The following is a 276,374-nucleotide window of genomic DNA, read 5'->3' as shown; positions in this document are numbered from 1 at the left end:
GAAGGGGTTTATGCTTGGGAAGCATGTGGGAGAGAGGTCGGCTCCCTTCACTGCTCCTCACTGCCTTAACAGAAACTGCTGCCCCTGCCCAGGAGGACGGTTAACCTGCTGGCCTTGCTTTCAAGATGTGGCAAAAGGACTGCTACGCAAACAGCAGTTTTCTACTTTCCTTCCATGTCAAGGATGGGAGGAAAGTACATCAGCAGGGTTATGGAGAAGAGCTATTAGAGTCAACATCTTCACAAGGGGGAAATGCTGTTTATCACACAGTGATAGATTCCTCCAGCCCTTCCTTTTACAGGGGGAAACAGCGTTCTTTTGTTCCTTTTAAAACACAACAGAAGTTGCTGGACAGAGACCAAAAAACAAGTGAGATACACCATCTCTTCAAGCAACCTCTGATAAACAGCTGGAATTTCTAGGTTCTGTGGGGAGGTAGATTCCAGGTATATTGAAAAACACAGGAAACGTATGTTTAATTAGTCTTTTATTTCTGTAGAAATAGGTAACAAGTCTAGTGGGGAACTTATGTTGGGATTTCAGTTTGTTTTTATGGTGTTTGTGTTAAGCCTAAGATTCTTTAAAACTCTCTATAAGTTAGGAAAGTGGGTTTTTAATGTCAGTGTTGAATCATATTTTACCACGTTCCTGAGCATCTAATGTTTTTTACTCTAACGTCTTGTGGTGATGATGATGGTAATATCTGGGAGCCTCCCATGTCTTTACTGGGATTTTGGGGCAGAGAAATTCTATTTGTAACACACTAGTACCATCTTGTGGTCTTCTGAGAACATTATATTGTCGTGTTTTTTTTTTAATCTAGCTGTTAATCCCTGAACATTGCTTTAATCCCTTTTAACACAGAATATTTGCATTTTAATATTTAATATTTAAAGTTAAAATATGCTTTTTACATTTTTCTCTTTTACTTTAAAAAAAATAAATTTGATTCCCGCCCTCCCCCTTGTGAGATATCCAGGAGGTGGGAAGAAGGGCTTTTTCCTCTAATCATATACCGCAACAGTATATAGCCAAAAGGTGGCGCTATAGAAATTATTTCACTTTTTGGCATTTTTAACACCAGAAAAGCAGCACGTAAGTGGTGAGACCCTGGTTTCTATCACATACCAGGATTAGGTGGAGGAAGATGGTGGTGGAAATGGGTACTGCCAAGCCGCTATCCCAAATCAGGAAGCAGGGCCAAAGTGTGAAGATCCATAGGATTTCTGAAACGGGACTGAAACCTTCAGCCTTCCACCTAATGTATGTTAGCTGTTCATGTATGTATGTATGTATATATAACGTATGTCAACTGTTCCATTACACAAGTTAAATTGATATGGAATGGACTATAGATTGTTGGGAGGAAAATGGGGACCGGGACTAGGGTAAGAAAAATAGAATGGTTTGTTCCTTATAGAACTATCATATCTGGGCTGCAAAAATCCAGATGGCCAATGAATGGGAGTGTAGAAGCAATAGATGATTTCTGTATAATAGCCAAGAAAAAAATATGGTTGCAGTCATGTACTTACCAGGAGTTGAGCTCAAGTCAAGGAAACGTTTACCTTTGATATAAATGAAATGAAATGGATGGAACTATCACTTCATCCCAAAACACTGTTTTAGATGTATATTATCCCTGAAAAAAGCATGAATTAACATAGCAAAAGATTAATTATCCTGCAATTTGACTGAAATGGGAAGTACATACAGATAGTCCTGTACCATTTGTTTAAAAACCATTTGAAGTTACGTTACTGAAAAAAGTGACTTAAGACTGGTCCTCACACTTACAACTGTCACAGTGTTCCCGCGGTCATGTGATCAAAATTTGGGCGCTTGGCAACCAGCATGTGTTTACGATGGTTGCAGCATCCCAGGGTCATGTGATCACCATTTGTGACCTTCCCAGGGGGCTTTTGACAAGCAAAATCAGTGGAGGACGCCAGATTCACTTAGCAACTGCAGTGATACACTTAATGACCATGGCAAAAAAGGTTGTATAATTGGGAGCAATTCACTTAATGATTGCATCGTTTAGCGACGGAAGTACTAGTCCCAATTGTGGTCATAACTTGAGGACTACTTGTATTATTGAAACACTTCTAAATTAAAATGTGAATAGCTAAACACATAAAGGTGTGAGTAATTCTGCTATATAAATTCTACCATTGTAGAATGTTGTGTCATATTATACAATAGATTCAGATATTTGATTCTTTTTTTTAACATATAATGAAAAAATATACTGATTCTGCACAAGGGTAAAATTATGCTTATTCAGAAGTTACCTGGAGCTCCTTTCATCCATGCTGGAATCAATTCAATTTTTCCATTTGTAAGAACCAGGAGCTGATAGATCTGAGTATATCATTATATATTTATGATTTTCAAATTCCAAAATATACCTTGTGGATTATGGAAGCAGTTCTGAAGTATTTTATATTTCCCCAAGCAGTTGTCTATTCTCTAGATTCCAAAGCTATGCTTTATAAAAAGGATTATATTAATAAAACATTAATAAAAAGATGGATGAAGTACTGATTACCTAGTTTTACTAGCTAACTCTTCTCATAATGTTGAAGTATCATATATATGTTCTATTTTGACTAAATACACTCCTCGATATTATATTGATTTCTAATGCAATCCTATTTTGGTCTATTTAGGATTAAGTTAGAGTAGCTTTTCTAAATCTGGTACATATTTTGGAATACAGTGCCCCAGTAACCATGCTGGCTGCAAATTCTGGGAATAGTAGTTCAATGTTTAGGGGAGACTGGGTTGGAATGTTGAAGTAAGACTGGGGAGACCTAGGTTGAAATCCTCATGGAGCCATTCTGTATTGCACATAGGGCACATCCAGACAGCCAGTTTAGTGTGCTGTTCTCTAGTCTGTGAAGCGGTATAAAGTATGAGCATAAATTCATGCTGTCCCCATAGTTTATCTCTACTTTGCCTCTTAATGAGGCTGATGAATGGCACTGTTCTGTTTACAGCAGGGCAAGTGAAGATGCAATAATTGGTGGATTTTCTGCCAATGAGAACACCATCCATCCATCACTGCCCCAAAGGTGGACTGGGGCTGGGGGAGGAAAAAGCAAGTTTTGATGGATGGCTAGAGTGGCAGGTTTAGCCATCTGTCAGAATCTGATCTGCAAGGTGGCTGGGGGCTTTCCACTGCTCTTCACCAGTAGATCAGGCAAAACCTGATCTTTGAAGTCATACTTGCCCTGCCAACATGCTGCACAGAGGATCTGGGAGACGATAGTTTAGTTCAAAGAGTCATACCCTTCTCCTCATTTCTTGTCTGGCATATTGACGGGCAAGTCAGCAGGCCACGCAAGGGGATGTGATGGATGAAGTGAGAATCCTCCTGCTCTAGCCAATGCTACCTGCCCATAGAAGCAGCAGCTTACCATTCAGGGGATCTGAGATGGCAGGTCCACCAAGATTCCCTATGTGGTTGTGGGAGACGGCTCTCACATGGTCAAAAGCAAACAGCCTGATATTAACTCTGCCCATTGCTAAAACAAGGAATAATGGAAACTCTGCCTCTCATCCAAAAAAAAAGAGTTGCTTCCAGTCCTTTACATGGAACAGGCAGGAGAAAATGGTGCAGGAATTTGAACCTTGATTGCAGTATAAATGGAACTTCCATTTGATACGCAGCAATTATTGGAATTCCTTCCTTATGTCTTCTTAGCTTTTCTACAATATATTGGAAGTTATTGTATCCTTGTGTGGCTATTTCTCTGTGCCCATCCAGCTTCCTGGGGAGAAGCCTGACACTCGGCTGCAGGCAAGTCAGCATTCATGTGGGGTAGCTCTAGCTGAAGCAAGAGAGTCCTCCTGCTTCACCCCATATGTGGTATCAGCAAGTCACAGGGGAACCTTAGAAAGAACAGCATGGCTCTTTAAATCATATCCTCCTTCCCAGATTTCTTGTGTGGGATACCAGCAGGCATATTGGTAAATCACAGAGAATCTGGGAGCAGAAAAATATTTCTCAGGCTCATCACTCCATTTTTCAAATTACTTTTGACTCACTGCAGATTTCAAGAAAATTATGTCCACCAAATGATCCTATATTTCTGGAGATTCTGGGAAGAACCAACAAACCCAGTCCAACCATCTTCTTCCCTTTTCTCTGTTGACTCTGTTCAAACTCTTCCACCTCTTTCCTTGTTCCTGCAGTGCTAATGTGTGTCAGGAAAAGATGGAAAACTGCTTCCACATCAGATCAGAAAAACCCAAAGTTAGCTGGCTTTGCCAATGTCTGGGAATGAGAAGAAGGCTGTGTCATGTGGATGTGTCTTTAAAGAAAGGTTAGTGAGACATCTTTCAGTTGAAGTTAGCAGGATGTGATGATGTTCTCATAGTCTCATTTGGTCTCAGTTGGAGCTCTGCTAGATCAGGCCCACATCCTAGCTCTTATAGCTCAGCATTCAGTATCACACAGCAGCTAACCAGGAGCATACAGATTTATCTCAAGGGCAGATCTGATTGTTTATTTTGGAACCCCTGAAAGGAATGAATAAGGTCATGGCTATGAGAATCAACCCTGGTTTTTAGCATGAACTTAGAGAAGTATTCCTGATTGTGGCCAGACTGTGATTGAGTTGGTACATCATACAAAGCCATGGTTTCCCAGATTTGCTTTACTGAACAAATCAATTGCTCAGTAACAATAACACACTACATAATAAACCATGATTTGCAAACCACAATGGCTAGGTTCATACATTAAACCTAGTATCAACCAAATCATATTTTTGCTTAGTGCAGTATGTAAACCCAGCCTGTTATGTCAGACCTTTGAGATCTGCTAAGGTCTTGCTACATAGTGCTACAATACTTTGTGTGTGTGTGTGTGTGTGTGTGTGTGTGTGTGATACTTTTAAGGTTTTTCCACCTATTTCCTGTTCTTTTCAAACTGCCACCAATGAGGAAAAATTAGACTTCGATACAGATTGCCAAATGATTCAAAGAAGATTAAGGAGACCTTATTTGAAAACTTAACTAATATGTTCAGAGAACATATGAATTTGTAATAAGGTTGGGATTACCACATATTTGGTATTTCTGAAAGATATCTGGTTTTTAGCTTCTGAATGCCTCATTTGGCCAGGAATCTAAAAAGAGCTAAAATATCTGGGGTTGGTCGTTTGTTTTTAAAGAGTCCAAAAAAGCCTCTGGGGAACGTTTCCTTGATGTTTCTCCCTCAAGCTTTTCCCTCTTTCCTTTTTGTATCCATGCACCATTTTGTTGCTCTTTAAATCTTCACTCTTTTACAGGGGTGTCCATAGGGAACGGTAAAAAGTCAAGATGGTGGTTGGGATGATACAACTGAAGCCCCATCTGATTTTTGCACATTAAAAACCATGAAGAGCTTCAATCACACCATCAAGGCTTCTATCTTAACTTTTATTTTTTACGTATCGTGTAGACACCCCTGTTCTTCAGGCTCTTGACTTCCTATTCTCATTGGCCCACTCTGCATTTTTTTTCCTAATGGCTCCAGTCATCTACCTGTCTACCTAGTTGTTATGCTCCTCCCCAACAATTTTGCTTTGCTGTCCTCTCAGCCAGGATTAGCTGTATTTGGTTCTCTTCCCCAGGTGAATATCCATTTCTCCTCAGCTCAGAATCCAACCTTTATCTCCCTTTCTGTATTCTCAGGCCTATCCTTTCCCACAATCCATCCTTTCTCCATCAGTCATTCTTGCTATTGTTAACTGCTATAATGTTAGTACTGAGAATGGGAAATGAAAAGGATGGGGCTCAAGAAGAGCACAAGGAGTAGTATGTATGTGTGCGACTCTGTCAGGTTCAGCCCAAGAAACTCCATGAGACGGTTCTGGAATTGCTCAGTTCTTTATTAGCTTGCACCTACTAGACAGAATCTCGCCAGACTCACTCTAACTCCCAAAGTCTGCAACTAAACACTACGAATTCCTTAGGGTGGTGCCAGTGTCATCCTCTTTGCTTTCACACACTCAGGCTGCGGACTGAGGAGATGCTTCTCCCCATGACCTTGAACCTCCTCATCACAGACTCTGTGTTAAGAATTACATCTCTATATATGAATGTACGAGTGTACCTGGATGTTTATGAATATATTGGAGATCTCTCAAATAAATTGCGTTAAGTTCTCAAAGACCAGGAAGTTAGTAACCTTCACCAGCCTAACCAGAGCACAAATATATCCCAGTAACTGTTTTTATTCTGCCATGGCCTCATGACATTGCCTTTATGATTAAAAAACCGGAAGATTTAACATTATGCAAAAACACAAACGATATAAAACAATTTCCAGTATTCCTACTTTTCTCCATATGGGGGCACCATTGATCTGGTTAAACAATTTATGATAGCCAGCATTGTCCTTCTTGATTTATGCTCTAGCATAATTCTAAACTTGTTCGTTCATATGGTACCACTAATTTCAAGAGTTGTAAAAGCTGCCTGCCAATTCAGCAGTAAATGGGTATGATAAGTCACCAACAGCACTAGGATTTTCTTTGAAGAAAAATGTATTTAAGATCTCTGCCTTAAAATAGAGTGCATGCAACCACAGGTACAGACACACACATCAAATATGGCCTCAGTGTGAGCAATAAGCAAACCAAGCAATAACAAATAGGTATGTATGTGTGTATGTATGCATGCCAAAGATGGAAGGAAGATTTTTGGATTGTTCTGTCTCATTTGGCAAAATACCTTCATTGGCTCTGAGTATCATATACTTTGATTTGGGTGCAAGAAAATACTAGTTGGATGTCCTGTACAATTCGGTGCTAAGACATTACAATTCCACCATAAAAAGTTCATCTGGAAGCAAAGCACCAGATTTGTTTAACGTGATTTATTGAATAGATCACAATTGGATTCCCTAAGCTAAATCTCATCAAACGGTAGTATAGTTTAGTGGAATGTTTTTTAAACTTGGCAACATTAAGATGGGTGGACTTCAACTCCCAGAATTGTTGGCTAGGGTATTCTGGGAGTTGAAGTCCACATGTCTTAAAGTTGCCAAGTCTGAAAAACACTGGTTTAGCGTTCTATGAAATGACTTTGTGTATTAGTATTTTAATTCTCTCAGAAAACAAAGGATCATATATAACTGAAAGTTATAGCAGTATAAAAGCAAATCTAAAGACTCCCTTCAATTAAGCTCCAGTCCTGCCAACTACATGTCCATACAGTTTTCTTCTATATATTTTTTAACCTTCCAGTTTACCTTGTTTTTCCAGGTGAACTCTCATCAGACTTTCTAAGTCTGATCCTACTAAACTTATTTTGAGATCAGCTACTGTACAAATGATTCCACTGTACAAAGACTGACTACATCCACTGTGCTAAGCTGTGGAGTGATTTGCTTATTTGCCTTATAAGCCAGTCATTATGTTTGGTAAGCCAGGCCATATGGCTTGGCATGTTGTGCAAACCTAGCCAGTTGTAGCTTATTCAATAAACCATGAACTCTGCCATTGTGCATGATGTCACTCATCAAAGGTGAAGAGAGATTACTAAGAGAGCAGCTTTAGAAGTCTGTGAATATACCAAGAGTGAAGGGAAAGATTAGTGTTTCTCTTTCAAAATTTGTGTCTGAAATAAACCTGAAAGCTTGATAATGTAACAGGTTTGTTTGTTTGTTTAGTTATATACCACTTGCAGATTAGCATGACTTCTCTAAGTTAGTAGCCTTTTATAAATGTTGGATAACTCTTTCAGTTGCTGCTGTATTGCATACAAGCCCGTATTACTCTTGCCAAATCCAATCTATAAAATGTTTCTTTGGTTTCATACAGAAAGGGAATGTTACGATGTCATGTATTTTGTCATACTGAATGCCATGTTTTCATCGATCTGTAAAGTCCATGGCTAGTTTGAATTTATTTTCTTTGGAGATCTCTGGCTGACTTCAACTGCATTTGAGAAAACTCTCATTTATAGGAACATTCTCATTTTTTTCCTCTAAAATCTTCAAAATCTGTAGTCACTTAAAAAGCACATGCCACCAGATATTTTTAATGTGACAGAAAATGGCTAAACACATAGGGAATAATCATAGTAATTGTATTTGAGTAGTCTGATTTACAGTTAATTTAAATAAAATTAACTTTTTCCCAGCCCCACCCACCCGCTACCCCTGGATCCTCCTAGTTTGGGGACTACACCCCACGAAATTCAAGTGTGATCCTCAATATGAAAAATACGCTGCATACCACTCTGTACCCCAGAGAGAAGCATGATACCTGCCTGCTTTTGTCCAGGTTGCCATCAACTACTGAGGTTCATGCTGTCCTTATAGCATTATATGGCTCCGCTGTTCGGTTTAGACTGTCCATGCCTTTTAATGCTCCTAGATGTTCCTTTGACTGTAGAAAATCTAACTAATGAATCTCATGGTTTTATATGTCTGTCTCTGTGTGTGGATGCACACGCGCTTGTGAACTTTAAACAAGCATTTCTTCCAGCTGCTTCTCTCTTCTCTGTCAACTGGCTGGAAATGAAGGTGGCTTAAGAAATCTATTTCCAGATTTCAGGAAGGAAGGAAGGAAGGAAGGAAGGAAGGAAGGAAGGAAGGAAGGAAGGAAGGAAGGAAGGAAGGAAGGAAGGAAGGAAGGAAGGAAGGATAGTTTTACCATTTTTTCCTGTCAGTTGGGCTAGAGGGAGAAAGTAGCAAAATTCTTGTCAATTTACCTGGTTAAAAAACAAAGAAAGTTCTATCCTTGTACTGTTCCATTAGTGAATTTATTAAAAAAACAAAGCAGCCCAGCTTGACAGTAACCTCTCTTCCTGCTTTGTCAGAGTAGCATAAAGTGTGAGGAAGTGTGGCATTTTATTTCTGCTTTGCAAAAATGTGTCTGTTCTGTTTTTCAACTTCCTCCAGCTGCTTATGTCTTAATCCACAGCACTGGAAGGTTAATTCTTTTTCATATACATTTTTTCTAAAGCCATCTCCTCCTTGCTAGTGATTTCCCTCCAGACTCTGATGACATATACCAAGGATATCACTGGAGATGAACTATGCAGAAATAGATTTTTCTTCTACGGAAAATAATCCTCCATTTTTAAAACTTCTGAACTGGTGGCTCATAGTCACAACTAAGAAAAATTAGACTGATTGTGCTTGACTGCAGGATTAGCAGCAAATAGTTTTTATGTCATGAAAGCTCTGCTCAAATTTTATTCCAAGAAAAGGAAAAAGGACTATAGCACTAAAAACTAATAGCTAGTAGGTGGCTGGTAATGTCAATTTAGGAGCACAGAGTTTATTATTCAAATAAACTGAGTCTGAAATCCAGTGCACCATTACTAAGAATAAGCCTTGCTGAATAAAAATATCTAGAATTTTGCAGATGCATCTTTCCTTTGAAATAACTTTATTAGATTTTTAAAATAAAGAAATAAAAACTAACAAGAACTAACAAATAATTAAGATAGAAAGCAGAAAAGAGAAAAAAGTAAAGAATGAAAAAGGCAATAAGATGAAAAGTGCAGAAAGAAAAGAAATACAAAAGAAAAATGACTTCCGACTTTCTTTTACAACAGATATACATAGACAGTTGCTTCAAATTCTTACTCTAAGTTTACAACATAACTTTCATTTTTTTATTGTCTACTATTATTTCTAATCATCAAATCCATATATCACAATTTCATTTTTTTCTGTTTCACGCAAAAAGTCCAAAAGGGGTTTCCAATCAGCATTAAAATTTATCAATGTTTTTTCTCTAATCAAAGCTGTCAATTTCACCATCACAGATGCATCATTCCTAAGAAACATTCAAAACTGGTCAAGGGGTTCCGACTGCCTTTAAGCTTTGCTTCCTAACTAGTTAGAAGCTCAATATAATGCTCTGGCTTTGAGGAAATAAAACACTGCTGCTTTTAGTGTGTGACTTAGTGATCCCGTTTATCATCCAGATTTCTAGAAGTCTTAACTTCTCTGATACTACTGTTATATCAAGATGGTGGTCACAACTGTGTGGTCAAAACCCACCTCTTCTTACATGCATGTGAAAAAATGGGTGGGGTGCCAATTATGTAGTTGTGGCCACCATCTTGACTTTTTTGAATCCCCCCTGTGGATGACCCTTTTGAATACTTTGCTGGCAGTTGAAACTTAAGGTAGCAGGATAGTTTGGGGAGGGGGGCAGGATAGGTTCTACCTTTCAACCGAAGAAACAGCTGAATACTTAATGAGGACTAGTTCTACCATTGCTACCCACTGCTAGAGTCTGCCACCTAAGATAGCACCCCTAATGGTTGTGCAACCCTAGATAGCAAAGTACTCTATCATCAGGGGGTAAAATAATTCTGGATAAAAGAGCAAGTGCCTAGTTGTGCTTGTTTGTTCTTATATTCAACAGAAGCATCCATGTTTATGTTGTTACTTGAACTGCCCAAAAGTGTTTCCAGTATTGCAAGAGTAGAAGATACTGAGTAATTACACAAAAAAGGAACCTCTTCCTACAATGCCAAGAAGCGCTTTCACTGCATGACTTCCCACTGCTAGTCTTTCCCCATCACCTGCAACGTGCTCCTTTTTACAAACTAAGAAGCTCTTGTCATTTAAGTTCTGCATATTTTGCTTCCACTGAATTCAGTTTCCCTGCTTACATATTTCTCCATAAAGAAATTAATTACTAATGCAAAGTAGTTAAGCAAAGGAAGTTATGCATATGGTGCTTCTTCAGGATACTCCAAGGTTCCATTGTTACTATTATTGCTTTGTGTCTGCTCTCTGTTAAAAAGTAGACAGAACTCTTATGGCCACTGTCTCTACTAGGTAGGTAACTAGACGCTGGAAACAGAAATGCTTGTAATTTAGGTCATTTTAATTGTAGTTTTCTAGTGATCTCTCTCCAAGACAACAGAAACAGTGTAAGTTTGCCCCAGTCCCTTAAATCACAACAAAGCTTGTAGAGTGAGGTAAGTTTACTAATCCTGATCTGAAGATTTCTAGGATACTTGATGGAGAAGTGGGAATTTTAACTCCATTTATGCCAGATTTATGCACTGTTTCCTATGTGTGAGCCCGACTGCAAAGAGCAAGACCTTTTGAATAAATATGCACAGGATTGCAGTGTAAATCTAGTGATGTATGCTAAAGCTAGACAAGTTTTATAAGCTGGTGTAGTAGATCTGGAAATAAGTTGTCAGTGGGGAACATGAACAACCACAAAATGGTGGCGGGATGGGTATAGCCGGTGAAAAACACTCACTAGAAGGCAAAGGTTGCTCCCCTCAACCCCTGTATTCCGAGCCGCTTTCTACTACCTCACTTCTTCTGACTTCTTTGTTGGGGGAAGGTGAACAGGGAAAGCACTAGACTTGAACTGTCCATCATTTTATTTTCTAAGTGTACCATTGATAGGGCTACTAGATCTGGGTTGCAAAAATCCTGACGTCCACCAGATCGCAGAGAAGAAATATATAAAAATCTGACTCTTGCTGCCCCTAGTGATTGTCTGGGTTTTTGCAGCCCGGTTCTGAAAACTCTTAACTTCTGAGGCTTCATAAGGCCAAGAGGCATTGCTGAAAGTACAGATTTGCTTTGCACTGCAACATATTTGTTTCCTGTTAAAAAAACAAAAAACAAGAAACAAATATAGGTGGGGTAGAGATCCTGATGGGTACCAAGAAATATGTTGGGAGCCCAGGGTGTAGAACTTTGCCTGTTTGTTAGGACCAATGATCTGATTTAATATGAGTGCTGGCAAAAGCCACAGTTATTTAGAAAAGCTTCCAGCATCTTTTGCTGATTTATTATGGCCACCCTAAATGTGGAATTCATTTAGAGGTGCACTAGTTTTATTGATGCTTTATCTTCCTGCTCTATAATTTATGCTTTGGTATTTTTAGCAGCCTTGAGCATCTTTGGGTAGAAAGGCCACAAATTTAACAATAAAAAAAATGATGCATAATGGAAGTAAGACCAGGATTCGGTGCCTGCATATTAGGGAGTAAATCCATCAAACTGTTGGACTTACTTCCAAATGAGCATGTGATGTATTGAGTTATCTGACAACAGGAAAGATTGCAACATCTCAATACTAGGCCACTCCAAGTCACGTCTGGTTTTGTGAAAAATATATTCTTCCCTGTACCAACACCAAGCTGATGGAAGTTCACACAATATGTAGGTCTCTAGATAGAAAGAGAGGGACATAGACAGCCAGACACATTATCTAACAGTTCTATCTGTCCTATAATATGGAGGTGGCACTCATATCATATATTACTGAACATTCAGCAACTACCATTTTTCAACAAATGTCTTTTTCAGAATGAAATTAGAAAACGGCCCTGAATTAAAATTCTTTTTCTTCTTGAGCTCAGGCAGAAATCCTAGACCCATTGGGAGCAGTACTTCCATTCATTTAGTACTTTTGCTCTTAGACAAGAAAACAGGAAACACCTTTCATTTAAAGTGTCCAGGAAGTCAATAAAGAAGAAGACCATCCCTTCCATAATTTCCCTACAAGGCCTACTTAGCAAAAACTTTTATTGTCTTATCGTATTTCTTATTATAGCCATGGGCAGACATCTGGGGCAACATCTCCCTTCCCCCAAGAACTGGCTATAGTTTCCCAAGCAAACAATAACAGCCGTGAATGACAAAAACCAAGTGAAACATCCCGTCATCAAAGGCAAGCTCCCCCTCCCCTCCCCCCCCCAAAAAACTATTATGAGACGGATGGAGAAACCCAACTTTCTGGATGTACCCTCGGGAAGGGAAACGAAATTGTCAGGTTCATAGGACATGATCAAATGCAACTGCGTGAAGATACTAACCTTCAGCTAGGGAGCCAAATCCAAGAAGTGGGTCAAAAGGGGGTTGCCCCAGTGATGTCCCACACCAAAGGTGGGTTGCTCCAGTGATATGGAAGAAATAAAGGCAGGACTGGTTCCACCTGGTGCAATGAAATACACTTTCATTCCCACTGCTGAAATAAATTCTACTACCAGTAGAGTCTGCTTCAGTCTGGGAAATTGAGGGGAAACAATCTAGTAAGTTCCTCAGTTGTAAAAATGAGGAAAATTTACAATCTGCAAATTCCCATCCCTAAAGCCTTACCTGAAATAGTCCCTATCAAGATGGCAACTTTGTCCCCAGATTAATATATCATTTAAGCCAGTGTTTCTCAACCTTGGCAACTTGAAGATGTGTGGACTTCAACTCCCAGAATTCCCCAGCCAGCATGGGTGGCTGGGAGTTGAAGTCCACACATCTTCAAGCCGCCAAGGTTGAGAAACACTGATTTAAGCAAACGATCTGCACAAACCAAGTGCTTTTATCTAATTGCTGACCAAGGGCAAGACATTCAGTTCTAAAATATTTACAACTTGGGAAGTGGACAGAGCAGTTGCTCAGCTTTAGAATCTGTGTTTTTCATTTCTACTTCTTTAAGGCAGCTTCTTTTGTTCCTATCAGACTTTCACTGGAGAAAGAATCATAGCTTCTGCAATTGCAACTGGATTCCATCCAGTTAGAATCGTGTAGCTCAACTGGTAACGGCAGAAACTCAGAGCTGCTTTCAATTGAAATAGACAGGGCAGTGGAGCATCTGATAAAAGGCATGTTCCATGAAAAATACTCTCCCCCCACCTCTTTTCTCAGTCTCCCATGAGTCTCTTCACTCATCTTTCTGAACTTTTAAAAATAAAAGTGAATCTTGCTTGCTATAAAAAGTAGGCAAAGCAACTGGAGGAGGAACAAAATGGCTTCTGCTCTGCTGCCATGGAAAGGTTAAAGAGTCAAGCCAAAATCTCTGGGTTCAAAGCTAACCATTATGCATCTTTAAAACCCCTCCTAGCCCTGAACACAAGGGCTGTTCTTTCTTCCTAAGGCAGGGAACAAGAATTGTATTTGCAGGTGGGCAAAATGCCTGTCCAGGACAAGGGAAAATATTCTCTAATGCAGAAGAATTTGGCAGTAAGTATCAAAGTATTTGCTGCTTTATTTGCCCAGGCTTTTAATGGACACTGATCTTGATTGATCTCATGAGAACCTGTGAATATATTTGCTACACTTGCTCTTCTCTGTGTTTCCTTTCCAACTGATAACTTGATGCTACTTTTATATAGTTCATTTGATTGCAGTTGTAATATAGCAGATGTTACTTGTTTAAAAAGCTCATTATTAATATTTGTTATGTGTTGTTTCATAATGTGTAAAATGGAAATGCTAGGGATACATTTTTTAAAAAAATGGAGGCTATGATCACATGTATACTTTCTGGAGAGCAGATCCACAAAGCCGAAACTGGAACTTCCTTTGAAAAAAAAGCTTGAAATGTTCTACTACATATTTTTCATACCTCGCATTATTTTAGACATCACTATCAAGTCCTCCTTTTCTAGCCCACATTCTAATTTGGCTGAGGGAAGCCGCTCTATCAGTAAAAACACACGTTATATCTCGTAAAGACTCATATTGACTTATGAACTGAACAATTGTTGTGTTGTGATTATACCATCAATGAGTAAGTTCATACCCACTGACAGCTCAGAGAATGCAAAAGGAGAATGGTCTTCAGCTATCAGCAGCACTATCCTAAACCATATAGAGTACAAGATGAGGTGTATATTGATACCTCCTCCATTTATTTAGCCCTTGAGTATCTTGCTAATTATTGAATTTATACTCCATTTCACAACTCAGATTCAGGACTATTGGCATGATTTCCCCATCATATCCGTGGGAGTGAACCTGATAACTATCTCCAGGCTTGCAATTAGATGTGTACATCAATACAGTTGCACATATGTACATCAATAACTATTGCATATTAAAAAAAATCTCTATTGTAAAAGAATTAATGGGGAGAAAGTGATCTTGCCAATGTTTCCCCCTTTGTTAGAAGCACAACATTATAAATACAGCAGAAATAGCATTTGTTTGTTTGCAGTATTTATATACCATTCAATTCCATAGGATTCCAGACAATTAATAGCTCAAGCATTGTCAGTCCTACAAGGTAGACCAGACTCAGAAACCAATGCCATGTAGGCCAGGACAATTTTTACTGTAACAGCTATAGGAACAGAATCTTGCAAGTCTGGATGTGCTTCCCCCTCCTTTACTTTATCTTTGTGTGAAGCTAGGCAGAAGCTTGCCTGAGATGTTTTCTCAAGTTATTTTCCTGGCCTGGGCTCAAGCGTCTCTCATTTAGCCATTGCCTTGGTAGTGGCTCTTCCTCATGTCCTTCAAGGCCATTCACTGTGCCCTTCATAGGCAGTGAAGAACTGAGATATAAGAAACAAACCAAGAAAGGGGATGGAAGCTCATTTTGTATTCCTTTCACCTTCTGGAGAGACGATAAGGAGGTCCACTGGGAGAAATTTGGGGTAGTAGACTTTTGGCATTTGATTACATTATTTTATGTGAATCTCCCCATGTTAGATAAATCTTCCCCATCTAGAAATAATGGCCATGCTGGCTGGAAATTGTGAGAGTTGTAGTCCCCATACAAGACACTATAGGTTGTAGAAGACTGCCTTTTACAAACACCAGTTCTGTAAAATAAAAAGTGTGAAGACTGAATGTATGTTGGCATATATGCTTGATGTTGTAGCCAATCACTTCATATGGGAAAAGCACTGATTTCTGGAAGAATTACAAGGTATTTGAACAACTATGTTTAGATTTAGAAGCTAACCAAGTTTGCACTTTAATGACCACAATAGGGACTGGAAAATTAATTGGTCGTTAAGTGGGGCAGTTGTTAAGTGAGTCACCACATAACCAGATCTGATTTTACAACCATTTTTACAATGGTTGTAAAGCAAATCACTGCAGTTGATAAGTGAATCGTGTGGTCATTAAGCGAATCCAGCTTCCCCAATGGACTTTTTTGCTGGAATTTGCTTAACAACCATGTGGTTTATGACCATCATAAAAAAGGTTGCAAATTGCAATCATGTGACCGCAGGGGGTGGTGCAATGATCATAAGTGTGAGTACAGGTTGTAAAGCACTTTTTCCGAGGCCGTCATAACTTCAAATTGTCATTAAACGAACAGTCGTTAAGCAAGGACTAGCTGTACTTAGCATTTTGATGGGTGACTTTCTTGGAATTCCAGGGCTTCCAGACTGTTAGGCTGAAAAAAAAAAAAAACTGGGAGAGGGCACTGAAAAACTACTGGTATATTGCTGCAAAAAACCTACATGGATATACCCATAAAGTCATCGTTAATTGAATTTAGTATGTAGAAGACTTTATTTAATAGGACTAATTTGTTTTTCCAGGATAAGAAAACAATTGTGCCATTCAAATGATTTGGAGGACTTGCACTGGGCTAGAGAGCTACGCACATTGACCCATGAAAATGAGCACTTAGCCAATTGGTCATCTGTTTGTGAGCAAGGGAATGAAATCATAGAAGAGTAGCTCCCCTATCATAGCTAAGTATGAATCAGTTCTGATATGACTAGATCTAGAAGTTAATATCAAGCTTCCATCCTGTAAGACTGCTCAGTTGAAAAGCCAATAAAATGGGAGGGAAGAAAAGACAAAAGGAAGGTCAGCTGCCCCTGGAGTCCACTGGGCTTGGGATAGCTCACTGCCTTTTTAAAACCAGCACTATCTTTAGGTAGAGTGATAACAAATGGTTTCCAGTCCCACTGATAGCAGAATGTGATACTTGGTATATATATGCTTTGGGATAAAGGATTTTAGTGAATTTTCTATTTGCGCAAAAAAATGCCTATTGCACTTGCAATGGGGAGGCTTCACAAACAGCTTTCTTCTGTTGAGTAAACCACTCTGTGACTACTGTATACGCAGCAGTTTACTTAGACTATGTGAAGGAGAATCCTCCACAAAATCATAGTGGCAAAGAGAACATAGAGAGGTTCTCTGCTCTGACATTGATCCAAGTCCAAACAGACTGTGGTCTGTATAACTTAATAAACTGTCTTGTGGTAAATCTAACATAGTTCTAGGGCAAACTTGGAGGGCAACAGAGTGGGGGAAAGCAATTCAACTCTTAAGAGTTTCTTATTTACTTTAAGGATCAGTAGAAGTTTTACAGATTTACAGATTTTTTTTTTTGCACATGGAAGCATTTCTACACCACTGCTATTCCACTTCCTTCCCAAGTCCTCAGATCCTGTCTTGCAAGGACTGCAGTTGTCCATATCACAGTACTCATCAGAGCTGACCAGCACTTCCTCCAGCTGGCCAACAAAAGAATGCCAAAATTAGCTTCTTACTGATGCCCCAGCCCTGCCCTTGTCTCACTTGTTTTGTGGTAAGGCAAACAATATAAAACACAGTTGTTGGCTGGTTGGCTGCTGGCTGAACGGTACGAAGGTGCTACGGCAGCTTGCCAGCTATGGGGAACGGGAGCATGGGAGGCATAGCACTGCCATAGGAGGGGAGGTGAAGTCTCAGAGATCAAAAAGCAAACATTTTGTCTTCTGCCCTGCTGTCAGAGAGTGAGGCCACATAGGGAAGTATCTCTTTATAGATGGCTCCTACAACAACCCTTTCGTGCACAATGAAAGCTGTGCGAGAATTTCTGCATTATGTGAGCGATGTTTGTGCAATCCATCCTTTTTTTTCTTTTTCAGCTTAATATGTGACCCCCAATATTAGGATCAAGCTGGACTGAGTCCATGCAGTAACTGATTATTTATTTGGGATTGGTTATGAGGAATAGCAAAAGTTAGTCAGGTAATTTGGATTACAATCTTGACATTCTTCATTCATTCCTCCCAGGAGCACCTCTATACCACAATGAGGCAGCATAGCAGGAATTAAGGGGGAGATTTTGGCAAAGTATTAATCTATTTACTGATTAGAGTGAACTTAGGCGACAAAACTATATATGTAGTATATCTATATTTAAGGCAGATATATTTGTTTAGCACTTAACCAAAACTGGAGTCGTTTTCCTTTGATCAAGGAACCACATTACATGGAGACAACATGCTGTGATCCTTCTTGAATGTAATCTTGCAGTAACTTCTAGCAATGGTCTAATTACAGATGAGATTTCCATTCATTTATCACACCTGTTTCTATTGACCCATTTCTTTCTTCTTCCATACTTTTTGCTTTAGCCTGAATCCTACTTTTACGGAACTCCATTTTGGATAAAGGAATTCATGAATCAAGACCGGAATTGGAAAGGCTTGGCCACAAGTTCCAGTAGCTTCAGTTTATAGTCATATCACTTCCCTCTCAATCCTCATAATTTAAGATTGTGTGTGAACAGATAAAACATTGCAGAGTTCTGGCAGAGAAATGGGAGGCAAGGAGAAGCCACTGTACCAGGCTTGACCTGTCCCTCCTCAACAATCTACCTTTCATTCCATCAAGTGGAAAAAGAGGAGCAGAAGCACTTCATGGTAAGTCTGTGCAGCAATCCAAATTTGAAAGGCAAAATTTGATTCAGTATCTTTTCCCAACTTCGTGTGTCAGCTGCAAAGGGCAGCTGTGGAGCACAGGAAAAGACAGCTGCTTAAGGTATTCACATCCCAGTGCTATGTGTGCTCCCACTTCCAAAACAACGTTTTGCCTTTTGAATCTGGGCCTCTGCAGAGCCTTCCTCCACAGAGAGATAAGCAACTTTGGGTTCCTTGCTTTTTGAACAGTTTTCCATTCTGGAAGGTTGTCATCACAAGTATAAATGTACTGCCCATGTTCATTCGATTCGTATCTCGCCTTTCCTGCAGCAGCTCAAGGTGATGTTCTTATCACACCCTTTTCACATTTTTCCCCAAACAAAAACAATTATGTGAAGTAGTTTGGCATAAAAGAGTGCCAGGATGAAAGCTAGATAGCAAACTTCCATGATTAAGGGGGGTGGGGGCACGGCTTATACTTGGGATCCCCATTCCTAGTCCAATAGCTTAACCACCACACCAGCCTCTGAATTTGTTCCCCTCAAACTGCTTTATCCTCCTTTCTTCCTCCCTTTCCCTTTCCATTATTTTAGGTTGCAAACTGCTTATTATTATTGCTGATCTTTGTAAGCTGCTTTTGGACTCCTCCCCCATATGTATATATTTTTTTTGGCTGAAGAATAGGATTTTAAAAATTCTCCAGATTAAAGAAATAAATGCAAGCTCAGACTCCAAAGACCAGGGATGCCTGAGATCCAGAATGCCAGCTGGTTACGATACATTACGATACATTTTCACCCTTATTGTCAATACTAAAGCAATTCATGATAAATATTAAAGTGCATTTAAATCTTTTAAAAGCTTAGGTTTCAGTGTCACTTGAATTAACGAGAAACCCAGGAATAGAAAGCTTTATCCGAAAAAGACATTTTCACTGAGAGGCATGACTTCAATTAGAAAGCTCTGTACTATTGAGATAAATTATAGTGTCAGTTACTTGCAGAAAGCTGTAAGAATTAAAAACATAGTAAAAGTCTTCCCTATTTGTTTAATAATTTCTAATCTCCTCTGATACTCTGCAGAAATATATATGCTTCCTGCCATGGCAGGTTTTGCAAGCTTCTTCCTTAGAGTTTAATTTATTATCTGAGATTTATCTTGTTAAAACTTGTGTGATATTTCAAAACATGATTGCTTTGATAAAGCTTTGTCATGTTCTGGCTGATAAGGTAAATTTAACACATGGATTCCATTTTCTGCAGGGAAATGCCTTGCAGAAGGAAAAACTGGATTAATAGTATCATAAAATAATAACATTAGATTGACTTTCATGAGATTACTGAATTGTTCCTAGTAAATGCTTTTTATGATTTATTTATTTTATTTTTATTTATTTATTGTATTTATATAGCTGCCCATCTCACACAAAGTGACTCAAAGCCATGCTTTGTTTAATGGAACACTTTAATAAGTCTGATTTATTAAAAATGAAATTTCAGATGCTCTTCCTTCTTAGAAAGCCCTGGAGATCTGTTTATTTCTTCTGAGACTTAGATTTAAAACAATTGAAAAACTTCTCCTTTGAAAAGAGAGGGTTTGTAGGGAATCTCTTCATGCTAACATGGTGCCAGTTTTGCTACGTGAGATCAGTACGTATTTCTTGTCTGGGATCATCTTGTGAGCGGGTGGGATTGTAACAATGATTTTGTTTGAAGAAACTGAAGCCCCTCCTCCTGTCTCCCACCCTTCTGCATTGTCCTAAAAAATTGGCATTTCCTTGCCCCAGCGGCTTATAACATACAACCTTGGGGGACAACATTAGGGTTTTTAGGGATTTTCAGATCACATATCAGAACTATACTGAATTCTCCTGAAAGAGGCTTTTAAAATGTAATTTTCCTGCTGTTTTATTATTCCTTCTTGTTTCTATGTTAGATATTTTTATCTTTTATTCTTAGATTATTTTTTTAAAATTGTGATGGGAAAATTTTGTTTTTAAGGTTACACTAGAGCAGTTCATCAACTTGGTATAATAAAATAAATAAAATAATACGATAAATAGATATGTTTCAGATGAATGCATTTTCAGGCTGTCATTTTTATTATTTTAAGATTTGACTTCATGCTGTTTTTTATACTTACCATAGGTATTTTAATGAGAGAGAGAGAGAGAAAATCAGCAAAAGTAGAACTGCTTGTGGCAGGGTATAAATGCAGTGAATAAGAAAAAAAAATTGTACTTATTTATTTCCTTCAGATCAAGCCATTTCTGTTTATTTCCTTCTTTTGAAAGTCATCTATTCGTTTTCTCCCATTCTAGAAGCACCATAAGTTAGAAACATTAACCTAAACAAATCTTAAATCTCTTTTCTAACCCAGAAAAGTGGGGGGGGGGACCCCCTATAAATGACCTGATGTTATAGAATATCTTAGGCCAGGGTTTCCGAACCTCAGCAACTCTAAGATGTGTGGACTTCAACTCCCAGAATTCCCCAGCCAGCCTTAGGCTTAGAAAGCTCCCAGTCTGAAACTCAGCTCTACCCTGAACCTGTTAGGAAGCTGTTGTGGTTAGAAAGTTCTTTGCTATGCCTTCAAGTACTGGGTTTGGAAATCCTTTTATATTTTTCTCTATTTGTATTGGCCCCGTGCCAGAGAACAGGCGCAGCATACAGAAGACCCCCTTTATCTCCCTCACCGGATACTTAAAAAGACCTGGCTTGATATGTTGGATACCTGCTTTAAGTCAGGATAGACAATGTAAAGCTAAATGGCCCAGTTATGTGACTCTGTGCATGTTTGTTGCTTGGTCTGGAAAAATGCTAAGCCTTATTCATCAAAATGTACGCAGGCAGTAGTTGTGGCATGATATAAACATGTCTCTTTGTAACCATCCTGTGTTTTCTGTGTGGTTTTTTTTCCAGAAAAATAATTAACTTGGTAGTTATAGAGGAAAAACATACACCCACTGAAATATCATTTTCAAAAAGACATGGAAATGGGCTGAGAGGGACAACAACATGGAAAACAAGTCTTCTTTGAGGCAAAGGTGGAAGGAACTGAGCTTATTTAATCTGAAAAAAGGAAACTGACAAGAGATATTACAGTATTCTTCAGGGCCTGAATAGATGAAGCAGAGAAGTGAGCAAAACCTTGCTCTTTGCTGCACCAAAGGGCAGGATTAGGCCTTGTTAAATTGGACATTAAGAGCATGGGAATTAAGCTCTTGACAATAAGAGCAGTTTGACAACAGAACTAATTAACTTCCTTGCTGGAGATCTTCTGGAAGAAATGGAATGGTTTTAAAAGGCTCACCATAATGATTACAGATCCAGCTTCCCGAAGTTTTCCACGCTGATTTTTCTCCTACTTTAATTTAGATTCATTTGTTTTCAAATAAGACATTTAGGATGCTGCTGCTGACTGTTTTGTAAAACTGATGTTGAAATACAAACGCTGTAGCACAAGTCAGAAAAAAGCATATCTCGCTGGGAAGAAATACACCAGTGTTTCTCAACCTCGGCAACTTTAAGATGTGTGGACTTCAACTCCCAGAATTCCCCAGCCAGCATGGCTGGCTGGGGAATTCTGGGAGTTGAAGTCCACACATCTTAAAGTTGCTGAGGTTGAGAAACACTGAAATACGCAATCTTACTTGAAGCAGGCAGGGATGTAAACCACATTCTCCATTTATCTCAGAGCAACTGCCTGCTACAATGGTGTAGATCAGGGTTTCTCAACCTTGGCCACATTAAGACATGTGGACTTCAACTCCCAGAATTCCGCAGCCAGCATTCTCCATGGCTGGCTGGGGAATTCTGGGAGTTGAAGTCCACTCGTCTTAAAGTGGCCAAGGTTGAGAAACCCTGGGGTAGATGCATAGAGAACCATATGCTGGGTTGGCCATCTGCGATCAGTAACAAAACTGGAGTGAATTCACTACCAAAACTGAAGTAAGATTTTTTTGATTAGCTTTCCTGCTACCTGAAACCAAATAACAAAAATCAGGAGAAAGATTTCGGATACTAGGATGTTAATTGGTGCCTTGACTTCTTTGTCAGTTCAGCTGGGTTTCAGCAGCTCATGTGGCTACAGACAGGATGCATATGTTGTACATAATTTCTGCTTTAAAGTGGCATCCTTCCTGTGAGGAACTGCTTTGGTTAGCTAAATATTACTATTTAGGCAGACTTTCAGTTACTAAAGTCATTCTTACTGATTTATCACCCTACTTATCACTTTCCTTTGCATAATTTTTCACTCTTTAAATGAACGCGTCTCTTTGTAAAATAGGGCCATGAGACCTTTGGTTGACCAGATGTTCATATATTTGCCTTTGTGTATGTGGTTGTGTATTTGATTGCACTTCTAAGTACGCTAGTGTAAGAGGAAAACCAGGGAAATCTCTGGCTTCTCCTTTGGATTGCAAATATACATGGCTCTCTCACGCAAATATTTGAAGGCAAAGAGAAGCAAGAGAGAAGGAAAGCAGATGGTGTCTGTTAAGCCAGAAGTTTGAGAACTAGCCTATAGCACCACTTTATGCTATGCCAAGTTCTCCACTCGACTGCAAATAACTAGCATTCCCAAGAATATTTTAGTGCTGCCAAGCAAAACCCTGGCATAGTCAAAAAGTGAACAACATCATATAAGCCTAATACACACAGAAGGAGCTGCATCGGGATAATTATAGGGTGGTCTCTGACCTCTAACCATGGTTGGATAAGATAATTAAGTCAGCAAGTCAGTTGCAGGCAATCCTGGAGCAAGCAGATTATTTTGGCCTGTTCCAAAGAGGCTTCAGAGTGGACTATGAGAATGAAACAGATCCAGCCTGATGTCTGATCTTTGTTTGCAGATCCCCAGAAAGAGTGTGACCTTAGTGTTTCTTTCTGACCATCCTGCAGCTTTCTGATGTCCAAACTGACAAATGCAGACTGGGTTTGTGCATTGTACTATGTCATGATGTGGCTTGTTTGTGGTTTCGTATGATGCGTAAACTCATTCTGTACGGCTTAATGAAGTTTGTTCACATGGCATTTCCAACTAAGACAACAAACCATGGTTAAAAATAATGGCTGAGTATGATATGTGAACTCCCATCCAATATTCATAGTGCTTCAGATCAACATAAATGTACCTCCCCACACGCACTCTAAGAATTCTACGATAAGCCAGGGCTGAGCTATATTTATTTAGTAATATAACACTAAAGAGGCATTTGATATCAATCTACCAGTAAGGTACATATAGAGATACATACAGCAATCTGTGAAAAGCTCTCCTGCCAGGATGGTCATATGAATTGACCCCACACCTGCTTCTTTCATAATACTGTTTATAAATACATTTGCCATCCTGCTCTGTTATGCAATTGTAGGTCAAACTGAAATAGATGCTTTTAATAATTGGATACCACAGCTCAGCCTGCCTTCAATTTGCACAAGACAGTTTCAAAATAGCTACTTAATGTTGACTCATTAGTGTTTATTAAATAACATGCTACAGCAGTGACAGTTTCCCTAGGGGCCAATGCATGGCAGTTGCATAAATGTGCAAGTAATTATGCTGTTATTGTTGTTTTTACTGTATAATTTTCACTTTTTACTGTGAAGAAGCACTTCGTACATGTGCACTAGGTGCTTCCCAAGCATCCTCTTATCAGAAAGTTTCTGCTGTTAATATAACATTTAATGCATCAGCGTCTACTCATTCCATCTACCTCCTTTCCTGCTGGACTACAGAAGAACCATCTGAATGCAGAGGCTAAATAGGGTTGGTTGAGGAATCTGCAATATTTCATCCACTCCTTACCCTTATGAGAATAATGCTACTTTGCTTTATTTCTGGAAGGTCTCTATGTCTTAAAACATCAGCAACCTGTACTTCAGGATCCACAGTAATTTAGAATGATTTGCATGTCTGTCAATCAATAAACTCTGCACTTAGAAAAGCAGCAAAAGAACATTATAATTAACTTCACGAAGCAAAAAATAAAGAAGGAGCATCAGAGAGAGATTATTAGCTGTAACTACTAATTGATACACATCATCTCTATTTGGTGGGGTGTTTATAAAATACAGTTTATATGGGAAAAGCTTATATTCTCTTCCTAGCTCAGCCCAGTAAAACTTTGGTGGCCATGTGTAATGATCTGCTTTCTATCTGAAGGTGTCTTATTTTGAAGAACTGTCCAGTTCATGAGCTTTATAGTTAAAGTAGACTTAAACGGGGATAGTCCTTCTAAGTAGGAAGAGAAATCAAGAGTCCTTGATGTTGCCAGTCATCTGCTAGACTGCGAAATGATCAGACACACAGGTTACTAGTCATAGTCTTTGCTACTACTTATATTATTCTAATGATGTCTCCATCTCTCTCTCTCTCCCTAATATATTCAAATTGTATGCATATCTGAATTTTATCTTTTAGAATTCATATCTTTTGAAGTGATGCATTCCTCTTCTTTGGCAGTGCATAAGTATGTTAAAATAAGCTACCCCCCCCCAATAATTCTTTCCAAGCTATATTTTCAGTGGAAAAATATGTTTTGGCAACAATATTTTCCTAGAAGAATGAAGAGCAATTCTGGAAAATTGAAGCAGAAGTGAAAAGTAAGAGGATAACATTTTCATTAGTTCTATTTTCTTTATTAAGAAAACTTGGCAGAGGACATTTGTTTTAAAAAGGATATACTTTATGACTTTTACTTTCTGTGAGCATCATGCCAATAGCAACCTACCCTATATGAAATAATCTGCAGAATGTGGATTTTAAAAGAGCAGAAGAATTGAAAAGTACATTTTGCCTGCCTGTTGCCCTACATTGTGAATTTCAGCAGCTGAATATGATGCTGGCTGCCAATACGGTTTGCAGCTGAAAACCTCATGCTGGCAAATTATAGATTTTTCCCTTTTAATGTGAAAAACTTTTCACATAAGCTATAAATTTTCCACAAATTAAGTGGATCCTTAAACTAAACTTTACTGTGCTTCAGGGAGGAGAACAAGCATCCTTTATAAAAGGAAGAAATGTAGATGCTGTACATGGAGAAAATTGGGGAAATGTAATGTTTTTTGTTTAACCCAAATTAATAATAGCTGCCTGTAAATGTTGATACTTATAGTTTTGCCATTCATTTTTTTGCTTACTACAAAAGAAGGCAGAGACAGAAATTTGCTGCAGTTGTTTGTTTGTATCCATGTCAGATCATAACTCAGGAACTTTGCATATTGCTGCAAACCGCTGGGTGAGATCATCCACCATCATGGGATGAGGTATCATCAGTATGCTGATGATACTCAATTATACATCTCCATCCCAGGTGAAGTAAGTGACGCCGTGACTGCCCTTTCACGGTGCCTGGAGGCTGTAAGGGTCTGGATGGGGAACAACAGGTTTCAGCTGAACCCTGGTAAGATGGAGTGGCTGTGGGTTAATGGCTCCTCTGTATCCGGGACGTTGTCATTGTTGGTGCTGGATGGGGTGGCTCTGCCCCAGACAGACCCAGTGCGTAATTTGGGGGTCCTCCTAGACTGACGGCTCCTGCTTGAAAAGCAGGTGGCAGCTGTGGCAAGGAGAGCCTTTGCACAACTTCGGGTTGTGCATCAGTTATGCCCTTTCCTGGATCGGGATGCCCTTTGAACAGTCACTCATCCCCTTGTTATCTCTCAGATAGGCTACTGCAATGTGCTCTCCATGGGGCTACCCTTGAAGAGTATCTGGAAGCTACAGCTGGTCCAGAATGCAGCTGCGTGGGCTATTTTTGGAGTCCCAAGGAGGACCCACGTAATGCCACTGCTCCGTGAGCTGCATTGGGTACCAGTTTGCTTCCGGCTCCAATTCACGGTGTTGGTTATCACCTTTAAAGCCGTACATGGCATGGGACCAGGTTACCTAAGGGACCGCCTCTCCCTGTGATGGACTGGAATGGTGGAAGGGGAGTAAAGAATGTGCTCTCATCTCCAGAGGAGTGAGGAAGAGATAAGCGGAGGAGACTGGCACCTCCCTAGGAAATTCCATCGGTGTGAACTGGCTGAGCCTGGGAACTGGTTTCATTCTGGGGAGATTCTTGTTAAGGGGTTGTAGCTAATAAACCTTGCTGGATTGAATCTGCATGGTCTCCTGGAGTTCCTTGGGCTAGGTCTGACACTCCCCCATGACTTCAACCCGTTCCACCCAATCATACAGAGAGGGCATGCTTCAGACCCCCTCGGCAAAAGAACTCCAATTAGCGGGTCCAGAAGGCAGGCCTTCTCTGCGGTAGCCCCCGCTCTTTGGAACGTTCTGCCCCTGGAGGTGTGATTGGCCCCTTCACTCCTGGCCTTCTGGAGGGCTTTGAAGACCTGGTTCTGCCACCTGGCCTGGGGCAGGGAGGGAATACTTCAAGTGTGGGGATGGCTAGCCCCATAGAGGCCTGCTGTCTTCAGCCCCAGATTCTTCATCTCTTGGACTCTCCTTTTCTTTTTAGTAATGTTTTTAAATTGATGTTTTATGTATTTATTTATGGTTTTAATGTTTGTGTGAGTCACCCAGAGTTCCCCCATTGGGGGGAGATAGGTGGTGGAGAAATTTAATAAATAAATAAATAAATAAATAAATAAATGTGGAAACATTTCTTCATAATTATATAATTATGTAAGTGAAAAGTGAATCTGACCAAGCCCAGGTATGTGTCCACCTTTGGGGCTACTTTGTAGTGAGAAGAGAGATGAAGTAACTTTATTTCTCCTCCCTTATTGCGGTGGCAGGTTGTCATCTAGCAGCAGGTTGTCCTCCTTAAGAGACCCTCCTTTGGACTCAGAGGTGTTATATAATTACTCCCTGGTCTCCAACCTTCCCTTTTTGAATGTTAAGGAATACAAACCTGGCCTTGGGGATGGGAAAAGAATGAGTGAACCATTAAGCATAGACTTTCAGAAAAGTTTACTGGTAGTCCTTGACTTATGACCATTTGCTCAGTGACTGTTTGAAGTTATGGCAGCACTGAACGAAGGGACTTATGACTGGTCGCTGAAGTTATGGCCATTGCAGTGCCCCTGCAGTCACATGATCAAAATTCGGGCATTTGGCAGCCCGCCCGCACTTACAACCACAAAGGCGCTTCAACTTCCCCTCCATCTATGCCCTTTTGGGCCCCTGCACTCCACGGCCCCTACTGCCCTAGCTGACCTTCACTATCTTCTTACTCCCGCTGCTGACCAAGTAAGCCTGTCCTGTCCTGGCCCTTTGTAAGGCAGCTGCTGGCTGCACGAGGCTTTCTTCCTAAGGTTGCACATGGCAGTTTCCTTGCGAGACCTGGAGAAAATGGCCTAACGTGGCCAGCAGCTGCCTTGCGCAGGGCCAGGGCAGGCACACCTCATCAGCAGTGGGAGCAAGAAGATGGTGAAGGTCAGCTGGGGCGGTGGAGCGCAGGGCACCAGGGGCCTTGGAGTGCAGGGTGGCGAGGGTGACTGCAGCTGGGACTGGGCTGCAGTGGCTGAGTGGCTGAGGCTTCCGAGGGCGGCTGCGGCTTCGTGCTGCACTGTGCCTCGGGGGCTTCCTGCAGCCCCAGAACCATGGCGCCCCAAGAAGCCCCTGAGCCACAGCCTGGCAAGCAGCCTGGCAAGCAGCCCCAGAGCTGCAAGGGGGGATGGGGGGAATAGGCAGTTGGCAGGAGTTGAAGGGGAGGCAATTCCTTATCTTGGAAGAGCCAAGGCTCAGGGCTGAGAGGGACCAAGCCTGGAATGGCTTGGATTGGGGTGGGTCCTTGACTTAATGATGGCAATGGAGAGTGCCAAGATTGCCATTGTTAAGTGTTGTGGTCACATGACGTCGTACTTTATGACCGCATCACTTAGCGACAGAAATTCCCGTTCCAATTGTGGTTGTAAGTCGAAGACTACCTGTACTCAATCCTGAAAAAGAGGAAAGCATGTAAAATACCCCTGCCTTGTTTTTGTTTGGTATAAGATGGCACAGAGAGAAACTCTGACAGGCTTTCTAGATTCTATTATTCTACCCTAGAACAGTAAAAAGCATCCCTGGAATCGATGCTGTGCTTGTTTCTTAATGTTGTCTACCTCAAATGGCTGACGTCAGAGGTTGGGATGGTGGCGGGGAGTCAACTACAGAGTACTTTAGAAGAAACAGATTATTACGCCTGGACATGGGACGGAGACAGTGTTGGTTGCGCTAATAGCTGATCTTTGTCAGGACCTGCATGGGGAAGTGCACCCATCCTGATCCTGATGTCAGTAGCCTTCGATACCATCTACCATAATATCTTTCTGGGCCTTCTGCAGGGATTGGGGATTTGAAGTAAGGTATTGTTTTGCAATGGTTCTGTTCCTTCCTCAGTGGACAGTTCCAGTTGAGTGGGAAGAGGAGAGGTCAGCTTGGCGGTTGCTCCTTTATGGGATACCGCAGGGGTAAGTCCTCCCCACTCCACTTAACATCTACCTGAAGCCACAGGGAGAGGTCATCTAATAGTTTGGGGTTCAAAATCATCAATATACTGATGATAATCAGGTTTATATGGCTACTCCAGGCTAGGGTGGTGATACTGCTGAAGTATACTGCTCCAGTGCCTGGAGACCATGAGCATCCGAATGGGAGAATACAAGCTTAAGTTAAATTCTAGCAACATGTAGTTACTGCTTGTTCATCAGGGTTATCTGTTTCCTCCAGTGGTGTTTCTTGATGGAGTAGCATTACCCCTGAAGAAACTGCTTTGGGGGTCTTTTTGGACTCACAGCTCCTGCTGGAACAGCAGATGAAGGTTGTAGCTGGGGGCCTCTTCCCAGCTTTGTCTGATGTGCCAATTGTGGCCTACCTGGGCTTGCTACTGTGACTCATGCCCTTGTCATCACCTGTTTGGACTATTGCAACATGTTCAAATATAGGGCTGCTTTTAAAGGCCACCCAGAATCAAAAACTGGTCAAAATTCAACAGTTGTGTGTTATCCAGCACTTGGTGGTAGGAGCACATTGTATTTGTATTGCAGACCCTGCACTGGTTACTAATAGGTTTCTGGGTGCAATATAAAGTGCTGGTGTTAACCTATAAAGCTCTTCACAACTTGGCGGTAAATTATCTGCAGGACTACATTGTTCTATCAGGATGGGCCTGGCTACTACAATCTACCTAGTGGTTCCCCATTTTAGGGAGCTGAGCAGGCTAAGGCCTGGTGGTGCCAATCTTTTGGAATAGCCTCCCAGTGGAAATTAGAGTGGCTCCCACATTAGTTGCTTTCTGGAAGCAGCTCAGAACAGGTTTCTCCTGGAGGCCTTTTGGTTGTGATGTCATCTGGCTAAGGTTTATAGACTTATTCTTGCTGAAGTTTATATATTTCTGTATTTTGTGTTTTAATTTTAACCCAATAGCAAGAAAAGGAACTTTATAGTGATCCATATGGAAGATATTTGTCAGCTGCCACTTAGTTTTTCATAAATGATAACCTGATTTTGTATAACAAGCTGCCTCTTAAGCTGGCATACATGAATTCCTTCTTATTAAGTTTTGTAGACACTTGAGTTCAGATTGACGCTTGGTGACCACATGGGCCCATTTATGCAGTTTCCTTGGCAACAGTATGGAAATGGCCTGCCCTTGTCTTTTTCTACAATTTGTTTTGACTTCCCAGTCTATTCCACCACCCTGAAATACCTGATGGATTCCCCTCCAAGTATTCACCAGACCCAATCTTGCTTAGCTTCCAAACTCAAAAAAGGTTGGCTAGATGCTGCAGCCTGATGAGACAAACCCAAATATTTTTATTTTTATCCTCTGCTACAAAGGTTCCAATGCAGATTATGTTAAAAAGGACAGTTTCCACTCTTCTCCTCACACAATCCAATGATCATGATGCAGAAACAAAAAGAAAAGAGGTGGAAGGAGGGAAAAAAAGCAAATTCTTCCTCTGTTTCTAAAAATTAAAGTCTAAGTGGATAGTTGTGTTTCACATTTAGTCATCATATCCCAAGAAACAGATGCAATATAGTCGAGGAAACAAAATTGCCCCATCTTTGTTATATCGCTTGGCCTCTCTGAATTTCTTTTGATTGCTCAATGTATCTCTTAGTATAAAACCAAAAATGTCTGTATACCACCTGTGGGACCAATACTGGTTCTTCCTCTTTCCATCCTTGTTAGATCTTTACATCTGTCCTATAGGGCTCAGTCTCTCCCAGCCTGGTGCATAATAAATATTTTGCTTACAATTTCCACAATTTCTAGCCAGGCTCAAGGATGGGAAGGCCGGAGTAATGTGTAGCACTGATTAATATTTCAGACGCCCTCATTTCAGTGCCCATTCAGCTAAGACTTTCTGCCAATTAATGTTGCTTGGGATTGTTATATTGCATGGATAAAATTCATCCTGCAAGGAGGGAACTGGGCATGTCCAGCCTTGAGAAAAGACCACTGACTAAGCAGGGATGTATCACTTTTCAAATACCTAAAGGGATAATACAGAGAAGGCCCAGTTTTTATAGTCCTGTAGAACATGGAATAATGATCTTAAGTTTCAGAAAGGCAGATTCCACTTGAATGTTAGGAAGAACTTCCTGATGGTAAGAAGAGTTTAGCTCTGGAATCAATTACCAAGCAAGGTAGTGAGTTTTCCTTTGCTTAATGTGTTCAAGCAGAGGATGAACAAACAGGGAGATGCTGTTAATTTGAATTCTTGCACTGAGCAAAATGGTTGAATTTAATGGTCCTTCCAAGTGATTCTTATAAGTAAATTATTCTTCTATGAGAATGAGAGGAAATAACAATTTATATCTTCCAGAGCACTTTGGAACAACAGAGGGATTAAGAGCTGGCTTTTTAAAAGGTTCTTCTTTCAGCAGAGGGAATTTATATATATATATTTTGGTAACAGAAATTCCAGGACAAAAACTTATTTTTGCAACCACAGACACTTCCAGACACCAAGGACAGCAGTTGCAACCCTACTGTATTCCCAAGGTGAAGCCATCACAGGCTGCTGTAACATTGCTTCTACTTTTGGAACTAAACATTTGAAAAGGCATTAAAAAACCTAAAACATTCACTCAGCAGCAATATTAACAGAAAGGTATCTGGATGGAATGATCTTTCAATGGCTGCTAAAAAATCAGTGATTGAATAAGTTTATGGTTTGGGTACCGCTGTAGGTGTTTGAGGGGAAAGGGGAGTAATGTCACATGTACCATGATGTCTTTGCACAAATGATGCAAATTACCTAATTTGTATGATTTGCATGATGATGTCATGACACATGTTGTAGCTTATACCTGCATCATCTTCATCTTCTTCTCCACCACCTCCTAAATTACAAATTAATTTATTATGGACCTTATGTTCCCACTTTACTCTCAATAATACCTGATTAGAAGACCCAGTTTTTGGTTCAGCCATAAGATGGAGCAGTTTTGATGCTACACACTAACCTGGATCACTCATTTTGCCAATTAAACATTGCTTTCTGAGAAAGCCATAGTTGACTGGATGCATATATTATATAAAACCAAAACCAAACAAACCATGTTATTGCACAGTATGATGTGTGAACTTTGTAAGTCATAGATCATTAGTCTGTTGTGTGAACCCAGCCAACAACTCTGTGACTTGGTTTAACAGGTCACACTAAGCCATAAGAGGACAACTTGCACTAGCTGGAGCATATCTAAAGCATCCCTGGAATGGGAGGATCTCAGGATAGTATACACCGTCCACCTTGTCTTAAGCCCACAAAGAGATGCAGATGTTTATTATGTCATGCCCCCATGTACAAGATTTTACATGACTTCTACCACCCCCACTTGGAGGAGGGGGTATTTCTCTGAGATTTTTTTTTTAAAGTCCCTTTTTTGGGGGAATTTTGGAGCTGCTTTAAGGGGTTTAAGTACATATTTTAAGCCTTGAATTAAGGTATTTATTTCACCCCTTAAATAATGCCCCCCCTTTTTAATCTGTTCAATCATGTCCAATTCTTGGAGACTGCCTGGACCAGTCCCTGTAGTTTTCTTGGCAAAGTTTTTCAGAATGGCAAACTACTTCTGAAAAACCTTGCCAAGAAATAACCCCTAAATCTGGCTAATTTCCCCCATTTTGAATGGGTTTTAAGGGGCAAAGTTAGTGCCTTACTCCAAGACTTAAGACACCCATCTTACCCTTTAATCACTCTCAAATCTCTCCCAACTCTCTGTGTTCATATCGCATCACATCCAGTCCTTGGAAGTACATCATTTTATTTAAATGAAAAGTGTATCCCTAGTTGCAATAAAACTCTACATCCCATCCCATGCCATGGTTTGATTTATTGTTTATCAACTAAATCAGAGAAATCACAATCCCAAATCAGCAAACCATATTTGTATGATGCACGAGCTAGGCCTGTGGAAGATGTTGCTAAAATCTTATTGATACCAAGAAATGGCATTTCACCTCATGAAATACATCTGTGTGTCTGCATAGGGGGCTGGGTGGTTGTTTTTAACCCAAGGCAAAGATGAAAGAAGATGAAGTGCTGCAGCGTCATCGAGAGTAGAGTGTTCAATGAAATCAAGCTCTAACGAAACAAATAATTACATCAAGAGTCTAATCAGACCCGTTCTTCAAGAATCACTTATTTGTCATCACTTGGCTTAGGCCTGTACTTCACCACTCTTCCACCTCCCTGATGATAAGGATGTAGGCAAAAATATGTCTGCACAAATGGAGATGCAATGCCTCTGTCCCCCACCCTTAAATCTGGGGAAGTGCAATCTTACAGGTGCTGTTATAACACCAGCTGATGAAACGCCACCAAAGCCACCTTTCCCAGGGAGTGGGAGAAATCTGCATTAAAAGATACGGCAGGGATCCAGACTAGAAATATGTCACTCCCCATAGGGAGTGTGACCTTCAAATCACACAGGGTTTCAAAATCCCAGATAGGGATTGATTAACTGGAAGCACTTCAGGAGAGTAAAGCACAGAATGCTGGGAATATTGACTCTGCATTTGAATCCTGAAGTTTCTTGTAGTTCCAGGTGACAGTCTAACTCAAGGGATCCATACTAGGCTGTACAAATTTATTTGTTGATCGAATTTGTGCACCCTGTAAACATGCAATATGTTTCCTGTCTTTAATAGGAGCAAGACAAAAACAGAAGAAAACAAGAAGAAATAGCATGAGAGCAATACAGCTAGTCCTTGCTTATCAACCACTCATTCAGCGACCATTCAAAGTTATGATGACACTGAAAAAGAAGATTTACAACCAGTGCTCAAAGTTGTAGCCATTGCAGTGTCCCTGTAGTCATGTGATTGTAATCTGAGCACTTGGCAACTGGTGCACATTTATGATGGCTGCAGTATCCCATGGTCACACAATTGCCATTTGTGACCTTCACAGCCAGATTCCAACAAGCAGAGTCAGTGGGGAAGCCAGCAGGAGGTCACAAATGATGACCGTGTGACATCCTTATTTAATGACCTGCGGTGATTCACTTAACAGTTGCAGCTGGAACTGATGTTGTAAGTCGGTGTGGTCATGTGATATTTCATTTAATGACCACGCCACTTAGTGACAGAGTTGCCAGTCCCAATTCTGATAGGTGAAGACTACCTGTAATATCACAACATCCTGTCCCACCAGACCAAGAGCAGCTACTTCCATGACTTTCTGAAAATTCTCAGAAAGAGTTCGGTCTTAACCAGTTTCAGAAAGCCATCAAGCTGGCTGGCAGCCTAGCCTCAATGGGGGAGATTATTCCATGGGACACAGGCCATTACCAAAAAAACCCTACCACTTCCAGGTTCCTGGTCCCTTGCTGTCCTGAAAATGAGGGATCAGCAACCATTTCTCCTGTGAAGTATCAGATTGATTCCATTTGAAAGCTCTGAACTTCACAGTAGATGGGAGCAATGCCACCCAGGACTAGGAAGCCTAAAGCCAGAGCTTCTGAATGGCCCTTCGAAAACTGTTAACCAATGTAGGGCCTGCAACACAGGTAGTCGATACTTGTAGCAGCTCTCAAATTACCAACAAACTAGCTGTGGAATCCTGCGCCATCTGCAGTTTCCAAGTGATCTTCAAGGGCAACCCATGTGCCATGTAGGGCTTTATAGGTTATCACTAACACCTTGAATTGGACCCAGAAGCAAATTGGTAACCAATGTAGCTCGCAGAGCAGAGGTGCAGATTATGTTTTGTGTTTGAGTTTTTAACAGTGGTGCTAGTATGGTTGTATGTTTGTTGCTTTTATGTTTTTTTTTTATTGTTCTTGCTGTCATTTTTCATTGGGAGCCACCTAGAGTCACATATATGAGATGGGTTGCTATACTAAATAAACAAATAAACAAAGAAAGCGCCTTGCGAAAGTTTAGACCCGATACTGGCTTCACTGCATATATATCAATTTCTAGAAACTGAGACACATTCTGCGTGTTTTTTCTTTATTCAACCATTTACTGATTGATTGCATTTATATCCTGCCTTTTCCCTGAGAGCTGAAGGCTTCCTCTAATTCTACCCCACAGCAACTTTGTGAGATAGACTGGGTTAGGTGGGAGCGACGGAGTGAAAGTAAGCTGCATGGTTAACTGGGGACGTGAACGTCTGGCATCTTAAATATTATGCCACAGTGCATATGCTTGGCCAGGTGATCTAGGGTGATCTTAAAAAACTAAGCAATTCCTGACCAATGTCATCATGGCTACTTTGCCATTGCCATATTAAAGTGTATGGATTAAGGGACTGTAGGAATAAGGAATGTGGGTATCATTTGGGGAAAAGGTATATATATTTGGATTCAGTGCTCTCCTCCAGCTGATGTTTCGAATTTCTGCAGTCTTGCTGCCCCCCTTCTACTTTTGGAATAGCCTCACTGAATCTGCTCAGAAAATGAAAATGAGGTTGTGCTCCAGGTATCATGACATCTATGCATGTCAATAGCATAATTACAATTAAAGCAGGGGTGTCCACTGAGAGGGGTTAAAAAAAAAAATCAAAATAGTGACTATGCAAGGCAGGCCTTCAATGACATGTTTGTGGCTACCATCTTGACTTTTTTGACACCCCCCCCAGTGGACAGTACTGACTGAAAGGATTTTATGTCCAGGAAACTATTTTAGAGCACCCATACTGAACTGAGCCTTTATCATAAAAGCTCACTTCTGGTTTCTCTCTCAGCTTGCTTTATTTCAGTGGAACTTATGTTTGCTGCTGGTTTTGTTAAACAGATGAGTCAAAACCCCTTGGTGATCGATCTCAAATCATCAAGGGATCTCACAGCAGCGGCCCTGAATTACTTTGGGCCCATTCCCCTAGTTATTAATGTCCCATTCCCTCACAATTTCCCAAGTGTGTTAAACGTCTCCCGAATTTGTAGGTTCCAGATGAGGGATCGTGTCTGCTGCACGCACAGAAAAATGGTGGGACTCCCAGGTCTTAGGCTGGCTGGCTGCAAAGTAAGCCGCCCCGGGTTGTCGATGCAAGCCTTTGCGGAACAAGACTTCCGTGCAGCAGAACGCATCCTCGGCTGTGGAGAAACAGACACGTGCAACATGCACGCACTCTGAGAACATCCCGCCAGGAAGGGCTTTCCCCTCATCCAGCAACGCGGGCAAAAAGCGTATGGTTCTGTAGCGCATAACGGGTGTTTTGTCGCAGGTACAGCTGCTGACAATCGGCCACAATTTGCCCCAAGGGGGGGCGGCAAAACGAAGCATAGCTGCACGCGCAGGCAATCGCCAAAACGGAGGAACCGGCCGCAAGTAGCTTGCAAGCCGATTTCTCGCGTCGGAAGGCCAAAAACACGCCAACGCGCCAACACAAGCTTTTTGCACCGGAGTGCAGAAATCCCCGCAGCTTCCGCGCATCTCTCGCTTCCAAGCCGTTGCTCTTTGTTCCGGCCCCGCACCTCTCCCCTCGCCGCCCGCTGCGCTCTCCAGACTTCTGCTTTGGGCTCGTCCTACCGCGGCCCCCACCCTCGCTTCGGAGCACCGCCCTCGCCTCAGGGGCCGGCGCTGACCCCCCCTCGCCCGCTGCCCTGGTCACGCCCCCCTCGCGCGCTCCCTCCCCGCTCGCTTCTTCTCCATTCAGCGCCGTTCGCGCTCCACTCCTCGGAGCCGCCGCCGCCGCCGCCTCGCCATGTCCCAGCGCGGCGCTCCTGCTGGCGGCTGGAGCTGGTAGGCGAGCGAGGGAAGCCGTTCCTTGCGGTGCGTTTGGCGTGCGCCTCGGGGATGGAGGGCGCCTAAGGCGGCCGCGAAGTGAGGAGAGCCGTGCTGGGACAGCCTTCTCGGAAGCTCAGGCAGGCAGGCAGGCAGGCGACATGGCAGCGCAGTCGGTATCCGAGCCGTCGGTGGCAGCGGCTGCAGCAGGGGCCCCCGGCACCAGCGCGCTCCCCTCGGAACCGGCGAAGGATACGGACCGCCAGCTGCGCCTTCGCCTCTGTGTCCTCAACGAGATCCTGGGCACCGAGCGGGACTACGTGGGCACGCTGCGCTTTCTGCAGTCGGTAAGCGCCCTGGCTCCGGAGGATCCGCCTGGACGGCGGAAAGGGGGGGTTCGCTGGGGGCAGGCGAAAGGTCGCGCCGATGAACGAAGGAGAGGCAGGGCAGCTGTGCATCTGCGGCGGAGATGGGACCCGCCGGGGTGAACGTTTTGTGAGGGCTAGCGCGGGAGACTCTTGTCGCCTTGCGAAATGGGCTGTGAAGTTGGCGGACGCGGTGCAGTCGCGCCAGGCTCGTCGGTGGAAAGAGATACGGAGCTGAGTAGCCCGCGCGCGCAGGTTGTGGCTTCCAGAAAAGTTAAGGCATGGGTCCGTGCCCCCGTTGTTACCGGAAGGCATCACCTGTAGAACCTGGAGCGCCAGGTTGGCAAAGGGCAGCCCGGCGAAGTAGGCTGGAGGGGCAGTTGAGGACACTGTGGTCCGTTCCTGCAGCTGGTTTAACAGACTTTGGTCTCCCTGGGAAAGAACTTGGATTCTGGGTGGCACGGCTCAGAGAAATGTGGCAGCGGGTGTTGCCTTCAGAAGTTGAGGCAGGGCACAGCCCATCGGTCTTGGTTGAACAGTGTGGATGATTTGCAAGCTGGGATGTCAACAGGGGAGAGATCATCTATCATGTGGGTTTCCTTAAACTCCATCTTTAGGCTCCTGGCACAATGCGCAGCCGGAACACTGTGCGTTTTGAAATTGCTACTGGTGGGCTTCTAAGTGGGTGGTAAGAAGCAACAGCATTTTGCTCATGGTGGGAAAACTGGCCCTTGATGCAGAGGCTTGGGATGGTTTTTAAATCACCCCTTTCAAGATCCAGAAGCCTTCAAGATGTTTACAGGCAGATGACTGGTCTTGCCGTAGTTCATCAGGTGCCTGAGTCGGCATAAGAGGGAGCCCTTTGCAAGCAACAGCGATATAGTATTACTAATGGATTTTTATTTTTTAAGCATAGTGATAAAACCCCTTCTTGTCTGAAGGGTTTGTCTTAAAGTGCTTTCTTTTTTAGACTTTGTTCTCTTGGAAGAGGTTGTATAGCTTGGAGTGCCTGCTTTAGATTTGGCAACTTTTTCAGCAGTAAATCTTGGCTTATTTTTGAGACTCTTTTGCTGTTGTTTTAAAAGTAATTCCAGGCACTTTTGTAGTCTTTCTAGAAACCGTCTTTGTTGCGTGAATTTTGGATTACTTATTTATTTTTACTGGATTAGTCAAGCTATTTGTATCCATGTCAGGGTCATTTTTATTTCGGTGCAAGATTAGTACTTCCGTGAACGGTTCCCTTTTAGCTTTGCAGCCCTGGCACTTGAAACTCATCAGCATTCCACAACATTTCTGTCTTTGCACCCAATTGCTTTGTGGCTAATTCTGTCCTCATGCTCTTCCAAAACTGTGGGAACAAACATCTAGCTTTGAGTACTGCCTAAAAACATCCGTAATTGTGTTAGCTTTGTAAAGCCTCTTCATTAGGAACAACAGTACACTTGAATTAGTATAGCTCACCTGCAATTACAGTATGCCTTGCAGAAGCAACCCATCTTTGAGGAATCAATTTACCGGAATGTTTGCATTTATACACATTCTGCTTCTGTTCAGACTGGCTACTGATAAAGCTTCTACAGTGGACTGTTTTAAATATATGGCCTTAACTAGTCTGGTGCAAAGTTTAGCCATTAACATGCTAGACATCTTTTCATATTGTGTACATTTTCATCAGTTACTCCATCCCTCCCCACCCCCCCGTACTAATTTTTTATTTACTGCAGATGACAACACTTAGCTGACTTTGTCTGATCTTAAAATGCTAAGTAGGACTGAACCTAATTCTTAGTAAGATGGGAGACCACCAGGACATTGCAGGACATTGGGGTACACTGGGAAGTAGATAAAGCACCATAGGATAAGGCATTGGCAAGCTATTTCTATATTGTTGCCCAGAAAATTACATGGATGTGCCCATGTGGTCATCATGAGTCATACTCCACTCAAGGGTGAGTTTACTATGACCTTACTTAGAGCCCAGAATGAGACTAAGTTATTTGAAAGACCATCAATATCAACATGAAAGTGCCTGAATCCTGACAGTTGTGTAAGAGGCTCTGCTCTTTGCTTGCTTTAAGTTGGATCAGGTTTGTGGAAACCAAGGCCTGATATTCTGGAATTCTCTGTTTAAAATTGCAATGGCCCTCCTTTCTGGCAACTCTTAAGCAAATTCTACAAATGGATTTTACAGCTAGCTTATTTATAATTTTATCTTAGACTCTTTTTATTGTATATTGTATACAATATTGCATTGCATTTGTCAATTGTATTGTAAATTGAGGACAGATAAATAAGTAAAATATTTGTTTTCAGAATTAAGTTTTTTAATAATTCGTATATTCTCTGGTAGGATAGACAAAGTGGCAGCTTAGCAGAGTGCATGCAGTTTCTTTTCTTTTTTATATTCTAGCTGGTTCCACGCATCAAATGAACATAGCTGTGACCCATATCACTTTCCATGAGTAGACAGGCAGTAAGCCAATATGGTATGAACTAGAGATACCAACTCATTCTTCTTGACACACCAGAGAAATCTTGGAATAATCTTTGTGTTTATACCAAAAGGTTCAAGTGAACTCCAGTGTTCCCACCACAAGGACAGTTTGCTAGTCACTGCCTATAGTTTGCAAGCTGTCATTACTTGCAGGAGACTGCACAATTGTGCTCATTTGCAGCTAAGGCCCAATGAGTTAGCATTATGTGTGAATATAGATTCTGCCTAAATTTGTATCTGGTTTCAGAACTTTCTCTAGTTTTTGATCAGGTGCTTCTGAACTTCTGCAATCATGAGAACTAGAAACTTGTTATTGGAACCTCCATTTCTCTTAAGCTACATTTAATTTTGGGTTATTTGGGGTGCCTTGAAGTCAGGATTTTTGTTTTGTTTTATTCCTGATGACTGCCTGGACAAGTCCCTGCAGTTTTCTTGGCAAGATTTTGGAAGTGGTTTGCCATTGCCTGCTTTCTAGGGCTGAGAGAAAGTGACTGGCCCAAGGTCACCCTGTTGGTTTCGTGCCTAAGGTGGGACTAGAACTCACAGTCTCCTAGTTTCTCATCTGATGTCTTAACCACTACACCAAACTGGCTCTCACATTTAGTATTTGTTGTACCAAAAATATTTTCAAGCAAAACTATTAGTAACGATCAATCTTTTATTGTTCAGGTAACTTATAGTTCCAATATAGTACTTACAGCTTACGCTTTCCAGTTTACAGTTTTACTACACTCTCCAAGCTAGTGCAGAAGACACTACTCCCCAATTGCTTTCCTCAGTGGCTGATTTGTGACAATTGAATACAATCCCATCACAGTATGATTATTGATAACATAACAGCCTATAACCCCTGTTTTGATATTATCTTCTCATTTGTCTTGAATAATTTATTTCACCTTTCATCTATAATAAAACTATTAAGGTTGGGGAAAAACACTAGTCAGTTTCACAAATTTGATGAAACAAGCAATGACAAAACCATAAAAGAAGGTAAGAATAATAAACATGCAACACAGAAATAACAATTCATTATATAGGATAAAAACTATATAAACATATAAGAAGGATGGAAAACTTATAAATTTTGTTTATCTTCAGATAATGTTAACATGGGATAGGAATATTTTAAATATGCACTGTGTCTTTCTTACAAAAATATTAACTGCATGAGTATTTTCTAATTCGAAGAGAGGGACATATATAAAATTGGATAAATCTGCTTGTGTAATCCCTCTGCAATCTGTAAGAACCATGAAATAAGGTGGGGTAAAATTAAAAAAAAAAAGAAAAAAGAATGGCTGTGCCTATTGAAGATTGCCGATTATATATTTCTTCCTTTTATTTCTTAATGTTTCAGTGATTTGTACAATACACTGTCATAACATTATCATATGGTAGATTTTGGCTTAAAGGTATTGTGTGAATCCAGCTAACAGTAGTTTATATCATGTTTAAATCATGACTTATCCCAACATGTAAAGCAAACCATTGTACATCCTTTCCATAGGTAAGAAGCATGCATTCAGTAGTACGACTGAAAAAGGATACGGCTGTTTTAAGTGGTGATACCAATTGCAATCTTGGATTTCTTTCTCTTTGGTAGACATCAAGAATATGTAATCTTCCAAAACTGTCAATTAAAGTAGATTTTGGTTTCAAGTTCTTGATGTTCTGTTTCAGTGGAATGTCCTTCTATAAAAAGCACTTGTTGCTCAACTATCAATACTCCTGCCCTGCCTAGGCAAAGCAAATCAATCAACAGTATCCCAGTTATTGGAGGTGGAGGTTTTGTCCTCTGCAGACCAGGCTATTTTCCACTGGTTCTTTGCCAACAGTGAGCTGAGCATGTTTGATTTTGACAAGTCATAGTTTAATAAATGTCTGTTTCTATATGGAATCCTTCTTACTGAGAAGAGAAGGGACACTGTGCTCTCTGTGTTTGTGTTTCTGGGTATGTGTAATAGCTCAAATCAAGCTAACTTAGAATAATGTGGGAGTCCAGCCAGTGATTGACCCCACACCATCTTGTGAATATCACTGGGTACTGAACGTGAATCTGCACTTATGTTATCACTCAGGAACTGGTGGAAAGAAATAGAGTGCTAGGGAATGGAACTGTGGTTGTGTTCACCCAGGTTTATGGCCCAAACAGGATTGTTTAGTTTGCAGTTCAGTGTGTCATGCAGACACAACCTAGTGGTCTGGAGAAGGAACAAAGCTGAAAGACTGTACTGGTGCAGTGATGGCTAATGGTAATCCTGGTTTAGGGTTCTATGCATGCCTTCAGTATTTAAATACACAGCTGTTACCAATTGAACACTGTGTGTGTAGCATTAGCCTACCAGAAATGAAGAGCTTGGCAGATGCACCTCAAACATGCTAATTCTGCCTGTGAATGGAAAACCATGAGTTTGAACATGTTGAGAAGTATCCAGAAAAAAATCACAAGCCATGCCAGGTTATACTCTGAGTCTCACACAAGTGATGTTTTGTATCACAGTGGGCTGAGAAGACCTCCAAGCAAATGCTATTTACTACTGCTCAGTTGGAGGATTATTGAGAAGAATATTTTCTCAAAACTGACAAGGTCTCACAGAGTGAGTTGGTTCTTGGCATCCTGGAGCTGTAAAGCAGGAGTCCATTGACCAGCTCAGCTCCTCAAGGCCATATGTTCTATGTATTCCAAGAAAACTGTAGATAGAGGTTTGCTTTTCCAAAGCCCACTAACAGTACTTGCCCCTTTTGAGTGCCTGCTTCATTATTTAGGCAAGAGAAATAAATGCTGGCCAGAAAAAACTCTATTTCCCCTCTGTTCCCCAGGAGCACTTTTCACAGAGCACAAATCTCAATTTGGAATTATAAACATCCCAAATTTTGTGAGATCTTGAGAGCTGTTGACCGTCTCAGGAGCTTCCCCCAAAGCAGTAAGTCCAAAATTGCCCCAAGTACACTGCTGATGCTTATATTACCTAGTTATATGAGATATGTGACTGTTTCCTCATCCTGGAAGGAAGCAGATTCAGCTTGTGGAAGCTTCTTCCTCAGATTATCTAGAACAGGGTTTTTCAACCTTGGCCACTTCAAGATGAATGGACTTCAACTCCCAGAATTCCCCAGCCAGCCTTGCTGGCTGGAGAATTCTGGGAGTTGAAGTCCACCCATATGAAAGCTGCCAAGGTTGAAAAACCCTGATCTAGAAGCTTGTCCTTTTATCATTGCTTGAAAACAGGAACAAAGGAAACTGTTTTGGGAAGAAAAAAAAAAGCTTAGATATTAACGCAATGCCAGAGAGCTTTACACAACACCAAAAGCTTTTCTCAACTTGTGACAACAAAATACCACAGGGATGAACGAAAGGATTGGTGTTTTGTGTTTGGGGCTGGAGCCCCCTGGTTAAACATTTACCATACAAGCCCCAGATTTCATTTAGTTCTCTCCATAAATAATGCTGTAAGGAGCAAAGAACCCAGTTCAATTGAGTAGGGAATCAGCAGCTTTCTGAGGACTTCCGGGCTCCCGTGGTAATGTGAAGGAATCCTTTTCTGTTTTTGATGCTATAGACTTGCTTATAAATCAGACTGTGTTAATTGCAGATTTAAAAAAAAATCTTTTCTTGGAAGACTAGCATGTGGCCATGTAGCAGTTAAGGGAAAGATTTCTCTTTGTGTACGCCTAGAGACCTTTTCCCCTCTGCTAGGTGGGGGTTCTGTCGCAGATACAAAAGGCCCTTTTTTATTTGCTTTGTCAGGCAGATCTCACCACTTTTATTTTACTTCTGTGGGTCAAAAGGGGGAGCAAGAGGTGTGAAGGGGGAGAGGGGGAGGGCAGCCTGGAAGTTACAGTATACAATATTTTCTGAGTTCCCCAAGGAAGCCACCATATTCCCTGCAAGAAAGCAGAGAAAGCTTTCTTGAGCTGTGGAATAAAATGCAATTCTAGCCCCATGCATTAACAAGATTTCACAATAACATATTATAAAATGCTTCTTCCTTGGCCTGGCAGTCGCTGGTGGAGGCCAGGACTGCTGGATTCCTTCAGATTATGAAATCATACAGAATCTCAAAAAGTTGCAGCATTCTTTTTTACCCTTTACCCATTTTGATTAATGCTTTTTTGTTGGATTCTGAAGAATTCAGTGGCTGGGATCTCGATTGTCTGATAAACAAACTGAGAAGCACAGGGATGTATTTACGCTGGAGTATCAGTCACTCATCTCCGTAAACACCAGTGCTTCCAGTCTCTAAATTTCAGGACCAGCTTTTCAGTGAGTGCAAAATTGTAGCAGTGAAAAGAGGTTGGAATACACACACACACTCACACACACACACACACACACACACACAAATGCAAAAACCCAGTCTGTATCTTGAAAGATAGCCTCTAGCCTGTATACATGTCCCAGCCCCTTACTATATTTTATAGATCCCAGAACCCGTTAGGATTATACTGCCAAAATTTAACAGAAGAACTTCTTAGCAGTCTTCAGTGTTCTGATAGGCTTAAAATACCTAAACTAGTACTCTCTGAATACCCCTGAAAATCCTTCCTGCCCAAACTAACAGAAAGTATTAATTAATTGCATTTCTGCTCTGCTACCGCCCACTTTTGATAGTTCCTAATTCAGTGTTTCTCAACCTTGTCAACTTTCAGAGGGGTGGACTTCAACTCCCAGAATTCCCCAGCCTGCTGGCTGGGGAATTCTGGGAGTTGAAGTTCACCCCTCTGAAAGTTGACAAGGTTGAGAAACCCTGCCCTAGTTGCTAAATAATTATACTTATGGCCACAGCTACAATCCACCCCCCATTTTTTTAATGCCATGCGCTTATGATGTTGTCTTTGTCTCCTTCCCAGCCCACAACAAACACGTTTGATTTTTTTTAACGGTTCCAATATTGAAATAATATTTTCACAATTTTTGCCAAGAACCCACCTACACTTGCCCAATTAGGGAGAATGAACGTTGGTTGTTTTCTGCCAGCAGGCAATGCTTTCCTTAACCTATCTCATAGTAAAAGTGAGGACAGCACCAGTTGCCAACTGTGTTACTGTGACAGAAGAGGGCTTGGCAATGGGAGCAGCAAATTTTATTCTGGTAAACATTTCTGTGGCTTAAGCACTGGTGGATTGCACTTTTTTATGGTCATCTGACTATGCCCTATGTGCGATTATTACATTAAAGGTTAAATTTAGATGGCTAAATTTATTGACGGGCCATATTTTAAATGGAGGTATGAAAATGATCAGACTAATCCCCAAAACTAGCATTGGAAATAATTTGCTTACACAAATGTTCATCAATTCTGTTGATACATAATAAATCATCATATATTCCTGCTTCTGAGTATCCCATTAAAGACTGATGGAAACAATGCTGAGTTTAGGATCCACAGGAATCTTGGTTTGTAGCAGTTGAATTGCTGCCAGATTATTTTTGGGGGTGTCTTTTTTGTGCTAAAGCCTGACTTTTTTTGTTCCCTATTATATAAGTGTGTAATGTTAGCACACATGCTGCTATCAGATAAAATAAAACCACATCCGTTGCCTTAAAAATATTTTGTTCTGCAACTCGGCTGAGTGTTTAACTTCTTGGTATTTAGGATGCTGTGCAATCCGGAGCAGCTGTTCTGCACATTGTCTTGCTGGTTTTTGCGTCTGCGAGATTAACGCTGGAATTGGCCTTTGAACCGTTACAAGCAATGTTTACTTTGGTCACTTCTTGGTGATGGTTTCCTGTGTCCTGCCTTACAGCTCTTGTGCCTCTCTTCAGGTTTTCAAACGAAAACACTGGTGTAAAACAAGTTGCCTGCATAGTGGTGTTAGGAGAGAGGAAGGGAGGGAGTTGGTGAAATAAAGAAAAGGGCAGGTTGAAATGAACTTTCCTGTTTTTGTTGTTGCTGAAGTAGATCAGATGCATGGGCCTGGCAGGTGTCACAAGGTGTCTATCTGAAAGGCAGCTGGACCAGCGTATTCTCATTCTGAAAGCGTTACTAGTTTCGTTCAGAAAGCTTCCTTTCCTAAAAGTATCTTCCCTTCCAGAGCACTCTTGCTTAACTACCCGAGGAAACAGAGAAAGATCCAGTCAAAAGGCAGAATGTCTCAGGAAAACAGTGTAACTGTAGGAGACAATTTATATTTCACACTAGGAAAGCAACCTGGATATAGGAAGTGAAATAAAATCAGGCAATTTAAAGTATACATCAGGTTGGATGGGAATTTCTTAGACATATCTGATTGCTGCTTTTTGATCAGCTGAGAACAATTTTGTGGCTCTCACGGGTGATTCTTGTAGTTATGCATGGAAGCTGTTAGTGCTGTAGGTCTCTACTGAGCCTTGAGATTAAAATGTCTGCAATCCTATATACAAGTATCTTGGAATAACTCTTAAGGACTGTCATACAATCATAAATGCAAGGGCTGGTAGGGATGTAGGGACTAGTTGTTTGGAGAACATGTAGTCCAATCTCCAGCCTAGTGCAGGAGTTCACTATTACTCACGTGGTTCTGCAGTACAGGTGACAGATGTGTTACCAATATGATAATGATGTTCTGGAGGACAGTGAATGATTTCTGTGTTTTAATTAGAAATAGGATTTTCTTACATCCACAGACTGATATGTTAGGAGCAGCTGAAAAGCCACAAAAATGTATGCAAGTTTTTGTGTTCGTCATACTCTTAATTACGGAAGATGCTACAATAAACAGGGATTGGGGAAGAAGCAAGAAAGTCCAAAGCTTGGTCAGATATTTCGACCATGGTATCTGGAGTTCAAAGTCAGCCTCAGGAAAGTAGCTGTGGACAGTTAAGTGTATCTTGGAATAACTCTTAAGGACTGTCATACAATCATAAATGCAAGGTCATACCTAGTATTCGGGGGAAAAACAGATGGTTGTTTCTTTGAGCTTTGGAAACACAAAGGCCATTATTCTCTCATCTATCCCTCAACATCTTAGTTCATCCTAATAACTAAGAAGTTTTCTTGTTTCTTCCTCATCCTGTTCTTTTAACACTTGATGAAAAAGTCCTTGAATTCTTGAAAGCTTGCATATTCTTTAGTGTGATTTTGGTTTTTCCAATAAAAGTAGCACCTGACTATGGATTTTTCTCCTGGTGGACCAGTCAGGCTATTAGTGTTTTAAAGACATTCCTCAGAGGTTCCCTGAAACAACATAAGCAGAACTGTAGTCTCTATGCAGATTAGTCCATATTTTTTGGACACTTGAAAGTGGTTTGGGGATATGTTGTCTTGCATACCATATCATATTTCTCAGGACTCATAACTTGATTTCACACATAACAAGCCATGATGCTTTAACCATAGTTTCTTAACTAAACTAGTTCTCTAGGGCCCATGCATCATGCTAAACCATAAACCATAATTTATAAATTGCAATTGTTCATATATTGTGATAAACCAAACCATATTATGATTTAGCATGGTGCATGAAACCAGCCAACGCCACCTTTACTCAGATGGATGGTGAATTAAAATAATTGTAACAATAATACCATCACCATAAAACTGGCTAGTATTATGGAAATTGGAATGAATGCCTTTGAAAGTCATCAGGTTGGTGTGTAGCATTTGTATTCAGTTGGTTCAGCAAGATGTAAACTAAACAGCACTGGCATTCTGGAGCTGTTTTTTAAAGATTTTTTTTTTTTTTATGAGAAAGTAGAGGAAGCTGAATGCAAATCAGCCATATGAGCATGCTTGCCTGTCTTTTCCCCTTCCTTAGATTGGAGTAAAGGTTTCCCTTGGTATTTCCATGCCTTTTGTGTTTTCAGATGCTTCCTATTAGGGAACGTATCCTTTGTAGTCAGTCCTGAGTGCTACAGCTTTCATTCTGTTTATACCCCAATCAATCCTTGTGGATGTTAATGGCCTTGACTTCTGCATTCACAGTGGAGCTTTGCATTTTTGGATTGATCAAGGCTTAGCAATGACTACGGTCTTGGTTTCCAGTGCTGCTGCCTCTTCTCATGCCTCCTCTTTGCTCTGTTAGCCTGAAGGCATCAGAGCACTTCTGAAAGCAGACAGTTTAGAAGTCCTGGGCTTCATTCTTGAGTCTGCTCCTAGTATTTGAGCTGATATCCCTCCCGTGTGCCAAATGGGGTAGATTGTAATCTCTACCTCATGCAGGTTTATGAGCATTTGTTCACTAGGGTTTGTAAAAGTGCTGCAGGTTTCCCAGATGAAAGAGGAGCCAGGTAATTACTGTTCTCTAATAAAGTCTCTGTAACTGCCTTCTCACAACAAGCAAAAGGCCTCTTTCCAAGCAAGATAATTATCTTCTTGCTCTGTGATGCATCCTGTGGTTTTTATAGTGGTCTGCTCGGAGCTATATTCAGCTGTTCAGCTTGTGCCTCAATGATTTCTTGTTTTGTGTCCTCAGCTAACAAGACCTTTCCCTCAAAGTTGCTTTAAATTAGAACCAGTGATATTTAGCATAAGTGTGTGTGTTTAGGTATACAGAGAAGCAACAGCAGAATCATCTTCTGAAATTTGACAGTTTTCTGCCAGGCTGATCCAAGACATTTTGATGGGAAGAGATTTTAGTGATCTTTCCCCATCCCATCCCATCATTTACTTCTGTTGCTGTCAGTTATTTGATAAGGATCTGCTGCTGTTTAGCCTATGATTTGTAGTAAGATACTTAAGGGCTCCACGAGGGAGCTATATCTATGATGGAATAAAATTAGTTAAGTGGTAAGATTGAAATACCTGTCATTCTTGGCTCCCTTGAGGAAAATGGTATACAGGTGGCCCCTTGTTATTTCCAGTGGTTCTATTTCAGGGTAAAATTATGGACAATGAAACTGTGAATAATGAGACTTTGAATTTAGGGGAATTTGGGGATTAGGTTCCATAGCCTATGTCATTTTCTTCCTCTCATGAGTATTTTCTTCCATAGTGGTACCTGTTTTTCTCCTTCCTGCATGGTTATGGCAGATCAGCCCAGTCATGAGATTCTCTATGGTGTCCTTGTAGCATCTGGCCATCTTCAGATCAACTCACTTGACTGGTGATGGAGAGAGTTGCTCATTGCTCACTCTGGCTTCTGTGTTCTGGGTCACTCTTTTACGAACTTGGTGGTGGGGCCTCTTAATCGCACTACTGGATGCTAGTGCTACCCATCGGCTCTGTGTGGTGAGCAGAAGGTGGTCTGAGGAGTCTGTGGGCAGCACTAGCATTGTGACTGCTCATGGCAATCTCCCATTAGTGCCACTGGACTTCAGTCAATGAGACATCTGCAGGCAGCATGAGCATCTGGCAGTGTGATCAAGAGATTCCTCCACTGAGATCGCGAAAGAGCTCCATGGAGCAGAGGATCCAGCATGAGCTACTTTTCATGTGCTGGGTGACTCCCTCCATCACTTGCCAAGTGATTTGCTGTGACGAAGGCCAGCTGCTGTGAGGAAGCCAGGCTGATGTGGAGAGATTTGCTGTGACTGAATAATAAGGAAGAGCAAATGCAGGTGCATTGTCCTGATGACCTAACCGTAACCCTTGAAAAACCCATTATATGGATGTGCAAAATTCTACTCTCCACTTTGTGCATGCTTTCAGTATCAAAAAGGCCAGGATTGCAGATATGCAAAAACCTTTATGCATACACTAAAGTCGAGTCTGTAATTATCAATTGTGGATACATAATGAAGATAATTTTATTGTTAGATTTACATTCTGCCTTTAATTTGTACAACTCAAGGCAGCATACATAATGCTCCTGCCTCCTATTTTCTCCAGAACTTCAACCCTGTGAGGTAGGTTGAGATGAGGTGAGAGAGAGTGACTGGCCCAAAGTTCCCTAGCCAGCTTTTATGCCTAAGGTGGGACTCAGGGTCTTCCAGTTTCTAGTCCAGCACCTTAACTCCTACACTGAACTGATGGTCACAAGGATCACTTGTTTTAGTTTGAATTTGCAATCTATAATTCTGTCCTGAATGAGCGTACAACTATTCAGGCTAAAGCCTCTATCTTCAAGGAAGTAACCAACCATACTACAAACAAATAGATGTTACGAACTGGCATTTTGACCAGGGAGAAATGGTTAAAGGTAAAATCCCCCTTGAATTCTGCTAGATTCCTGTGACTTCATGGAGATGTCCAAGTTGTTTCTTTGGCAGCAATCCAGAAGTACTTTGCTATTGCCCTATTCTGGGATATGCTTTCAATTCTCAATCTAACCTACAGCCCTGGGATTTCCTGTCATTCCCAATACTAACCAAGTCTGAGTTTGCTCAGCATTTTTTGAGATTAGACAAGGTCAGCTAGGAGAAACAACTTGTGCACCAAAGATTAAACTGTTGGGGCCATCTGTAATTAGAGATCCTGTACTTTGATGTGCTGTCCATGTTTGAGCCTGCTGATGAAAAATAGCATGGGAGACAAGCTGAGGTTCATCCTCAAAACGTTTGTCTCAACTTTTGTACACCAAATTTGATTCAGAAGAGGTTGCTTTGTTATAAGTTGTGTTTTCAGCTGCCATTTAGTTCTAAATCCATATCTAATTGTGGTTCTGAAATGTTCAGTGAGGTAAAACATTAGAAATTGAGCATGGAATCCCAAACCAGTGGTAAACCAAAAATACTCACTTTGGGTTGGCTAATAAATAAGCCAAACAAGGAGCAAAGTTTGAAGATTTTTCTTGGGTCAAACTGCTGGACCCAACTTCCATTTTCTCTTTGTTCACAGTGTAAAATGGCTGTCCATTTGCCCTTTCATAAAGATTCAGTGGCTGGGTTCACATATTGCACCAGGCCATCATTTGCTTAACTATGGTTTCATTAACCTACAATTGACTGGGGTTGGGTAATACACTAAGCCAAATCACACTGTGAGTTAGTATGAAGTGTAAATGAGGCAGTTGTGATTTATAAACCATGCCTTTTGGCCCATATATCAACCATTGCAGTTCATTCAACAAATGAGATTAACACAAGTGATAGCTTAATACAATTCTGAATCTAGACAATTTGTAACAGAACTAGTATATACTTCACAGGAAATCTCCACCCTGCAACAATGACATATAACGAGAGCATGTTGGAGTTTGTTTACAGTTTTTGTTCCACTGGTGATCAAGGGTCAATCTGTCTCTCACTTACCTGAAACTGCTGTAAACCTCCTCCAAGTAAGAGATAGTGACTTTTAGAAAACCTTGAGCCTTTGATATCTTTTTGACATTTGTTCTTTCCCTGTCCTCTTTTTAGTCATTGGCTCTTTTGCAGCCACACTGCTGCCAATGTAGTCAATCTTGTTTTGCAGAAGCTTCACCACAGCTGGAAGACTACAAAGGAAGTTACAGGGATCCACCATTAAAGTGTTCAACATGCTGAGTATCATGTAGAACAATGGAAGGGGCAGGTTTCAGTCTTTCAGCTGAATTAATTTTATGGGGCAATTACTTTTTCTTTTTTGTAGTTAGCATCATTTAATGTGCTCTGCTCCAGCAGCATTGTAATTTGACCAGTAGGTTTGGTTTTAAACATACAGATTTCCATGGAATCCCAGTACTGAGAAATGTTAAAGATAGAATTTGGTACCAGGCAGGTTCATTTTGACAGAGAAATTCCCTGGTTTTGTCTAAAGATCAGAAACTGGCTTTGTTCACAAAACACGCTTAACCAAGTCAACAAGATCTAGCACAGCTCTCAGACTCAATCTTGCAAGGTGTTTCATGAATCTGATATTGTCACAGCAGGGCTGAGATCAGCTCCCACCACTACCGCTATCATTGCAGCTCATCCTTGCTATGGCTTTAGGGTGAGAAGCCACATTTCTGACCCTAAATAGTGAGATACAATTGTTCCTATCTTAAGGATCCACAGCATATAAAACCAAAGTAGCAGTATACAGAAATATATCCAGCTTTCTTCCAAATTCCACAGAATTAATTTCCTGACACCCCACCAACACATACATTCCTATAATGAAATAGAAATCAATTTTCCATTTTAAGAGTCCTGAACCAGTCTGACTATTTCTTCATGATTTTATGTCAAATAGTGGATACTATGCAGTAGGACTGAACTGCCCTTCGTATTCAAAGATGCTTCAGAGCATGCAGGGGATTCACATAATACCTGTCTGCACCTCTTTAAAACAATGTACCTTTTCCTGGGATTGCCTGGCTCTCCTCAACAGCAGTGTAATCTGGGGAAAAGATATTTTTGATTTAAGGAGTTGCAGAGAGATGCTAGGTGCACACCCATATTTGTTTCAAGGTAACTTGTTCCCATTGAATGCAAAGTGGGATCCCCTACTATGAGCAGTTGCCCACCCGTTCTATGTAGTACCATTCTACAATATTAAATGTCATTCTTATTTTTGGAAAGGAACTTTATTCTGTAATTGGATCCATGTTTTGCCTGCAGAAAGTGCCCATCAAACCTGGACAAATCTAATTCATTGGATTGGATAGTAGGTTACTGGAAATGCTTCTCTCCTACTTGACATCTGATGTTCTTTCTTTTCTCCTAAACTTATTTCATATTTCTGAATCCATCCATCCATCCATCCGTCCGTCCATCCATCTAGATACAAAACAGTCTGTCATGGTGATGCTGACCTTTCTGCATAGCTCATGGGGCCACTTTCCCTCCCCAGTGGGAATCTGGATAAGACCCTCCGCAATGCTGGTTTAGCCACCCAAAACCCAGAGCCTTTTTTGGGGGGGGATGACAAAGAAGAATATATGGTTCATTTAGTGCTGATGATTGGTTGAACTGGGATAGGACACTTAATCCGTGTTTACACAGCAATTGTGCTGTTATGTGACCTGATCTAATAGAGGATCTGTGGATGGATATATTCACCCAGTAGTAGAGTTTCAGGACACATGCAGAGTAGCTAGTCTAAAATGCTTTAAAAAAAAAAAAAAGGACACTGCCATTATGAGTTTCTCATTCCCTTTTCCTCTTGTGTGGCAGTCATTGTTTCTTCTTTCCCTTTGTAACTTTTGGCTGTTGATCACTCCTCCATTCAGCCTCTTGCTCAAAAAAAAAAAAAGAAATCCATACATCTCTCCCCTGTTGTGTTGCCAAAATCTGGCTTCTATTACTTGCAAATAGCAGGGAAAAATCTGGTTAGGACCAGCAACGCTGTTCAGTGCTGCACTGAGGCTGTTGCAAGGCATGAGAGCCCCTCTCAAGGCCAGCTCCTGTAAACGGAACTGCAGATCTCGTCTCGAGCGTGGACCTCTTGCTGAGGAAGAAAGTGGGTCGCTACAGAGGATATGATATAGTGCGTGGCCACACCTGGAGTACTGTACTCAGTTTGGTCAGTGAGCTATGGTCTTTCGTGGGAGAGGGAATGGGGGCAATTGCTATGAGTCAGATACTTGGAGGAATTTAAACATTACTGTAGTGGAGAATTTGAAGTGATCAGATGGATTGTTACTTTTGAATCAGGGCAGGAAAGCTAATCAATTGAAATATTTCAAGAGTTTGGTTTGGTTTTTACTGTTTGGGCTTTCTCTATTCATTGGGCCTTTGACTTTAATGGACAATCCCAATGGTAGGAAAATACATATGATGCATAGAGAAGAAAGTGGAACAGACATCAGACAAACATCTTGTCCCTGGACCTCTTGAAATTTGAAATAGGGCTGTCATATGTGGAGTGCAAACTTTGGGAGACCACTAGATAGCAGTAAAGAGACAGATTTTTCCTTCCTCTGAGCTGCCATCAAGTGGTCATCCAGATTTTTGCAGATTGATCTGGTAGCTCTAGTCTCTAAGAGCTACCAGATCAATGGTAGCTCATTCCAACTACTTCTCCAAAAAGACACTATGGAGCTGGAAAAGATGCAGAAAAAAGCAACCAATAGGTTCAGGATCTTGAAAGAAAAATTACATGGTTTGGAATTGGAATTTAGGGGAAAAAGGCAAATACAAGTGTGTGGACAAGATACAAAAAACAAAAAGGTATGCATAGTGTGGAGAATGTAGAAAAAGACAGATTCTTTAAAATAGATTGCAGAGAGAAATGAGAGGCAAGTGATGTATGATGTAAGATGAATATTACTACACATAGTTACCTACATTGGAACATGATGCTGGTGGAGAAAGCCGAAACCAATTGATTTAAAGAGAGATAGAAGAGAGAAGACATTCAGGGAAGGAGGTAACGAGACTTCCCTGTTAAAAAACCAGAGAAGGTAAAGAGGATGGAGCAGCAAGATGTAGGCCCACTGTTTATTAATTTATAAATTATATTTCTAAGGGTGCCCAACTACAGATGACTCTGGGTACCAAACAACAATTGAAACAGAATAAAAAAAATAATGAGTCAAGGGAAGAACAGTGATTCATCTGGAGGAAACAGCCTTCAACCAATCTTGCAAACATCAACCCCAAGGAACCCTCCATTCACCCTAGCCCAAGACCTTCAGGGCTCAGTTGAAGGAGAGCAGAGTTCAAAGGCATGTGTTCAGGATCCCATCAAATAACACTATTTAACGAATGGGACCTTGAGCACACCAATTCTGTTGAATTGATATGACGGGGAGAAACTGTTGGAGACAGGCCATCCTTCAGATAGCCAGAGTAGTAACCAGCACCTTGAATTGTACCTGAAAGCCAACTGGTAACCAGTGTAGCTCATACAGCAGAAGTTTTGCATGGGTGTACTGAGGCATGCCCATCACTGCTCACACCACTGTATTCTGGGCCAGTTGCAGCTTCCTAATGGTCCTCAAGGGTAGACTATGTAAAGTGTATTGTAATAGTCCACATGCAGGTTGACCAAAGCATGAATGACCATGAGAAGGCCTCCTATTCCAGGAATAGGTACAACTGGCACACCAGACAATTCTGTGCAAAGGTCTTCCTGGCTATAACGGCTACCTGCTCCTGGAGGGCTATCTGAGGATGGATTTTTTTCTAGTTCTGCTCCTGTATGTGAGTTTGTGCCTTTCAAAGTTGATGTGCTGTTGAATTAAACTACCTTACAGAGAGCTAGTTTTGGTGTTGTTTAGTTTTGGAAATAGTTCCACTTTAACTTAATACTGTATTAACAGTATAATACATATTAACTCAATATCTTGCAATAATACAAGGTATGAATCCAGCCACTGAAAAAGTCTCACAGGTTTAATAGAAGTAATTATAATTAAGGGTGCAGGGCTGTTTGTGGCTTAGCATGCTGTGTGAATGAACCCAACGAATTGTGGATTTTTAAATAAACTATGGTTACATATAGTATTTGCTCAAGCAATGGTTTAGCAAGATCAAATGGTTTTTTGTGAAGTAAACTTGTCCTTTGATTTTCAGTTTGTAACAAATCCTTTTTGAACTGTGGTGTCTAGCTCTAAACATAATTTTGATGGATAGTATAATTTCTTAATTTGATATGTAGGTTATTACCTAACTAGCTGGGGAAGTATCAGATCTTAATTTTTGTCTTATTATAAAACAGCTTTCTATAAATCATCTAGTATATACTTAGATAGAAGATAGATTGATATCTGTTTACAAAGCCAAGTGATACACAGCAGATCTGTAAGGTTTTCCATCTCCCAGTTATTTAACAATCCAGTTTTAAATTTCCATTTTCTTTAAAACAATCATTGTCACAAAAGGTTTTGTACCATTTGCTGATTTTCTAGCCTCAGAGAACCCCACTTGTAAAATAGGGGTCCTAATTTCATAAGTTTGAAGTGCCTCAGATATAGATTTGTACTTGCATATGCAACTGATCCCAGTAATGAGATAAGCTATAATTGAGAGATAATTTGTTTTGTATTTGACTCATTGTTCTGTAGTCAAATGCATATAAAAGGACGTGGGGCTTTGATCTCAGCTGTCATATTGACTTTTTTGACTCCCCTGCAAATCCCCCTGTCCTCAGTTTTGATTGATGGATCTTGGTATTCCTGTATCAGTGAAAATCTAATATCTGCCCATCACTAATTTACAACTACTGATAAAAATAATATGAGGTTCTTCTGAGGTTCTATTTATAAGGTTCTTACATTAGTTTAAAATTGTCTGTTTCTTCCCTGTTTTCTTTATGCTCTGTTTTGCATTCTGTTGCAATGGTTGAAAGCTGTTTACTGTTGGGGATACAGACCAAAGAAGGAGAGGTTGCTGGCAAGATGGAGCTTCTGCTTATTCTTTGTCCTCCCTTTGGAAAATGTGGACCCCTCCGAATTAAATGGGTAGGTGTCAAATCATAAGACGCTGAGTGTCAGCAACTTTAGCCTTTGGTAGATCACAGGTAGACAGACAGAAAAATTGGGTTCTTGCATGTACAGGTCTGTGAAAAAGTATTTTCCCTCATTAGGATTTTCTGAATTTTTGCATATCTTTGTCCCCAAATGTTGTCAGAGCTTCATGTGGGTCCTACTAATATATAATGAGAGTGTGAGTGAAAAAAATTGCACCAAAATGTGGTGCTTGTTTCATTTATTTCATAAACAAAAACATCCAACACATGATGTGCCAGAGTGAAAAACTAATAGCCTCCCTAGTTCAGTTAATTCAATTAAAGGGATAACTATAACCAGTTGTATGAATATGCCATTAAACAATTGGGGCTGATGTGAGCCAACCCTGCCCTATAGCTCACAGATTTTAGCTTCCCTCATCACAGTGTTCTCATCACATAGATTCTAGAGGCATGTTATGCCACAGATAAAAACATTACTGGACTTCTCTGTAAAAAAAAATGAAAAAAGTTTGGAAGATATTACAAACCATCTCTAAAGATCTGGAGCTCCATCTGTCCACAGTCATAGGCATGTCTTGAATTGCAGAAGATTTGGGACAGTCATAAATCTTTCCAATTATCCTTTCAAAATCATTCTTAAGAGCTTAGAATAATATCATCTAGAAAGTACAAAGGATCCCTGAACAACTTCCAGGGATCTTCAGGCCTCTCTTACTGTGGACTAGTGTTCATGACCCAGCCATCAGAAAAGCTCTGCATGAAAAATGGATTCTTGGGAGAATAGCAAGGCACAAGCCATTGCTCACTAAGAACAACATTGATACTTGTCTCAAGTTTGCAAAAAAAAAACACTTGGATGACATTCCAGACTTCTGGAGGAATGTTTTGTAGAAAGTTGAATCTAAACTCGGTTGTGGGCTAAGAGAGAGTGACTGGCCCAAAGTCACCCAGCTGGCTTTCATGCCTAAGGTAGGACTAGAATTCATAGTTTTCCATATTCAGTAACAGATATGCAAAAATTTGGAAAATCCAAAAAGAGTTCTATGTGGCTGGATAGGCAGTCTCCTTGGCTGTAGGATGATTTGAACACCTGACTTTTGAATAGAAGCCTAGTCTCTTATGAATATGCATAGCAGAACTTATTTTCTAGATTCAAAGGAAGACATGCTAAATTGTAACAGGTTTGCAATCCTGCCCAGGAGCCAGGAGTGTTGTTAAATTGAGTTTGCCTACTTGGAGTACACATAGAAATGTTTCTGCAACAGATTGAATGCCCCATCTAATTGCATAGTGTCTCCACTGGTTTTTGGATAGATGTTTTCCTAGTTTTGGTATCTAAAATGTTTTATTTGCACTTTTCAGATTGAATCTGAAACATTTAAGGAGGTGTGGCATAGATCTGCATCACTTTTAAGCTTGGGTCGTTCTCATTTTTAGACAGCTAGTGGTCTGGTTTAATGTTTAATAAGGAGAAGAAGTATAAACACTTTTCTCTAATCTGACCCTCCCTAGTTGTATTGGGATCACATTTTCTAAAGTGGGAGGATTCTAGAGAAGGTTGGTGTACAGGAAAAGACTCTTACGTTTTTTGTTTAAGTGGAAAGCATTACCTTATTTAAGAGCTGGTCGCCATATAGATTCAGGTTAATGTCTTCTAATGGTGTATGAACTTACAGTAGCAATCTGAGATATTCCTTTCTAAGGATCTGGTAGCGTGTCATGGGGAAGACCTTCTCCTGAGACCCCATAGGGCTGCTCCTTGTCAGCGGAAACAATACTCCTGTTCTGATTTTGTGTATAGGAGGTTCTTACATTCTAGCAAAAAGAGATCAGGTCAATACCAGTACAGTACCGTATTTATATCTGCTGCTGCTTGGCTTAGAATGATAATGTGCCTTTTGATGTGAAAAATGAGTGCCCTCAAAGGGGAGTGCAATTAGAATCCCCAGCTGGTGAGAGTCAAACTGAGATGCCTAAACTATGTTAACCTGTTCTATTGTGTTCCGTGTAGTTGCTATGCATTATTTTGGATTCAAAGGAAAAAAAGATGCTTTGCGGTGAGAGGGTGTGTGTGCGTGCGTGTGTAGTGTTTAGTAGTATCCAAATGCAGCTTCTTAAAGCAACCATATCTTTCCCCAGGATTGTATGTCAGCCCTCCTCAGCTTAAGCATGAGCCTGGGAAAAGATATGTTAGGATTAAAGAGTTATTGGCAGGTGCTATCTGCATGCTGACACCAGTTCCAAAGCACCTTTATCTTCACATCCAGTATGGTCTCTATAAGGGCTACGACTGCAGCTCTGAGTGCAATTACAGTGAAGTAAGCCCACTTCACTCTGTCAAACTGATGTATTAATAAATAAGATTAATAAATATTCAGGGTTTAGCTACTGCTTTGGCTGTGAATTAATTAGGTTGACTCTAGCAACTGTTTTTTCTCAGCTTTATTCCTCCCTCCCTCACTGTAGCATGGAAATAAAACTGGATCCATAGGTGGTGCTTCATATCAGTTGCTAAACCGTGGGATAAGCTACACTTAGCTGTGTTCACACAGCATGCTAAACCATGAACAAAGAAATCATACAGTCTAGCACAATGTGTGGACCAGACCACTTTACAGACTTGTAAGATTACTGAGATGCTGTATGTAAAACACTTTGAATAACCCAAATATTCCATGCATACTAAGTGTTATGAAATGATAATGTCCCCCTTGCGGCAAGCTCAAACCTTAGTCCATGTTTGATGTTTTTGACAACAGTAGCAAGTTGTTTGGCAATGTCTTCATCTGAGGCTTTTTTTTTTTTACCTCCCTATCTTGATAGCTCAGGGATTCCCATCCAACTATTAATCCTGTTTAGTTTTTGGAGGTCAGCCCAGATGAAAAGATGCTGAGGATTATATATGGCTGTTTATTATTTTAAAAATGGAACGGGGGGAAAAACTTGCTCTATATCGCTCTGCCACATCTGCCAGCCTTGCAACTTTGACAGCGTCTTCACCCACTGAGAACCAGGGTTTCAATTGCACTTGGCATCTGCCAACTTCACCTGCTAGAGACAGAGTTTGTGTTGCACTTAGTGAGTTGAACAGCTGTCTTGTCAGGCAGCTGGAGCTAAATTAGCAGCATGACCAAGTAGTTAAGCTCTGAAGCTTCCATGATATGGCCTTATGTCACCTCTTGATTTAACAAGCAAGCCAACCCTTTTCCTTAATAGTGGCCACCCAACTTATTTTTGCTCAGAGACTTCAGAATGCCAAGTGCATCTGCTTGTCATAAAATCACATACAAGTTAATACTGTGCTCCAAATAATACTGCACTACTGGAATGAATGAAAGGAAGAAGACTCTCATTTATGAAGTTTATTTCAGAGAATGTATATCCTGTTTTCCCACTTAAGAATATTCAGAGGCTAACAAAGAATAGCAAAGTAGCATTAAGTTCCCTTAAAATAGCCCTTCCAAAACAGGTGTTCTCCAAATATTTTGGTATATTAGTCCCCAAATTTCTAGTTAGTATGGCCAAACAAATCACATTATGGGTTAGTGCAGTATGTGAATTTGGCACTGGAATTTTATTCTTAGTAAACATGCATGGAATTGTGTTATTGGGGAGAAGGATGGATTCTCTTGCTATCTATATGTCTTTCTCTTTCACTCACTCTAAAAAGATGGTCAGAAATCCCTTTCAGTGGATTGCAAATGAACCAGAGTTCTGATCTCCCCACTGCTAGAGGTGGCAACAGTAAGATCATTTCCTGACCATCTTCGTTTCAGATGTTTCTGTGTTTATCCCTAACTTCAGTGACAGAAAGTTCTGCTACCTTTTCTTTGAAGGAAGAACAAGGGTAAACTGTAACATTGTTAAGAATCTGCTCTTTGTTATTCTCTACAAATGCTTATTCCACAATGTTTTTCATAACCTTTGTCCTTTTTCGGCACTCTCCCCTCCCCTCCCCAACCTTTTTAGAAATAATTTGCAGGACTGTGAGATCTGTCCATAAATGAAGTTTGCAACGGGCAGCTGCTTGGCTCTTGTTCAGTCCTTCCTAATGTCTCCAACAAAAATGTTAGAGGCTTAGCTAATTTGTCATGGCCAAATTCTGGATTGGCTGTGGATTTATGTATCCCTACCTTTCCCCTTGCCATGGCATCCCAAAGTGGTTTAGGGTAAAAACAAGAGATTAAATAAAATACAATGAATTAAGTCAAATCAAAATATACATGTTAGAAAGTGGGTTGAAAAGTGGGTGGGTGGAGAATAATATATAACATAGGAAAGACCTGGATATAGAAATAAGTTAATGGGTGGCTAAAAGACATAATAGTAGATGCTTTTACATTTTTTTGGGGGGGGGAGAACATTCCAGACAGCAGGTTGCAGAAGAAGACCCACTTACAGCTGACTGCAAAGACATTCTGTCAGACATGCCGCTCTTGTGCTAATTTCTGCTGATGATTTTAGCAATAAACCAGGTTTGTAACAGCAAAGTTAATCTGGCAGATATCTGAGTCCCAAATTGTATACAGCAGCGTATGTCAAAAGCAAAATGTTGAACCTGGTTTGATAGCTAGTTGGCAGCTAGTGAGTTGCGTCATACAGGTATAGCATGTACCTGGCCAGATCCTGCAATAAGCAACCTAGCTACTGCATTTTGTTCTAGTAGCAGCTTTTGGCTCAAATGCAAGAATAGCTCTACATGTGGGGTCAAGTGACATCACGTGTGTCATGAAATCACAGCTTGTACCAGGTGCCTGTGGCTCTACATAGAGCACATACTCTACACTATGTAGAGTACACATATGTACTCTATGTAGTAATGAGTACTATGTTGAGTAATCTAAACATGTGGTTTCCAAGGTATGAGCAGTAGCCAAAGTTGTCCCTGCCTACTTTAGGGTATAGCTATGGTACCAACCAAAGTTGGTAATGGAATTTTTGGCTGTAAAAGTCATCTGGGCTATCAGTGACAGTGATGACTCTATGGACATCCCCAAACTATGTTCTTGCTCTTTTGAATAGGGACAATCTATTTAGAACAAGCCTACCTGGGAACAACCACCCACAAGGACTATATCAACTCCCCTTTATGCATTCTCATGGTTCAGTGTATGCACAACCTCTCCTGATTCAGAAGTTATGGATAAATAGACTGTTGTTAGCATATGGATGATATCTTAGCCCCCAAATCTCTGATGACCTTCCCCAGGAGCTTTGTAGACAAAGTCATTAGGGGCAAATAATGCCTTGTGGCACTCCATAGCATGTCTACCAGGGTGCAGAGATACAAGCATACAATATGATTCCCCAGTAGCATTCATACAATATACTTAATCAGGTTAGTGAATTAATCTATTTTCTGGATCGCACAATATATTCCACCATGAACTAGATGAACAGTCTGAGTTTGTGGAGTTCACTAAACCAGATTTAAAAAATCTAATCCAAATTAACATCAACCTAGTTAGCATGTTGTGCTGGTGCATTTACTAGTCATTTGCTCAACCTGATTAAGCTTGTTGTGTGAATACTGCTTTTGAGACTGTCTCACCAGTAGGAGCAGGATCACCAGTGCAAGTGACAATTAGTATCAAAAGAGAGATGAAGCAGTATAAATCAAGATACACTTCCTCTATTTTCTTCTGCAGGAGGTTATCTATCAGGCCAACTAAATAGGATTTTGTTCCAAGACCAGACCTCAACCCAGACTTAAAAAGGGTGAGATAACCCTTGCCTTTGTGATAACGGCTCTTTTTCATCACAAATGGTGGTATCCAAATTAAGTATACTGTAGATACTGTAATTGTTTGCTTTCTAGGCTGAATTGGAAACCCAGTTTAAATGCAATTTCTAGTTTTTATCTGTAAATGAACCGTGGTGGTAACTTAGCAAATACCTGGATATTTTGCTTAGGAAATAAAAACGTTTTCCAGATCTGTTTTCTTAAAATGTCTTGATTGGTCTAGAACTGTCATTTGATTGGCAGCTCTGGTTAAAAAGCCAGTTATAGTGCCTTGTTTTTTTACAAATTATAATTATGCTTCTCATAAAAGACGCTGCAATCTCAGATTTTCTGAAATGTGCCATCCATTGTTTTCAACGGTGATCCAGCACAACTTTCCTTGATCTGATACCCTCCCAGATGTGTTGGGATTGGCTGAGAATTCGGGGAATTGGAATCCTGCTATAGTCTGGCTAGAGAACACAAGAATGGGGTCCTGATCCCAAAGAACTAAGAGATAAGTGTTCTCTATTAAGATAAATGGTATCTATAGTAGTAACTTCATGTGTCTATACATTCCAGATCCATTGTGCTAAGCTATAACGTGCTTGCTGTAGTTTTGGTATTGTGTATTAGCTGAGCTAGTCATTCTGAGTTTTAAACAGTGGTTTATAGTTCAGCATAATGTGTGAAGTCAGCCATTGGGCCTTATTAAACAAACTATAAATAACACATACTATATTTTAATTATGTATCTCTGTCATGCTTGGTTGGTTAATAGCTAAATATTGCATTAAAAGATTTAGAAATTTATAAAAATAGTGATGCTCAGTATTATCTGCTGTTTATGAAGTGTGTATAAACCAACAAAGACCCATTTGGTTTTATGGTTGACCAAGTTTAATTTAACATATATTCCTGGCCACACCTCTGATATGCAAACTAAAAGTAGGATATGCAGTGTTGTATACAAGTAGCAGTTTCAGTCCTAACCACAACCCATTTGCAGCTAGAAACTTGACAGAGAAACTTTATAGCTAAGAAAAGAACTAGGTGGAAGAGAAGCTACCACTGGTGGTTAATTACTGCATGGTTTGCAGAGGCAAACTAGGAGTTGTATGTTATCTTTGGGGCAAATCTGTAACTCTCTACATTTGCAGAAATGTATAGATTTAGCATTGAATGTTCAGGATATGGCAGAGCTAGTACAAGGCTTGTTCCTGTAGTGATGATCCAAGTTTTGCCATGATGTCTGAGCTGATTCATAGTCTGATTAGAAAGTAGTTACCATCTAACGCCATCAGAATTATTTTAAAACCTAAAAATATATGCAGTCTTTTGATATGAGTTACCATGTTTTCAAAGCATTAAGGACTGTGTGCCAGGCAACTTAGCTGTTTGATTTTTTTAAAATAAATTTACAGGCAATGGAAGAGTTTTTCATGGGCAGAAAAGTGGATTGTGGGGTATACGTTTATCCCTTTCTTTGCCAACTGCTGCAATTACCTTGAAAACTGTTTTGTGATTATATTAATTATTTTACATTACTCACAGCTCATATAAATTATTATTTATATTACTCATATTTTTATATTATTCATAGCTTACCATAGCTGATCCAAAGAGATTATTGGAGGTGGGGTACAGCAGCTGAAGATGCAAGACATCTTCTGTTTGCTGTAATCCATAACTTCATCATCCTCACCAGAGTGTAGAAATGAAAGAAATTCAAAAAGCAAAGTGGCATGCTAAGCAGTAAGTGTAACATGTAGTTTGGCCACCAGTTACAGAAGAAGTATGATTACCATAGGAGATTAATCTCTCCTTTTCTCCCTTGTAATTTGTAAAGCTGCAGATATGTATGAATTGAAATCTTGATGCTATAGATTTCTTTTCCTACAAAAAACAGCCAGTAAAGCAATGCAAAGCAAAGCATATGGAGGAAATTTGAGCATCATTACTATAACATATCACAAATTTTGGCCTGACTTTATGTGGGGGAGACAAGTAGCATTAGTAGAACTGCTACATGAGGATTATATTTGTATGAAATACTATTATGACTTAGCATTAACCATGGATAAGGTACTTCCTTAGCAAACAAACAATTAGCCCTATTTTGTCAGTGATACATGTCAGTTGGTATCTGATCAACCTTTCCAGTGGCTAGCTTGCACTTTCCTTTCTTTCTAAGCACAAAAAAGAAGGAAAAGCTATGGTAAGTTCTGTATAGGATGGAAGGAAGGCTGGATTTCGGTCTGCCTGGGAGAAGCGAAGATGCAGGTTCTATTTTGTGGCTCTTTGGAGCCCTTATCATTTTCTTAGTGAAGTAATGGATGCTTAAATACAAAATAAAACAGTAATTTGTCTGGAATCAGATGATACATTATGCTAGGGTTGAGGTAAACTAACTTAAACTAAGCTTTGGTTGTAGGTTGTGCTTATATCATACACTCCCCTTTGGCTTCCTAATTTTATTCATTTTCTTGTGTGGTTGACACGAACTAATTCCATAAACTAACACATTGCAGTGAAGGCTAAAATATGGTTGGAATAATGTACTTAACTGGGCCATGTTTAGGTCTTCTGTTTGTGTGAAACTAGAAACCTAGGCAGTTCAGGACATAAGAACCATTCTAACCCCATAATATAATCCCACAGTCAGAAGTCCAGTTACCCTCTTGTCAGTCCTCCAAGGAAATGAGACAGAGGTCTGGAGTGGCTGAAAATGCAGGATGCTCCATTATAAAACTTGTTGACCCAGCCTGACAGAACATGTCTCTCAAACTGATCTGCTATATTGCTCAAGCTGTTGCCGCTGCCTTCTGGCCGGTCAGTGGGGAAGAGGCCAGTAATGTAATGAAGAGCTTATAGAGATAACTGGCAAAACTTGAGGAAGTAGGTGGGGACTTCGTATTTCTCAAAACAGAGAGATACATTGCCCCAGCTGCTGTGATTGTGTATTGCCAGGTCCTGTAAGAAATTGCTAAGTCTGGGTAAAAGGCTCGCTAGGTTAAGTAAGTTGCACAAAAACACCCACTGTGATTAGCTTATATTTTGGTATTCAGTGAACCTGGGTATTTGGGTTAATTTAATTAGACAGGGTTAGTTAATCATGGGTTAATATATTGTGCGAATACAGCCTAGAGATATAATCCTCATACAGTTTTGCACAGTGTGAGACTCCTTGATAAACTGATCTGTACTTTCCTCAGTTATCTCAGTTGCATGGATTTGTACAACATTTTGAACCATAAACTGAGTGTATTGGCTGAGTCTATAGTGAGCCACAAACTAAACCAACAACATTTTTGCTTAGTGTATCTATATGTAGCTGTCCTCAGAGCATTGTTGAAGAGCAGGTTAGAGATGTGCAGTTGCTATCATTGTGCATTACTTAAACCATCTTTTGAGTAAATGTGATAGGGATCATGACTCATAGGCATAATCCACCATAAATCACCAATAGGAGATGGTGACCTTTGCAAAGGAGGCTTATTTGCAAGGGTGATCTGAACAGGTCACTGATCAAGAAAGCTTTTTAAAAATGCTTATACCAGCAGACTTTCCTTTACTGCATGTGAAGCTTGGATTTCCCCAATTTCTTCTTGCAACATCTTTACTTGGTACCTCAAATAATTATGGAGATACAGCCGATTTGGTGGTACTCTGCATTACTTTAGAAATTTCTACTCTTTCTGCAAAAATATTACTAGAAAGACTGCAGTTTCTTTAATTCAGATGCTCTTTAGGAGAAGTAATAGCAAACATGTCATCCATCTATGTCTTTTTTTAATAGAACTTTCCAGCCTTACAACCCCAGGAATGTTACCTTTGTTTCATGAAATTAGCAAGAAAAGAGTTGTTTTCCAAGCATCAAACTGTGAGTGATGCTTCAAGGTCACACAAGTTTGGTCTTAGCATGTAGTATGAACTTTGCAAACTGTAGCTTACAGCTTAGTATGTTAGATGAACTCAAGCCTATTGTGGGTTATTTGATCAGTCATGGTGAAGCAAGCCTGCAATGGGGCTCTTATATTTTATGTTTTTCCAGTTGTAAATATCAGCTCCAGGGAAATCTGACCAGGATTTGGACTGTCAAGGAGAAGAACTCATGGGAGAAATTTTAACCTTGACTTTCCTAGTTGTATTTTGTGGAAATTATTCCATCTAAAGCCGTGCTTACATTGGGATAAAAAATCCAGTTGGCATTTCTCCCAGTATGTGAGTTAGTATGGGGTTTTTGCTAGCCATGATGGAAGAGGAAGGGTTAAACTTTACTCATTGGTTCTAATCGTGATCAGTTACCCTCTCCACTTCTTTGCTGATGTAAAAACACTAATAGAATTTAAAGTAATGCTTTTAGTGTCACGTACATAGTTTGGTCAGAAAGTATCAAGAGCAATAAAACATCGGGGAAAGCAATAGCATGCCACATGGATGAGTGCTATGATTGACTGCATTGTGTATTGATCTGTGGACTAAAAAACACATTCTAGTGTGTAGGAATGTGGAATCAGATAGAGGAGACAGGCAGATTCTTGGGCACTAAACACAAATTAGTAATGTCTTGCCAAAGATAAGCAACTTCTTGGGTGGCTGTTTTTATATTGACTTTTAGGTTGCTTTTCAGAATAAATAGTCTCAGAATGACTCACGACAATAGAAATAAAGCACTAAGAATAAATAACACAAAAATTAGAAATACTACAAAAATTAAGAATAAAAATTCAAGACTGGATACAACTGGCTGTGGTTAAAATATTGCGATCCCAGACTAGGAAGGAAATGTTAACTGAAGCTGAAGAGCAATAGTTTGATTCACAGTGGCTTTCTTTCCTGCCTGAGATCCTTTCTTGCTCAAGAAGGTCCTGAACCTTTATCTGAAATTGTCTCAAGGATCTTTTTGGGTATTTATTCAGAGGAGCAGTATATCGGAGGTGGGTGAGGAATTTGGAGACAGATTTGTTTTCAACCCTCCTGTTTGGAGTTATTTGTCATATTGGTGTTTATCACTTCATGACTACAGCTGTACCTGTTGCTTTGCATGTGTGAATGAGCAGTGAAGATCAATCACTTTCTTAAGGTATCTCTTCAGTCACAATGCTTGCTGAATACAGACCATTCAGTCATATATATGATTGGATCGCCTTGGCTTATTTTAACAATGATTTGTCAAATAAGTCATAATTTGTGTTCAAACCATAAAACATAGTTCACAAACCACAGTGGCTGGGTTTACATAGCACACTAAGCCAAAACCAAACAAAGCTACCACCTAATGTTGGAGTGGGCAACTTGCACTTAATATTTTGTGGACAGTTCAAAATTGATGGGGCCATGAGTGGAATTTGGGAGTTCATTCATTTTTATTGCTATATGCCTACATTATAGTTTTTATCACCTCAAAACTTGGTTATATATGAACATATGCCTCACTCACATAATTTGTATAGGTGGAACTAAACAAACTACATTTTGGTTTATTACAGTGTGTGAATCCAGCTCCTGTAGCTGATCCAGAAATCATATCAAACAAATCATACTGTAGGATGATGTGTGAACCTGGCTATCAACCTCTCCACTTTATTTACTGTCAACCTAGTAAGGTCCCTGGAGTCTCTCGCTCATGGATTTTCGGATAGTTTATAGAGCTGCACAATTGCTTCTCCTTTCCATATTATTTATTTATTTTATTTTATTTTATTTATTTGAATGTATTAGTTGCCCAATCCAATATCTCTGCTTTCTTCTGAGGAGAGATGGATGCACCATCCAGTTTGATTTAGAAGAGTATTTTCCCAACATTGTGGCAGACTTCATTTGTGTGTTAATTCCACAGAACCATTCTTCTCATATAAATATGATGAATTAATTAATTAATATTGCCCTTTTCCGACAGTGGAGATAGTACCCAACCCCTTTGTTATAAGTTACGAGTTCCAGCATATAGGGTTGCAAAAAATTTAATAAGATGCAATCACATCTTCCTGGATATGTTCATACACACACTAAGCCAAAGCAAAGCTTATTATGGTTTGTGAGGACCATTTCGCTTAACACATTAAGACATACTGGCCATGTTCATACAGTACACAGTTGTGGAGGCTTGGTTAGTATGTTGAGTGAACTGAAAAACTGTGGGTCAGTTGACCCAACCATTTAATCTTAAAAAGTTGAACTAATTCTGCTGGCTAGCCATGTCATATGGGGTCAATTGAGGATGAGTCCCATGAACCACTTTTGTAGTGCACTAATCCTGTTTGTACCACTGCAGATTAAAAAAACCAAACCTTCTGGTACAGGAAAAAAATAAAAGAAATTAAGAAAATGGGAAGTGGGGAAAGGAATTGAAAGCCTGGCCTGGAGGACTAAGGATACAAAGCCTAAGAGTGGGAGTGTCATATCTGGGCTGCAAAAGTCTGGACAAGAACCAGATGTCAACAAAGAGTAGAGTTAGAATTTCTTTGCCACCATCTAGTGGATTTCTGTATTTTTGTAGCTTGAGTCTGGTAGCTGTAGCCAAGGGTTGGCACTTGCAACTCTGGGCAATCAGAGAGATGAGTGACTTGGCCTCAGGAAGAGATTGCTGAGTTAGTGTTGCCAAGCAGACATAGCCAATGGCTCAGTTCAAAGGCATGAGTAACTAAGGATTGTTTGGGCTAAACTGATTCCCCAGATTAACTATTGTGTATGAACCTCCCTGCTGCTGAAATAAAGACAAAATCCTAAAGCAGTCCTAAAAGAAACGTGAAGGGTTTTGAGAGATAGAAACAGGTGAGCAGCAGATCCTAGACTGTATTCTTGCTCTGATCAAGGCACAGCGGAATTTTAAGTCAGGGAAGAAGTACAAGGAAGTGACAGCCTTCCAGTCTGCTTTGCACTGACTGGGCAGACTTCACAAATGGTTGCTACGTGTTTGGTTGAGTCATTGGTAGTCACATGCTGAAGGTATATGGGATAAGTCAATTAACCAGAGGTGTCACTGACTTGATCACTCTACCATGCAGAGCTAGGGAAGTTGGGTTGGTCTATAACCAACCATTGTGGTCCACATAACCATTATGGTCTGTTGTAGTCCATAACCAAAATTTAGCAAGTTGGATGTATGGTTTAATGTGCCAGAATTCTGCAGAAAACAACAATGGCTCCACTATATGCTGATGATAATTTTTTAAAGAGAGGAATAAGATAAACCTCTAATTCTAATCTTTTAAAAAATGTGTCAGCCAGGAATACTGAACTTATTTTATTTATTAATTTATTAATCATATTTATATGGCTGCCCATCTCACAGAATGTGACTTTGGAAGGTGTCATAAAACTTGATAGGGTTTTATGAAGGAAGAGCTGACCATCTTTTTAGCTGACAACTTAATTACATTTTTGTCTTTTTCATTGCTTTTAAATATAGAAAAAGCAAAAGCTGTTTGGGTAAGCTTGTCTCATGGTACTCTATTTCTGTTCTAAGTGGAGACTTTTGCCCAACACAGAAACTTTGCATCTTTCTCAAGCTGTTGCAAAACACAGCTAAGAACTTTAGTAAGCAAAGTATGAATCAAAGCTTTACTGGATGTTATCAAAGAGAGGAACTGAAATTTGTAGAAATAAAGTTGCATGGTAATAACTTTTGGCAAATGTAGAATTTAGTTGACTTCTAGTTTGAGGTGGAGCTTAGTGTCCTCTTTGCACTTTGGCTTTGTATTAGTACCTGTAAAGCAGCACTACAGTTTAATATCACTTAGAAATAAAGTCCTACAGAATATGTGATGGCTACGTTTCTATATTGTACTAAGCTATGGCTAAACATGGTTTATTGAATGAACCTTAAGTGGCTGGATTTCTACAATCTGCTAAGCCGGTAACAAACAAACAAAAGCTTAGCATAATGTGCAAACCTAATCAATGCATATTTTGGAGGACATTGTTTTTAAGATAGAGGAGAATAGGGTTTGATCTCTGTAGCCCCTCAATAAAATAGTTGGTAGATCTGTGTTTAAAACAAAGGCTTCACTCAGTTATTTCTGCTCCTATTTATTGAAAAAAAGGACTATATATGAACCCCAAGCTTATGTAATAGAAGGGAAGGTATGAAAGGATGTGTCTAAGTTAGTCCTACCCATTATTTTCAAGTGAGTGTGAATAGGACTGCAGCTACTTTACTTTACTTTAAATTACTGAATAATTCACAGTTCCAGCTACTTTTTGGCAAAGAAAACGTCAGGGGCCATGTATGGACATAACCGCTAGCATTAAACGGTAGCCTGGGTCACATTTCCAGTAGAGAGGCCAAAAAATGACTAGAAAAGAGTGAGCAAGTTATTTTCTCAACCAGTAGAATACTGCTCCTTCAAAGTTGTTAAAACTTGTGTTTGAACACTATGCTCCATTTCCAGATTGACCCCATAAAGAGTAATATAATGCCTGAGAACTAAAAGTTTGTTTTCTTTGGATTATGCGAGGATCCAGCTGTACACAGGATATATGTAAGCATGCAGCTCCTCGGTTGTGTTACTTGAGAACGATACCTTAATTGTTTTATTTATATGTTACATATATTTGGTTACTCTATTTTTATCTTGTTCTTACTCAAGTGGACAACCTGTGGTCTGTGGGGCTGCAGCTTTAAAGAGAGTATCAGAAAGAGAAAAACCATGAGAAAAAGAGAGAGGGCCAGAAGGAGAGCAGGAGAGAGAAAAACAGGGTGCTAAAGAAAGAATATGGGTCCCCTGTAGTTTGTTGGTGTGAAGGCTCTCCCCAAGGACTCTCCACAGGCCCACCTTCGGCGAGCAGATTCTATTTAGAGCACGTGGTCTCATAGATCGTTGGTCCCAGGCCACGTAGCACTTTAAAGGTGATCACCAGCAGCTTGAATTGTGCCTGGAAGGAAACCTATAGTGAATGCAGCTCCCCCAATGTTGGTGTTGCATGACAATACGAGATTGTCCCAGTTAATAGGCAGGCTGCTGCATTTTCATTAGTTGATCTTCAAGGATAGTCCCATGAAGAGTGCATTCCTATAGTCTGCTTGTGAGGTAGCAAGGTTATGAATGACTGTAGCTAGTGCCTTCTGCTTATGTAAGACATCCATGGTAGCTGCGTTCCTGCACTACATTAAGCTGTGGTTTGCTGAATAGGCTACAATGGTTATGTTCACACACAGCCATCTTAAATAATTAAATAATGATTTAAAAACTAAAGCTGAGTTTGTACAGCATGTTCTAGCAACCTAAGCAAATCATATTTTGGCTTTATTGCAAAGCACATATTTGAACCTAATTTACCATGTAATGCTTTCTTATAGACAAGACAGGACTAGACTATTAAATCTGATTCTATTTGAATGGGTTGCATTCTGGTCATTTCTGTATTCAGAGTGTCCCCAGCCATGGTCTTAGCTGGATAGTTCAAAATATTTGCAGTTTCAGCAAAAAAGGGGAAAAACACACCGAATTTCTTTGTAGACTTTATAAATGCCCCCCCCCAAAGTATAATGGATTATAGCCAGTCTTATTCATTCTTTCTTTTAATAAAGTTTTCCTTCCCTCTGGAAGAATATATTGAAAGCATTGATTTACACATCAATCAATGTCTACAAGATTTCAGAAATCTTCTATTTTGTTCCTATTCTTAATGCAATTATTTCAATCTTCCTTGTCCTCTGGAGGATATATCCAGCTGTGGGGGAAAGGGCAGACAATGTTGTAACTTCAAAGTGATTGCTTAAAATAAAATCTAGGCACATTTAAAGTTGTTGCTGATTTGAATCTTAACTGAACATATTTTCTGTGCCTACATAACTTTATTCCATTGTAGCAAAGGAATAAGGGTGGCAGGTACATAATAATCATCCAGTATACTTAAGCAGGAGAAGTAGAGATCTAACATGTTACAGTTAGTTAGCATTATCTCTTGTGTGAACCCAGGCATTTCCTGTGTTTATATGCTGCACTAAGCCAAGAGTGGCCAACAGAGACTGCAAGTCTGTATGTGGCCCCCCAAATGAGTTTGGAACACTGAAAAATATTGTGAAATAAATACATACCTACAGAACTAGAAAGTAGTGGGGTATCCAAAGCAAAAAAGCCAAGAGATGGTTGCGACCTTGCGATCAAAGCCCTTCCCTTCCCCTTTTTACATGCATGCATGTAAAAATGCGATCTGGCTTTGATTGTGTGATTACAGCAGCTATCTTGCCTTTTTGGACCCCCTGATGCCCTTGCATGTAGCATCTCTAAAAGGTACCCCCAAACAGTGTTTGGTAATGACAGGAAATGATCTTTTTAAAATTCTCTTAACATCATTTAATCAATTTCACAAAATTTTAATTAATCTTAAAAGTAGATTAAATTTAGCATCACCAGTAGAGAGTTGCATGTCCCAATACCATGACTTGTTTAATCATAACTGATTGAATAAGCCACAGGTGGCTTGATTTGTACAACATGTTAAGCCATTAATAATTACTTACAAACCACGGGGGTGAAGTCCACATAATATGCAAAGCTACAAGCAAACAAACATTTTAGATTATTGTATTGTGTAAGTGCAGCCAGTAAATAATTATTGACATGTAAACATTATATCCCCAAAGGTTTCCCTAACCCAATATTCCTCTTCCGGGAACTGGTGTACAATTCCCATATTCTGCTTGTTTGCATGTCCTAGTGTTACCTAGCAGGAGGTTCCTCATCCCTACCTTGGTAGTTTATAATTTAGTGCATTGTGCAAACTCAGAAAATGGGTGTTTCAGTAATCAGGCTCATCTGTGTGATATTGATGGTCTGCCTAGAATTTCTATTTCTATAAGAAATGTTTTTAAAAGGCAGTTTTAGATTCTGATGGGAAACATAGCTTTATGACTTATTGGATTTGTCTATAGTTAAGAGATGGGTTATGGGATGAAGAGTTTTATATCTGTTAATGAATTAAAATAACTTCCTTTTATTCTCTGTTTTATTTTGTGTTATATATTTTTAATGCATTTTGCTGTTTTTAGCTTTGTCGTACACCATTCAGAGTCGCCTGTGGTGAGATTGGTGGCTATGTAAATTGATTAAATAAATAAATAAATAAATAAATAAATAGGAGGTGAAGAGATTGTGAAATTGTTTATACTTGTATTGAGGGTGGGAACTTTTCTTATGTTTTCTTTTTTCTTTTTTCTTTTTTGCCTTTTTGCACTGTTTTCTTTTTTATCTTTTTTAGTTTGTATTATCTTTTACCACTGTAATTAAATATGTGTGTGTGTGTGTAGGAAATTTACCTTTATGGTAAGCTCTGTCTTTCAGTCAGCTGTGAATCAAGATCTCTATGAGTTGGGAAGCTTTTTCTATACCAGAGCCAACAAATTTTATTTTAGAGGATAGGTATATCAAGAGTTGGAAACCCTGTAACAGGGTAAAACAGCTGTCAAAGTGGAATGCTTTTCCCCCTTTTGGTTATGAGAAGATAACTAAGTGGGCTTTCACAAGTGTAGGATTTGCGAGTCTCTGTCCTAGAGAATGTTGCTATGTGCACTGCCCTTCCTATTGCTTAGATGTCAGGCAAAGGTCAGTTTATTCTTCAAGGAGTTTCAATATGTAATGCAGATTGAATTGGAAGTTAAGTCCAACTGAGTTCAGCAAAGCTTTCAGGATTGCAGTTTATTGGGATTTTACTGCCAGATACTACATTTAGCTTCAAGTTTCTTAAAAGAAAGCATTTATATTTTTAGGTTTTAATTTGTAAGTGAAAAAATTATGGTGAAATTAAGAATGAGATATAAAACCCAGTAATAGAAACATAGTAATAAATAAAAGTAACTCATGCATGCATTTTCAGCTTATATTGATTCTGAGTAATGAAAGGCTAGCTTTGAGTTATGAGGTATCTTAAATGTACTGGCTTTGCCCAACAGCTGGATAATGGCTCCCCTGGTCTTTCCATGCAGCATTAACAGTTAAGAGGATGATAAACTGTTATAAGTAGGGGAGGGTAATTTCCTTCTGATAAGCACATAGTGTGTTGCTTGAAAGCACTAGGGCTGTGCAGTGTTTGGGATTTGATTCCCAAAAGATGATAGCTACAGAGGAAAAGATGCAGCTACTTTAAACAATTGCAGACAGGTGCCACTTTCATTCTTTACCAGGCTCTTAAGCACCTTTTCAGAATTATTCATGAACTGCTGCACAGCTTCGGTATATATCATAAAACAATGTGAATATCAGAAAAATGCATCATGCTATCTAGTCAAGCATCAAGTCTTCTTCAGTAGAAACCTAGAAGCAGAGCATAAATATTGGCTGGTGTGGGTCTTCCGGGCTGTGTGGCCGTGTTCTGGAAGTTTTGTTTCCTGACGTTTCGCCAGCACCTGTGACCGGCATCTTCAGAGTGCAGGAGCACAGACAGGAGCAGTTCTCTCTGTGCCCCTGTCTGTCTGTGCTCCTGCACTCTGAAGATGCCGGTCACAGGTGCTGGCGAAACGTCAGGAAACAAAACTTCCAGAACACGGCCACACAGCCCGGAAGACCCACACCAGTCATCGTATGCCGGCCGTGAAAGCCTTCGACAATACATAAATATTGGCATAGGCAATTCCTGTGCTGCTCCATAGCAACTACTGTCCAGAGGCATATTGTAAGGAGACATGCATCTGCCCAGAGGAACATAATTAGGTTTGTATTCTCTATTGTAGTCATAGATACATAACTGGTTTGCTATCCATCCATCCATCCTGTACATCTTTTTAGTTTAGAAAGAAGGCAAATGAGAAGAGACATGTTTGAGGTGTCCAGAATTATGAATGGCGTGGATAAAGTGGACAAGGAGAACCTATTTTCCCCTTCCGAAAATGCTAGAACTAGAGGTCACTCAATGACATTTTATCATAGAAGAACCAGGACAGACAAAAGAAGATCCATGGAACATCATCCCCCCTGAGATTAGATTGGCCTTGTCCCTGCTGGCCTTCTGTAAGGCCTTGAAAACTTGGTTTTGTGCCCAAGCCTGGGACCTGGGTGTGTGACAGAGCCCATTTCCTGGTTGTGTTGATAACTGGTTGGATGATGCCTGGCTGCTATGTTGTTTTTTATTTTTATTTTTATTTATTGTAAGCTGCCTAGAGTCACATATGAGAGATGGGAGGCTCCATAAATTGAATAAATAAATGAATAAACAGACTATCTATCTATATCTATATCTATATCTATATCTATATCTATATCTATATCTATATCTATATCTATATCTATCTCTATATAAAACACAACATGTAATCAGACTTTCAAATTTGCTACCACAAAATGTTTTGGCTACCAGTTTGGCTGGCTTCAAAAAAGGGTTGGACTAATTCATGGAAGTCATGGGGATCAATGGCTACTAACCTTGATACTGCCTCTGAAGGCCATCTGCTGGGAGGTTTGTGGGCTTCCTTGTAGAGTTGGTTGGCCACTGTGATGACAGATTGCTGGACTAGATGGGCAGATCCATCAGAGCATTATTTATGTTCTTATATTCTCATCTACCTGTGTATTTCAGATGTCTTCTGAATCATGGGCATTGATTGGACAAATCATGGACTAGATGGGCAAATCCATCAGAGCATTACTTATGTTCTTATATTCTCATCTACCTGTGTATTTCAGATGTCTTCTGAATCATGGGCATATCTGGAAGTGCCAAGTACAATAAAAGTGACTGAATATTTATTTATATTAAATTTATCTCCAAACAGGTCAGGATGCTTGGATTTCTTGTGCAAATATGAGCATTTCTGCAACTCTCCAATGGAGTACATTTGAGTATGCTCTTTACCAGTTCCAAAATGTCTTGCTGTTACTCACTGTCTCAAGAGCAGAGCTGATTGCAGACTTGTACTGTGTGTGTTTTGAGATACCTCAATTTATACATACATATTCTGTTTAAGCTCCCTTTTCTTTTCTGTCTTTATGGCTTAGATTTCATAGAACTAAACTATCCATTACTCAAGGAAGGTAGTAAAATCATTCTGTGAGTTATATAAATTTTTTATATGTAGCCCCAGTTATGAAGGCAAGAGCCCGCTTTGCCTGATCCTGGTTCTGGAATGAATTATGAAAGGCAAGCATACATATGTTGCCTGGAGTTAATATTCATTGTGCCCCCCCTCCCCAATTTTCTGGGATTTTAATTCTTTGGCTGTGGAATGACTTTGAATTAAGACATTTGCCCCATCCAGAATTAAGCTAGCTTTATTCCTGTATCTTCATGGAAGAGACTGGGGGCTAAAATATATATGGGAATTTCACCAGCACCCACAGCTGGAAAGGTGTTAACTTGTTTGTGTGCCAATTTGTTGAAGAAAAGATTGCTTCAGATTTGAAGAAGGTAAAAATACATGTTGGTGTTAGGACTGAGAAGGTTAAGGAAGATATGTTATAATTTCCTGTATTTTAATATATTTTCCATTATATATTTCCATTGGAAGTGTTGCAGGAATTTCAGATCTTATAAAGTGATCAAAATATTTGGTTCAGCCCTTAATTCCATATGTAATAATACATTGCAGTAATTGCCTATTCAATGTGTTTGTAACTACAAAAATTGAATTAATCTTTGCACCCTGATATTTTTTAATTTGGCATGCAGTTTCCTACCCAATAAACAGCCACTGATGGCTGGTACTTCTTCTTATGGTGCGACTATATGTATTTAGTATTCAGTATCATCCATTTACATTCTTGTTGCTTTGCAGAACTGTTTGAAGGGCACAACCCTGTTAATTAGAGGGAGTAGACAGTAACATTATTTTCACTGTCGTTGTTGCTTACCTAAACTGAAAAGGAAGAAGGCAGAAAAATAGAGAGGAAAACTAGTGTGAGAATATCTTTCTACCCATCTTCATCCTTGAGTTAATAGGACACCTGCCTTGGTAAAAAGCATAAAGAAAAAATTGCATTAACAAGATGAATCATCTTGCCTGTATGGCTTAATACATTATTTAATAATAATGGGTCATCAGAAGGTACATTATGTTTTGCCACAAAATGTGGCCATATGTTGCCTCTTCACCATCTTAATTATGCGGGAACCCACTTGTTTTGTTTCCACAGTTATTCCCCCTTTTTTTCCTTCTTTAATTTTTCCTTGGAGAATATAAAAGCCACAATTTGACAGTGCAGCCAGCTCTCTTCCCAAAGTTGGCTTGGTTTTACATTTAGGTATTGCTGAAAACCATGAGCAAACCTGGCAGACTAAGCTAGCCTTGTAGTTCAACCAGAGGTAGTCCCTTTCTGGTTTTAAAGTGGGGAATCCTCCCATTCCAGTCCCCCAATACTTCGGAATGTGCCACTGCTCTTGAGCCATTGGAGTATGAAATGGTTCAGAAGAAAGTTTGCCTTGGGAGACTCAGAAAACTTCTATTCCAGTGCAGTTTAAAACTGATGAGTTTCCAATTGTTAGCATGATTTTAAAAAAATAATTGTATTAGCTGGTAGCCATAGATGATGCGTAACAGATAAACCAGTTTTACAAAAAACAAAAGTTGTAGTTTAGCACCTTAACTAAACAGACTAAAACTGTTATTTGTTTATCATTTAATCTCTACATCTGTATATCAAATAATACATACAGTATAACAATATAAGCTGTTTCATTAGAATCAAGTAAAAAAACCCCAATGTTATTTAAAGCCATATTTTCACTTTTGCATGAATCCTGAAATCTGATTTTCCTTTTGGAGATAGATATTCTCATTCACCAAAGTCATGAAAAAAAGAGCAAAAGGCTTCCTTGATTTAAGCCAGCTTCTCTTAAACTTCCCTTAAACAGCTGCAGCTAGCAAGGCATTGGCAGGCTGAAAGTTGCTTTTGGCACAGTCATCTGCTCTTTTCCTCCCCCAACTGCTTGCAACTTCCTCTGTCTGCTTCCTCACAGTCCTTCCTCCCTTCTTCTCCATAGTAATTCCCTCTGCTGAATGAGAATTACAGACACCCAGATGTGATTATTCCTCCTTTGGAAGGCAAACAGGGTATATCCAAAAAAAAAACAACATCAAAAGAGCACTCAGGCTTTGCCTTGGATTCAGCACACTTTTACATTAAAACAGCAAACTTGCTCAAAAAGAACTTGCTCTGAAGTTACTCTCTAGTGACCCTCCCTGGGGACTGTTGATTTAGGGCAGTGTTTCTCAACCCTGGCAGATTTAAGACATCTGGACTTCAACTCCCAGGTTTCTTGCTGGCTGGGGAATTCTGGGAGTTGAAGTCCACACATCTTAAAGTTGCCAAGGTTGAGAAACACTGATTTAGGGTATTAGGTCAGTATACTTCTGCCTGTTTCCTAAGCCATTCAAGTACTAGCCATCTATTCCATCAGTAAAGTTGCAAGATTCCTGATGGCTGGGGATTGTGAGAATTTTGTCCAGTCTATCTGCAAGGCAAGAAAAAGGGGAAGGGAAGGATTTTGGAGGATGTTCAGATTGGCTGATAGGAGATGTTTGTGGGAAATGAGCCGGTTAAATAAACCATTGACTAGAAATGAAAATTGAAGGAGGATAGGAAAGGTGATATAAAATTATGGGTTGAATGGCTATGATGCATTCTGATTTGTCTAGTGTGAGAATATTTTTTAGCCCTATGCTATTGTTTAGATTACTAATGTTTTGGCATTTTTATTTTAATAAATCCATGCATTATTAAATTGCCATAAAAATAGATATTCTTCATGTCATGATGGAAAGGGAGAATTATAAAGCATTTATACAATAATGCAAAATAATTGATACAGTAATGTCTTGCTTCGTTTATTAGAAATACACAGAATTCTATGTCCAGTCTATGAGCTGTTTGATTCTATGTGTCACAGGGTAAAACAGGGTGATTATCTTTTATTAACTAGATCCTGCTGGGGGAAAAAAATCTGTATTTAAATTGGCTTCAGATCTACTGTAGGTATAAATGGTTGACTGTGATCACAGTTTCCCCCATCTGTGAGAGAATTTGTCTATTTAAAATTTGTGTGAAATATGAAATGACATATCTTAGTAAAAACTTCAACAAGACTGTGTGTACTGTTATGTTAGTACAGGTAGTCCTTGCTTAGTGACCACAGTTGGGACTGGCAACTCAGTCGCTAAGTGGAAAATCATATGACCACAACAGGCTTATGATCTTTCCCTTTGGTTGTTAAGCAAAGCACCGTGGTTGCTAAGCGAAAAATCACGACTGCAACTTACGATTCTACTTTCACCTTCTCTATTAACTCTGCTTTTTGCAAGCCGGTTGTGAAACGTGCGAATGGTGATCACAGGGCCGTGGGACACTGCAACAGTCATAAATGTGCGCTGGTTACAAAGTGGCTGAATGGTGATCATGTGACTGTGGGATGGTGCGACAGTCATAAATGTGAGGATTGGTTGCAAAGCTATTTTTACACCATTGTAACTTTGAATGGTCACTAAATGAGGCAGCTGGTAAGCAATGACTACCTGTACATTATATTTCTGTACTGTGCTGTGTGATATCCCATGCTGGTTGAGAATTCTAGTGTTTGTGTTCCTTATTTACTTTCAAAAGGGACCAGGCTAGGAAAAGCAAGTATGAAGAAAGGTTTCATTAGAAGACATTAGTGGAGAATATTTTGACATCCCCATAAAGCCTAATTAGTAATCCTGTACTGTATTCTCAGATTCTCAGAGCTAGTGGAGATATTGTTGCTGCAGATGAACCCTTGTAATTCACACGTATAGTCTGCTCATGTGAGCAAAGTTAGGTTAGAAGAGCAAACTCACACAAGATTGTCCTTGTCATTCTGTGAACAGGAAAATTGCATTTTTTTCATATACTCTCCTCTTCCTGCCTGATACTTTTACACATCCACAACACATTTATAGTATTACTACCAGCCAGTCTTCCTGAATGGGGCTACAAAGCTGATCCAGATGGTGCTATTTTCTACAATCTGTTTCTGAAGTCTGTTAGCATGATACGATCTGATGTAACAGATGCTTAGTTGCTGGCTTTGGAGATATCTCACATTTCAGAGTAGTATTTAGTGATGTATCATCAAATTTACCCATCTTTTTCATGAGGTCCTTATAATAGTTGTGTAGATTACATTGTTATTTCCCAGAGTTCTAGTATGGATCTACTTACTGCATTGATTCCCAAGAGTTTCAGTATTATAATCACAGCCTAATTGTTGTAATTGGAAATAGTAATCACTAATTCCCAATCCCTGAAATCTTTGAGTCAGGATTTTCTCTGTAGACTTAAACTTGTGTGTGTGTGCTTTCAAGTCGGTTTTAACTTTTGAGTGCCTGGACAAGTCCTGCAGTTTTAACTAGGGAACAAATTAATTTTTTCAGCTGCAGAATATTTGAACTAGGAAAATGTGACACTTCTACAGAAAAGTAGCAATCCTGAAGGTAGATGCTGTGCAAGAAACAAGAAATCACATTCAGTCAATAAGCAGATTGCATCAAAAAGGCTGCTAGAAGTTAGAAAAATGGGTCACATTTGTAGAATGGACAGCTGTATCGAATGTCATTTCTAGAAAGAAAGCTATTTTTTTAACAATGCATTCTCTGATATCATCATGTTATTCAGGTATCTCTTGCCCTGCATTCTCTAAGCTCACTATCAGCTGACAGCAGATCTGTTTCGGTGCCGTATGCCAGTTCTTCCGAAAGCCAAGTTGGTGTCTCTTTACTACAGTATTTTCAGTATCTAGTTCCAGCAGTCTTCTTGGTGGAAGAATGCTTAGTTCAGTTGACCAACACTGCCAGCAACTTGCCGCCCCTGAAATCTGGGGACAAGCATGTTATCCAAATGTCAGAATAAAGGCGAGATATAAATCTAATAAATAAATCATACTTAATAATTAGAAGAGTTTGCAGTATTACTTGTAACAAAGGTAGAAATGTGTATATACTGAAGTCAGGTAGATTGTTTAGCATCAGATTCTTCAGTAATGCATTTCTGCAGACATCAAGATAGTGTTTTACCATTTAGGAAGCAAGAAGCGTGAATTTATGAAGTCTTGGGTTATGGATTGTGGAAATCTCTCAAATGATAACATTACCGAGGTGCCTGTCTATGTGTATCTTTTAAAACTGAATCCTTTGAATGTTTTCCAGAGAACAGATAGGGATGAAGGTAGATTAAAAAAAAAAGAATGTTGATCACGTCTTTAAAATTTCAACATGCATCAGGTAAACATAATCTGCTTGGATTATTTTGGAGGAGAGAGAAAAGCAGAAAAAATAAAGACACAGAAAACTTAATTGGCACTGACCTATATTACAGATAAACTGTTACGTAGCATATATATCAGGAGTGGGCAACTTTTTCCAAAAGGGGGTCCTTTTTTTGTTTTTAGTCTGTGAGGTGTAGACCTGGTGATGTCACTAGAGTTGGTGGGGCTGAAATTTCAGCCTTTCTGATGTTTGGGACATTTGGAGTTCTTTTAATGTAAAGTAGATGCTTTAAATCTTGCAGAGGTTTACAATGCCTATTTTACTTCTTTTCCTTCCCTTAGACATGTCAAATTGCAGCAATTAAAACCAGTCATTTGCTGTTGAATTTCACTGATGCAATCTTCGGGGGCTCCGTAAACCATACATTGCTCAGTTCTGATATATATCAAATGCAGTGTAGATGCCGAAACAATGAAGATTTTTTATCTGGTCTGTTTAGAACCTTTTTTTCTAAGTAGGTAGCTAGCTCATGGACATACTTTAAAATCTTCTATTCTACCTGCAGTTTACTCTATTTTTAATGGAACTCTTATCTGCATCCAGTTACTGAGCTTTGTGGGAGATACCTCCAGAATACTTGTAATCCATCATCATGGACAGAACCATTGTCATTTAAGTACAAAAGGGGATGTTCCATAGTAAAGTGGGCCTTTTCTTCTATGACATTCAGTGTGACAGAAAGGGCGATCACCTGTACTGCACTTCATAGCACAATCAAGACTTAGCGTTTGAAGTCTAATTTTTGCATCTTGATTTTGCTGTTGGATCATTGTGCAAATGTATTATCTAAACATTATATGTTTATAATTAATTAGTGGGATCTCTGCAGAATTAGTTGTGTGTTGTAATTCAGACATATGACTGCATTTATTTTTAGTTATGGGAGTGTCTCATATACAGTATGAAACTGTAATATGAGAAGTGGCTTGCAGAAGTTTCTCAGTTTTTACTTTGCAGCCTTTCCTTGAACAACAGTTGTGTATTTTCTACTTTTTGAAAGGGATTAAAATGTTTCCTTGATACTACTTTCATTGTACTGAATAATTCAAATCTAAGCTGATGAACTAATTGAATTTCTCCTTATCCCAGTGTGTATCTGGGGATGCTATTTAATTTTGCTTTGATCCCAAATTTTGCCCTCGAAGAAAGTCCCAGCAGAAAGTCTGAAGCCCAGTATTTTTTGAGACAAGTGGTAAAATTTCAGAGCCCCAACATACTGCATATAAGACATCCTTCAATAAATGCAGATCTGCCCATATGGGACAAATTAAATTAATGAGCATCCAAGAGAACAGAGTAGGAGGAGGAGGCTGCATGCCTGCATACTAGAAAGAAAAAAGGGGGGCAAGGAATCAAAGTGAAATCAGAGGAAGAGCTATTTCCCTTTCTAAGGGAAGGAACCCTCCAAATGAAGATTACTGAGTTTGCTGCACAGGCCAGTTAATACCCATGAACTTGCAATTAAATGTGGAAGTGGCAGACAAAAGGAGTGGTAAAAGACGATATTGTCAGACTCTGTAGTGGAGGATGGAGGCAGAAACTTGGGAAATCCACTGAGCTGGAGTCATGAATAAAGACTCCCGTTTCCTGGGATTTGCTGTTGGTGGGTTGGGGGGGCAGTTCGAGGTCTCCATCATTCAGAAATGTTGCATTGGCAGAGGGCCTTTGTCTTTCCCTGCTGGACAGAGCTACAAAGGAAAGCTTTATTCAGTTTTCATGCCGCCAAGCTGGCAGGCTGAACAGAGGGGGTTCCTTCCCCAGGCCAAGCTCTGGGAGTCTCTGTGAAGTCTGATTGTTGTTTGGCTTGGAAGTGCATTGTTTGCAGCTTGAATTTTTCTTGATCTTTTGCCTAGATAGCTTCAACTGGTTCCTTTTTTTGTTACTGAAAATTACATGCATAATGTGATATGGGTTCCTTTTCTATCACACTGCCATTCCATTTATTATTTCCTCCATGAGATGGAGACACTTGAAAGAATAGTCTTATGATTTAACAGGCTTGTCACAAACCTCCTTTGTGATGTTGTTGCATTTTGATTTAGGTCAGAAGGTGAAAGCTCAGACTTAACCCTTCCATCATGGTTCAGAACTGTATGTGCCTATCATAACTTACGCTGAGGAGTGAAATTCTCAAAGCTTCTCTTCAAACTCTGTCTATCAGAACAGATATGTTCATTGTTACCTCTTGGGAACAAGTAGCATGACCTTTTTTTCCGGTTCTTTCACTTGAAAAGGCACCAACTTCCAGACATTGCCAAGAAAGTTCTGAATTTCCCAGAACTATGAAGAAACTTTTTAATGTATTTTGTGTTTTGCAAAGTATAATGCTAGTTCAAATCCAAAGGAAGGTTGATTGAAGAATTCAATAGCCTATCTATTCCTCCCCTCCCTATGTCTGCCGTCTCTAGAGAAAGTGCAAAAGATAAAACTTCCAAGTGAACATGCTAATGATTGTATTTTAATGCTCTAGGGATATTTCCTGGTTTTTATTAATAAGTATTTGATTTCAGTATAGTTATGAATATAGTTTTTCAAATAAAAATTGACTGCATTGTGTTCTTGACTTGTGTTTTTTCTTGCCTCTTGCCTGATGCTTAAGTTCTCTTTCTGATGTATATTCTTAATTGGCTTTTTAAAAAAAATATTTTACATTTCTGGAGGAGGGAATTGTAGTTGCTTCTGGTGTATAGGCTTGGTTCAGATCCATGCAAAACTTTGTTTTTCCTTAGTTTCTATCAAATTTAGTGCAGCAGTTTATTTTTAAAATCCAATGTCAAATCTACCAGTTTTTGCATATCTACATTTCTAGGGATTTTGTAAATTATTATATGGATAACAGTTACTCCATTTTTTAAGAATGAATAGACTCTGCACTTTCAGCTTCAGCGAGAACTGAAAATTGCAAAAATTTTACTTGTTGGTAAAAACTAAATGGCAGAGAAATAATTTTAATGTTTAATGACTATATCTTCTTTGGTTTCTGTAAGTGTTAGAGGTAACACTTTTGCATGATTCCAGAAAGGAGCTACAGAAAGTTCTGCCCTTACATTTTTAGTGGGATCAAGAAGAAAGGATTACATAGATTGCTGTAAATCCCCCCTGCCCCCCACCCAGTTTACTTCTTATTGCAAAGGAGATGCTTTGCTGTCTATTAACTGTTGCCTGAGAGTTATCTGCAGAATGTAAGTATCTGGCTGTAACTTACTTATGATGAAGTCAGACCCTATGATCTGCAGTTAATTTTTTAAAATCTAGTTTCCATCATGAAAGCAAACATGCCAGATGGTTACTCAATTGTTTTAAAGATCTGAGTATTTTGTTGTTCTTGTTTAAATGATTCTGGAATATAAAGCAAACAAATCTTTAGGAATACACCTTCATGAGACTATATACCCCTGTAATTAGACCCAATTATAATTTCCTCATTAGTCATTATGTTCTAATGGAGCAATTTGGAAAGTGAATAAATGCATTTTTGGAAAAGAATAGCTCAGTGGTTAAGCACTTGCTTTAAAGGTAGAAGGTCTCATATTCAGTTTTAGGCATCTCCAGTTCAAGGAAGTAAATTATTGCCATTTGTACCACCTGTCTGCTACCACCTGCCTCACTCAGAATCGGTATCAGGTTGTAAGTGATGAGCAAAATCTGGTTTGGACTTTGGGGAATCTGTGCCAGTCAAAGTAGAAAATATTGGATTAGTTGGACAAATAACACTGTGAATGTTAGGGCAGCAGTTAACAATGGTTAGGACATACTGACTGGGTTCACAGATCACTCAAGCTCAGAGTTTAATCATGATGTATTGAATAAGCCACAATTTATTAGGTTCACACATCTCAGTAAGTCATTGTTTACAAACCACAGTTGCTGGGTATACAACAGCACATAAAGCTAAGGCAAATGATTCAACATATTACTAAGATAATGGCATTGCAGACTTGTAAAACTAGTATGGCCGGATAAAATAGGGGCTCCATTGTCAGCAGACCAGTCCCTTCCTCCTGAAGTCAAGTATGGTTTAGTGGTTGAGCTGTATGACTGGCACTGCAAAGAACCAGATTCTAGTCCACCTTCAGCCACAGAACCCCAACCTGCCTCTCAGAGTCATTGTTTGTTGTGAGGAAAAGGAGGAGGAGGGAATGTTATGTATGCTACCTTGAGCTCCCGAGCAACAGGTGGGATAGAAATCAACTAAAAAATAGTTCATCTGAGTGTTTTCTTCTACATCACTGATCCCTAAACAAGTGTTACTATATTAAAAGTGTTTTTTTTTTCAAGGAAGGAGAGAAATGTGTATAAATACTCAATGTTTACCTCTCTAAAAAAAAAGGATTTGGAAATTTCCAGTCATTGTGCACCTGCGTGTCTCAGGGCTGTTGTATTTTTCTGCTGTTTGTGGAATTCCAAAAAGCACATGGACAACCACTTTCAAGCAACGTCACGCAGAATAACCAAGAGATGTGGTGCTTTAAACTTACAGTTTCTAGCAAAAGAGTTATAAGACCAAGCAACAATAACAGATGAAATAACTTAAACATATTCTAGCAATAACCCTCAATGTTTAATGTAATTTACAAATATTTAGGTTAGCGGTTTGGGAAAAAATGGAAGGGAAAGAGGGAAGAATCCCTAAAAAAATCTTCTATAATGCATGTTATTCTATAGTTGCTTTTTCTTACTCTGTGCTTTGTATATTTAACTTTCTAAAAACCTGTTAAAAACTTAAATAAAAATAAACAAACTTACCGAGCTGCCAATTCAAGCATCATTTGCAGAAAATGTTCATATTTTACTATTGTTTTTAATGCGTTTGTTTCTTATGGGGGTGCCAGGCAGTTACAAAGCCATTGGAAGCTTCCCTGGGGGTTACTGAAATCCAGAAACTCTTACTGGCAAGGGCAGAGTCCCATCATGTCTTCCCTCAGTTCACAGCAGCAAAAGAAAATCTTACTCGTCTGAAGATTCATAGCTGAATGGTTCCAATCTTCATGCTACCAAATCCATATGGGAATGATATATACTGAGTTTGACTCGGTGACTTTTCAAAGCTTTGGAACAGACTCCCGCTGCCTCCATAATCTAGTTAGCTATGTAGATCATGATTGAGAGGAATCAAGGGCAAAACAGATTTCTCATGCCTAAACTCAAGAGCTGAAGCATCATTCCACAAAGATGAATTAATCTTCCTTTTGAAGCCGTCTTCTCCAATATGGTGCTTTCCAGATGTGTTGGCTTTCTCTTCTTTATAATCTCCAGCCGGCGTAGCCCATGACCGTGCTGGTTAGGGATTGCAGAAATGGTAATCAAACACATCTGGAGGGCACCAGGTTATGAAAAGTGATTCCAAAGGACCAAATTACATGTGATTTAAATTGTATCTTTGAATGCTGTGATAAGGATTCTTCTTTTTTAAACTAATAGAAGTGTGGGAGCTTCATCTGGGTTGGGTTGATGGGGTGGCAGAATGGAAGTAAGGTATAATCCTTCTCCTGTATTTTTCTTCAGAAAACAAGTCCTTTCCTGATTTTCCTTGCCATTGGCACATTGTATTTGTGCATTAATTCTCATGGAGTTTCTTAAATCAAGGGCATGTACATCCTTGGGTGTTTTTGCACTGATGTCTAATTTGTGCTGTTCCAGGGGTAAATTCGACCTGCTTGTATCTTGAAAGGGGGAGGTGATCATGCAGCCTAAGCAGATGTGATACTATTGTTTTACTACCTCTGGTGGTTTTCTCTTTCAGAAATGGATCACATCTCATTCTTTGTATGTCTGATAAATTAATGTCTTATGCTTATTGGGAGATTTTGTGCAATTAGTAAAACTCTCATTATGTAGTCCTCATCATAGGAGAGAAGCCTTGATTGCAGATTTTCATAGTCTTTGAATAGGCAGAGCTGCTGTCACTTGAGGCTCTGATGATATCAGTGTTACCTCCGTTGTGAAGCAAAGTGCCAATTATTTTGTATGTCTTTGACAAATGACTGAGAAATTGCTATCCCACCCACTGTCTCCTAATTAGTGACTGCATGCAAAAGCTATTGCTCTGAAGATCATAAAACTAATTCTCAAATCATATACCAATGCTGAGTACTTGCTGTGAGAAATAAATCCATGAAATAAATCCTCCAAGAGCCATTTGGGCTGGGTGGTATAGAAATTCTTGAAAACAAACAAATACTGTAAATAAAATACATGTGTTCTTTTGAATTGATAGCAGTACTGTAATAGTAATATTGCTACCAGCGTGCATGGGTTTTGCAAAATTACCTTTTTGTCTATTAGAGCTTGAAGTCAAGAACACAGTGAGAAGAAGCAAAAGGGAAAATAGAGATCAGCATAAAGAGAGAAAGATTCTGATTTATTTAACGATAGTCATATGCATTTAGGTTTAAATGGCAGTAGGGGAGTGTTTGCCTACCATACTCTCTACAAGTCTTGGACTATAAGTTCCATCATTCCCGGACAACATACTTTAGAGCAGTGTTTCTCAACGGTGTTTCTCAACCTTGACAACTTGGAGATGTGTGGACTTCAACTCAGAGAATTCCCCAGCTAGCATGAAGTCCACATATCATCAGGTTGCCAAGGTTGAGAAACACTGCCTTAGAGTAAGTGTTTGTGGGCCCAGACATTTTGTGTTTACATCTACAATAAGCCCCAAATATCTGCCATAAAGATGACTAGTACTACTGATCTTGCTATGATACAACTACTCCTGAGAATTTCTCCATCAGATTTCAATATATTTTAACCATTTCTCCTAATCATAAAACAGATCTGGCTGCATTAGAAGATACTCTGTGTTGAACTGTTAAAGTCTACTTCTTTATGGAAAAGTGCCATAGAAACATCTAAAATGAGGAAGCTGTCTTACACAAGGTTGACCACTTATTATTATAGTTCAGTTTCATCTACACTGATTTTCCATGCTCTCAGTCAATAGTCTTTTCGGTCACCTGTTACCTGCTTATTTTATCTGGAAATGCCATGGATGGATCTATTTCTGTTCAAAACACTGATCATTTTTCAAGTTCATCTCATCTCATTTCACCTCATCCATTCATCAAATTTATCCCAGTTATCCCAGTAAGCATATCTACCTAGTCTAACATGTCTTCTCTTATTGGTAATGGCTACCCAGGTCCTCATATGTTTTCTCCATTGCTTGCTATATAATCCTGTTATGCTGTAGATACTTGGAATGGAACTTGAACCCTTCTGCATTTGAATCATAAGGCTTGGGCCTTTATTTTCTCCCTGTCATAGAATAAAATCTGGAGAATCACCATGGCAGCTATATATCTATGAAAGTACTGTTAAAAATGGTGAAGGTGATACAGACTTAGAGGCCCATTTCTTATTATAAAACAGATTGTTCAGTCGTGATAGCTTTCCTCCGCAGCATTATTTGAGAAACCGAGGAAATCCAAATTGAATACAATAACATTTATAAAACTACAATGTCCAGAGATTCTTGAGGAGAAGTGTGTCTATCAAGCTGCTTTAAACGTTTGGTTTTGTCCATTTAAACATAGATGGTCAGGCAAGATTAGAGGAGAGAGAGGAGACTGAAAAGGTATAGACAGCTTGAGGAATGGATGAAAAGAAATAAGATGGCATTTAACGGGGAGAAATATAAAGTTCTGCATCTGGATAGGAAATACGAATGGCACAAGTATAGCATAGGGTGGACGATAAGCAGCGTGGAAACTGAGTCCTGTGATGAATGATTAAAGGATGTGGTTATGTTTAGATTACAGAAGCGTTGACTGAGGGGAGACAAGGTAATGGTCTTCAAATATCTGAAGAATTGTCACATAGAAGAAAGAGTGAACTTAGCTTCTGTCACCTCCCAAGGCAGGATCAGAACCCATGGGATAAAACTAGAAGGAAGTAGGGTCAGGCTAGATGTCAGAATGAACCCCTAATTGTAGGAGTTGTCAGCCACTGGAACAAGCTACCACATGAAGTAGTGAATTTCCCTTTGCTGGAGGTCTTCAGACAGAGGCTGCATGGGTGTGTGTCAGAGATGCTGTAGCGGGTCTTGGACAGAGCCAAAGTCTCCTTCCCGCTGTAGGATTCTATGAAGCAGATGATAACGTAGCACTTTCTTACCTTTCTGAAGTGAAGGTTAGTGTATTTCCAAAGACTTCTGAATATATTAAACCTGTCTTGTGAATTGCAAAATAAAATGGCTCATAGACATGAAATCAACACCTACTCCTAATTATCTGTAGGTGGAGGAAGTTGCTTCTTGTGTCAAAGAAGAAGTGTCAGACAGAATGGCAGCACAGTAGGTGCAATAACTACTTAATATGCAATGCAGTTATATAGTAACTTTCCTTCAGTTCACAAAAGTTGTATATTGTAGGCACCTAATCAACATAATTAGGATGCCAGACTTTTGTTTGTATGTGCACGGGGCAGGATAGGCCCTTTATTGCCATTACTGTGAATTTCCCATTTCAGGCAACTGTTTTCTTCATCAAAAAAAAAGAGTAGCCTTTTGCTGGTTCCTTCTTGTCTGAAACTAGAGAATACAAACCTTTTTAAAATTACTAACAAGCTGCAGTCTCTGTCTGATGCAACGTAATGAGATAGGTGCTAATAAAGTTTAGCAAGCAGTAGATTCAATGGTGGTGCTAATTAAAGAGGAATTCTCTTGTTAGGTGCAAAAAGAAGAAACATCTTTATCAAAAGATTTTTCAGTCCATAGTGAAATAATACCTTTATTTGATCAGGTGACATTTAAAGACTAGAACAGTGTAATGGCTCAGAGCATGAGTTAAGAACAAGGGAGTCCCTAATTCCATTTCATTATCTGCTATTAACTTACTTAAGTAACCTTATTGCAGACTACTAATTTAACTGTCTATGCTATGGGGAATTTAATATTGGCTTACCTTATTGGACAGTTGAAAGGGTTACTGCAATAAGGCTAACCCACAATTTTTATAACATTGATTTGTTGAATAAATCCCTGTTGGCAGGGTTCACATGCTGTGCTAAACTAAAACTCTCTTGGCACAGCACTAACCCATCATTAATGCAACCATGATTTATTTAATTTAGCTGATTTGGTGGATTTGCACAATGTAATGAATCATAAAGTGATCATGGCTTAGGTTTGCATTACAGATTACACAGTAACAGAATAGGTTATTTTGTTCTGTGTCTTGCAGACGCATTGTCATCTCATGATGATCTGTTTATTACAATAAAACCTGCAATAAATGGCTATAAAAGTAAAAACACATTCTCAACATGTCCCTCCTGCCACTTTCTTCTAGCTGGGCTTCCTTCCTTCCATTGCTTTAGAGCTGTTCAAGATGACACTTGTGTTCCAGTTATGCTGCCTTAATAGCTTTATATTCATATTTACTTGGAAGTCCCAACTGTTGAATAAATAGATAAGTTGTCTCAGGAGCAGAGAGGAGTCCATGACAGGGAATGAAATGAGTTACCTTAGAAAAAAATATCCCCCATCAGAATGGATTTATAGCCTTGACATGTAGTAAGTCAGTAATAAGGAAACTGAATTTCAGATCACCTGAGGGGAGGGGATGCAGCATTCCAGCCAGTTTGTTGGTGAAAGGTCTAGCACGGTGACAAAAACATGAGGACTCCAAAAGCCACAGAAAAGGAGATAAATTGTTTAAATGCTTCCAAATGTCAAGCTGGTTGGCTGTAGAGGCAGACCTGCAAAACTTCTCTTCAAAAGAAGGAATACAGAAAGCCAGTTCTCCCTATTTCCAAGAAAAGAGAGAGGGAAAAGTTAAGGTGTTGCCCTCAATATCATTGATTGAGTGCCCATGTCCTTGCTGAGTATGGATTCAATCCTTCAGAGTCTCACCTTAATTCTCAAGAGTTTCTCAGGTGGGAGAGGGGGGAGGGAGTGGGGGCCAAAACCAAATAGATTCTACTTTAGTTGGATCCATCTGAATTCCTTCTGGAAAAAAAAAAAAATATATATATATATATATATATATATATAGAGAGAGAGAGAGAGAGAGAGAGAGAGAGAGAGAGAGATGCCTTTGAGTCAGTTTTTGACTTCTGGTGATGGTCTGGACAAGTCCCTGCAGTTTTCTTGGGAAGGTTTTTCGGAAGTGGTTTGCCATTACGTGCTTCCTAGGGCTGAGAGAGGGGGACTGGCTCAAGGTCATCCAGCTGGTTTTGTGCCTAAGGCAGGACTAGAACTCATAGTCTCCCAATTTCTAGCCTGATGCCTTAACCACTACACCAAACTGGCTCTCTTCTGAAGGAATACAATAGATCAAATAGTCCATTACAGGCAAATAAAAAGGACAGTTCTCTAGTTTAGCATAAAGGCTGTGGCTGCAAGATCCTCAAGGTGTATAAGCAGATAGTCTAAATAAATGATAAAGAAGTTGTATGAAGGTAATAAAAATATGTGTAACAAATTGCATGAAAACCAAGGCCACGCTGTCCAATTCATAATTATTGTGCATTCAAACTTCCTATAACAAGAACCAAAAGCAGTTAAATATTCATAACCCTCTTTCATGCAAATCAGAAATCCAATTTGTAAAAGTGTGTGCCTTCAAGAGCTTTTCTAGGAATTCAGAAATGGGGGGAAGAAAGTAATGATCCCTAATGTTTACAGAGTTCAGGAACTTGTAATTGTGGTCTGTGGTCTATATCTATCTATATGTGGCCATCCTACATATAGATAGATAGAGCACTAATGGGCAGATAAAACCTTTTTGTAAGGTGCCATCAATAACTCTTTTAGGCAGGCCATCTTGTTCTGTGACATATGGAAGTGGCATCTTGTGGAAATCTGAGCTACAGGAATGAGATTGATAGTATGATCACAAAATCAGTTGGGGGTGAGTCTCTGCTTTCCTTGTCCAAACACATCAGCAAAGTCTGCATATTTGGCAGGCAAGGCGGGGGGGGGGGGAGTTCCTACAGTGGGATGGTGGGGAGAAAGTATGAAGCTCGGCAGGCTATACATTTTGTATGCCAGAGAATCAAAGGTTAAGTCCTCCTGGTCCCAGTGAATATCTGGATTGTGAGTCTGAAGCCAAGACTATTGGGAAATGTTACAGAGAGGCCAGATAAAGTTGCAAGGGTTGCTGATGATGAGTAGAGGAGGTTTATTGCACTCCAGATGGATTCAGGCAAAAGAGCTGGCCATCAGTAATCTCAACCCAGATGGGAGATGAAGAGGCTGAGTGGGCAGAGCATTTTCAAGTGCAACTGGGGATTTGGTGAAATGGCTTATGATGCCAGAATCTCCTAGAGCCTGCAGCCATATTGAGGAGCCTGTTTGTGTAGAGCAGTGTTTCTCAACCTTGGCAACTTTAAGATATGTAGACTTCAACTCCCAGTATTTTGGGAGTTGACATCCACATGTCTTAAAGTTGCCAAGGTTGAGAAACACCAGTGTAGAGTAACAGAAATGGTTAAATGTTATGTATAAAGCTGTAGGTCTGGGCTTCTCTTAATTTTTATGTGCCCCAACCTCTGAGCCCCCAGAGGTTCAGGCCAGATCTGGACTGTTTAGGGTGCCTGTTTGAAAAATCCCATCCCCCACAAATACAACACTTCAGTTGATGCTTCAGAAGGGGAGGGTGCATCGGGGATGTCTTTGAATACACATGCATAAGATTTTGTGCCTTCCTCTGCTATGCATGGGGGGGGGGGGGGCTCCTAAACGTCTTCCCATGCCTCTGATTCCCCCTCCCTTCACCTCCTGGGGACAACTGAAAGGAAAGTTGCCAAGAGTCACTTTGCTCCAGAAAAATATGCTGTGCTGCTGAATTACTCTGGAGGAGGTAAATGATGATCTTTTCCCCTCCCTTCTTTCCATAGTTAAAAGCTGGATTTGTTTTTCAGAATGAGCACTATTGATGCAATAAGATATTTACCTCTTTATGATATATAGCAAGGTCAGAGACTTAGCAGAAAGTTGGAAAGTTGGAAAGAAAAAGAAATGGAAAAGGAAGTGAATAATTACTAGTTGAAAAAATTAATCTCAGTTAGTTGCTCCCTCAGTCCCAAGATCTTTCTCTTTCAGGCACACCAGAAGAGTTTCATACAACCTAGATTTCTGTCCATAAAAATTAAACAAAATCTATAACTTAACTAGCTTCACTGATTCTTGTGTCCAGGTTACTAACTCCAGTCTTGTTTTTGCGTGCTATGGCTTTTTCTGTTCCCTGGCTTCCAGCCAGTCTCTAAGAGGGTTAAATTTCTTTAATTTTTAATATCTGATTTGAACCTTTTGGAACTGAATTTCTCCACATTCACTGCAGGGGGCCTTAGAGAACTTTTATGTGAAATGCTCAAGTTCTCCATAATACAGAGATAAGTATTGCATGTGTCCGTGCAACTTTTCTTGGGCAAACAGTAAAGCTCTGATAGTTTTATGTTGCATTAGAAATCTCAGATGAGGGGGTGGGAGCTGAGACAATGAAAGAGAATAATGATATCTTCCTCTCCTCTCCGTACTCTGCTGTAATGCCTAGAGACTTCCATTGATACCCAAGCTGAAATTCTCTGGGGTGCCTTGATGAATGAGTTAGTTCCGTATTTCATCTGACAGTCACTTTCTGAACTGATCAGTTAGGTCCCTTTCTTTCCAGCCCACATCCTGAGATAGCAATTGAAAGTCAGCAATATAATTCTGCACAGAATGTTTACATGATCAGAAGGCTGGATTTTGCAGTTGGTGGTTACTTGTTTTACTAGATCATCAAAGTTCACTCTTAGGAGTGTTACAAAATTAGTACAATTGTTCAAGTCTGGACTGTTCTGCAAGAGGAAGGGGTTTGCCCATTTTACAGCTCTCTCTGTCAGTTGGCTAATTATTAATTCTGCATGGGAAAATCCTCCAGCTGTAGGGAGATATTTAAATCACAATGAGCGAGGAAGAATATACATTTGCCAAAACTCCCATCATATTTGACAGGCAGGGGTTTGGTGTTGGAGGGCTACAACAACAGCAGCTAGATTTGGGCTGGAATAGCTGTAAGAGTTGCTGGTTGAAGCAAATTTTGTCTTACTTGATGAGCTAGCTGGTTCATAATCTAGCTTAACTGGTCAGTCCGGGTTACCATTAGATTGTGACACTGAAGCAAGGCATTGGTGACTTGATGCATGGTCAGTGAAGTTGTAAGAGGAGGTCTTGTTTACTTTTTGTAGTTGGAATGCAGCTTTCCCCCATAGTATTCAGAGCAGGAGTAGAGTGATTTGCTTTGAGACTTTATAACAGATCTGCCAGTGATCCTTCTCTCCAGAAACTCAGTTCCACACTCCTTACCTAACTGCAGAACCTCAAAGACATGGCATGGCTAGATGTAGCTTTCAATGTGGATACAAAAGGTCAGATATCCAGAGAAGATCAGTCTAGTGTAAAACGCAGGAATCAAACCATGTAGGTATGCATGTCGTATCCAGGGTTTGAACTTTGTTTTTTTTTTTCCCCTTCCCTTTTCTAATCAGTTGGATTCTTAGTGGTCCATTTCCTAGCTTTGAAGAATCACATGTCTTCTCTATTTATACAGCAGTGCTATCTGGTCTTAGTTTTCTAGCTTTTCTAGCTTTCTAGCTTCAGCCCTTATACAGCTAGGAAGATTGATCTTACTATATTAAATAAGTCTGCAACAGCATAGCTTAGCCAATAGGATAGAAGGTTGCAGGTCTTGTACTTCCTCTCTCAGGAGCTCTCTGGGTCTGCATACTCTAGGTCCACCTCCTGGTTTGGTGTAGTGGCTTGGTAACTGCTGCTGCCACTACCTGTTTTCCAGGGTATCCTGCCCCTAACTCCTTAGGGCAGCGTTTCTCAGCCTTGGCAGCTTGAAGATGTGTGGACTTCTGCCAAGGTTGAGAAGTGCTGCCTTAGTGTAAAAGAGATAGGGCTCCCACCACCTGAGCTGCTTTTCTGACAAATTGTGTACTATTCAATTAGCGTTGACTCTTAGCAACCATATGGATTTTCTCCAGGAGGATTTCTGACAAATTAAAAGGATAAAACCACACACACACAAATAAATACAGTGTCACCTCCTGATCCTGCAGCACTGAGGCATGTGGCTAGGGATCAGCCCTCCCTTCCGGGAAAGGGGTAGGCCAGACTCACAAGAGATAAAGAAAATGATTTTTTTTTAAAAGGAAAATCACGAATATTAAGAACCCCTTTCAGCTTTATGCAAAAAGCTAAATGCAAAAAATGTAAAAAGCTAAACATGAAAACATTGATTGGCAACAGAGATAAACCTTTTGAACTGTTCAAATCACAAATCACAACTTAAAAAGAAAAATATGAAGGAAAATATAAGATTCTAAAGCATGCTGCAATATTATGCTGGTCTGTGCCAAATTTAGAGGCAATGCTGCTTTAAAGAGGTTTTGAACTACATAGAACACATAACTATAGAGCTTACTCTGAGAAAATAAAAACCACAGAAATACATTATTTTACCTATCATTGCAGAAATTACAGTTTCCTGAACAGATTTCTCTTGGTTTCTATTATACCTGAATTTCCCCTCCATATCTCTAGGGAACCATTTTTCTTCTCAGCCTTGGTTCCCAGCTTCTGATCTCATTTGAAAAGAGACTTTTTTCTTCTCTCTCTCTCTCTAGCAGAAAAGGATGGGTCTTTGAGTAATGTCCTAGCTGATATGATCCTAAACCAGCGTTTCTCAGCCTTAGCAACTTTAAGATATGTGGACTTCAACTCCCAGAACTCCTCAGCCAGCCATACTGGCTGGGGAGTTCTGGAAGTTGAAGTCCACATATCTTAAAGTTGCTAAGGTTGAGAAACGCTGTCCTAAGCCATGACACCATTCTGGAAGTTGAAGTCCACATATCTTAAAGTTGCTAAGGTTGAGAAATGCTGTCCTGAGCCACGACACCATTGTCTTGAACTCTGCTGAAATACAACTGACTTCCTGCCCTTTCCATACAGAATAATTTCTCAAGTAGATTTGCAGTGAATGGCAGCCTTAGATTATGAAACATTATTATTGTAAATAGATCTTTGTATATCTAGGATGCAACATGCAGCAAGGGGTCACTTTCTTTTAACTACAGGTTCCTGTAAGAGATACAATAATATGCTAATATTGTATTTTTCTTTTCTTAGGCAAGAGGAGATACTAAGCTTAATAAGCAGAACTAATGATTTCAAAACATGCATTTTTTCTGCCTATTTTTGTCTCCCTCACTTTTTTTTAGACCAGGCATTTCCATTCTGATTTTATCACTTTAACCTGGTAACCCTGTATCAGGGACTACAGTTCATGCTCTTCCCAACACCTTTGCCCCCTTTTTCTTAAATTAGCTGTTGTACAAAGTAGAGCCAGTCTAATCACTGAAGCAGATGCCTCTAGTTTTTCTGTCTTCAAATACACCTATACTTTGGATAGACTAGCATATATTTAAGGCCACATCAAAAGCCCAATCATAAATAGAACAAGGGCAATGATGCGAAGAGAGCCTCTGGAGTTAACTTTAAATTAAAGATACGGTAGTTTCTGAAGCATCACAGAGCCAAGAAATGATGTTGCACTGGGTTGGTTATCAACAACAAAGAAGATCATGGATGCTTTATGACATGGGAAATGATACCAAATGATTCAGAGTTTTAAATTAATTCTGCAGATTTCAGAACTGGTGGTTACTCACCCAAGAGAGCATCATGTAAATTGGCACTTGGGATAAGTCTTGGATCATGACATTGTAGATTTAGTCAAAACTAAAAGTAGCCAGGATAGGACTCCTACTGAGCTAAGAACCCTTTATTTTTTATCTCATAATTTGTATGTGGTGTACCAAGACCTCCTCTGGTTTTTAAGCTAAAACCCCATGTAATAAATTAAAATCCAGGTTAAAAGTAATGAAATCAAATACCAGAGTTCATGCAATTAATATATATTAATCACTTTGATGCTTGGAGTAGAGATAAGTAATACATGTCTTCTTACAGCTTTCTGTAGGCATCTCTGTACAGTATATGTATTAGGGACAGGGCTAGCCCATGCACTGTACCTAAATTATTTTATTTATTTATTAATCAAATTTATATGGCTGCCCATCACACAAAAAGTGACCCTGGGGGGTATACAAAAGTCCAATAAAACAATAAATATCTAAATCATTACATAAAACCATTATGTAGTAATTATTAAAAACATTAAAAACTATAAAAACAAAGCTAAAACATAAAAGGAAAATAATGGGTGAAGGGATGTTAAATTAAGAGAACCTTTCCAGTGATGGCTATGGCACCCTCTAAAAAGATTGATCTTGTTTAGGTTGGATCTTGCAAAAGGGACCACCAGGTAAATGCTTTGCTTGTTGCAGTCTTGATCTAAACCAGTGTTTCTCAACCTTGGCAACTTTAAGATAAGTGGACTTCAACTCCCAGAATTCCCCAGCCAGCATGGGGAAGATTGGAGCACCTGGAATAGCTACCTTACTGTATAGCAAGTCTAGCAGAAGTAAAAAGAAGACATACTGTACTTCACACTCTAGCATTTTTTTTGTTTTATTTATTTATTAAACACTAGAAAACTGGATGGCTAGTTTGAACCCCAAGTAAGGAAAGACAGAGTAATTTCACATAGATATCCCAAATATAGTCAGGTTTATATATCTACTAATTAAATTATCCCTTCAGCTATCCATATCTTCTTTTCTCGGTCATCTGCTGTGAAAGCCAGATGGTCTCTATTATGATCAGCAGTAGGATTAAGAGGTCCTCTACTTACATATCTCTGAGAATTAAAGAAAATCTCTGCCCATAACATTAAAACCGATTGAGAAAACTAGCAACACGTGGTATGGGAGATACGGAAGTGTGGAAAATGCAGTCTACTCATAGATGAAAAATATTGAAGGGCATTCAGAATTTAGCCAGATGTCAAAAGTAGGTCACTTTTGATGTTAGCCTGGATTGTTGACGTTCTCAGATATACAAATAGTAGTTGAGAGAAGACTTGATGTGATCTGAAAGATTTAATTAGGAGCTAGGGAGCAGGTTATTTACAACCACCATGCCAGGCTGGCACACGTGTTATTTGCTCTCAAAGTAGAGCTTTTCTGCCTTTTCTTCAGAATTTCCAGCCAGAGTACTCCTGAAGGCTATCTCGTAAAATCAAGTGCTTCTACACCTCTCTGGCTTTGACTGTAGAATTATTTGCTGCTGGATCCTTGAGCACAGCAGGAGATGGTTCTATTTCTTGAGATTCAGCTGTTGCCTCAGCTTAGGAATTTTTGGTGGGAAGGCATATTTGCCTTTGGCCTTGAAAAAGGCAGTGGTACATCCCTCTCAGGAATCCATGACTCAGTCTGGCTACTATAAACAAAAACCTGAAGGCCTGGGTATGAGACAAAAACATCATTGGTCACCCTAGTGGATGACCTGTGGTGGGACAGGAATAGGGGAACTCAACCCTCCTGGTCTTGCTGAATCTTTCAGTGGCCTTTGAGACCATTAACCATAGTTTCCCAGTCCCAGCTCCGGGGGTTGGGATTGGGAGGCATCATTTCACTGTGGTTCTCTTTCCTCTGAGCAGCCAGTTTTAATCAATGGTTAAAGGAGCTCCTTTTGGAGTGCCACATGTGTTCTTTCTTTTCCCTTTTCTGTTAAAGTTTACATGAAACCCTTGGGATATCTATGAGACTATCTTCTCAGACTGAATCTGCCTGAGATTTAGGGTCCCTTCTCTGAGGGAATGCTTTCTGTAGGGACCCATGGAGGATTTTTTTTGTTGAGGAGCTTCTTCCAAGAACCTGGGCAGTTACTGTGAATCAGAGGAAGCATGCTATGGGACTGAAGGTTCAATGTGATGTAAAGCAGTTTCACATATACATGATCACTGATACAAACTCAACATTATTAATGCATTACTATTGCAAAGTGCCTTATCCCTAGCATTCCTTTTATTGTACTTCCATATATCTCTGCATTTCTTGGCTGATTAAAAAGGGAGTGGTTCATTCATTCTTATGGAGCAAGAAAGTGACTCTAAGGAATTTTGTGGATACAAGACTGTGGATAGATAAATGCAGGATAATTTCCACCTCCATCTTTGTGGAATGGCATCCTGCCTTTTGTGGTTTTCCAAGCTTCCTCTTAGAACAAATTCCCACACTGAGTGTGATGATGCTTGCTCAATTGCAGAAAAAGTTTAGAAGAGAAATTGCTATGAATGGGATCCTTTGGAATACAGAAGCTTGAGCAAAGCAAAATTATAACATAACACTGGGAAAATATTTTTCAGTGTTTCTTCTTTTATTTAAATAAGACCTAATACTGTTCACTGGGAAGCTTCTGGGGGAGTAAAATTATGTTCACCGTTCCCAGCATGTCTTCCTAGTTCTTTTGTGAAAGAGCCTCTTCAGATTAAAAAATAGAACTACATGAAGCTGCTTTATAGAGAATCAGAAACCCACTATAGACATTTATGCTAATGATGCTGTAGTTTTGCAGATTTTCCCATCTCCCTGCCTGCAGATGGCAGGGGCTGAATTCGGACCAAAATACTACTTATCTACAACTTTTGTATGGAAGCTGTAGCCTCTCTTTGTTTAATTGGGGTCTCTGTCTTTTTGGAGCCTGTTTGCAAAAGAACAAATAATTGTATTGTCGAAGGCTTTCACGGCCGGCATACGATGGCTGGTGTGGGTCTTCCGGACTGTGTGGCCGTGGTCTTGAAGTTTTGTTTCCTAATGTTTCGCCAGCACCTGTGACCGGCATCTTCAGAGTGCAGGAGCACAGACAGGAGCAGTTCTCTCTGTGCCCAGGGTGAGAACTGCTCCTGTCTGTGCTCCTGCACTCTGAAGATGCCGGTCACAGGTGCTGGCGAAACGTTAGGAAACAAAACTTCAAGACCACGGCCACACAGCCCGGAAGACCCACACCAGCCATCGAACAAATAAATCATCGTAATTTGGAGCTGGGACAGTAGATAAAATCTCCTTCACCTGATCATCCTATGTACTTCCCAGATGTGTTTAGCAGAAAATGTTTGCCTTCAGCTAAGAGTTCTCTCTCTCTTGGATGTGAGATTTTGGGTGATTCCAAAGAGGTCCTAATGCATCCAATCAAGTGAAACTATTGTTTTTAGATTTTTCCTCCTGATTTGATTTTTTGGAAAAAAAAATGTGGAAGAAACACAGAAAGTTACAAATGGAAGATCTGAAAATGCAATGATGCTTGAAGAATAATGCAGGGATATTGCACTATGAAAGACCAATTTGGAAGAACTGAATGTTTTCATAAGTGATATAAACATGGAATTCAAATTGAATTCAATTATCTTCAGGCATTCCTGCCTGCTCCTCTAAGAATGTTTATTTTCCATTTGGGGTAAGTAGGCTGCAATTATGAGCTTTACATAGTTTGTGTCGTGAAATGGGTCACCCTAAGAATCCATATCATATGTTTGTCTTGTCTATTCCCAAAAGTTTAATTGAAAATGTCAACTTAAAGAGAGAGGGATTGGTAAACTAGCTTATATCTGTGTCTGTAATCATGTGCTCAGGATATAATGTTCCTTGTCAGTAGAAGCTTTCCTCTTGTTGCAAATAGCAAGTTTTGAAGGGGGGTTTTGAGGGGATTACAAGAATTAATCTTTCCATTACCACTTTATTGAGCTGGTGATGCTTCAGCTCCTTCCCCCAGGAACTATTTACATTTTAAGCACTCAACATAATTTATGCAGCCTCTAATTTATCCCATTTTTAAAATTCTTCACTAGCACAATTCTGTGGCATGAAAGGGAATTTGTGGTGGCTCTTTTGCAGCATCCCAACCCTGCATGCATCTTTTAGGGACAGCTTCCTGTTCTGGATCACATCATGCTCAGCAACAACAAGCATCTTCTTTTGCAAAGAAGCATGCTCGAGAGACTGTGTTCATTGTGTAGTTCTGCTTCTAGCCAACCAAGGCTTATGGGCCATTGTTAAGGGCAGCTGTGTTTGCTCATTACAAGAACCCAAGTCATTAGTGCAATAGTAGAAAGCTCTTAATACAATCCCTTGTTCACAATTATAAATCAATCTAAATCTCTTTTCAGGGGAAACTGTGGTGCGGCTTACCCAAATGGATTCACCCAAAGGGAATGCTGTATCTTCCAGTCAATGGATATTTATGCAATAATAGGATTTTTTACACACACTCTTTCTTTCTCTCTGTCATGTTAGAAAGCATTATTGTTTTAGTCTGAACTGTGATAAGATTGTCAATTACAGATTTTCCACCCTGAATAAAGGAAAGGGCAATCATACTGTATTTTTCAACTTACTGCTTGCTCTGGAATTGTTGCTAAAATTGATAATCAGAAATCTCAGTTGAGGTACAGCTGTCTTTGTATCCATTAAATTTCTGAGAGGAAAACGTTCTCCATAGCAAAGGACATAATAATGTTTGGTGAAATGTTGGTTTTACATGTGTACTATATTAGTTCAGTTATAATGAAAAAATAATACTATTAATAAGAAAGAAAATGTGCCAAAAGCCATGGGCAGAACTTTTAATGAACTTAATTAATTTTTACACGTATATCTAGCTTTTCCTCCAGAAACTCATGGTGCCATAGATATAATTCCTTCCCAGGTCAGTTACTGGGCTGTTAAAAGTTTAGGATAAGAGCCTGTTTGTTTTAAGATCAAATTGTACTTGTTTTTGAGTATAAACTGTGTCTTACTATGGCTTCTAGTCAAATAATGATTGAGCTGTATGACAGATTGTGGGTAACCTGAGAACGAATGGAAAAGAGTGTAGACATGGATGAATAAGAGATAGTAAGTGAGTTGGTTGACAGCTTATTGCATAAGCAGCAACTTAGCCCAGATGCAAAGCAACCTGGGAAGAAGCATTTCAGATCACTAAAAGACTCCACCTTAACTAACTCACTATGTATGAGAATAGGAAACTCTTTTTACATTTTCCAAGATTCCATATTTATCCCCAGACCAGCATTAAAGGGACCTTCCTGAAATCTCTGTAATTCTTGCTTCCTTGATCTTATCAAGCTGCATGGGGCTTGACAAGTCAGGTGCGTAGGAATTATATCCTTAAACAATATTTAAACAAGTAACCGTGGTTGCTATTGTTCTTGTTGCTGTTACCGTGCTTATTCTTGTTCAGTATTTCCAGCATATCTATTTTACCTTACTGTGGACAGAAAGAATAACTAGTAGGTTGTGCAGTGCTTCAAATTTGATTCCAAAAAGATGCTTCAGAGTGCACAGGAGTGAGGACATAGCACCTGTCTGCAACTCTTTAAGGCAGCCATGTCTTTTCTCATGATTGTATAGCTATCCTCTGCAGTTGCTACATGATTTGGAAAAAAGATGCAGTTGCTTTAAAGAGCTGCAGAAAGGTGGCTTCTGAACTCTGTGAAGCACCTTTCTGGAATTGTATCTGAAACACTGCACAGACCTAGTATAATCAAGTGTACTTGAAACCCCTGAAACAATGAAAAGTAATGCAATAATACAGTGTTCAAAATACAATTATGATAACTATTAAATGCATTCAGAAATAAATACCACTTGCAAAATGCAGTCTTTAAAATGCCAGATAGAATGCTTATTAAAAAGAGAGCAGAACTGAGCATTCAGTCTGAAGATTCACCTGATTTTCCATACTTTCTTAGCATTCGTGTTTGTTAAGTGATGCTCTAGAATCTCCTTTATGAGTAATAAATGCTGACAACATCCTTTTGATTTTTTAAGGAATGATTCAAGCTTATCATTTCTGGCAAAAAAAATAATTTTAGAAATCACTTTGGGCTAACTACTTTCCTGAAAACCTTGAAAACTCTTCAGTTTGAAGTCTTCACCCCTTCTGTCTCTAACATTTCTTATTGCTTTCAAAGTTCTTGTCAGTATATCCAGCTATGGTGATGAAGCCTCTAACAAGCATCTTATTTCATGTACTGCATTTGGCACCTTGATTAAATAAATGATGAAAAGCCCCAGTGAAGACCTTGGAGAGAAAAAAGTGCAGGTAGTCCTTGACTTACGACCATTCATTTAGTGACCGTTCAAAGTTACAACAGCACTGAAAAAAGTGACTTACGACCAGTCGTCGCACTTACAACTGTTGTGGCATCCCCTCAGTCACACCTGATCAAAATTCGGATGCTTGGCAACTGGCATGTATTTGCAACAGTTGCAGTGTCCCGAGGTCACGTGATCACCATTTATGACCTTCCCATCCAGCTTCCAACAAGCAAAATCAATGTGGAACTGCATGATTCACTTAATGATCATGTGATTTGCTTAATGATCACCACTAAAATGTCATAAAATCGGGTGTGGTCACATGACATCTCACTTAATGACCAAGCCACTTAACAAATTTTCAGGTCCCTATTGTGGTCATAAGTCGAGGACTGCTTGTATCATGCAAAAAATTTATAGTACAAGGTTTTTGGTTTTGCTTTATTTCCCCCCTTTCCTAGCGTTTTTCCCTTTCTTATTGCTTGCTTTGTTTGATTTTGTTCTCTGGGTAGTTTATTATAGGGCTTTATATTTTTTTCTCTTTATATAGATTTTTAATACAATAGGCAAGTCTTCTTTTTAAAAATATGTAGTAATGAAGTGATATTGTTATACTGCTATTTAATATATATACTTTGTGTGTGTATGTGTGTGTATATATATATAACATCATAAACTGTTGCATTTGGGGTTTTTTTGGGGAAGAAATGTTAACTGCAATATTTTAGAAGTTCAATAAAGTGTGGGCTTTCTAGAAGGGCGTATATACATTTTACAAGATTGATTGTCAAATGAAGAGAATGTGGAGCCCTAATTGACAACTTGGGCAATCAGATTTCAAGACTTAATAAAAGATAGGTAATTTACATGTTTGATCATTTGGCCAAGTGAACCTCAGCCTGTACCTTCTAGTGGACATTATTATTTCTTGCTTCCAGTTATGTATAATCCTCTTTTTTTTTTAAAAAAACCCAAAACCCTTTTAACCACTGGAAGCTGGGTAAGGTGCCCAAAACATCAGGGCAAAGCAGTGTTAAATAAAGGCAGAACAAACAGTAAGGTTTGCGTTATTTTTAATACAATTGATGGGTTAAAGCACTGTACAAATGCTTCATGTATATTTTTAAAATATCTTTGTCCATTTGTTTCTACCTGCTGTGCATATTTCTCATTAGAGCAGTTTTTTAGTAGAGTTGGATTGTTCAAAAACATGGAGATCTTCCATTACTGTCCATTATCTTTGTGTTTCATCCTCATCTTCTTCTCTTCATCTTGCTTACTAGCCATACACGTAATAAAGTTTTGCAGTGTAAATACTTTAAAATGAGGCTATTTAAAAAAGAGCAATTCACTAGCACTGCTGAGGAAAATACAGTGAAGAGGGTAGAAAATGAGAAGTTAGGAGAAGGAAATCAGCTTTGAATGCCTTGCATCATATTAGAGTTTCCTAGGACATTAGTAAAGACTAAAATATTTTGCATATTCAATTCCTTGTCCAAGCATTTAAACTAGTTTCTACATGCCCTGGCATTCAATTTTTAAAAAATGATGAGTTTTTTCTACATAAGTACATATTGACAACTGTACTACCTCCCACTTTCTGTACCTCCACTTCTGCTGTTGTCTTCTGTGCCTGGGTTCACACATCACACTTAGCTGCAATTCCTGTGTACGTATGACATTCTAGGCTAGAACGTCACAGAATTTGGAGAAGCAGTTTATGTTGGTTAAAATCAGTCCAGGAAGTTATCTGTTCCTCCACAGTTTCAACTCTATATTTTGCCTTGATACTGAACAAAATTCCTTACATAGATTTTAAATATTGAAAATTATCAAAGTAAAATGTGTTGCCAAAATAGAAGCTTTAGGGGAAAGTTTGGAGAAGAATCCTTTGCCCCACAATTTTTTAAAGAATTGGTAATTTCTTAACAAGAGAGTGGTAGGGAAGGAAAACTTGGCAGCTGCTACAAGAGGTGAGATACTTACCTTTCATCAGTATTGCTGTTATGCAATCATCATAGGAAAGAGTAACACTTCGTGGAATACTGTTCCACACAGTTGCAACAAAACTAAACTTACCATCTGGGCAACAGAGAGGTACTTTCCCAGCAACAAAATACTTCCATTTGAATGCTAAAAAATTTGATATGTTTGCAACAGAAGGGAAATCATAGGGAAAACTGAGCTGCAGTTCCCATCTCTGGTAACATTGCCTGTGTAGTTTGAAATAATTGAGTACAGTACTTATTGCACATACACAAGTCAAAACCAAGATGAATATGAATCACATTCATATATGAATATGAAAAGGTTCCAATATAAAACAAAACTTTTGCAGGGTTGTATTTCTGGGCTTGCCCCCCAAATCACGCAACACCTTTTATGGCTTTCTGTGTTAGGCTGGGAATTATTTATGTACATAGAACTGTATGTGATCTGAAATACATCATCAATGTTCTAGAGATTGTGGAAAGCCTATGACTTTAGAGTCCTAGGTTTTTCTCCGTAAACGTGTGTACTTATTATATGGACTTTTTAAGCTGACTTGTGGACCTTAGAAGCAGGGTAAAGAAGCAGTGTGAGTTTGGGATAATCTTTCTGCAATTCATATTTACATTGTTCTCTGAAAGGACCTTGCCTAGAATATCTACAAATACTTATTTTTTTAGTTGCACCAGTCAACTTGTCTTTTGAATAAAAACTGTTCACATTCTGATGAATTCACTTTTCACCTAAAATAAGCCTATAGCCTAAGATATTGATACCAAGATGTCTGTCTGTCTGTCTGTCTGTCTATCTAACCACCTAGAGTCACTGGGAGTTGGGTGATATAAAAAAATGAATAAACCTTTTATAAAATATTCAATATGGAAATTATGGAAATAAATGAAAATGTGAATTAACAGCATGCAGTCACCATCAGGCATTTGAGCCCAAGCCCATAATATTTATGAGTCTCTGACAAATCAAACATGGAATCCATCAGTTATATATCCATACTATTCATGCATTGTTAGGGTTGTTGGAGACCTTATTTTAAACACTAAGGAATGTGAAGGAGAGCAATGCTGGTATTTGTCCCCATGTTCACCTTACTTCCCTGCAAAAAGTTGCTCCTGACATTTTTTTCAATTCCTGTAAGTCAGCTACAAAAGAAGAAGTGTTTCTTCTAAGGCATGGAAAAAGCAAGTATTCAGTGAAAATAAACTCATACTTATCATAATCTCTTCAGCAGTTTTTAGCCAAAAGTGCATTAGGGTGCAGGGAACTGCCTTATATACCAAGTCAGGCTATTTTATCAGCTAACCCATTCTGATGGGCAGTGATTCTCCCAATGCTTATTACCAGATGGGCGCTATAGAAATTGCATGCATGCATGAATAAGTAAAAATGCCAAGGGAAGAACCTGGACTATTGTGTAAAGAAGAGGATGTCAGGTAATGAAGTTGGGACCAATGCAAACAAGGTGACCTACTATGTAACTGCAATCCCTCCTTAAAGTCACTACAGCAGATGGATTTTTCACCTTGGAAATGGCTGTCCTTACAATAACCTCCCCTGACAAAGTACCCATTGGTGGGGATGGAGGCTAGTCCACAATTCCACAAGAGTAAGAGAAGGCAAGGCAGGGTCCAAAGCTTTGTAAGTGGAGAACAATAGAAATACAATTCAATCCCATCAAGTTGAGTTGCTTTTTCTAGATCAGTGTTTCTCAACCTTAGCAACTTTTAAGAGTGGACTTCAACTCCCAGAATTCCCCAGCCAGCAAGATTGTACTGTATCCAGAACTGATTCTGAAATGGAGTGAAAACTGGGAATGCTGTTGGGAGGAAGACTGCATAACACCTCTGGAGAAGCATGGGGCTCAACTATGATTTTATTTGCCATTATTTTTTTCTTCCCATTTCTACTAATATGGAGAATTTAAAAACTGGCCAAAAGATTAATTTGTTGCAAACTGTTGTTGGGTGCTGTCAGCTAAAGGATGGGAAGTTTTCAAAGGGATGCTAACTAATTTTTAAGAGAAGTATTAAGGTGTTTTGTTTTGCTCATTCCCTTTGAAATTCTCTTCAATTTATAAACTTTATAAAAGGGTCAAGAAGTGTGAGCTTTTTTTATTTTTGTTTTTCTACTTTGACTTTCTATTTATAGCTTTTAGAAGTTGGCAGAGTAGAACAAGTTATCTCCTCCAGGACGTTCGCTGCAGAACTGTAATGAGAACTAGTCAGGCCTTTACTGACCTTTAAGATGGTGTGGCATTGCATTGCCTAAAAAACACCACTCTCTTTAATAAATAAAGAAGCAATGGAAGACCTATTTGTGCATCAGGTAACTAGGAACAGTTTAAAGTGCACTTTAAAGTCCATTTTCTGCCCCATTTACCAAAATTCATAAAGATATAAGTGGTCATGTTCTATAGGCAATCATTGTTTGGTCCAAGTTTACTTTCAAATGCTACTTACATACCAGTAATAACACGGGTTCCTTAGAAGAGCTAACTGGGAGTTTTTTTTTTTTTTTTTTTGTCTGCGCTCAGTCATTGCTGACCCTGCAGTGACTGCTTGGACGAGTCCTTGCAGTTTTCAAGGCAAGTGTTTCGGAAGTGGTTTGCCAGAGCCTCCTTCCTAGGGCAGAGCCCAGCTGGCGAGCGCAGGAGGCGGGGTTTCCGTTGCTTCGCGCCCTTTTCGGGCGCGCACGGTTTTTCGCGCTTACCGGCAACTGCTCCCAACTCCTTTTTTGCAAGGCGCCGCCAGCATTTTTCCTCCCACCGGAGTGAGAGTCCCCATTTATCTACTCACGTAAGTTTTCGAACTGTGGGGTTGACAGGAACTGGGGAGGAAACAGGAGCTCACCCTGTTTAATGCGAAGGCTGGACTCGAACCGCTGAAGTGTCAACCATTTCTGGCCGGCAACTTTCAGCGTCATTAAGCCGCTGCGCCACCGCGTCCCCCTAACTGGGAGTACAAAACTGCAAGTATTTTCTGGCAGATGCTTATCATCAAGCTTACAGAAGAGACTTTAGTAAATTTGTAAGTACTAAGAATTTATATAATTCCAAATCTGTAGTTCGTGTTCTCTCACTCTCATTTCTACCCTAAAATGTCAAAATGTCCCTATAACTCTGTTCGTATGATCTGCTTAGCCAGATCATGGGATGTGGTAGAATTAGCATGTCATGCAAATTTTAAATCAGAGTCCATTGATCTAGCTATTTAACCGAAAGGAAATTTAGCCCAACAGAACTGGCTTTTTTGGGGATAGAATTAACAGTCTCTCATTAAGTAACTCCTCCTGTGTTGCGAGAACAACTTACCCTTCCAACATTTGGGATCAAAATAAAGTCTGGAAGAGGTTCTATGAAAGCAAGCTTCTCTAGACATTCTGTGATAGTTTCCCTTTTCACTCCTGCTGGGCATATGAGGGAAGTATAAAAAAGAAAAAAAAAGTTCTCTCTGTGTGTTTATTAGATTTTTATTCTACTTTTCCTTAAGGAGCTCCAGGTGGCTTCTATAGGGGATCTCATTTCACCTTATCTCTGTAGGCATTAATCCTGGAAAGTAAGTCAGGCTTAGACAGCAAGAAGTCACCCATTGAATTTCCATTTCTGAAAAGGTACTTGAGCCTAGTTCTCCCAGGTCCTAGTCCAATTAATCACTACACCATAATGGCTCATATGACTCTATCAAATTGTTGGTGGTGATGCAGACTCTGATTGTGCTGTTTTGTTTTGTTTTCCTGCCAGAGAGGGGGAAAATAAAACAACCAGAAATGAAGAGGGGAATGACAGATTCCTGGTCTTTTTTGCAGAGACTGGGAGAACTAAAAACACAGGTGCTGCTGAGAAGGTCCACTGCTGGCATGAGGCAGTTGAATGGGAGAAAGATGGCTGAGTTGTTCATGTCGTATGAACAGAGTCTGTGATTTCAATTCACATCCATCATGGGGGAAGCAGCACTTAAAAATATTAACTTTTAAGGCTTATAGGGTATGTTGTGAAATTACAGGACAAGTGGGGACCAAGTATTCTTCCCTTTTTTTCTTTCCTTTCAGAGGATTGGGTTGTTGAAACACCTAAAATATGTGGCTAAATCTATTTGAAACCTAAAATAGCTGTTTTGCTTCTAATTTCAACATGTGTACTGAAATTTGGCAAAATTGTTACCATAGTTCAGAACACACTGCAGCCATAAAAAAGTCATTGGAAAGCCACATATGACCTATAGGTTTGAGTTTCTCAGTCAGTAGAGAAGAGCAGATACCCACCTAACTGCCAGGATTATAACCTGTTGTGGATTTGACACCTGATGGAACAAACATTTGGTAGAAAGAACATTATTTTGTAGTAGCTGTGCAAATAGCCATAACATAGTCACTACATTTCCAATTTGCTTGTGGAAAGCCATATGAAATGAATCTAAAGTGCACACTAATCTTTAATCTCACAGATTAGTGTGGGTTTTTTCTAAACTACTAAATTTGAACAGAATTCAGCATGTAAATTGAGTGAATAAATAAATACGTATTCCTTCTCTGCATATCTTAAGAATGCATAATAGGGAGCGTTTAGTACATGAGAAATAATTAGGACTTCAGTACCATAATTAGAATTAAAGCATCATGATTTCCCAGTAATTACTTTGTTTTTTAAGAAATAAATTTGTGCAAACTGAGATTTAAAGGAACAGATCAAAGTTTTTATATGAGCATAAAATATTTTATAAGGCATTAATCCTGTCCACTTCTTGTCTGTGTCTCCTTCATTTTTAGCTAACATTTTCTTTCATCATAGATGAGCCAGTAAATATATTAAATACAGGTGGTCCTCGACTTATGACCATTAGTTTAGCGACTGTTTGAAATTACAACAGTGCTGAAAAAAATGACTTATGACTGGTCCTCACAGTTACGTCCATCACAGTGTCCCCACAGTCACATGATCAAAATTTGGGTGCTTGGCAATTGGTATGTATTTATGATGGTTGCAGTGTCCCGGGGTCATGTGATCACCATTTCCAATCTTCCCGGCCAGCTTCCAACAAGCAACATAAATGGGGAACTGTGTGATTCACTTAATGACCATGTGATTCATTTATTGACCACGTGATTCACGTAACAACCACAGTGATTCGCTTAACAAATGCCACAAAAAATGTTGTAAAATCGGGTGCGGACACATGATACCTCGCTTAATGACTGCACTGCTTAATGATGAATTTTCCAGTCCCTATTGTGGTCATAAGTTGAGGACTACCTGTATCTGCTTTACAGTCTGACATTTCTTAGGATAAGGATTGAAAATGAATGGTTAAAACAATGTAGCTACTCAAAATTAACCAGAAATTTAGTTCTGTCAATCACCTTTACTGCCAGCTGTACAAATACTGATTCATGCCTTGCAGCTAAATCACATAATCTTTTTGGCAAATTAGCAAAGATATTCTTAGCCCTACTGTCCTCTGTTAAAGAGTTAGAGTCACTTTTTCTGACTTGGCATCTAGAAATATATATATTGGACTACAATCACTGTTATCCCCTCCCCTTAGGCATCAGAGGTGATTTTGGCCAGGAATTATGGATATTGTAACACAGATGCAACCCATCTAGAGCATGCAATGTTGGGGAATGTAAAGCCACAGTATAATTGCTGGTGATGGTATGTATGCTACTGTTCCTGTCTAGGCCAGTCGTGGGATGGCAGGCTCCAGCCAGCCTTTTCTAGAATGACAGGGATTTCAGGGACTTTCTGCTGCTTTATAGGACATAATCAGGTCCCAAGAATTCATACCTTCTGCACCTAAAGATGATTGATGACTTCTGACCTTGGTGGTTCCTGGCCCTCCAGCTCCTGAAATCTGAAGCACAGTTTCCACATCATTGGCAAAGTATGCAAAGCTCTGTGAAATATATACGGTTAAGGTATGACTTTTACAAAACTTTTTCCATGAAGTAATATTAGTTCATAAGCAGGGATCCATTCTAATACCAATATAGTTTCCTTAGCTCTGTTGTAAATGCATTTGCACCCAACCATTTGAACTTGATAATAAACTGAAAAAGAGCAGTCTTTTTTCATGTGTGTGTGTGTGTGTGTGTGTGTTTATTTTTGTTTATTTGGCAGTTTAGTTAAAACATTAAATGGGCTTCTCCCCCCTTCCTCATTGCCAGCAAGCCTTTAAAACGGTTGACATTTTCTTAATTGCCAAAGTATTTCTGTATCTATTCTTTATCCTAATAAGAACACAAGAAGAAAGATAAAGATCTTGGCCAGTCTTTATGAGGTACATTTTACAATGGTGGATTGTTGTTTTTTTAGTAAGGACTTTACGGTAGGATATGCTCCCATTCTCCCAGTTGCTACCTCCTTGTAGGAAAGCATGGTAAAACCGATCCAGTAGAAAATCAAAGTTATTTAAGAGTATAGAGGAAACAGGAAATGGGCTGATCAGCATAAAAGGATGGTCCTGCAGTTATGCCTTATGTCTGCAAAATGAGAAGGATAACACCTAGACTATTCCTGGCTCCAAGTCTTATCTGTAATTATCTTCCAGGCCTTCCTTCAATAGCATAGGTTAAAATGATTCCAGCCAATTTTTATCTTTATGTCAAAGTGTTAGAGATAGGACAACTGTTTTGGGGGGGAAAAAACCAGTTTTGATAGTGAAGAACTTGATACACTTGAAACCATGATCAGTTCTACATGGCTCATTTGATAGCCTGTCTCTCCTATTTTGAAACACTTGATGTTTCCAAATAGTCTTCATAGGAAACCCTATTCTGTATGTAATGCATTTCCCAATTGTAACCTTGATATTATTGTTATAGTGAGTAGTATCTTTTGTATTGCTTATGCTATCTTTTTTTTGTGTGTGAAGCAGTAATAGTCAAACCTGAGAAGGTTTCCTATATGCAAGAAAGCTCTAAAATGTTTACCGAGTTGAGAATTTTGGAGATAATTCTTTCTCTTACACACAAACAAGAAGCATATTTATTAAGGTATATCCTGGTGGACCAATTTGGCCCAACAGTGGAAAAGAGATACTTTGCTGACAATACTACATTGGAAAACCAAACCTGGGCAATATACAGCAATGGCAACATTAATGCCATACATCCAGAACAGAAGTTTGAATGCATTTAAGCAAGAACGGCTTCCGTATATCTTACATATCACACAACAAGACAAACTCAGATATTTAGAGTATGGTTTTATTTGATGTAAAGATAGTAACCAGAAGCAATTTTATTGTTTATAAATATTTTGATGTAATCACTAGTCAGGTACAAAGGGAAGGAATTTAGAACTCAATACTGTTTTTTAAAAAAATATGTATTATTTATTTTTCACTTTTTTTCTTTTTCTTTTGCAAGATCATGACCGTTTATTTTAGGAATAATGATAAATATTGATATCAATATCAATATTAATGTTTAGAGTTCTGTAGAGATTTTCAATTATTTTTTAAGAGGACATAATGAGTCTAGTTTTCTATATTCAATTAATTATTTAATGAATGAAATAATGAATTTAAAATTGTATGCAATTGTCTCATATGGTCTACTTCTAGTTATGTGTTACAAATTACAGCTCAAATCAAATTGTGTATCTTAAAAATACTTTTATATCAATATCTAACATACAGTAGAAAAAAATTCTGGTACTTTATAAAAGAAAAGAAAATCTGTTTTCTGCAGAAATTCTAAAAGGTAATCATAACATTTTATAATTTAATCATAAATATTAAATCTTTTAATTAATCAAATAATCATAGCTATTCTTTCATTAGCACTTTAAATTATGCATAATAGATTCAGAACATTAATGATTTCAAGAGTTTATAATAAATCTATCAATCATTTATAATGTTTACAGATTTGTTTATACTTACTGTCCTATTAGAATTTAGACTCTTACATAAGTGATTTAGGTTGTGATTTTTTTTTTTTTTTGTCTGCGCTCAGTCATTGCCGACCCTGCAGTGACTGCTTGGACGAGTCCTTGCAGTTTTCAAGGCAATTGTTTTTCGGAAGTGGTTTGCCACAGCCTCCTTCCTAGAGCAGAGTCCAGCTGGCGAGCGCAGGAGGTGGGGTTTCCGTTGCTTCGCGCCCTTTTCGGGCGCGCACGGTTTTTCGCGCTTACCGGCAACTGCTCCCAACTCCTTTTGCAAGGCGCTGCCAGCATTTTTCCTCCCACCGGAGTGAGAGTACCCATTTATCTACTCACGTGAGTTTTTGAGCTGTTGGGTTGACAGGAACTGGGGAGGAAACAGGAGCTCACCCTGTTTAATGCGAAGGCTGGACTCGAACCGCTGAAGCGTCGACCATTTCTGGCCGGCAACTTTCAGCGTCATTAAGCTGCTGCGCCACCGCGTTGTGATTAGTAAATACTTAATAGGCATTTTTAGAATGTGAAGTTTAATAATGTTATACAATTTAATAAATGCATTTTTGGATTTATTTTTAAATATTCAATATATGTAATTCATGCTATAGGACCTTTAACCTTTTTACGTCACTATTATGAATAAAATGACAGATTCTTAGTTTTCTTCTTCTCTTAGCTTTGCCACTTACTGAATAAACAATTAATCAAATTTAAGCCCATGAAGTTTAATTAATATAATTAATAAGTTAATTAAATTCAAATAATCCTAAAGTAAAAAAAATTTTTTTTCGTTAAGATGGTGGGCTGGAGCAAGCACTGTCCCAAGCCCAAACTACATGTGACAGTATTTGTGTTGCTTATCATTGCATCAATTGTTTTTATGTTTTCCAACCCTGTGGAATGATGGAAAGAAATTATGGAAAGAATCATAAAATCACAGGCCTGGAAGGGACATTGGAGGTGTTCTAGTGCAACCCCTGCCCAGGGCAGGAATCCTCATTATCATTCCCAACAAATGTCTGGAGTGTTAGGACTTTCTCTACTTGTCCATTAGCATACTAACTCTTAAAACTGAGCAGAACAGGACCAAATTCAGAGGAGGCGCTAGCAAATGAAAGATCAAATTTGAAAAATGGCCAGGGTTTATAGAGAATGGACTTCCAAGAAAAAGAAAATCCTGATGCTTCCCTATGGGAGAGACAGTTGGGCAGTGTCTCAGAATGTTGCTGACTGCTCCATGTTTTATGCCGCCCCCTCCCTCCTGGTCACATGACCCAGAGTGGAATGTATCATATTCACATACATAGAAATGTATGCCCATTGCTGGGAAAGAGCCTGGAAAGAATTCTAGAAGCTCTGCATGCTATCCCTGCCTTGTTTAAATAGGAAACAGTAGTAATGAAAAGATAGAACATTGGGCCCTTTCCTTATGTTATTATGAATTCAGGTAGTTGAAGTTCTTTGCAACTGATTCTTATTCTAGGAGGAAAGATGCTTCTCCCAAGGCCGACAGTAACTGAGGAAGATTATTTTCATTTCAGTTCTGATGGGGAGTAAAACTTTCTGCGTACAGTGTTATCATGTGGCTAATGCCACTTTCCTTCTATCCTGGCTAAAAAGTCAAGTTTCCCTTGAGTCAAGCTAAGCTTCTAATAACTCAGTACATGGAGACATCCATGCAGTTTTCTTGGCAGCTATATGGAAGTGGTTTGCTATTGTCTTCTTCCAGGATGTTTATCGACTTTCCTGTCTCGCCTACATCTTTAGTATTCCCTAGGGTCTCCCATGTAAGTACTGACCAGGCCTGACCGTGCTTAGCTTCCGAGCTCAGAAAAGGTTGGCCAGGTGATCCTGTAAGACTGCTTGCAAATACTTGCATTGAGAATGTCCAGAATTCAAAATAAAAAAAATAAAAATAAAAAGTGCTAGTCAATCAATCAGCAACAACTTTTTATTAGATTGAATGATTTATAATTGATGAAGCTAATTCAGTGGCGCAGAGTTAGAACATGTAGGTGGCTTGAATCCAAAGTTGTCCATTAAGAATCTGTCCTAATTAGTGTCTCAAAGCTGAGGTTCAAGAATTTCCAAGAAGGGTAATGGATGTGCCACAAATTCCTGGCAGTTTCAGAGTGCTGCTTTCATTCAGTTCAGGAATATTTTTTCTCTTTCCATTGCAAATAAAAGCCCTGTTTTGTGTGAACTCTCTGGCGTTCAGTTGAGCTTGCAGCTGTGATGAGGGTGCTTGCAAAGGCTAAATTCAATCCAGCATGCAAATTAGGAACTGAAGTGTTAAAGCAGCTATTTGCCTTGGCCTGGGAGTTCTGATGAGAGCTCTGGGTTTGGTAGGAGGTTCTGGAGTTTATCTGAGGCTGAGAGGCCGGGGAAATGTCATTTGAGTAGCATCTGAAGGAGGTGGTGAACTCCCACATGAAACAGTAATCATATTGTTTTGGTCATCAGCATCAAAGGGGAATCCCTGGGTATGTGCCTTAGCTGAGATATACATTTGGGAAAGCGCAACGAGAAAACGGAAACACAAAGTGAATGGGTTGATTAATAGAATAAGTCAGCGCATTAACATTTGTACCTGTGTGGTTAACAATGCTTTTTGTAGAATGACTATTCTTACTGCTGAGGTTGGATAATAATATTATATTTCTAAAATTCATGACTGTCAGGTAAAAGGTTCAGTTTCCAGAGACCTAAAAGTGGTACTAATATAGCTCAGAAACAAAGAAGTCTACTTGGAAAAGTAGAAAATATTCATATGCTGTTGGACAGTCAAAATAAAATGGTCTTGCTAAGAGAAGAGATTATCTTTTCATACTTAGTAGTGATTAGAACTTTGGAAGAATTGCAGCAGCTGGTTTGAATCCCTGGTGTTCTTGAAACATTTTCTGACACCCATGCATTATAATCCGTAGCTCAGTTGCGGGCTTCCAGGGGAAGATGGCAGACTGAAGACAGCTCCAAGTGAAGCTGATGATTGCAGCATTTTACAAGGGAGACGAAGCAGATCGGCTCCTACGATCCTTTCTGGATCAAAGAGAGAGACACGAGATAGCCCAAGTTGTTTCTCCTTATGGCTGTTCTTGTTCCTCACGAAGAGACTGCAAGACAGCAATCTCAGGTGGGGGTGGGGGAACCAGGAGATGGGGGCATTAGCCATATTTGCCCCAGCTGCAAATGGAGCCTTTCAAAGGACACCAAGTTTGTGCACTTCCCTTGCTAACTATTTTTTGGAAATTGCCTATTAACTGTTTCAAAGAAGTTAGATACTTGCAGAGTGACAAGACTGGAAATACTGGGTGAGTGCTTTCATTCCTCAATATAAGAATATGAAGATCTATTTTTATAATTTTTAAGAACTTAAACAGCAAAAAGTAAGACAAGATTTTGGGTACAGAAAGTTTTAAGGGCTCAGAAAACATTGGAGTTTTGGACTTTGAACATTAAGACTTTGAAATTAACTTTAAAAAAATGTACAGTATGTCTGTGGGGAAAAATTGTTTTTGAGATTGAAGTTATAAGAGAGGAAACTTATAATGGCATTTAGAGACATCTTTGAAGAACTGTGTGTAGAGACCTGTGCTGTAATATGTCAGCTGTGTTGTGTCTTCTTGAAAACAATTTGTCCCCAGACAAAGATGTTACAGAACGAGATATGCAGCAAAATTTACTTGAGGAAAATATGAATGAGACTCTGAATAAGAATCTGTCATCAGATAGAGAGAGAAAACTGGATGAGGTTTTAAAAATCAAGAAGGAAATAAAAATGATAATCCCAGAGAACAATTGGAATAATTTCCTTTTGTTGGATTTACAAAAGAAACTGCTTAAAGTGCTAAAGAAATTTGTAATAAGGATCAATTCATCTGAATGGATTACAGAGAAAGACTGCCCTGTATAGAAGAAAAAAGGACTACAAAGTTGATTTATTTGACCAGGGATAAAATGAGATATGTTGTTATTCTAGGTGGTTCTTTCTGGATTTATTGTTATCTTAACTGGAAAAATGTGGTGTACTGGATTTGCTTACATTTAATATGATATAAAAGTTTCTTTATGTAATCCTAATTTTATAGTACTTAAACTGGCTTTGCATTTAACTATTTCTCTTTATTCAAAGTAAGGAAGTTTGGAGAATTTGTATTTTTAAAGGATATTTTTTTTCTTTGTTAGTTAATTTTTAGTCTTTGGTTTATATTAGGATACTGGGATTATTTTATATTCATTACACTTTAGAGTAGAGATATGGAATGTGTATTTGAATGAGATAAGTTGTTATTTGGAATGTTGTGTATTGGAGCTTGTCTTTCGTAAAGGAGAAATGGTCTCTTTTTGTCATGTTAAATTTTGGGTTTTTGGGGGGTTTATATTAGGATATTGGGACCATTTTATGCCTTTTAAATGGGATTTTGTTATAGTTAAGAATTGAGATGTGGAATGTTGAGGTTTATATATGTTAATTAATGTTAAAATCTTAGAGCTTTGTTTGGATCTTTTGCTGGTAACTGGATTGAAGAAGACATTACTTGTTTGATTTGCCTATTGTTAAGAAATGGGTTATGGGATGAAGAATTTTATATTTGTTAGCTAAGAGGAGGTGAAGAGATCAGGGAATTATTTATACTTGCCATGATGAGAGTGGGAAGTCTCTTTTGGGGGGGGTGCTTATACACTTTTTTCTTGCATTTCTTCTCTTTTTTTCTTCTAGTTTGTATTATCTTTTACTGTTTTATTCAAAACTTTTAATACAATTATTTGAAAAAAAGAACCTTAGTTTAGTTGCCTGGGGAAGGAAACACAATTCTAGCTCCTTGAGGAGGGGTATAGAACATGCATGATTTTGTCAAATGGAAGGGATTGAGGTAGGACATGTAAATTTCAGTAAGGACTTTTCCACTTTTCTCCCATACTTCAAGTACCTGTCAAAAAATAGTTCTAAATCCGTGATCAGGAGGCCAAACAGGGCTGTTTCCAAATGTCCATTTCTTGTAGTGGTCCTGTCTGACCTGGAACAAAGCTCCAGAGTAATCTCCTTACACAAACTTTTCATGAGCAGTTTTATATATAGCCTATAGGGTTGGGATTTTGCAGTAAGATATTCTTTTAAATAGATGTCACTTTTAAGGTGTCATTTACCATATGGAGCTTTGTGCAGATGTGCCCAGTAACTTCTTTCAGGCAGTACAAGTTTTGTTCACATAGTTATCAGACATCCGGCGTAAGGAGGACATGCCCTCCTTTTTCTTCTCAAGTCCCCCATCAGGCATAGCCCTAAAATCAAATATCATCCAGCTTTTTGAGTACAGTAGTCCCCAGTTTAAGAATGAGCTCTGTTCCCAAGGTCTGTTCCTAAGTCGAATTTGTATGTAAGCTGGAATGGTATTATTGTATAATACTGTATAAGTAGTATTGTGTAATTAACTTGAACCATTGTGTATTTAACTCAAATTTTGCTACAGTAGGCTCCGCTCTTAACTATGGGTTGTAAACTGGGGGTTCTTAACCCAGGGACTACCTGTATCTATAAGCTATCTCTTCCTCAGCAGCTTTTTTCTGTGGTGCAGCACTTCCCTAATAAGTGCTAATTTCAACTTAACCAGCTCAGCTCTGTGATCTTAATTAGTTGATTAGTACCCTCCAGCCAGCTTGCTCCTATCTGAAATTGACAAGACCTTGATCAGTAACATACTGAAGACTTTTGCCTCCTAACCAGCTCTAGGACATTCCTGCAGTTGAAAACCAGTCTTTCTGATGCTGGAAAAAGTACATAGGCCTAACTACTTTTTTTTTTTTTTTGCAGTTTTTCACTGTAATTTTTGTCACAGACACCACGAAAGTTAAACAGTGTGTCCTCCTTCCCCCCCATTTGTCCTCCTTTCCAAATGTTTGTGTCCTCCTTTGCCTGTTCAGATATCTGGTAACCCTATGTTCACATCTTTTTGATGTATTTATATGCAGGGTGGACTAAAAAGTCAGGCCCCACAGGCAAACCACAATCTGTTGTATTAATTTTTTTTTCAGAGAAAATGTTACTATACTTAGGAATATTCCAAGTTCATGTGTCCAATGAGTAAGGACGTGTTTAGAAGAAAATGGCAACCCATTCAAACATTTAATGTAATTTATAAAATAAATTGTCTATGGGGCCTAATTTTTGGTATACCCTGTAATCAAACTCCTGACTGTATCTACTAGCTCTACCTCTGTAATTTTTTTTAAATTTAATTTTTTCTTATTTTTTCTGTGTGGCAAATGAAAAAAAAACCCTAATTCTAGACTATATTGTTTCAGAAGGAAGTTGAAATGTATATCACTGAATATTTACCAGTCTGGAGGAAATTCATTACATGCTGAAAAGCTGTGTGTGAGGGAGATGGCTATGCCTCTTTTTTTCCTTAGATTTTTTTTCTTGTGGGACAGAATAGTGGCGTCTGTGTTATTTAACATCCATTGCCCACCATCAGATGCGTTGTGGCTACATCTATTATAGTGATATGTAAATTTGTTATTACAATTAAAGTATCACAAAAATAATGTCATCTGAATCAGTACTGGTGTGTACGTTGCATATACGTTACGTATGACCAATTCCAAGTTGGCTCCTTCACAAAGGCTGTGAAATCACAAAGGGACCTCAGGCCAAGACATCAGCGTTGGTGACCAACAGGGTTCCCTAGAATGAGGCCAAATCTAAGGGAACGCTGGAGCGGGTAGATTCTTGATTAGCATTTCATTGTAATGTACACTAGCCGCCTTCTTTCCTCTTCAACTTCCCCTTTATGTTTGAAAAAAGAATGGCGTGATTCTTTTCCTTGACCCAGAGGAAGCTGGCATTTGAGGCTGCATGTGATAGGATTGTATTTTTGTAAGAACAGGCATTCTAAGAAGAAATGGAGGCTGGGGGATGGCTTTCCTTTCACAAAGGCAATGCAGGATATAAAGAATGTTTTAAGAGGATGTGGTGTAGAAGAAGGAGCACCATTCTACACTTAACCACCTCCCGTTTTCCTTGGACAACTGGCAACTGCCTACATTTTATCCTAGAATAATATGGAATTCATTGCAGCAGTGCTCTTGACTTGGAAACACACAGTGGCTAAACATGGTGTGATTGTAACAAACATACACATACATGTTCAGACCAGCTTCCATGCATAGAAACCTAGATTTTTACTGCTTTTCCATTTATACTAAATGGGTCTTTTTTTTAGCTTTCAGACACTTATAAAGTGGTTGCCAGTGACTGCCAATTGAAGTAGAAGAATTCACAGCAGAAAGATCACTGCACGCATTTGGATTTCAGCCGAGTGAACTATATTAATCGCACATTATCCTGTGACGGGAAAGACCTCTCAGCTTGAGTCCCAGCAGAGGCACTATCAGCAAAATCAGACAATGCTGGTCTAAATGAAACAATGATCTGGCACAGTAGAAAGCAATTCTGTGTTACTGTAATACATGTATATTGGATTATTTCATTTCATTCCAGGGTTTGCAAGTCAGTGTTAGACTGAAGAGAGACTGCAGCTGGATTTGCGTGCTGTGGAGACTGATCTAGGTTCCAGTTCTTATTTTAAAAACAGGAAACCTTTGTGCAAAATACTCGCTACTGAGCATTTACTTCTTCAGAAGCCCCAGACTGATCAGCTGCAGGCATTTACTTTATGGAATAATCCTGATGCCTGTGAGCTTCCCACTAGATTACCTTAGAATGTCAATAATAGCTGCTAAATTTTAGCATGTGCTTTCCATGTGTACAGAATGTATACATGTCTTGTCTTTAGCTATATTGTATTGATACTTGCAGTTCGCTAACCAAAGTGTAGTTCAGGGATAATGCAAAATGAGACAGAAAGAAACCATCTGTTTGAGTAGGAAAAGAACATAGGAAGCTGCCTTCTATCGAGTCAGACAATCCATCTGCTGTCCCAGGACTGTCTACATCAGCTTTCTCAGGTGCATTCCAGATACCTTCCACAACAATTCCCAGCACCACCAGTGATTAGGAATGCTGGCTGGGCAAGCAAGTTGTACTCGAACACATTCTGGGGGGTTCTGGATTGGGGAAAGATGGATTGTACTAAATATCAATGGTTTTGCAAGCTTTCATGCTAAAGCCTTTCCTAATGCTAACCGAAGATGACAAGATCTTTGCACTCTACCAAAATATGTCTTTTACCCTGTCATTTACAGCCTTCTATCTGAGTATTTAGAGTCTCAAGAAGTTGTACAATAAGAGTATGAGTTCTCAGAACTTCATGAGGATAGTGTACAGCTCACTCTCGCTGTCTAGGCACTGAGATGTGATGCAGACAATAGTTACCAGGCTCAGTGCTAGGGGACTAGAAGATAGCCAGTGGGGCACTTCCTTTTAAAAAGGGTCCTAGGGACCCAGAGGAGTCTTAGGCTGATAAATTTGGTACAAATGATAATCAAATAAAAAAATAACTAAGCACATAGAGGAACAAGCTTTGCTAAGGGAAAGTCAGCATGGATTCTGCAAAGGTAAATCATCTATCATCAACCTGCTAGAGTTTTTTTTTTCTGATATATCAACAGATAAGGCTATACATTAGTGGCCCTGTTGGCAATATATTCTGAGGTTTTCAAAAAGTCTTTGACAAAGTTCTTCCTGAAAGGCTCTTGAGTAAATATAGTAGTTATGCAATAAAAGGACAGATACTTTTATGAACTGGAAACTCATTAAAAATCCAGAAGCAAGCAGTAGGAATAAATGGCCTATTTTCTCAAGAAAGAAAGTAAGTGGAGAGTCTTGTCAAATATCAGCATTGGGATCTGTGCTTTTTAACTTAATGATCTTGACTTAGGGGTAAGCAGTGAGCGAGCCAAGTTGCAGAAAGTGATAAGGTATTCAGAGATATGAAATCTAAATGTGATTGTCGGAAAACTCCAAAAAGATTGGTAAGCCAAATCACAAATGAAGTTCAGTTTAAGTAGGTGTGAAGTGATCCACCTGGGAGAAAAGCCATCTGAATTCATATATTCACTGATGGGTCTGAACTATCTATAAGTCAGAAAAACGATCTAGGGTTATAGGGGATTTCTCTTTAAAGGTATTTATTCTATGTATGGCACCTGTGAAGGAGGCAAATTCCCTGCTTGGGATCATGAATTTTAAAATAAAACTGCCAATACTGAATTGCCCTTATACAAATGTATAGTACATCCACACTTGGAACATTTGTACAGTTCCAGACAGCACATTCAAAAAAGGATATACTAGAGCTGGAAAAAGGACAGAAGAGAGCAACCAAAATGACCTGGGAGGTTGAATAACTTTTTTACAAGAAAAGGCTAGAATTTTGGGGACTTTGAAAAGCTTGGAAAAAATATATCTGGGGAAGGGGCATGATTGAGATATAGAAGGTCATAGCATCACATGGGAAAAGTGGACAGGGATACGCTTTTTCAGCTCAAAACACTAGGACCAGGAGTCATCCAGTGAAACGAACTCGATGACACAGCCATCCACACAGCCCATAAATAGCCCATGGACTTGGTTGCTACAAGACAGAGTGATGGCCATTAACTTGGATGGCTTTAAATGAGGACTGGATACCATCATAGGTGAAAGGTCTATCAAAACCCATTAGTTCCACAGGTGGCATGCCTCCAGATCCCAGTTGCAGGGAAACAATAGTGGGAGAAGGTTCTCTGTCTTTCTTGACTGTGAATTTTTGACCACTGTAAGAAATAAAACGCAGAACTAGAATGGCCCTTGGTCTGATCCAGTAGGGCAATTTTTTATGTTCTTGGTTCTTATCCCTATTTGTTTGTTTGTTTGTTTATCATATTTATATAGCCGCCCATCTCACACAAAGTGACTCTGGGTGGCGTACAACAATTAAAAAGAATACATTAAAACAGTTGCAAATAAAAAACTATAGAAGCACACGAAACAACACAAAAAACAGGAGGGGATAAAATTAATAAGGGAGCTATCGCAAAATCTCCCCAGTCCCCTGGAACCTCCAGGCCTGATCCCATAGCCAGGTCTTGAGAGACTTGTGGAATGTTTCTTCTTCTTTTCACCAAAAAAAGTTTCAAAAGTTTCAGTAGACAATTCAGTTGAATTGGGAACTTTCTGGCATCCCAAGCCTGCAGGAATTTTCTTAAGTAAGCTTGTTCTACAATTTTGAGAGGGAACAGTCCAGCTGCTCCTGTGATGGCTTTCAGTTGTGCTAGCTTTTCATGTTATTTTTATAATTCCATTGTTTGCAGTCTAGTTGATTTACTCACGAAGTGGGGAGCCCCAGAGACTCCCCCCCCCATGTCCATACACTCCTCCTTGAATATCTGATCTGCTCCGTCAGAGCTGATTACAGCTCTTTCTCCAATGAGTGAAGGTTTTACAGGTGGAAGTGCCTGCATGATTGCAGGTCCTGCACTCTCACTCTGCTCCCCACAGCTCCTCCCTGGAGGACACAAGACTGGAGTCAGGTCATTCTCATCCCTCCGAAAGTAGAATGGGAGTGGCAGAACAAGGGAAGGAGTAGAGGGCATAGTCTTTTGAACCATCATCCGATGACTCATCTCTTAGCCACATCAGCCCACAGGACCCAAAAGTCCATTTGATAGGGATGGTTCCGCTCAATTTGCATTGAGACTGCCCCCAGCAGTCTTGAGTCAAAAGGAGCCCCTCTGTGACCACCTCTCCTCCTGTGAAAGGTGTCCAATGTATTTGTCCACTTCCCTGTGCACAATATGACCACTCTCCTTTGGGTCATCCCCTACTGGATAGTTTGGCTTTATTTGAAAGAAGAAAATCACTAACAATGGTTACACTTGACATTTCCTGGTACAATATTTTAATCTGTGCTTGTGGCAGAACCTAGCCAAATTTTGGCTGAAATTGCAAAGCTGAGCAGGGTCAGACCTGCTTACAACTTAGATGAGAGATCATGAGAAAATCCCAGAGGTGTGAGGATCTTAAAGATTAATATACAATTGAAACTGAGGCTTTATTTTGGGACTGATGGATACACAGTTGGAAAAAATGTCATGGAACTTTGTTTTTATATATGACAACTGCAGCGAGATTATTATATGTACAAAGGTGGAAAGTTTCGGCACTACCCACAATGGAGAAATGGTTGGTGAAGATGATGGAACTTGCTGAGATGGCCAAATTGACTTCTTTGATTAGAGAAAAGACAATATCTACATTTATTGCTGACTGGAAACCCCTTAAAGATTTTTTACATGAAATATAAAAAAAATGATCTTATGATTTATGGTTTTGATGATTAGAAAAAATAGATTATAGAAAAAAGAGGGTTTTTTTTGTAACCATAGAGTAAGAGGTAAATTTATAGTTGTACTTATAATTGCTGTAAAGAAAAACAGAAGCTACTTCTTTGTATTTCTTTTCTTTTTTTCCTTTAGCACTTTAGACTTTTCCTTTGTCTTCTTTCTTTTCTTTCATTTCTTTACTCTATATTAGTTTCTGTTAGTTTTTATCTTCTTAAATTTTTAATAAAAATTATGCCTCCCCCCCCCCAAAAAAAAGGAAATTCCAGAGATGTGAACTAGACTGAGAAGTTGAAAAAAAACTCCTGGAAGATGGCAATAGCAAACTATTCCCATAAGAAAATGACCTAGACACGCCCATGTAGTCAACAGGAGTCAGCTTCAACTTGAGGGAGCCTTTATTTTTTTCATTCCTATTGTGTACAGTTTTTTGCCCCTGCTTTTGGATAGATTTTGCACAATTTGTTATTCACTTCCTCTGCTGGAAGAAAGGGCAGGAGAGCTTATTTTTTAGAGCAGTTTAATAAACAGGAAACAAGGAAATGAAAATGTTTCTATTGCATTTCCTCCCATAAAATGCCTTAGATTATTTAGGTGGGGGGAGGGTTATTTTTTTTTTTTTAAGTAAATTTATTAATAATTTACAGATCTTTCAAGAGAGTTTATTTCCAAATCCAGTATTCTGCGGATTGGAGTTTAGCTTTCTAATCTATCTCTAATGCAGGTAGGATGATTCAAAACCACACCATACAAAGTGAAGAGAACAAATATGAACATAAGAGAAATGCTGCAGAAATAGACCAAAGTCCTGTGAAGCCCAGCAGCATCCTGTTTCCTTCAGTAAACAGTTGGATGCTCTGGGAAGCCCAGGAGAGGACGTGACGTCAGGACCATTCATTCCCCTTCTTGTGCTCCCCAGGAACTGACACTGAGAGGCATATAGCATCCAATTGTGAAAGTAGTGATCAGCCATTATGATAAGTAGTGAGATAATATAAATATCTAGATTTAATACACATATAACATGCTCTTTTTGAAAGCTATAGTGATCCCTGAAAAAAAGCCCAGGCATGCTGGGAAATGATTAGACCTTGTCTGCAATTGCAAGGGAAAAGCAGAAGCGTTGCAAAGCTGTCTGGCACTTGGTACTGTACTTCCTCTCTAAGTGTTTTGCAAATAATTGCCGCCTCCCCCAAATTAGGCCAGGCCAAACTGCACATGGCAGAAAGCATGTACTGTACTGTAAAATTAGTTATAGGTAAATGTATAGAGATAGTTATTGAGACTGTAGCACCCAGAGAGGCGAGGTTTATTTTTGTTTTACTCCTCAGCCCTGAATAGAATAGAGATTGTCCTCTTCATCTAAGCATTTGATGAAGTTTCTACAACTGAAACTTCTTTTCTGTGAGTTTCAGAATAAGAGTAGAGGCCAATTTTCCTTTTAGTTGTGGCTGAGGAGTGTAGAGATGTAATTGTGTAAGTAATGAGAAACTGTAAGCATGCCATACTCTTCTTTAGATGCAATATCATCATCATCATCATCCATGAATATATTTTGCTATTACAGTTAAACCCGAAAAGATATTCAGGGTGTTCCTCGACCTCCCCCCCCTCCCCCCCATTGCAACTACAAGGATTACTTCATCAAAGTATTAGGTTCAGCGGCTCTGTCAGGAATATATTAGAAATTTAATTCAATTTAATTTAATTTAACGTATAGGTTGCCCATCTTCTAATGATTCTGGGCAAGGTCCATCTCCAAATTTTATTCATCGTGCAGTGCTTGCCCTATACAAGAGCTTATACAAACCATTCTTTCCCAGTTGTCCCAATGGAAGTATCCTCAGGAGGGTTTCAAAGCAGCTGTGAGTAGCTTTTGAGTAGCAGCTTTGCACCTTTGCAGCACAGATGCAGGGAGGTACTTCATGCATCTTGTTGAATTATCTGTGCAGGTCTCTTAGGGAGCTGCTTCAGATGAGGACCAGACTAACAGGTGTGCTCAAACTTAGTTTGGCTTATGCTGAACCTACCCCTTGGGGATTGTGGCTAAAACACATTACACAAACAACATTATGGCTTAGCATGGTGGACTAAACATATCCTGTAGTCATCATTGGAAGTAGATGGAAACTCGGGGGGGAGGGGTGGGAATGGAAAGAAGGCATGGCTGATGGGAACATTGAACGGAGCAATCCACACTAATATATTTTCTTGCAGATCCTTCTTGAATCCAGCTATTTGAAAAATCTTTGAGGATTAGTATACCCAGTCTTAATAAAAACTGGATTTAGAAGGGCTTGGGTATCTATTGAGAGCTGTCAGTGGTTGTCAGGCCCATTGCTGAATAGGAAAGACTAATGCCGTTTGGATCCACTAGGAACTCCTCCAGGCCACTTGACCATAAAATGTATGTACTGTAGTTTCAATGTCATGTGGAATTTACTGATACTATGAACAGGAAAGACTGGCCCAATTGCTGGCAAGGGCTGAAGAAGACGGACCTTTGGAAACAGCAGGAACCATCTGTGTGTGTCAGTCTCCCTGGCTGCAAATCTGCAGTTGTTAAGAACCCATTGTTTGATCTTGGTGACTTCTTTAGATTCCTTCTCTGAAGGTAAAGGCCATTACTGGTTGGAGTAGAGATCTGCCATCAGTTAAGTGTCAGCAGATCTTATTGGCTGATCTTATTCACTTTTGTACAGGAGCTTCTAGGCAGAGGATTTGAGCATTTCATAAGAGGAGAGTGGGTAAAAATTCCTTTGTAGTTCCTGTGAATTGGCAATGTGCCGGAGATCTCAAAGGGAAATTTCAAAACGTAGCAGGGCTCTTTTGTATGTTTATATCTGATGAGGAGAGTATGCTTTTTTGTAGCGAGTATGTAGACACTGGATTTAAGAAGTAAGTAATTATCAACATAGCTGCACTGAAGTATTCCCATTAATGTAGTACTGACAGCTTTTTCAAATGGAGGGAGAATACACGTTATTTGAGTGAGCAATACGTGCAGTTTTAACATTGCATTAAAACTGAGTTACCTGAAACAAGCAGAACATTTTATTCTGCAGCATCAGAACAAACTTGTGTGACTGATTGCAGTAGCTAATTTGACATATGGGGTGTGGCATATGGATCTGTAGAATTTCTCATTTTTTAAAAAATGTTTAGTTTATCTTATTCCATTATTGCATCAGTTTGAGTTTTTTAAAAAAGGGCCATACAGTGCCTAACTGCATTCTGGTTCACATAAAAGTTCCAGAAATGCTAATTATGGAAGTTCACATTCATATGCAATGTAAGAAAATACCCTATCTCTGATGTGGAAAAGTGTTTTCCAAATATTTTGAATTTGTTTCAGTTTCTAGATGTATTTTTACACATGGACACACTCTCTTTGCAATTTATAAATAGGCCTGTGGAACTATTTTATTTTTTTCTGTTAATAACTTGAGCAGATAAGGATATCTGTTATAGTTAGTTATCAGGAGTGACAAGAAGATAGTTGTAAAACGATTCACACCAGTTTTAAACAGAAAAGCAGTTTGCCTGTTGTGCTAATAGCAAACGTTGTTCAAAATACTGCCTGCTTGCCTGCTTATCTGGTAGGAATCTAGCATTGCAGCTTAAGAAAATAACCACATCATGGGACCTTGACTGGTTTACATCTCATCTCAGCCTCTAGTACACTATTCTGGGGCATCTTCATCTTTCATTCATCCTCCTTTTCTTCTGCAAACGGGATAAACTGCCTTACTTTACACATTTACCACAAAGTTTACTGAGATAATCTGAGAGATGTGGACATCTAACTAAAGCAGCATGCTCAAGTATTAGAAAGCTCTTTTATAATTTTTCTTCGTGATGACTTAAGGAGCTTCCATGTGAGATGGTTCAGTTGTAGCCATGGTTCATTCATGGAAATTTATGGAGGTCAAGAAATATCATTTCTGTTGGGAACCTGCCTGCATTTCCTAATTCTGCTTTTCACAGAAACTCCATGAAGAAAGAAAATATAGAATATCTGTGAAATGTTTTTATTGACAGGTCAGATCTATCTACCCAACTAGTTCCCTGCTTGATTTATACGCTGCCTTTTTTTATCAAAGTAAATGCCCAAAGCAGTTTAAAACCACATAGAAATATACAGTAGGAAAAACAAAAATAAATTAAAATATTTTGCCCTTGGTTTTTTTTTCTTTTTGACTTTTTGAAAGATTAAAGATTAAATTTTAGTTGAATTATTTGAATTAAATTTATTTCTGTCTGATCCATGCCTATTTTGCTGAAGTAGGGTACAACAACAATAACTATTATTATTTGTTGCTATAGCTGAACTTCACTTTTTTCTTTTTTTAACATCTGCAGAAAACAGATGATTCCTGTGCTTTATAAAGTTTGAGTTCTGGTCTATGTGTCTTGGCCTTGATAACCAAGTATTATGCAAGCCGTCCTTGATTCAGATTTTTAAAAGAGTACAGCAGAGAGTTATGTATCTTCTGCTTTTAAAGTTTTGTCTAAACGGCCTAAAGCATTTTACACCTTATCAAGATGTGTGACAGAGCTATGTCCTGTGTTGTTTGGAAAGCTGGCAGTCATGTCAACAAGTTGGAAAGAATGAGTAAATATTATATGTGGTTACAGCAGCCAGTGGAGTTTTAAAGAAAACAAACATTCTGTGGATTGCTATAAATCTTGTATATAAAGCTTACACAAACTTGTTGGTCTTGCAGCTGGACTATGGATGCTCAAGAAGGGGCAAAACATCTAACTGGGTCACACGCATGCTTTCATAGGTAACATCAGAGAAAGACTGATCATGAATCTTGATTGTCACTAATTTTACCATTTGAGTTCAATAAAAGTAGCTTTGGGTCACGATTCCACCCATGTCAAGGATGAAGAATTTAGATACAGCAGGCTTTCTGTACTGAGTGTGTACAGGGAAGAGGCATTAGGCAAGTGAGGTGGAGCAGATGGTGGTCAAATCCTTATGTTGATTTGTGTTTTCCAGGAAGTTAACCCAAGGCAGCTTATGTTAAAAATAAATTAAACACAATTGAATGGAGCTCCTTCTGAAACCTGACATTATTTTGGGCTAGTGTAGTTCTACCTCACCCTAAATTCTCATTGAGTCACTATGGCTGTTCTCATTTACTTCCATCCCATTGTCTGAGAGCCTGCTATTTGATGACCTGTTGCTTTGTTTAGTTCTCCAAGAACTTCAGCTTAACTTCCCTCTCTTGTCTTCAGCCCTGGTATTTCCTGGTTGTCCTCCATCCAAATATTAACCAAGTCCAGTCCTGCTTAAGTTTTTGAGATCATCCAACTTTGGCTAGGTCCAGCTCATTGTGTAGAAAAATGTTAGAGTTTGAACATTACAGTTATAGATTTGCTATCCCCCCTCCAAAAAACTTTGTGCATTATAGACAAGGAAGTAGCTTTTGTTGGCTTACAATTCTTTAATAATTTATACGTCCCATAAATCAAGACAGAGAATCTATAGCTGTTGAGGGATTATTGGACTGCTATTCGTTTAAATCCTGATCATTGGTGCTGCTGGCAGTGGGTTGATGATGTATAATACACTAGCAGTAATTAATAATGCAGTATGAGAACCAGAAGCAACATACATCCTTTACTGCAGAATATCACAGCGACCAATCCATATCGTTGTGATAAATCCTGGTAGTATATTAGCAATTGTGGCAGTAGCTAATGAATGTTCAATTAGCTGGGAATTATCCACGGCTTATCCTGAACTAAAAAGACCTCTACTTAGTTTTCTAAATATAGAGGCAGCTAGTCTTTTTCCAAATAACATCTGTTTTCTCCATCGTGTAGTACTGAGAGTATTGAAAACTCAACTCCATTTGCCATTAATAAAAAAAGGCTGATGAGGCTAATAGAGAATTTTGGCATCTGTTTATACTCTCCCTGCCTTTCTCCCTCACTCCCTTGAATTTCCAATTCCAATTAGATTTGGAAAAATGAACATTATTGGCAGGCCAATTTGCTGTCTCTCCTTCTGACTTTCTCCCTGGAAAATCTGGGGGTTATTGAGAAAATTAGGGATAACTTATAGTTTTCAGTTAATCAGATGTTTTTGATCAGGAATCCTAAGGATGTCTTCTGTCTAATGATCCTCTCTCCCTCCCCACCAGTGATTTTGAGAAACATCCCTTATAACGATAACCTAACCATTATTTATTTATCTGGCCATGAACACTGCCCATTTGATTAGAGTTTTTAAAAAGCAAGGTATGTTTATAGGAAGTTACAAAAGAACAAACTCTGACTTCGGCGATCAGGGGGAGAAAGCATATATATTAGCAGGAGCAACCATTGTGTTATATTCCTACATTGTGGTACTTAATGGCCTTTATCCCAAGATTAACTGAGCAGACTTTCAGATCCTGAAAGTACAAATATTTCCAGTTTAATAATATATCCCCCAAAGCATTTGATAAAGTAGATCATAGTCTTTTTGATAAACTGGAACAATGTGGATGGATGGTCCCACTACCAGATGGATTCACAGTTGGCTGAACAACTATGTGGTCCTTAATGGGTCTGTGTTCACATGGAGTGAGATGTGTTGTGAAGTACCCCACGGTTCTGTCCTGGACCCAGTACTCTTCAATATCTTAATAAATGGCTTAGATGGGGGAATAGAAGGGATGCTCATAAAATATTTGGATGATACAAACCTTGGGTGGGGGTAGATTGCTAACTCCCTAGAAGACAGGCTCAAGATTCAAAAGGATCTTGATAGACTTGAACATTGGGCCCTATCCAACAAAACATTGTTCAGTAGTGAGAAATGTAATGTTCTGCACTTAGGCAAGAAAAAACAGCTGCACAGATACAAGATAGGTGGTAAATGGCTTAGCAGTAGTACTTGTGAGAAGGATCTGGGTGTCCTGGTAGACCACAGATTAAACATGAGCCAGCAATGTGCTGCAGCTGCCAAAACAGCCAATGCAGTTTTAGGCTGCATCCATAGAAGTATAGTCTCAAGATCACAGGAAGTGATAGTACTGCTGTATGCTGCACTAATCAGTCCACACCTGGAATACTGTGTCCAGTTCTGGTTGCCACAATACAGAAAGGACCCTGAGGAACTTGAAAGAGTATGACAAAGGAGCTTGAAGGCTAAATCCTATGAGGAGAGCTTAAAGAAACTTGGTATGTTTAGCCTAAAGAAGAGAAGGCTAAGGGAGACATGATAGCAGCCTTCCAATATATGAAGGGATGTCATAGGGAAGACAGTGTGGATTTATTCTTCAGAGCACCCTAGTGGGTGGAAGTTCTACAGTGAGAGATCCAAATGTTAAATAAGGAGGAATTTCCTGTCTGTGTGAGCTGTTAAGCAATGGAAGAGCCTGCCTCCCAAAGTTGTGGGTGCTCCATCACTGGCGGTTTTCAAGGAAAGATTACACAGCCATTTGTCTTGGGTGAGGATTCCTGCCCTGGGCAGACGGCTGGACCAGAAACCTCCAAGTCCCTTTCAACCCTATGGCTCCAACCCCCTCCCCCCGAAAAAAAACCCTGTCACTTGGAGGAGCAGGAGTTCTGAACAGGAACTGAACACTCACAGATTTGTAGGTATCAGGTTCTGCTCATCTTTTTTCATCACCTCTCGAAGCAGCAAGTGACCGTTTATCTTTTGAAGGCCGCATCTCTTCAGAGGTAACTCGCTGAGAGCTGTTTGCCTCTGTTGAGCAAAACTGAAGCCAGCCATGTCTGGGGCAATGGGTGTGGCACCATCTCCCCACTTTTCCCTTCTTTCTCCTTGCTTTCTCCCAAGTAGCAGGTTGCCAGGGATGTAGAGAGAACTTTTAATAGAGGGCTGGCTATCTGCCAGAGGTTTTGAAATTAAGGAGAGGTCTGCTTGAAATTAGCCCAGGCGTGTTCCCTTAGGGCAGGTTTTTCAGAATCTCCCAATTTCTCCTGATAGGCTTGCTGTAGCAAGTACGAACTGATTATTAAAATCATTATTTTATTTTTATTTTTACAAAATGAAAATGTAGAACTTCAACAGCAAGAACAACAAAAAGAACACTAACAATACAAAGATACGTTAAAAAAATCAATCTGTATAATAAACACACACACACATACTGTATACATTAGCACACACATTCTTGAGGAAAAACATAGGTGTTTTAGTAATTCAGATTCACCATGTGACAACATGTGAATTCAAAACATTTGAATAGGCAAGGGTAATCATTTATTTATTTATTTGGTTTATAATCCTTTAGTTTCTGGATTTCAAGGCAGCTTAAGTAGTTCTCCTTCTCCCTATTTTTCTCCACATCAACAACAACCATGTGAGGTAGATTGGGCTGAGAGGATGGCTCACCCAAAGTCACTCAGGGAGCTTCCATGGCTAAGGGAGAACTAGAACCTGGGTCTCCCCACTCCTAGTCCAACACCTGAACCACTCATTTTAAATAAAGCAGCTATATCATAACCAGATGTGATTGAAGTTATTCTATCTTGTACTGTTTTTGCAATGCTGCCTTAATTTTTCTGCCTATAGTTCCCCACCCTTTTAAATCCCACTGATCCAATGAGAGATGTAATTTAATTTTCCTGTGTTTTGCAATAATGAACCTAGCAGTTTTCAGCAAGAATTGAATCGCCTTCTTATATATCAGTTAATATGTATTTGGAAATATGGATAGTAAACAAAAAGTAAGATTCATTTGCAATTTGTCATCTACCCTTACCACCTCCTCCTTGTTCTCCTACTTCTGCTAATGTGGATGATTTTTATTTTGGAATTGAAACTCGGATAAGCAAGACCATGCTGAAATTTATTTCCCCTCTTTCCATTTTTCACTTTTCAGTCAAAGAGGAAGTGGTTTGGTCTTTGGGACTGGATGGCAGTTTAGCGAGTGGTGCAGTTAGTTATTGAAAACTCTGATTCCGTAGTCTCATGACGCTCACTTTAAAAACCTGTAATGCATATTGCTTCCATGTAGACTAAGCTAGCCCTGTAGTGTTAAAATGAACCCAGTAAATCACATTGTCCCTTGGCCTCGTGTGAGTGTAGTTACTGAGTATAGAAGAAAGATGCAAGTCAGAAGTGCTGGAATTTCAGCACAGGGTCTCTCTTGGTCAAGATACCATGCACACTTTCAGAAACAAAAAGAGGGCTTAGTTTCCCCTGCCTTAGTCTGTCCTTTGCCAGAAGAAAGTATTTCCTCCTCCTATGAAATGGGAAGTGGTTTCACAACTTCTACTTGCTGTTGGATCTGGGTTGCTCCCAGCAGCATGAATGAGATACAGTACAAGTGTATCACAGTGTTAAGAATTCCTTTCCCTGCACCACCTAAAAAGGAGAAGGGGGAACTTATGCCTTTTTCTACTCTGAGGCCGCCTCCTCATCCTTTCGATAGGGAAGGAAGATACAAGATAATGCATGGGAATGAGTCAGACATACCCATCTGGGAGAAACCATTGTTGGAATCAGTTAAGATGGTCTAGGAACAGGCCTGCACAACATAAAGGCCCATGGGCTGCATGGGGTCCACCAGCCTTTTTAAAAAAGTAGTAAATTCATCACCACTGCTCTGAAAGATGTGCTGCCGAGTGCCTCCAAGCCTCACCGCTGCCGCCATCACCAGCTCAATCACTTGCACTGCTTCACAAGCTGCCGAACAGCTGATTGGCATGCCAGGTATTCCTCTGCAGCCTGCAGTGATTTTTAATTTATCGGTGTGGCCCTTCCCCTCCTAATAAGTTGTGCAGGCCCGGTTAGGCAAACAAGAAATAAATGGGCGCAGATTTTTCTAGTAGCATTGTGAACAATTTTCCAAAACAGACTCCTACGCAAAGAACCTATACCAAGCTATGGAAGAACTTTGGTGAAGCAAATAAGAGGTTTTTGGTTTTGTTTCAGTGTTTGGGGGTTAACAAGAGAAGAGAAATGAGGGAAATGATGCCGGACTGGTGTGGACCTTGGGCTACTCCAGCAGTTCTTGTAAGAATATCTCCAAATGACTAGAGGTGTTCTACTATATTCTGCACTGGGCAGACTCCACGTCAAATAGGACACCACATTTTAAGAAAACGTGACTAGATAAATTGGAACGGGTGCAGAGAAAGGCAGTGGGGATGATCACAGAAATAGCAGGAATTTTTTACTTAATACATGCTTCTATGTAAGACAATACAGGGAATTGGAAACTAAGTTTTATGAGGAAGTATAAGTTTTCCTGAAACTTAAAATCATTATATCATGTCCTGCACTCTTGGACAATAGAGTGCGACATCTTTCAGATACCTGAACAATGCTATTATATCTCCTCATAAAACTTAGTTTCCAGTTAAAATACGTCTTAACAACAATTGTACGGTGGAGCATATTACTACTGGAAAAAGTGATCTCCTTTTCCTTGGATGTGCTCAGGCAGAGGCAGAGCAGCCAGGAATGATTTAATTTGGATTCCTGAAAAGGATTGGACTAAAGGGCCCTTTCCAGTTCTGTGGTTCTATGTTGATGTGTGGTTGAAACAAAGATAAAATTGAAAAGGGGTGGTGGGGAGGTGGAGAGACTACATTATAGGTGCTCATAGACACATATGCTACATGTTGGTTTCAGAATGCCCTTATTTTCCCCACTCTGTTTGGTTAAGCATTTTCAGTTCTACCCTCCTCTACCCCTCAGCTTGACACAGATATTTTTTGTGTGATGAAATCCAGACATCACACCTCCCTAATCAATGCAGAACAGTCACGTTTTTATGGGGAGAAGGAGAGGTTCAGAAGGGTTAAGCAAACAGTTGTTTCCTTTGGTGTGCCAGTGGTGCCAGTTGTCTAAGTAAAATTAAGTACTACAAGTTCTGAGGGAAGATGCTTGTTGTCAGGCAAGCTCCAAGCAAGTTTGAAAGAGGTGCTTTGATCAAAACGTGCAGTGTTCCAATATCAAAATTTTACAGCTGATGCTTACGAGTATGTAAAGTGATCTCCCCTTTATCCCAGAAGAATCCCAGATTTGTATCTCATGGCTCAATGCCAGTGAAAACCCTGAAGATAGAATAAGTGAAATTAAAGAAGGATCAGTTTGAAAATAATACTCTCTTTTTTTTTATTTCCCTGCAGGCCTTTCTGCATCGAATTAGACAAAATGCTGTGGATAAAGCTGAGAAATATATAACAGAGGAAAATGTCAAGGTAATGCTTTCAAAACATTGATTTCTATGAATTATTGGGTTAGGGTTGGGATAACATCAAGCCCAACATTAATTCCATCAGTGGATTGTTAGCAGTTGCAACACTTGGATTGCCACATTACCTTAAATGAACAGAAACTATACACAGAAACTACAAGAAGTGTTACGGGTGGAAAACAGCAGGGAGAATCTTTTCTTTTTCATCTCTGCAGTTAGGTCCAATAATATTTGGTCCTATAATGAACGAAGAAATGAATGTGGCACCCATGTGCAGATCAGGAGACTCAGGTCCAGCCTCAGCCCCTAAATGTAGTTTCTCCTAAAACCAGCAGAAAGTCTCGTTGAATAAATCTATGATTTCTACTTGCAATCTCCATTCCTTTAAACCTGTTGTTCAACTGAAAGGCAAAGCATCTCTGGCTTCCAAAACTAGATGCTTCTATTTTCCCACCTTGCTAAATTCCTTCATCTCTTGGAGGGAGGAACTGTGCACGTCATTGACTTTTCTTCCAGGGTCATTTAGTCCTCAAGCTATTCTGTTACCTTCAGCTACTGTACAGCAAACAAAAATGTTCAGCAGTGAAGTCTTTCTGGCTTTTAAATGCTGCAAATAAAAATATAGTAATATTACTATTGGTTTTATTCCAATTAATGTACAGTGGTACCTCGGGTCACGAACGCTTCTGTTCACGACCAATTCGGGTCACGAACAGCACTGTTCGCAAAATTTTGCTTCCGTTCGTGAACTCTGCATCAGGTGACAAACAGGATCAGCCACCATTTTCCCTGCTGACACACAGGGTCGTGGCTTCCTGTAGGGAGGGGGATTCTCCCTCCAAACAATAACCGCCTCCCCACCCGCCTTCCTGTCCTCCATGCCTCAAGCAAGGTTAGTGTTCTCTCTCTTCATACTGTACTGTACTTTGTGTCATATTTTTGTGGTTTAAAAAAAAATACATATGGTTCAGAACGGATTAACCATATTTACATTGAACCTTATGGGAAAATTTGATTCAGGTCGCGACCAAAATCGGTTGGCGACCAAATTCGTAGGAGTCAGAACGGATTAACTGTATTTACATTGAACCTTATGGGAAAATTTGATTCGGGTCGCGACCAATTCGGGTTGCGACCAGAGTCGCGGAACGAATTAAGTTCGTGACCCGAGGTACCACTGTATTGCCTGTGAAGGTTCTAAATATATCTGTCATACAATCAAATACTGCATCCAAATTAATTTTTTTTCTCACCTGATTAAATATGTTTATGACTGAAGTTTCTTTGGGCTTCTCTCCAGATGCAAATGATATTTCTGGTTTTTTTCCTTTGCTGAATTTCCTGGGAAGATTTTAAAAGCCCATTTACAAATCTGCATGCAGGTTGTCCTTGCTTAACAATCATTCATTCAGAGACTGTTCGAAGTTACGATAGTGCTGAACAAATGGTACTTATGCCTGGTCCTTGAAGTTACGGCCGTTACAGCGCCTCCCAAGTCATGTGATCAAAATTCAGGCACTTGGCAGCCCACCCACATTTATGACCAGAAGGTGTGCTTCACTCCCCCCACTGGCCTATCTCTCCCCCATCTCTGCTCTTTTTGCTATCCTGTGCTCCACCCTGCACCCCACCGCCCTGCACTCCACCCTGCACCCCCGCTGCCCTGCACTCTGCTGCTCCTGGCTCCCCCACTGGCCCTACCACCCTGTGCTCCTCCCTGTGCTCCACCACCCCTGCTACCCCCACTGGCACTGCCACCCTGTGTACCGCCCTGCGCTGTAGTGCCCTGCCACCCTGGGCTCTGCCCTGCACATCTGCCGCCCTGCGCTCTGCTGCTCCTGCTGCCTGATTGTGAGGCCATGTCTGCTATCTTGTCTGTTTTGACCCCCCACCATGATCACCACTGTGTAAGATTTTTCTTTTTACTATGTTATTAAACTAAAGGGTTGAGCTTTTCAGGTTAAAGCTCTGACAGGTAGCTGTTCACTGTAGAGTTAGTGAAAATAGTAAGTTATTAAGGATTTAAAACTTTGCAATAGGGTAGTCTTTGTTCAGACATTGTGCCAAACCATAGTTAATTAAGTTTCTTAGTTCTTGCATAGCCTTTACTGAATTTTGTTTTCTAATTTTTAAATTAAATGCTAAATTGTTATTTCATTATGAAATATTAAAACAAACTCAATAAAGATTGTTTGAAATGGGTAGAGGGAGAAGAATCTGTGAAGTTTTCATTAGCAATTATTACTGGAGGTCCTCTTTATGTTGCAGATTTTATTTTCCAATATAGAAGATATACTTGATGTTCATAAGGACTTCCTGACTGCTCTAGAATACTGTTTACACCCTGAACCTCAGTCTCAGCATGAACTGGGAGATGTTTTCTTAAAATTTGTGAGTATGATACATTAAAATACATTTTGGTGATGTGTTTCTTCTATACGTGCATCTTAAAGCAGTCTCAAACTTCCACTGGGTTATGGTCAGATTCAGAAATTGTGTATCTTGATGCATATGTTCCCCTAGGTTTGGCTCAAATATGCCTCACTAACTTCTCTTTATGGACATGTTTGCATAGCTGTCTTCTTCTCATTCCCAGCCCATAGCCAAGGCCATTCTGTTTTTTTTTTAATCTGATATAGAAGTAGGGTTTTCTATCTTCATCTACTCTCTCTAGCAAGTATGGTGCAGCTTAGCGATAGCAGTAGACCAGGACCACTTTATGTACTAGACTAGACTTCTGTACCACAAAGTGCCTGTCAGGCCCAAGTAGACTCAAAAGCCCTGACAGCCAGGTTGTTCAGTTCTGCTAGAGTAGGAAATCTTATTTCCTATTTAAATTACTAACAGCAAAACCTTATATTTAATTGTGATTGCATCCATGGATATATGTGGCATCAATTCTTACATAGAATGCATTCTGAAATAGGAATGAATGTATTGCAGACACTAAACTAGCTTATATGATGGTGTTATATGCACATATATGCTCATGCGGTGTTTATTGTTTTTAAATTAATTAATTAATTTAAAATTAAATTAACTAAATTAACTAAATTAAAATTTAGTTAATTAATTAATTTATACATCACATTTATATAGCCGCCCATCTCACACAAAGCAACTCTGGGCGGCATACGACAATTAAACAAAATAACAAGTGAATAAAAGCAAGCATTATAAAAAGATAAAAAGTTATCATTAAAATAAAAACATTATCGCAAATTTTAAAAAATTAAGATTATGTGTGTTATAAGTGTTATATGTTAAATGTGTTATATTCACATGGTGTTATATGTGCATGTATGTGCCTTGAGTTATATATAAAAAAGATTACTAATAATATTGCTGAATGTACATGCAGTATATGTGTACCAGGAAATGGGTTAGTTGCATATTCCTGTTGCATGCAGCTGCCTATAGGATTGCCTATAGGATTGCAATTACGCATGACTGTCACATGCATAATGCAGTAATTAATCCAGTGAATTTAGTAATATGTGTGGTGCTCCTAAGTTATAGGGCAGCATACTGAAAGAATTTGCTGAGCAAGAGAAGATCTATTTTTAAATAGTTGCAATCTGTTATCATAATATGCTTGATAAGTGCAGGTTCAGTTTTCTGAGGGTAGCATCTCTAATTATGTAACTGATAGTTTCCTCATCCTATGAAGAAACCTCAGTGTCACCCGGAGAGAAAATTAAACACTTAAAGCACTAAGTAATTTAAAAGCATGGCTTTCATACTTGTGGTCTTGTGCATGAAGGACAGCTGGTAAGACTTGATGAAAGCCCTCTGGCATCTTTATAATTATTGAATATATTGAACTGTGGTTTGCCAGGAGATGTCATGATCTAAATATAATCTCTAAAAATATGCCCGTGTCACAGAGCTGCAATCAAAATCTACAAATCAACACTGGGTGCTATTTCCCTGGCATAAGGTCAGATGAAAAGAACTGAGTGATATTAATGGCTATAATATTAAAGAAACAAGTCTTACAATGTTTTACCTGTATAAGTTCCCATGTCTGCCCTGTCAGGCACTGGGGTTTTTATGACCTGTGATTGGGATATATCCTAAAGCATCTTCAGTTTGGTGCCCTTCAGACACGTTGGGCTGCAGTTTCCATCTACCCATGCAAGCATGGCTGTTGAGATTATGTGGGATCATGGTACAAATTTAGTCATCTGTTTTCCTGTGAAATACTGTTTTTCAACCTCTGGTTCTAATTTTTTCCTCTAATTCAGGTCCTTAGTTCTAGTTCAAATTACAGACAAGGATGGAAAAAAGTGTTCCAGATTCAGGTTTATGGAAGTGTCTAACCCTAGTCTTGTACTGTAAATTGGGTTGCATCATGGTTTAGATGCAGTGGAATCCTTAGCACAGTGTGGTTTGAGCTACATGGACCGTGGTCTGATTTAGTGACTGTGTTAGCCCATTCTGTTTTACTGCGACACGGGCTGGTTGGTGTGATGTTTGAATTCCTAAACCCAGTCAGCTGTGGAGTTATGAAGGGCAGTTCATTTCATACCCACTGCTACCTTGTTAGTGATGTACTGAAGCCTTGTCAATAATTCCTGGTGACAGGGCTCTTGGAGAAAATGTGTAGAAACTCTTTATGCTCAAAATGATGACTTTTGACCCTGAAAGTGGGATCATGACTGGGTTAATTTTTTTGCACAAAAGGTTGGACATAATGCAGTGTCCTGTTACCTGAGGCTGTGTTCATGAGGTATAGTAAACCCTTTTTTCTTAACACTGGTTTGTTGAGTAAAACACAACACGCTGGGTTTGTATAACATGCTGACCTATAAACCTGGTTGCAGGCTACAATGGTTGTTCTCCTACATCATGCTGAGCTTGAAACCAACCAACATCACTAGCTTAGAATGATGTATGAACACAGCCAAGATATACAATTAAGAAAAAAACAGTGTTTTATTCTGTTTTATCATAGGTTACAGTTTCCTCCATCTGGTAGCTTGAAACATTTGTCTTTTTAGTATTCCAAACTTCTGCTCAAAATTGCCTGAAGTTGAGGCTGTTGCAGTTCCAGATGTTTACATAGCAAAGAAAAAACGCCCAAATCATCTGCTTCCCTACTTTTTCCCCATAACCCTTTTGTGGTTGAATGTTATATTTCCCTTGCTTATTATGTTTGGATGGAGATATATGCAAGGATAAAAGAAGAGAGAAACCATCAAATAAATTTAAATTATAAAAGGAATAACATTTAGAGAGAATAAAAACAACACTTTAAATAGCCTCCAGACTCTCTATGTGAGCTTTGTATTCTTTCAAAATTGTAGTTCTCTTTCATGTAATAAAAGAAAGAGAATTCAGAGTTAACTTTTTTAGAATGAATCATTGTCAGCACACTCAGGAAAAACAAAAAGGTATTTTCAAGACAACATAATATATAGAATTCACTACCAGGGCTGTGCAGTGCTTTGAATTTGATTCAGAAGAGGAGCTTTGTAAGGTACAGAAATCCCTAAGTAGAACTCATTAAAGCAGCTACACCTGTTTCTAGGAGAGCCCACCTGAAGTGGAAGATGCAACTGTTTAATGAGTTGGAGGGATACCCCACTCCCACACTCCCATACATTCTGAAGCATTTCTTCCAAATTCAGTCTGAAAGACTGCTAAACCCTGATGCGCATGAAATATGATGAAGAGATCTAAAATTTCCTGAGATCTGAAAATTATAAACAGTTCATTGTATTTCTGTCTCTTACTTTCTCTCTTTCTCTATGAAACACATTTTGGGAAAATGTAAACAATTATGTAAATTTGCTTTCTTATCAAACTCATATTTATTTTAACAACATACCATTTATAAATTAACTTGCATATATAATTATTGTAGGATTTTGTATCTTTATGAAATGTATAGAATAAAGTGTAGTAAATAGGTTCTCACAAAGCACTGACTGAAAATTGAACAGATTTTGGAAGATTAATGTATGAATTGTGTCTCTGATTTAATGAAAATGCCAGAAGAGGATAGGAAGGAGTTGGAAAGCATTCTCTCTCTCTCTCTCTCTCTCTCTCTCTCCCCCCTCCCCTCCCCTCCCCTCCCCTCCCCTCCCCTCCTCTCTCCCTCTCCCTCTCCCTCTCCCTCTCCCGCTCCCGCTCCCGCTCCCTCTCTCCCTCTCCTTTAAAGTACATACGCATACATTCTGACTCTTATCTTCTGGGTAACTTGATTAAAAAGTTATTCACTGAAAGCCATTCAAAAGTCTTCTTGAGTATAAACCACTGTTTTTTCTTAATTGTATACCTTGGCTGTGTTCATATACCATTCTCAGCTAGTGATGTTGGTCGGTTTCAGCTTAGCATGGCTGGATTCACACATCATGCTAAGTTATGATTTTGTTAACTGTGGCCATATTATGAATTAACATAGGGGCAGGAAATTATTTTTCCCTCCATTTTTTAAATTGTTGTTGTTGCTTAAGCGTGCATTAAGCTTATTTTAGGGCTTATACTGAAATATGTTTTTTGTGGGGTTTTGTGGGTTTATATTTATATTTTATTTCTATGGTCTGTTGTTGCAAGTCAGCTAGGATTATTATGTATAAGATAGGTGGACATATGTATTTTCTAAACAAAGAAATACATATTGGGTGCTCCCTACCTATAAATGGCAGGTAACCAGGCTGGTGACTTATAATGAGATGGAACTCCAGGAGAATCACAACAGGAACTTGAAGGCTGTTTGCTGCTTTGGGGCCACAAGTTATCCGCTTCTGATTTAACATGATGTGTGAAATCAGACAATATGAAATTCAAGTATAGCAGGAAACATGGTGTTTGTGATGCAGTATACATTCCATGATGTATTTATGCTGCTTTGATGGAAACTTTAACTTACCTTGATTTGAGATAAAATACCAATGATAATCAGTGGAATACTTTAATTAACATAAATATCTTTTCCTATTCTCACAGAAAGACAAGTTCATCGTATATGAGGAGTATTGCAGCAACCATGAAAAAGCACTCAGGCTTTTGATGGAACTGAACAAGATCCCTCCTGTGAGAGCATTCCTATTGGTAAGAATCAATGGTATCATAAACTGTTTGGACAAACTTCTTTGTTAGGGACAAGCCCACTCTAGTACTCAAAATGAAAGTACAGTCATGAACACACCAGACTGTAATAAAAGCCAATGGGGAAGGATTCTGAAGTCCTTCTCCATTCATGGCCATTTTATTCAGAATCACAACTAATTTGCTTCCCATTCCACCCACAGTCATTGAAAAATAACAAACTGGAATGGGGCCAGCATTGTAGTATACAACATGCTGGCTATACATTCTAGAACATTGTAGCACAGTAGAGTATATTTAGAGGGGACCAAGTTGGGGGAACCAGATCTAACCTCATAGAAGGGTAGCAGAAGTGGGTGAGGCTGGGGCCTGGGATGGGTATCCTATTTATGTGATCTGGAGTTCTCTTGAAGAAAGGTTGGTTACAAAGGATGGATACAGGAAAAACTGGTTCCTTTGTGTTTGAGGGGGAAAAAAATAACAAAAATGTATTGGCCTTTCATATACTGATTATTTGCTTTGCACCTTTTAAGATTTTCTCTGTGTTTTGCTTCCCATACTAGTGGTTTTTCACCACCCTCTTTTCACTTCCTTTTTTGAAAAAAAAGTGCTTTCCATATTTGAACAGTAGAGCTGCCAAAATGTTTCTTTGCATCTGGCCCCCGCTCTGCTGTACTTGTGTGCATAGCACAGAATATGGGCAAATATCTGTTGATAAACTGCTGAGTTTAATATAGCATAAGAACCTGTGGTCCTCCGGATGTTCATTTATAATACCCAAGTTTTCTCATCATTACCCATGCTAATAGGAGCTGATGGGAGTTGTAATTCAGCAAATCTGGAGAGCCATAGGTTCCCTGACATAGTTCCCTTCGCTATGTAAGAGTAACAACAAACCTGACAGTAAAACAACTGTACCATCTTGTCTCACTGACGGATTTCTGACATTGTCAAAACTGAGTCTGGTAGCTTGCTGGTTGAAAGAACCTAAATGTCCATTTTTGTGACTTGACAATGATCCTGGCTTACTGTGCCAGGTTTAAAATTAAACAGTAAAAGAATGAACTTGTATTGTACATTAAAGTATAATTTATTCAGCTCAATGCATTTTAAATATATTCTGAGCTAGGTAACGGTTCAAATAAATCAATACTCAGAATCTCTGTGGTTATTGATAATGGCTTCATGCACCATACAAATTATAAACTGTCTTTTGCAAATCACAATGAGTGGATTCACATACTGTCTGGTTTTACACATTATGCTAAGCCATGATTAGTGTACCTATGATTTATTCAACAAACAAGAATTGGTTGTGTTCACACAATATGCTGATGTTCAAACAAGCAACCCAAGCTTCCTGTGGGCTGTTCTTTCATTGTATTTTAACTTATCTTCCCTACAACATAAGAAATTGCCCTGTAGAGAATTAGACCATTAGCCCATCAGTATTATTGCTACTTAGTAGCAACAGTTCTCTATGGTTTATTTAAATTTATTGCAATATTTATATGTCAACAACTCAACATGAACTCCTGGCATTTTATACATATCTATAAAACTATGAAATTTTCCATTAAAAGAAACTGTAAATAATACCATTCCCTTGACATTCAGTCCCAGTAGGATTAGCAATTAAAAGCTCTATAGACCAATTCTATTTTAATTATTTTCCTGAAAGCCATCAGGGATTGCACCATCCAGATCTCTGGGGATAAACTGTTCCATGGGGATTGGGCAAAAATGGATAAATGTTGTTTCCTGGCCCCCTCCTCTACTGTCATGTCGGGGGGACCTTCAGCATCTCTACTCAGGATGCATACACTGAATAGATTGCTTTATTGAGCTGTTTCTTATTGTGCTTCTATGCTTATTAAGCATAACATACTTAAAAACTGTACATAAAATATTATCGAAACATACATATTAACATGCACATAAAACACACACACACACACAATCAGACCATAGGAAAATATATAACAATTATTTATTACCAGTATCCATCATTCATGTAAGGTATATTCATCAATTCAGCTCTTCAGTCCCCAAATGTTCCATAAAAAACCCAGGACATAATTATCTTCCTAAACATCCATCTTGCTTGGGTTCAGGCTCAGCTGTTTTTCCCTGTCCAGACTCTCACAACCTCCACTGCTGAATTTTGGACCAATTTTAGCTTCTGGTAGTCTTCAAAGACAGCCCTTTGTAGAGCTCATTGTATCAGTCCATCTGAGAGGTGAAAAGGGGATGAAGGAGAGTTGCCAGAGTTGCCTGCTGTGGTCTGAGATAAGTTTTTCCCATACCTATAAGGAGATGCAAAATATGGAAACTGAGGACCTTTTCAGTCTGCATTGGAACTGATCAGTGTCTCATCTAGGGGCCCCCTTACTGTTACCATAAAAGCATTTATGTCTCCTAGTGCAGACCTATTTTTGTTTGTTTGTATCTGTGTTGCATTGTTGACAGTGGGCACAAGCTTGCTTACTTATGCTCTATTAAAGCTTTCACTCCTTTTGTCTCTGGCGTATTAATTTATGTGTTTGAATCATTGAGAGGAAATCTGAGTATAGCTGTTATTCCAGTACATTTCCTGTACTTATTAATTGGAGTGCCAGGAAAAAAAGTCTATAGCCTTGTTCATCGTTTCATAGGCTGAGAAGCTTTTGGGGCTGTGGTGGTTCTTTGCTTGACCTTGAAAGGCATTTGAAATAGTTATATACGGTATCGATGTGGAAGTCTGATTTTGTGAATTGGTAGTTCCATATATCTCCTTCTTATTGTGTCTTCCATCTTCCTATCTCTCCATACAAGTTATGCCCAGCATGATAATATCACAATAAAATGAGAATAATTAAAGAATAGACATCTGTCTGAGTAGTGTGTTCTTGTTACCTGAAGTAGAGATTCTACCTTGGAATGATCTCTCTGCCCATTTTTTAAATGACTAAATAAAATAAATAAATCAATTGTCAAATATTATGAGATCTTGGCACTCTCAACCCTGAGTTCTCACAAGTTTTCTCAAGCCTTGCAGGTTTGCATGTAAGAATGGCAAAGACTTGCAAGATTTTCTAATTTTAAAATCTTATTTTTAGTTAGTTTGGGGTTCTACAATATTACCTAGGGATTTGTGGATGCATTGTTTCCCTTGGATGCCTCCTTGTCCTAATTTAAAGAAGACTTAGCTCAGAGGTGTGCAGTCTGAAGTACAGGTGCCATATATGGTCCCTAAAAACCTTGGATGGAAAGCAGACATAAGGAAGGAAGATGTAGAAGTTGCTTGGAACAGAATAAAAAGAATTATATTGTAAAATGCCATAGCAGCAACATATGCCACAAATTATAGTGATGCTAGAATAATGACGTGTGAAAATGTCATCACATAAATGCCACTGTTATGTATTTGCACCCCAATGTCTGACGTAAATACGTAGCTTGCAGCATTTGCATGATGATGCCATCATGGAAATTACATCATTCTCCCTCCCCCACTTCTCCTGCTACAGATGCCCATGTGCTACAGAAGTGTGTAGTGTTACACTAATGAGAAGCGCTGTAAAATCTACACTTATCATTTTAAGGAGTCATGATACTGCAGAGTTTGAAAATATAAGATAAAGTGAATAGGCTAGAATTATGGAATTTGTTTTGCATGTATATGGAGATGAAGGTTGGTTATTGTCTGCAGTGATAGCAATATTTGCTGGAAGTTAAGCCTGTGTGAGAATAAATGCAATGTTTAGTAAATGGCTTAGCATTTACAAGGACACACGTTCTGGGTTGCTTAATGCCTGCAGTGATGGCAGTGATTGGGAATGCAAATATATGGATAAATTGTATGCAGATGCCTTCATGTTGGGTAAGAACCCAAATGATAGAATGTTTCAGTCCTAAAAATATGCATTCCAACTTAGCTGTACATTTTATCTGTGAATGGAATAGCTATTTGGGTAAAACACACATGGCTGTCCAGACATTTTTATGTTGTACAATTTTGACTTTGGAATTTTTCAGTGAAGAATGTTTGGAACTGCAATGTAAAGGTATATGAAGCATCAGCCTTGGGCAGTTCTTGGTTGGGAGATTTTCTGGGAACCCTGAACATGTTGACTTGAGTCCTATTAAAGAAAAACAAATTATACATTTAATAAATACAATGTTCCTTCATTTTTTTCTATGCATTGAAAGGATTTTTATATATTTTCTCAGTCCATCATTCATATGAGACACCACAGATAGTGAACTTTACCAAATGTCATTCATTACAATGATGTCTTGAGATGTTTTGAGCCAAATGTAATATTCCTGTCCTTTTCTGGTTACAGAGCTGCATGCTTTTGGGAGGTAGAAAGACTACAGACATTCCACTTGAAGGTTATCTTCTAACTCCAATACAGAGGATTTGCAAATACCCACTTCTCCTCAAGGTAACACCAAATGAGGACTTTGTCCTGATAGCTGTGTTCTCAGATTATTGTGCTACAGTTTTTCAGTTTTTCTCATTTCACGAACAGTTCTACTTATCTCCTTACAGAGAAAATTAACACACTCCAGTTGTAGTAAAAAAATATTGGCTGTTTATAAAACTTGAATACAATAAAAACTATTGTATGGCTCACTACAAATTGTTTCATTCCTGATTATTTGACATTCAGTGACTTGAGATACAATATGAGAAAACCACTATATAAGGTTCTGTGATTTCTGTCTGTAATACTTGATCAGTCAAGACAGAATTTTGATGCTGCAGTCATTAAATAGTGAGATGTAAATTCAACAATTAACAAGTACAATATCCTACCACAGCAATATTCCCGGATTATTAATTATACATGTTATGTGAATATGAACAGTTAGCTTTTTTGATCTATTGTGGCAAGAACTTCTCTGCTGATTCCTGGCTGGTTGTATTATATTAGAGTATGTTGAGTTGCTTCATGGAACACCCATTGTACATATGCTGTTTGAGGCTCCTTGCATGCTGAAGCCATAAACTGATATCTCTTTACAATGAAATGATGTGAACATCAAGATATATGTATCAATTGCAGATCAGAATGCTACATTAAACTTAAGCAATATCTATTTTATACTTTCTGCTAAGACAGTGTTAAAAGAGCATAACCACTGAGTCATATAGGAGCATGATTTGGAATTCATTCATTCATTCATTCATTCATTCATTCATTCATTCATTCATTCATTCATTCTTTATCCTGCCTCTCCCCCCACTTTTTTTTTTTTCTTGAGAGGAATAAATCATCCATGCTAGACCTCTGCATGACTGGTCCCCGATGCAGGCTACATGTGTAATAAAAGAGGACTACTGCTGATCTTCTACTAAACTGTTCCATTACCAATGGCAGTTGAATATGTTTTCTGCAATAATTTCTGGGATGTGCAATCATCTTTGTGCAATACAGCAGAACGCTTAACTTCTTTGTCATAATCACATTCATTCTCAAGTTATGACTACAAATGAAAGTGACCTTAAAGTGATTTGAAATAATCAGCCGACACAGTAGGGTGCTGGATTTTGGAAGTATTGTTGCGCATGTTGGCAGAACAACAATGTATGCAGCTTCTGGGGTAAAATCAGAGCATTTTTCCAAAATGTTTGTGGAGTTGTGGTTTTTGAACTAAATTTGAATCATGTTTATATTCCAGTATTCCATGATGTAAAAATATATCTCAGTAAATTTAAATGACAACGGACTTTGTATTTGTCAAGCGGGAGTGTACCACTCTGACGCAGAGAAACATTTCCATTTTAAAAAGCAACATTACAAGAATAGATTCTTAGGAATAAAAATTTAAAGGGTTGGTTTTTGTTCGTTTATTTGTTTTGCTACACTATTCTGCTCTTTTCTCATTCATTAATTTGACATGGTACCATGAGTTTGGGGAGGCAAGGTAATATACTATCTATTTGTTTCATTTATCTATCTATATTCCATCTACCCTTCTGGTTCTAGGTAGCTTACAACAGGTGAGATAAAGCATTAATAAAATCATAAAATACATCCATAAAATCAGTCAATAATAAAGAAACTACTAAAAATGATAAATCTGTAGTTGCTGTCAAATGAGTCCAAATGCTCTCTTAAAAACGATTATGGTAGGCAAACAGCATGTAAATAAATGCACATATGCCAACAGAGTAAAAGGAGAAGGCCATTATGATAAACTAGGAGAAAGATTTTTCTGGCACAAAAGTTAATTAAGAAAGTTTGGGCTGTCATATGGAAAGCTACAAATGTGTAATCCAGCAATATTGCATGAATCTGAATTGCTTACAAGCTTCAGTTATACAAGGTCAGAGTGGGGATAAGTATACATGAGAGATGTACAAAAAATGCCTTTGCAAATGGAGATCAGGCCTGATCTTTTCATGAAAATATATTCCTTAGTGCTAATAGCTTGATATACTTGAGATAGAGCAGTGCTTCAAAAGTCCAAAAATCCAAGTCCTTTTTTACATACTTAAGTCTAGGGTTGGACTGTGAAAAATTTAGTTTGTTTTAAACTGCTGTCTCGATTTTTGCAAGAGGCCCAAAATAATCATTGGGTCAAGGCTAAGCAGGAAGGGAGGGGATGTTTATTCTCTGGATTTGCTCTGGGATTATGGGTGACACTTGGGGGCCTTCTTAAAGCCTCTAGAATGGGATAAACAAGCCAAGGAAGTTGGGATTTGATAAAGGTTCCCAGAACCCATCTCAGACTACATGTTTCCCTTCCTTATACATCTACATTGATGTGGATTGCTTGGTTGGCTTTCAGTTGTATTTATGAGACTGTGGAACAAATTGGAAAATGGAAAAATGAAGAATCGATGAGAAGCAGAGGAATGATCAGGAGCAGAATTGGTAGTATCTAAAGCTGCCTTCACACAACCTACTTAACCTTGTTGCTAAATTTACCCATTATCTGGATTCACACAATGCACATAAGAGTAACCAAACAAGTTAGATTCATATAACATGCTGAGCCACAAAAATATAATGAAAGTTACAGCTGACCAAGCTTCTTATGTTGTGCAAATGTACTGAGTAAATCTTTAACTGACCTGGTTAAATATATTGTGTGAATACAGTTAGTTGCTGCCAAACTGTAATTTTTAATATGGTGGAAGAAAAAAAATTAATTTAATTTAACTTAATATATGAGAGAATAATGAATAATTGTATTAATTGTATTGATAATTTAATTATTATTTAGTCTTAATTCTAGCCTTGCCACATTTATACACTGACCTCAGATACTTATTAATGTATGCTCCTGCCTCTCGGATCTCCCCATGCTTCCCTCCGCCCCGCTTTTTAAAGGACAAGTCAGGGCCTCAACCCCAAATCTCAAATAGTGAAACTTGAACAACTTTAGACTGCAGCTGATGGATGCAATCTCAGGTGCATTAAGAAGAGAGATTCTAGAATAGATGCTGTGGTTTCTTTTTTGCAGCAAATTAATAATATTAGGCAGCAAATAATATATCTTCCATTGGATACATTACTGCTTCATCCAGTTGCATACGGACCAAGCCAGAGTCACTACTGATGTTATATTAATTAACAAATGTATTCTCTCCTCTTACAATGATGATAAACATACTCATTGATACAGACATCTTCCTTCTCCTCCCACAGAATCAAACTCACACAGTTAATCACAGGTCAAGCAGAATTTGCTTAATGTGGATTCAGCTTTAGATTTGATGCTAGCTGTTTCAGGACAACTTAATTGGTAGCGGAATTATTTTTAGCCTCTAGTTTTCCATACTTTGTTTCAGATCTTGAAAACTATTATTTGTTATGTTAAAAAAAGAGCACTCCTGAACACATCACTGCTCATGGACATGCAGGATGGCCTTGTGGCCTTCTTTATAAAGGATCATTCTGTATCTGGAAGCTTGTTAAAAGAGAGTATTTCAAAGTGTCTGGCTCCAGTTTAAGGATCAAGAACCAAAACAAGGGAGAGCTGCAGGGCTTTAGAATTGCACTTTATGAGGACCTGGACAGCACTTGAAACAGCCATGCAGGTTAACTGATCACGGAGTTTGTCCCTTTGATAAGATACCTTGAATTTTTAGTTGAGTTGTAGTAATTGTATCTACCTTTGCATCTGTACTTAACAATGAGCAAATGCAACATTGAAGTAAATCTTTTGTGTCCTCTTTTCTCCTCAATGCATTTTTTTCCTTTTTGATTATGAATGTGACTGTCTCATTGAGGAAGAATACCAGGGTATTATCAGGGTTGGGAAAAGAGGGAGAAGAACTTCAGGACAGATGGCATAAATGTCAAAGAAGAAGAAAGATGGAATGGAACATGAGTACAGAAAAATATAGGGAGAAAAAAGAAGGGGAAATGGAAAAGAAAATCAGAGAGGAGAAAGAAATAGGAGCACCTTGCAAAATATGAGAAATTAAGGGATAGGTATATTGCAATATGAATATAAAGTTATGGAGACTGAAGAGAAACAGTATTCAAGTTTATATTCTATTTCTTTTTTATTTTATTTTCTTCATCCTCGTTTCTTCTAAAGAAATAATTAAAATAATTGTCTTCTAAACAACTCAAAAATGTATCCAGTTGGATGTTAAAGTAAACTTTGTGGCTGAAGTCTCTATAAGGAATCACCATTCTAATGCAACCCCCCCCCCCCAATCTTTTTATCTTTTATATCAACTATGTCATCTGGGGGTGAACTGGGTCATTGCATGAAGAATTTGTACTCATACATGAACATCACTAGTGTGAATTTTGGGTGATGTAATTCATTCTGTGTTTATGATTATAGTGTTAGGGGATGGGATGACAAATTTACTTTGTCCTAGGTATAATGCCTGAATCAATTCTTAGAGATTAATCATACTTTTGAGTTGCAGGAAATGTTAGAGGAGTTTGGTATTAGTAAAGTTTGCTGGTTGGGGAATTTATAGTAACATTGCACAGCCCATCTATTTAACTTATTTATTCAATACTTTTCTAGTATATAGTTTCATTTATACTTGGTGCTATAAAAACCTGTGCTTTTAACTATTGAGTTCAGCAGTGAGGCAGCTGTTACATGGTTCAACCTCTGGGCACTGAAATAGTGTATTCCACTCAGAGAGGACAAATTCTGTGAAGTAAATGAGACCCTTGGGGATTAGGGTGAGTTGGAAGCAGTGTGGTTACATATAAATCTCATCCTCAGGGTGGAGATTAGTAGCACTTCTTTCTGCTTTCTTGTCCCCTAACATAATGGGATATGTAGGTCATAGTAACACAACACATGCTTGGAGTCAACAGACCGATGGCTGTTTGGCAAAAGGATTATGGATAGTTGCTGCCATTTATTTGCATCCCAAGTTTTCAGGTATCTGGCTGCAGCTCAAGGCTGTATTATTTGGTTTCCATGCCTGCCAGCTGTATGATCCACTTGAAAGTGCATTTGATAATTATAGGCTGTAGCCTTGGTAGGGAGTTTCCTGTACTCCTAAGAAGGGTTCACCTAGAGGCAGAAACTGAGTTGCCGAACTCCAGATTCACTTGAAAGAAAATGCAAAACAGCATAATGCTTGCAACCCTTCATGATGGTAGGTGTCAGAAATCAACAGAGATAAGCACTGTGATGGAAATCTGGCCAAGTGCCTTTTATCTTTTCCTGGGATTGTGTAAAAGACAGGACAGTGCTAATTAGCTAGATGTTAAGGTGCTAAAATATTCTCCTTCCCAACTTAAAGCTCTGCAGGAAAATTGACAACGGTGTGTTTTCAGTTCTGAAAAAGAATTATTATTTCACTATAATAAAATAATATTGGCTTATTCATTGTATAAAATTGGGAGAAGTAGCATGAGAAGAGCAGTGTTGCATTGTGCACAAAGTAATGTCCCACTGCAGTGTCACGAAATGCAAGGAGCAGTGAGCAGGGGAATACTTTTATATGGATACTTGTAATTTTCTGCAGAAAAAAAAATGCTCGGCTCTGAAAGTGAGTAAATAAGGATTATTGGTATGTTGTAGAAAAAGACAGTGGGTGGCAACAGGGTGATCACATAAAAGCAAGGCAAGTTTCAGTAGAACAACATCCTTTCTTCTAGGAAGTGCTCTGATTTGTTTTTAAAACTTCTTTCTTTTTGCAAACTTGCCTAGTTTTTTCCATAATATTGTAGGTTATTTTGTATTTTGCTATGTCCTTTTTTACGTTCCCCTGTTTAGGATGCTGCTGGCATTAGCAGCATACTAGATGGAATGGGATACCTCATGGGTTTCAAAAGTGGCAGTTCCTGTTTGGGAAATACAAGCTCAAGATCCTGTAGCTGAGATATATAAACTTGCAGCTTCGGTCGTACTACAGTACATTCCTCACACATGTATACCACTGGTATGAACACAGAATAATGTAAAGAGCCACAATGTGAACTGGCCCAAAATGCAGAGTTTGTGAGAAAAACACTGCTTTTTCTGTGTGTGTGTTAGAGAGAATGTGTAAGTGAATTATTTCCCATGGGCTTGTTCATTTACAAGAGAAATGAAAATAGATTAAACAGGTCTCTTTCTCTGTATAGGGAATGCTGATGTTTCAATTGTGGTGGTTCCCTCTGTATTTAAACACTTCGACCTCTCAGGCTTCTACAGGTAGATCTGTGTCATATTATCAAATTACTGTTCCACCTGGTAATGGGGTGAGATCTTAGAAACAAATTATTTTCCTTTATTGCTGGCTTTAATTTCAAGTCCGGGATTTTTTTATCACAGTAAAATTTTCTCAGAATTTCCCTTAATCCCTAAGCAGGCCATTTCTAGATCTCTTGCCCTAGTGAATATGATATGAAGCTGGACTTTTCCCCAGGAATGATTGCTCGGACTAAAGTCTTTATGCATTTTGTTTCCAATGCCATTCTTATGCTGTCTTTCATGTGCTCGTTCTTCTGCATTGGCCTTCTTCATTGTACTCGTTTCATTGTGCTAACTCTTTCTCTTTAGCCAAGGCATTTCTGTTACCCCAGAAAAAAGTCATTTGGATGGGTGGGGGCTTCATTCCTTATATAGAAGCTGACTAGACTGACAGCTGACTCTTTCTCTGGCAACAGGATGGAGTCTTCCAGCACAATTGAGTGTTGGTTTAAACACACTACTTTAGCAGTGCAGAATAAAACAGGATGGCTGGAGATTCCAAGTAGCATAGCTGGAGAGCTTGTACAGCTGGTCCCTCCAGCTATTGCTACTTGAAGGGATTGTCTCACTTCATTTAATGGTAGGGCCAGCTCTGTTCCTCAGATCTTCAGTCCACTAGCTCAGCTCTTTCAGGCATAGTATCATCTTCCTTTAACCCTTCCATTTCTATTCCTTCTTGCCTAGATGCAATATTTTCTGATTGACATGACTATTAAAATTAGAGATAAGCAAGACACACAGAGAGTTGTGAGAGTTGTCTGCCAGATGGAGCTGGTCCCACTTGACTCTCATGAACCTGGGTCTTGGAATTTCAGCTTGTTTGCTGCAAACTAATACAGTCCGTAAACATTGTTTTGCAGAAATTACACTGACGTAAATTGGAGGGCCAAGAGACCATTGGATTCAAGCCAGACAAGATAAAAGAGTGAAGTCTTGTTTTGAAAGCAGAAGGCATTCATATTTAAAAATAAAATGAAATCACACAGTCCATAATTTTGAAATGCTGGATTTATTTTGTTGATGAAAAGGCAAAGTCTGCCTGTCAAGATGGGATGGGGGAAGGAAGACAACTTCAGGCTTTCAATTTTCCTATTTTAAGTTTAAGAGAAGGAATTTAATTAAAGGCTCAAGAGGAGATAGGTTTTGCTGGAATGCTATCTAACAGATTCCGTGACTGGTTCAATTGTACTTTGAGGTTCCTGCAAGATATCAAGAATATCAGTTTTATCAATATTAAATGAAGGAGTCAAGGACAGCACGGGTGCTTGCTCAGAACAAACAAAATGTGTAATATATACTGTTAAGACAGAATGATAGTCACATGCAAAGTAGTGTACATCTGTTGTGTTGATGGATTGTGATATCTGTTCCATGATTTGGCAGGCCTAGCTCTAATTCAACCTGTGTGACCTCTCAGTCTGTTGCTGATTGTATTGAAAGTGTGAGTAGAATCTGGCTGTGTATTTAGAAAAATGGAGTTGAGAATTTTTGTTACCTTTTTAGATGTGAAAAAAGTAATTCAGCTTTGCATGTCTGTTATTAGTCATTGTTTTTGCAGTCTACAAAAGTTTAGTAATCACTTGATAAATATTCAAGGAGAGTTCACTCAGTCATTTAAGATGAGAAAGAAAAGAAGAAAGGAAAATCACTTAGTTGACCCTTTGCTCAGAAGGGGCAAGAGTAATCCCTGTTAATGAAACATAGTTCCTCAGTGTTAATAGTTGCATTTTGTATTTTAAAGGAGAGAGAACCTGGGGTATCAACCAGAAGAGCTCTCATAATGATCCTTTTGAAAAACTGATATGCCTATACAGGTAGTTTTCACTTACCAGCCGCAATAAGGACCAGCAACTCTGTCACTGAGCAGCACGGTCATTAAGCAGAATGTCATGTGACTGCACCGACTTACAACATCAGCTCCAACTGCAGTCATTAAACAAATCACCACAGGTCATTAAGTGCAACATCACATGATCGTGACTTGTGACTTCCTGCTGGCTTCCCAATTGATTTTGCTTGTTTGAAGCCAGCTGTGAAAGTTACAGATGGCAATCATATGACCATGGGACACTGTGACCAGCATAAACGTGCACCAGTTGTTGAGTGCCCGAATCACAATTACATGATGGTGGGACACTGCAACTTCGAGGATTGGTCGTAAGTCTCCTTTTTCAGTGCTGTCATAATTTCAAACAGTTGCTGAACGAGTGGTCAGTAACCAAGGACTACCTCTATACATACATACATAGATACATATCCTGTTTTAAGTCTATCTGACCACTACTGTCTAATCTATTTCATTTCACATAGTATGATATATACTATACCACACATGTTCTTTTTATAATTTGAAAGAACCAATGATTTTAATGGCATTGTTTCAGCTCTAAATAAATATTTTTTACCTAGAAGCAGAAAACAATCTGCATATATAGTATCCAGTCCCCAATATTCTGGCAGTTTGTAGCATGATAATATCACAGATGGAACTATACAGTTGAAGAGGATCTAGGGAAATACATAGGATGAATTTTCAAAAGATGGGTCAACAGGGGGAAATGGGTTTAGTACACCCCCTAATTTTCCTATGTTCTAATCATTTCAGAATCCCAGGAAAAGATTTAGTTGTTGTGGTTGAGGTGCAACCTAATCAATGTGGCTGTTCCAGTTTGTTACTTTAATTCACAGATAATCAATTAGTAACATTTGTTTCAGTCTTTTTTTGGGTGGGAGAGATACAGTTATGAACCCTTGAAGCAGAAGTAGGAAGAGGACAGTTTGCTGCAGCACTAGCCTGCTCTTTCATGCTTTTCCCCCAAAGAATGAACAAAGATGAATGTGCTTAGGTTGTGCATACTGTGCTCTGGGGAGAAAGTGTGCAACTGGCCAGAGCTCAGTGCTGGTTGTTGATAAGCCACCAGCAGTGCCAGCAGCTTTTAAATTTTTAAAGAAAAAGAGTTAACCAGATCTGCTCCAAACATTTTAGGCCCAAGTATTATCAAAAACCTATACCACACATATTCTTTTTATAATTTGAAAGCAGCAATGATTTTAATTGCATTGTTTCAGCTCTAAATAAAGATTCTTTACCTAGAAGCAGAAAACAATCTGCATATATAGTATCCAGTCCCCAATATTCTGGCAGTTTGTAGCGTGATAATATTACAGATGGAACTATACAGTTGAAGAGGATCTAGGGAAATACATAGGATGAATTTTCAAAAGATGGGTCAATGGGGGAAATGTGTTTAGTACACCCCCTAATTTTCCCATGTGCATATCCTTCCACTGCTCCTTTGTAAGTGAACACTATGACTCACTACAGTGGGTAGCATCATCAAAATCCCTGACTAGCTCACTTCTCATGGATATAGATATGGCAGCTGCATCCATATGGATATGTGTGTATGATGTATGCAAAGTGCACACTAATGCACATGCTACCTAAGTATCCTTACAATATACTTTCCCTTTATAAACCCATCTCATTTATCATATTGACATGTATTTTGCTAGTAATCATTACATGGACAACAATGATGTTCTGTTTTCAAAAGTTCCATTGTAGAAGTCAGTTTTTTTAAAAAAAAAAATATACAAAGCATGTATCACAAGCCCTCCGAAACCCTATTTTGCTGCCTGATCATGGTGGGAGTTGGAGTGTTCCTGGGAGGGTGAGCAAAGTATGCCAGGAGTGTGTGCCAAGAGTGTATAATCCCAGCAAGGTCACCCAAGGCATGAAGGTCATCCTTAGCTGTCTAGCTAAAGCAAGCAAGCAAACAGCTGTATTGGGCAACAGCAATATAGAAAGATGATGGAGGCAGATGATCACTTTAGTGACAATTGCAAAGGCATGATTTCATACTGTATGAGAGAAGGCAGTGATAAACCACTCCTGTATTTTACCAAGAAAACCCCATGAATAGGCAAGATAAAGTTATTGACAAGATAGTGCCAGTTGATGGGCCTCTCAGATCAGATAACACTCAGCATGTTGAGAATCTTTCAAAATACTAAGTGTGTATATGACATGACTAAATCAAAGCCTTCAGAATATCTAGTTGCTGATGTTGCCATGCAGGAAAAGAAAATCTGAAGCTACAAAGAAATAAGAAACATGTACATAAGGAGTTTAAAGATGGGAAAGCTCAACACAGAGAAAGAGGAAGTGAATCAATTACACATTGATATCTTAGGCAGCAGCAAATTGAAATGGGCTGGAATTGGACATTTTTAGTCAGAAGATCATATTGCTTACTACTCAGGACATGAAAAATGGAGAAGGAACTTGCTTTCATATTCAGGAAGGATATGTAAAGGACGGTACTTGAATACAATGCAGTCAATGACCAAATAATATCAATTAGATTTTGCACATAACCCTTTAATATGATGATTATCCAAGTTTATGCTCCAACGATTGATGCAGAAGAAGATTAGGCCACTGAGTTTTATGGTCAAGTTCAATCTGAAATCAATAGAACATGCAAGCAAGATGTGCTGCTTGTGGTTGGAGATTGGAATGCCAACACTGGAAATATTAAGGGGGAAAATGTTGTTGGACTACATAGCTTAGGAAGCCAAAATGAAGCAGGAGAACAACTTATCAATATCTGCCAATCCAATTATTTCGTAATTGCTAACATGGTCTTCAGACAACCAAAACACTAATACATATGGACATCATTCCAAGATGAAGTAAAAGAAGGAAATCAGCCAGTTTCCATGATATGATCTTGGACACATGCCCACCATTTTCAAGGAGACCTTCAGGAATCACTTTAAAGTCTTGAACTTCATTGATAGAGAACAAGAGGAACTTTGGAATGAAATGAAAAAGTTGTTAAGGATATTGTGAAAAAAGACTGCCAAAGATGAACAAACAGAAGAAAACAAAGTGAATATTAGAACAAACAGTTGAAATTACCGAAAAGAGAAGCCAAAGCCAAGGAAGACAAAGATCTCAGGAAATAACAAATAATTTCAGAGCTGTTAGAAAAGACGAGAAGCAGGATTATAGTAACATCTGTAAAGAAATTGAAGATTGAAATAAACAAGGAAAAACAAGGAAAGTCTTGTAAAAGATGTCCAAACTCAGAACTGATAACTGATTTAAAGATCAAACAAAGATACTGAAATACTGTACAGTAAAGATGTCGACAAACAAGGTACCTTAGAAGATATTCCCTATTTACAAGACCACTAATATTAGAAAATGAAATTAGATCAGCAGTCTAATCATTTACCAAGATGGAAGGCTAAAGGAATTGATGGAATATCTACAGAAATATGGTAAGCAACAAAAGAAGAATCCATAAAGGTTCTAACCAAACTATGCCAGCAAATCTGGAGAATAACACAATTGCCAACAGATAGTGGTAAACTAATCTGATAGTGGTAAACTAATCTTACTAATACCAAAAAAGGAAGGCTTAAGAACATGTACGGACTATTGCACAATATCCTTAACTTCACATGCTAGCAAAATATTGCTTAGGATCATCCAATGCAGATTAGAGCCCTACATGGAATGGGAGATGCCAGCTTTCAAGCCGCTTTAGAAAAGGCCAAGGAACAAAAGATATTATCACTGATGATGGATAATTGAAAAAGCCAAAGAATAAGAAAAAGGAGTCAATATGTGCTTCATTTATTATAAAAAGTCCTTCAATTTGTCAGTTGTCTCAACCTGTGGCATCTCTTTAGCAAAATGGGAATCCCAGAACATTTAATTTCTCTCATGAAAAACCTATACACGGGCCAGGAAGCTACAGTCTAGACAGAACATGGTGAAACAGGCTGGCTTTGGGTTGGCAAAGGAGTGAGACAAGATTGTGTACTCCCCTTATTTATTCAGCCTATATATTGAATATATATTGAGAGAGGCTAGATTGAGGGAGACTGGATTGAAAGGCAATGGGTGTGGTTTTAAAATTGGAGGAAGAAACACCAGTAACCTGTGTTAGGCTGCTGACACAACGATAGTTGAAAAATGCAAATGATCTGGAAGCTCTGATAAAAGTCAGTGAAAACAGTGAAAAAAATGGGACAAAAATTAAAAATAAAGAAGACTAGACAAGTGGGTACAGCAACCTGCCTTAAAATTTATGGTAAAGATATTGAAGTGGTAGATAGCTTCTGCTTTTAGAATCAGCTGTTAACAGTGAAGGAAGCTGCAATGAAGAAATATGCTGCAGGCTAGCACTTGGGAGAATAGCAGCAGAGGCCTTAGAAAAGATATTCAGATGCCATGATGTGAAACAAAGATCAGAATAATGCAGGCAATGGTTTTACTTGTGATACTTTATGGAAGCAGAAGTTATAGTTTGAAGAACCAGGACAGAAAGAATATTGATGCTTTTGAACTTTGGTATTGGTGAAAACTGAGAATACCATACACAACCAAGAAAAATAAAATGGAAACATTCTTACTCATTGCTCAGATGGTCAAACTCAGATTATCAACTTTTGGACATGTTGTGCAAAGATCTAGCCAGCTGGAAAAGGCTGTAATGCTGGGAAAAGTGGAAGGAAAGAGAAAAAGAGGATGGCTGGCAGCAAGGTGGATGGACTCGGTGACAGTGGCGATGGGAGCATCATTGTAAAATCTGAAGGACCAGGTTGGGAACAGTTTGTCATGGAAAAATCTATGTGGTCACTAAGAGCCAACGTTAATTTGGTGGCACAATCAATCAAACAATGTATCACAGGAGAATAAAGAAAGCACTTCTCTTTGTGCCTCATAATTTCGTAGAGGTTGATACCTGCAGTCTGAAATGTAGATTTTCCCCATCCAGACACTGCAAGAGGAAGGTCATGGTATCGCTTAACTCACCATGGGCTGAGATGTACAGCTGAGTATCATTGGCATAATGATGATACCTTGCCCCATGGCAACAGATGATCTCACCCAGTGGCTTCATGTAGATGTTAAATAGAAGCAGAGAAAATACTGAACCCTGAGGGACCCCACAAAGCAGGGGCCAAGGGCCGGACCTCTTGCTCCCTATCAACACCAACCGGGAATAGTCACAGAGGAAGGAAGAGAACCAGGAGAACACAGTGCCCCCCACTCCCAAACCCCAGAGCCACTCCAGAAGGATACCATGGTTGATGGTATCGAAGGCCGCCAAAAGGTCAAGTAGAACAAGGATGAATGCACTACTCCCATCTTGCTCCCACCAGAGATGTGGCCAGTGCTGTTTCTGTTCCATATCCAGGCCTGAACCCCGAGTGAAAAGGGTCCAGATAAATGTAACAATGAGGACATTTTTTAATGTAGTCCAGGGATAGGCAACTTAAAGAATCAGAATCAAATGTGACCCCTGACTCCTTTTATGAAGCATCAAGAACATCCTCCCATAATTAAAATAGGTTTGTAATGTTTGAAAAGCAAAGGGGAAAAAAATCACTTGGATAACCAGGAATAAAACAGGATCCTGGAGCCAGCCATGTATTTGGCATAACCTGGCCATTTATGCTTCATCATCCTAGTGATTACAGCTGTTGTCTCCTTAAAAATGTCAAATGATGTCCTCAGTTATTAAAAAGATGATCATTCCTGGCATAGACTGACCCATGTTTTCAAGAGGACAGTATTTCAGTTTGAAGGTGGTACTGAGCAATATCCAGTGTAATATCAGAGTGATTCACAAAATGAGTCTTCTGTTTCCCCCATATACACTGCAAATTCTGCTAGTTAGAAAGAACAGTATGTAGAGAAGGTGTGGGCATAGAAGAGGAAAATAATATATTCCGGGGACTGATGCTATTCTATCTGTGAATGAACATCCTTCGACGTAATCCTTGAGGGCAAGTGGAATGTACAATCTGAATAAATGTTTGAAAATAAGTAGTGGGGCTAATGAACTGATGAGCTGATTGAGAAGCTTGAAAACAAAAGCTTTCAGAATTATATATGTTTGAAAACTGTTGTCAACCCCCTAAGATGAGAGGATTGCAAGTTGGAAGGTCTTGTCTTGCAGTGTCCTAAAATTAATGAAAGTCTTGAACTTAGCATATTTCATTTAGAGACATCTACTTGCAATTGTGTTTTTCAGTAATTGCATTCTGCCTCAAACATAATAGAAAATAAGTTTGTCTTATAACTTCTATAATTTATTTCTGTTTTTCCTTTTCTTTTTTACAATTTTATTCCAGGAACTAGCCAAGAGGACACCCACTAAACACCCAGATTATCAAGCAGTATTGAATGCATTACAGGCAATGAAAACAGTGTGTACCAATATCAATGAGACCAAAAGGCAGATGGAGAAGCTGGAAGCCCTTGAGCAATTGCAGTCTCACATTGAAGGATGGGAGGTATGATGGAAAGTGGGGTAATAGGTTTCATTCTAAGTCTTCGGTCATCAGTAGAGTTACTTGTAAGTAAATCTATAGGAACAGGTTTAACATCGTTAGGTATTCATAAGTTACCTTAGTTATTTTTGTGTCTGTGTCTTAGTTTCTTGTACATGCTAGGTTAGTTTATGAGTCAATGTATTGTATGAAAAAGAAATATAACGGACCAAGTTAAGCATGTTCTATGAGCCCTGTGTCTTACAGGTCTATATACACAGGACTGTATATAGACTTCTGCAAATTGTACACTTCTCTTCAAAATCATTCCATTTATACCCAGACTTTTGCTCTGTTTTTTGAAGCAATAATGTATGTAAAATGTATGAGCAAAAAGGCTGGAAAGTATTTGGGATTTTAACAGATAATTTATTTATTTATACATGTATAAGTGTACTATTTTCAAAAGCAGGGGATTCTATTCAAGTTATTTAACATACAAAATAAATCTTATTATAATAAAAAAATGTTCAAAAGACACTTGTAAATGTTAAACAAAACAAGACAAAAAACCCTTCTAAATTGTTTTGACTCTATTCATATTGTCATCTTTAAGCAGCCAAGTCAATTTTCTTCTGGCTTAGTTAGGTGGCAAAACTTCAGTTTCATAATTTTTGAAGGTAGGGCATAGGGAGCATTATAGCTGATTTCATAGACAACCTTACCCTTGAGTGCAATCTTAATCTATCTAGTCCAGTGTTTCTCAACCTTGGCGACTTGAAGATGTGTGAACTTCAACTCCCAGAATTCCCCAGCCAGCCATTCTGGCTGAGGAATTCTGGGAGTTGAAGTCCACACATCTTAGAGTTGCCAAGGTTGAGAAAACTGATCTAGTCAGTTGAACAGTTCTGTAAAAAAGAACAACATATACCACACTTTTGCCTTATCTTGCCTCATAGCCTTTGGGCTCGAGCGCTCTCCTCTCTTTCTCGGCCACGCACACAGAGACAGTGCAGTGCAATGTGGTTGAGAACATTACTAGTACTGCAGTTTCATGCCATTATTACGGCTTTCGGTGGAAATGTATATACAGGGTTACATCTTAATAACTAGGCAGCTTTTACTTCATACCAGTAGTTCAGATTTTTTAGAAAATGATGAAGAAAATGCACCCAGAAAATCATTCCCATCTGCTTTCTGCAGTGAGTGGGTGTGAATGGATTTTTGTTCCTTCAAGAGTTGGGCTCAGGCAACTGACTAAATGATGATTGTCCGCTTGACAGAGCACAAGAATGGCTCATGGTGTCCCCTGCCTGTTCTCGGTATTCTGAGATTGGCAGGACTGAAGACGATTGTATGATGCATTCCAAAATGTTTTTCATGTCAAGTTAAAGTATTTCTGAAATTAATATCCTCAGTAGTTTGCTACTTTATTTATGGCTTTATAAGCCAAGAAATTATATCAAATTTCACAGAATAAATAGAACTTAAAGGTAATCAGTAATGCCATTTGAAATACAATTGTTAATAAGAACCTGACAGATTTACTTCATGTTGTAGGCTCTTGATGGTGAGTTAGAAAACATAAAAACCAAGTTGGAAACCAAAAACATGAAACTAAAATGGGGAAAAACTCACATGAAATAATATGACATATAGTTTTGATAAAAAGTCCTGCAACCGTAGTTTCATATTTGACTGATTGATTGGTTGATTAAGTGATTGATTACTTGATTATCAAGTTAATGTCAGCTCTTATTGACCGCACAGGTAGATTTTCTCCATGGAAATCTATCCCTAAGCTGGTCCTTTAGATCTTCCAGTAGTGCACCCATTGCCATTGTAACTGAGTCCGTCCACCTTGCTGCTGGCCATTCTCTTCTTTTCCTTCCTTTCCGTTTCCCAGCATGATAGACTTTTCAAGGAGCAGGGTCTTCATATAATGTGTCCAAAATATGAACATTTGTGCCGCAAGAAAGAACTGTGCATCCAGTCAAATTCAATATATAATACTGCTGTTGTCAAGTAGCTGAGGAAAGATCTACAGTCAGGTCCAGAAATATTGGGACATCGACACAATTCTAACATCTTTGGCTCTATACACCACCACAATGGATTTGGAATGAAACAAACACAATGTGCCTTAACTGCAGACTGTCAGCTTTAATTTGAGGGTATGTACATCCAACTCAGGTGAACGGTGTAGGAATTACAACAGTTTGCATATGTGCCTCCCACTTGTTAAGGGACCAAAAGTAATGGGACAATTGGCTTCTCAGCTGTTCCATGGCCAGGTGTGTGATATTCCCTCAGTACCCCAATTACAATGTGCAGATAAAAAGGCCCAGAGTTCATTTCAAGTGTGCTATTTGCATTTGGAATCTGTTGCTGTCAACTCTCAAGATGAGATCCAAAGAGCTGTCACTATCAGTGAAGCAAGCCATCATTAGGCTGAAGAAACAAAACAAACCCATCAGAGAGATAGCAAGAACATTAGGCGTGGCCAAAACAACTGTTTGGAACATTCTCAAAAAGAAGGAACGCACCGGTGAGCTCAGCAACACCAAAAGACCTGGGAGACAACGGAAAACAACTGTGGTGGATTACCGAAGAATCCTTTCCCTGGTGAAGAAAACACCCTTCACAACAGTTGGCCAGATCAAGAACACTCTCCAGGAGGTAGGTGTATGTGTGTCAAGGTCAACAATCAAAAGAAGACTTCACCAGAGTGAATACAGAGGGTTCAACACAAGATGTAAACCATTGGTGAGCCTCAAAAACAGGAAGGCCAGATTAGAGTTTGCCAAACGACATCTAAAAAAGCCTTCACAGTTCTGGAACAACATCCTATGGACAGATGAGACCAAGATCAACTTGTACCAGAGTGATGGGAAGAGAAGAGTATGGAGAAGGAAAGGAACTGCTCATGATCCTAAGCATACCACCTCATGGCTTCATCAGTGAAGCATGGTGGTGGTAGTGCCATGGTGTGGGCATGTATGGCTGCCAATGGAACTGGTTCTCTTGTATTTATTGATGATGTGACTGCTGACAAAAGCAGCAGGATGAATTCTGCAGTGTTTCGGGCAATATTATCTGCTCACATTCAGCCAAATGCTGCAGAACTCATTGGACGGCGCTTCACAGTACAGATGGACAATGACCCAAAGCATACTGCAAAAGCAACCAAAGAGTTTTTGAAGGGACAGAAGTGGAATGTTATGCAATGGCCAAGTCAATCACCTGACCTGAATCCCATTGAGCATGCATTTCACTTGCTGAAGACAAAACTGAAGGGAAAATGCCCCAAGAACATGCAGGAACTGAAGACAGTTGCAGTAGAGGCCTGGCAGAGCATCACCAGGGATGAAACCCAGCGTCTGGTGATGTCTATGTGTTCCAGGCTTCAGGCTGTGATTGACTACAATGGATTTGCAACCAAGTATTAAAAAGGGAAAGTTTGATGTATGATTATTATTCTGTCCCATTACTTTTGGTCCCTTAACAAGTGGGAGGCACATATGCAAACTGTTGTAATTCCTACACCGTTCACCTGAGTTGGATGTACATACCCTCAAATACCCCTTCATGGATCACTGCCTTGTCGTGGCGAAGGGGCTTGCATAACTCAGTGAAGCCATGAGCTATACCGTGCAGGGCCACCCAAGACGGACAGGTCATGACAGAGAGTTCTGACAAAATGTGGTCCACTGGAGAAGGAAATGGCAACCCACTCCAGTATCCTTGCCAAGAAAACCCCATGGACAATGTCAAAAGGCTAAAAGATGTGACGCCGGAAGATGAGCCCCTCAGGTCGGAAGGTGTCCAATATGCTACTGGGGAAGAGCGGAGGGCATTTCCAAGTAGCTCCAGAAAGAGTGAAGCGGCTGGGCCAAAGCCGAAAGGACGTTCAGCTGTGGATGTATCTGGAAGCGAAAAGAAGGTCCGATGCTGTAAAGAACAATATTGTATAGGTACCTGGAATGTAAGATCTATGAACCAAGGCAAGCTGGATGTGGTCAAACATGAGATGACAAGATTGAACGTCGATATCTTGGGAATCAGCGAACTGAAATGGACGGGAATGGGTGAATTTAATTCGGGTGACCATTATATCTACTACTGTGGGCAAGAAACCCTTAGAAGAAATGGAGTTGCACTCATAGTGAATAAGAGAGTGGGAAAGGCAGTAATGGGGTACAACCTCAAAAACGACAGAATGATCTCAGTGCGTATCCAAGGCAAACCATTCAATATCACAGTCATCCAAGTCTATGCCCCAACCACTGATGCTGAAGAAGCTGAAGTTGACCGCTTCTATGAAGACCTACAACACCTTCTAGAACTAGCACCAAAAAAAGATGTCCTTTTCATCATAGGGGATTGGAATGCTAAAGTAGGAAGTCAAGGAGTAATCGGAATAACAGGCAAATTTGGCCTTGGAGTACAAAATGAAGCAGGGCAAAGGCTAATAGAGTTCTGTCAAGAGAACAAGCTAGTCATAGCAAACACTCTTTTCCAACAACACAAGAGACGACTCTACACGTGGACGTCACCAGATGGTCAATACCGAAACCAGATTGATTATATACTTTGCAGCCAAAGATGGAGAAGCTCTATACAGACAGCAAAAACAAGACCAGGAGCTGACTGTGGCTCAGATCATGAGCTTCTTACTGCAAAATTTAGGCTTAAATTGAAGAATGTAGGGAAAACCACTAGACCACTCAGGTATGACTTAGATCATATTCCTTGTGAGTACACAGTGAAGGTGATGAATAGATTTAGAGGATTAGATTTGGTAGACAGAGTGCCTGAAGAACTATGGACGGAGGTCCGTAACATTGTACAGGAGGCAGCAACTAAAACCATCCCAAAGAAAAAGAAATGTAAGAAAGCAAAATGGCTGTCTGATGAGGCTTTACAAATAGCTGTGGAAAGAAGGAATGCGAAAAGCAAGGGTGAAAGGGAAAGATATAAGCAACTGAATGCAGATTTCCAGAGAATAGCAAGGAGAGATAAGAAGGCCTTCTTAAATGAACAATGCAAAGAAATTGAGGAAAACAATAGAATGGGGAAGACTAGAGATCTCTACAAGAAAATTGGAGATATGAAAGGAACGTTTAGTGCAAAGATGGGCATGATAAAGGACAAAAAAGGCAGGGACCTAACAGAAGCAGAAGAGATTAAGAAGAGGTGGCAAGAATACACAGAAGAACTATACAAGAAAGATCTTAATGTCCCTGATGTCCACGCTGGTGTGATCACTGACCTTGAGCCAGACATCCTAGAGAGTGAAGTCAAGTGGGCCTTAGGAAGCATTGCTAACAACAAAGCTAGTGGAGATGACAGTATTCCAGCTGAGTTATTTAAAATACTAAAAGATGATGGTGTTAAAGTGCTGCACTCAATATGCCAGCAAGTTTGGAAAACGCAACAGTGGCCACGGGATTGGAAAAGGTCAGTTTACGTTCCAATTCCAAAGAAGGGCAACGCCAAAGAATGCTCAAACTATCGCACAATTGCACTCATTTCACATGCTAGCAAGGTTATGCTCAAAATCCTACAAGCTAGGCTTCAGCAATACATGAACCGAGAACTACCGGATGTACAAGCTGGGTTTCGAAGAGGCAGAGGAACTAGAGATCAAATCGCCAACATTCGCTGGATCATGGAGAAAGCACGAGAGTTCCAGAAAAATATCTACTTCTGCTTCATTGACTATGCAAAAGCCTTTGATTGTGTGGATCACAACAAACTGTGGCAAATTCTTAAAGAGATGGGAATACCAGACCACCTTACCTATCTCCTGAGAAATCTGTATGCGGGCCAAGAAGCAACAGTTAGAACCGGTCATGGAACAACCGATTGGTTCAAAATAGGGAAAGGTGTACGACAAGGCTGTATACTGTCACCCTGCTTATTTAACCTATATGCAGAGTACATCATGAGAAATGCCAGGCTGGAAGAATCACAAGCCGGAATTAAGATTGCAGGGAGAATCATCAACAACCTCAGATATGCGGACGATACCACCCTAATGGCAGAAAGTGAAGAAGAACTAAAGAGCCTCTTGATGAGGGTGAAAGAGGAGAGTGCAAAAGCTGGCTTGAAACTCAACATTAAAAAAACTAAGATCATGGCATCTGGACCCATCAATTCCTGGCAAATAGAAGGGGTTTTCTATTTTTCCATTTCTTGGAAGCAGTAACAGACTTCATTTATTTGGGCTCCAAGATCACCGCAGACGGAGACTGCAGCCATGAAATTAAAAGACGCTTGCTCCTTGGGAGGAAAGCTATGGCAAGCCTAGATAGCATATTAAAAAGCAGAGACGTCACCTTGCCGACAAAGATCCGCATAGTCAAAGCTATGGTTTTTCCAGTAGTAATGTATGGCTGTGAGAGCTGGACCATAAAGAAGGCCGAGCGCCGAAGAATTGATGCCTTTGAACTGTGGTGCTGGAGAAGACTCTTGAGAGTCCCCTGGACTGTTAGGAGGTCAAACCAGTCAATCTTAAAGGAAATCAACCCTGATTGCTCATTGGAAGGATTGATAATGAAGCTCAAGCTCAGATATTTTGGTCACCTAATGCGAAGAGAGATCTCTTTGGAGAAGACCCTGATGCTGGGAAAGATTGAAGGCAAAAGGAGAAGAGGACGGCAGAGGATGAGATGGTTAGATAGCATCACTGAAGCAATGAGCATGAAATTGAGCAAACTCAGGGAGGCAGTGAAGAACAGGAAGGCCTGGCGCAATATGGTTCATGGGGTCACGAAGAGTCGGACACGACTTAACGACTGAACAACAACAACAACCCTCAAATTAAAGCTGACAGTCTGCAGTTAAAGCACATTGTGTTTGTTTCATTCCAAATCCATTGTGGTGGTGTATAAGCCAAAGATGTTAGAATTGTGTCGATGTCCCAATATTTCTGGACCTGACTGTATTCACTGCATCATTCAAGTGACACTTGATATAGAATAAGATGGTAGACCTGCTGATTGGTTTGGACTTCAAGTATCATGTTTCTGAAACAATGGTATTATTTAAAGTAAATAAAGCAGGAGGCAGGATTTGCTTAGCTGTTATGAAGCCTTGATGGGGTGTTATTCTAAACCATGCCAAAAAATTGCACTATGATTTATATTAATTTACTATGTTTATTTTTTTAGGAATGTTTTCTGTTTATTTTATTCTTTTTATTTTCTTCTTGTTTTGGTAGTACAATTTCATAATTAATTTGTGGATATTAGTGTTTAATTTGTTTTTGTATATCGTTTTCTTTGTATTTCTCTTTTTACAAATACAATAACATTTTTAAAAAGAGTTGCACCAGGAAGGTGCAGGGTCTGTGTAAATTGTACATTTGTAATTGAGTTGGTTAAAACTAATTAGATAAACTGAGTATGATTTCTTTAATTGGATAAAAGGCCATCCAATAATCATTTCTGCAGATGTCTGATAGGCATAAGAATTTGACAGATGCTTCTGATGAAGCAGGAGGAGAAGTTTCCAGGGAGCAAATGTGTTTTTTATTTTACTGTCTAGCATATAATTTGCTAAATAACTTCATGGACTTATTGGTGTCTGGAGCATCATGAGTTTGAGAAGCTGATGGTTACCAGCCGAAATTCTTTTGCTGTCAGAAGGTCATGTAAACTTCCTCATGTTCAGAGTGTTTATTCCACGATGACCATTGTTTTAACTTGCTCATTTTCGCCTTCAGTCTTTTTTTTTTTTTGGCATCCAATTGAAGCCATGTGAATGATGTAGATATCCAGCTATGTACATTTTTTGGGGGATAGCAAGCTTGGTCAATGGAGCTCAGATAGAAGATTCAGTGTAGCAAGTCTCTGGACACAACTGGAAATCTATACTGAACTGAGGGTCAGGTTTGAAGCCTCAGTAACTACTTTGCCAACCCATCCAGGGTAGTAGTGGACTGAACAACAGTAATAACAAGGAAACAAATGGGATTGGCTAATTGCTATAAGGATTTAAATGGCCCACAACGAAGATTCTGAGAACTAGAAGAATTTCTGATATGTTTATCAGGTTTTCTTTTAAACAAACAAAAAAACAAACAAAAGCTTCCTGCTGATTTATTCCATTACTTGAAGAGTTCAAAAGGTAACATCAGTATTTTTGCACTATTAAATAAAAATCCCCAGAATGTGCTTCTAAAAGCTTGTCTATATTAGAAGCTGATCTTAATTTGATATACTTTTGAAATTTTTGTAACCACCAGCTAACCTTAGAAGGAGTATAGAAGGAAACTCCCTACAAATGTTGTACTTTTAAAAAAGTCAAATCTGTATACAGAGCGAGCTGCAAAAATATATGGATATCAGAGTTACTCTTACATTTAATTATCATAGTTATTAAGCTAGTCCCTTTTTAATATTTACTTTACTTTTTCTTCTAATGGTATCTTTTCTATTTTCCATCAGTAAAGACATGTTGCACACCTGATGCTTCGAATTTTTAGTTAGTGGTTTTGAATTTTTCTGTATATTGGATTATTATCAGTGATCGGCAGTGGTTAACAGCTGGGACCTGCAGCTTGGTCCCTTGATTTTTGGGGGACAGCAGGCTTTCTGATGTCACTGGAAGGAGCATGGCTGATATTTTTTATCCCATGTTTTGGAGGGGTTTAATGTTGAAGATGAGAGTACAAGCTTCTCATAGGGAAAAAACTCCCATTTCTGTCAGTCAAGCCACTTAAAAATGTAGAAAACAGGCTGAAATTTCACTACCAATATTTGCCAACTGTGTTCCCAAGTTTCAGTGGTGTTGGGAGTCCTTGGGGAGCAGAGGGGCAGAAATAATTTGCTTATGGGGGTTGCATGCAGCCTGTGATTGCCCTTTCTTTGGTTAGATCATTGGTGGGTGAGGTGCATCACATTTGCTCACTAAACACCTTTTCTGTAACCTTGCTTGCCAATTAAGACCAAGTTCCATTCTTTGATTTCATTGGATAACTAAGTATAACTAAGCATGGATGCAGCTCCATGAATTTCAAGCAAGACATGAAAATTATGCCCTTTAAAAGCTTTCCCCAGCTGATGTGTTAGACTAAATCCTCATTGTCCTATCTAACACATCTGGAAGATATCAGTTTGAGAAAGGCTGATTTTTAAGAACCTATCTGAACAACTGTAGTCTACATGATATGAAAAAAAGCTGATAGGTGGGTCAGGCAGGCCTATTCACAGATTTGCTTCTGGAATTCAGAATCATTCTTGTATCAGACATAGATGCTGCCTCATTTACTTCAAATAAACATTATGGGAACCTGAACTCAAAATCAGCAGGAGCTTCGAAATGGAGTTGAGAATGTGGCATAACAGTTGCTATTGTACCTGTGAGGCTGAACTGTGAGCCAGGAAGTTGCCACCAATTCAGCAGATGATTTGGAGCAAACTAGTCTCTCTAAGCTTCATCTTCTTTGCGCCCTTATGTGAAAGCCTCCTGCTGATGCTCCCTCATCCTACCACTACTACTAATAGTATTTAATTAAACCTGCTAAATTGACTATAGTTTGCTTACCAGCCACCACCCCACTTCTGAAAGTATGCAACTACTTCAGCGCTAATATGGGTCCATTGAAAATGGAAAGAAAATGATTTTGCTGACAGTATGTGTTTCACAATTCTGAACTGGTTTTCTCTCTCTTTTTTCCAGTAATTCATCAGTAGGTCATATTATCTAATCTACTTCCTTAGTCTGGTTTGCACTGCAGATAAGGAAGTTGCAGTGAACATCACCCTGCCAACCACATTACAAAATAATAAATATATTTTTATACTTTCTGTTTTTTGTTTTGTGATTCCTATAAATTGAATTAGTTGAGTAATTTGCTGGCCGTTAATTACTTCTTGTTATTTGGAGCATATTACCTGCATGTTTTCATGCTTAGGAAATCATATTATATGTAGAAACATGAAATTGGATTACTTATCTCTGATACTCCCATCCCTTGTGATTTGGAATATTGGAAAGCAGTGTATGCAAGGCTGTCTTTCAAAATGTCCTGGAGACTGCTCTTAGTTTAAAACAAGGTGGCTGAATTGTTAACCTGAGTTGGCAGATGAAAATATATTAGAGCAGTGGTTTACTGTTTGCAGTGGCACCCGATCCATTTTCCTAATCAACATGCTGGTTCTAATTTTTAAAGCTCTAAACATTTTGGGAATAGGTTATCTCAGATCCAGTACTGTACAGTAATGATATGTGGGAATAACCTTGGGAGACAGGAGGAAGAGCCACAGATTATATATATAATTTTTATTAAGAATTTTGATGATAATAGTAAAATCTAATACAAACTAAACTTAACGAAAAAGAAAAGAAGAGAAAGGAACAGGAAAAAGTGCAAGGAAAAAGAAAAAAAGAGAGGGAGAAGAAAAAGTAAGAATATAATAGAAGAGAAAAGAGAAGAAAAAGTAAGAATATAATAAAAAAGAAAAAAAATATGTAAAGAATTGACCTCTAACCTTCATTACAACAAGTATAAACAAATTTAGTGATCCTTTATCCCCTCTAAGGTTACAAACAATTATCTCTTCATCCCATATCTCATCCCTTATCTAGAGGCAAATTTGTAACACATAATCTTTTCAGTTCTGGTGTCAGCAGAAAGTCCATAAAGGGTTGCCAGAAGTAACAACATACCTTGTTTTAACCTTGATCAAATAAACCAACTTTATATTCCCTCTTTTTACTTCTAACAATCTTAATCTTTAGTTAATTCAAATATTGTTGTAGGATTTGATTCTCTTCATTTTTTCTTTATCCCATAGCACAGAGTTCTTCAGCCTCTTTTGTAAATCCAATTAAAAAAAAAATTATCTAGGTCACTTTCTTGGTTTATCATTTGTATTTCCCTTTTGATTTTTAAAACATCTACCAGTTTATTTTGTATATCCAGTGAGATATCCTTTTCCAAGTCATTCTTTTGGCTTATCATTTGTAAATCCACTTTTGGTAGCATTTCTGTCTTGTCACATAAAATTTGTTCCACATCTGTCATTTCTTCAATAATATCTTTTGGACATAGTCTATCCATAGAGGCAGACATTATGACTGACACTGTTGATATTGTGGCTACTAATTTCTGGCTCCTTCTTCAAAAGTTTACTTTAATATTTTCAATGTTATAACATTTTGCATCATTTTGTAGGTCCCAGTTAATTAACATGAAAGGTAGGCGTGTTTGTTTTCTCTGTCTAGAATCTTTAGTCCCCTCTAGTGTCCAATTTTTAAAATAATAAAATTACTTTTCTTTGTTATGTCTTTCAAAAACCAAAACAGATCTGTTTCCTACAAGAAGCTCTTTATTCTTTATAATTAATTCCAAAATCTTATTGTAAAAGTTTCTATATTCCAAATTCATCTGGACCCTTAGTCTGTTTATAACTTTCTAAGATCAAAATCTTCTTTAGCTTTTTGCTGTTTATTTCAAATTCTTAAATTCTTAAGCTTATGATTAAAATTTTCTTTCATTAAGGATTGAAGGCAAACTCACCTTGCATTTTCAAACTTGTCAGTCCGAAGGTCTTTAATAGCTTAAAAGTAGTTAATAAGAAATTTCCAAAAGTGATTAGAAAGTGAGGTTAGCAATCTTAGTGTCCTTTAAAAGGCACCGACTGTGGTTCCAAGCAAGATGGCTGTTCCTGTTGTCTCCCAGTGCTCACACCCACAGGAGACTGCTGTCCTGCAATCTCCTCCCGGGGAACAGCTGTCCGGAGCACATGTGGGCAATCTCCCGTCCTTTCCTTATCCAGAGAGGTTCCAAGGAATAAGTCTACTCACCAGTTCCTTAGTGTTTGCTGTGGTCGTTGGCTCCACTTTCACGGAGATGTCTTCGTTCACCATTCCTCCCCCAGAAGCCCAGTAGAGCCACACAACGGTCAGATAAGAGGCAGCTGAGTGTGCAGAAGGAATGAGGGCATGGTAAATGTCTCAGAAGGGACCTGTAATGATATGTGAGAATGATCTTGGGAGACTGGGCCCAGAGACACTGCCTAGGTGTCAGTTTCCCAAGTAGACCAGACAGGAAACACAAGATGAACTAATTCTACTTTATTGTAAGGCTACATTAACAGAATCTTGCAAGCCTGAAAGTATAGATTTCCCACCATCTCTTTTTACCACCTGAAAGTTCAGGAGTATCCTTTCTAAGTTTCTTTCTCTACCTGTTACTGAGTTGTGGACTCCCCCCTCCCTTTTTTTTTTTTTTTTGGTCTGATCATTCCCTAGGCATCTCTTTCCCTCATCTTCCAAGGTCATTCTCACATTCCATTACACTAGGGAACACTCAGATAAGAGACAACATAATCCACAGCTGGATAGTGGGTGGGGCAAGAGGCTCAGAAGAGACCCTCCTGATTTCTTGAGGGAAAGGAGATGGCAGGAGAATTGTACTTTCAGACTTGCAAGTTTCTGTTAATGTTGTCTTACAATAAAGTAGAATTAGCTCATCTGGCTGCGTTTCTTGTCTGGTCTACCTCACATCTGTCTACTTGTATCTGTCTACTTGTATTCTATGGCCATTGTCAAACACCTTTGCCAAATATACTGTAGCAAGTTGGTGGCTAAAAGAAGGATTTTTCATTGGTGGCATTTGCTTCCTCTTGTGCACCCACCTCTTGTACCTGGTGCTTTTTGGGGGTGATAAATAAAACCCTTTCTATTCTTAGGCTTTTAAAGAACTATGTTAATGCTTTTATATCCTCACTCTGTGTTATTTTGCAACTGGTTTTACTTTGACTTTATGTATTATTGCTCCCTTGCTACTGCTTTATTATGTATTTATCTTTGTATGGTTTTTTTTTTTTAATATCCATGTATACAGCTTAGTGAATTCTGGTTACTGAATAGTTTTAAAATTTATTTAGAATTAAAATAAAGTTTAGCAAATATCTTTCAGTTGTATGGAGGGCACCAGGGTAGAGAAGGTTAAGTTACCTTTTAAAACTTGATTTTTTGAGAGATGATATTAAAAAAGGAATATTAACATCAGATTTAGTCAAATAATTTCTAAGACAGCTGTTGCTCTGAAAGATGGATTTGATTAACTTCAAGACTCCAAAGTTCTGATAAATGGGGTAGAATCCTGAAATTGTTCCTCTGTATTCTAGGGATCCAACCTGACAGACATCTCCACCCAACTCCTGCTTCAAGGAAATTTATTAAAAATCTCAGCAGGAAACATCCAGGAGAGAACATTCTTTCTTTTTGATAACCTGCTTGTTTATTGCAAGCGGAAATCCAGGTGAGTGGACTGCCTATGTCAGTTCTTCAGTTTCCTTAATAATAAATACATGGAAATAAGTGTTCTGTGTTGTTTCTGGATTAAAGAGAAGGGAGCATCTCTTTTTTATAATTCCTTAAGAAGACTCACCTTACGTCTTGAGAGCTAGGGCTCTAGAGGTATGACTTTAGAAAAGGGGTGGGCAATCTTACCTTTGACTGGGGTTCTAACTTTTGGGTGGGGAGAGTCAATAGCCACAGGATCACAGGATGATGACCCAAAGTGGATGAGGCTGTGACCAGGATTTTATATGCAAAGTGAAGGAGAGGAGGAATCCTCCCTTGTTTTAAAATAAGTTGTTATTTACAAGGAAAGATTCCTATTTTTAAAAAAATTACAGTAAGCATATACTAATGAGTATCCTACACATTGCATGTATCTCCCTCAAAACATCGGGAAATTTTATTTTTTATTGTATTTTTAGCAGTCATGATCAGAGAGGGCTCTTGAGGGATCAAGATCAAAGAGGGATCTCACCCAGCTGTCTGGGGCTTAACACATGCTCACCCTAAAGGGCGGTGCTTATACCGCTGTGAATGTTGCTTTCATCATTCCCATGAAAGTCATGAGAACTTGCAGATTCTGTTGAAGACTGATACAGTAGATTACTCAGTTTTCATATTTACAGTGGTACCTCGGTTCACGAACTTAATTCGTTCTGCGACTCTGGTCGCGAACCAAATTGGTCGTGAACCAAATCAAATTTTCCCATAAGGTTCAATGTAAATGCGGTTAATCCGTTCTGACCCCTCCAAATTTGGTCGCGACCCGATTTTTGATCGCGTCCTGAATCAAATTTCCCCATAAGGTTCAATGTAATTACGGTTAATCCATTCTGAACCATATGTATTTTTTTTTTTAAACCGCAAAAATATGACACAAAGTACAGTACAAAGAGAGAGAAGGCTAACCTTGCTCGACACGACTTCTGGCGTGGAGGACAGGAAGGCAGGTGGGGAGGCGGTTACGGGTTGGAGGGAGAGTCCCCCTCCCTACAGGAAGCCGCGACCACGTGTCACGGGAGGGAAAATGGCCGCGGATCCTGTTCGTCACCCGATGCGGAGTTCGCGAACAGAGGCAAAATTTTGCAACCGGAGCTGTTCATGAACTGAATTGTTCATGAACAGAAGCATTCGTGAACCGAGGTACCACTATATTTCCCTTTTGTTTTAATTTTTAAACTTGAACTCTGTTACCTATATCTTTAAATAATTTTCCTGTTCCTCTAGGTGGGGAACTAGGCTTGACTGAGGGCTGAAATTAACTCCCCATCTCATCTGGTGGGCCACCCAACAGGCATGTTTCCTCCTTGGGGAAGGCATGCACCAGCCTAATTGGGAAGAGTCACCCTGTGCCATCTAAGACTGGGGCTCTGGGTCATCTGGCTAGGTTCTTTCATGCTGCCTCCTTTCCCTTCAAGTGAATGGTAGGGCATGGATGAGGTAAAGCTAATTCTGCTGGTGGCTCAGGTTCAGTTTTTGTTGTCTTTATCCATGCTCTGAAAGGGATTTAAGAGCATTCTCCTTTAAAGGAGAAGGACAAAGCATGGGTGAAGTAGAGCAGTAGTGGTAAAAAGGGGAAAGTGCCCTACTCAAAGGTCCATAGGCCAGCTTGGAACAGACTAGGTTAATAGGCTAGAGATTCTTCATTCCTGTCTACAGTAGCCTTCCCTAACCTAGTATTTCTTAGATATATTAGACTGTGTCATCCCCTAGCCAGAAATGTCATTTATTCCATGTGCTAAGCAAAAGCATCCTCCTATTCCTTACTAGTAAATCTCAACTTCCTCCTCATTCATTGGAGTCTTCCTGACTCTCTCTCTCTGCCAGCCTTTTTTTTTTTCCTGGTTCAGTTTAGCAGTTTGGATTAATACAGCCCCTCCCTTTCTGCAGGCAGTTTTCCCAGAACACTGAGTTTTGGGAAACAAAATGTTCTATTGCCTTTTGAGAGAGTGCTCTTATTTGTATAGAACAGGCATCAGTGAGCAACTTTTCTGCAGTTTGGCTTGGAGATCGATATGGCAGCTCTGACACTTTCAGTTCCCCAAAGAATTTGTGTTTATATTTCCTGTAATTCCAAAGCAAGCTCTGTCCCAATCTCCAGAATCTGATTTTCATTAAAAAGTAGAGGAGTCTGTTGCATGCTACCTACTATTTAAGAGATATATTTAGATGTGGCAAAGCTGCTATAATTTTGGATGGTTCATCTGTCTGTCTGCTATTTAAATTCAGTGCAGGATGGAGCTGAATAACTACCCACTTGTTGGAGCTAGTGAGCATCAGGTTTTAACAAGTGACATACTAATCAGATACAGTGTTCAAATATAGAACCTTACAATAAGTTAATAGGATACAATTAACTTGTACAACCTTGTACAACCTTACAATAAGTTAATAGGAAAAAAATGTTTAATGTCTATTATGACTCAAGCAGTGCTTTCTGGTGGATATATATCCAGATTGGTGTTAGAGCCACTTTTCCATGCTATAGTCCCAAGGAAGATGGCATCTGTACATAGATTGGAGGCAAATGCACGGGACAGTGTCATGGGCCTTTCAATCCATTAACAATTGGCACAAAAGGAGGGTGGCAGTATTTGATGGAAAAAAACCACAAGGTTGTCTTTGCCTATGCAGTTCAGTTACTCACACACAACTAAAGCAACGTTCTTTGCATCATGGGTAGAAATTTCCACACCCGTGCATGTATATGTGCAGGATTGTGTGTGGGGCAGTAAAATCAGCCTTTCTAGTTACAATTTGTTAGTGTAATTGGAATAACACAAGTTTACTTACTCACATGTTCTGTTTTGCAGTTCATAGTCAAGTGGGTGTAAAATCACTGATTAGTGCCACCTGCTCTATCCTTTAAAATCTATACCTTATGTGTTGCTTGATGTTTCAAAAATACAGACTGCGTGGAATGAAAGTTAGTCTGGTGGAAATAGAGGATCCAATATTGTAAAATGAGACATTAAATCAAATCTTTATTACAGTCATAAACCAGCATAAAAATGGAAAAAGGTTTTCTGTGTTGGTATACTCCCTGCCCGCCCTGCCCTCAGTCTAACCCTAAAGAAGATCATTTTTAATTGACAGATGGACATTACTAATCAGGTGGGACTGCTAAAACAGGAGGACACAATCTATAATGTCAAAAAAGTTTTTTTACAGCAGTAGGGCAACCCAAACGGTTCAAGTATCTATGAAGATTTCTGTTCTACCCTAGCTCAGCTCTAGGATCCTCAAGGCTGCCAATCCAAAGCAGTAAAAAGAAGGGCATTATTACATCAAATGTCACATTTATTTGTTCAGGCTTAAAAAGGCAAAGTAAGGTCAAAGGCTTGTCAGAACCTTGGACAGATCACTGTGAAGCTTGCAAAATAAACTTTTCCAAAACAACAAACAAACAAGCAAACAAAAAACCCTGTTATTTCAGCTATGTCTTTGGACTCAACTGTTCTCCATAACTATTGTCCAGTCTCCAACCTTCCCTTTCTGAGGAAGGCTGTTGAGAAGGTGTCCAGTCTGCAGTTGATGTGAACCCTGGAGAAAGTGGATCATCTAGACCTTTTTCTGTCAGGTTTCAGGCCAGAAGTTAGTACTGAGACAGCCTTGGTCATGCTTGTAGATGACCTGTGGCATTGCTGGGATGAGGGTGGTGCATCTATCCTTGTACTACTTGATCTCTCAGTGGCTTTCAGTACCATCAATCACGGTATCCTTCTGAGCCAGCTCTGAGGGTTGGAGATAGGGGGCATTGTTTTACAGCGGTTCTCTTCCTTTTTCTGGGGCAGATTTCAGTTGGTGTTGGTTGGGTGAAAGTGATCCCAACCTAGGTCCCTCCTTTGTGGGGTGCTGGAAAGTTCTGACCTCTCTCCCCTCCTTTTCAACATCTACATGAAACAGCTGGATGAGGTCAGCTGCCAGTTTGCGCTTGATGTCATCAGTATGATGATGACACCCAGTTATATCTTCTGACCCCAGGCTAGCTGAGTGAGACTGTTCAGGTTCTGTCCCAGCGTCTGGAGGCTGTGCGGGGTGTGGATGGGGAAGAACTGTCTCTGACATAATCTTATCAAGACTGAGTGGCTGTTAGTGTTTGGGCCACCCAGATCTGGGGAAACCTTGGATGGGGTAGCACTTCCCCATTCAAGAATGGTGTGCAATCTAGAAGGTCTTCCTGGACTCACAATTCCTGCTCAATGAGCAGGTGATAGCTGTGGCCAGGAAGGCCTTTGCACAGCTTCATTTGGTGTGCCAGTTGTGCCCTCTCCTGTGCAACTGGCACACCAGATCAGGAGGCCCTTCAGTCTGTCACTCATGTCCTAGTCATCTCACAGTTTGACTAATGTAATACACTCTATGTGGTGCTGTGCTTGAAGACCACCTGAAAGCTTTAATTAATTAAGTAATCAATCAATCAATTAATTAATTTTGTATGGCTGCCCATCTTAAAACACAATTCTGAGCAGCTCACAACAGTTTCAGCTGGTCCAGAATGCAGCAGTGCAGGCAGCGATGGGCATACCTCAGCATGCCCATGTAACACTTCTGCTCCTCAAGCTGAAAGATTTCCAGTTTGCTTCCAATTGCAATTCAAGGTGTGGGTCATTAGAAAGCCTTACATGGGATAGGGCCTGGTTACTCGAGGGGCTGCCCATAGTATCTGCCAGGATTATTTGATCTGGCAGGGTTGCCATGCTCTGGGTTCCTTCAATTGTTGTTGTTGTTGTTCAGTCATTAAGTCGTGTCCGACTCTTCGTGACCCCATGAACCATATTGCGCCAGGCCTTCCTGTCCTTCACTGCCTCCCTGAGTTTGCTCAGTTTCATGCTCATTGATTCAGTGATGCTATCTAACCATCTCATCCTCTGCCGTCCCCTTCTCCTTTTGCCTTCAATCTTTCCCAGCATCAGGGTCTTTTCCAAAGAGTCCTCTCTTCGCGTTAGGTGACCAAAGTATCTGAGCTTGAGCTTCATTATCAATCCTTCCAATGAGCAGTCAGGGTTGATTTCCTTTAGGATTGACTGGTTTGACCTCCTAGCAGTCCAGGGGACTCTTAAGAATCTTCTCCAGCACCACAGTTCAAAGGCATCAATTCTTCAGTGCTCAGCCTTCTTTATGGTCCAGCTCTCACAGCCATACGTTACTACTGGGAAAATTAAACAATGCCATCTATCAGGACCTTGGAAGTGCACCTTGTCTGCTGCAGTACCTCTCCTCTGAAATGAGGTTCCCCCTGAGATCTGGATGGCCCCCACCCTGCTGGTATGTCAGAGGGCCTTGAAACCCTGGCTCTTCACCCAAGCCTTTGATGAAAGTGATTGAAGCCCCCCTTCTGGATAGTGCATGTTTACTTCTTGCTGTTGCCTGGGTTTTGCCATCTTTTGCCATCGCTTGTTCTTTGTTTTTATCATTGTCACCTACAGTGATATGCTGTGATGGTATTAAATGGTGGTTAGGAAAATTATGAGAACAAGTCTGTGTTGTAATTATGTGCTTCTCAGAGGCATCTTGGCCAGCCTTGGGGGAGAAGAGAATGCTGACCTACATGGAGTTTGATCCAGCAGGACTCTTACTATTCAGTTCTTATGTGTTCTGTTACTTTTAGCAGCAGCTCCATCCAAGGTCTCTGCTTAAACTGAACCTTCGGATGCACCATGCTTTCTTGGTTCAGCCTTGAGAACTGTTGTCTTGAATCAAATCAAACAATGATTAAATGAAAGCAATTGAGAGGCGGGCAGATATATACATTATTTCAATACATGCATGCATACATACATACATAACCAACCACCCTAATGATACTATGGTTTCAGATCCTGTCACAATGATAGATTGTATTTTTAGCTGCCAACTGTTCCTCTGCCATCTGTCATTAAGTGCTTGCATTTTTTCCTTTAAAAAGTATACTTCCACAACAGGTTTAGGATGCAGTATTTTTTTATGCAGTACCCAGTACAGGGGGTGGCATATATATTCCTATCCACCTCCCAATTTCAAGTGGCAGGAGGCAATTTGTTGTGTTGAACCTGTCCAATATAACCCAACACATTGGTGGTACTCACCTTCACAGTTCTCAAGAATAATTATATATAATGACCTGATACGTTTCTTCAAATGCCACATAGATGTTTTAATAAATGTGTTCTTTGTCACTCTAGTGGGTAGAACATGCATTGAAAGGACAAGAAACGGGAATTAAAATGAAAAGCAGGGTTTTTATCTAATGGAGAAGAATGTTGTGGTACTATGAGTATTTTCATATATTCATAGTTCCATGGATGGATTTATTTTAATTTCTATGGCCACCCACCTCAGCCTTGTAACTCTGGGTGGCAAATAGCAGTTAAAAACATAAAACAATAGCACCATAATAAATAAGAATTGGCACCTGAGGTAAAAACCATTACAACCATTAACATAACCATCCTACAGGCTGTACCACATATTCCATCTCCCATGACTGGTGACATAACCAGGTCTTCAGAGCTGACCCAGGGGTAGGGCTAACCTAACTTCCAGGGGGATGATGTTCCAAAGGGGGGGTGCTGCAGTAGAAAAGGCTCTTTTCCTGGGTCCTGCCAGATGGCACTCTTTAATAGCTAGGACCTGTAGCAAGCTCTCCTGCTGGATCTCATGTAGACACAATCAAGTAGAGGCAGTCCCTCAAATAACCCAGCCCTATGCTGGGTTTTGGAAGATAGTGGTTTCTTAATCTGGATAGCTACCTATCAGAGATGCTATAGCAATGGATTTTCTTTGTCTCAGCAGCATGCCTCTGTGCTTCCTGAAAACAGTTGATGATATTCACCTCCTTTTTAAAAATCTTGGGTCTTAGCAGGTCGCTCCCCCAAGCAGCCTTTAATTTATAGAATTTGAACCCTATGCATTCTTTTTATTTAGGGTGAAGCAGTTGTTATTGCAAGTATAAATAAAGCTCAGTGGAAGGGTAGCAATTGTAGTCTTCTTTAAATGAAACACTTAGCATATTAATAAAGTTTACAAGTAAATAATAGTGCTTCCCCAAACTGCTCTATCTATTTTAGTGTAACCCCAATTATATATAGATGCACAGAACTTGCTAAACTCAATGGAAAAGAATCTTTATGGACATTTTTTGGATGCTGTTGTGTACACCTATTTTTTTCTTCTGGTGTTATTTACAGCATGGAGATTTATGTGTTTTTGTTGTTGTTGTTAATTCTGCTGAAATGTATTTTGAAAGTGTCTTGATAGATGCATATCTTTTTCCTGGAAGTCTGCTTGTAATGGTGTGATCTGAATTACATAGGTATAAAATAAGATCAAGGGCTTTTTGACAGAGATTGCTTGTATTGTTGTATTGGAGGAGTATTAGAGGTATCTTATATATGCTTAAAATGGAAGAGTAAATTAACCTTCAGCAGTTAGTATCCCAAAATTGCATATGCTTATTTATTGGCATAATGAAAATGTAGAAATAATTATTAGAATTGAAACAGAAATACAGTACATTGAAACATAATGGGGAAGACTCTGACTAGTCTAATTTTTAATTGCAACTTCAAAGCCTCTTTGCCTACTCTGTACCTGTATTGATTCTTCATCTTTAAACTGGCTTATTTCCTTGAAATAGAAGATAACTGTGATGACTGGGTACTAGAACAGAAAAACCCAGTAACAACTCTCACTTTAAATTATGGAGGGAGGGAGGCTGAAGAAAGGGGGGATTTGGGGTGGTGTGGGTAGAAAGATGGCTGTGAGACAAGTTTGGAGTCTTAGCCCTAGGAAATGTTCCAAATATCACAGTAATGAGGTTTTGGAATTGCAGATTGTCCTTCCACCTCCACCCCCCAATTAAGGAACATATTGAGCCTATGAACAATAAGTATTTTGAAAAAAAAAAGTTTTATGAATACAGCATGCATAACATTTCAGACAAGCAATCAGGTAACTTGCCAGCTCTTTTGATGTTTTCCATTTCCATTAAAATTATTTGCAAATAATTATGACAAAAGAAGTGTCTTTAAGAGATAAGTTCTGATAATCATGATTGATTCCCACCTTGATGCAAAGCAATGTGAGATTTAGGAAGAGATTTATCTAACTGAGGCTTGCTTGCCAGCATTTGCATGGTGATACCACACATATGTGCTGATGTCATGGTGATTTGTGTAGGACTCTACTGATTGGCCTGCAAGATTTCTAAGGGAACAGCTGAAATTTATTGTCCCATATGAGCCAGAATGGTGCATTGCACTTAGACCAGCAAGACACAGGTTTAAATTCCCAGTGAGCCATTGGGTGACTTTGACCCTCAGTCCAACTTGCCTCACAGTTATTGTTGTGGGGATAAAATGAGGGTAGATCCGTATGTATGCTCTCTTGAAGTCCCTGAAAAAAATCATGCAATAAATATGAGGTTCTGTGAGCAACATTATTAATACACTAGTTTCAGCTTTTCATTGTTTTTATTGTTAATTATTTAGCTTTTAGTACTATTCTCTTCTTGTGGTCACACTAAAATTGACTATAAAATATGATGGCTGAAAATATTTGTAATCGCTGTGGAATGCATGCAAACCCTTTTTAACATTTGTGATATATATTTATTACAGATTGTAATTCTGAACTCTAAGAGATGTATGGGATATTTCCTAGGGAAGAGAAGAAGGATGAATTAATGTATTTGTGGGAAATGGTACCAGTGTTTACATAATAAGCATCCTTGCTAACTATGTATCCATTAACTGCAGAGTTGCTGGGAAGAAAACATCTAAGCGTACTAAGTCTATCAATGGATCCCTCTATATCTTCAGAGGGCGAATAAACACAGAAGTTATGGAGGTTGAGAATGTAGAAGATGGAACAGGTAAGAGACCAATTACTTTTTTTCTCAAAAGGACAAGGCAGCCATGTCCTATTTTTGACTGTTACTGGAAGTGTACACACCCTTTCAGAGGTGATTCACTGTTTGCGGGTCTTCCTGGATTCACAGCTCCTGCTCAATTAATCAGCTGGCAGCTATGGCCAGGAAGGCCTTAATACAGATTTATTTGGTGTGCCAGTTGTACCCTCTCCTAGATCAGGAGGCCCTTCAGACAGTCACTCACACCCTGGTCACCTTGCAGCTTGATTACTGTAACACACTCTATGTGGTGCTGCCCTTGAAGACCACCTGAAAGCTTTATTTATTTATTTCATTTAAAAGATTTGTTTGGCCACCCATCTTAAAACACAACTCTGGGCAGCTCAGAACAGTTTCAACTGGTCCAGAATGCAGCAGTGTGGGCCAGGAAGGCTTTTGCAGTTACAGCTTGTGTGTCAGTTGTGACTATTCCTGGGTTAGGAGGCCCTGCTCACAGTCACTCATGTCATTGTCATCACCTGCTTGGACTGCTATAATGTGCTCTACACAAGGCTTCCCCAAAAAGCATTTGGAAGCTGCAGTGGTACAAAATGTGGTAGCCCAGCAATGTTTTCCACTATATTTGGGTGACCCCATTATTTTGGAAGTTACACTGGTTGCCTTCCAGGAGCATTTCAAGGTTCTGGCTGTCCCTTGTAAGGCCCTACATAGTTCCAGGCCAGGTTATCTGTGGGACCACTTTCTCCCATATCCATCTGCCCAACTGATCAGATTAAATATAAGAATACCACCTGATGGGACCCAGGAAGTGGGCATTTTTGTTCATTGTCCTCATGCTTTGGGACTTCCTTCCCATACAGATATGGTCCACTCCTTCCCTTCTGGGTTTCAAGAGTAATTAAGTCCTGGATATTTCATCTAGCTCAGGAAGAAGGCATGCTGTGATACAGGTTTAGAACAGATACAGGTAGTCCTCGCTTAATGATGGTAATTGGGACTGGCAACTCCATTGCTAAGCTTGTTGTAAAGCATGATGACACGTGACCATGCTGACTTACAATGGCAGTTGTGGCAGTCCCAGTTGCCATTATTAGGCAAATCCTATGCAGTCACAACATCCTGCGGTCATGTGATCACCATTTGTGACCTCCTGCTGGCCTTTCCATTGACTTTGGTTGTCAGAAGCCAGCAGTGAAAGTTGTAATTGACAGTCACATGACTGCAGGACACTGCAACATCGTAATTGTGAGCTGGTTGCCAAGTGCCCAAATTGTGATCATGTGACCGCAGGGATGCTGCGACAACTGTAACTATGAGGACCTGTTATAAATCCCCCTTGTTCAGCACCATCGTAACTTCGAACAGTCGCTGAATGAGTGGTTGTTCAACGAGGACATGGTAATATTGTTTATATTGCACATGCGTTTATTCCACTAGAGTTGGGCGGCCAATAAATTTTAATTTTAAAAAAATATTATTTTGAGGAAGTTGTTTTAGTTTATTAAATTATTTTGACTGTTAGCTGCTCAGAACCTTCAGGAATGGGTGGCATAGAAATTAAGTAAGTAAACAAACAAACAAACGTATATCCTTTGTCAGGGAAAAATCCAGTTGTTTTTCTATCCTTTTTTCTCTGCAGGTGTCCCTTTAGTTTGGATTGAATACCTGCATTTCTGAAGCGGTATTTAAAATCCAAGCCTGTGTTTATATGATACATTTAACTAGGTCAGGTAAAGACCTAGAAAATGCATCCCCAGAACTTGCAAAGCTTAGCAACTCTTAACTTTGCTAACATATGGTTAGTTGGTAGTTCACTTTAGGGGTCCTAACCCCTAAAATGGGTTAATTCAATTACCAGATTAAGCCAAGGACCTTAAAATCCATCTAGTCCAATCTGCACCAATGCAAAAACTCTGCCGCTAAAGGATAACAGATTTTTAGTCAGTCCGATCTCCCTTAGAAGTACAGGCCCCGGTTAAGAAAGAGTTCTGTTCTTAAGTCTGTCTTTAACTTGAATTTGTATGTAAGTTGGGACTCGTACTTACAAACTGGCTGCCTATTACTAAAAATGGCGGACGGTGTTTTCCTCCCTCAAACCGACGAACTGCTGAAGCCTCACAGGCTGTATCTGAAAAACGCACAGCTTCAGCGGTTCATGACAACATTGTGCAGCTTCAGCGATTTGTCAGATTGAGGAATGAGAACACCATCTACCAGTTTTAGTAATAAGCAGTGCATTCATAAATATGAGTTGTCCGTAAGTTGGACATTCTTAACCTGGGGACTGCCTGTAAAAGCAATTCAGATTGACTCTTCCATTTCTGGTATCAGTATCCATCAGCTGAAGCTGAGACTTCACTATATCACTTGATATAATAGAAATCTCATAAATCACTGTCTTACCTGACTTTGGGGTAACAGTGGTAGATGTGTTGTTGTTTAGTCGTTAAGTCGTGTCCGACTCTTTGTGACCCCATGAACCATATTGCGCCAGGCCTTCCTGTCCTTCACTGCCTCCCTGAGTTTGCTCAGTTTCATGCTCATTGCTTCAGTGATGCTATCTAACCATCTCATCCTCTGCCGTCCTCTTCTCCTTTTGCCTTCAATCTTTCCCAGCATCAGGGTCTTCTCCAAAGAGATCTCTCTTCGCATTAGGTGGCCAAAATATCTGAGCTTGAGCTTCATTATCGATCCTTCCAATGAGCAATCAGGGTTGATTTCCTTTAAGATTGACTGGTTTGACCTCCTAGCAGTCCAGGGAACTCTTAAGAGTCTTCTCCAGCACCACAGTTCAAAGGCATCAATTCTTCGGCGCTCGGCCTTTTTTATGGTCCAGCTCTCACAGCCATACATTACTACTGGAAAAACCATAGCTTTGACTATGCGGATCTTTGTCGGCAAGGTGACGTCTCTGCTTTTTAATATGCTATCTAGGCTTGCCATAGCTTTCCTCCCAAGGAGCAAGCGAGTTTTAATTTCATGGCTGCAGTCTCCGTCTGCGGTGATCTTGGAGCCCAAATAAATGAAGTCTGTTACTGCTTCCATTTCTACCCCTTCTATTTGCCAGGAATTGATGGGTCCAGATGCCATGATCTTAGTTTTTTTAATGTTGAGTTTCAAGCCAGCTTTTGCACTCTCCTCTTTCACCCTCATCAAGAGGCTCTTTAGTTCTTCTTCACTTTCTGCCATTAGGGTGGTATCGTCCGCATATCTGAGGTTGTTGATGATTCTCCCTGCAATCTTAATTCCGGCTTGTGATTCTTCCAGCCTGGCATTTCTCATGATGTACTCTGCATATAGGTTAAATAAGCAGGGTGACAGTATACAGCCTTGTCGTACACCTTTCCCTATTTTGAACCAATTGGTTGTTCCGTGACCGGTTCTAACTGTTGCTTCTTGGCCCGCATACAAATTTCTCAGGAGACAGGTAAGGTGGTCTGGTATTCCCATCTCTTTAAGAATTTGCCACAGTTTGTTGTGATCCACACAATCAAAGGCTTTTGCATAGTCAATGAAGCAGAAGTAGATATTTTTCTGGAACTCTCGTGCTTTCTCCATGATCCAGCGAATGTTGGCGATTTGATCTCTAGTTCCTCTGCCTCTTCGAAACCCAGCTTGTACATCCGGTAGTTCTCGGTTCATATATTGCTGAAGCCTAGCTTGTAGGATTTTGAGCATAACCTTGCTAGCATGTGAAATGAGTGCAATTGTGCGATAGTTTGAGCATTCTTTGGCGTTGCCCTTCTTTGGAATTGGAACGTAAACTGACCTTTTCAATCCCGTGGCCACTGTTGCGTTTTCCAAACTTGCTGGCATATTGAGTGCAGCACTTTAACACCATCATCTTTTAGTATTTTAAATAACTCAGCTGGAATCCTGTCATCTCCACTAGCTTTGTTGTTAGCAATGCTTCCTAAGGCCCACTTGACTTCACTCTCTAGGATGTCTGGCTCAAGGTCAGTGATCACACCAGCGTGGACATCAGGGACATTAAGATCTTTCTTGTATAGTTCTTCTGTGTATTCTTGCCACCTCTTCTTAATCTCTTCTGCTTCTGTTAGGTCCCTGCCTTTTTGTCCTTTATCATGCCCATCTTTGCACTAAACGTTCCTTTCATATCTCCAATTTTCTTGAAGAGATCTCTAGTCTTCCCCATTCTATTGTTTTCCTCAATTTCTTTGCATTGTTCATTTAAGAAGGCCTTCTTATCTCTACTGGCTATTCTCTGGAAATCTGCATTCAGCTGCTTATATCTTTCCCTTTCACCCTTGCTTTTCGCATTCCTTCTTTCCACAGCTATTTGTAAAGCCTCATCAGACAGCCATTTTGCTTTCTTGCATTTCTTTTCTTTGGGATGGTTTTAGTTGCTGCCTCCTGTACAATGTTACGGACCTCCGTCCATAGTTCTTCAGGCACTCTGTCTACCAAATCTAATCCTCTAAATCTATTCATCACCTTCACTGTGTACTCACCAGGAATATGATCTAAGTCATACCTGAGTGGTCTAGTGGTTTTCCCTACATTCTTCAATTTAAGCCTAAATTTTGCAGTAAGAAGCTCATGATCTGAGCCACAGTCAGCTCCTGGTCTTGTTTTTGCTGTCTGTATAGAGCTTCTCCATCTTTGGCTGCAAAGTATATAATCAATCTGGTTTCGGTATTGACCATCTGGTGATGTCCATGTGTAGAGTCGTCTCTTGTGTTGTTGGAAAAGAGTGTTTGCTATGACTAGCTTGTTCTCTTGACAGAACTCTATTAGCCTTTGCCCTGCTTCATTTTGTACTCCAAGGCCAAATTTGCCTGTTATTCCGATTACTCCTTGACTTCCTACTTTAGCATTCCAATCCCCTATGATGAAAAGGACATCTTTTTTTGGTGCTAGTTCTAGAAGGTGTTGTAGGTCTTCATAGAAGCGGTCAACTTCAGCATCAGTGGTTGGGGCATAGACTTGGATGACTGTGATATTGAATGGTTTGCCTTGGATACGCACTGAGATCATTCTGTCGTTTTTGAGGTTGTAACCCATTACTGCCTTTCCCACTCTCTTATTCACTATGAGTGCAACTCCATTTCTTCTAAGGGTTTCTTGCCCACAGTAGTAGATATAATGGTCACCCGAATTAAATTCACCCATTCCCGTCCATTTCAGTTCGCTGATTCCCAAGATGTCGACGTTCAATCTTGTCATCTCATGTTTGACCACATCCAGCTTGCCTTGGTTCATAGATCTTACATTCCAGGTACCTATACAATATTGTTCTTTACAGCATCGGACCTTCTTTTCGCTTCCAGATACATCCACAGCTGAACGTCCTTTCGGCTTTGGCCCAGCCGCTTCACTCTTTCTGGAGCTACTTGGAAATGCCCTCCGCTCTTCCCCAGTAGCATATTGGACACCTTCCGACCTGAGGGGCTCATCTTCCGGCATCATATCTTTTAGCCTTTTAACATTGTCCATGGGGTTTTCTTGGCAAGGATACTGGAGTGGGTTGCCATTTCCTTCTCCAGTGGACCACATTTTGTCAGAACTCTCTGTCATGACCTGTCCGTCTTGGGTGGCCCTGCACGGTATAGCTCATGGCTTCACTGAGTTACGCAAGCCCCTTCGCCACGACAAGGCAGTGATCCATGAAGGGGATAGATGTGACATACTCTTAATGTTATTTTCAGAATTCCCCACCCAAGATATTTCACTGGCATGCATGATAGGATTCAGTTTCCATTGGATCTGTGGTCCAGTGCAATACCTAAAAATTATGATTGAGCTTTCAGGACATTTATTGAAGCTGCCTCTATTAATACAATAGAAAAAGGACAATGGTGGAATCCAGGTGTGTCCCCAGGTTGAATATATTTTCCAAGATTTGCACTCACTCTCTTCTTGGTACATTTGTGCTTTTGCAGCAGATTACCACAGCAATGGTTATACAGTAACAAATGGATGGAAGATACACAACACTGCCAAAAATAAATGGTTTGTCTGTATGGCCAAGACAGCAGAGGACAAACAGAAATGGCTGGATGCTATTATCAAGGAACGGGAACAAAGAGAGAGTAAGTTTGTGGCTGGTAGACTTTATATTTGGGGAGAAAAAAGTAGATTGCCCATATGCATTTGCAGAATTTTCCCATCTGAAAAAGGAGCAGCTTATTTTAATTGGCAAAAAAAAATTGGTGATGGTGGGTGGGTGGGAAGTGTAATTTAAGCAGCTCCAATGTAGACGCTTACATCTCAGTTTTTCCCTTAAAAGAGATTCAGAGATGCAGAACTCAAGTATTCTTACAAAATCATATTCTAGTTTATTTTGCGCAGTGAAGGGTTTTAAAACTTTATGGTTCTTGTTTTATAAGCAAATAAGGAAGTTTATTATTTATTTATTTATCAGATTTATATAGCTGCCCACCTCACAAATGTGACCCTGGGTGGCATGCAATAAAAACAGAATGGTAAAATATATCATGAATAACCTTTAAAAACAATAAAACATACATATAATAAGACCACAGGAGAGTGTTAAAAAATTCATATGTAATGAAACCATCTGTTTCCAAGGGATCCCCAGGCCTACTGGAAGTTGTTGTGGAAAGGAATGTACTTTAGTGTTCTTTTTGATAACTATGGAAAAAATTATAATAGTTTGTGCAGCACACATTTAGTTAAGGTTCTGGCATTTACTTGTGTCATTACATTCTTTTAAAATCTATTCCAGCATGCCATGAAGAATTGACCATGAATGCAATTCAAAAGTGACACAACACTCCACTAAAATTGAGTTGCAGCTCACAAAAGCTTATGGCTTTTAATAAAAAATTTTAATCAGAAAAAGTGCTACCAGAATCCTCCTAATTTTTTGCTACTACAAGTAGTTCTCGCTTAATGATGTTAATTGGGACTGGAAATTCCATCGCTAAGCATTGCAGTCATAAAGCATGATGTCACGTGACCATGCCACTTTGTGATGGTAGTTCCAGCAGTCCCAGTTACCATCATTAAGTGAATCACTGCAGGTCATTGACCAAGGAACTCATGTGACTGTGACTTCTGATTTCCTGCTGGCTTCCCCATTGCCTTTTCTTGTCGGAAACCAGCAGGGAAGGTTGCAAATTATGATCACGTGACCGTGGCGGTACTGCGACAGTTGGAACTTTGAGGACTGGTTGTAAGTACCATTAGTTCAGTGCCGTCGCAAGTTCAAAGGGTCGCTGAATGAGTGGTCATTAATTGAAGACCACCTGTATATATATTGTAACCTTTCTAGATCATTTTGGCATTTTAGGCAAACCAGGACATACTATCCTACTACACCTGGTGAATCCTTTTGATTAAGAGTTTTCAATAAACTGGAAAAAAAATCACCCAGGTGTCTTTTATAATGAATCCTGTTGGCTTATTGTCCATATTTTAAGGCATATAAATTGTTGCAACTTAATAAACTTATTCAGTTACTGTCCACTGCAAGGTTTGTTAATACAAAACTGTAAAATATGTGTTTGATACAATAGGCAGTATTTAAAAATGTGTAAAATTATTCTCGCTGAAAAATCAATGCAACAAGGATTTTTGAAAACCTACAATGAAGGAAAAACTAATTCAAATCTGATTGACCATTTCATAGTTGCATTATCAATGATTTAGCCAACAGATGACCTGGATAGAAATATTTACTGTTAAAATGTGGAATGTTCATATTTCTCCTGAAAATTGCTTATGTTACAGTGGCCCCATCCATAGAAAACAGTAGAAACTTGGAACATATCCCTTTTCCCTTGTTTTTCACCCGAGGTCATAAAAGTAGGCGAAGTAGTAGTTCATGCTACCTGCTTGTCTACAGGGATTGTTTAAAAAGAAAAGCACCACACACAAACCTTGGCCAATTTTACTGTAAGATCAGTGGCAGGAAATTCAAGCAAAACACTGGAGTTGCTGGGTATTTTTTCCCTCTTCCCTGCTTACAAGAACAAGTAGAGCACAGAGCAAACTGATGTGTTGGTCTCTGCTGAAAAGCTGCCTGTTTGTATTTTATGGCTGCAAAGACAAGTGTTGCTGTATGAATAATAGCGTTGCGACAGCAAGCCAGCAAAATCTATATTCAGATGCAGCCTGAAGGCAACATCAAGACATAAGAGGATACGCAAAGTGCAAATATGTACACTGAAGATCAGCAGGCAAATCCAAAGCAACAGTGAAGTCTTTGTAGTTCTAAATGCATCTTGATCAACATCAGCATAGCATAAGGACTTAGGGAGAATATAAATCAACCCAAACAATCAGGTATTTGATTGTTAATTGATTGTAGTATTAATTTCAGCATTTATTTTCTTATTTTCTTTCTAAATGTTGTTAGCTGACTTGAGTACTCAGCATAGTGGAAATGCAAGTTTTAAAGCAGATAAACGAATAAGGCATTGCATATACAACTTATAACCTCAGAAGCACTAGCATCATATGTATGTACAGTAAAGTAGATTAGAGATTAGACCATACTGCACTCACATAACCCTTTTTTACTGCCTTGTTCATTTTTGTTTACTAGCTTTCTTTCTCAGGCTACCTGCTTAATGCTAGGGCTGTTCCTGATAGAATTTATATTAAACAGTAGCAAGTTAACATGAAACCCAAAATGCCTTGCCAGGTGTAAATTACTGAATGGTAGAAGTGTGTTAGGAGTTTTAATATTTGAAACTAGCATGTAAAAACCAATACTTGCACAATCAGTAGGACTATTTTTTTAAGAGAGCCTAACTGGTTTTCTCTGTGCAGGAGGAAAGGACAGATGATTTCTGATAATGGTCTTTTAAATTAAGGCCTTCATATATAATACCCAGGATTTTTGAAATGATGGTTTGCTAAACAAGCTGTAGGGTCCTCACATAATGCTAAGCTATAACAGGGAAGTTTACACAAACAGACTTATATTTTGGTTTACCAATTTAAAAGTACCAACATTATTTAGCCCTGTATTGTCTCTTCGGCCAGTCATTAGCTTTCTAGACCTTTAGGTAGAATTCTTCATTGGTCTTGCTTTTCAAACTTGGTTAATCTTCTACGTGTGAAGCCTTTAGTGTCTTTCAGAGCATTGGGGATTTGCTTGTTTGTCTAGAGGCAATTTCTATTTATCATAGATGAGAAAGAAATCAAGGAGGCTTTAGGCATTTATTCAAGATTTCATTGAAAAGCAATTCCATCTGGTTCAGATACTTTGACAGCCAGGTTTTATCAGCACTAAGACAAAATGTTTTATGTTCAAACCAGATGAGTAAGAGATGGACTGCAATCTTCTTCTTACCTCAGAGCTTGGGGAATTTGATGATGTAGCTGCAAATTGAGAATGTGTTGAATTACACAGACTGCTTTCTATCCCAATCTGACTTTGCAAATTACCTTTGGCAGAACTTGTCAGCAAGTATATTTGAGTAATATCACAGCATGGAGAAAGATGGCAATCAGCCAGAATGTACCTCCCCCTGAAAATCATTTCAGTAGAAATCTGATCATGAAAACAATTCTGAATTGCACTAGACATGATCCTACACCTTCACTAATTAGATCAGAAACTTGATGTAGCGTGTTCAGTATATTTATGATTGACTTGTGTGTGTTGTCAATATACACAGCCTTAGTTGTGATGGAAGTGAATGAAGAGCTTCCATTGAAAACAGATAAAAAAGAAGCTTCAGATTTACCATTATTATATTCAGGGGAGAAGAAGTGTCTGATAAGCTTGTTTTTGCCTCTGTGTTCACAAAATTATTTCCACCAAGGAGAGGAAAACGTCTGTGATCTAGTTGGCATTAGGCCAACTTATTTTTTGACCAAGTTTATCTGGGAAGTGTTTAAGGAAGATCCTGCTTTTGTTTTCCAGGTCTGAAGTTAGGCATGGAGAGAGATGCCTATGCTATGATTGCTGAGAAAGGGGAGAAACTGTATCACATGATGATGAACAAGAAAGTGAATCTTATCAAAGACAGGAGGAGAAAATTAAGCACTGTTCCCAAGTGCTTTCTTGGCAAGTAAGTGATATTTGATTTGAATAAGGCCTTTCATTCCAATTAACAGAAAGGACTGTGGGTTTTCTGTGGATGGGTTTGTGAAGCCAAATCAAATGCGCTTTGATGGAATTTAATTGGAAAGGTCTTTAACCTCTATTACAATTAATTTATTAAAATTAATCATTCATTCCTACATAATGCCCTTGAATTACATAATGACAGCACATTCTTTTGAGCGTGGGGGAGAAAACTTGCAAATATCACTTGAAATCTGTAGAAAAGGAAGAAATTAAATGCACAACAAACACTTGACTTATAAGCTGAAAATAGTTTTGACAACCTAGCTCTCTGTCTTGCCTTCTTTCTCTCTTCGCCCCCTGTCTTTACTTAGAAAAAAGATTCTCTTGTAGTTTTTTTGGCTTTACAGTCAAATTTAAAATGCAGAAATGAAAACAGGATGTTGCATGTTTTTTCCAGAGGAGACAGGGAAAACCCCACAATTTGTAGCCAGGGAGATATTAGGAAGTGATTTTTAATAGTGTGAATGTTAGTTTTGAATGTGGAAGGAAAATTTGATACAGGTAGTCCTTGACTTATGATCATAATAGGGACTGGAAAATTCATTGTTAAACGGTGCAGTCATTAAGTGAGGTGTCACATGACTGCACCCGATTTTATGACTTTTTTGCAGCGGTCATTAAGTGAATCACACAATTCCCCATTGATTTTGCTTGTCAGAAACTGGCTGAGAAGGTTGCAAATGGCGATCATGTGAATCCAGGATGCTGCAACCAACCACGTAAATACATGCCGGTTACCAAGGCCCTGAATTTTGATCACATGACTGCAGAGATGCTACAGCAGTCATAAGTGTGAGGAGCTGTCATAAGTTACTTTTTTTCAGCGCTGTTGTAACTTCGAATGGTCGCTAAATGAATGGTTGTAAGTCAAGGACTACCTGTACAGGCTAAAGATATTCAGCAAGAAAAGATTACATAGGAAGTAATCTGAGAGGGTTTTTCTAGTAATGAAATTCTGAATATGTGTTGTTTCCTTCTCATTTCTATCAATATTGCAGGATAGCAATCTTCAACTTCATATATTGGGAAACAGAAGTGATGCTGTTTCTACATGCAGGGCAAACTTGAAAGGATTGGTATTTCTGGCAGATTCACATGTGAAACTTTTTAGATGCGACTTGGTGGGAGTGGTTGGACTTTGACAGGTCAAACACCCAACTCTGCCCTGTATATGCCCTGTCTTCTTCATCTGTCACCACAGTGCAATACTACTGTTATTTGCTGTCATTGCCAATCAATCTTCATATGACAGCTATATTTTATGCACCAACAGCACTTACCATAGACCAATCTCAGAGTCAAAAGTAAACTCCATTCTGTGATGTGGCCATTTGCCATATTGGATTCCTCAAGAAGCAAATCGTAGGCACTGAGTATTGTACCTTTAAGAATCTAATAGACCAAAGCACATCTGCAGGGAAGATTGGCTGATTACTTTCATGATGGGAAAAGCTGTGCCAGGATGATTAAGTTGACACCACTCAGGGCCCAGATAGTGTCAGCATTAGAGTGCTGGGCTTGATCCGCAGTATATTTTGAATGGATGGAAGCTATAATCATGTATCCATATAGCCACTGGATGATTGGGGATCTCCTGTTTGCTTTGCTAACATGCAAATGCCTGTGGAAGTTGTCAGTTCCATCTTGTAACTATCTTTCTTGGGATGCATGAAATATTTCACACTGTAAGCTACTTTTTGTTACCACCCTTGTCTAATACCAGCTTTAAAAATATCTATCCATAGCTGCTTTGATCCTTCCCCTCCTTTTTTTTTTTTAACAAAAGACTCCCAATTTTGACTGAAGCTTATTCCTTTGTGCACTGTAGTTCCATATTCACATATCTAACTATAAACAAGCTTTAATCCTTCCATGTAGCAATCTTGCTATTTTAGCCATAATTTCTAAGCCTGTGAAAAAGAAGAAAAAATCTTTGTGGGCTTCTAACTATAGCAGCCAAGCTGCTTTTCTTGTGTTGGCCACCCAGCAAAGCTAAGCCAATATGTCATTGCAAATCAGTCATTTCATATCAGGTTTACTCTTAAACACCCCCATCTTACCGCCCCCCCCCCAAATATGGCATGCACATTTTCTTGCTATTTTAAACTCTAACCACCAACGTTGTTTCTTGTCATGCACGTCAAGTGGGGCTTTTAAAGTTTGTTTGACAGATCTGTGTGTATATAAAGTTGTTGGTAGAGAACTTGATATTGGTCCCAAAGGTAGCTGCTCTTTTTCTACAGACCTCACTTGTCCCTGACCTCCCTAATCTTTCCTCTTGCATCAGTACAAATTTGCTTTCTTATGCTTTGCATCCTTCTGACTAGTACCAGACAGAAGTCAATGTACATGTCCTGATCCTTCAAAGTCTTTTTCACTAGTCTTGTTCCTTTGGATAAAATCTTCTGGCCAGATCACTGGGGATAATAAACACTCCTTATAATGAGGAGTGTTTAACTTACAATAAATTTTAAAAAAGGAAACTTGTAAGAATGCCTGGCAAAATTCAGGCAACATTTATAGGGACAGTCCTATGAAGAATGTCAAATTCTTCCCAAGGCATTTACAGAGTACTTCCCAGAAGAGTTCATGAATAAGTTATGAAGAATTTTCATTTATGCCTGTGCTCAGGCAAATCATTGCTTGCACAATAGGGCCGTGCAAGATTTTTATTTGTTGGGGCTCTTTTATGGAGAAGCTTCATTCGTGAACAGTGAATTAAATGTGACCTTGAAGATATAAAACCAGGATCTTCCTTTTTAATTGTTACATTATAAAGAAGAAAATCAACAGGAGCACTTTGGCACTATCTCCTGTCTCTGTTGTGGTACATCTGTTGGGATGGGATGTCCTCAGCCTTCTCATCTGATTCAAGATTCTGAGTTGTAAAGCATGCCTATATGAATAGAAGTTCAGCTGCCTACATATTAAGGACAAAACTGGGGTGGAAATGTAGTGTAGAGGGAAGAGTCCAGTTAGTGTGCTTCAGATTCCCCCTATTATAGTTGAAAGCACTTTGAGGAGAAAATAATTATATACTATAACAGGCTGAAATGGTGAGATGTCCTTTGAATTATGTTCAGTTGCTGTGACTTCTTGGATATGTCCATTTAGTTTTTGGCAATAATAAAAAAGTGCTTTGCTATTCCCTCTTTCTGGTTTCTGTTGTTGACTTACGAGTCTAACCTATAGCTCTGGGATTCCCTTGGATCTGGGATCCAAGTACTAATCATGTCCAGCCCTGCTGAGCTTTTGAAGATCAGCCAAGGTTAACTAACTTCTAATACCTAGCTGGACATATAAACATGGAGCTATTATTAAATTCAGCCTTCTCCCACTAGTCACAGACATGGCTCAAGGAAGGTCATACACATGAACACATGAGTTCAGTTACACATTGCAGGGAGAAGATGGAAACTCTATATGAGATACCATTTGGGGTAGTAGCCTAGGTTTCTTAGAAGGTGTCCTTTCTCTCTGAATGAATGACTGCAATGCCATGTTACAATATATATGCCACAACTCAGATCCAGACAGACTGCAGCTGTTTTGCAGCCATGGATGAAGGAGAGAGTGATTGGGCATAGACAGGAATAAACCTGATGAATGGGGCATTACCCCATTCTTGAGGGAATCTGGTAGTTTGTCAAGCTGAAAAATAGTTATTTCAAAGCTCTGCAAAAACCAGACAAAGCATGAAAGTGCAGCTTTGTGGAGGAAGCAGATGTACATAAAATAGCTCTAATTCTTGCCATTTGGGTATATTGCTTGCTTATTCAAACCATCATCCCTGCCTCCAGTTACAGTGAATTTGACTGTACAGCATGTTTTAGATGGCTGACTCATCTAAGCCATAGGTAGCATATTTTGGGGGAGGGGGGGGACAAAAAGAAAGAAATAACATTTTTAACTTTGTTCAGGGGAATAAAAAAGAAAGGGTATATAACCCATTGCAGGACCTTTCAGTAGTTAGTGGGGCTGAGCAGAATTTCTACAGTGTTGAAGTTACTGGCTAAACATGTTGAGATTTAATAGGAGTTGTAGAGCAGTACATCTGAAAGGTACCAGGTTGGAAAAAGTTGATCAAAGTCTACAAATTGGCCAGATCCACTTCTCTGAAGTTTTTGGATGATGAGTAAAGAATACCAGTCTCTACCAGACTTTTCAGATCTACTCCTCTGGAAGCTATGATAAGCTTTTAAGTGGGTTTTTGAAAAGCACCAACTCATTTTTCCTAATTTTAGCTGAACTTGTATTTCACCATATGTAATCTGGAATCTGTTGTAAGAGTCCATGTGGAAGGGATGCCTTTATATTTTTAAAATGAATAAACAATAAAACAAATAATAATAATTAGGAAATCAAGCACCAGGTAGCTAGACCCAGTCAGTTACCTACAATATCATCTTGACCATATTGAAACTCTAGAGCAAGAAAACAAAGAAAAGTTAGGTTGCTTGCCTGACAATACTTTTTATTGTAATTTCACAATACTTTTATTATTGAACTTTATTTATTCTTGTCACTGTCTTGGAACTTCCGCATTCCAATAGAAGAGAATATATGTAGCTCAGGGTTGAAGTGTGGAGTCCTTGGTGCTTTCTGAGCTTGGCTGTTTGCTTGCAGATGTTTCATTACCCAACTACAGATAGTCCTCAACTTATGAGCACTTTAACTGATGCATTTATTTAACTAATAGGCTCACACTTTAACAAAATAACGCATAATGTTCCCATTGTCCATGCAGGGTGATGGGGTAGGCTGGACAACCCCATAGCTTCTGACCTTTCTTGATTACTGATTTGTCTTCCTGTGGCAGCCTCTCTTGCATTGGTATTGTGAGGTGTGTAACCTTAGGTTGCTGGACTCCTTGCGGCCCCTGGGGCCTTAAATATGGTCTTTGGGGACCTCTAGAAGTTGTTGTCCAAGTTAGGGCTATCAGACCTTGGCAAAAAATCTGGAAATCATTCAATGGCAGCACAAAGTCTGAGTTTTCTGTATCTCTTTGCTGCCACTGAGTAGTCATCTGGATTTTTGCAGCCCAGGTTTAGGAACTCAAGCCAAATGGTAATTTTAAAGGAGACGGAACATGCAAAGGAAGAGTGATAATACAAGCTGTTATATTATTTAGTTTTTGTCCAGCCTGCATCCATAAGTTCTTAGAGCACAATCTCTGGCATGCCATTTAGAAACCAAGCATTAATCACCAGATTAATTGCAGAAGTAGTCTTGATGGCCTTTGAGATGACTGCAGAAGTGTCAGTACCTTATTACATAGACAACTTTAGGGTCAAAGTTATGAGTGTCAGAGCGATATGCCTTTCTTCATACACAAACAGTATGTATGGTGTAATTATGTCATCATAATATGTTCATGCATTCTCAATAAAAAGTTAATACATGCAATCTGGCAAATGATATAGGTAGGATATTTTTTATGTAAAATTTGCACACAAAATGCTTTAAATTTTGGGTAAAATGTGCAGAGTTTTGCTTTAAGCCCGATAGTTAGGAGTGGGAGCTAGAGACTCGCACATAGACTTCACTGCTCAGAGACTATGCATGCACAAACTCAGGGGGAGGGTCATAGCATGCTGCCTCCTTGGCCTATTTAAACACATTAGGAAGGCTCCTTGAAGTAGATCAGGTGGACAGAAAATGATTGGCCAAGGGTCACTCTGGACATTTTGTGAGGGTGCAGGAATTTGAACACCAGCATCCTAACCACTCCAACATGTGGGTTTCAGGTGGACATGCTCTGCTTTACCTGGTAGAGAGAAAGATGCCTTAAGTCAATCCACATCTTGCACGTTTATTTTTTGTCTAAAGGAAATAGGAAGCTAATGTCATTTGTTATACTGCTTCTCTTTCTTTCCAGTGAGTTTGTTTCTTGGTTGAAAGAAATTGGGGAGATAAGCAAACCAGAGGAAGGGGTCAATCTGGGACAAGCTCTGTTGGAGAACGGCATCATCCACCATGGTGAGCATTTTGTATTGCAGCGTAAAATTCTCTCGGATGTAATGATGTACTTGGAAGTGATAGTGCTTAAAAGAAGCACAAAGAAGCCAAATGTGTACAAAAGCCAACCCTTCAATCAGAGCTTTGGGAGGTTCCCTAACTGGATGAGTTTATTTTAACATATTTGTACACTGCTTCTCATATAGTTTACAGAAATAATATAATAATATAAATGTTATGAAATAACTCCCCCCCCCATTAAAAAACAAATATTAGTGGAAGTTAATGGCCAGCATAAATATATGTGTTTTTAGGGAGTTCCTAAAACACACCAGTGACAGGGCCAAGTATGCCACAATGGTAAAGTAAATTCCAGTGATGAGAGCCATCATATTACAAGATTCATCTCTGTTTCTAAACTGGAAACTGAGATGTAGAGAGAGGACTACACTTTTACACTTTTGCAAGGCAAAGATTATTTACTATTAGCAACTCTTAGAGTTAGAAATTATATATATATATACACCCACACCCACACATATATTTATATATTTGTGGATGGTGTTGAAGTATCTTTAGTTTTCTAAAGATTTAATTTAAGATAAAATTGGAGTGATTGTAAAATAAAATAAATGTATTTGGCAGTGTAGTTCTCTATGCATATTCCTCAGTAGTAAATTCCATTGTGTCCAGTGGAGCTTATTACAAGAAAGGGGACAAAAGGTTGCAGCCTAAATATGTAGTCCTGTATATACCTATTCCAAAGAAATGCAGTAGAAGTTCTTCCCTGGTAAGCAACTGTGATGATCTCTTCAAGTCTAGTTTGTGTGACATTGAAACATGTAATCAAACATTTATTCCACAAGTGCTAACCTTTAACCTGTGGATCAACATGTGGCAAACTGAGTGACAGCGGTGTTTGTGCTCCGGATGGGATGCTGATAACTGTGCTGAAATATAACAGTGCATCATCCAAGAAGACTTAAGTCTAATTTAGTATGCCCAAGACTTAAGTGGATTGACCAAAGTCTTTCTTGAGTTGCACTCACATATTTTGACACAGAAATCTCAAAAAAATCAGCCTCACTAATCCCTTCATACATTACATTTTTGTGTAGAATGGCAAAATTTTATGGCAAAGCTTGCTGAATAACATAAAATGATAGTATATACCTGAGCCCTGCAAAGCCAACAGTTTCTTTCTTTGTTTTCTGTGCTGATCAACTATTGTGATAAATCACTTACTCCTTGCAGGGTTGTACAGTTTTAGATCTAAGAGGCTGATGTTTACATATATATCAAGATATGTTGTTGAGAAAATGAGTACGTTGAACAGATGCATTCATTCACAGAGCCATAATTTGTTTTTCCTCTCAGGATGCCCATGGGTATCATAATCAAGATCTGTTTCTAGTGTGTGAAATGACTCTCAGTTGATTTGTTGGGTGGGCAGGGCACTCTCATTCAAAAATGAACTGCAGAACTTGTTTTCTCCTGCTGCTTTCCAATAACAGTATTCGTCTCTTATTTATGCAGTAGGGTTTCCTGCTCCATCCTTCAGGTATTCATAGCTGGAAAATTAACTTCAGAATAATGAGGCATTTTCTTCCTAAGGAATTTCAGTAGTCTTAATTCCTATGCAAGCTCCCTGAAAGAAATTTTTAATGGGAAATGTCTTTTATTAAGTTTGTCTGACATTTATGATAATCTCTTTGTATTAGCACACCAAAAGTACTTTTTCTAATAGTGTGGGTAGGCAAAAGTAGAGGATGCTTTCATGAATTGAAATCTTGGAGAAGATCCATTTGTTTAGTCTTGAAACAGACAGCAGCTCGGGGGTATTCAATGTATTCAGTTTTCAAGTATGCTCTGCTGAAATATTGAACACACAAAATAATTGGAATCTAGCCTTTCTTTTAGGCAATATAATAGAAAAAAGACTTGTTATAGCTGTAATTATGTGAATGCATAAAGATATACTACTAAATAGTCTTCTTGTGCTGCAGCAGACACCTGGCAGGACAGTATTAACAAAGTTTTTGCTTCTCTGATATAACACATCTTCATATTACATGAGATTGTCATAATACTGAAGAACTACTTAACTGCTGGTCTCTCTCTCTCAGATCTTCATGGAAAGGCAGCTCTCAAGCTAATACAATGCCATTTTAAAGAGTCTGAAAGATGCTGCAATGCTGTAGGAAGCTATTATTTCTCAGCGTAGGCTGGTATTGTTGGCAGGAGCTCTCCAGGGTTCCAGACAGAGAGAGAGAAAGATCCAATGCCTTCTGCGGCAAAGAGCAATGACAGCAAAATGACAATGCGCACAATTGTCGTTACATACTTGGTCTCAGCATTTGACACAAGTACACAAGTCACAGCATTTGCATGATTGCATGATCATATAAATGTTGTCATTTGCCCTTGCTTGCCCTCTCCTGATAGATTTCCATGAAAAAGTCTTCTTCATCCTTTATACCCCTGATTGTTTTGTTTTATCCCGCCTTTATTATTTTTATAAATAACTCAAGGCAGTGAATATACCTAATACTCCTTCCTCTTCCTATGTTTCCCACAACAACAACCTTGTGAGGTGAGTTGGGCTGAGAGAGGGTGACTAGCCCAAAGTCACCCACCCGGCTTTCATGCCTAAGGTGGGATTAGAACTCATAGTCTCCTGGTTTCAAGCCTGATGCCTTAACCACTAGACCAACCTGGTTTTCTAAGCAGAGATGGTAGAGTTTGTATCTGAATCCTTTCACACGCAAACCGTGTTCTTTACCACTAAGCTGTGATCCCATTCCTATTAGTTATTGGATTATATCCAGTAATGGCTTTACCTTAACGCAGAGGTACACTATCTGATCTCCCAGGGCAACCTAGTGTTAATCCCACTTGGTAGACCAGAACAGGAAATTAGCTCCTCATGAAGGCTAAACTATTTTTATTGAGATTGACTATAATAACAGAATCTTGCAGGTCTGACAATGCTGTACCTCCTCCTCCTCCTCCTTATACAGTGGTACCTCGGGATACAAACTTAGTGCGTTCCGTGACTCTGGGCATAATCCCGAGTTGGTCATAACCCGACGCAAATTTCCCCATAGGGTTCAATGTAAATCCGGTTAATCCGTTCCGCCCTCCGAATTTGGTCACACCCCGAAGCAAATTTTCCCATAAGGTTCAATGTAATTACCGTTAATCCATTCTGGCATCCGCGGAGCACGCGTCAGGGGCGGGAGAATGGCCACGCGGCGCAGCGGGAAAAAGGCCAGGCACCGCGTGGCGCGGCGGGAGAAAGGCCGGGCGCGGCGCAGCAGGAGAATGGCCGGGCGCGGCGGGAGAACGGCTGGGCGCGGCGTGGCGGGAGAACAGCCGCGGACGTGTCAGGGGCGGAAAAATGGCCGCGGACCACGTGTCAGGGCGGAAAAATGACCATACCCTGAGGCGGAGTTCGGACATCGAGGTAAATTTTTGCGGCCAGAGCTGGTCGTAATCCGAAAAGTTCGTTAGTAGAGGTGTTCGTATCCCGAGGTACCACTGTACTTCAGTGAATTAGGGAGGCATCTGCTGGAGTTACTTCTGAATGTTAGCTTGTTGCTCTGGATTTAAAAAATATTTCAGCCCCTTTTACCTAGGTAATGGTTCCTTCATATTTCCATCAAGGTTATCTTCCTTACTTTCTATATCTAGAAAACTTTAGATGTGGTCTCCAGTTAGATGTTTATGTTGTTTCTAAATTGTAATATGTAATATAACAGAAAAGGCAGAAAAGTAAATGGTTAAATACATAAATGGAGAGCAATTTTATATTTAATTTAAATTTAATTTAAATATAAATTATTAATATATCACCTTTACCTGGCAATAGTTATACAGCTAGTCCTCGCTTAACGACCACAATTGGGACCGGAATCTTGATTGTTGAGAGAAGCGGTTGTTAAGTGAGACACACAGAGACGGGAGGGGAAACCGTTTGTGGGGCTGCAGAAATGGAGGTCAAATCCTGAAGATTTCAGCTCCATTTCTGTAGCACACAGAAGGATCCCTCCATCCCCTCTGCTTGCAACCTTCCCTGCCAGCTTCCCCATTGACTTTCGCAGGACCCTTGACAACCTGTTGTAAATGCGAGTCAGTTGTCAAGAGCCTGAAATGCGGCCACGTGACTGCAAGGATGGGTGGCGCAACATTTTACGATGGTTGGAACTGCTTTATGGGTCATAAAGCATCTTTCCAAGGCTGTTGTAACTTTGAACAATCATTAAATGAACAGTCATTAAGCGAGGACCATGTGTATGCTCAGAGCCCAAGTGGCACAGAAAATGTTGCAGATATACTTCCAGTACTATCTCCCAAGGATGTCAACAGCTGTAGTAGGTGTAGGTGCAGTGATCTGTGCAAGCAGAAAAATGTTTTGCTAAGAAACAACTACTATTTAATACAAACTTTTATGTTTAAGTACAGGTGGTCCTTGTTTAATGACCACTTGTTCAGCGACCATTCAACTTGTGATGGCGCTGAACGAGTGGTAGTTACAACTGGTCCTTGAAGTTTTAGCTGGCGTAGCACCCCTGCAGTCATGTGATTGCAATCTGGGCACTTGGTAACTGGCCCAGATTTCCGACTGTCACAGATTCCTGCAGTCACGTGATTGCAATTTCTGACCTTCCCTGCCGCCTTCCCACAAGCAAAGTCAATGGGAAAGCTGGCAGGAAGTCAGAAGTCGCGATCATATGAGGTCCTCACTTAGTGATCCATGTGGTCCTCGCTTAACAATGGTAACTGGGGACTGACCAGTTCACATACAGGTAGTCCTCACCTTATGACCATTTGTTTAACGACCGTTAAAAGTTATGACAGCACCAAAAAAAGTGACTTATGACCGGTCCTCTCACTTAACAACCGTCACAGTGGCCCCACAGTCATATGATCAAAATCCGGGCGCTTGGCAACTGGCATGTATTTATGATGGTTGCAGCATCCTGGGGTCACATGATCACCACTTGCGATTTTCCCAGGGGGCTTCCAACAAGCAAAGTCAATGGGGGAAGCCGGATTAGATTAACGACCACATGATTTGCTTAAGGGCCATAGCAAAAAAGTCATAAAATTGGGCACAACTCACTTAACAACCACATCACTTAGCGATGGAAGTTCTAGTCCCAATTGTGGTCGTAAGTCGAGGACTACCTTTGTTCAAGAAATACTATAAAATATTATAGTAACCAAATCTTGTTCTTCAACAAATTATGGATATTTTTGTTTGGAGGATTTCATGCTGGAGAATGGAAAATAAGCTGTTGATTATTACTCTTGATGATTCAGTTTCAGATAAGCACCACTTCAAAAACGAACAGGTGATGTACAGATTTCGTTATGATGATGGGACATATAAGCCAAGGAGTGAATTAGAAGACATCATGTCTAAGGTATTTTTGTTGTTGCTGCTGGAACTGTGGAAAAACTATGTGTTACCTTAATAATACAAGAGATTTCAACTATCTAAAACTTATTTTACATTGTTGATAAAAGTTTGCTTATTTGTTTTATTGTAAAGGATCAGTTTCCTTATTCTCACATCAACACTTTCAAATTTTATTTTCTTTAGAAATATGGGGTATATAAGTTGTTATCAGCAGCAGCAGCAGCAGCAGCATGTTTTATAACTGCATAGATTTTCGGTGTCTATTCAAGGAAAGTTGAGTGGAAGATTAGTTAACTCAGTATCAGTTGTGAGAGGAAAATGGTTGCTTTTAAATATTCTAGTTCAAGATATTTGGGGGTCATTGTGAAATTAGTAAAACATACACTGCATGTTTTTCAGTTAAATGTTTCTATTTTTATTGTAATGCAGAGGGTGAACTATTATAGTATAAGTCCATCAGCAAGGCAGTGGTTTACTCAGGTGTACTACTGCTCTTCTGTATGTGTTTGATAAAACTCTAATGAATGTAACCTTGCCATTTGCTTTTCTTTGTAGGGTGTGAGGCTCTACTGTCGTCTGCACAGTCTGTACACTCCAGTGATAAAGTAAGTTCATTATTATGAGATCTTCATACTATGTCTCACCTCATTTGGAATTTTCTCCCTTTTGTTACTGAACCAGCAATAAATTGCTATCTCTTTAGGAGAACTTGCTTTCTCTCTCTTGACTATGTTTTCAGCTAGTTAAGACTTTATGTGACTCCGGTTCTATTGTCTCTTATAACATAACTTTCTAAAAATAATTTAGATAATTTATATAATTTATCCCAAACTATGTTTCTTGAAATGCATTCCAATATTTTCTTTTAAAAAATTAACCTAAGATTCTCTTAGGTGGAAGAGCAAATATACAATAAATAATTCAATTAGCAAGCAAGCAATCTGGAAAATTATTTTAGCTTAATGTTTAATCATATGTTTTATAATTAAAACATCATTATATGTTTTAACAAAATCTGGTTATTTGGTATACTGAAACATCATTGACTGATTCCCTGTTTCAGCTTTCAGATGAGCCTTATTGTTAGGTTAAATAACAGAGGATGTTTCAGAAGAAACGACTGATCACATCAAGATTTGGAATCCCAGTTTCTGCAATTGACCCCTAATCCCTCAGTTTTCATAGAGATGCCGTGACTTGAGTAACCAGTCATTGTCATGCTAATACTTTTTGGAGCATAGAAACATCTCACGAACCATCAATCAATCAAATCTTTATTACGGTCAAAAACCAGCATAACTCATGAACCATAGTTCTGCTTTATTGAAAACACTACTATCCTAGGGGACAACAGAACTCTAAGATGGGGAAGTGACGCTTTAAAGTCTGTGAATGAATGTGTGTATGTATGTCTTGTGTGTATTTGTGCTTCATCCATGCCTTTAAAAATAATTTAAAAGTGAAACAAAAAGGAATAATCAATTAGTCAAGAAAGTGATACTGACCCTGATGTATGGAATTAGTGGTGGCATTTTGATGACATCAGGCTGAACAGCATTGGCAAGCAAAACTCCTGAACTATCATTGTCCCCATCTTAGAAAGTTGGGTGGAAAATAAGGTCAGACATGATTGGGAATAATTCTAGTAAGGAGATTTATAGCTCATACTCTCTGTTGACACATAAAGGTACAGCAAACATACATAACATTTCTGTTTCAAAGAATGTTATAATAAAATGGGAGGTAACATGTATACGACTGGTGGGAATTATGCTAAAGTTTGAGTAGGTGCATTCTTAGAGGAGCTTTAGGTCAAATTCTGCTTCCTCTGGCTTGTAGAAAAGCCATAATTACGTGTAATAGTAACATTGAAGCAGCATTTTATAATCTAGTAGCTTCCAATTCTCACTTTAAGAATTCTCAACCAGCATGACCAAATGGAATTCTGGGAATTACAACCCCACACATGTAGATAAGACTAGATTTGAAAAGGCTGTATCAGCCCTTCATGGTAGACCAGACTAGGAAATCAATGCAATGTAGGTCAGGACTACTTTAATTGTAATAGCAATAGTAACAGAATCTTTCAGGCCTGAATGCACTTCCCTCCTCCCTCCCATTATCTTTGTGTGAACTACACTCATTACTTGGCCCAGGCCCAGGCCCCTTTTATCTGACCATTACCTTAGCAGCAGCTCTTCCTCCTGTCCTTCCAGGCCATTCTGTCTCCCTTTTACAGCATGCAGTTGGATATCTGAACTATAAATTGCAAAAACTCTACAGAGAACTGGTTTTCTTTCTATAATTTCTCTCCCCAGTTAAAATGTGGCATTGACTTTTTAAAAATGTGTTTGGCCAGCCATAATTTTTAACAATCTTTTAATTTTCCTTTCTGATATAGAGACAGAGATTATCACTTGAAGACATATAAGTCAGTGATCCCAGCAAATAAACTGGTGGATTGGTTGATTGCTCAGGTAATGAGATCATACAGATATTGATGTTTCTCTTCTTTGAATTCAGACTCAACTCTTTCATATTTTGCAATATTATTCCATAAAATTATTCTGCACAGAATTAAAACATAAAAACATAAAACATTTATTTCATGTTATCCAATTGGTGTCGTTTAGATGTGGCTGTAAATTATGGGAGTTGAAAACAAACCTATTTGAAGGCACCAACTGGGAAAGACAAGTTAAGTAGATAAAAGTGGTGAGCAATTAATAATATGGTTGGTCCTTGACCAAAGATGAAAGAAGTAGAAGGAGAAGAAAGGGGAGAAGAGGAGGAAGAGGAAGGAGGAGGAGGAGGAGATTATTTGTATGCTGCCTGACTGTTGATGGGTCACAACAATCAAAGAAATTACAATAAAATCAATGAAACATTAAAAATGACCTGAAATGCCAAGTAAATAGGTTCAAGTTGAGTCTTATTAGAGAACTGACTTTCAGCTGCTGGACTCTGGATATTCTTTGATTACCCAAGTGTGAAGAAAGGAAAGCGTCTACCCTTGTTTTGAAATGATTATTTAGGATAGTTGTTTAGAGAACTTGAAGGGCGATATATTTTTCCCCACACCTTTTCAGACATGTGTGGATAATTTTTATTCTAACTATGTATATCCATACATAGCTCATCTAGTCTGTGAAGTGTAGAGCATTGCTGTATGGCTGGAGGAATAGCAAAATGGAGGGGTAGTGTCTATCTCTTCTCTTAGCTCAAAGTCAGTGCTGGAATGTCCTAAATGCTAAATCACTTGCATGAACATTTAGAAATAAAGTGTCCATCTGCTTCTGTATGGATGTTCTGCATGTATAACAATAAATTCTGCAACCTATAGCAGAAAAATATCTTTTTAAGAACTTCCTTTTTTGTGCTCTGTGTGCTTTGGAACACCTGTTAACTTTAGATATAAGCTTTCCCCATAAATATTTGCTTCTGTTCTTGCTGGAAATAAAATAAGGATGTTCCAGATTGTCATTTTTAATGTTCTAATAACTAAAAGTGCTTAATCTGGGTGGGCACATAACAATTCTAAAACAAGACCACATGCCTTATTATTCTGCTGATGTTGCATGGACCTGTCTTTTACTTAACAGCCCATGCCTTTAATAAAAAGATTTAGGATTGAAGGGCTAGTCCTCTAGTACCCTGTGTCCCACAGTGGCTACCCAGATACCTTTGGGAAGCTTAGAAGCAAGATAGGAATCCAGATACCGCTGTTGGTATCCAGATACAGTACTGCTCTTGTGAAAGACAAATGTCAGATCTGTTATCAGAACACTGTTTTAAATAGCTTTTTAATGTAGAATAATTTTTTGTGGCCTGGAACAAATTGTCCCTGGTTAATCCTATGTCAGGGTACGAGAAACAGGCCTGGTTTGACTTCCAGCTATGCTTAGATGTCAAGTATGTAGAATTCTTTATCTGAACACCTAGAAGTGATCTTCCTACTTTGTTATTGCTATTCTGTTTCCATTTGGAAAGCTTTTGTATTATATTTCCAACGATGTAGAGAGCATTTGAGATGTTATAGATTCAGTCAGCTCTTGACTTGAATGTTGCTGTTTTGCAAAGGGTAATATCTGAATCCAAGTTGCATTATCAGGACTGCCAGCCAAGTTTGTGTCACTGTTTTTATGTGCTATTTCTTGTAATCAAAGCAGATTTCCAACGGCTATCTTAAGAGCGGTGTCAAACAGATGTCAGTTTTAAATTCATTTTGGGATAAAATTAGATGGTAGTATTTATAAATTCACTGTTTCCTCCAATAATATTCTAAGCAAAGTAGCCATGTGGCAGGATGTTGAAATGGGAGAGGTGCATGTTAAGCATATAAATAATATTGCAACTAAAAAGTTGTGAAATAGAGTTGATCAGCACTTCATGTTCTGTACACTTTGCTCACTAAGGAAAAGAATTTGCTTATTCTGCACTGATACTGTGTGGTTGATCGAAATTAAAAATAGTTTGAAACTATACTTATTGCCTAAATTGCACAACCCAGTCACAGGTCAAAGCAGTTTCTAAATGCAACTGTACCTAAGTCTCAGTTTGCTTATTGCATCTATTAGAGCAGTGTTTCTCAACTTTGGCAACATGAAGATGTGTGGATGTTAACTCCCAGAATTCCATGCTGGCCAGGGAATTCTGGGAGTTGTAGTCCACACATCTTCAAATTGCCAAGGTTGAGAAACACTGTATTAGAGTTACCAGATTTGAGCTGCAGAAATCCAGATGACCACTCAACAGCAAAGTGATACAGACAGCTCTGTTTGCTGTCATCTAGCGAATGTCCAGATTTTTGCAGCCCCGATCTGGTAGCCCTATCATCTCTTAGTTTCCACAGCTATTACAAGTACCAAGTGCTGGAGACAGCCTTTCATCAAGAACAGTCTTGCTACTCATTTCCAATTAGTACCTTATTTTTGATGCAACACCCAGGGACAAAAAGAGAGATTGCTTTGTTTCCTTTTTCATCCTGGTGCAGTGCTTTCCCCAAATCTCACAGGGCAAAGCAGCTGCTTCAGAGACAAAAGGTAAGCAAAACAGAAGTTTTAATTTCCCTTTCTTTTTCTCATCATGAGATAAGGAAAAGGCTGGAAAGAGTGTTGATAATTATAACAGCTAATTGAGGGGTTTGGTGCATATAATAGTGTCATCTAGAAACTATTAGGTACTCTAGACTTACTTGTAAAAGGACTGTTTAGTAGTTACCACAACATTTGGTCTTTGTCTTGTTTGGTTTATTGTCCAGAGTGTGAATGAGTTGCTAAGCCAAATGAATCTACTTTATCCTATTGCTATTGAAGGTTCCTGGCCATAATTTATCCTGCATATATATAGTTGGAAACCATGGAGATTTGTCCAGCTATAGAACAGGAAGTGGGTCAGAAGTGCTGTGTGTTCCAACCCCTTGCCTAGCAGACAGAGTTATCCATCTTCCCTCCTTTGTCCCTTTCTAAATTAACTTTGCTGGGCAAAGTTCTAGGAATTTGCAAAACTCATAACTCCATCCTACCAACTGGAGAGGAAAATAAGCCTTCCCACCAAATCATTGATTAGTTTGACTTGGGAAAGATTCCTTCATGAATCCGAGGAAGGCAGTCAGATGGGTCTTCAAGCCAAGTGAAACATAATTTATGGATATCTATTTAACTGACTGTTCCAATAAGAAATTATACATATTAGAGTGGGCCAGGAACTGCAACTACACAGTATCCATGCAACATTGTCTACGCAGTATCCATTGCAACATTCCTACAATTGACGAATGAGAAAGTATTTTCAAGTTCAAGTGGAGCAGAGGAGAAATGTATTCCAGTGGGAGTTATATTTTGGTAAAGAGAGGAAATTACACTATTAATGTTAAAATTGCCCAAATCTCATTGGAGAGGCTCATATGAGCTGCTTGCCATATGGAGTTGAGCCTATATGGTTCCATTCCAAGAGGCCACCCACACAAATGGTTGGGCAGATAAAATGGGTATCTGGCACCAAAATAAATGTGTTCTTTTTTTCTCTGCTTTTTTCTTGTCAGCCAAAAACACCTTTTACATCATTCCTAGAAATGTTAGCCTGAATACAATGAAATAATGTGACTGAGGTTATATGTATTATTTTAAGCAGCTGTTTTTCATTGGGGATACAGGCATGATATTTCATATTTACGTTGTATTTATACACTATCAAATCTGACCTTTGGGAACTCTGAATAAGGAATCATTACCTGTGTTCCTTCAGTAGGTTCTGCTGCCTCTTGTTCTGATGTTTTATGGTATGTAGCCAGCTATAGATGGCTTTGATTATTGCTGGTAAAGAAGGCTTCTGTGTAGAGACAACAGGCTACATCTGTGTACTGTTAAAACAGATCCTTTATGAGGTTCTGGTCTTTGTCTTTCCCAATCCTGAGGAAGACAAAAGGTACTATATTTAGGAGTGGATGGGATTTAAGCAAAGGGAGTCCTGTTTTAATTACTTGCTATTGTTTCTTTGTAAAGACTGTCCTATTCATTTGGGAGCTGGGGTCTAGTTGTGGTAGGATTGTTTCAATTAGGATGTGCCCAGGGTGTAACATTTATCCTTTCTTGTTACCAGGGAGACTGTCAGACCAGAGAAGAAGCTGTTGCACTGGGGGTCGGGCTCTGCAACAATGGTTTTATGCATCATGGTAAGCCATCAATTTCTCCTTATCCTAGCCAATCAACGAGGATTTAACTTTGTTTCTTTAACCAAGAAATGTGGTCAATTTTATGGCAGCCTTTTTCAGTTGAGCACCCTCTGGATTATATCTTCTGGAATCGCAACTTGCTTCCCAATACTTTTTAAGGGTAGTAGGGTGGGGAAAGTTACTTTAAATAGCTACTAAACTGGACTGTTAGGCAAAAGACAAGCCCAGTTATTCTTGTTGCTTTCCTTTTGTGTGAAAATGGTAAAATTCTGGTAAGAATCTTTTCAGGGTAAGGGCTGTATTTGAAAAGCAGGAATGGTCATAGTTAAAATTGGTGGGATTAGTGAGTGTGTCTCCTAATGGGAAAAACAGTTTAAAATCCTAAGTATAGTTACTGAAAAGTAGGAGACAGAAGCCACTCAGAATCTCACCAGATCCTCTAGGTAATGGGAAAATATATTTTTTTCTTAAAATTATGTGATTAGAACAGACTTAGGGAGGACCTTTATCTATCAGTTCTTCACAAATCAGACTGCAAAAGCTAAATTTACCTGGTAGGAAATGTATTTGCAAATAAATCACAGTTCAATCCAGATGTGTCATTCCACAGAATCAGCAGCAAAGAAGACTGAAATGGGAACACTGAAAATGGGAATTGTGTGCCCTCACTCTCCATTCGTTTTATTTTTCTTGATGTGTGCAAGTCAGACATCAGCAAAAAAGTGAGGCAAGGGAGACGAGAAAAGAGAATGAGAGTCCTTGCATGTTAAGTGGGTTGTGTACAGGAGAGAACAATAAGAGAAGAGAGGTTTTAGCTCAGCTTTAATACGATTCATTTAGCTTTGGCTTTGTATGTTGCATGAACCCAGCCTTTGTGGTATGTAAACCACAATTTATAACTTAATGTGCTTTTCAAGCCCTGCCAATTGAGGTTAAGTAAATGATGGTTAACCAAATTATGGCTTTGTACGATATGTGAACCTCATTCAATCTGTGAAGATTGGAGAATAGTTGGGATAGGAAGCAACCAGTCTATTTGTTGATCAGTTTGTTTGAGAAATAATTCTGAAATTACAGCTATCAGCCTGTACTGGGGTTTCCCAATGCTTTTCCCTACAGAATGAATGAATGAATGAATGAATGAATGAATGAATGAATGAATGAATGAATGAATGAATGAATGAATCACTTAAAAAATATCACAATTTACTGAGATACATGTTTACGGCTGCAAGGACAAATTTAGCACAATGTTGGAAAAGAGATACATTGCCAAATATATCAGACTGGGATCTTAAACTTGGAGAATATGGAGTAATGGCAAAATTAACAACATACATTCACAACAGAGGTCTAACCCAATTTAAGCAAGAATGACTTCCATACCTACTATACATTATGCAGCAAGGCAAATATAAGTAATTAAGAGTATGGTTTTAAGAGGAAAAAGAACTGACTAAAGAATTGAAATCAGAAACATACGAACATGTTAAATGTCTATAAATATTGTATATTAGTTGGAGTACAACAAGCGGAAGTTAGAAACTAATATTTATCTATAATGTTTTTAGTAGTTTTTCTTCCTTTTTCTTTTGTATATTTAACTTATTTGTTTATTTGGTAAATTTTTATAGCTGCCCATCTCACATACTTAACTCATATAGCTCAGAGATTCAAATCCTTACTCAGATTGTTAAAATAATTTAATGTACTTTGTTTTTTATTATTAACTTCTCACCACCAATGTCCTGAGCACTAACCATACAATCTTGGTACTTTAATTCCTTTGTCCGCTTATAGATAGCATATTTCTGAATCAATTATATTGATGAAGATTCTCAGTCATCCAGGTGGAATTATCTGGAGGTTGAGTCATGGCAACTGAACTTCTTTTCTTTTGGTTTGATACATTTTGCTGCTTGTCCAAGCAGCTTCTTCAGTCTAGAAAGTTGTGAGCCACCCTGGAAGACATTTATGAGATCCCTCCAACCAACTTTCTAGACTGAAGAAGCTGCTTGGACAAGCAGCGAAACGTATCAAATCAAAAGAGAAGAAGTCCAGTTGCCATGACTCAACCTCCAGATAATTCTGAATCAATTACTATTTTTTCTTTTTTCTTTTCAGTCTTTTTTTCTTCTTAAGAAAATAATAAATATATTATTATTTAAATAAGAATTAAAAATATAAGCAAATAAATAGCATAACCTTCTATGCAGAAAACAAATTCATCAGGGACATGGTTAGATTCAGGAGGCTGAGAAACACGTCCAACATGGACTTTACTTCCAAGGTTTCTCTACATATTGATGGCTTCTAATCAGCAGCAAAGGCTCCATGGAATGAAAGGCAGTTCTTCCACACTCAGCAACAATCCTCCTTTTCTTTGTTTGCTATGCAGTAAACTAGAACCATAGGAAGACACAACAGCCTCAGATTATTCTGGCACTTTTTCAGGCATCTTTAATGTAATTCATTTTCCACTTTTCCTTCTGCTCCTGTCCCAATAACTATTGTATTCTGGACATTTGAAGGAAAAATAGAAAAAGACTCCAGAAATTAATTTAAGAAATACAGAGATAATTTTGTAGAAAGCCAACTTCTTTGAACCTCTTCTTGTGCAAACTGGCATTTTACTCTCTTACAATGTTCTTTTTGAATTAGCAAAGATGCTTCATAAGCATGGCTTTACACAGCATGCCATATGTATGCTTTAATAATAAACTAAAGGTCCTTCCCCCAGGACTGTACTTTCTTCATTAGTGGGATGATCAGTTACATTGTATATGAGGTTATCTTACGCCATCAGATCACTGATCTTCATACTCCAGCAAAGTCCCCAGCTTTGCTCCATGGCCTTGGGCAGGGACCCTTTCCAGTTGATACTATGTAACCTAATTTACTTGGAGGTGCTGGCAGACCTTCTGGTGAATTATTTCCTCTGTTCTTACAATGCCTGCAGCCCTGCCTGGGGTTAATAGTGGCAGCAGCAGAATGGCTGCATGGATACCTGCCCTAAAAGTTTTAAAGGCATCAAGGTAGATATCAACAGTGGGCCTTGCAGGGGCTGTAAACATTACCAGTTAACTGGTGCTGGGCTTGAATGCTGGGAACTGAACCTGCTCTGTCCTTTATTTAGGCCATATGGACAGTTATGATTTCCATTCTGTTCCATTTCCCTCACTGGGTTGTTTTGGACTCCCTGCTCCACCACCCACATATTTTTTATTTCTTCAGATTTTGGGTTTTCCCCAAGCTTATTGATACCTCAGTCTCATAGATAGGTGGTACTGTTTGGGATGGGATCCCTAAGCACCCATGTTGTTGTTGTTTAGTCGTTAAGTCGTGTCCGACTCTTCGTGACCTCATGAACCATATTGCGCCAGGCCTTCCTGTCCTTCACTGCCTCCCTGAGTTTGCTCAGTTTCATGCTCATTGCTTCAGTGATGCTATCTAACCATCTCATCCTCTGCCGTCCTCTTCTCCTTTTGCCTTCAATCTTTCCCAGCATCAGGGTCTTCTCCAAAGAGATCTCTCTTCGCATTAGGTGACCAAAATATCTGAGCTTGAGCTTCATTATCGATCCTTCCAATGAGCAATCAGGGTTGATTTCCTTTAAGATTGACTGGTTTGACCTCCTAGCAGTCCAGGGGACTCTAAGAGTCTTCTCCAGCACCACAGTTCAAAGGCATCAATTCTTCGGCGCTCGGCCTTTTTTATGGTCCAGCTCTCACAGCCATACATTACTACTGGATGCACCCATATTCACCACTGAACATGAGAAATAGAGTAAATAATTTGAGCATACTCTGTGTCAGCCTATTCTGATTTGCCATATCTGAAGGTCTAAGGATTATGAGGGTGATAGTTCAACATTTGTCCAGGCTTGGAAAGGCTGCTATTATGTCAATATGTGCAATGTCTAATAGCTGCAAGAAATAGCTGCAAGAAGGGGCAATATGCGATTGATTGATTGATTGAGCCTTCAAGCCAGACTGGATTCTTGGCAGCTATATGGGCAAGTCTGTGCAGTTTTCTTGCAACATTTTTCAGAAGTAGTTTTCTATTGACACCTTCTTAGGACTGAGAGAGGGTGACTGGCCCAAAGTCACCCAGTTAGTTTCACGCCTAAGGCCTGTAACCACTACACCAAACTGACTCTCCCTATATGTTATAGGAAGTTTGCTAGGACTGGTTCAGTAAATCTGAGTAAACTATAGAAATGAGTGATAAGCAATGCATCTGCTAATTTCTTTTATACATCTTTCATGGATGATACTGCTTCAGAAGATGAAAGCAGCTATTAGTACGTGACCTCCATATTCAAACTGGGTTGACACATTTCAGACAAGTAAATGATTTTGAAAGTGCTGAAGGAGAAGAGCTGCAGCTGAGGAGTAAATTTAGCACTATGTCCATTCTCAGTTTTTCATGGAATGGGCTGGCCTTTGGAAACCTCACAATGGACCTATGTTTACCAATTGGATTTTTTCCAAGCAATGGATGAAAAGCAGCCGTTGTTTTGTGTCCTCCCTTGGATATTTTAGATTCTGTGTCAGCAGTGTAAAAGCCAGGCTCATGCCTAGCTGCAGGGACACAGTGTCAGACATGATGCAAAGAGAGCAAGTTTTTCCCATTGGGGGCTAGCAGGCTAGCAGGACACAAACCATCGATTTATGGAGTTTGAAAATGAGGAAAGAGATAGGGAAAGGGAGGGAACTGATTTAAGCCAAAAGCTTGCTTTGAACATTGTGTTTACATTGGAGGAATCCTATTAATTTCACACTGAGCATTTCTGTATAACTACAGTGTCAATTGTCTATTTTACAGAAAGAAACATTGTTAATTTGGTTTGATTTTTTAAAACTTTTTTTTCACCCAGATAGGACAAAGCACATGCTTCTAGAAAGCATTTTAAGAGCATTATATCAGGATGTAACGTAATGCCTTTCAATGAAAAATGATCCTGTTTATGGACATAACCCAAAGCTCACCACCCAACTCCAGACATTTAAGGAGGGGGGACTCTTTAGAAATCAAATATAGCTGTATGATGTTCCTGTTGATTATTTGTTCATAGATCATTTTTTTAAGACTGTGACCATCCTTTTAGATTCATGCGATACTTGTGAAAGTAATGGCATGTTTTCCTGCTTCCCATTTTTTGGTCTCAAGTACTGGAGAAGAGTGAATTCAGAGATGAGTCTCAGTATTTCCGTTTTCATGCTGATGAGGAGATGGAAGGTACAAATTCCAAGAGTAAGCCACTGCGAAATGACTTCAAGCTCGTTGAAAACATCTTAGCCAAAAGTTTGCTGGTAAGAACAATCAATCCGGACAAATGTATTCAATTCTAACCAAAAACCTTGTAATTCTGACACATTATGTGCCTACTAATCTATTGCAAATACAAAATCATGTCTCTGGCTCTGGTAGGGAGATATTTTTCAACTGCACATCCCTCTAAGGAAAAAAGAATCAGATATTTGGCATAAAGTGAGGACTATCCTATTAACTGCCTCACTGCAGAAGCCAAGAACAATTGTACACTTTTCCACAGAGGAATAAATTGGTTTGCTTGGCCTGTGGGAGCTGGCATGGGAGAGCTGGTCATGAGAAGAGGAAGAAATTCACCTGTGGATCGGATTCAATTTCCTATCACTGTGCTATAGGCGTGAAGGAATAGTGAAAGCTGTACTTAGCTTAAGCTGCTGACAGTTGGGTCCTAATATCAGCTAAACGAGCTTACCTGAAAAACAGTTAACTTTCAAACACTTTTATCTAAACCAGGCCATTAGCACCTCGCATAAATTTGTTAGATATGAACTGGCTTATACAACAATCCATGCTGCTCTAAGATGGAGACTCCTCCAATGTAGGAGTTGGCATTTATTAAAAGTGATGATTATTGAGTGATGATTCTTCAGTTGGGTGGGCTATTATTTAATTTAATAATAAATAAATAAATAATGAGAAGGTAGATGGATATAGAAATAAATGTTTGCATTAATGAGCTGAGATTTCATTTAATACTAACTGTAGAACTCTGTTTTGGATATGAAGGGAGTTTAAAATCAAAGGTTATTTATGCTGAAATTATTTTATATTACAGTAAATCACCAGTATATCATATTTATAGATGCTTTGCTTTGGTTAATTTCCCAACAATCAAGGTTTGCTGAGGATTTCACCATATGAATTCAGTTGAATTATAGTCATAACTATGGAAGAAAGGGGGGGAAAGGTCATCTGGTGCATTTTGAAACAAGTTCTAAACCTCTCCAAATAAAAAATACTAAGTTGGAGAAGATAAGTTCAATTGACTCCAGAACTTACAGCTATAAAAAGTTTATTCTGGACAATTAAATCCAGGCCAATTGTAAGTGTGCAAGACCAACCTTTCTCCAGCAATGTGCTAAGTTTCAAAGGAGTCTTTAAACAGAACCAGTTTGTAAGACGTTGTTTCCAGACTATTCTGGAAAGACAATCCAACCACATTGGCAATTTTTATGTGCTTTCTTTTATTAATCCCATCACCTTTTGAACTGGTACCTAGATTATGTCTAAAAGCAATAGTAACCTAGAATGCCTTTTTTATTTGTTTCCATTCCTTCAAGGAAGGGAGCTTAATTTCCTTAATCTTGTGGTATCTTGAGCCAATGAAACAAAAGGTAATTGATTAGCTTAATAGCACTGACTCCGTCAGTGTGATTTTGTGTCTCTGCCAATCACAAACATTGTAAAAGGTAGATACAGCTATTTGTTTATGTGTTTATTTATTGTTTTCTTTTTAAATGTCCTAGCAGATCATACGAGTCTTAGATGTTACCTGACAAATGTTCACTTCATTTGAGAGGTTTTAAAATATGTTTTAGAGTTCAGTTGAGCTTACTGGGCAATTTACAACAGGACAAAACCACTAGTTTTAAACATTTGAAACAGTATTAGCCATGCATAAAGCTACTGCAAATTAAATACTATATGGTATGAACATTTTTCTGCAAAATGAACCACAATAGCTAGCCTGCCAGCTTTCTCCAAGGAGCGTTCCATAAAGGGTATGCCTCTGTGAAAGACCTTGTTCCACTACAGGTAGTCCTTGCTTAACAACCCTAAATGGGACCGGAATTTCCATCGCTAAGCGAAGTGGTCATTAGGCAAAGCATGTGACTGCACTGCTTAGCAATGGCAATTCCGGTAGTCCCAGCTGCAGTCTTTAGGGAAGATCAGGCCATCAGGCAAGGACTTCACACTTCTCCTGCCCTGCCACACTCACCTCCACTTCAACACCCCCACCAGCCTATCCCCCTCCTCTGCCTCTTTGGGCACCCTGCACTCTGCTGCCTTCCCTGAAGTGCCAGCAGCTGCCTTGCCCGGGCACCTCTCATCAGCAGTGGGAGGAAGAAGATGTTGAAGGTCAGCTGGGGGCAGCAGAGGGTGGCAGGAGTAGGTGGCGGCGGCGGCAGAGTGCAGGGCAGCAGTAAGGGGGAGATAGGCAGGGGAAGTTACAGCACATGCTTCATAAATTGGGGTGGACTACAAAGAGCCCAAATTTTGATCACATGACCGTGGGGGCACTGCGACAGCCGTAACTTGGAGAACCGGTCATAACTACCATTCATTCAGCACCATCATAACTTTGAACAGTCCCTGAAGGAATGGTCGTGAAGCAAGGACTATCTGTAATTAGCTTCCAGGGAAGAACAGGCCTTCATCTAGGGATCTTTGTTCAAAAAAAGGCTTTTGCAGGAAATGATGTTTCCTGACATACTTTGGATTAAGAACCGTCTTAATCCCTAATTTGATTAAGACCCTGTATAAACATGAAATTATCATGCCTACTTTTAGTTTTGTTCTCAGGATCTTTTTGTTTCATTTGATCTGTATGCCAGTCACTGTCTTGAAGGCATCAATTATACATATTGAGCTGAAACAAGCAATTAAAACTCTGCATTTCTGCTAGTATAGATGCAGCTTTCCTTAACAAATATTCACTTTAGTTAAAAAAAAAAAAACTCCATCATTCAAGAAAAAAATAAGTCAAACTATATCCTTAAAGGAAAAGAGAATATTATTCAACTCTAAGTTTTTAGTTTACTTTTTGTTTCATTGAAAGTAATGAAAAGAAATAATGAATATTTTGTCTTTAGTTGATGTTGAGGACTCGCAGGAAGAACTGAAACAGCAAAAACTATTTGGGACCAAACAAATTTGTTTTCAAAAAAATAGTGTGTGTTAAAGATTTTATTTTATTTTATTTTTTAATCATGCTCCAAGGTTCTTCCAGAAGAGGATGACTATGGGTTTGACATAGAAGAAAAGAACAAAGCCATTGTCGTAAAGTCTGTTCGCCGGGGTTCACATGCAGAGGTATGATTTGTAACTATTTTTGAATAGCATTTTGATAATGCTATTTTACTCAATTCTTGAGCTTATTAACTGACTTTTGATGTTACAAAGCTTCCAGCATATGGCTAAGTACCAGTTAAGTGGCTATAAATCATTGGTGAAAACCTCTGGTGGCTTGATGCTCTCCAGGTTGAGGGTTGGGAGCTGTGGAACCTGGGTGGTGTTTGTGGGATTGTGAACTGCTTCATTAAATAGTGTTTATTGACATTATATGAACTGGAAAGAGAAATGAGATATAACTCACTTATATAGTCTTTTGTACTTTAGGCAATTCAGAAGAGCTATATTTGATGTCCTGTAGAAATTACAGAAAATGTTGGTGGTTGCATAATTGCATATTATATTCTAGAGTTGTAACTGTTTTGCATAACTGTGGTTATGGTAACCATAGGCCAGGAATATTTCTGACTGAGAAAAATCTTAGGAATGTGGGGTTTTTTTTCTAAAAATGCTGAAATTCATTAGAAAGCCTTAGTCTTTGCTGGTACCAAATACTACATTTTTAAAAATACTCCCATAGAATTCATACTGCTCTGAAGTTAATTGGTTTGAGAGATAATTGTCTGAGAAACCAAATAAAATATAAGCACACGACTGACCTGGAATTCTATTCTTGCAGAAAGGGACACCTTTTAATAATAAGCATAATTCTTATTTATAGAAGAAAAGTTACACAAAATACTATTTCATAAGGATGAAGACTCTTCAAATAAGACTTCAAAAGTTTCACCTGTAACCTTTTTATAGATCTTTAGAATAAAATCTATGCAAATTTAGTACTCTGACTTTCTGTCTGTCTGTATATTATTCCGAATGTGCTTCCCCACAAAAACAATAAATGGAATTGGCTTTGGAGTAGTCACCAGTTATTTAATTAATTTATGTACAATATTGATAAATTGCCCCACTTAGCTGAGGTTCTTGGAAGTGTATAACAAAGCAGAGCAAGACAATAAGTTAACTTTCAACTTAGAACATCTCAAAAATAACTAACATCTACATTTCTCTGAAAAAGTATTCATGCTCTTCCAGATTTTCTGAATTTTTGCACCACTGAATGTTATCAGAATTTCATGTGAGTCCTTTTGCTATATAAAGGGAGTGTGAGGGCATTCTTTCATGGCCCATTAGTGTGCATCCCTCCCATATATATTGACATGAATCATGCTGTCTCCATAGCTCACCTTTATCACACTTCAGCAGCAAGGCCTCACACAATTTAATGCAGGGTAGTTTGAGAGCAGTCACTGATGCCCATTTCTCCTCTCACCCATTATCACCTACTGACAGAAAACCCAACCAACTAGTCACTTGTGAAGGTGTGCCAAGTTGATTGGGGAATTAATCTTATATTATTTGCTTATTTAGCCTTAATTTTTATTACACTGCACATTTTGTCTGATGGGACTGTTGATGTCCCAAGAGATCTATAGCCTTATGAAACAATTTCATTGAAGCTGCCAGGTTGGAATTGGTTTTGGCCAGGCAAAAGCCACTTCTCTCTCCCACCATCCTATTCCATATTGGTGTATGTGTGTTTGGGTGTGTGTCAGGTGCTTTTCCTTCATTATGATCTCCCCAGCACACACTTGTGCAACATACATATGCACCAAATATCAGGATTCCTGTCAGATATTGATCTGGGATTTAGATATTCGAGTATAAAACTAAATGGACTAAAAATCCATTGTCCCTCACAGTCAAAGCAGCCATGGAAATGTAGGGCTCAGCAACTGGACAGGGAAGAGGGTTCCTGTAGCAGATTTGCTGGGTGAACTGGAGCTAAGCAGATGGCTATGCCTGACCATGTCATTCCCAGGCTCATCCCTCAGGCACTATAAGTAGTCTGCATGGAAAGTTTTGTGTGGGGAGAAGAAAGAAAACACCACTTCTCACCTAGAACAACTGAATATAGCTCTAATCTACCTCAGCAATAGGCTGCAATGGAGGCAACACTGTGAGGACATGTACTTCAAAAATGGTTAGTGAAGTGTGTTCTTGCTATGACGAGAACAATGTAAGGGATGAGCGAACTGAGTGAACAACTAACACCAAAGTTTATGCTTGAATCATTTATTTCATAAACAAAACATCTGATGTACCAGAGTAAAATAGTAATTCCCCCCTCCAAATGTTGGCCACCACAGTGAAGTTCTTGCCACACAGATTCTGCTCAAAAGAAAGGTCTGAAAACCTGTATAAAAATGTTATTGGTGCCTATCAATTTGGAAAACTTTCCAATAGCATTTCTAAAGCCCTGGAAGTCCACCTATCCACACTCAGAGATAGATTCTTCAAACAAAGATGATTTGGGACAATACTGAGTCTTCCCAGGATCAAAGTAGCGGATTGCTAGTGACATTGGACTAGCTGAGTTTAGGCTCAGTAGCTGGATAGAATCATGGCAATAAAAGTTACGTCAGTAGGCTGGAGATTTCCCTCCGCTGCAATTGCAGATCCACCTGTGTGAAGCTGGTGTGTGTTATTAAGCATCTCTCTCTTTCCTCCATTGACTTTTGGAAGAAAAAAAACAGGGATAAAGACTTGGCTGCCTTTTGCTTTGGGCATTATTGTTGCTTAGCAACATTTGCCATCTGCTAAATGCATTATTGTATAAATTAAACAAACATTATGCAGGTTCCAAAGAACTCAGAGGAGTTAATCTACAGTGGGGACATTTTTTGTAATCTAGAGTCCTATGAGATGCTCAGTCCAAAAATCCCTCTACTTTAATGCATTAGCTTGGTGTGTTGGAAAGATACAGTTCTGTATTGCAGAGATCTGGACTGTAGCAGATTCTGTCCTGAATCAAGTTTCATGGCCTAGTATCATCAGTAAGAATTAGTAATAATCACATTATTATCTTTAGCATGGTCAAAGTAATTTATATTCATTTTTAATAATTATTCAATACTTGCAATAACATAGGGCAACATTATTATCCTTATATTCCATTTGGGTGCTCAAGCCCACAAGAAGCCAATTACTAAATTTATGGCAAGGTGAAAAATCCAGAACTGGATCACTTAATCTTTGAGGCAACCTTTTCCCATTTGTTTCATTCAGGTGCACTGGCATTGCAATTCCAAAATTTCCAGTTAGCATTTCTGAATTTTGGCAGTGCTGATTGGGAACCCTAGAAATTACAGTTTCAATGCACCTTGAAGGGAGGGGACAAGTTGACAAAAGCTTCTTTTACAGTTCAGTAGTTCTATATGGTAATTTGTGTATATTCATGCTGCTAAAGCAGAGTATGTAAATGTGTGGGTAGCTGTGCATAATCAGCACATACAAGTTGACTAGCAAGAATCAGAGCAGAGACAATGTAAATGCCCTCATCCAGATTCCATTATTCCCTGTATCTCTTAACCAAGCTTTTTAGTTTTGGACATTATGTCATACAAAAGCTACTCTTGATTTTCTGCTTTTGGTGAAAATGGCTATTTTTAACATTGGGTCACTAATGCTATTATCTCTAGGCTATACTATCTGGGCTTCAGAAATACAGATGATTACTAGATGACAGCTAACAGATACATGAAACTCTTTATTTTCTGCCATCTAATGGTCATCCAGAAATTTGCAGCCTAAATATGGATATGGTAGGCCTATATAAACTACTGTACTAGCAAACAGGAAATCATGGAATTGAAAGGGATCTGAGAGGTCATCTACTTCAACGCCCTGCTTAGTGCAGGATCCGCTAAAGCATTTCGGAAAGGTGACTATCAGGCCTCTCTTTGAAGACCTTCAGTGAAGGAGAACATACCAATCTTCAGATAAAACTCTGAAGAAATACTAAATACTAAGATATATCAAGAACATTTTTATGTATCAGCCATGCTACCTGGAGGAATCTGGTACTTAATGTTACTGCATCTCGTGGACACCAGGTAGATTAGGAAAATTAGCTACTTTTGTTTGAATGGTACATTCTTTTCATATTCATCATGGAGTGGGGATGAGGAGCTGTATAAGACAATTCTGACAATTATACATCTTACTCAGCCATTCTTTTTATTTCTGCCCACACTTTGCTAATCTGTCTTTGCACTCCTGATTCCCTCAAATAATCTAGAAACCTCCTTTCTCTGGAAGTGAAATACCTTTGTACTTTTTCAGGATTCTGCAGACTTGTTGGATTCATATTGCCATGTCAGTAGACTCTTTCATGCTCTGACAAATTGTTAGCTCTGTAGGTGGTTGAATAATTCTAGTTTGAAGGCATTCATTCTGATATTTCATCTCTGCATGTTTTTTACTAAATATAGTCACAGTCTGTCAGGATGAAGAAACAAGAAGTTTCCCCCCCCCCCCTCGACACATGTTTACTACTCTGCTTTGAGGAAACATTTGACAACCAGCTGTCTGATAATTAATTTAATTGCATCTAACAACCATTTGATCTATGCCCATGTAAAAGCTCATGCAGAAAGCCAACATCCAGATAACCACATTTGATTATTAGGAATTGAAACAGAGAGGGAATACAATAGCTATCTCAATTAAATGCTTCCTTTTAGATTTGCTGCTACTTTTTGAAATTCTGGTTTGTGCGCAAGTTATACACTTATACATTGTAGCTTATTTATCAAATGTATGGTTGTGCATTGGTATATTTATAAATCCAAAGAAACTGATTCCAAACCCAGAATGAAGTTTTGATTTTGCATTTTTTTCCACTGTTACCCCTGTAATTTTCTTCTCCCTAGGTAAAGTCTCCTTCAAGTTGAGCTTGAATCCTGGTGATTTCATGGACATGCCAATGTAGTTTTCTTTAGCAACAATATGAAAGTGTTTTTTCAATGCTAATCTTCAGAATTGGTCTTCTGTCTTCCCACTCTTAACCCCCAGGCCTATTATTTCCGGGTGATGTTCCAATTAGGCCCATCAAAGCAAATTAGTTGACAAAGGAAAGTCAGAACATGTGCCATGGAGGAACATAATGCATTGTCACAGTGTATGTTTTAGGGCATAGTTCTTGCTATTCTAATTCCTTGAAGCCCTTTTTGTCTCATCATTGCCCCAGGTATAGCAAGAATCTAATTTAGAGAATACCCAATGCTTTCATACAGTAGTCAGACTCAACTTTTACTGCATCAAAAATTGATCCACTTTCTTCCATAGAAACTTATCTGCTGATGTTTCTCAGTTCTTGATAAGCTTTCAGGAAACAAGGGATCTCCAATACAAAACTTGGGGAAAAGACACACTAATTAATCAACTTCTGTTTTCTAACTCACGTTTAATAGTGCAGTACGTTTTGTAATACTTGTGCATCATTTCAGATGGCGGGCTTGCAGGTTGGCCGGAAAATTTATTCCATGAATGAAGATCTTGTGTTCCTGCGTTCATTTCAAGAGGTTGAGACCATCTTAAACCAGTCCTTCTGCTCTCGGCGGCCTCTTCGACTTCTTGTGGCCATCAAATCTAAAGAGTAAGATCCTAGAAAAATGCAGCCTGTTTTTGGAAACATATTCTGAGACAGACAGAGAGATCACATGTGCATATGGACATAATAGTTTTATAGTCTTGTGTCCCTGATTCAGAGAACAAATGTACCTATTAAGCTAGATTCCAAAATCATGACTCATAGTCTTCTGTTAACCATAAAAGAGACTACGCAGTGTTTATGCAGTGAGATTGACTTAATAGCTTAAACATACATTAATACATAGCTGAATTAGAGAAAATATATATTTAAGAATAATAAAAAAATTCTCTAGTGCAACATCTTTGTTTTAGAGCTTTCTAATACTATGTTCCTGATAGTTTGAACTTGTTTATTCTTTCATTTGGCTTTTGGTAGTCTGTTATTCTTTTTTCTACCTCACTTATAATAAACAGGATACTAGGAGCTGTGATTGTTTTTGTCTTTTTAGTCAGAGAATTCCCCACAGAATACAACCTTAGATCTTCCATGAAAAGTGATATGGAGTAGCTTATACAGAACAGAGTATCCATCCTTTAACCAATCAAGACTTTTTTCTTCATGTAATTCTCTTATTTTTGGCAGGATTATCAAAATTCCAGATTGCAATGAAAAGCTGTGTTTCCAGATATGGGGAGCAGCACCACCGTATGTTCATGCTGTGGGGCGAGGTAAGGAAAAGGAATATGGACATGCACCTTGTTGATAACGTTAATACTTGTTGATAACATTAACCTGTCATCTCAAAAATACTAACAAGACAAATATATTAGCATAACACTTTACACTATGTTATTTATATACTGTGTAAATCCATCCATCCATCCATCTGTACTGTTGTTGAGAAAATCTATCTGTTGTGATTCTCCTGTCCGTCCCCTAAGGATCAGAAGCAGCAGCTGTGGGGCTTCACCCAGGTCAATGTGTCCTGAAAGTAAATGGAAATAATGTGATGAATGAAAATTACACTGAAGTTCTGGATCACTTTTCGTCATACAGGAACAGGCAACAGGAATTTCTGGTGAGCAAGTGGGTGTGTGAAGGGGGGGATCAGTTTTCTTACAGTGTGTTTTCTTACAATGATTTGGGAGGGGAGAAGAGGAGAAAGAAAATGCATCATGTTATGAAACTAGTCTGCTGAATAAATCTGCTTTAAATTATATCCTTTCTTCAACTGTTGAGAAGTAAAAATCTGTATATTTCCTTCAATCACAAATATTCTGGCAGATACAACAGATTATTTCCCTTTTAGTTTGCAGGGATAAGCCCTGCTAACAAAGCCCTGGATTTATTTTGGAGACCTGAATACTCTTCCTTATAAAAATCACTATAGAACTGTTATAGCCCCATTTTAAAAGCAGTACTTGTTTCCAAAATCCTTCTCTAAATTCAGAGTTAGTTTTAAATTCTGTGATTTTAAATTTTCACAGAGCTTGGTGCAATTCCTATTTCTTAGCCATTCGCTCCTCTCCTTAAATTCTTCAGCCCAAACAGCACTGTGGTTCTAATTATGGGCTGACTAAATCTATCCCATAGGTGAGTGGTTCCACAGAGTTTTACTAGGAGAACCAGACAACATCCAGTCTGGGCTTTTCTGCAGAATAACAAAAAGTTATCTATGTACTACCACACACCTCCTTTTAGAGGGTCAAAAGATACTATACTAGATACTTGTAAGTGCATTATAGATTTGAAAGGATCTAAGAATCTAAGGGAAAGGATGCTCAGAATTAAGGCCATGCTGTGTCTGGAGAAAACATTTAACCTTCACTATTTGCTTCTCCATAAGCTGCTGTTTGCTTCAAGGGGGGAGCCACTGTTTGCCCAGATGTAGATTCTATTTGAAGGCAATTAGTAGTTTCAGAGACGGGAATGTTGTTTATCAGGACCTCAGCGTGAAGAGAAAAGGTTAATTTGATTTCCTGAACGGTCTCCTATATCTACTATTGAGATCAAAAGTCACCAAAAAAAGGAGGGCATTTCCCCTCTTCTATACATTTCTAATACGCTATCTAAAAGTTGCCAACTTTGCAAATAGATTAGAACGTAGCACTGGTTTGCCACCAGGCTTTTCCTCTCATTCATTTATTCATTCTAATAATTTGTATTCTACTTTATATTATTCAGTAACACAATACAACTATTAAAAAACATTAAATATGTGATATTCAGTACCATAAAAATCAACTTAGCATGTCAGCAAGAAAATAAACCATGTAAAAAATTTTGTGGTTCGAAGTATCCTCTCTCAGAAATAATATTTAATGTCTGCATTAATAAAACTATTTTGGTGAATGGAGTGCATGTCGGGGGATCTTTGGAAAGAAGAGAAGCTTCAATGTATACTCTAGAAATCCCTTCCCAAATACACTGTCTTCCCACATATGTCCCCATTCTAAACACGTTGCTTTCCCAATATGCAGTCTTCTACAGTGTTTCAAATGTAATGGATTAAGAGTTTTCATTCATATGTTTATATGAACTGCATTTGTCTTGTTTTGCCTCAGTGGACCAGGGCATTCTACAGTGGAATGTTTCCCCTCTCCCACACACTCATTCCAGAGGCAGGATTGGAAGAGTCTGATGATGCTTCCTGAGACAGTGAGAGCATTGTTCCCAATTTGGGCCCTATCTCCTCTGGAGAAAACACTTGCCTGTAGCTTTACCAAAAATATATCCTGATCTTCAGGCAGATCTCTCCTCTCCTCTCCTCTCCTCTCCTCTCCTCTCCTCTCCTCTCCTCTCCTCTCCTCTCCTCTCCTCTCCTCTCCTCTCCTCTCCTCTCCTCTCCTCTCCTCTCCTCTCCTCTCCTCTCCTCTCCTCTCCTCTCCTCTCCTCTCCTCTCCTCTCCTCTCCTCTCCCCACCCCACCCCACCCCTCGCCACAGTTGAAGGGGGAAAAGCCAAGCATACAAGGCAAGTAGGATCTCTCCCTACCCCTTATTGCACATGATTCAGATACCTTCCTTCAGGCCAGTTAGATCAGGAAGACTGGGAGCTGTTCATGAATGATAGTTAATAAAGATGGGAAAGACACCCTCAAAGAGGACAGGAAAATGGACAGGCTGTTTTTCTGCAGACATTTCATTACCGGGCTAAGTAACATCATCAGTGCAGCGGGGAGTGGAATTTGCAGATTTTTTATACCTTGGGAAAACTGTCAACATTCTAGACTAAGCCAAATCCAAAAATTCTAGAGAGTTTCTGGAAGCTTAGCATTCAGACCATTCAGTCATCAGTAGGGATAAACCCCATCTGAATACCATTTTAGAAAAGATAAAACCAAAAGTCAAAGAAGGAAACAAACAGCCCAGAGTAATGAACACTAAGCTAATCAGGAAACAAGCACCAGATAAACAATCAAGAAATAAACAATACCCTAATGAAGGAACCATCATGGGAGAAATCATATCCTCACTAACATTGCAGGGCAAGCTATATATAAACAGCTAGAAAACTCCATTCTCCCATGCACTAATGATGTTACTAAGCCTGGTAATGAAACATCTGTAAGAAACCAACCAAGCTCAAAGAACACAAACCCCCAACAACTTAAAACTTATTAAACTCAATCAGTATACAACGATTAACAACATTAACCAGTAGTAAACCACTTTAAAGCCAGTGCTCAATGAATTACCCAGTTTGATGTTCTGAAATTCCTACTTTTCTGGAAGGGTTTGTACCAGTGGGTTTACAGAACGCATGAAGATGCTGAAGAGGAGAGAGCTCGACAGGCAGCTTCAAACTCATACCTGAATGGAAGTCATTCTGAGATGCATAAAGGAAATCTCTCAATTGAAGAAAATTCAGATCTTGATCCCCTTAATGACAGCCAGCAGGAAGAAGGTATGGGGAAAACGTATTCTATGCTAATGGAGCAAATGACCTAGATAGCTATCTTTTCAAAAGGGAGAATGATAAATTGTGTGCTTTACATTTAGAAGGTTCCAGTGTGAGCATTGCCATCTCCCCCTAAAAAAGAAAAGAGAGACAGAGAGAAATTCTAAACCCCTCCCAGAGAAAGTAGGCTGTTCTGACCAAAGTACGCCCCAGTGTAAGGTAGTTTCATATGTTTGAATTATACCTCAGGGAATGGAGTTATGAGAAGAAAGAAAAAAACAACTACTAATGCAAGGAGAAAAAAGCAGTTATATATAACTGAACTGTTCCAGACAACTGTGGGTAATTTGGAACTCAAGTGCTGAATTTGTCTGTGAGGGACATTTCTTTCATATTGACATTTCCAATCAACTCAAAACCCATGCCTGTTCTGGAAGCAAATGGAGAGATATTTCCCTATCTTCTGCTGGTATATCAGAGGCCTTTTGCTTCTGTACAAATATGAGACAGTAGCGAGAAATCAGGTAGATCAATCATGCACTAGAGAAAATCACTAATCTCCTGGAAGTGATGGTGCAGGATAATTGATTTGGCAGCTGCAATGCCAAGCCACAAACCAACTTAATTACATAGTGTCTTGGCATGTGGTCCACATCTGTCATATTGAGCAATGTGGTTGTGGTGTTTTTAAAAACAGAATTATCGTATTCCATGTGCCACGTAGGATGCCAGCTCAGTCCTATTTCTTTCAGCTTGTTAACCTAAATTGGAAGTGATTTGTGGGATTCCTAGCAAGAATGTTGTCAAGAAAAGGGCTATAGCCATGAGCTACGTAAAAATGGAGAAGTTTTTTTAAGACATCTGATCCCGTTTGATATTTTGTCTACGTGGCATTCTTCTGACAGGAATTACACAGCTTCACTTAGAGCAAACTGTCTTATTTACTATAAAAATGAATGTTTATCAAGGGAAACATAATCAGCCCAATGTCACCATTCATAATTTGGAGGCAAATTGTTAATTTGTGACAGAAGAGAAAAAAAATGAGATAAAACATTGAAATTATATTTGATAAAACTGCTGTGATTGGGTTGGGCAATCTTGACAGCACATTTGGGAAAGTTGGGTTCAGATTGTTGCTCAGCTCTGCAGTTCTGTGAAAAATAATTTGCCACTTTAAGATGTTCCAAATGTTTGCATAACTTTTACCACTGAATGTTTTCAGAGCTTCATGTGAGACTTACTGGTATATAAAGGAAGTAAGAATCAACAAATAATATTAATGTTTGATTGTTGTACCATTGAGATTTGTTCATATGCGTTCATTATGAAGCTGATAAATGAAGACAGTAGATGATATGTAGAAAAAATAAACATAATTATTTAATATTTAATGCCACATTCAATTTCTACAAGTATGGACTATTCTGTTGTGCCAACAGGCTATACAGACAGTAGTCCTATCTCTGTTTCTATAATACTGTAATGATTAAACTTTGATTTTCAGGCTTGTCCCTTCAGACTTTTGACTCTCCTCTAATTATAAGAGAAGACACCCATCTTATAAGTCTAACAGTGGACAATGTCTATCTAGAACATGCTGTTGTTTATGAATACGTCAGCACTGCCGGAATCAAGTGTTTTGTCCTGGAGAAGATAATTGAACCGAAGGGGTCCTTCAACCTCACAGCAAAGGTTTACATCACTGGGCATTATTTTCTATTTTCTCAATCCAGGTTTCTCCTTTTCCTGTCTCTGAAGATTAAGGATGAATAACATTTAAGTCAGGAGTAATACATTTTAATAAAGGTGGATTAAAATGCAGGTATCACTAAATAGAGTTTTTTGCTGATGGTAGATATTGTAATGTTTGGCTGTAAGTTTTTATGGTCTCTCTCTCTGGAATAAGAGCTGCCCAGAGCTAGAGAATAACCATGGAGAATGGGCATTAACTAGGCAAAAGTAAATTCTAGCTATTTCATTTGTATGGTTTTCTGCAGTTGAAAACTGCGGGACCTGAAAATACAAAACTCTTGATAGCTGAGGTTTGCATGCTCTTACTATAATAGTTTGCTGTACAGCAAGAGTGATTAGGAGATTTTGTGTTTTAACAGATAGTAGAAAATGCATTAGCAGTGCAACATGAGGGAGACATTCATCTTCATTTTTAAAAATTTATAAGACACATTGGAGCATTAATTGATAAATGCTTCCAAAGTATCTAAAGTGATGTGCAACCAGAATCTGAAAGCACAAGGCTAACATCAAAAAATGAATAATTGAAAACAGGCGAGTGTTATATCAAAAGCAAAAATTGTAGTTATAGCCGCAAATATTAGGCTTAAAGCCAGTATACACAGAAGACTTTTTTTTAGCAGTAGAAGTAGAAGAAATAAAATATCAGCAGTTTGACAATGCTTTCCTAAATAAGAATGGCTTTGCTTGATGAAAAAATGGAATCGAAGAAGTTAGGAATTAGGGGGTGACTAATAGATATGTTAAGTAGGGGTGATGGGAGCTGAAGACCAACACATGAAGGGCAGTGGGTTGAAGAAAACTGCCTTGGAGAAGCATTTCAGGGTGTGCATGCAATCAACTGAGAAAGCCCAGTTCCGCACCCTACCATTTGACATCAGCATCTCCTTTCTGGTTGAAGTAAGCAGAGGAGATAAAGATAGCGTGTGTGGTTATAATATACTCCTACAAGTCTTGTACCAAACAATGCTTTCAGTTGACCTTGGAGCCTAGGCCCACACATTGCAACAATATCTAGCAATTATGAAAGGAGGAATCACAGTGGCTAGACCAAAGTTTGAGAAAAAAATAATGGTTCTCTTGCTGAGCATTGGAAGCCTTTGATTAAGTCATGTTCCCTGAACCTCTAGGAAGGTTTAGAGTTGATACAGTAAACTGTAGCATTTGTGGTATGTGGAATGTATGGCATTAGTTGGGATGTTGTGGAGGATTTTTTTTTAAGGCTAACCATCAGTCTGTTGACTAATCAGATCAATATGCTTCAAGTTCATCACTACTGCAGTCACCTGGCCAAGTAAATTCTTAGAATGTGGAAGTCAGGCTACAAGCAATTAAATTTTTTACTCAGCTAGATGACCATTCTACTGTAATCCCACTCTTTAGAGAATAAATCCCATAACTTTTTTTTTTTCTAAATAAGCATCCATTGGATTGGCAGCCACATCATACATTTGCTGTATTTCACACAGACTCTCAAACTGAAACAGAAGAGTACCAAAAATCAAGAAACCAGTTTGTTTTCCTTTTTTTTTTTAAACACAACTTTTTCCCCTTTGTGTTATTATTTGTTAGAGTCTACTTCTGAATGCAGGGACTGTGTTGATTTCATTAATGTGTGAACTATTAAGAAATTAACTATCTTTTCTGGCTTGGGAGTGAAGCATAATTAGACGAGGAGGAGGAGTAGTTACAAATTTAGGTATTTGCAATCAGTGCAATTTCATCAGAAATATGTGTAAACAGAAAAAAATGAAATTATGCTGTATGGATTTGATGATTAGAAATAATATGGGTTAATAGAAATAATGGAAGTGTGTTTTAAATTTAGAATAAGAGTTTGATGCATATTGTTACTTACATCTGTCGCGAGGAGGGTTGGAAGTCAATTCTTTTTTTTTTTCTTTTATTCCTTTTTCTTTTCTGCACTTTTGGTCTTCTGTTTTCTTTTTTTCCCCCAATTTTCTTCTTTTCTTTCTCTCAATATTCAGTTTTGTTAGTTTTTATTGTTCCTTTTTAAAAAACTTAATAAAGCTGTATATATACAGTGTGCTGTATATAGCCAGTGTGCTATATTATACTGATAAGTTAAAATACACTTTTCTAACATATCTAAAGATGGAATTTTATTGCCCAGTTGGTATAGTTTTTTTAATTTTAGTGGAGTGGTGGAAATGTGATGGAAAGCAATGCTTGCAGCAAAGTGCAACTTTCTTGCTTTTCCATATATTTAAGACCTAATTGCAGAAATAACTAGTGGCGTATTTGTAGAGTATTTTTAGATTTTCTTTTTTTCAAAAAGGAGTTCTAGTATTAATAAAGACTCCTCGGGAATAGTCAGATCTGGTTTGAAATACTGGAAAGGGGAAATTGCTTTCTGTGTGACCATAGTTTTCATGTTACACTTGTGATCAGTATGAGGCAACTGGAATATTTAAAACTTCTAATAAAAGTGACCCATTAGTAACAAGTCTTTTTAGCTATTTATTTATTTGTGTATTATTTCCCATTATCGTAACTCTCAAAGTAGATCACAATACAACAATGAAAACAATTACAATTACAATAAATTTAAAATATTAGAAGTATGAAATTCACTTTAAAAGATGGGGAAGGAAAAGAAAACAAAAAGCATTCATGTGACATGCATACAGATTACAAGATTTTGTAACAGACATCTTGCAAATTACAGGAGGGATTAGTGGCATTACAGAGGAAACCTGCCTGCGTGAAACTGCAAGAGGGTTCTCTGTGCAAGCAAACAGCTGTTAGTAAGATGAGACATTGTTTGAATTTATCTTAAGAAATTTGGATGTCTGGGGAACAAACATATCATGGGGCGCCTAGTTTGGGAAAAATATATTCTGCTGAAGCGTACTTTGGTAGAAATGTTAGCCTAGGCATTTTTTTTAATTGAAAGAAGGATAAAAGAAGCATATTTATTTGATAACAAGTGTTCTTTGGAATTGTGCAATTGTGCTGATATTCCAGTGCTGTGTGTGCTTAGAAATATGTGTCACGATGTCCCAACCGAGCAAATCCATATATTTTTCCTGCTTTAGATTTTAGAGGCTTTTGCAACAGATGACAGCAACTTTGTGAGGAACTGCAAGAGGCTAATGTCCCTCAGCAACGCAGTGGTCACCATGCCACAGTATGAGTTCCGGCAGATTTGTGACACAAAGCTAGAAAGCATCAGCAGAAGAATTGCCAGCTATCAAGAGGTAGGATCATCGTGCACAATCTTACATGCCAGCACAATCTTACAGCAGTGATGACTTCAACTAGTATGCTTTCAGGTCCTTAATAACAAGGTTTATGGGGTAGGTGTGTGCATATGCAATTATGCATTTTCAATTTTCAAAGGGTTGATTGATTTTATTGAGCATGCAAATTCATACCAGCATCTGATTATAAAACACCCACATTCATACAGTGAAGAGGCTTTGCATATATAGAACTGCAAAATCTAATTGCCTATTCATTAGATATGTGTAGTCCCCTAACTGCTTTCTCCATCAAATAGGTGATTATTGGGATTTAGCTTTTTTTTTTTTTTTTAAAAAGGTTGCTGTTACACATCTAGATCCATCTACTTCGCTCTTTCTTTTGGAGGCTTGCTTTTTTTTTTTAAGTGACGTAAGCGTCTTTGGGACTAAACATGGATTTATGTAGTTCTTCTGAACGTTTTTTTTTTTTGGTCCTCTCAATTATTGGAAGAGGGCCACAGAAGTTAATTACTCCTTCGGTGGATGGAGTGATGATAGAAGAAAACAAGATCTCAGGTGCATGTTATTTTATGGATTAGTGTCTCATAGTAGTGGGATAACGCTTTTTTTTTCTTCTTTCTCTAGTTTGCAGATGAGTTGAAAATGAAAGTGAGTCCATCCTTCAAACGAGCCACAACAGAGCTTCACCCCTTGTGCAGCATGGATTTTTGCCCTACCAACTGCCACATTAACCTCATGGAAGTATCATACCCCAAAAACACTACCTCAACGGGAAGGTCATTCAGCATTCGCATTGGACGGAAGCCTTCTATTATTGGCCTTGATCCAGAACAAGGTGTTTAATAACAATAAGACCTGTAGTATCTTCCCCTGGAGTGAAATGATTGACTGGAGTTAAGATTGCACTTGAGAAAAAAAAGAGTTCTGCTAAAACGTCAGTCAGGCTTTGAAGTTTTCATCAGAATATCTGACTCTGTCATAGGGTATGGGGAGGGGGTGAGCATAGCTAATATCCCACACATGATAATCAAAAGAACTGGAACAGATTTTCTCTCTTCTTATTTAGAAGGAAAGATTTCTTGGCTTAAAAGATACTGAATTACTAAAGAGATCCATCACTGTGCAAATCTCTTATGGCCAGAAGGCTTGGAATCTGTAAGCTGGCAATTAAATAAAATTGATCTTTGATTGCTGTTTTCTAATGCATTTTTATGAGACATTCCCTGATGATGCAAAAACTACTGAAATACTGGCACCAGGAAAGCAAAGTTCATTGGTTTAATTAAATGTTAAGGGAGCACCAAAACAAGATTCTGATAAGCTCCCATATGCCTATTAGCTTCCTATTCATTTCAGCTATTTACATATCACATATAAAATTCTGATGGTCTTGGTAAATTTCAAATGATTTCCTTTACTGAGACTTAAGAGGTTCTTCAGCGGTTAGAAAATATACAACAGAACCCCTACTTCTAAATTATGTCCATCAGTCAGTCTCGTTATTTGCCTTTATTATTTCATGATTGTTTTTACATAACTTATATAGGAAGCTGCCATATACCAGACTGTTATTTGACCCAGATCAGCAGTGGGTCTTTAGTATTTTAGGCAGAGAGAAGTACTTGGAGATACAAGTAATAAAGCAAAGATTTTTTGCATGCAAAACATCTTCCACCAAGTTTTTCATCATTAAATAGTAGCGTCTCAAGGGACTTCCTTCATTCTTCTGGGATAAAACATTTTTAATGGCCTGTTAGCAGCAGTGTGTACTGACACTCATCTGTAAACTTAAAGCTTAACTAAATATTTGAGAATTCCATCAAATGCTCTCAATGTTATGGCATTTTACTTTGCATTAAAAACAACCAGTTTAATAATAAGTCACTGTTGCTCAGCATACTTGAAAAACAGTTTATTTAACATATTAAATAATTCAAATTCTCATCTTTAAGAAGCAGTGGGTTTTAGTTCTGAGCATTTTTTTTTAATGTTTAACAGGAAGCTTAAATCCCGTCTCATACACTCAGCATTGCATAACAACTATGGCTGCCCCATCATGGAGGTGCTTGACTCCAGAAAGTGGAGATCTCAGCCCACATGGACAATATGATGGTTACTATGGGCAAGAGAATGGAGGAACTGCTCAGGAAGATAGAGGTCTTGCTTTTCTGTTGAAACAAGAGGATCGGGAGATACAGGACTCCTACTTGCAGCTCTTCAACAAGCTAGATGTAGCAGTTAAGGAAGTGAAGCAATATGTCCTTCAGATACATAAGTAAGTTGGTCATTGGTTTTATTGTTTTATTTGTTTTATAGTATATTTTATTTTTATATTGTTTTATTGCTGGGTTGTAATCCTCCTAGAGTTTGGTTTTAAGTTGGGCAGCTATACAAATGTTTTAAATAAGATGAATAATAAGAATTTGGTTTGCTTTTGGCATTCATTTGTGACTCTGGGCAGCTCACATAATTAAACAACCTAGGAACACAACCAATATACAAAATACAAGTATCAATAAAAAGAGCCCCTTTAAAACCAGATTAAACCAACTTAAAACCAGAAAACATAATAAGCAGGCAAGTGCAAGTCATGCATCAATCAATCCAACCATCTAGGAGGCTCCAAACCATAACTGGATCCCCAGGCACATTGGCAGAGCCATGTCTTTAGAGTCTTTCAGAAGGCAGGCAGGTGCAGGGCCAATCAAACCTCCAAGGGGATGATGGTCCAAAGGGCCGGCACTGCGGCAGAAAAGGCTGTTCTCCTGGGTCCCTTAATAGATGGGACCCAAAACATGTCTCTTCTGTTGGACCTGGTGCAACAGGTAGCTATAACTGGGGAGAGGCAATCCCTCAAATAACCCGGCCCCATGCCATACAAAGCTTTATAAGTTATTACAAGTAGTCCTCGACTTAACAACCATTCGTTCAGTGACCATTCAGAGTTACAGTGGTGCTGAACAATGATGGTTATGACTGGTCCTTGGAGTTCTGGCCATCCCAGCACCTCTGCAGTCACATGATTGCTATCTGGGCAATTGGCAACCAGCTTGCACTTACGACCAGTTGCAGTGCCTGGCAATCACATGATTGCCATTTGTGACCTTCCCTGCCAGTTTCCCAGAAGGTCATTGGAGAAGCTGGCAGGGAAGGTCACAAGTCACTGGGGTAAGTCTCCCCTACCGTGCACCCTCCCCCAGCCCCTCTGCACTCATGCCACATTGGGCACTCTCGCACCGTCTCTGACCCTCATCATGCCTCCCTCACACCTTCACGCACTTCTCGCACCCTCCCCAACCCTTGCCACACCTCCCTTGCACCCTCCCACACACCTCCACAGCCTCCACACCCTTCCCAAGCCTCCCTTGCACCCTCGCATACTCTCCCTGACTCTCGCTGCACCTCCCTTGCAACCCCCTCTTACCCTCCCCAAGCCTTGCTGCATCTCACTCGTACCCTTGCGCATCCCCTTGTACCCTCCCCCACCCGGTAGCAGCTACTTACCTGCCTGCCGGCCTGCTTACAAGCCACCTGGGACTTGCAACTTCCTGCTGGCTTCCCACTGACTTGATTGTGAGAAGACTGCAGGAAGTTGCCTCACCTAACGACCATGGGATTCAGTTAATGATAGCAACCAGGACTGCAGGGATTGCTGTCGGCAAGTGATGCAGTTGCACTTTATGACTGCATTGCTTAGCAATGGAAATTCTGGTCCCAACTGCCATCGTAAGTCAAGGACTACCTGTACCAGTACCTTGAATTGAATCTGGAAACAAGCTGGCAACCAAAGCAGTTCACAGAGCAGAGGTGTAACGTAATGTAACGAGGAGCCCACATAACTGCCAGCACCGCTGCATTTTTCACCAGCTGAAGCTTCCAGATGCTCTTCAAGGGCAACCCCATATAGAGCTTGTTATAGTAATCCATTCGGGAGGTGACCAGGGCATGAGTGACTTGAGAATAACATGCAGAAGACAGAGGTGATTGGCCAGAAAATTTGTCAACCTCCATGGCTTTAGTTGAACAAATAGGCTGTATCTTTTTGGGATGTTTTGCCTGTTCACTTTATGTCATTCAGATTAACCTTTGATAAACAGCTGAATAAAAAGGGATGGCTTGGAAAGCAAGGAAGTAGAAGCAGTTATAGGCATTCAAAGAGAATGTAAATTAGGGTGCAGATGTAATGTTCTTCTATTTAATCATACTGAAGGGAATGAGTGGACTGTGAAATCATTTATATTTCCATTATTGAAATTCTATCATGTTGACATTTAAGATTGTTTCTCATTTATTCAGATGTTCTGTTGGTTTTGGTTGGAAAGATTTGTGACTGAAACTTATTTCAAGATTATTTCTTGATAATCAGTTCAAAGCGATTCAAGATATTTTCTAGATTATTATAAAATATTAGGTGAAGGAATTGAACCTTTGCCTTCTTTACTGAAATCAAAACTGTCGTAGTCAATAGGGTGTAATACTTGGTTATAGGTTGTCAGTGTCAATTCTGAGAAATTCAACAAACATTAAAACAGAATTAGATACTTTCAAATCCTTTTAGTTACATGATTTCTCATCAGGATGCCAGCTGTCATTTTGTTTTTTATTCTATAGGAAAATGAGACTTTGCTTAGTTAATTTATTTAGGTGGGTAATTAAATCTTAAATGCTTCACAAATATTTTGCAGAGAGTAATATGTACTCCTATTTCTTTGTGCCTGTTCTGAACTAAAGTGTTGTTTCACATAAGTTTTTTTCCTCCCTAAACTCTTTTATAAAAAGTATTTCATTTAATGAACATCAGATGCATCATTTATCCTGCATTTCTCCCCCAAAATAGAATTTTCTCCAGTATCAGCTACACAGACAGTCTTTCTCCCATAACCCCTTCCTAGATATAATTCAAGGTAATAAAGTTAAGTTATAATTGAATTATAATTCATAAAGTCCTGCAAGGGTTCAGCTCAACATACTTTATAGGTTGCCTCCTTCCAAGGATTCCAAGCATAGTATCTGAAAGCTACCAAATGTGCTGACAGCAACAATTAAGACATAATCTATTAAATACCAGGACAAATAAAGTTGACATCTTCATACTTAAAAATGAATAAACACCCAGTTGAGTATCCTCAGGAGGGACATTTCAGAATCATAATGCAAACACAAAGTCCTAGGTTCAGTCAGCACTTTAGTGCAGAGGCTCTGTTCAAAAAAATTAAAGAGTAGCTCATATGGGACTTTACAAAACTTCATTCTATGTGAGCCCGTATAAAAGTAATTGTGTCCCTCCTGGACATGTGCTTTACCTTTCTTACCATAATACTTTCTATACCTGCAGGCTTTTGTCCACTATCACAGAACCAACAGGTGATGAATTATGTGAGCCTCCCTCCACAGAGGAGATACCCTCTACTTCTTTGGTTGCAGATGAAAGTGATATTGACAAAGCGGAGCATGGCATAAAGAAGGTGTGCTTCAAAGTATCTGAAGAAGACCAAGAAGACTCTGGGCATGATACAATAAGTTTCAGAGATTCCTACAGGTAAGTTCAGTGAGGCACACTATTTAGAAGCCATTTTGCTTGGAAAGAAGTCAAATGATATGTAGAAGAAAATGAAGAACAGCGAAGAAATGTTGAAACTTCTGACATCTGCATTCACCCATTATTTTCATTATGACTTTGGAAACACTCTGAAAGTGCATCATGGACTCTTAGTGTATGTACACATAATTGCTTAAAAGTACATATTTCTGTGTTTGTGCCTGTTGAAGTTTGTTAGAAAATGCCCTGTATGAGTGGTGCACAAGGCCCACTTTCCCCTCTGCTGTATGTCTTCCCATCATGGATGATTTATACATACATACATGCATACATATAATGTATATAAATTCTGCCCAAGCTTTGCACCCGAAGGAATTCCTAATGTATATTCTGTAAACAAACAAACAAACAAAAAAAGAACAATGCTTAAGACTATTCTTTAATTTCATCAATTATGAACATTTGTATATAGAGAGATTTTATATATATTTTACATACACTTGTTTTCCACAAAATATTCATGATTCTTTATAGATCTCTGCAGTATTTCTTCTGATACAGAGGACATGCAATATGCCCAGGCAAAGTTAGTTTGGTTTTTTCAGTCCTGTTCTCCACAGGCCGAGAAGCATATCTTTTTCAGTCTTGTCAATTCCTGGAAAAGTATTGAATGCCTAAGGTAAACTAATAGATAGGCATCTTATATGTTATTCTGTATATAAATTTATAGGAGCATCCTTTCTATAGAATGAGGACTTGAATGTTCTACAGAGCACCATAGAACGTTTGTGGTACATTTGACCAGTCTGTAATTGTTGACAGTACAGCATGAATTTAAGCATGTCCTTTGCAAAGTTCTCCATAATTAGATACGGTTCATATGTCAGTCACAGGATCAACTTACAACTTGGTCTCAGGGTTCAGGCAGGTCAGGTAAGGTCAGGAGGAAGAATTTCCTCTTTTTATCCAGCAAAGTGAAGCAGCTGGAAGGAGGGAATCTTTTGTGGGTTTTCCAGAAGCTCAAGCCTTTTAGTCTGAAACCAACCCAGCAGCTGTTGTTTGCAGAACTGATGATTTGTTGTCTTATGTGTACAAACACAATCATCCACAGAAAACTCAGACTAATTGGACTTTTGAATAATGATTACGTCAATGGCAGGAAGGGCTGTATGACTCAAAAAGACAGGCACCAGTCTGAGACAGTTGGAAGTAGACAGAATTAACCACAGCCCTGCTGCTTGGAAAAAAATCTCACAACCAGGAATTGCAGCAATGGAGCGTTGGACTTTGTGGCTTTACATCTTCAGTGAACAAAGTCTGGGTCATACAAAGCATGATTAGAGTAGGACAGAAGAAGATGTACTGCTTTGGAAAGAGCTGCCTTCTTAGAGGTTTCTTAATTTCCTAATTCAGAGCTCTACAAAAAAAGGCATTATAGGCTTGAAATGCTGTTCTTCCTCGAAGGGTACCTTTTACCTTCCACTTGTTCAGTCCCAGAGGTCTCTGGTTTCATTCCCCTGGAACACATTACTACCATCACACAGCTCCGCCTTTTTTCTTTCCCTTCTTCTTATGCAACAGTTCAAATAGCTGCTGCCCTGCTTAAGAGGAGAACAAGGGGTGTACTAAATGTATTGATTTAAGACTTTTTCAAGCTTGAAACTCAGTTTGCACACCTGTAAATATATATTAAGGGAAGAAAGCAATGCTGCAATTAACTCCACTGTTTATACTCTAGCAAAACACAGGATATGTGCATGAAGAATGTTTCATGAGATTTTAAAGATACTTTGGCAAGATGATTTAAGGTGGTGACATAATGAGAGCCAATGTGGTAAAGCAATTAAAATTTTGGGACCAGAGCTAGGAAGATTCAGGCACAAGTCCATCCTCAGCCATGGAAGCTAGATTTATGACTTTTGTCTAATCATTGTCTCTCAGCCCAGTGTACCTTATGGGGCTGTTGTTGTGGGGACAAACTGGAGGAGGGAGTGCTATTATGCCTTGAGATGCTGGAGGAAAGGTGGGATATAAATCTAACAGAACATAAAAAAGTTCTGCTTTACAATGAGGAGCCTTCTGTTTGAAGAACTATCTAGTCTGAGTCTGGGTTAAAGATAAAGGATTTCAAAAAGGGAGAGCAGCAAGGACTTTGAAGATGTGTATCAGTAGTGAGCATGTGATAAACGGTTTAAATTAGAAATTAATTACAAATTAGAACATGTACATTTCATGCAAAATTGTATTCCTTTGGTGAAATATTTCTTCTTTGGGGCAGTGCATAACTGGCAATCTTATCATGATGGGTAGTAGAAAGGGAACAAGAGTTTGGGAGTGGCTCTGGTTTTTGGGGTTCCCTGGATCTGGAGAGTTGCCATGTTTAACTCTCAACAGACTAGCACTCCCCTGGACAGAGTTGGTGGGCAATTTATTGATTGATTTGATTTGATTTGATTTATATTGCCACCCATCTCATATATGTGACTCTGGGTGTCTTACAATAAAAATAGATAAAAACTATATAAAACACATACAACATAAAAAGACACACAGCAGTCAGAATCTTAAAACAACCATTAACACAGCCAGGAGACAGGCTCTGACACACATTTGGGGCCCTAGACTCAGGCACAAAACCAAGTTTTCAAGGCCTTGCAGAGGGCCAACAGGGCTGTGGCCAGTCTGACCTCCAGAGGAATGATATTACAGAGGGTGGATGCCATGGATTTGGGGCTCCTTCTGGACTCATGGCTCCTGCTTGAGGAGCTGGGGTCAGCTGCAGCTAGGGGGGCCTTTACACAAATTCATCTGTGCCAGTTGTACTCATTCTTGGATCAGGAGGACCTGCACATGGTCATTCATGCCCTAGTCACTTTTCATGTGCACTACTGCAATACGCTCTACATGTGGATGTCCTGAAAGACCAGCAAGTTCAATTGGTCCAAATTGCAGTGCATGCAATTTTGTGCAGCTCGCAGTTTGCCCATGTTATACTGCTGCTGTGTGAGCTGCACTGGCCCCACATTTCTTTTCAGGTACAATTCAAGGTGCTGGTTATCACCTTTAAAGCCCTGTATGGCATGGGGCCAAGTTATTTGAGGGATTCCCTCTTCCTGAGGACATCTACCACTAGATTGAGCTCACTCCAGCTCTCCTCTATTAAATGTTGTCATCTGGTGGGCCCTAGGAAGCGAGCCTTTTTTGTAGCTACAGCTCCCCTATGGAACAGCCTCCCCACTGAGAAATGGAGGGCCCCTACCCTCCTTGCCTTCCAAAAGGCCAGTAAGACCTGACTCTTCTCTTAGGTGTTGGGTCAGGATGGGGGGTGAGCCCACCTTTTTTTTGTGTTCTTTGAGAGGATACTGTTATGGGGCTGATAGTGTGTTAGAGTTTTAATCTTGTGTTTATATTGCTTGTATGTTTGTTAGCCACCAAGGGTTGTTTTATACAATATAAGTGGCCATGTAATTTTTTTCAGTTAAAAAAATAAATAATAAAAAAGACAACAAACTGTAAAATAGTACAGTATTTCCTTTTGCAAGGACATCACACTCACAGGATTGTAGTTCTTTTTACCATGATAGTCCTTCACAGCTGAGTAGACTAGCAATTACAAATTGCGATTGCTTTTACCTCAGTTTCATAATTTAGGGATTATTGTTCCCAAACATGATCAGTTTTAAATTTGTTACAAGCATGGCTGAGGAGGTGTATTTCTGCTGGTATGGGAAATTTTGCTTTCTGTGAGCCAGAGCTAACATAAATGACTCTGAAGTAGGAGCCCAGAGCTGTCAAATATCTGTGGGAGTTTATAGAAAATCCTTAACATATTTTGCATCTGCACATTAAATGAAGTAGGCCATAGCAATTCAGTTAGAAGTATTATTTCCTTTCCTTTCTAAATTTAAATCAATGATGTCATGAGCTCAAAATTCCTAGTCACAGGAATTAATGGTATTTATTTCCTCTTAAGAGCTGATCCCCCTTCATGGATCACTGCCTTGTCGTGGCGAAGGGGCTTGCGTAACTCAGTGAAGCCATGAGCTATACCGTGCAGGGCCACCCAAGACGGACAGGTCATGACAGAGAGTTCTGACAAAATGTGGTCCACTGGAGAAGGAAATGGCAACCCACTCCAGTATCCTTGCCAAGAAAACCCCATGGACAATGTTAAAAGGCTAAAAGATATGACGCCGGAAGATGAGCCCCTCAGGTCGGAAGGTGTCCAATATGCTACTGGGGAAGAGCGGAGGGCAATTCCAAGTAGCTCCAGAAAGAGCGAAGCGGCTGGGCTAAAGCCGAAAGGACGTTCAGCTGTGGATGTATCTGGAAGCGAAAAGAAGGTCCGATGCTGTAAAGAACAATATTGTATAGGTACAGTACCTGGAATGTAAGATCTATGAACCAAGGCAAGCTGGATGTGGTCAAACATGAGATGACAAGATTGAACATCGACATCTTGGGAATCAGCGAACTGAAATGGACGGGAATGGGTGAATTTAATTTGGGTGACCATTATATCTACTACTGTGGGCAAGAAACCCTTAGAAGAAATGGAGTTGCACTCATAGTGAATAAGAGAGTGGGAAAGGCAGTAATGGGGTACAACCTCAAAAACGACAGAATGATCTCAGTGCGTATCCAAGGCAAACCATTCAATATCACAGTCATCCAAGTCTATGCCCCAACCACTGATGCTGAAGAAGCTGAAGTTGACCGCTTCTATGAAGACCTACAACACCTTCTAGAACTAGCACCAAAAAGATGTCCTTTTCATCATAGGGGATTGGAATGCTAAAGTAGGAAGTCAAGGAGTAATCGGAATAACAGGCAAGTTTGGCCTTGGAGTACAAAATGAAGCAGGGCAAAGGCTAATAGAGTTCTGTCAAGAGAACAAGCTAGTCATAGCAAACACTCTTTTCCAACAACACAAGCGACGACTCTACACATGGACATCACCAGATGGTCAATACCGAAACCAGATTGATTATTTACTTTGCAGCCAAAGATGGAGAAGCTCTATACAGACAGCAAAAACAAGACCAGGAGCTGACTGTGGCTCAGATCATGAGCTTCTTACTGCAAAATTTAGGCTTAAATTGAAGAATGTAGGGAAAACCACTAGACCACTCAGGTATGACTTAGATCATATTCCTTGTGAGTACACAGTGAAGGTGATGAATAGATTTAGAGGATTAGATTTGGTAGACAGAGTGCCTGAAGAACTATGGATGGAGGTCCGTAACATTGTACAGGAGGCAGCAACTAAAACCATCCCAAAGAAAAAGAAACGCAAGAAAGCAAAATGGCTGTCTGATGAGGGTTTACAAATAGCTGTGGAAAGAAGGAATGCGAAAAGCAAGGGTGAAAGGGAAAGATACAAGCAACTGAATGCAGATTTCCAGAGAATAGCAAGGAGAGATAAGAAGGCCTTCTTAAATGAACAATGCAAAGAAATTGAGGAAAACAATAGAATGGGGAAGACTAGAGATCTCTACAAGAAAATTGGAGATATGAAAGGAACGTTTAGTGCAAAGATGGGCATGATAAAGGACAAAAAAGGCAGGGACCTAACAGAAGCAGAAGAGATTAAGAAGAGGTGGCAGGAATACACAGAAGAACTATACAAGAAATATCTTAATGTCCCTGATGTCCACGCTGGTGTGATCACTGACCTTGAGCCAGACATCCTAGAGAGTGAAGTCAAGTGGGCCTTAGGAAGCATTGCTAACAACAAAGCTAGTGGAGATGACAGTATTCCAGCTGAGTTATTTAAAATACTAAAAGATGATGGTGTTAAAGTGCTGCACTCAATATGCCAGCAAGTTTGGAAAACGCAACAGTGGCCACGGGATTGGAAAAGGTCAGTTTATGTTCCAATTCCAAAGAAGGGCAATGCCAAAGAATGCTCAAACTATCGCACAATTGCACTCATTTCACATGCTAGCAAGGTTATGCTCAAAATCCTACAAGCTAGGCTTCAGCAATACATGAACCAAGAACTACTGGATGTACAAGCTGGGTTTCGAAGAGGCAGAGGAACTAGAGATCAAATCACCAACATTCGCTGGATCATGGAGAAAGCACGAGAGTTCCAGAAAAATATCTACTTCTGCTTCATTGACTATGCAAAAGCCTTTGATTGTGTGGATCACAACAAACTGTGGCAAATTCTTAAAGAGATGGGAGTACCAGACCACCTTACCTGTCTCCTGAGAAATTTGTATGTGGGCCAAGAAGCAACAGTTAGAACCGGTCATGGAACAACCAATTGGTTCAAAATAGGGAAAGGTGTACGACAAGGCTGTATACTGTCACCCTGCTTATTTAACCTATATGCAGAGTACATCATGAGAAATGCCAGGCTGGAAGAATCACAAGCCGGAATTAAGATTGCAGGGAGAATCATCAACAACCTCAGATATGCGGACGATACCACCCTAATGGCAGAAAGTGAAGAAGAACTAAAGAGCCTCTTGATGAGGGTGAAAGAGGAGAGTGCAAAAGCTGGCTTGAAACTCAACATTAAAAAAACTAAGATCATGGCATCTGGACCCATCAATTCCTGGCAAATAGAAGGGGTAGAAATGGAAGCAGTAACAGACTTCATTTATTTGGGCTCCAAGATCACCGCAGACGGAGACTGCAGCCATGAAATTAAAAGACGCTTGCTCCTTGGGAGGAAAGCTATGGCAAGCCTAGATAGCATATTAAAAAGCAGAGACGTCACCTTGCCGACAAAGATCCGCATAGTCAAAGCTATGGTTTTTCCAGTAGTAATGTATGGCTGTGAGAGCTGGACCATAAAGAAGGCTGAGTGCCGAAGAATTGATGCCTTTGAACTGTGGTGCTGGAGAAGACTCTTGAGAGTCCCCTGGACTGCTAGGAGGTCAAACCAGTCAATCTTAAAGGAAATCAACCCTGATTGCTCATTGGAAGGATCGATAATGAAGCTCAAGCTCAGATACTTTGGTCACCTAATGCGAAGAGAGATCTCTTTGGAGAAGACCCTGATGCTGGGAAAGATTGAAGGCAAAAGGAGAAGAGGACGGCAGAGGATGAGATGGTTAGATAGCATCACTGAAGCAATGAGCATGAAACTGAGCAAACTCAGGGAGGCAGTGAAGGACAGGAAGGCCTGGCGCAATATGGTTCATGGGGTCATGAAGAGTTGGACACAACTTAACGACTAAACACCAACAAGAGCTGATCATTGCATAAATAGAAGAGCACATTTTTCTTTCTTTAAATCCCCAGTTTTGGTAGCCTAGAAATATTTTGCAAAGCACCAGCAGATACTTGGCTGGCAATGTCTCTTCACGTTAAGACTCATTGCACTATGAATGTGTGTCTGTACCAATAGAGTTGATTTTATTCATTGTCTGTATGACTTTTAGTCCTGCATCATGATTTAGTTAATAGTTTCTATTACTAAGAATCATCTATCTTAGATGACTGAGATTAAAGGCAAATTCCCCAAGGGACCATCACCTTTTTAGAATTTGGAGATAAATAAAAGCTGAAAAAAATCTACTTGAGACTCAAACAGTTAAAAATACATCCTATTGTACAGAACAGCAGTCAAAAAGGAATTTGATGTGTTTTGATAGTTTACAAATTGGAGAATAGATCCTGTGGAGTTTACAAAAATGAGTAAAGAGGAGAGTTTATTGACAGGGGATCTTATTCACCCATTAACTTCTCATAAGCATATTCATATCTGGCTCTTTCTAGCTATTCTAAATATGTTGTATCCTGTTTAGAAATGGGAGAAATAGATGTTTGGGGGAACAAAATATTATAAGTGGAAAGTTACCTTTTAAAAGAGGTATTGTTTTATAAGAGTCACCATCCCAGATGACTCAAATGTTCAGGGAAGGCAGCTCTCAGCTTTCCTGATCAGCATGTCCCCAGTATTTTTAGAATTTATGTTACTGAGAAGTAAGTTCCATTGCATATTGCAAGACTTTTCATTCAGGTAAACAAGAGATGAATGGCTTTTCAGATGAATACGATTTCTATCATGTTGGTTATATTAATTGGTTCTTATAAGACATAGTTTCTAGAGTTAAAATTCATGAAGAATCATGACAGATTTAATGTTGAATCACTATCATCTTTAGCCATTCCCATCAGGAGTAATGTGCTGGTTCTGTAATGCATCTTTATCAGTAGAAGACAAAGTATGACACAAGGAAGTTCATTTTTTAAAAAAAATATATTAAAGGACAATATTCTCTTCATGGCATTTTGTAAGCAGAGTCATAGTTCTTGGAGATGGATAGGATAGAACTGAATGAGTTCCTTATCCCCCAAGCTTTGTGTTATATCCATTTTTTTTTCTTTCCAGTGAATGTAACAGCAACAGGGATTCAGTCCTTTCCTATACCAGTGTCCGGAGTAACAGCTCTTACTTAGGCAGTGATGAAATGGGATCAGGTGAGTAAATGCTGTACAGAAGTATTTAACAATGGTTAGACCATACACCATCCTAGAATATTCCAGATGTGTGCAATGATAACTTTAATCATTCCTGGATGGCAGATTCAATGGTAAAAAAGTAAAAAATTAAATGAATGCAATGTGATAGGATATAGGCTGCCAAGTAAATTCTCTATAGGTGTATTAGCACCCATAGGGCCCATGTTGAGGATCTATAGCTTTCTATAATTTTCATGTATTTTATTCCTCAAAATGACAGGAACAATGTCAGCAGTTTCCAGGAGTCTTGCCACTTAAATTTGGCACATAGTAACGTATCCAGAGATTGTGGAAAGGAGATTCAGCAGTCCTATCTACTACAGGTGCTTTAACTAACTACAGGATATCTGATGAAATCTCCCTGAGCTCATGTAATTTGTTCCAAAAACATTTTAGAATTGGGCAAAATTATGTTTCCAATAAATGCATTTTTTTTGCTTTTTAATAAAAAGTCTTCTGTAAATGAATCTAATAGACTTGCTTTGTCAGGAAGAGATCATGTCTAAGAACTCAGTGGAGGTTGGGGAATTCAAAAAAGCAAGGTAGAAATTGATGGGTAGATGGAAGTATGAAGGGAAATGAATGAGGAGCAAAAAAAAAAAAAAACATAGCATGGGGGATGAAAGAGAAGAAAAACGGTGTAAGCAAAACTAAAGATAGGTGTGTGCTTATGAAGTTCTGCATGGGAATAAAGACCAAAGTTTGTTTATTTCGTTTTAGGTGATGAACTTCCCAGTGATATGAGAATACCATCAGACAAACAAGACAAGCTTCATGGCTGCCTTGAGCATCTTTTTAACCAGGTAAAAAGATTTTACCTTTTTATACGTACCAATGAGGACATCTCTGGAGCTATCCTCTGTGCTGTTGTACAATGAGTGGAGTGGAGGTTACATTAAAAGATTCTGATGGAGTTTTAGCTTAGATATTCTGTCATTTAAGCCACCAAGCATTATCTAATTCTGCATATGGCCTGTAATATCAGTTAGCATTCCTCTGGAATCTCATAGTCATGGCATGAAAACAATGTTTTCTGCTAATGTTTGTCTTCAGAACTTGGTCTTCAGGGAAATACTTCCTTTAATTTATGTACGCATTATTGAACTACTGTGGCCAATAACCATGGCAACCTTGCTCAACATTTTTAAAGTCAGTTAAATCAGCCATGTTCCACTTGCTAATTTTTGCCAGCCATAAAGTTCTAGGAAAGTAAGATCTAAGCTAAAAATATATCAGGCAACAATTAAGTGGGATACTAGTCTGATTCTTCCTGGAACTCAACAAGGTCATAATCTAGAGCTTTTTCTTATGTTCCTCTTTTTTCTATTTAAGAGGAGACAAGGCCTCAGTCTACAGAAGAGATGCTGTGTCTCAGTTTCTGGGCTTGATCATGGGCCTTTCATCACTTCTAGAGTTGATGGAAGATCAAGAGTGTGATGGTAGTCAATTAGACAGTGCCTTGTTGGAGTGGCTTGCAGAAATTGAACTGTAAAATTGGGTTCCTCCTATGAAAGTCAATTTTATAGTAAATTACTAATATCCCTTGTTTGTGTAATGCAATATTTATGCATGATTGACTGTTTATTTACTAAATTGAATGATTGGTGTTAATAGAATTTTTAATCTTTTTCCTTTAGGTATTAACTGAAATAGTAATAATTTATTCTATATTAGTAATTGATAAGATTATTGATTGATTATTGTTGGAGTATGACTATTTTGTTTTGCTTTATTTTGATTTTTTTTTAATGCTATAGTTGGCTGCTTTGGGGGTTTTCAGGAAAGAAAAATGGAATACAAACTTTGAACTGAGCTGAAATCACATCTTGTATCTTAGAATTTAATAAATTAATCATGTAGGACATGCAGCAATGTTCATCTCGCTCTAAATTAATAGTTCTTGGCTTGCCTTTGGGGGTATATATAGACAGTTAATAACTATCAGTTTTTACTAGTGCTTCACACTGTGTTGTTATCCCAGTCCTCATTAATAATGGCTTTGCTAGAAGCAACATTCCTGCTACTGTCTCCTCATTTTCAGACCAGCAACTCAGTAATGTTTATCTGCTCCAGGTTGCTTTTCAACCAAAGTGCAATAGATAAAATGTAATGACTATTTTTTTCTGCAAATAACATTTTATCTCCAGAAGGGCCAGAAGAATGTTAAAGACTGAGTAAATATGCTTCTTTGCAGGTGGATGCTATCAATGTCCTTCTCAAAGGACCAGTAATAAGCAAAGCTTTTGAAGAAACCAAACATTTCCCAATAGATCACACTTTGCAAGGTAATCAAGGAAATTGGTGTTTCTTAGTGTGTAATAGCATGATATAATTTCTTCATTCTCCATCAGTTGTTAAAAGACTGAGAGAATTTCTTGGATGTATTGTATTCCTTTCTCTCTCTCTCTCTCCCTCTTTTTCTCTCTCTTTCTCTCTCTTGCTTTCCTCTCCTTCTGTATACAAGTTTCACTCAGTCATTTTCAGAGCTATCCATGTTATGTCCATGCTGAGAAAGCAGGGGCAACACAGTACCCATTCCTCAGTTGAGCATGCCATTTACAAATGGCAAATTGCAATGTTTATTTATTTCGTTTTGCTTCAGAGATTGCTTTTCAGAAGCATTCCCTCAGCCATATGTTCTTTACATATATTTTAAAGCTTTTGATTCTCTGGAACTACAATTGATTTATGGTTCTTTCACCTAACTCTGGGGAGCATTCAGTTCTTGTTTAGTAATGGTGTACCTATTTCTCTGGAAATTTTACATGAAGGGTACAGCTTTATTGCACAATCACCACAAATAAAGGAAAACAATTTTTTGGACAACCTCTCCAACATTTGGAAGAATAATTGGAAGTTCTGTCCATGATAACTGTGGTTTGGCCTTCATCTGCTGGGAGGATGGTCCTTCTTTAGGTTTTCAAGGGCTGCTCTGTCCTCTGCTTTGAGTTTGTTCTGCTTCTGTGTTCTTCTGGTCTGTGGTATGATTGTCTGCCTTATGTTTTCCATTATAACCATGGTTATCATGGACAGAACACAATATATACAAAAATCCAAAGAATTACTGGAGGACAAAGAAACCTACATCCCAGTAAACATCAATCCAATACAGAAACAGGACAACCTGTTCAAGAGAATCCTCAACGACCTACCCAAGAAAGGTCAAATCACAGAAGGAGAACTGCGGCAGATGAAAAGCAGCAGACCCATCTTCTCACACTTCTATGGACACCCAAAAATACACAAGCCAAACATTCTTAGTCCAATTGTATCATTATGAGGGACCCCAACTTACAAATAGCCAAAGAACTTACAAAAAAACTTGGACATCTCACAGAGGGGAGCAAATATTCTATCAACTCCCCACTACAGTGCCTTCAAAAAATCAAAGACCTCAAAATAGAAGAAGATGAAATTACGTTTTCATTCGATGTCACAACACTCTTTACGTCCACAGATCCTGAACTAGCAAAAGAATCCATGTCACCAATACTACACAACACACTCAACCTAGCCAAATACACTAAGATTGAAATACCCAGAATCATGGACCTCATCAACCTCTGCCTCACTACCTACTTTCAGTTTGATGGACAGATATACCAACAAATCAGAGGAACACCCATGGGACTACCAGTCTCAGGATTCATAGCAGAGACCATAATGCAGCATCTAGAAACTATAGCACTCCCGCACATACAACCAAAAGTATGTATCCAGTATGCAGACAACACCTTCATCATAATAAAAAAGGAACAACTAGAGAAGACGTGTGAAACAACAACATCTTCAAAGGAATAAAATTCACAAGGGGAGAAGAAAAAAAATAACACACTATCCTTCCTGGATATCCTCATCAGCAGAGGAAACAACAGCAAATTAGAAAGGCAAGCCTATCAAAAACAACCCACCCTAACCAAGTGCTCCATTACCAATGTAACAACCCAATCTCCCACAAGAGGAGCTGTGTAAGAGCATTATTCAGACGAGTACAAACACACTGCAGCAACCCAGAACACCCAAAATAGGAAATAGACTGCCTATACGATATCTTCCAACAAAATGGATATCCATGCAACTTTATCAAAAAGTGCCTGACTACTCAATCCAGTACAGCACAACCAATACAAGCTATGAAAAGGATAACACTACCATACATCAAAAACATCTCAGAAACAACCAACAGACTATTACAACCACAAGGCATTACTGTAGCACACAAACCAACTAAAGCTCTCCAAAACATCTTAAGTAAGCCAAAAGACCCTGTAGCCCAAGAAGAAAAAACACAGTCATCCAAAACATACAGTGTAAGGACTGTAACAGCCACTACGTAGGACAGACAGGCAGAAGACTAGCAGAGCACATCCATAAACACCAACTAGCAGTCAGAAGACAAGGTGAAAACTCCTTAATCTCACAACACATGAACAGATTCAACCATAGTTTCAACTGGGAAACTGTGAGCATCCTAGGCCAAGCTACATCTAAAAACTCTAGGGAATTCCTGGAAGCTTGGCATTCAGACAAATCAGCTATCAATAAACACAAAGAAATAAACCATATTTACACACCATTCAAAAGAGACAATAAAAAAGCTAAGAAGGAAACAAAAAGACTGGAACACATCCTCTCCAGCAACCAACTGGAGATAAACAGGGATTAACACCAGGCAAACTATCAAGCAAACAGAAAACAATACCATAATCAAGGAACTACCAAGGAGAAAACCACACCCCCATCAAAACTGGCAGGGCGTATAAACGGAGCAAACCCCACACTCACTCGCACTGATGATGTTACCTAGTTGGGTAATGAAACATCTGCAATCAAACAACCAAGCTCAGAGAGCACAAAGACTCCACAGTTCAACCCTGAGCTACATACTGTATATTCTCTTCTATTGGAAGCTTTTGTTTTCATACAAAAAAATTGAGAATAAATAAAAGGATATTATATAGACCTCAGAAACAGGGAAGCTGGGGCATACCCAATTTCACCATATATTATCAAGCAGCACAGTTAGGGCATCTGATTCCATTCATTATGGCAGACTCTTCTAAACAATGGATCCAAATTGAAACTATATTGGAACTAAATAATTTTATAAATCAATGGTTCTTTCACCCAAAACATTTTTACAGACTAAAAGATTTTTATAAAACAGGGAACCTCTCAATAAAGATCAGATAGAGTAAAGAATAGGTGATAAGTTACCATGGTTCTTCTGGTATCCACTCACATCTCTTGTGGGCAACACAGAATAAATAAGATTGAAAATGTGTTCGTTAAAATTATGCTTCAAATTTGGAAGAGTAAATACATAGCTTTGATAAAGGATACTTCTCCTTTAATTCCTTTAATAACATATATACATCAGGATAATCACTGTGGTCTGGCTAAAATGAAACTTTTGAGATAATGCAGTCTTTACAGACTAAAAGATTTTTATAAAAAGGGAACCTCTCAATAAAGATCAGATAGAGTAAGGAATAGGTGATAAGTTACCATAGTTCTTCTGGTATCAACTCACATCTCTTTTGGGCAATGTTAGAGCTTCAGCAACTTTACCTTATATCAATTTTGAGAATTTAATACTTAACTACTTAGAACAATCAAAAGGAACAATCACAAGAATTATAGATTATTATTGCAATTAGAAATAGGAGATCCACTCCATAATTTAAAGGAAGCTTAAATCCAGACAAGAGACAATTTGGCAGGAATTGTGGAAATTGAGTGGATTCACATCAGATTCAGTGCAAGAACTGCAGTGGAAATGTATACATTGCTGGCATTTGACTCCAGTTAGATTGGCATCTCTCTCTCTCTCTCTCTCTCTCTCTCTCTCTCTCTTTCTTTCTTTCTGTCTCTCTTATCTATCAGAATTATTCTTTCAAATGTTGGAGAGGTTGTCCAAAAAAAGGTCTTTTTTTCATTTGTGGTAGTCATGCAGTAAAGCTGTATCCTTTGACGTAAAATTTCTGGGGAGATAGGTACCATTACTAAACAAGAATAGAGTGCTTCCCAGAGTTAGGTGAAAGAACCATAAATCAATTTATTTGATTTATGCATTTACTTAGAGGACCAAATCTCAAGCTTAAAAATAAGGAACTTATTATTTACAGCTAGTCCTTGCTTAACAACCACAATTGGGACTGGGATTTAGGTCGATAAGTGATGCAGTCCTTAAGTGAATCATCATGTGACCAGGCCCAGTTTTACAACCTTTTTTGCAGCAGTGATTAAGCTAATCACCGTGGTCACTAAGTGAATCATGTGACCATTAAGCAAATCACACGGTGGTTAAGTGAATCGTGTTGTTCCCCATTGATTTTGCTTGCCAGAAGCCAGCTGGGAAGGTCGCATATGGCGGTCACGTGACCCCAGGATGCTGCAAGTGTCGTAAGTGCCAGCTGGTTGCCAAGCACCCACATCATGATCATGTGACCGCAGGGGGTGCTGCAATGGTCATAACTTCGGGCACTGGTTGTAAGTCACTTTTTGTAGCACCAGCGTAACTTCGAACATCGCTGAATAAATGGTCATTAATCAAGGACGACCTGTGTTTAATTTTAGCAGCTAAAATAATAATTGCTCAGCATTGGAAAACTCTAGATAATGTAACAACAGAGACATGGATTAGAAAGCCTTTTCAATGGTTATATTAGAAAGAAATCAAAAAGTTAAAATAATGAAACATCAGAGGCAGGAACCCCAGTTCAATCAAATTCGGTTGGATTTTATGGTTCATCTCAATAGTAATAGACTTTAATATGGTAATAATTATGGTAAATTTGTATGTGTATAGACCCTCTCTCTTTACTGAGTTTATAGTATTTTTTAGTATTTTCTATATCTTTTTTCTTTATGCATCTTGGATTTATGTTATTTAATTACTTGATAATGTTTGTTACACATGGTTCAATAAAAATATCTCATCACAACTAATTTAGTGATATTTTCCTTTACAAAGAAATAAGCTTAGCAGAGATTAGCACAAGATGTAATTAGCTGCTGTTTTGTACCACTTTGGTATTCTTTCATTGTCAGAACTAAAATCTTTTCTTGTTCTGCAGAATTTAAGCAGAAAGAAGAAACCACTATTCGGAGCAGGAACAAGATTCAGATCAGCATACAGGAAGATCCCTGGAACCTCCCATTTCGCATTAAAAATCTTGTTGATACGATTCAAAAATATGTGGAAGGTTTGTGAATGGGAAGCTGGAAAAGAGCTGTTAAAAATGTCCATATTATAAAGAAAGTAGTAGAGAGGGTTGAGATCAGGAGTAGAGTAACTGAATAAATAATGGAAAATTGCTATAAAGATCTTCCCAAGTGGAAAGTGGTGGTAGATTGGAGCTTAGAAACAGAAAACATAGGAAGCTGCTGTAATCTGTCTCAATATTATCTTATTCCACTGCTGTGGGAATTAATTTTAGTATTTTTGTTTGTTATGCACTTATATCTAAGCAAAGTACAAAACCACAGTACAAAACCATAGTATCATCTCTGTGAGGTAGGTTGAGCTGAGAGAGAGCAACTGGCCTAAAGTCACTCAGTGAGCTTCTGTGGCTGATGAAGGACTAAAACTAGGTTTCTCTACTCCTCATCCAACACCTGTTCTATCTGAAAATGCCTTGGGATTAAATATGGAATTTGCTGATTCCAAGAATGGATTCTACCACAAAGTTATGGCCCTTCATCTGTAAATTTAATGGATTCTGGTGGATCAGTGTTTGCAGTCTCTAGATACTGATGATTTATGGTTTCCAGGACTTTCATTATGGGCCATGTTGGTGGGTACTGCTAGGAATTATAGTTAAGCAACACCTGGAGGCTTGAGTTATAGGTTGCAATTTCCCTATACCTGATTACAAGGTTCACTTTTCAAGTCTGCTTCAGCCCAAGCATCTATTACTCATACTAAGCATGCATTGTCATTAAGGAAGATATGATTAAATTCTAGTTTTTATTTAAGTTTATTTTTATTTCTAGATGGAAAGAATCAGCTCCTGTTGGCTTTGCTGAAATGCACAGGTAAAGCAGCTCCTTGATTTTATGCCCATTGCAGCTGACCTCCTGAGCAGTGTTAAGAGCAGACATGCAGTTTGAAGAACATTTTCATTCCATTTCAGGGAAAAAAAGTATTAAACGATTATTTTCAGGATTAGGGTGAAATTGGACACCTCTGTTCATCCTAATCTTCTCGCTAGTCTTGTGAAAATCTCTGTATTCCTCGGGGCGGGGGGAGATAAACTTTTTGGCATATATCAACATCGTCATCTGGGCTGCCATGAATCATCTTCCATAAGATCCTTGAATAAGAAAAGCCAGAACCACAATTAGAACACCAAGCCCAGGCAACACAGGCAGTAGCTCTAGCCTGTTGATCCCAGTTCTTGCCTCTCTTTCCTTTCCCAGATACAGAACTGCAAGTGAGACGAGATGTAATTTTCTGTCAAGCCCTGGTGGCAGCCATTTGCACATTCTCAGAACAGTTATTGGGAGCGCTCAACTATAGATATAACAACAACGGAGAGTATGAAGAAAGCAGTCGGGAAGCCAGTAAGAAATGGCTGGAGCAGATAGCAGCCACAGGAGTGTTGCTCAACTACCAGTCCTTGCTGTCTCCCAGTGTGGTAAGGCTAGAATACCATTTCCTCAAACTTAGAAAACTAAAATAAGGAACTGCGCAGTTCTGTCATTACTCATCTTCTGACCTAAATATATTTGCAAAGGCTTGGGAAATGAAACTGCTTTTGTTTGCAGTGTTGCACAATTTGCATTGAAAATAACAATTCAAGCCCCATTCACACCTCCACATACTGGTTTCTGGTGCAGCTGGGATATAAGTGCAAAGATCTCAACCTAGTGGGTGGGGCCCATTGGATGCGTATCACCCTTTGACCCATGGCGAACAATGCAGCTAAACTTTAGGTTTTCATACATGTGCCATAGGAGAAGCTATTTTTGGCAAGGGTGTGAAGGGATCCAAGAGATCTATATATGTATGTGTTGTCTTAATATGTACAAGAAGAGAGTAACTGGGTTTGCATGTTGTGTAGAACCCTGTCTGGCAGAGTGTTATAGCTACAAAATTGTACCTTTAATAATTAAGAGAAAGTTAGCTTTGCATGCAAGAAGAAAATCTGTCAGGGAAGATATTTCCAATTGCTAGTGGCAGTCTTTGCAGACCATACTGAATAAACAGACCAATAGTTTGATTCATCATACAGTAGAGCAAATTCATCTGTTTGGACTTTTCTCTCCTGTAAGTGACAAGCTGTACCTGTCCAGATTCAGTCTTCTATGCAGCTGTCTTAAAGCATTTTATCTTGGCTTCTCACTCAAAAGGCAAAAGCAAGAAAAGTGGATGTACATTCTTAAAAAAATTAAAGTTAGCTACATTGTAGCAAGATTAGTGCTATACAGAGTATTAGCTGTAAATGATAGTTAATTGTATGAAGTGTTCTGTCCTCTGCTGGTGAGAAACCGCATCTTGCATTGCACTGAATGTGTCTGCAACATGAAAATGTACCAAATATATAAGGGCATTTTTTGTCATATTCATTTGAGTCTCAAGTTCTTATTGCTCACAGATTTTTAATCATCATCATCATATTTATTTCAGTCATTGACCAATAAAAATAGATACAATAAAACAGACAACAATATTACCCCTTTCATCAATAAAGTTTTTTAATCTATTTTACAATCACCCATAGGAGAAAGATATGAGACATGTGGTAGAGCAGGGTTCCTCAACCTTGACAACTTTAAGATAGGTGGATTTCAACTCCCAGAATTCTTTAAGGCTGGCTGAGGAATTCTGGGAGTTGAAGTCCACCTGTCTTAAAGTTGCCAAGGTTGAGGAACACTGTGGTAGAGAATGTATGTTAAAGATGCAGGCTTACATTTTTAAAAAATGCCCTTCAGAGAATGAAGGGTTCAGACATGGTCTTAGTCACAGTCACAACCAGCCTTTGGTACCTGGATTTGGAGAAGGCATCTATGATCCTTTTTATAGTTCCAGTTATTATGAAGAGAAGGTTTTATGGTCAGATATCTGCCCCTTCTTGAAATCTATTCACCTTTTTGTCATATATCTTTCTCCCTTAGAAAGAAGAGCGAACTATGCTGGAAGATATTCAGGCCACCTTGTCAGAGCTGGACAAGGTTGCCTTTTGTTTCAAGCAGCTGGATGAGTGTTTTGTAGCAAGTGAGTCTAGACACTGTCTCCTTTGGCTTTCTAATTTTTCCTATGACTTTGTGTTTGTTCAACCAGTAAAATAATGCATTTTATTGCCTAAATTCACACAGACTGGAATTTCAATAGAAGCTGCAAAACCTCTTATTTTCTAAGATGTACCTTAATCCAACAGAAGTTTCATACCCCTAATTAAGAGCAGTATCAAGGAATAATGAAAAAGATTAACTACAAGCGGGTTCATTCTTGTAGTTTCCTCATGTTGGTTATTTTGTGTTACTGTTTCCCCCAAATTTGTGATATCTTTCTCCTTGTTTCCTCCAGATACTCATGTCTTTTATCATGTTGAGGGAAATCGGCAAGTTTTGAAGGTGACCTTATTCCTGGATAGTTACTACTTTTCCAAACTACCTTCCCGATTTCAGAATGGAGGAAGTCTGAAACTGCATGCAGTGCTCTTTACAAAAGGTACAGGTGAAATCCTTTTCTTTCATTCATTTATTTATATTAATCCTTAATATAGTTGAACTGAAATCTTGATGAAGGCCAAATTAATGGAAGTTAAATAGACAAATAAATAATTTCAAAACTTTAAGCCTAATCAAGACAGATAGAAAGTAGGCATTAGAAAGTATTTTCCACAAATTTAATGGGATGAATGTTTGTCTAGTCAGCTATTTGAAATTTACATCATGATAGTAGACTCATCTTTAATACATAGGTGCAAAATCTGCAATCTGTAGATTGCATATAACCCTCAACACTCATTTGGAAGCTCTGGAATAGGCAGGATAATTTTTTGCAGCCATTTTTAACCTTAAACTCCTTGAACTCTCCCACCAAATGGCCAACCTTTCTTCTTTTGAAGGTGTGCTCTTTTGTGAGGCTTAAGGTACTCATTTCATTTGTTAATACACACACACATACACACACACCCCAGTTTTTCTTAAACCCTCAGAATTGACTGAAAAATGTGGGTGTACTCTCTATCTTCAAAGGAGCAAGAAAGAGGTGCACCATCTATTTATTTCTAATGTTTGTTAGTTAGTTAGTTAGTTAGTTAGTTAGTTAGTTAATTTATTTATTTTGATTTCAGCATAAGCTAGAAGACCTTACTTCCAGAAGGGCAGGATATATAGGGAGAAGGATGATAATTTGTTTCCAAAATTCAGTGTGTTTTTGTACCCTTTCGCCAAGACATTACTTCATCACCATCACCCACAGATGCCTGGTAGATCCACAATAACATCATGTCCATCATGGTATCATTATGCAAAGAATGCAAGTTACATAACTGCGTACTGTTACATAACTTGCATCAAGATATAAATAACAGCACGCAATTTATATCATTGATGATGTTATGACAAATATGAAGTCATTTCATACTTGTCATAACATCATCATGTTGATATAAACAGCACACAATTTATATCATTGATGTTGTTGTTGTTTAGTCGTTAAGTCGTGTCCGACTCTTCGTGACCCCATGAACCATATCGCGCCAGGCCTTCCTGTCCTTCACTGCCTCCCTGAGTTTGCTCAGTTTCATGCTCATTGCTTCAGTGATGCTATCTAACCATCTCATCCTCTGCCGTCCTCTTCTCCTTTTGCCTTCAATCTTTCCCAGCATCAGGGTCTTTTCCAAAGAGTCCTCTCTTCGCATTAGGTGACCAAAGTATCTGAGCTTGAGCTTCATTATTGATCCTTCCAATAAGCAGTCAGGGTTGATTTCCTTTAAGATTGACTGGTTTGACCTCCTAGCAGTCCAGGGGACTCTCAAGAGTCTTCTCCAGCACCACAGTTCAAAGGCATCAATTCTTCGGCGCTCAGCCTTCTTTATGGTCCAGCTCTCACAGCCATACATTACTACTGGAAAAATATCATTGATGATGTTATGACAAGTATGAAGTCATTTCATACTTGTCATGAACTCTTTCCCCTACTCCCCTATGAGTAAGCACCCCTTTTTTGACCTCACATCCATCCTTGGCAAGATTAGATAGACAAAGTAAGATAGATCCAAATTAATTCAAAAGATTCTGCCCCCTTTCCTATTATAGAATAATGGTAATAATAGAAATAAACATATGAGAATTGATAAAAGCTGCTTTATACTTTTCATTAAAATATTTTTACAGCCCTTGAAAATCTGGAAGGCCAAGTCCTGCCAAATGGGTCATCTCAGGAGGAGCTTCAGCATCAAATCAATTCCTACTCTCTTGAGAAGGTGCAACAGTATTATCGCAAACTCAGGTACTATCATATCAGAAGAACACTGTAGACAGCCTTGGCAACTGGATCAAAATTATTTTTAAAAATGTATCCATCTTACCAATATACATGACACTTCACATTAGGGAAGCTAGGAAGTTTTATTCTGCTGCTAGAAATTGACTATTTGAGTTGAATTCATACAAATTGGAGTTCCTTTCAAATTTAATAATATGTAGCAGAGAGGGGGATCAAAGAGAGGACAATAGAAGGCTGGAACTGGAAATAGACTGTCAAAGCTGGGAGCTAGATTTGGGGAAGATGTGGAAAGGAACAAGTGAGAAGAAAAGTGTGGGCTCATTCCATAATTTGTGTGGACCTGGCCCACCACTTGTACTCTTTTATAATTGTAGAAGAATTGGAATTGGAAATCTGTCTAATTTTAATGTATCATTACTCTTTGGACCATCCAGGTATAATTAGGCCATGTGTGGGCCTGCAGTGATTGGTTCCTTTTGGGAATTAAAATCCTTCATAGGAATGCTTGAAACTGCATAATCACAAGCTAATTATTGCTTAATTTCAGGACATTTTACCTTGAACGATCCAACTTGCCTACAGATTCAAATACCACAGCTGTGAAAATTCATCAGGTATAAAACCCTTTCTGCTCATATACTCAGTTGTTTGGCGAAGTGGGAACTGGAGAGGCTGCTACTTCAACTGTTAGGATGAAAGCTGTTGCTTATAATCTAACAGTCACAGAAGGAGATAGATCAAACTTAACGTACTGTGTGAAATGGATCAAGCCAGACCTCATTATTAGCTAGAGCAGGCTTCCAGAACTTGGTGCCTTCCAATATGCTCCCAGCTGTATCTGAAAGGTGATTGATTGAAGGGAGCTGGCTTAACCAAATGCTTTCACCCAGTGCAAAATAGCGCAATAACATTTTCCAAATGTCCTCCAGGTTTCTTCATACATATTTTAAGTGTATAGCTAAAAAAAAAGTGAAACGGATGAATTTAACTGTCAGGAATGTCAAACTACAGATGCCAAACTATATGTGCAATAGGTAAAGTTCCAAGGTTACCTGTGGCCTATCTAGTTTCGCTAGTGCATGAGTGAAATGGTCTTCCAGTTTCCACTTCATAATCCTGGATTGTCCTTTGGGGTTTTAGTTAGCCACTGAAAAGGAAATGTACAGACTTCAAACTTTTTAAGCCTGCTGGGTTTTTTTTTTTTCCTTCCCACACCTAAATTCAGCTTTAAAGAATAATCAGGATTGGGACCTTATTGCAGAGAGAAAGGATCAAACCATTCCCTATACCACAAATATTAATTCAATTCATTATTTTCTCCCATAGCTGCTTTCCGAACAATAAAAAATTACATGGAGAGCTCCAGCGTAACTTTCCATACAATCCCAATTCTCAATAGACTAGCATCTGTATTCTAATTATTCATTAGAATAATTTGTGCCTTCAAGTAATTATTCAGTATTACTGTTGTTATTATTTTGTGCCTTTGAGTCAGTCGTGACTCCTGGGGACTGCCTGGACAAGTCCCTGCAGTTTTCTTGGCAAGATTTCAGAAGTGGCTTGCCATTGCCTGCTTCCTGGGGCTGAGAGAGTGACTGGCCCAAGGTCACTTAGGCTTCGTGCCTAAGGTGGGCCTAGAACTCATGGTCTCCCAGTTTCTAGCCTGATGCCTTAAAGACTGCACCAAACTAGCTCTTGTATTCTAATTTAGAAGCTCCTAAAATTGCATGGACTTTTCCATGTAGTTTCCAGGAGTCAAGACTGACCCGAAGGCCCAAAATAATAACAGTAATACTGAATAAGGGATTGTAGTGGGTATGACTTTCAGAAAGGAAAGAAACTAAGTTGTACTAAGACAGGTTTTCTATTCCTTTGCAGCTTATTCGGCCCATCAATGCAATGGAGGAGCTTTGCAGACTAATGAAATCTTTTGTCAGCGCAAAAGGCAATCAGTCTGGGTATTCCAGTAATTATGTAGCAGGGGCTGGATTGCTGCCTATATCTTCCGAATTCTGTTACCGCCTTGGAGCCTGCCAGGTTGTAATGTGTGGCACTGGGATGCAAAGGTGAGACTTTTCCAAACCAATTTGAGTTCCCCTAAGTTTTGGGGTGGGCTGCAGAAAATGACATGGAGGGGCTGCAAGTTTGAGACTGCAGTCCAGATTGTAGACATTTTACATTAAGGCCTTATGATAAATCTAAAAGCCTGTAGGCTATGTTGGTCTACGAAGAAAAAAAGTCCAATTTCCACAATTGGTACTATCTTTATTATTCGTAAAAAATAAAGTTGAATTTGCTTTCAGTATAGACCTATAACATTTTAATATAATTTGCACCTTTATTACGGTTGATGTTTTTTAATCTTGATTTTTGGTTTTTAAATGATTTGCTGCTCCTGTTGTTGTATAGGGATACATTGCCAATTTTTATATGGCTTATTTAATATTACAGCTTGGCTTCTGGTGACTATAGAAATGCATCCATGTTGTTTTCTTGGCCATAGTATAGAAGTGAGACTATTACTCACCTCTGGATTTTTTTTTTTTTTTTTACTTCCCAGTCTGGAATTTCCTGGTAGTCTTCCACCTATGTATTAACTAGGTCTGACCCTGATTAGTTTTTGCAAGATCAGCCACTTAGAACCAATTAAAATATCATAAAAGAGTGCACGAGGTTTTGAATTCTTGAGAACTTTTAATCAGGCAAGGTATCACAAAAAAAGGGAATGGAGAAAAAGCAAGAAAGTCTAAAAAATTAGATCAGATGTTTCATCCTTGATGTCTACGACTAACGTCCTGAGTCCCGAGATTGGTTCTGAATTAAATACATATTGGCTCCCATGGGTTGCTGGTGCTAAATTACATCTAGTGTTCAAGGACAATGAAGATGGTTGCTATCCCAGCTCTGAAAACACAAATGCTTGTTTCAAATGAGGACTCTCATGATTAAATTTTGTCCTGCAAACAGCACAAAATCTTCTATCCCAACATTTAGTTTTCCACATAGAGAGATCTAGAGGGGAATGGGGAGGGGGGGGGAGGAGATTGAAAAGCATCAGCTTGGAGTCTCAAAGGTCCAGACGTAAGTCCATACCTATAATCATATAAGGCAAAGTCAAGGCAGGTTTACAACTTCAGCAGGTACTGGGCCTAACTGGTTAGTTTTGGTTTCTGCTGATACTCTGCAGAGAGCTGACTTAAATTACTTTATATTTTTTTTTACTTTCCATGCATTTTATAGAGAGTTTATATTCTATTTTCAGATGCGATCATTTCAAATATTATATTTCACTTGTTCACAATTGGAGATACATTTTAAAATGTTCTTTCAGTTAATGTATTCACACCTCATCTGTCCCTTAATTCAAGAATGACAAAGAACTCTTGGGTGAACATGCAACATTAAATAAGCCATATAAAAATTGGCAACGTAGTCCTATACAACAACAATAGCAACAAATCAATTTTTTGATTGAAAAGCAAGATTAAAGTGTAAATGATATTAAAATGTTATAGGTCTATATTTAAATAATTTATATTCATGGTGTTTTAAACTGGGGAGTGGGATCTTTAAATTATCAAGAGTGGTGTACAAAAATTAGCTACAGTCTTATCCATATCTTGTAAGTCCTTCTCAGATATCTGTCCCATGAATTTGAATAAACTTACAGGAAAATATGTACAGCAAGATGGGCAAAATTTCTCAGGCCATGCCCCACACTTGGTCTTTATGTGGTGCCATTACAATTGCATTCCCTAAGGTAGGCATGAACGGGACAGAATGAGTGGGGCCAGGGCAAAGAATTGATAGGGACTGCAGAAAACCTAAAGGTAATAGAATTTAACAGAAATGTGGAGATAATTGAAATAACACAATATTTAGTAAATGCATTAATGTGACATTCAGTCATTTTTACTTCTATGACATTAGAAATGTATAATTTGGTGACACATTTTGGAGAGTACTCCGGGAAGGGTGGGGCCGCTGGCAGCCTGGTTATAGATATCTGATATATACAGTGGGGCAAAAGAGTATTTAGTCAGCCACCAATTGTGCAAGTTCTCCCACTTAAAAAGATGAGAGAGGCCTGTAATTTTCATCATAGGTATACCTCAACTATGAGAGACAAAATGGGGAAAAAAATCCAGAAAATCACATTGTCTGATTTTTAAAGAATTTATTTGCAAATCATGGTGGAAAATAAGTATTTGGTCAATATCAAAAGTTCATTTCAATACTTTGTTATATATCCTTTGTTGGCAATGACAGAGGTCAAACGTTTTCTGTAAGTCTTCACAAGGTTTTCACACACTGTTGCTGGTATTTTGGCCCATTCCTCCATGCAGATTTCCTCTAGAGCAGTGATGTTTTGGGGCTGTCGCTGGGCAACATGGACTTTCAGCTCCCTCCAAAGGTTTTCCATGGGGTTGAGATCTGGAGACTGGCTAGGCCACTCCAGGACCTTGAAATGCTTCTTACGAAGCCACTCCTTCGCTGCCCAGGCGGTGTGTTTGGGATCATTGTCATGCTGAAAGACCCAGCCACATTTCATCTTCAATGCCCTTGCTGATGGAAGGAGGTGTTCACGCAAAATCTCACGATACATGGCCCCATTCATTCTTTCCTTTACACGGATCAGTCGTCCTGGTCCCTTTGCAGAAAAACATCCCCAAAGCATGATGTTTCCACCCCCATGCTTCACAGTAGGTATGGTGTTCTTTGGATGCAACTCAGCATTCTCTCTCCTCCAAACACCACGAGTTGAGTTTAGACCAAAACGTTCTAACGTTGGTTTCATCTGACATTCTCCCAATCCTCTTCTGGATCATCTAAATGCTCTCTAGCAAACTTCAGACGGGCCCAGACATGTACTGGCTTAAGCAGGGGGACACGTCTGGCACTGCAGGATTTGAGTCCCTGGTGGCATAGTGTGTTACTGATGGTAGCCTTTGTTACTTTGGTCCCAGCTCTCTGCAGGTCATTCACTAGGTCCCCCCGTGTGGTTCTGGGATTTTTGCTCACCGTTCTTGTGATCATTTTGACCCCACAGGGTGAGATCTTGCATGGAGCCCCAGATCGAGGGAGATTATCAGTGGTCTTGTATGTCTTCCATTTTCTAATTATTGCTCCCACAGTTGATTTCTTCACACCAAGCTGCTTGCCTATTGCAGATTCAGTCTTCCCAGCCTGGTGCAGGTCTACAATTTTGTTTCTGGTGAACTTCGACAGCTCTTTGGTCTTGGTCATAATGAAGTTTGGAGTGTGACTGTTTGAGGTTGTGGACAGGTGTCTTTTATACTGATAACAAGGTCAAACAGGTGCCATTACTACAGGTAACAAGTGGAGGACAGAGGAGCCTCTTAAAGAAGTAGTTACAGGTCTGTGAGAGCCAGACATCTTGCTTGTTTGTAGGTGACCAAATACTTATTTTCCACCATGATTTGCAAATAAATTCTTTAAAAATCAGACAATGTGATTTTCTGGATTTTTTTCCCCATTTTGTCTCTCATAGTTGAGGTATACCTATGATGAAAATTACAGGCCTCTCTCATCTTTTTAAGTGGGAGAACTTGCACAATTGGTGGCTGACTAAATACTTTTTTGCCCCACTGTAGGGCTGACCATGTGTTGAGTTCCTGAATGCAATGTTATTTGTGTTATATTATTAGGAGCACACTGTGTGTGTCATTGGAGCAAGCGGCAATATTGGCTCGAAGTCATGGACTCTTGCCCAAGTGTATTATGCAGGCAACAGACATAATGAGAAAGCAAGTGAGTATTAATGAAGCATTTGATAAATAATATTAGCAACCATAAATTTCCAAATGGGACAATGAATATGCAACTAACAGAAGATGTTACTTGTAGTATGAGCTGCTCAGGATTTTTATATGCAGGGTATCCTCATCATTTAATGATACAAAAGGTAATAAAAATGATATGCTTATGATAAATACTCAGGAACCTATAAATCGTATACTTTAAACAAGATAGAGAAGCTTTGCATCCCCAGATGTTAGCAAATTACAGTTTTGAGCATCTTTCATCACTGGCCATGCTAATAGGGATTGTGGGAAGCTGTAGGGAAGCAACATCTGAAAAGCCACATGTTGCCCATCCTTGGTTTAAAGGGAGAAGTGCAGTCTGTGCCGAATGCACATATCCTCATGCACGCTCTCAGGATACTTGTCAGCATCCTGTTGTGTTGTGACACTCTCACTGTGTTGGGCAGTAGCATCTGCAAAACACATACTGAAGTCTTTCATCTTAAACAAGCACAGAAGGCTACTCGACCACCCCCCTCTTCTACAAAGCTGCTTTATGGCTATGTATAGATTTTCAGATAAAAATAATATATTTCTGCTTTGGCATTCCCTCCAGGGTTGCAGTGTTTTACTAGTACTGCCAAAGTAACTATTCTTGTCTGTTTTTCTTTAGGGGCCAAGGGTTGAAATCTCTGCAAAAAATCTGAAAGTGATGGATCAGATGCCACAATCTGCACCCCGGTAGGTAGCTATGTTCAGCTATGACTTTTCTTGTGGAACTATCATCTGAGCATGCACACATGTAAACGTACATATTTATCCAGTTAACTTTGTGCTATCATTAATTGCAGCAGTTTCAAAGCTATTCCTCAAGGCATATGATGTTATTCCCCCTAACCCTTTGGGGTTATAATGACTTCAAATTATCAAGGCGTGATCAGCTGCCTGAAGAGTGTTGAGAGACAAGGCTCTGGGCTGCATGAAGAGATTAAATAACCTAATAATTAAAATGATTGATATCAAAGATGTAAGATATAAGATATAACACCAGGATTAACACCAGACAAACAATCAAGTAGTAAACAATACCCTAATTAAGGAACTACCAAGGAGGAAACAACTCCCCCACCAACACTGACAGGGCAAGCTACTGTATATAAACAGAGAGCAAACCACACTCCTTTCTAGCACTGAAGATGTTACCTAACCAGGTAATGAAATGTCTGCAAGAAAGCAACCAAGCTCAGAGAACCCCAAGGACTCCAAAGATATACGCAACAAGCATGAATACTTAGTGCTTTCAAAAAATGGCAAAGGGAGATTTTAACAAATTATCCTGTAGAGCTTTTTAGTCCAGGGAGACCTAAAGGAAGGAAGCCTCTCTGGATCTGATGTTCTCAGTGACCCTGAACACATAGCACCTGAGCTGAGGGTCTGATGATGCAGAATGGACCTATTTCTCTAGCTTTCCTGTCTGTAAGAATAACTAGCAGTCAATCTTTATTATTACAACCACAGACTGAAATAATAGTACAATAGCATGAAATGAGAAGTCAGAATATGTTGCACACCATTTATCCCTTTTAAAACAGGTAGAATTCTAAGTGGAAATCAAGAACAAGGACAAAGAAAAGGAACGTTGAATATGATTCTATTGAGTAAACACTGAGCTATTGTGGAATAAAAGGATGTTAGCTGGCAGTCAGCTGGTGATGGCAAATTCTAAAGCTGCTCCAGCAAATTTGACTACACTTGCAGTTATTCTTTGAGCTTCATCAGACCCAACGGGGAAAGTTTGAATGTGGCACTTCATGTATCTGTGCAGAAAAGGCAGTATGAGAGGTCATGGACCAAAGTTTCCAATACTCCACACAGGCAGATTATTGGATTATAAGTGGTCTTCATACATTTGCCCTCTAGGGCCATTGAGAGTAAAACATTGAAATGCAGCAGTATATAGGTTCTGAAATATTAGAAATTGAAAACTGAGAGCTTCCAGAAGAGTCATAGATGTCTTTGCGAAAAGCGGAGATGATGACGGCGGTGAAGAACAAGGGACCGGCAAGTAAACCGGTCCTTTGGAACCTCTCTGGAGAAAGAGGGGACAGGAGATCGCTCATAAGTGCTCCGAATAGCAGCTCCTCAGGAAGGGATCGTAGAACAACAGCCCCCCAACAGGACTGAGCACCAGGAGATGAAGAAGACGATATCTTGATCTCAGCTGCAGCAGACCCTTTAAAAAGGACACTAAGCCAGCTACACTCACTTTCTAATCACCTTTGGAAATGATCTATTTAACTATCTCATGGATATTAGAGACCTTCAAAAGCTGAGTTTAATTTGACACCTGGTGACTTTTACCTTCTTTCTTTGATAGAAGGAATTTTAAATAGAGACTTAAAAGTTTAAAAACAATATATAATTGGCAAAAAGCAAAAAAAAATTTTTTTTGTTTTGTTTTAAGAAAGTTATAAACAGAGTAGGAGACAAGAGGAATTTGGAACATGTGTACTTTTGCTGTGAGATTTGAAAAACAAGTATATAATTAAATAATACACCCGTGGAAAATGACTGAAATGGAACTAAATCCACATTAGGAACTGAGATTCTTTGAATGTTGCATATGGACACTAGAGGGGACTGAAGGACCAGACAGGGGAAAAAGGGAAAAGTGCATCTATTAATGTTTAAACTAAAGTTTTAAAATGGCCAATCCTGGTATAACTTTTGAGTTACTTAAAGAGTTCTTTGAAAAATGGACTGAGATATTAATAACTAATATTGTAGAAAACATGCAGGTTCCAATGTTTAAACTTTTAGAAGATGTTAAGGGAGATTTTAAAAAGCAACTTATACTTGACACAGATATGATAGAACCTGTAAGTATGGAATATAATGAAACTGAAAAGATTACTAAAATGGAAATACAAAAGACAAATCAAGAAAATGACTTGGACAAGGAGCAGTTGCAACAAGAAATCCTGGACAGTGCCTCTTTACTGGATTTACAAAGGAGCTTGGTAAAGGATTTGAAGAATCATTTGGAATGCCAGAGATGGATGAAAGATCAAATCCTGCAACACCACTGGAACGAATTAAAGGCCAAGATTGTGAAGCGCAAAAGGAAGGAGTATAAAGTTGGACTATCTGATCAGGGATAAATGATCTGTTTGATATTTCTGGTAACTTCTAATGGACTTTTTGCTGAACCAGGCCTGAAAAGATGAAGGTTTCTGGATTGCGTATAGATATGAGTTAGGTTATGGGAAGAAGAGTTTTTTGTTTGTAATTTTAAAACAGGATGAAGAGTTATTATGTTAGCTTGTGCTTGGTGTGATGAAGGTTGGAAGCCCCTATTGTCTTTGTTTATTTTTCCTTTTTTCCTTTTTTCTTTTCACTCTTTTCTTTTTTCTTTCTTTCTTTCTCTTGCACTTTAAAAACTTTTTTTTACTTTTATTTAATCTTTTAGTTCAGTTTGTATTTGTTTTTGCTATGTCTATTAAAAACTTCAATACAGTTATTACAAAAAAAAAATTGCAAACTGTTTTAAGTACACCATGATAACTACCAACAGTATTGTCATTCTGAAGATGCTGAGAACTCCTCTCTCTTCGGTATTTTGTCTGAATTTTCAATATACTTTACAGGCCATTTTTGCTATTATCTGTCAGCAAGTCATAGCAGACATTGGCCATATCTCAAAGACAGAGCAGTATTTTGCATGCAAAATATAGTTGAAATAAGAAAGATTTTCTCCTAGCTTCTAGGCAGCTGCTAAAGCAGATAGTAGAAGACAAAATGGACCAACTGTTTCTTCGCCATGAATTAGTTTTTCATGTTCATATCATGAAGCATTCCAGAGGGAAAAGGGGATTCAAAGGAATCATGACATTCCATAGGTGAATTACAGTTTGCTTTGAATCACCTATGCCTTGGAAGGAGGTAATTTAACGTACACCTGTCCCAAATAGATAAGACCTGGCTTTTCTGCCAGGCATTTGGGGCCACTTGAGTGGAGTCCCCTTTTGATTGTTTTTATTATGGTGCTGGTCGCCGTTTTATATTCTGTATTTTAAGTGCATATTTATATATTGTGTATGTTTTAAAGTTATGTGGTCCTTTTTGGGTTTATGGTTAGTTTTTTGTTGTTGTACACCACCCAGAGTCACGTTGTTGAGTTGCACAGCCTTATAAATCAAGTAATAAATAAAATAAATAAAAAATAAATAGATTGCCTCCAGATATAATAGACTGCATCCTAACTCCTCACCAGCATGGCTAAAGGCATGAAAATTATGCAGGATCTAGAGGGAAAGACCCTGGGTATGGCTGCTTTAAAAGAATTTGATTTATTTCACTCTGCCACATTATCCTTAAGGTTCTTTTTGTAACACCACCTTATATGTCACATTTTTTTACAGAATCTACAAGTTGTGTCAACCGCCTGCAGATGGAGATTTGTAAGAGGAAAGGAAACACGTTATCTTGGAGTCGCAGAAGTGTTTAGCAGAGAGCAGTTCTGCCTGAGTACTGTCTTATGTCAGTGGTGCTGAGTCCAGAAGACAGAGGAGGGTCCTGGATTCTATTCTTTTAGGTAGTCCAGTGCACTAAGGACTTCTCTTTCTCCTTCCCTCCTGCCAAATTACGGGGGCAGGCCTGCTTACTCTTTCTGGGCTTGATGCAGAAGTTCTCAAAATTCTCCAGAATGTGGATGGAAGAATCACCTTTCTCAGGTTGCCTGATGTGGAACGTTGTGGATTCTGAATTTTGGATGGGCACGGAAGATAGAAGGTGAAGCAAACCCACCTGCCATGGTGTTTGGACTACCACAGATTTTCTAGCAAAGTGTTGGCCAGTTGCCTTGAATAAGAGTTTCACAAACATTCACTTTTTTAAACAAGAAAATGTACACTCACTTGCACTTTGAAATTTCAAATAGCACACATCCCTCTGGTTTGTTCAAAGAATTTTTCACTTCATACTAATATAAACCAAACCCTATAGAGTACACATTCCATGAGACTTTCTACAAGAAATTCCTTTTAACTTTTACTGTAAAGTTCAGGATTTGCAGTTAACACATTTAAGAAAAACAAAAACAAAAAACTAATGGTCCATTATGTATTCTGGAAATACAGTTATATTTTACCAGTGAGATTAACAATGAAGGATTTTTTTAAAAAAAAAGTTGATACAAAAGGGGAAGCAAACAGAGCTCTTTGCTTCAATAATTTAAACCTATAAAGGTTTTTAAAACAAGGACAGAAATATACTTATTTATGTGGAATAGATGATCTGTTTTGGAATATGTTACTATATATGCAAGATTTAAATAAAAAAAGTATTGTTTCAAAGGGGCCAATATACTGGTAGATATGTAGTAGTTCACTGAAAATATTGTTATGATATTTAAAACTTTTCAGTATTTAAGTAGACTTTAATCTTTTTTTCTTTTTAAAAATAGAATATAAGTAGGTTGTAATTTAAAACAAAAAATTGGTTGTGTACATAATGTACTTCATTTTTCCCAATTTTAGACATTTTTCGGTTTGATCAGGATGATTACTAGCATGGTGATTTACTTTTAAATTACCATCTGCAATGTAATTTTTTTAAAAAAGAGCAATCTCAGGCCAGAAATAACATTCTTGTGGAGCGAGTGCCTTAAATTAATTATCCAAGTTGATCAAGATACTAGAAGAAATTAAGGGGAATAAAACTAATACTCGTCTATATCACTAATAATTTAACACCATAATATGCTGTAAAATGCATATTGCTGGGCATGCATAGAAATTCCTTAAAGTGACTTGTGGTATTTAAGGCATGCAGAAAAGGATTTGGGGCCGAGGGTGGGGGTGGCTTTGAATAGGGCATTTAATAAACTCCAGTGTTTGTTAATAATCAAAACCTTCATTTTTGTGTGTACACTGAAAATGGTTCCTCTACTTCTACTCTTGACGAGGAAGTTGATCAGAGGAGGAAACATGCAGTGATATCTGAATCTATTTGAGATTCTAGTTAAAGTACAATTTCATTTCTGACTAGTACATAAGACTATCATTTATTCATATTAGAATAAATAAGACTGTCATATAGATACATGGCCAGCAGATGGCAGCTTTAGGCTTCCTGGTGAAAACTAGTGTACTACCATAAGAAATTGGATTAAGAAAAAAATCCAAAATCCTTAGCTGAAAAATGCCTTTAATTGTTGCTTTTAATAAGCTACTGAATGGAACTCATCTAAAGTTAGTAAAATTCTCTAGAAGATTTGCCCGGCAGACTGAGGTAGTCATTTTGTTTCATGCCACTTGGATGCTACAACTGAAATATAGCAGTTTATTCTCCCCGTTATATACGGTAACATATGGTGAGCATCCAAATGTAGGCTAATTTAAAACAGTTCAGCCAGGGGAGGCTAATATTTTACATGGGACTTTCTCAGCAAATTGCATTTAGGTGCACAATCGTGAAGGTGGCTGTCTGTGCATGACTGCCGAGCTAGGGAAAATTAGATTTGAATCTAAAGCCTTGCATCAGCCTTCTGCATGTCCCAACATTTATTAATCTGCCTTATGCCCTTCAATTTCACTGAGACCACTGTGAAGTTTGGTTCATGCAACCAATATTGGAGCCTAATTATAATGTCAAGAATTTTGTTGTTGCTCTTGCCTCCTACATACCCCATTGAATGTAAAGATGATGTACCATGGATTTAGATGCCGGAGTAATGTACAGTCATGAAAGGCCTTATGGGATAGTCGCAGAAGTAAGTTAAGGCTTCCTTTTGAAGGGACCGGTCACTTGCTGTTTGCATAATTCATTGTTTCATTTTCAAGTGTACACATTTTCTACTGTTGAGGATATTGCACATACTGTACAGTGGCAAGTGAGAATTCACTAAGTGAACCAGGAAGGCTGCAGTCTGTGTTCACAAGCATTGTCCAGTGCACAGAAGTGAACATATAGAGGGGAGAATAGAACTATTCCTGCATCTCTTGCCCACAACATTTGCACATTTGGAGAATGTCTGTAAAGTGGAACCAGTGTACATATATTGGCATTGAAGGGGTCACAAGGCATCGGGATAAGTTCAGTAGAAGACCAAGAGTGCAGTATCTGCTAATATTACTGCAGAGAGTAAGGTGTAGAGCTGTTTTTGTTACTCCAGCTGAACTCACTACCATGTCCTAAATGCAGTCTTCTACATCTTGGTGTTCTCCAGATACATTGGGTGTTAGCTGGGTGTCTACCCTTAGCTAGAGTAGCCATTGCCTAAATGCTTTGTACACTGTTGCTTTGAAGGCAGTTAGACTTGGGTGGGATAGTAAGATCCAGGTGAGATTCTCCTATGCAATTACCCTAAACATCCATTGCATGTTTTCCCTGGTCTCCTCTCTTACAAGCCTGCAACTGACATTTCCCTCATCACAGCACTGAAACTAGCTCCTGGAAGCTCCCTTACCCTTCATACATTTCTGTCACACCCAGTAAAGGAGCAATCACTTTTCTTTAGAATAAATTGTATGGAGTCTTTCTGAAAACATTGGCTTTGCCAATCTGGGAAAGTAACAGATCATATTTTTATAGCAATGTGTAACTGGCATTTTCAGATGTACTGTATGTATATAAAAAGTACACTGTCGTTGTGAAGTCAACTCCAGTAGCTTTCTTTGATTTTTCCTTGCTGTATTGCTAATGGTATGTATATGTGTATGTGTCTTATGATAAGATAAATGAGTTAATACATTTGATGGCTAACCTATTTTGTTCCATTCATTGCTGATCCATCTAGTTGTCTTGCAGTTTCTATAGGTGCTGGTTTGCTCACCTCCCATATGGGTTACTCTCATCCTAACTCAACGGAAAATTGATGAATCAAGGTTTGTTTTTGTTTTTTTTAATTGGTCTCTCAAGCAGATATTCGTCTGTTATGAAATGATAGTCCCCACAGAGAAGTCCATTTTAAAATTATGCTTTTTTAATGTTGCCATTCCCTTGTTTTATAAGCATGATAGGAGAAAATTCTAATTCCTCTCTGTTCTGCCAAACCTCTCAGGTCCTCCAAGTGGGAAAATATATATTGTTGCGGGGCGGGGGGGGGGGAGCGAGTAAAAATTCGTTTGGGAGGTCTCAACAAAAAGTATCAGTAGTTGAACACAGACCTGATGCATTAAATATCAGCTGTGTTTCATTATCTCAGAGGCTCCTTAATGTCATAATGAAGAGAATGTTATGGAAAATTTGGCATTTGATTCAGACATTACGTTACTGAGAGTTTGGGTTTCATTTTCAATGACCTTTCCCATTAAATTTGCAAATATCTTTATTGAAAACTGCTGGAGAGCTTCGTCCAAAAAAGAATTCAGCCAATTATTCAGACCAAGGTCTCAGAAGTCTACATGAAAATGTAGCATGTGATGTCATTCCTGTCTATTTCAATGAAAATATCTAAGCATGGATATAAGCTTCAACTCACCTAATCAAGATGCACAGCTGAGTCTTGATTGGATTTGCACAACATCCTAGGCTAGGCTGAAAAGCTGGGTACTTTGTGATTCAATGTGATGTGAAAACCCAGCCTGTTTAAGCATGCTGAGTTAAGTAGCCTATTGTGTTAAGTCATAATAGGACTGTGCAAAACGAAATGTTCTGGAAATGGGACATTCCTGAGAATTCAGGAATGTTCCGTCCCTCCTTCAGACCTTGCCAAGCCAGCTGTGATGTTCTAGATGTAGTTTTCCGAACAAAACAGCTTTGTTTGGGGACTTAGACCATGCCCAGAACATCACAAACTACTTCTAATTTGAAGGATTGATGTTGGCATATTGCTGGATCGCCCCAGAATAGCTGTCTCAGTGTGACCCGAAGGAGGAGTGGATTGGTAGGTTTTGCACATACCTAAGCTGTAATATGGTTCAGTTTGTTGGATATAGCATGTAATGTGAACCCAGCAGCGTTATCACAGAGATAACGCAAATTTTTCTTATACTTAAAATTACAAAACAGCTAGCATTGCTGAGACTGGATAAAATGAAAACATCTAAATGAATAATTGCAGCTTCTACTGCAGACAATGTAGTTCTAGATTAGGCATTTATTTTAATGCTAAGTTTAGTGTGTATGTATGGGAGACAAGACTCATATTGCACTGATCTATAGTTTGCTTAATCATAGCTACTTGAATAAGCCACAAATGGCTGATTCATAATATATTCAAAGCCCAAAGCATTTCTTTATCACATTTATACCCTGCCGTGATCATATACAGACTCTCAATGGCTCACAACCTAAAAAACAATAAGAATAATATGGCTGGTATGGGTCTTCCAGGCTGTGTGGCCGTGTTCTGGAAGTTTTGTTTCCTAACGTTTCACCAGCATCTGTGACCGGCATCTTCAGAGGGCAGGAGCACAGACAGGAGCAGTTCTCTCTGTGCCCAGGATGATGTGACCCTGTTGTGGGTATTTATAGAGATCAGCGAGGGTGCCTGAAGGGGGGTTTGGGGGTGTGTGGGGTGGAGGGGGGTTGGATTAACGAATGGCTGCTATCTTGGAGGAGGGAGCCGACCTGACGTCTTACTGAGACCTGGTTGGGCCCGGGGGGGGAAGGTTCTCCACTTGGAAATGTGGCTCTGACACCAAAACAAGCAACCACTCGTTAACCCAACCCCCCCCCCCTTCAGGCACCCTCACTGATCTCTATAAATACCCACAACAGGGTCACATCATCCTGGGCACAGAGAGAACTGCTCCTGTCTGTGCTCCTGCCCTCTGAAGATGCCAGTCACAGATGCTGGCGAAACGTTAGGAAACAAAACTTCCAGAACACAGCCACACAGCCCGGAAGACCCACACCAGCCATCGTATTCCTGCTGTGAAAGCCTTCGACAATACAATAAGAATAATACTTCATTACGTGTGCATATTGCCTGACTCCCAGTGACTCTCAGCTGTTTACAAATTATTAAATACATTTTAAAACAAGGGAATGAAACAAAACAAAAAAGAAGAAAAATGACCGAGATGACAAACCTGGATGGGAACAAAGAACAAGAAAAAGGGGGGGCTTCACTCACCCTCGCCAAAGGCCTGGGCAGACAGCCACATCTTCAGGCTCCTTTGAAACACCAACAGGGTGGGGGTCATCCAGATCTCGGGGGAAACATTCCAGAGGGCAGGTGCTGTTACAGAGAAGGCTTCCAGGGTCCCAACAGACAGCATTGCTTAACTGAAGGAACCTGGACAGGCCAACCCTGCCAGATTGGTGTGGCCAGGTGGGCACATTTCCAAGTGGAGAACCCTCCCCCCCCCGGGCCCAACCAGGTCTCAGTAAGACATGTCAGGTCGGCTCCC

The 276,374-nt window shown here is 39.1% G+C and overlaps 1 protein-coding gene across 1 annotated transcript; it reads left to right on the top strand.

Moving 5' to 3' along the window:
- Nucleotides 1-36,425: 36,425 nt before the first annotated feature.
- On the top strand, nt 36,426-273,774 carry PREX1 (phosphatidylinositol-3,4,5-trisphosphate dependent Rac exchange factor 1). The gene is made up of 40 exons (XM_088153617.1): nt 36,426-36,834; nt 134,728-134,799; nt 137,064-137,186; nt 141,750-141,854; nt 146,180-146,281; nt 160,674-160,835; nt 173,957-174,090; nt 182,870-182,985; nt 188,886-189,035; nt 192,845-192,992; nt 198,930-199,030; nt 204,335-204,438; nt 204,990-205,039; nt 206,836-206,911; nt 211,035-211,107; nt 216,280-216,422; nt 219,382-219,474; nt 224,802-224,950; nt 225,530-225,615; nt 225,829-225,965; nt 228,621-228,792; nt 230,294-230,481; nt 233,601-233,762; nt 234,393-234,603; nt 235,767-236,043; nt 239,104-239,307; nt 247,658-247,746; nt 248,509-248,591; nt 249,983-250,073; nt 254,868-254,996; nt 255,787-255,828; nt 256,213-256,430; nt 257,911-258,010; nt 258,323-258,466; nt 260,140-260,254; nt 260,799-260,865; nt 262,130-262,317; nt 265,921-266,023; nt 266,690-266,757; nt 270,438-273,774. Exons 1-40 carry the CDS (start codon nt 36,649-36,651, stop codon nt 270,478-270,480), a joined length of 5,004 nt encoding a protein of 1,667 aa, XP_088009743.1. The 5' UTR covers nt 36,426-36,648; the 3' UTR covers nt 270,481-273,774.
- Nucleotides 273,775-276,374: the final 2,600 nt, after the last annotated feature.

This window comes from Python bivittatus, unplaced genomic scaffold (assembly GCF_059951505.1).
Source record: "Python bivittatus isolate LINGU-HERP-01145 unplaced genomic scaffold, Pbiv_v1 ctg000700_np1212, whole genome shotgun sequence".
Taxonomy (NCBI): Eukaryota; Metazoa; Chordata; class Lepidosauria; order Squamata; family Pythonidae; genus Python; species Python bivittatus.
Note: the sequence above shows the minus strand (reverse complement) of the source record. Positions and strands in the feature narration are given on the sequence as shown.

Coding starts and splice junctions, on each gene's coding strand:
- PREX1 (XM_088153617.1), top strand. CDS start 36,649: ATGGCAGCGCAGTCGGTATCCGAGCCGTCGGTGGCAGCGGCTGCAGCA. Junction 250,074..254,867: donor AATAGATCACACTTTGCAAG/GTAATCAAGGAA, acceptor CTTGTTCTGCAG/AATTTAAGCAGAAAGAAGAA. Junction 262,318..265,920: donor TGTGGCACTGGGATGCAAAG/GTGAGACTTTTC, acceptor TTATATTATTAG/GAGCACACTGTGTGTGTCAT.